Below are 288,358 nucleotides of genomic sequence, written 5' to 3'. Positions count from 1 at the left end.
GTCCAAAGGTACAGTGTCTCATTCAAGAGGAAATGGCAGTTTGACATCTTTTCTGTGCCCACTAATGCTATAATAGTCAGTGATTTTCATTCATTATAAACTCTGAGCATTAGCTCATTTGGTGGATTGCACTATGAAATGGAAATTATGGCAGAATTTATATTTAAGCAAACTTTTGTTTTTATCTAAAATACACTATCTTTTTTCCTCCTGGAATAAATTTTTTCATTCTGTTAATGATCCAATCTTTATGATTTTTTGCTTCATTAGTCTGCTGAGTATGTACAGGCACTGGCTACACTGTAGTGGGAATATAACACAAACCATTGTGTGTAATATAAAGTTTTCTAGTAGCCACATTTAAAAAAAGGAAAAAGGAATAGGTATAATTAATTTTAATAATATATTTAATATACTTAATTAATACATTGAATATTATTTTAATATGTGATCAATGTTAAAATTGAGATTTTTTTTTTATACTAAGCTTTTAAAATTCAGTCTGGTCACATTTGAAGTGCTCAGTAGTCCTAAGTGACTAGTAGTTTTGGATGCCACAGGTCTATACAAAGTCATGTATAGAATACAATTAGCTTGATAATTAAAGTTGAAACTCTTTGCCTCAATTAATGGACTATTTTGAAGGAAAGTGCTTACTTTCTGCCTAGATTTTGGACTCCTCAATAATATGGACCATCCTGCCACTGGTCCCTAGGTTCCTACTGAATTCAACACAAATTCTAAGCACAGAAGTAGAAGCACATCTAAAGAAGACCTGTAAGCAGAGAACTGTGTATTCTTTCTTAACTGAGAGAGCCCTGCTGAACACATTGCGAAGACACCATTCTTAGGTCTGATTTTGAAACAGCCCCAGGTGTTTCCAGTTACGTTCAAGTCCAAGGGGCATCATGAAGTTTGCAAAACTAATATAATTTACATTCTTGGATTTATAAAAAGCAGTTATTGTACGTGCCTCATGGTACACTCTTGATGGGAAGGGGGGAGAATTGTGAAACCCAGCACACAATGAGCCAATGTTGTAATTCCCCAAAGGCTGCAAAACACAAACAAAAACAATGTGACAGTTGATAAAAACACTCTAAGAAAACATTGAGTTGGTGTTTAGAGAACCCAGTCCTCTCTCTGCATGCTTTGTCAAATGACATATCTACTCAATGCCAAATGAACACTCCACTTTTCCTTCGATTAAAACATTTTTTGACCATAAGCATTTCTGCTACTTTTGCTCACTGAACCTCAAAATGACTGCACTCACACTCCATTTTTTCATTATTCATTCATTTTGCAAACATTTACTGAGGCTTCCTATGTTTCCAGCATTGAGCTAGGCACTGGGGTTCAGGGAGGAATTACAAAAATGTGCAACATCTAGTGTGGTGAGATCAAGAAGCAAAGAGTTGCAGAGTGTTTGTTTGTGGAAGCAAGTTCTCACAAAGCGTTAAGTGAACCCAGCTAGAGAGCTATGAGGTCAGTTCTGGATCTGGTTGGGTAAAGGATTAGCCTGGGTGGGGAGGGCTGTGTGGAGCAGTATTACTTGATCTGTTGGAAGGGTGGGGAGGAAGTGGAATAAGCCTCTTAAAGCAAATAGCCTGAGCCAGGGGAACAAATGTGTTGAAGTTCTACCAATCAACAATGTTGTTGCCAGTCAATGTCTCAGCAGCCTGTGGTTTACCGGGACTCTCAAAGGTACCAGAAGCAAACAGGGCAGGGATGATCCTGGATGAGAAACAACTCATTGATTTCGACACGTTTTTCTCCTCAGTTGGCCTTGACCTGTCATTCAAAGTAATCTCAGTGAAACTTTGGCACCATTCCTCCCTTCCTTTTATTTAGGAAGAAATTAATCATCCAATAATCCTGAACTCTTACTAGATACCAGGTGTAGACTGGGACTGCTGCTGCCGCTGCGTCATCACTCATTCCTGTCTGACTCTTTGCGACCCCATGCACCATAGCCCTCCAGTCTCCTCTGTTCATGGGATTTTCCTAGCAAAAATACCGGAGTGGGTTGCCATTTCCTCCTCCAGGGGATCTTCCCAACTCAGGGATCAAACCCACGTCTTTTGCTCGGCAGGTGGATTCTTAACCAATGAGCCACCAGGGAAGCCCAGACTGGGACCAGACATAGGAAAGTATGACATGATCCTTTGCCCTGGAGCTAGGGGGTGGGGGACGTCACTTGTAGGCACACATATTAGGATATGGTATCAGATATATTCAGGAGGGGCTTCCATGGTGGTTCATTGGTTAATCCACCTGCAATGCAGGAGACTCCAGTTTGATTCCTGGGTTGGGAAGTTCCCCTGGAGAAGGATAGGCTACCCACTCCAGTATTCTTGGCTAGAGAATCCCATGGACAAAGGAGCCTGGCTGGCTAAATAGACTAAATACATGGTCTTGCAAAGAGTTGAGCATGACTGAGTGACTAACACTTCAACTTCCACAGCTCCTGGGAATTAGGGCATGACATATATGGCAGACACTATACAATTTTGCTTGGATTTTGAGGGCCAAGAAGGCCCCCCGCCACTGTCATTCAGTAACACTGGGATGAGATGCATGACTGGAAGCCAATGACTGTGTTCTTACTCTGCAGCAATGATGTATGTGTATGTGTGTGTGTGTGTGTGCGTGTGTGTGTGTGTGTGCGTGTGTGTATGAAAGAGAGGGAGAGCTAGAGCCAGACAAGTACACGTCAGCGTGATGGAAGGGTCCATATGGGAGAGCCTATTCTCTGATCCCAAATCAGACCTTCTTTTGGAACTGGACTGTCCTTAGACATCCTTCTATCTTTTTTACAAAATTCCTGCCTCAATGGCTAAAAAAGTCTGAGCTCTAGACACATATATTGATGTGTCACTGAGTGCTGTGAGCTTATCCCGTGTTACCCTGGCTCCCTGTGTCCTTCTTTCCATCATGCTGCCTTCTGACCAGCTATGTGAACAAGCAGGCAGCATGGCTCTAGACACAGGAAGACCTTATCGGAGTTCACTTTGAGCAAGTTCAGCATCGCAGGCCAAAGCCCTCTGCTTTGTTGGAATGCCCTGCTTCCTCGCTTATGGCCCCACCTCCTCCTGTCTAGAGAGTCTCCTCAGTCATCTTCATCAGGGCAGTATCCCAGCACTGGCAGTCAGGGGACGCTCTGTTCCTGTTGACTGACTGAGTGGCTGAGATGTAACTCCATCCAACTCCGGCCATACAAACCCAGACTGAGGTCCCCAGAAGCTCTTGTCGGCAGCTGCAATAGTGGCAGTAATGCCTTGTATTCGGATGGCTCTTTGCTATTTCCAAATCCATTAGCCTGCTTGGCCACATTCAATCTCAGGTACCCCTACAGGATGAACATTAGCCTGAGAGTAAAGGATATCTGAAAAATTCTGGACTTTTCTCTGGCACTTTCATTCAGGCCCACAATGCCTGAAATACCAGTAAGTCGCTATATGTTATATAAACTCTGAGGGAATGGCATCATTAACCTCAGAGTAAGAGTGATTCTTAAATACATAACATTAAAGGGCCTGTCTTTCCCACTTTTGTCTGTGGAACTGTAATTTATTTAACTGGAGTTATTCCTGGATACTCAGCCCAAAACTTAGGGGGTATTTGGTGAGTAAATGCAACTTTCTTACAAGCCTCTTAGTCTGAGAATGCAACAGAAGGTGGGGTTTATGTCTTCCTTACATCTGACTTCCTCAGAGAGTCTACTTCGTCACAGCTGAGGGGAAGGACCACATCTGTGCTAATCAATTCTGCAATCCCAGTTCAGTCGCTCAGTCATGTCTGACTCCTTGCAACCCCATGAATCGCAGCACGCCAGGCCTCCCTGTCCATCACCAACTCTTGGAGTTTACCCAAACTCATGTCCATCGAGTTGGTGATGCCATCCAACCATCTCATTCTCTGTCGTCCCCTTCTCCTCCTGCCCCCAATCCCTCCTAGCATCAGGGTCTTTTCCAATGAGTCAACTCTTCACATTAGGTGGCCAAAGTATTGGAGTTTCAGCTTCCACATCAGTCCTTCCAATGAACACCCAGGACTGATCTCCTTTAGGATGGACTGGTTGGATCTCTTTGCTGTCCAGGGGACTCTCAAGAGTCTTTAAGCATTTTCAGTGGATGAATAGATGAATGGATGGATGCATGGACTGATGAAACGTCAAAGAATCTGCCCACATTAGAGAAGTTTTGAGTTCTCCTTCTTTGTCATTCCAGTTGATTACTTCATGTGTGTGTGCATGCTCAGTTGTGTCCAACTCTTTGTGACCCCATGGACTGTAGCCCACCAAGTTCCTCTGTCCATGGAAGTTTCCAGCAAGAATACTGTAGTGGGTTGACATTACCTACTCCAGGGCATCTTCCCAACCCAGGGATTGAACCCACATCTCTTGGGTCTCCTGCATTGGCAGGTGGATTATTTACCACTGAGCAACCCAGTAAGTCTGATTTCTTCATAGAAGAGCATTATAATGAGCAGGCAAAAAAAGGCTGAATTCATGGATGCAGAGAGCAGTTTAAACAGCCAGATAGCAGGGAATTTCCACACACACACACAACAAAGAATCTAGGGGGAAATAAATTTTGAAAATACACATGCATTTTTTTTTTTCAGGACCAGGTACTTCATCTTACTTTATTCTCACAAAAACATCCTGATAGTAAGAGCAAAAATTAAGTGGCTATTTCCCTGCATAGTTTATTTTACTGAGGATGTTCCATGCATCATCTCATTTAAAATTCAGGCCAACACTATTAGTATCTCCATTTTACAGATGAAGAAACTGAAACTGCAAGAGATGAAACAAGATGTGACAGTTGCAGGAATCGAACCTAATTCCAAAGAATATGTTGTGCACTCTATGATTTACATAAGGAGGTTAATTTGATTTTCTTTTAGAGAGATGAAGAAACTGAGCCTTATGAACTTGAGAATCCTACTCAAGCCAGTAAACAGTAGAACCAGGACTCAAACTTAAGTTGGCTTTTCTTTGAATCCTGTCCTCTTTTTAACTCTCCAAACTCTCTTCTTTGATATGCTCAGTGGCTTCAAGGCAGACCACCAAAAGTGATTTTAGATGAATACAGAAAGAATATTTTTGACCTGGAACTTGGAGATGGTGTCTGATATACATTAAAAGAATAAAAACCCCAAACCAAAGAAACACCAAGATTTCCCTAACAGAAAATAGAATCAGACCCCTGTCAGGTGATTTTAATTAAACATTATTTTAATTAAAAAAAAAACTTATTTTATTGAACAAGCATTTCATGCTTTTGGTATAAAACTATATGAAAGGATGTATAGTGAAAAATAGTTCTTCTCTCCCTCCGTTACCCAGTTGCCCTCCCATGGAACTACGCAGAACCCCAACACTAGTGGTATATGTGTGGGGTACAAACCTGATTTCTCTCCACCCCCAATCCACACACGCTGCCTAAGAGCAGGAGGAAGGGAGAGAGAGGAGTGGATGAAGGTGATGGAATGAATGGCATTTGCCCCTACTGGCGCCACAGGAGACAGGATGTTAGAGGCCATTGTAACTATTGGAAGGATACTGGGTCCTTCTCCCTGCCCCTCTCTCTCCTCCCCTTCCCCAACTGCTGCAATAGAGCCCATCAAGATTTGTTCCAGTGCTGAACTTAGGAGCATCCAGAGGCCATGCCCCTGGGCACTGGGAACACTGGCATGCTCCTTATTGGCTGTGAGTCACCTAGAGGCCCAAGCACGTGGGACACAGAGAAATAAGAAGACTGAGGCTGTGTGATAATAGTAGCTGACCAACTGGGTGGGAAACAAGTCCCTTCTGGGGACATTTTAGGGCTGTGAGCTTAGGTCACACTTTGAGTGGAGGTGGTCAAGCAGTAAACGTTACCACTCAGTGAGTGCTTGTTGTAGGATGCTATGCACTGCTGACTGCGTGAAGCATCGCCGTTTCCTCATTTCAGCCAAGCATGTTGTTATTGTTCAGTTGCTAAGTCGTGTCCGACTCTTTGCAACCCCATGGTCTATAGCCCACCAGGCTCCTTTGTCCATGGGATTTCCCGGGCAAGAATACTGGAATGGGTTACCATTTCCTTCTCCTGGGGATCTTCCCAATCCAGGGATCAAACCCATGTCTCCTGCATTGGCAGGTAGATTCTTTACCATGAGCCATCTACACACACACAATCAAGCATGGGAACTCCTCAAAGCAAGACCGCTTTGGTGGCCCAGTTATTGTCTTGCTGAGGACTGGTGAAAGTGGAGGAGAAAAATAAGTGGGGAAAAAAATAAAGGAAAGAGGTCTTGCTTCATTTCTAGATTGTGTGTATCCTGAGAGCAGGAATGCTTGATCCCTATAGTTGCAGTAGAAAATATCCTGTCAATGTCACTGGTTGCTGCTGTTGTTTTTGTTTGCCAACCTTGAAGAAGCCCTCAAGACAATTTTATCCAAATCCTTGGCATTCATAGATGAAGAAACTGCAGGTGGACTGAGGGTGTAGTGACATGCCCAAGGTCACAGTCAGTACCAGCATCACCCAGCCGAAAAGACCTGCTGGAGACCCATCCAGCTGGCCAGTGGATGGTGTGCGCCCATACTTGGTCACAGGCTAACCAGAGTGTTCCCCACAACCCTGTTAGTGCTTGCCAGCATGTTCATTGTCTCTGAGGTCTATGGCTGGAAAGTCAGGCTTTTCAGGTCTAAAAACACTACAACCCATTCTTCACTTCACCAGCAGTGCCTCAGAGGCCTCAGGAAATCGATCTATGATAGCCAAACTCTATGAGGTTGATTTGTAATCAAGGAAGCTAATAATTTACAAGCGGGATGCAGTCTACTCCAGAATCTCTTTACCTGGTAGTAGGCCTCATTGTGAAATAAAAAAAAACATAATAGGAAAATTGCCTGATACAGCAGGAAGAACAGGCTTACTAAAATTTATTCAATATTGGGCCTTGGAAAATCTACTGTTATCCTTCTGGCCTTCTTTTCACGGAAAGAGTTGCATCTTGGGTTTGAATTTTAGCTCTGACATTACTAGTTGTGTGACTTCGGCTAGCTGATTGACACTTCTGAGACTTCATCTCTCCACAGGTTCAAAGGGGTCACCTACTAAATATACCATCTACTTCTCTTGGATGGTGTTGGATGCTCTGAGACTTGGGTTCTCAAATACTGTTAAGTGGATGACAATTTTCACCTTTCCTTTTCTCAGTTCAATTCAGTTCAGTCGCTCAATCGTGTCTGACTCTTTGCAACACCAGGCCTCCCTGACCATCACCAACTCCTGAAGTCCACCCAAATCCATGTCCACTGAGTCGGTGATGCCATCCAACCATCTCATCCTCTGTTGTCCCCTTCTCTTACTGCCTTCAATCTTTCCCAGCATCAGGGGCTTTTCAAATGAGTCAGCTCTTCGCATGAGGTGACTAAAGTATCGGAGTTTCAGCTTCAACATCAGTCCCTCCAATGAACACACAGGACTGATCTCCTTTAGGATGAACTGGTTGGGTCTCCTTGCAGTCCAAGGGACTCTCAAGAGTCTTCTCCAACACCACAGTTCAAAAGCATCAATTCTTCTGCACTCAGCTTTCTTTATAGTCCAACTCTCACATCCATACATGACCACTGGAAAAACCAGAGCCTTCACTAGACGGACCTTTGTGGACAAAGTAATGTCTCTGCTTTTTAATATGCTGTCTAGGTTGGTCATAAAAACATATAATGCAGTGAGTTTTCATCATGCCAAATTCATTGAAACATGTGATGTTAAAATGTCCTTTATTTCACCAATTGGTGGTGATAAGAGACCATCTTTTTAAAGATGTTCTTACTTAGCTGTAGAAGAAGCTGGGCTCTCAGTCTAGTCACACAGGATTTGTACCTGCATTTTTAGGGCTATTGGATTAAACGACTGCAGAAAAGTAAAATGGTATATACCCTATTTTGCTTTCGCGTCTTCTGCTTGGTTAGTGATTTTAGTGAATATAGGGATAAAAACTGAAATTCCTAAAACAGAAAATTTTAAATTCCTGCTATTCAGTCTCAGACTTCTAATTTGTCTCAAGAGAAAATGTTTGCATTTGGTGGTACCCGGTTTCTATGGCATTTTCTTCGCTATGTGCCTACCACATCTACCTTTGTTTGCCTTTATATGAATACGCCAATGTCTGGTGACCTGGGTATTATGTGAGACCATTAGTGGAGATTCTTTTACTGTCTGATCCATCCCTGGTGGTTCAGACAGTAAAGAATCTACCTGCAATGCAGGTCAATGGGCTCAATCCCTGGGTTGGGAAGATCCCCTGGAGAAGGGAATGGCAACCCACTATTCTTGCTGGAGAACTCCATGGACAGAAGCTACAGTCCATGGGGGTCGCAAAGAGTCAGACATAACTAAGCAACTAACACTTACCACTTATTTATTAATGGAGATGCCAATATTATGACTGAACTTGGTTGGAGTCCCTCATTTCTGTTGGGAGTTTTGTCCTACAGGTTTGTCCAAGAGAAAAGAACTCTGGAGACAGCACAGCAATGTTTCAGCCTGCTCATGGGTCAATAACTCCCAGAACCATCAGGGGTGGGTTGGGGTGGGGGGTGGGGTGAAGCTGCTGAGGAAGGCTTCAACCTGTGGCTTTATGTGAAGAGAAAAAAGACAGTGAGAGGAAGGAAGGGAAGGCGGAGGGGATAATTATTTGAGTGAGGCAGGCTCTTGAAATAAAAAAATCCATATGGCCCTCTAGAGAAAAAAAAAAATTTGAGAGCTAGATTGTGAGCGACACCTGTTGTGTTTAGAGGCAGAGTTATTTAAATAGCAGCACCCTGGACTCCATTTCCGGTGCACACAAGCTGTTATTCTGCTCTGGAAACTTGAGCAGAGAGGAAGGGAGAAGGAAAAAACAGTCTGGATGAGCTAACAAAACCCAAGCTTGGATAGAGGAGGGGGCATGTCTGGCTGCTGCTGCAAGCCTCAGGTAACTGGTAACTTCCGTGAGATCGCCCTGGGTTGGGACCCTCATTCCATTTTTCATCCTTGTAAGACAGGCATCTGGTTGGTTCCCTTCAGTGTTGTTTGTTGTCATTATTATTGTTTAGTCCCTAAGTCATGTCCAACTCTTCTGCGATCCCATGGACTGTAGTCTGCCAGGCTCCTCTGTCCATGGAATTTCCCAGGCAGGAATACCGGAGTGGGTTGCCATTTCCTTCTCCAGGGGATCTTCCTGACCCAGGGATTGAACCCAAGTCTCTTGCATTGCAGGCAGATTTTTTCCTGCTGAGCCAGTAAAATGAAGTTTTCACCCTGTTCACAAGCTTACAAAAGCTTTGTTGTAACCTATAGTTATAGACTAGAACTGTTTTGATTCTTGTGAATCATTTCGTGTAAATCAAGGGAGGCTGAGAACACAAGCAGGGCCCTTCTGGCAGCTTTCTGGGCTGTCCTGTCCTTGCAACAGCTGCGAAGGAAGGCTATGCCAGAAATCTGAGGGTGTTTACAAGCATGGTTTGGAAAGATTCATAAAGGATATAGGTCTGTCGTAGTGATAGCTGGAAAGTCTTGGTGATATTTTGTGGTGGAGGTGGTGGTGAAGGCAGGTTTCAGTCACTGATGTGCATAGGAGGTGAGGGTTAGTTCCAGCTGTGTGCTCAGAGGAAAGGAAAGTTTAGAGTACCATCATCTTTCATCTGCACCAGCCTCCTAACTAGCTTTCTTGCCTTGGTGGCAACAAACCCACTCTGCTGGCTCACAAAGTTGACTGTGCGTGTCTCATCCTAACTCTGTGTTTGGCACATCAAATTGATAAGCTTGAAACTGGCCTTGGTGGGGGAATTGACTCTACAGAAATTGTCAAGTACCAGAAATCAAGGCTTTCGTTTTTCCCCAAAGATCCGATTCATCAGCATCCATCCACCTATATTCGTTTCCTTCCCTAACTATAGTGTTTCATCAACAGATAGAGATGATTGTTGTCACCTGTGGTTTAAAATATCCACCTTAGGAAATTCCCTGGAAGTTCAGTGGTTAGGACTCTACACTTCACTAGCGACAGTATAGCTTCGATACCTGGTTGGGGAACTTCTGCAAGTTGTGTGACATGGCCAAAAAAATTAATAAATAACTGAAATAAAACATCCAGGGTCTTCTGGTTGCTCTGAAAAGGCCCACAATCTTTGTCTTAGCTTATGAGGCCAGTCTGGCCCCTACAGTTTTCTCCTGCCTTTTCTTGTACTAGGCTTCACCTTACTTTATGTGCTCCATCAGTTCTTCCAACAGAGTTCTCATTACAAGTTCTAAGCACAAGCTCTTTTTATTGCCGTGTTAAGAGCTATTTGCTGCTCACCAGATATTCACAAACTTCCTGACATTTCCCAGCCCACTTGCAGTTGGGTGGGGCCATGTGACCAGTTCTGCTGAGTTAGCTGTGAGTTGAAGTGACACGTAGCAGAAGAGTTAGGAGCTGATGTGCCATCATCCAACTTTCTCTTCTGCAGCTGCAGTTATGGAGGCCATATGTTGGGACAGCAGAACCACAGGCTGGAGGAACCTGGTTGCTGAGTCAGCACATGGAGAACAGCTGTCTTTAGAGAGCTGCCTGGTTGTCTGTGCATGTCAGGGAAATAAACATTTGTTCTGTTTAGCCACTGAGATTCAAGACAATTTCATTACCACAAGATAATTTAGTCCAGCAGTTCTCAAACATTTGAGTCTCGGGACCTCTTTAAAGTCTTAAAAATTACTGATAATCCTAAAGAGCTTTTACTTCTGTGCATAATATCCTGCAGTATTTCCATGTCAGATATTAAAACTGAGACTTTGAAAAAAAATTTTAATATGTACACATTAATTCCTTTTAAAATAACAACAATAAAACCATTATTTAACATAAATAACAAGTTTTATGAGAAATAGCTAGCTGTCAAAGGAAACTAGGAAGAATGATCCTATTTTACTTTTCTGGAAATCTCTGAATTAATTGAAGAAGACTGGATTCTCATATCACTCCCGCATTCAATCAGTTGCAACCCATTCAGTTGTGTTGAGGTACAAGAAGAAAATCTGGCTGCACACAGATAATGCAGTTTCAAACAGGTGTATTTTAGCAGCCTTTTCTGATGATTGTGAATATTCTTTTTGGATACTACATCAAAATTTGACAAGTGATAGTTTTTAAAAAGCTAGTCATAACATGGACTCTGCAACAATATCAATGAACTTTTCATACTCTGTTAGCATTTAAAATCTATTAGAGTATCTTGCACTTTGAATGGATATTTCAGCCGTGCATGATTTGGTGACCTTATGCACTAGTTACTTGGGAAAAATTGGTTCATTGACTTATATAGATATTCCAAATGTTGACATACTTCATTATATAATACATTTTAAAATCACTTTAATTAGTATCATTATTCATCACACCAGAGTCTTTAAGTATTAGGAAACTGTCAAGCTCATAACAGTGGCTGCAAGTTTTCTAAAATTCTAATTTTTGTTTGAAAGCTTGAATTTTATCTTTGGCAACAAACACTGTCAGTTGTTTTCCTTGAAGTGACAGATTCACTTTATTCAGTCTCAAAAAAAAAAAAAAAAAAAACCTGCCAAGAACCCAAGATGGAATAACCATAGTTTGTCAGTAGTTCTTTTTCAAGTAAAAACTGTGTTCCATGATAAAAGCAGCCAGTTCCATTTACAACTCAAAAAATCAAACAAGTGCTTTTCCTCCGAACAGCCATGGGATTTCTGTATGCAGTTAGGAGTGCTTTGTGCATACCCCCATTTGTCACAGTGACTATTAAAAAGATGTGTACTCAAGGATAGTGATTTAATAAAAGAAAACACTTTTACTGCTTAATTAAAGGCATTTCTAAATAAAGCTGACTCCCCCCGTCCCCACAAGTGCATGGAAAAAGAATGCAGTGGCTATGAGTATGGTCTGATGCCACTGCCTCAGTTTGTGCTAAGGGCTCAGCAGTGCTACCCTCCAGTGCTTTTATATCATCAGTGCAAATGTCAATCCAGCTGAAAAGGGGCAATAACATCTTCGTATATTTATAAATTATAATGTTGGCCTTGAGGAACCTCTGGAAGGATCTCTGGTACCCACAGTAGAATGAAGACTGCACTTTGAGAATCAGCAATCCAGCCCATCCTCAGTAATTCACTCCTACTTTTCCTTCTGGCTAGAATATACCCCCTCCCCCACCTCATTACCAGGCCATCGCATTGTAGATATGATGCCCAGGTTCATGATCAAACTCTCAGGGATCCTTCTTTGACTTCCTAGGTCTGTTTCCCTTATAACATTCTCACATACCTCAGATACATCTCCACCTGTGCTGTGCTGTGTCACTCAGTAGTGTCCAGCTCTTTGCGATCTCAGGGACTGCAGCCCGCCAGGTTCCTCTGTCCATGGGGATTCTCCAGGCAAGAATACTGGAGAGGGTTGCCATGCCCTCCTCCAAGGGATCTTCCCAACTCAGAGATCGAACCCAGGTTTCCCACTCTGCAGGCAGATTCTTTACTGCCTGAGCCACCAGGGAAACCCATGCACCTTCACTTACTGCAATAGTCATTTTACATTGACATCTGTCTTCCTTGCTAGATTTTAAGCACTGATAGAGTTGGGATGGGCTTTAGGGGCTCACTATTATATTTTCAGTGTCTGGTACATACTAGGACTCCAATCTTAGTTGACTGAATAAATGTTCTGAAAAAAATCATGTGAAAAGGCCTAGTGGAGGCTCCTGTTCATTTGGGACTAATTTGGATGACTCTGGGACCTAGACTAAACTTTCACTCACCCAGGTTTTCCCACAAACAGGTTTCATATTAAAAAAGATAGCAGGCCTGTTACTGGTACCTAAAATATCTATGATCAGCTGTTTCCTGTTTCTGAAAAAGTCATGTGTGTGTGTGTGTGTGTGTGTGTGTGTATACACGTGTAAAGACACTAATAGTATTTGACAATATTATGTAGTTCTATGTTTTTATCTCATCCCATGGAAGCTTTAATAAGAGTTGCTAATGATTAGGAAGCTGATTTCAGTACTAATGCATTTGCTTCCCTGGTGAAGATTGGTAAATTCTGCGAGGATAATGATCATTTCTTTCTCCTCCTTTCTCTCTACAGTGTCCAGCCCAGCACCTGTCATACAGAAACATTCAGTAAATGTTCATTAAATTGTCACATGGTGAAAAGTAAAGCAATGTGGCAGAAAGAAGCAAAGGCAAAGGACTTGGGTTGGGAGCTGCCCAAGTATTATTTAACCCTAGCATCTTCCCTGTCCAGGAGGATGTTTAGGCACAGCCTAAGCATCTGCTGTTGTGGCTGCTGTTGGCCACAGTTGGCAGCTCTTAGACCCTTCTTTGTATTCTGTATCCAAGATGTCCAGGGCCAAACCATTCCACCCTGCTGGAGAAGGGTAGGGGCCACTCCCATGGTTCTCAGCCTGTGCTGTACATTAGGTCCTCCCAGCAAGCTTGTGGAAAAATACCATCTCTCTAGGGAGGGCCCCAGGTATCAGTATTCTGAGCAACTTCCCTTGTGATTCTGATACGCAGCCAGGATACAGACCCATAGAGCCAGACAAGAAGGACACTCAAGTGCTCATGGGGCTCCCCCTACTTTCATGGGAATAACTTGAAAACCAGGTAATGAGTCCCTGAGAAACTAACATATGGCTATGAGTCACCATGATGGCTGTCGACGTTGGAGAAGAGTGCCTGGGACTGGAAGCAGCTCCACGCCTGACTCCTGAGCCATGGGACCACCTCTGAGTGGTCTCAGGCTCATGCTGCTTAAGTCCCCCTTGTGTAATCAAATCCGTTTTTAAAGCACTGTGGTCTCAAAATCTGTTTTTCACACCTTCCAGTTACTTGAGCCAGAGGCAAGTGGAGTGGCAAGATGCCCTAGAAAGACAGGTGTGTGATTAAGTTCCACTTATAGAGAAATTCCCAAGGGAAGTCACGTGCTGTCAGTACTGGGAGCAGGACTTATAATAAGCTCTTGTTTATAGTTCAATTAGAGTTCAATAGCTCAACAATCCCCTTCTCTCACTTCTGCTCCCCACTCTCCCTCTCAATGATTTCCTCTAATAGGGTTCTTTAAGTGATTCTGTAAAGGTGAGGCAAGTCCACCACCCAAGTCCAGTTATAGTTTTAATGGTGTTTACACAGAGTAGCTCAGCTTGTTAGACCATCAAGCCTCAAGGACCGGCAGAGCATCTGCTCAGGGCTCTGTTAAATTAACCTTGAGTCAGTTTGCCCTAATTGACCCAGTGCTTCACTCCCAGGGCATTCTAAGTATTTAAAAGCATGTAATGAAAGATCTGACTAGCCTGTAACCATGGTGGTTTAAGAGCTGCTACAGTATTCCTTTTGAAATATCCCACTGAATTAAAAATTGTTTAGGAGATGTGGGGCGGGGGGAGTGAACAAAAATGAATTAATTTGGGGGAGAGATTAATCTCAAAAATTTTGTGGACCAAAATGTATGAACATGAAAGCACGTGTTTGGTACTCAAGGAAGACTTGCTGCAATGCTGACAAGCCCTTCCCTGGTCAGTACGGTAGTAGAAACCTGTATGCCTCCGCAGTTTTTAATGATAGAGGGACACACGGTGACCTCAATGTGTCAACAGCTGTCACCTCGCGCAGCAGAGGTGCATAGACGTCAGAGAACCATCCCAGGCTTGGATTGGGCTCCAGCTTTGGCCAGTTTGCCAGCCAGAGCTGAATGGAGTACATGGCATGGGATCTGGAGTGGCAGTGTGTGTGTTTTGTGTGTGTGTGTCTGTGTGCTCCGTTTGTCCCACTCTTTGTGACCCCCTGGACCATAGCCTGCCAGGTTCCTCTGTCCATGGAATTTTTCAGGCAAGAATACTGGAGTGGTTTGCCATTTCCTACTCCAGTGGATCTTCCTGACCCAGGGATGGAAACTGAGTCTCTTGCATCTCCTGTATTGGCAGATGATTCTTTACCACCGCGCCACCCGGAGACCTAGACTAAAATCTCAACTCTCACACCTACAGTTTTGTGACCCTGGTCAGTCTTATAACCTGGTTAAGCTTCCATGGTCACGTGTAAAATGGGCAGGATACTGGCACTCACCTCCCAGGGATGTGATGAGGATTAACAAAGATAACATATGTACAGCATTTGGCATGCAGTAAATTTACAATAAATGTCAGCAAAACAAACAAACAAACAAAAAAAGCAAAACAAATCAGAACCCAGTCAATCAACAACCAAAATATGACAAGAAGCCCTGAAGAGCCACAGAAATTTTTTTAGCTACTTGAAACTGCCACTAACCCCTTCCACCCCACCCCTGTCTATGAGCATGCTAATTGCAGTAATCTCAAAGAAAAGTATACTTAGTATGTTAGAGTATATTATATGTTATAGCGACCTAAAATTCTAGTGCCTGTGGTAAATTCAGGACAAAACTGCAAAATGAGAACTGGCCCCTGGATAGCTGCTGCTCTTAGAGGAGACTTCTACAACCCACGAGTGTCAATAAGTGCCCTGTGTTTTTAATTTTCTTGGCCAGAGCCACACAACATATAGGTCCTAGTTCCCCAACCAGGGATCAAACCCACACCCTTTGCACTGGAGCGCAGAGTCTTAGTCACTGGACCGCCAGGTGAGCTCCTGAGTGCTCAGCTTTCTGAGCACACAATCAGACTACATTTCCCAGCCTCCCGTGCAGTTAGCTGTGGCCACCTGATTGGATTCTGGACAATGAAAGCAAGGTGGGCCCCTTCCAGGCCTGGCCTGCTAAACCCTCCCAGGTGCAAGATTTGCTCTCTTTTCATTTGCTGGCTGAGTGGGGAGAACACCAAGGAAGACAAGAGCCACAAAAGAGGGCCGGCCCAGAGGGAAGGCCCACCTCCTGCCTACATCACATTGTGACATAAATGAGAAAAATTCTTACTGCATCAAGCAACTGATACTTGTGGTGTGGTCATAACAGCTTGTCTTTCCTAATGGGTACAGTGAGCTTTTCTAATCTTTAGCTGATCACTTCAGTGTGGGGGAAGCCCCAGATAAGCAGTGAGGAGAGCTGTTCTGGGTCTTGGCCCTCCCCACCCACTTCCTAGGGATCTAAATGTTCGCAGAGAGCTGAGAGTCTGAAAAGGAGGTCAATGATTCCTTCCTCTCTGACAATGACACAATTGCCTCTGTGCCTGAGTAGAGACTTGGCTGGGAAAGGCGCTTTGCTAAGCCCTTAAAGACAGATGCCCGCTGCCCTTTGCCTTCTTTCCCTGGAGTTTGACTTAGGCTCCGCCCTGCAGCTCAGCACTCTGCAAAAACTATTTGATTCAGTCCCTTAAACTGGTTCAGTGACTTTGACCAAGTCCCTTAACTACTTCAGGCCTCAGTTTCCTTGTCTGTACAGTGGGAATAATGATTCACCTACCAAAGAGAGTTCTTGTAATAATTAGAAATAATCACAGTGCCTGGAACTGGTCATCACACAACAACAGGTTGTTGCTTTTCAAGGTGTGTGCTGGAAACTTGGTAGAGTCCACGAATATTTGTTGAACTCTCCATGTGGGATGCAGAGGCTTGTGGGTAGACAGAGCTCTCCCCTCAATGCACTTATGCTCCAATCCTGACACCCCCTGACTTCTCCCCACCCCTCCCGCATGCTCAGACATACACACGGGCATGACTTGGCAATATGAAGTAGAAAACAAGGAAATGAAAAAAATTATACACCGTGGGTAAAGTGCAAATTGTGTGTGTGTGTGTATAAAAATTGTTTTATATATATATAAATTCTTTTATATATATATAAATTGGGTGAGTGCAGAATTTTACTTTTTATAGTCCTATTGTATTTGATTTTGTTTTGTTATGATACAGTTGTTTTACCTTTATAATTAAAAGGAAAAAATATGTTTTACTTACTGCAAAAAAACCCCAGAAAACAAAGAAATGAATTTTCAAAGGGACAAATTCAAAGCATATTTGGAGCTATACGTCTGCTCTTTCCCCCGGTTGTTATGTGGAGTCAGGTATTCCTTCCTTAAGGAATTTCTCCCTAGTCCAAAGGTTGGCAGAATTCTTTGGTTAGACCCTCGGCAGAGAAAGTTAAACTCCAGAGAGCTTTCAGTTAGTAGAAAAACTAAGTCTTCAGTTACAGTTTAAGCCTGACTCTTCTGATCTAAAGGAAACGGGAGAGAAGAGAGGTCAGAATTCAGAATCATGACTCTGTTTCCTAAGTGTGAGGGGTGAGGGAAACTGGAAACCTTGCAGAGAAAGAGAGGGGCAAATAATTATATGTTAATACCAGCAAAGACATGCTGAGGAAAAGGAGGCTAAGAAATGATCACATCAGCTCCACATTCAGATTTCATAGGGAAGCGGAGAGTCAATCAGTACACAACCATTGCCCTAGGGAACTGAAATTGAGCCTTAAAATGTTATTTTAAACTGTAGATGATGCCATTTTGCTTTTCAACTTTCAGTATTCCAATCACAGAATTGCACCTTGGAGTACTTTCCTACTTAAGGTTCCCAGGGCTTGAAGGAAAGACGTGTAAGGAATATTTTCATGTTGTCTTCCACACTTAAAGTCAAATGTTCATGTCTAATGATCCAGAGGCTGCTGCTCTAAGCCAGGAAGCATTTACTGTTCAAGAACCAGAGTGAAGTCAACACCATGTGATACCCATGGAATCTCTTTGGCCACTCTATTGAAGTGATAGGATGTTGGTCCTTTATGAAGCATGGCATGAAAGGCTTGGCTAAGTTGCAGTTAAAATAATAATAATAGTTTTTCTTTATTTTGTAGTTAGTAAACTGAGTCCTTGTGTAATATGATGAGGTTCTCATCTTATGGTACAATAAGAATGATTTTTAAAACAAAGCTTATAAATTTTAAGGGGTTTGGCCCTAAAAATCTTAGTTTCATAAACTTTAAATTTACTCACTCAAACAAAGGTAATATACTCAACAGCTTGATTCCCTGACTGTTGTCCCTATAACGAAAATCAGTAGTTACAATTTCTAACAATTGCTGTTTACAGATGTTCAGTGCTGCATGTAAACTTTTTGGAAAACTATTTGATGATATGTATCAGAAGCCTTATACGTGATCACAGGCTTTGACTCAGAAATTCCACCTCTGGGAATAGTATCCCAGTCAGGTATGCTTATCACAGCATTATTTATATTAGATTCAAAGTAAAACTACTGAAAGATTCAATTATAGGGAACTTAGCAAATAAATTATGATAGAGCCAAATGATGAATTATTAAAAGCCAGAAAAAAATTTTCAAAAGATATTTAATTCATGAAAAATTACTCATAATATAATCTTATTTGAGAAAAGGACACACACATGCACAATATATATATAAAGTTTTCCATATGTATTTACATACCTTTTTAAATGACAAAAGAAAACCTGGAAGAAAATATTCAAATCAAATATGCAATAATCAAATGTTAATAGCATTTGTCTTTGGTAGTTAGGTTTACCAATGAGTTAATATTTTTGTTTTTTATTAATTTTCTTAATTCTTAAATGTATATATGCTATTAGTATAGTATGGAAAAATTTTGTTTAAACCACACACACAATTATCATTTGACGAGTCATTAGTTGAAAAGATGATTACATTAAGAAAAACAGAACAGAGACCAAATCTTTCACTATCCCCAACCTATTGACACAATTACAGGGAATAAACTGGTGACCTGATTTAGGTCTCTTTTTTTCCAGCTTACTTCTTTGTGAGCTGATGAAGCCAAATAAGATTCACTGTGATCTCCCAGGCCTGTCATCATCATCATTGTCATCATTGTTGCTAACAGTTATTGGCAATTATTGGGCATGCGCCAGGTGCCAGACATAGTTGGAAGGGTTTTTCATATATTGTCAATTAACCCTTACAACATTACTTTGGAATAGGCGCTATTATTGCTTGTGTTTTACTGATGAAGAAACAAAGCCACAGAGAAGCTTGTTCAAGGTCACACAATCAGTAAGGGATAAAACTGGATTCAGACTCCAGGAGTCTGAAAAACTGTAATGCAAGGCCCTGTGCTTCACTACCTGTCAGAAATCAACAATGTTGGAATTTTTGGAACTAGAGGAGATCACAAAGTTTTGTTTTGTTTTGTTTTAGTTTTGCATTTTTTAAAACAAAGGAAGTTTTTTCAAATCAAACACTGTATGTGATTTCAATATTGAAAAGAAATTTAGTTGAATTGAAGCAGAAGCTGGGGTCCTTTTCCTCATTCCCATTGAGGTCACTGTAGTGCCTTTGCTCTGTGCAAGTCTTCTGAGAAACTCCTGTCCCATTCCAACTTCTTCTACTTAGAGGTCAGAATCCTGGACCCAGAGCTTTTAAAAGATCTGCCCTAGGTTCCCCAGTTAGTATGTGCATAAGTCAATGCTTCACTAGTGTCACCCCAGAGTACACATGTATCTCACTCAGGACTCTTTCTTTACAAGGAGGAGAAACCCAACTCAAACTTGCTTATATGCAAGTGGGAGTATATTAGTTCAAATAATTAGGCAGTCCAAGGAGATATTGGCTTCAGGTATAGCTATATCCAGGACCCCAATATCACACAGGAGGTTCTGTCCCTCTCTTTAATCTTAGCTCTACCTCCTGTGAATTAACTTTCCATTCTCAGGAAGGCTCTCCACATTGCAGACTTACACCCTAACAGCTCTAAAATGGGCAGGATTCCTGTATGGTAAACTGGATAGTCACTATCATCTTCTAGTTAAGATTATGTATGCGTGTGTGTGTTAGTAGCTTAGTCGTGTCTGACTCATTGGAACCCCATGGACAGTAGCACACCAGGCTCCTCTGTCCATGGAATTCTCCAGGCAGGAATACTGGAGTGGGTTGCCATGTCCTTCTCCAATTTGTTGATCTTTATTCTGTTAGTTGTATAAGGATTAGGTTCCTCATTCCCCACTTAAAAGAGAGAAAATAAATGAACAGACCGCTCAGTGATCTTTAGCATGTAACCCCAGCGCCCGTAGGTGTGGTGGTAATGAGCTCCCGGTAGCCAGACACTCTGGTTCATTGATCTCTAGGTCGATCTGTTCACCAGTACCACACCATCTTGATTACTCTAGCACTATAGAAAGTCTTCAATAGTATCATTCCTATTTGGTGATGGTGGTAATGGTGGGCAGTGGTATTATTGCCATCCTCCTCCTCATTTACTTCCTCCACACCCACCTCACCTTCTTCTGTCAGATTTATTGATGTATAATTTAAATATAATAAAACTGACCAATTTTAACTGTGTGATTTGATAACTTCTCACAGTATATATGTATATAGGCACTTCCCTGGTGGCTCAGATGGTAAAGAATGCACCTGTAACGCTAGAGAGATGAGTTCGATTCCTGGGTTGGGAAGATCCCCTAGAGGAGGGAATGGCAATCCACTCCAGTATTCTTTCTTGGAGAATCCCATGGAAAGAGGAGCCTGGTGGGCTACAGTCCATAGGGTCGCCAAGAGTTGGACATGACTGAGCTACTAACACACACACAGTCATGTAATTACCACAATCATGGTAAAGAAGAGTTTCATCACTACCCAAAGTTTCTTTGTGCCCCTTTGCAGTTAATACTTGGTTCCCACTATCTAGTTCCTGCCAACAGCTTTCAATCAGGTTTCTCTTTCTACAATTTTATATAATTGGAATTACACATATGCTGTCAATTGTGTTTGATTTCTTTCACATACATAATGCCTTTGATGTTCAGTCCCGTTTTTGCATCTATGAGTAACTTATTCCTTATTGCTAAATAGTACTCCAATATAGGAATATACTACAATTTGTTTATACAGTTACAAGTTCATGAACATTTAATCGTTCTACTTTTTTGGCCATTGTGAATAATGCTACCATGACAACTCATGTACCAGTCTTTGGATGGGTATATTCTTTCATTTCTCTTTGTAAATATCTAGAATTGCAATTGCTGGTCTATATGGTAAATTGTTGCTTAATTTTTAAAACAAGTGCCAAATTGTTTTCCAAATTGCCATTTTACATTCCCACAAGGAATGTATGAGGGTTCCAGTCTTTCAACATCCTTCCCAAACTTGATATTATCTATCTTCTTTATTATAGCCATTCTAGTGAGGGTGTAGTTGTGTTTTATCTTGGTTTTAGTGTGTATTTTCTGTATCTAATGATGTAGAACATATTTTCACACACTCATTTGCCATCTGTATTATCTTCTTGGTGGCGAGACTGTTCAAATCTTTCTCCCCATTTTTAATGGTTTAAATAAGAAATATAAAATTTTAATTCTTAAAAGAAATCTTAGATTAGTATCTTATATCATTGGAATAAAGAATTTAAAATTATAAATATAAAAATGGGAAATCATAAAGAAAAAAATTAATATGTTGGATTATATTAAGGACTATGTTTCACCAAAAGCATTATACAGCTGAAAAGACAAACTGTATAATAGGAGAAGATATTTTCAAGGTATATAAATAACAAGAATTAACATCCAAAAATATAAAGAGCATCTACAAATCAATAACAAAAAGAAAAGCAACATATTCCATTAAAAACATTAGAAAAGAAAATAGGAACGGTGAGTGAACTCTAGAGTATGTTCTCAAAATCATTGGTAGCTCTGCTTGCAAATTGAAACCACAGAGAGATAGCATGTTTCCCCATTTTTAATTGGATTGTTTATTTTCCTACTTGATGTGTACTGACTGTATCCCTCTCCACACCAGTTCATATATTGAAAACCAAACCCCCAGTGTGATGGTACTTGGATGTGAGGACTTTGGGAGATTGTTAGGTTTAGATGAAGCCATGAAGATGGGGCCCTTGTGATGGGATTAGTCCCCTTATAAAAATACACAAAAGAGTTGGGTCTCTTTTTATCTGCCATGTGAGGACATGGTGAGAAGGGAGCCCTCTGCAAGCCAGGAAGAGATTTCTCACCAAAACTCAATATGCTGGCACCTTAATCTTAGGCTTCTAGCATCTAGTGTAGTGAGAAAATAAAGTTTTGTGTTTAAGCCACCCAGTCTGTGAAATTTTGTACGGTAATCAAGTAGACTAAGACACCACTTTAGAAGTTCTTTATGTATAACATGATTTACAAATACTCTCTCTATGACTTGCCTTTTTATTTTCTTAACAATGCTTTTTGAAGAGAAAGCACTTTAAATTTGGGTGAAGTCCAATATTGATATTTGTCCCCATCTGTTTCTCCTATTTTGTGTTTTTTGAGTAACATTAAAAATATCTTCCAGGGGAGAACAAGATGGTGGAGGAGTAGGTGGATGTGGAGTACATCTCTCTCCACAAATACATCAGGAATACACCTTCAGACACAAAAGTGCATGCAGAACACCAGCTGAGAGCAGACAGGAGTGCTTGACCAGTGGAAAAGAATATATAGAACTATGGAAAACTCGGTAGGACAAAGGAACTAGGGGGAAAAACAGGAGTGTTAGTAGGACTGGACCGGCCCTTGGCAGGTGGGAGAACTGAAGCAAGCATCCGATCCCCAAAGCAGGGCGATTGTCTGAGTCAGAGAAAAAACATTTAAGGCTGAGAGTGAAACAGCTGATCTGTGGCAGCCTAACTGGAATGAGAATCAGACAGTCTTTGCCACAGCCATACATATGCCTGGCAGGAATGTGGGTCTCCTGGAAGGGGCAGTGGCTGGGAGCTGGAGTTTAGCAATTGTGGAGCAATCCCAGTGCGAGGGCTGTTGACCGTGGAGAGACAGATTGAGGGGATGTGAGGGAGGAGATCGTTGTGGGAAATGCCTGTGGAGGAAAGCCAGGCAGCCATGGAAGCAAGGCAATACTGCTGAGTCATGTGTAGAGGGTGGCGTCATCACCATAGCCTCTCTCTCTCCACAGGCCCGCATCAGCAGCTGAACAACAGTGCGGCTGGCCCATCAAATGCCCGACGCACTGAACTACAGAGCAGGACCCCACCCAGGAGCCCCTTTAAGTGCCTGATGCGCCAACCTACAGAGTAGGACCCCAGTCAGGGGGGCCCCTCTGTGTGCCTGATGCATAGAACAACAGAGAAGGACCCCAGGAAAGGGATCCCTCTAAGTGCCTAAACTGGCGGAGCTACAGAGAAACACTGGCCAGAGGCCTTCTGATTGCCAGCTACAAGAGGCTCAAAAAAAGACTCTGATAGGGCCATAACTCCTGCCATGGAGGCTGTCTGTGTCCCTGCACACTTGGCGCCACCAGGGACCCCGCAAGCCAAGCAGCTGCACCACCTTCACGCTCAACTCTCACTGGGGCGGAGCTGCCACAGGCCAAAAGAAAAGTCTTGTGTTTATGCATGCAGGGTCACTTCTGTCCTGTCTGACTCTTTGTGACCCTGTAGACTGTGGCCTGCCAGGCTTCTCTGTCAGAAAGGGGGTTCTCCAGGCAAGAAGACTGGAGCGTATTGGCCAATACTGGTTGCCATACCCTTCTAGAGCACTGTATTTCCTGCTTCCCTAGCTGCCAACCCCCCCGAGTACCTGGTGCTGCCAGAACCCCCGAAACCCAAGCAGCTGTACCACCTCCACACCTGGCCCTCACAGGGGCAAACCCAAGCCCTCCAGGGCAGCCTCAGGAGCTAAACCCCAGTGGAAAACCCACATGCAGAGGTAGAAATAAAACCACACTTGAAACCCAGGGGCAGTGTGGCTAAGGAAGAAGACCCCAAACCTTCCCACCAGCTGTACAAGCTGCAGATTAAATCCACACAATCAACTAGGCAGACTTTGTGTCTATGGAATATATAAAAGGCCACTGAGAGCTCCCACAAAAGAAAACGCACTAGCTCTGATAGCTGTGGGCACTGGAAGCAAGAACACACAGGAGCAGGACCAGATTAGAGTCTGAGCGGCCCCCACAGCAGGTCCAGAGATCAGCACAGTGTTGGAGGGCGTCCTAGGAAAGATCAAACCCTGAGCCTTTGGAGTAGGAGCACTGACTCCAAGACGCTAGACTAGGAGAGAACTAACCCTAGGGAGCATCAAATAGTGAGAACTCACACAAAGGAAACCACTTGAATGCAAGACCTGGCATCACCCAACCACTAGTAGCACCCCGTGTAGGATGTTTCATCCAAACAACAAGAAAAACAAATATACAAACCCAATCATCAGCAGACAGGAGTACCACCTCACTCAGCTTGCCCATCAGATGAAAAACAAACAAAAACTCAGCACAAATCTCACCCTATACGAGGCTCACACAAATCACTGGACCAATCTTAGGACAGCAGAAACCAAAAGGAAGAAAGAATTCAACCTTCTTCAAGGAAAGAAATTAAAAAAAAAAGAAAAAGAAAAGGCAGAGAAATACTGCACAAATGAAGGAACAAACTAGAAACACAGAAGTCCAAATAAATGAAGAGGAAATATGAAAATTACCTGAAAAAGAATTCAGAATAATGATAGTAAAGATGATCAAAAACCTTGAGAACAAAGTGGAGAAAATGCAAGAATCAATTAACAAAGACCTAGAAAAAATAAAGAATAAGCATATAGAGACAAATAACACAATTACTGAAATTAAAAATACTCTAGAAGGAATCATTAGCAGAATACCTGAAGCAGAAGAATGAATCAGTGAGCTGGAAGGTAAAATGGTGGAAATAACTTCTGAAGAGCAGAATAAAGTAAAAAGTATGAAAAGAGCTGAGGACGGTCTCAGAGACCTCTGGGACCATATCAAATGCATCAACATTCAAATTATAGAGGTCCCAGAAGAAGAAAAGAAAAAGAAAGGGTTTGAGAAAATTTTTGAAGAGATTATAGTTGAAAATTTCCCCAACATGGAAAAGGAAATAGTCAATCAAGTCCAAGAGGCACAAAGAATCCCATATAGGATAAACCCAAGGAGAAACATGCCAAGACACATACTAATCAAACTAATAAAGACTAAACACAAAGAAAGAATAATGAAAACAGCAAGGGAGAAGCAACAAGTAACATACAAGGGAAACCCCATACAATTAACAGCTGATCTTTCAGCAGAAACTCTGCAGGTCAGAAGAGAGTGGCAGGTTATAGTTAAAGTACTGAAAGGTAAAAATCTACAACCAAGATTACTGTACCCAGCAAGGATCTTATCCAAAATTGATGGAGAAATTAAAAGCTTTTCAGACAAGCAAAAGTTAAGAGAATTCAGTACCACAAAACCAGCCTTACAACAAATGTTAAACAGACTTGTACAGTCAAGAAATACAACAGAAGAAAAAAGATCTACAAAATCAACTCCAAACAATTAGGAAATGGCAATAGGAACATATATATCAATAATTACTTTAAATGTAAATGGATTAAATGCTCCAACCAAAAGATATAGACTGACTGAATGGATACAAAAACAAGACCCATATATATGCTGTCTACCAGAAACCCACTTCATACCTCAAGACACATATAGACTGAAAGTGAGAGGATGGAAAAATATATTCCATGCAAATGAGAAGCAGAAGAAAGCTGGAGTAGCAATCCTCACATCAGACAAAATATACCTTAAAAGAAAGATTACAAGAGATAAGGAAGGACACTACAAAATGATCAAGGAATCAATCCAAGAGGAAGACATAACAATTGTAAATATCTATGCACCCAACATAAGAGCACCTCAGTACATAAGACAAACATTAACAGACATAAAAGGAGAAATTGACAGTAACACAATAATAGTAGGAGACTTTAACACCCCACTCACACCAATGGACAGATCATCAAAACAGAAAAGTAATAAGGAAATACAAGTATTAAAAGATACATTAGATGAGATGTATCTCATTGGTATCTTCAGGACATTCCATCCAAATGCAGAAGAATACACCTTCTTTTCAAGTGCACATGGAACATTGTCCAGGATAGACCACATCTTGGGTCACAAATCAAACCTCAGTAAATTTAAGAAAATTGAAATTGTATCAAGCATCTTCTCTGACCACAACATTATGAGACTAGATATCAGTTACAAGAAAAAAACTGTAAGAAACACAAACACATGGAGATTAAACAACACATTTCTAAATAACCAACAGGTTACTGAAGAAATCAAAAGGGAAATAAAAAAAATTTCTAGAAACAAATGACAATGAGAACACAACAACTCAAAACCTATGGGATGCAGCAAAAGCAGTTCTAAGAGGGAATTTTACAGCAATACAATCCTACCTCAAGAAACAAGAAAAACATTGAATAGACAATCTGACTTTATACCTAAAGCAACTGGAAAAAGAAGGAAAAAAAAAACAAAATTAGTAAATGGAAAGAAATCACAAAGATCAGAGCAGAAATATATGAAAAGGAAATGAAAGAAACAATAGTAAAGATTAACAAAGCTAAAAGCTGGTTCTTTGAGAAGATAAACAAAGTTGACAAACCCTTAGCCAGATTCCTCTAGAAAAAAAGAGAGAAGAATCAAATCAACAAAATTAGGAATGAAAAAGGAGGGTTACAATAGACAATGCAGAAATGCAAAGGATTATAAGAGACTATTATGAACAACTATATGGCAATAAAATAGATAACCTGGAAGAAATGGACAGATTCTTAGAAAAGTTCAATCTTCCAAGGCTGAACCAGGAAGAAATAGAAATTATGAACAACCCAATTACAAGCACTGAAGTTGAAGCTGTGATAAAAAATCTCCCAAAAAACAAAAGCCCAGGACCAGATGGCTTTACAGGAGAATTCTATCAAACATTTAGAGAAGAGCTAATGCCTACCCTTCCAAAACTCTTTCAAAAAATTGCAGGGGAAGGAACACTTCCAAACTCATTCTACAAGGCCACCATCACCCTGATACCAAAATCAGACAAAGACAACACACAGAAAGAAAACTACAGGCCAAGATCACTGATGAACATAGATGCAAAAATCCTCAACAAAATTTGAGCAAATAGAATTCAGCAACACATCAAAAAGCTCATACACCATGATCAAGTTGAGTTTATTCCAGGGATGCAAGGATTCTTCATATACGCAAATCAATCAATGTGATACACCATATTAACAAACTGAAAGATAAAAACCATATGATCATCTCAATAGATGCAGAAAAAGCCTTTGACAAAATTCAGCACCTATTTATGATTAAAACTCTTCAAAAAATGAGCATAGAAGGAACCTACCTCAACATATTAAAGGCATATATGATAAGCCTATAGCAAACATTATTCTCAATGGTGAAAAACTGAAAGCATTCCCCCTAAAATCAGGAACAAAACAAGGGTGTCCACTTTCACCACTATTACTCAACATAATTCTGGAACTTCTAGCCCCTGCAATCAGAGAAGAAACAGAAATAAAAGGAATACAGATTAGAAAAGAAGTTAAGCTCTCACTGTTTGCAATTGACATAATACTGTACATAGAAAACCATAAAGATAGTATCAGAAAATTACTAGAGCTAATCAGTGAATTTAGCAAAGTTGCAGGATAAAAATCAATACACATAAATCACTTGTATTTCTATATATTAACAATGAAAAATCAGAAAGAGCAAATAAGAAATCAATCCCATTCACTATTGCAACAAAAAGAATTAAATATCTAGGAATAAACTTACCTAAGGAGATGAAAGAACTGTACACAGAAAATTATAAGACACTAATGAAAGAAATCAAAGAAGATATAAACAGATGGAGAGATATTCCATTTTCCTGGGTAGGAAGAATCAAAATTGTGAAAATGACTATACTACCAAATGCAATCTACAGATTCAATGAGATCCCTATCAAATTACCAATGGCATTTTTCACAGAACAAGAACAAAAAATTTCACAGTACATATGGAAACACAAAAGATCCAGAACAGCCAAAGCAGTCTTGAGAAAGAAGAAAGGAACTGGAGGAATCAAGCTTCCTGACTTCAGGTTATACTACAAAGCTACAGTCATCAAGACAGCATGGCACTGGCACAAAAACAGAAATATAGACCAATAGAACAAGATAGAAAGCCCAGAAATAAACCCTTGCACCTATGGGTACTTTATTTTTGACAAAGGAGTCAAGAATATACAATGGGGCAAAGACAGCCTCTTCAGTAAATGGTACTGGGAAAACTGGACAGCTACATGTAAAAGAATGAAATTAGAACACTTCCTAACACCATACACAAAGATAAACTCAAAATGGACTAAAGAGCTAAATGTAAGACCAGAAACTATAAAACTCTTAGAGGAAAATATAGGCAGACCACTCAATGAAATAAATCAAAGCAAGATCCTCTATGACCCACCTCCTAGAGTAATGGAAATAAAAACAAAAGTAAACAAGTGGGACCTAATTAAACTTAAAAGCTTTTGCACAGCAAAGGAAACTATAAGCAAGGTGAAAAGAAAACCCTCAGAATAGCAGAAAATAATAGCAAATGAAACAACTGACAGAGGATTCATTTCCAAAATATACAAGAAGCTCATACAACTCAATACCAGAAAAACAAACAACCCAATCAAAAAGTGGGAAAAGGACCTAAACAGATATTTCTGCAAAGAAGACCTCCAGGAGGCTAACAAACACAGGAAAAGATGCTCAACATTGCTCATTATTAGAGAAATGCAAATCAAAACTATAATGAGATTATCACCTAAAACTGGTTAGACTGGTTAGACTGGCCCTGTCAAAAAGTCTACAAACAATAAATGCTGGAAAGGGTGTGGAGAAAAGAGAACACTCTTGCACTGTTGGTGGGAATGTAAATCGATACAGCCACTATGGAAGACAGTATGGAGAATCCTTAAAAAACTAGGAATAAAGCCACCAGATGACCCAGCAATCCTACTCCTAGGCATATACCCTGAGGAAACCAAAATTGATAGAGACACATGTATCCCATTGTTCATCGCAGCACTATTTACAATAGTTAGAACATGGAAGCAAACCTAGATGGCCATCGACAGATGAATGGATAAAGAAGTTGTGGTATATATATATACAATGGAATATTACTCAGCCATGAAAAAGGAACACATTTGAGTCAGTTCTAATGAGGTGGATGAACCTAGAACCTATTATACAGAGTGAAGTGAGTCAGAAAGAGAAAAATAAATACCGTGTTCTAACACATATATATGGAATCTAGAAAAATGTCACTGAAGAATTTATTTACAGGGCAACAATGGAGAAACAGACATAGAGACTTATGGACATGCAGAGAGGGGAGGGGAGGGTGAGATAAATGGAGAGAGTAACATGGAAACTCACATTACCATATGTAAAATAGATAGCCAAGGGAAATGTGTTGTATGGCTCAGGAAACTCAAACAGGGGCTCTGTATCAACCTAGAGGGGAGGGATGGGGAGGGAGATGGGAGGGAGTTTTAAGAGGGAGCGGATTTATGTATACCTATGGCTGATTCATGTTGAGGTTTGGTAGAAAACAGCAAAATTCAATAAAGCAATTATATTTTGATAAAAAATAAATTAATTAAGAAAAAAGAATAGCTTCTTATATATATATATATTCCAAATCCTAGGTCATTCAGGTTTCATCCTGTGCTTTTTTTCCAGAATTTTTACAGTGTTATTTCTTACGTTTAGGTCTATTATCCATTTCAAGTTTTTTATATATGTGGTATGGTATACTGGTCAAAATCTTTTTCTTTCTTCCTTTTTTTCCCTTTTCTCTTCTTCCTTTCTCTTTTTCTTTTCTTTTTTTCCCAAGCATCACTTATTGAAAAGATTATCCTTTCCCTATTGAATTGCATTGGTATCCCCATCAAAAATTAACTGACTCTATATTTATGTGTCTATTTCTAGACTCTCTGTTCTATTACATTGATCTGCATGTCTATGCCGATACCATAGTCTCTTGGTAATTGTAGTTTCATAGTACATCTTAAAATCAGGTAGCATAAGTTTTGCAACTTTGTTCTTTTCCAAAATTGTTTTTGCTATTTCTATGCCCTTTGTACTTTCATATAAACTTAAGAATCAGCTTGTCACTTTTTACAAAAAAGGCCAATGGTATTTTTGATGAGATTACATTGAATCTATTGATTAATCTGGGAAGACCGTACAATATTAAATCTTTTAATCCATTAACATGGTACATCTCTCCACTTTTTAGGTGTTCTTTAACTCCCTCAATAACGGTATATGGTTTTTATTGACCTGGTCTTATATGTAGCTTGTTAAGTTTATCTCTAAGTATTTCATATTTTTGACAGGATTCTAAATGATATAATTTTGATTTTTGATTGTTTATTGATAGTGTAGAGGGAAACAACTGATTTTTGTATATTGACTTTATATCCTGCAGCCTCACTAAACTGTCTTATTAATTAGCTCCAGTAATCTACTTTGTGGGGCTTCCCAGTTTGCGCAGTTGGTAAAGAATCCATCTGCCAATGCAGGAGACACAAGTGACGTGGATTCAATACCTGAGTCAGGAAGATCCCCTGGAGTTGGAAACGACAGCCTACTCTAGTATTGTTGCCTAGAAAATCCCATGGACAGAGGAGCTTGACGTTCTACAATCCATAGTGTCACAAAAAGTCTATGTCACAAAATCTATTTTGTAGGTTTGCAAGAACTATTTCTCTAGTTTGCAGATATCTAAGGTTTGTTTATCATGAATGATTAGGGACAGTTTTGCAAACAAAGACAGCTTTAGTTATCCTTTTACAATCTACATACCTTTTGTTTCTTTTTCTTACTTCATTACTCTAAGATCTCCAAAACAATGCTGAACAGAAGTGGTAAGAGCTGACAACCTTTCTTCTGATTTTAAAGGTAAAATTTCTGATTTTACCCTTAAAGGTAATATTTCTGATCTTAAGGTAAAACATACAATCTTTTACCGTTAAGCCTGGTAAGTTAGCATTAATTTTTTTGAGATGATATCCTCATTATCAGGTTGAAAGCATCCTCTTCCATTCCCTTTTTGCTAGAATATATGTTTTTAAAATAGTAAATGGGTGTTGAATTTTCTGAAATGCTTTTTAAATATTTATTGTGATGAGCATATGTGTTGGTTTTTGTTTTTGTTTTTTTAGCTTTTGTTGTGGTGAATTATACTAATTGATTTCTTTCATGTGAAATTAATCTCACATGTCTGGGATAAACCCCACTTAGTTACGACATGTCAATTTTGTTAAGGAGTTTTGCATGACATTCTTGAAGGAGGTATATAGGTCTGTAATTTTCTTCTCTTATAATGTCTTTGTCTGGTTTTGACATCAGGTTAATGACCACTGAGATGATTATGGCTGCAGTGATTTGGGGTACTCATGAGTGATCATTAGATTACAATTAGATTTAGGGGAAAAAAAGAAAGTGTCTTTTGCATAATTTATTATAGGTACCACGATTTTATTCAAAGTGTGGGATTCTTAAAGAATAAACTATTTCATCCAAAAGCAAATATGGATCAATGGAATGAAAATAATTGGGAAGATAACGCCCATCTTAGCAGAAAGTCTCCATATAAAACCACTTCTAAATAAGCACCTGGAAAAATGCTGCTGCTGCTGCTGCTATGTCGCTTCAGACGTGTCCGACTCTGTGTGACCCCATAGATGGCAGCCCACCAAGCTCCTCTGTCCCTGAGATTCTCCAGGCAAGAATACTGGAGTGGGTTGCCATTTCCTTCTCCATCTGGAAAAATGAAAAAATGTTATTTCAGAGCTTGGTAAGAGGCGGGCACACTCCTGTTCTGCCCGTGCTCAAGAAGTTGGAGGGAAATCAAGGAAGGCACTAGGGGATGTTCACTGTACACCTCTGCTGCTAAGATAAGATGCAAATGGGGCAGCGGTGGGGATTCTCTTGATTTGTTTCATCTTGCTGATTTCCCTTGGCACATCTTCATGCTGACAGTGATGACACTGACCTCCCATTCATTGAGAGTGTATGTGGGGAGAAGAGGCGAGGATGTTGATTAAAAGTAACAATCGTTTAAGGAAACAAGGGGTCTGGAACCTTGACTGCTACCAGGAGAGAGATGTGGAGAAGCCCAGGGGGAGCTAGTTGGAGATAGACTTGCATCCTCAGCCCAGATGCCTGCATTTATGTGATGAGCAATAATCTCTGCATGTTATGTCAGTCCTGAGAGAGTCTTCTTCCCAAAATAATTATTTTATCTTTGTGGCAGGAGTAGCTCTTATTTTCAGTCCAAATTCACATCTTCATCTGCCTTATGGAAGCCCCACCCTTACCAAGGCTTTGGCTGAGATGCTGGCTACATTCTGCCAAGATCAGATCTTCCTCCTAATCTTTTCATGACATTTAAATCTGTAGTGACTTTGAAAGGAGAAGGAGGTTTAGGACCCCATCATGTCTTCAGGATGAAAAAAACTGAATAGCGACAAAAAAAAAAATCACTGTAGTCCCTAGCAGGGAGCAGTATGTGACCGAATGGAGTGGTGTTCTCAAAAAAATGGCCACTTACTTTCTGCCCACCTGCCTGCTTCTGCTGCTGCTGCTAAGTCGCTTCAGTCTTGTCCGACTCTGTGCGACCCCATAGACGGCAGCCCACCAGGCTCCTCCGTCCCTGGGATTCTCCAGGCAAGAACACTGGAGTGGGTTGCCATTTCCTTCTGCAATGCATGAAAGTGAAAAGTGAAAGTGAAGTCGCTCAGTCGAGTCCGACTCTTCGAGACCCCATGGACTGCAGCCCACCAGGCTCCTCCGTCCCTGGGATTCTCCAGGCAAGAACACTGGAGTGGGTTGCCATTTCCTTCTGCAATGCATGAAAGTGAAAAGTGAAAGTGAAGTCGCTCAGTCGAGTCCGACTCTTCGAGACCCCATGGACTGCAGCCTACCAGGCTCCTCCGTCCACAGGATTGTCCAGGCAAGAGGACTGGAGTGGGGTGCCATTGCCTCCTCCGGCCCACCTGCCAAGTCCCCTTAAAATCAGAGCCTGAGACAAAGACTTACCTACAGGCAGTTTACTTGAGAATGTGGCCGCAGGGGGCGGGAGTGAGAGAAAAGACACGGAGAAGGAAGGGAAGCCAAGAAAAGGATCTGTGGCTAAGTTGACCACGGCATGGACAATAGGTCTTGACCCTGTGGAGTTTTCTGAGGATCCATATGAAGAGTGTTCTAGAACGTCCACGGGGGATGAAAGAAGGAAATATGTACTTATCAGCTCTCATCTGCCCCTCATCACAAGTGGCCCTGGAATGTCGATACTCCTGCATTTTGAGCTGTCCACATAGGAAGGTGGTGCCATTCCCATATTATGATCTGACCTGGTAACAGGAGCAGTTATGAGAGACATAAGAAAGCATGGAAGGGAATGATTAGGGACTTGGACTGAAGCAAGGATGAACCAGACAGGTCCCTGGTTTGGAATGTGAGATGGGAAATGGTGCATCTGTTGTTCAACAAGTCAGATATGGGCCCTGGGATGGGGCTGGCCTGGGGCTTCCCAGGTGGCATGGTGGTAAAGAACTCCATTGCCAACGCAGAAGGTTCAAGAGACAAGGGTTCGTTCCCTGGGTCGGGAAGATCCCCTGGAGAAGGAAGTGGCAACCCAGGTCAGTATTCTTGCCTGGGAAATGCCAAGGACAGAGGAGCCTGGTGGGCCAGAGCCCATGAGGTCACGAAGAGCTGGGCACAACTGAAGGACTGAGTAGCATGCATGCACACTTGGGGCTGGCCCAAGTTTGACAAGGTGTCAGGACTTACACCGTGGAGGAGCTGAGGTTGCAATGGGAATTGGAGGAGCTGAGGTTGCAGATGGGAAACAAGAGCGTTGCAGAGGACGTGTTTAAAAGCAGTTACAAGATTTCAGAAATTAGGGGATTGCAGAAGAAGTAGCCTCGAGGGCACAGAGAGGTTTCCAAGTTGCCCCACCCCCACCCCCAGGCTTACAGAAGCCAGGCTTATCTCACGCCAGGTACTAGGTTCCTCTGAATTGGCTGTTTGCCTGAACACGTGGTGTGATTCATGGATTCAGAATGAGGGGATTGGTGCTGCTGACTGGGTCTGGGGCTGACAACCCCAGACAACGGCAGACAACGGGCAGGACTCTCTGCTCTGCTGCAGCTGAGCAGGAGGCCCCTGCCTTAGAGGGGCTGACACATAACCCCCAACCCTGATCCTACTCTGACATAACCCACTAGTATGAAAGTGTGGAAGTGTTAGTCATTCAGTTGTGTCCAACTCTTTGCAGCCTCACGGACTGCAGCCTGCCAGGTTCCTCTGTCCATGGAATTCTCCAGGCAAGAATACTGGAGTGGGAAGCCAGTCCCTTCCCCAGGAGATCTTCCCGACCCAGGGATTGAACCCTGGTCTCCCACATTGCAGGTGGATTCTTTCAGTCTGAGCCACTGGGGATAACCTGCCAGCTGACCCTCAAACCCCCGGTAACCAGCCCCCTTGCCTCAGCTGACTGGCTGACTGTTCTACCCTTAACATCTAATCCTTTGAGGCTGAAACCAAACCCTCAGCCAGGACTAATAGTTCACTGACCTAGGACAACACAGGTATCCCAAACTGTAACTCATGTTTCCTCTGTTAATTTCATTTGGGGGAAAAGAGCCATGTTTTATTATAATGGGCCGGATAGCATGGTAATAATGTAAGAAATTCATTTTGACAAACTTCCCATTTTCATTGTTTAATATCAGTACCTTTCTTTTATGTTGTTTAAAGAACGATCTCAGATTCTCTAGGTTTTCACAGAGAAAACACACTAAATCAATGTTTTTGATTGAAACAAAGACGTTGGAAGCAAATTTAAATAAGGCATGGTTTTATACATCGTTGGCTGCGTAACAATGGATAGATTAGCTTCCCTTTATTTTTCTTCAAAGGAAAAAAATTCCGATTGAATGATGCTTTGAAAATAGTTAACTGGAAGCGTGAGGGACTTGTTGAGAGAGTTGAGGTGACAAGACCATACATGTTCGTGTGTTTCCTGGGGGAAAAATTCTCCAATTTAAAGAGACTTGGGTGCTGCTGTTATTTCTTCAGCTATAATGCATAAGGATGGAGAAGATAGCTTTTCTTAAGAAAACATTAGACATCAACATTTTAAAAAGTGACTTTTTTCCTTTTTCAAGATGTTTCACTTATCTCTTTGTAGTTTTATCATTCGACGTTGACGTCTTTGACACACTCATCTTTCCAGGAGCTCCTGGGGACAGCACAGGGCTGTGTCTTCAGGAAACAGGAGCCTTGCTCCTGCCCACGGCTCCTCACACTTGCTGGACCACCGTCTCCCAAGGCACCTCTCCGTCTCCGAGACCCTTCCTTAGGGCCCTGTGTGCCGGCCCCTGACCCACCCTGTGCAACCTCATCTGCGCACCTCTTTCCCTGTTGAGTGAGACATGTTATCCTTGCTTCGTTGCCAAATTCCTGGCAGATTTCTACCTGTTCGCCATCTTGTAAGATTAATTCTAGATTACAGTGTTTCTGAGTAGCTTGAGTTCCTAAAATAGGTTGCACATAGACCAAGGTGGAAAACTGAGCTAATTAGGTTGCTGAAATCAAATGAATTTTGTGTTGTAACAGATCCAGGTCCATCAGACACTCTCCTAGCAGTGTTAGCTCTTGAGAACTGCAGTAAAAATCAGAAATAAGCAAGAAGAAAGTCTTCTAAGCGATGAGTCCAATAGCTGTCACAGAATCCACATAACTTTATTCCTTTGATTAAATTTAACAAAACGTTATTGAGTATTTTCTATCTGCCAGATGCTGTCCTGGGTGGTAGGAATACTGAGATGAATAATTTATGTCCCTCTCACCTTCTTCCAGAAAGGATCTGAGGCAGCTCGTAGCAGAAACATATAAAATAAAATGGCCAAATACAGGTTTTGAAAACTCTGGGCAAGGCAAATATAAATTAAAATAGGTCACATGTAGGGGAAAAAGAAGATACGGATACACGGCCGATGACAGCCTTCGTAATTGTGATACCTGAGCTGTGAATTTGACTCTAAGGGCATTATGTGGCCAAGGCGAAAGGGGAAAATGGTCAGCTATACAGAGAAACTGTAGTTACTCAGCGGGGAAACACTAAACAAGATATGGTTCCTAGCGACAAGGAATTCTTCATTCAGCAGGAGAGACAGATCTGCAGCAAACATCTGTGGAACAAAGCTGTGTCATGATGGTCTGTATAAAGTGCTAGGAGGATAGAGAGAGGGGGAAATGTATTTCACTTGAGAAGGAGAAGATGCCCTATGAACACTACCTCAAAAGAGGAAGTGGACACAGAGGAGAACGGTGTTTGAGACCGAGGGAAAAGGAACCATGACCCTCGATTATAGCGGAGCCCAGCTTTGGGCACATAAGCATTGCTTCAAGTGCTTGTTAAGACTCTGAGTCCTGAGGACTGGGACTTCCCACAAGGACCCCAGAATGCTAGTTCTAGTGCTGAGTGACCAGACTTTTAGAAATTCTGAAATAGGCTCTCCCCCTGTTGCACAGTGAAAGATGAGGCTGGAAAGCAGGCTCAATCCACTTGGAGTGGGCCTTGTACACTGCAGTCAGAAACTTGGGCTTTCTGGGTGATGGGGGACTCCGGCTGTTTAAAAGCCTAAGCAGGCAAATGACACTGTCAGATGTGTGTGTGTCTGTGTGTATGCCTGTGTTTTGCTTTTCTTTTTCCCGATTTTAAATGCAGCAGCTAGAGGACGAAAAGCAGCAAGGGACCAAAACAGGGAACCAAGTAGGAATATTGTTGGGTGCTAAACTGTGTCTAACTCCTTGCGACCCCATGGACTGTAGACTGTCAGACTCCTCTGTTCATGGGATTTCCCAGGCAGGAATACTGGAGTGGGTTGCCATTTCCTTCTCCAGGGGATCCTCCTGACCCAGGGATCGAACACATGTCTCCTGTTTCTCCTGCATTGGCAGGTGGATTCTTTATCACTGAGCCACCTGAGAAGCCCTAGGAATATTGCAGGTCCAAATCAAAGAGCAGAAGGATGTGCTGAAGGTAATGGCAGGGGAAATGGAGAAGGTGAACCCTTTTTTTGCAGTGAGCATGAGCCCATTGTTGTATTATCAGTCACAGATTTACTCTTCTGGTTAATCTGCTGCTTTCATATCTCACATACTATTATTTTGTGTCAGTTTCTGCCTCTGGCATCTGGCCTAACTAAACCCAAAAGCAGCTCCAAGGACCCGCAGGGCAAAGGGCCCTTGCTGACCTCTTCATGGTCCACGTGTGGGTGGCGGGATGGCTCTGAAGAGCCGAGAGAGACGCTTACTCACTGTTGTCTGGGGGAGGCAATCTCTCTCATGCAGTGAGGGTAACACAGTGGATAGCAGTTTTTTGGTTTCTTTTTTTATGTTTACACATTTATTTTCTGGCTACACTGCAGCAGCCCATAGGGTCTTACTTCTCCAACTGGGGATCGAACCTGCATCCCCTGTATTGGAAGCACAGGGTCTTAACCATTGGACAGCCAGAGAAGTCCTTGCTCACACATTTTTAAAACTATATTTTTCATAAACAGATGAAATATAGAAGGGAGTAGTGAATCTTCAAAATTATTTGGATTCTACAATTTCAAGATTTTTATAACCTTTGTTCAGCTATATTGGAGTGTAATTGACAAAATTGTATATATTTAAAGCTACATCACGATGACTTGACATATCTGTGAAGTGATTACCATAATCAGGTTCATTAACACATCCATCCCTCACACGTAGTTACCTTTCTTGTGCGGTGACACTTAAAGCTTATTCTCTTAGCAACTTCCAAGTACAAATACAGTGTTTTCAACTGCAGTCACCATGCTGTATGTTAGCTTCCCAGAGCTTATTCATCCCATCACTGAAGACTTGTACCCTATTACCATCATCTCCCCATCTTCCCCACCCCAGTGGCCCCCAGTGATCACCATTCTACTCTCTGCTTCTAAAATTCCAGTTTTTCTTTCTTTTTCTTTTTTAGATTCCACACATGAGTGAATCCATACATCAAACTCTTCCTCTTACCCTCTTCAATGTGTCTGGTGTTGGATTTGCTTTTCCTCCGGTGCTGTGTGGAACTTCTTTGTGTGTGTGTGTGTGTGTAACTTCTTCACTGGACTCCTGAATAGCGACAAAGGCACTCTCCTCTGTGGATGATTGTCATAATTGCTGCCCTTTGGTGGAAATACAAGAGAAAACACCTATCTCACCATTTTGCTGACATCGCTGCTATTTATTTTTATTTGTTCTGAGAAAATAGCCAATAATGTCCAGTTCACTGAATTCTGCAAACACAATGTCTCCCTCTCAAAAATGGCAGGAAATACCAGCACCTTTGCATGTAGCTCACAAAAAGTCCAGTGTCTGAAGCTGGACGGGCTTCCCATGCAAGGCCCAATTGTTTGAGTCTCCTCTCAGGCTTGCAGGGGTGTTTCTGAGCAACAAGCCTGTGATCCAGTCTGTTATTTAATTTATGGTAGAGGAGCCGCTGAGCACAGAACTAAGACAAAGTCAAATAAATAACACTGACTGGGATCCACGGATGAAACCCCTGGTCAGCAGGATGATGACCTCCCAGAAATGTCCATGTCCTAATCCCTAGGACCAGTGAATATGTTATCTTACATGGCAGAAGGGGTCTATTGGCTTGCTGGGGCGTCTCTAACAAAGTACCACAAACTGGGTGGCTTAAATCACAGAACTTAGTTTCTCACAGCTCTGGAGGCTACAGGTTCAAAATCAAGATGGGTCCTTCTGAGGGCTGTGAGGAAAGCCTCTGTCTGTTCCAGGCCTTTCTCTTGGACTGTCTATTCCAGGCCTCTCTCCTGGACATGTACCTTCTCCTTGTGTTTCTTTGCATCATCTTCCCTTTATGTGTGTCCGTGTTCCCCTTTCAATAAGGAAATCAATCATATTTGGTTAAGACCTGCCCTTCAGGACAAAATCTTCACTGATTACATTATGACTCAATTTTCAAATAAGTTCACATTCTGGGGTTGAAGACTTCCGTCTTTGAATCTGGGAGACACAATTCAACTCACAATAAGGTACTTTGCAGATAAGACTCAAGTTAAGGACGATGAGATGGAGAGATGACCCCAAATGATCCAGACTAGCCCAGTGAGTCCTTAGAAGTGGAGAACCTTTCCTTCTGTGGTCAGGGAAGAAAGCTGTGATGACAGAAGCGTGCTGAGAGCAAGCAACACAGTTGGCTTTGAAGGTGGAGGAGGGGCCACAAGGCAGGAAGTGGCGGCGGCCTCAGAGGCTGGAAAAGGCAAGGAAACAGATTCTCCCGCAGAAAGACCTCAGCCCTGCTGACACCTTAACTTAGCCCAGTGAGACCTGTTGTCAGACTTCCTACCCACAGATCACACATTTGTACTGTTTTCAGCCACTCGGTTTGTGGTAATTCGTTACCCAGCAATCAAAAACGAATAAAACCCCATCCCAACCACAGCCCCTAAATTCACCACTCAGGCTCCCATCCCCCGTAAGTACTGCCTCTCTTCTGGGAGTCACTCTCCACAGAACTTCCCCCGCGGAACTGATCAGAGCTGAGTCAGGAAGGCAGGGAACTCACACCGCGGCTCTGTAACAACCCAGAGGGGTGGGGAAGGTGGGGAGTGGGAGGGAGTTTCAAGCGGGAGTGGACATATGTGCTGCGACTGCTACTGCCTCTAAGTCCCTTCAGTCGTGTCCGACTCTGTGCGACCCCGTCCCTGGGATTCTCCAGGCAAGAACACTGCAGTGGGTTGCCATTTCCTTCTCCAGTGCATAAAAGTGAAAAGTGAAAGTGAAGTCGCTCAGTCATGTCTGACTCTTCGCGACCCCGTGGACTGCAGCCCACCAGGCTCCTCCGTCCACGGGGTTGTCCAGGCAAGAGTACTGGAGTGGGGTGCCACTGCCTTCTCCGGGACATATGTACATCTATGACTAATTCATGCTGATGTATGACAGAAATAAAAGCAATACTGTAAAACAATCATCAATTAAAAATAAATAAATACCAAAAAAAAAGCCAGGTTTAGTGTCAGCTTCCTGGCAGAGGGTCTGGCCAGCCCATGGCCACTCCACTGTGCACCGCCTGACTTCAGAGTAAGACCAGACAGCATGGTCAGAGGAGATGCTCCTGTCCGCCCGGAGCTGACAGAGCAGGATGGACAGTCTCTCTGGAGATCCTGAGCTACGAGGCTCTGGGACCAGGAGTTGGGAGCTGGTTCCTGTTAATGACAGAGATATGGAGGGAAAGTCCATGTGTTAGCACTGCTGAGGGTCTGGGTGCCGTGCTGCCCTGCCTGCATCAGTCTGCAAAGAGTCTGCATGACTGGCCAGGATCCTGAGCACTTGGCATTTGCTAATCCAGAAAGTCCAACCAAGGCTGCACTGGAGGGAAGTGAAAAAAGTGAAAGTGTAGTTGCTCAGTCATATCCAATCCCATGAACTGTAACCCATGAGGCTTCTCTGTCCATGGAATTCTCCAGGCAAGAATACTGGAGTGAGTAGCCATTCCCTTCTCTAGGGGATCTTCCCGACCCAGGGATTGAGCCCAGGTCTCCCGCATTGCAGGCGGAGTCTTTACTGTCTGAGCCATCAAGGGGAGAGAATGAAAGGGAGCGGCAGAAAAGGCCAGGGCAGGATGTTGCCATCCATCTGGGGTGGCAGGAGGAGGCTGCCACTCCCGGCACAAAGAGGTCTCAGAGGAGTTTCCGGGTTCACTGTTAACAATGAAGTCTTGTCAAAGGACTCCGCCTTTTCTCTCCAAAGCCAGTAACCAATTTCTGGAGGCCTCATTTTCTTCTAGAAGAGCTAAACCGCACACCGCATACTGTAGGTGGTTCTTGCCCTTCTCTCTCCTTACACAAAGGCTGGCAAAATACTCAACTGCCTCTCAGTGCTTTTGTTTTGTTTTGTTTTAACATGTTTGATTTTTGAAAGCTGTTAAGACCTAGATTGGAAACTCTTAGATGATCTGATCCTCTCCGGTGTCAGGATGCTTAAACAAGGCTCTAGTCTTTCCTTTGTATCTATTCCATCAGGAACTGCTGGAGATAAAAGCAAATGTCTTAGAAAAGCAAGTGTGACATCTGGTTCGCTATCAGGAATAAATCTCTACCTGCCAAGCAAGACTGTAAGGCAATCTGGAACCAGTTACTATGCAAACTTGTTTTATTTCAAAACCGTATATCACCTGACTTACCTTTCTATTTATTGCTGTCTTGAATTCTGTTTCAGTATCAAGACACTCCTAATGAAACACAGTTGACCTGAGTTTTGAGGTGAATGGTGAGAAAGGAGTTTGTCAAAAGGACTTAAAGGGAAAGTACTCTTATTTCCTCTAGCTTTTGTGGCTGCAAAGTCACCCCAGAAACCAAGCTGCAGTTCTAAAGGAAGGGAGGGAAACTGGTGGTGCTCTGATGCCCAAAATTCCATCGTAGGAGCTGGTTGAAGACCAGCTGAATGAGCAGTACATCCCTGCACAGATGGGTAATGTGGGGTCAGGTGCTGGTCTGGCCACTGCCTGGTGTGTTGAAGGGTCTCGGAAGATGCTAGAGAGCAGGCCTGTGCTTGCATGATCTGCTCTCAGCTGCCTCCCTCCCTCCCCTGTCAGGGCATTGGCCAAGGCCTTGAGATGACTTTCAGGTGATGGGGGTAGCTGTTGGCTGCTGTATGCTGAGCAGAGAGTGCCCCAGCTTTTCCAGAGGCTTGTGTCTTCCCCAGTGATTATTTGATGTGCAAGAACCCAGCAGAGCCAAATGGCAGGCAAATCCATACATCCTCAGTGTGAGAACGTAAGACTGGGGCACAGTAGGCCCGTACCAGGACCGTTGTTTATATAGCAGCTTTCAGATTTTCTTACTTCCTGTGCGTTACCCTGTAATACCCTTCAGAAAATCCTGGTGAAGATGCTGCCGTCTTTCCCATCTTACAGATGAGGACATGAGGCAAAGGGCTGCCTGACTTACTGTTAAGTTGAAGTGCGCCTCAAGCCCCTTTCTCCTGACTCTGATGCCCGATCTCAAACTCAGATACCCGATCTCAAACTCAGATACCCGAAGGAGCAGGGGAGTGATCGTGGGAGAACAGTGGCCCGGAGAGCACGCGGCCCATCCTCAGGGCAGCATCCCTCAGCAAAAGAGGTGCTTCCACCTGAGAACTCAGGTCCAAAGTTGCCAGAGCCTTCCAGTTTTTGATTCCACAATATGGATTTGTGTGTGTGTGTGTGTGTGTGTGTGTGTGTGTGTGTGTGTGTGATGGCAACTTATTCAAAATGTTTGATAAAAACTAAAGAACAGGACTTCCTTGGTGGTCCTGGGTCTGACTCTCCGTTCCCAATACAGGAGGTCCGGGTTCAATCCTTGGTCAGGGAACTAGATCCCACATGCCGCAACTAAAGATCTTAAGTGCTGCAACTAAGACTCAGCATAGACAAATAAATAAATATTAAAAAAAACCCACAACACACACACTGAAAGCAAAAACAACTTTCTGAGTCTTAAGTAGCTGTCTGAAGGCCCTGTCTTGTTTGCCCCCAGTTTAAAATGTCTGCTGGTGGCTCATTTTACATTAACTGAGCACCTACTATGTCCAGGGACTCTGCTGAGTGCTGGCAAACAGAATCCCTATTTAAATGGAGTCAATTTGCTGGTGGAGGTTCCTTAATCCATATCCACTGAGTATCTACTTTATATCCATATCTACTTTAGACTCAGCTTCTAGTCCTGGTCACATGCTGGCTGCTAGAGTTTGGAAAAAAAGCCACACAGTTGCACAACAACATGACTGTTTTTAATGCCACTGACTGTACAGTTAAAAACCGTTAACATGGTGAATTTTATGTTATTTATATTTCACAACTATAAAGTCATGCTATAAAACAATGTAATTTTTATCTTCAGCAAAGATAAAATCTAAATGAGAAGAGAAAACTTAGTGCTATCAAATATTTGCCTCAGCAGATATCTGAGCAGCCACTGTGCATGAAGCACCAATCTAGGTGCTAGGAATAGAAAGTTGCAGGAAATTAGTTCCTGTCTCCAAATGTAGCTTCTACCCAGAGATGAGAGTAACGCTGGAAGCAGCCTAGGTTTTTGCAGTTGATAGATGATAACTCCTTGCCAGGCCCTTTAGAAAAGGCTTTGTGTACACTGGCTATTTCATAGGAACCTCAAACGAGCAACCCTATGGGCTTGATACTATTATCAACCTCATTTTACAGAAGAGGTGACTGAGGCTCAGAGAGGTCAGCATCTTGCCTTAGGTCACACAGTGCTAGAGAGTGGAGAAGCCAGGCTTTGAGCCCACATACACTTGACTCTTCAAATAATGGGATGGTTGGCTTCCAAGGGTGCCCAGAGGTCCTACCAATATGCAGGGGGTGAAGACTAAGAAATGCAGCTGGGTGTAACTGATGCAGCACTGTTTTGGGCAGATGAACTGAACTGTAGATACAGGGGATGTGACACTCAGCCAGGATGGCCTGAGGCACATGTCACTCACTCCATAAATACTGAGTGTGTTCCATGAGTGCCATGCTCTGCTTTATTTTTTTATTTTTATTAAAAATTATTTAAATCAAGGTGTTTTACTGAAGTATAATTGATTTACAATATTAAATTAGTTTCAGGTGTACGGCATAGTGGTGCAGTATTTTTACAGGCCATGCTGTTTTCAATGTTGGGGACACACCAGTGAACAAGGCAGGTGAGTTCCCCGAGGGTAGGTAGAGTTTACTATTTGTATGGATAATACACAAGTTAAAAAAGTATATGTAGTAAGAAATTTTCAGATAGTGACAAGCGTATAAAGACGACAGGGGAGGAGCTCGAAAGTGTTGGTGGTCACTAGGCTAGCTAGAACATTTAGGGAAGGCTTCTCTGAGGAGCTGACTTGGAGCTGAGACCTGAATGGTGAGATAAGCGTGGCCATGAGTTGGCACGCAGAAGGCAGAGGGGGAAGTGGTGCTAAGGCCCTGGGGCAGATGTGAGCTCACTTTCCTGCAGCTTTGAACGTGTCTGAGGAAAGGAGGAAGGTCAATGTGGTTGGTGGGAAGAGAAAGGTGAAGAGATGAGGTTGGGAGCAAACCAGACCATATTGGGTCTTGCAGGCTCCAGGCCATAAAAGCACATGTACTCAGCGCTGAAGCAAGGAAGGAAGAAGTTTCCGGATCATCTGGGAAGGGTCCAGGGAGAACAAGCTGGGCCACAGAGTGAACTCCTGTGAGTCTGGCTGACCGTCCAGGTCGCAATGTCCAAAGGGACCTGGGCAATCCAAGCTGGGTACAACAGGGCGTGGTCATCTTAACGCGAGGCGCTCCTCTGCAGAGCAGCATGTAGACGCCCATCTAGGAAGCGCCCAGCCAAGTCAGCCCCGGCCAGTGGTGAGGGGGTGGGGGCAGGGGCAACACAGGAAAAGATCCCGGGCAGGTTGACAGGGCTTCGGTGGATTTCAGGGCTAACTGGAGAAGAGAAGCCAAAGCCAGGTAACCGCTCGGTGAGAAGGCTGAGGGGCTGAAGGCGGTTGTAGCGGAGGAGTGTTTGGGGGAAAAGGTGATGGTGGAGGCACGGGCTCAAAGCTCAGTCCTAGGCAGAGCGCTGGCAATAAGGCTGGTTTGGGCGCCACCTGCTGGTGGGATGCAGCTGCTGCTAGTCTCCTGGTTCTAGTTAGGACCACCTAAAGCGGAGGCCAGAAGGGACTTCGTGATCGAATTCTTATTATTTCAGTTTTGTTTAAGGTATGAATCCAATAGATGCTAAATTTTCTGTGCAGAAATTTTAAAGTAGTATCAAAAACAGGGAAAATGACTCAAATTCCTTAATCACTTGAAAAAGACAAAGGATTTGCAAAGAGAATTTTTATAGTGAGCAGTCATCAAGTCCCTTCCTTCACAGGGTTGGTGGAGGGGGGCAGTCTGTAGCTATTCCTTGCATCAAGCTTACAGAGAGACTCCAAGGAGAGTGCCTAGAGAGCGTGATCGTGTTTCCTGAATTGCCTACAAGATCCAACACACTTGAAATGGGCTGTCTGCCTGGGAAAAGAGAGTAAAAATAAGCAGTTGCTGCTTCAGGCAGAGTTAGTAGGGGCAAAGTGTGTGTGTGTGTGTGTGTGTGTGTGTGTGTGTGTGTGTGTAATGTGTGTGGTGTGTGTGTAGCCGGGTGTGTGATATGTGTGTGTGGTGTGTGTGCACACGGGTGTGTGATGGTGAGTGTGGTGTGTGCCGTGTGTGGTGTGTGTGGTGTGTGTGTGATGTGTGTGGTGTGTGTGTAGCCGGGTGTGTGATGTGTGTGTTGTATGTGTGGTGTGTGTCTGTGGTGTGTGTAATGTGTGTGGTGTGTGTGTGGTGTGTGTGCACACAGGTGTGTGATGGTGAGTGTGGTGTGTGTGGTGAGTGTGGTGTGTGTGATGTATGTGTGGTGTGTGTGTGATGTGTGTGGTGTGTGTGTGATGTGTGTGATGTGTGTGGTGTGTGTGTGATGTGTGTGTGATGTGTGTGGTGTGTGTGTAGCCGGGTGTGTGATGTGTGTGTGGTGTGGTGTGTGTGTGATGTGTGTGTGATGTGTGTGGTGTGTGTGTAGCCGGGTGTGTGATGTGTGTGTGGTGTGGTGTGTGTGTGTATGTGTGTGTGATGTGTGTGGTGTGTGTGTAGCCGGGTGTGTGATGTGTGTGATGTGTGTGATGTGTGTGATGTGTATGTGATGTGTGTGTGATGTGTGTGTGATGTGTGTGTGGTGAGTGTGGTGTGTGTGTGGTGTGTGTGTGGTGTGTGTGTGATGTGTGTGTGATGTGTGTGGTGTGTGTATGCATGCCCCCAGATGTTCTGGAAAAGAGGAGTTTTTGTTGTGAGGTGGTGGTTGTGGTTGTTGTTTTTCAAGGAAATAGCAGGTATTGATGTAAATGGCCAAGTATAATAAACATCACAGGTGGTGCAGTGGTAAAGAAAACACCTACCAATGTAGGAGATGCAAGAGATGTGAGTTCGATCCCTGGGTCGGGAAGACCCGTGGGAGGAGGAAATGTTACCCACTCCAATATTCTTGCCTGGAAAATTCCATGGCAGAAGAGCCTGGTGGGCTACAGTCCATGGGGTCACAAAGAGACAGAGGCAACTGAGCACACAATAAACATGACAAGATAGGAAATATTATGTTTCCCAAAGTGAATGCCTGGTTTTTTTCTGATTACAAAAATGTTGCATGCTAGTCAAAATTTAAACATCGCAGTAATATCCACTAGTAGAAAATGAGTTTCTCCTTTATTCCCCGTGCTGGTCTTCAGGCCGTTTCCACCGTGAACAAGCTCATCTACGTTCTGGGGTTCGGGCTTCTGCGCTGTGACCAGCAGGTGGCAGCACAGCACTGCGTTAAAGGGACTCAGACACGCCGTCGCTGGAGAGGCAAGTTTCTGCCAGCGGAGAGCTACGTAAAATGGATTTAAAATTTTTTAAGTTTAAAAAACGATGTCAGGAAAGCCTCCAGTAATTTTTTTTACATGTTGAGAAATGGTCAGTTCTGGCCACTATGGCCTAGATTATTGCCCCTGAGACCTGAGATTTTGAGAACAAGAAAATAAAAGTTCAGAAAACAAAGGAAATTTACTGGCTTATGTAATTGAAAAGTCCAGGGATTTTTTTTCTGAGGAAAGAGTTATGTGCTTCAGGTCTGGCTTGATTTGACTGCATTCTATCATTAGGGCCTTGGGGCTGTTTTCCTGATGTTTTCTGATCTCCACAGCCAGCTTTGTCCTAGGACTGCCTTTCCTTCTGCTGAGAAACTGTCACAGCTGATCTAGCCCTCGTATCTGCGCGTTTCACCTTCTAGAATGCCTCTCACCCTCTGCCTTTGCACTGTCCCGCCAGATGCTGCCTCGGATCTCAGCAGCCTGAATCAAATCGCTTGCCCTTTCTGAAAGCAAACACAGTGATAGGGGGATGAAGTTGTGTTCATTCACTGGAGCCTGAGTTTCACGCCCCACGAAAGCAGACGAGATTCCCCTGAAGTCCATGGACTATGTTGGGGTGAGGGAAATACCTGGGTGACTAAGAAGAGCTAACGTGGGAGGAGGGGAGGATGTTTGGTGGCCACGCGTGGACCATCAGCGTGACTCTGGTACCCTAGGTCTTGGGGAGTCTTAGCGATCACCTGGGAAAGGCATAGGACCAAATCGCAAGGTACCAAGTCGGACGACCTCCGCCAGGCCTGCCCACCCCGAGCCACCTTCCACCCAGCCAGCCCCTGAGGGCTTCTCCAGGCTGCACATCCGACTAAACACTTCTCTACTGAGAACCCTACTGATGGCTCCTGCTCTCCATGCTCACGTCTTTAGCATGGCACATGAGGCCCTGCACCCTCTGGTTCCCAGTTTATCCAGCCTCATCATCAGCCTCTGCTATCTCCAGCACTCACTTTAGCCTCCAGCCGCCCTGATCTGCTTGTTCATGTCTTTACTCTGATGGGAAGGTCTTTCCATTTTTCTCACCCGAGTTGACTTCTCTTCCTCCTTCCAAAGCTAGCTCATGTGTCACCATTTTCTCCAAAGCATCTTCTACTGATGCCCCCAGGGTGCACGCTGCCCTTGCCCTTGGCCTGAATACCACACCGGGGGAAAATCCGCAACATGGCTTTAACTACGTAGTGTTGCAAAGATCTGCTAGTCATGGGCCTCCCTCTCCTGAACTGTGCAATTCTGGATGGCATAGGACTGAGGCAGGTGCTCAAGACTTGTGTAAGGAACTGCTGGAAGGCATGTTCAACCCTCCTCTGCAGCAGGGGATGGGGGTGTTTTCTTCTATGGGAGGCAGATAGTGGTTTTCTCCCCCTGAAGAACTGAACTTCCTCAGTCTACTGTCCCCTCCCCGCCCCCCTTGAATCCCACCATCCCATTGGCCTGAGTGATCTTCTAGGATCCCTTCTAGTCTTAAAGCATATGATTCAGCACTGGAAATAGCACTGGAGCCGCAGAAAGTCCCACTGATCAAGTTGGTGGAGAAGCTGAGCTTCCTTCTCCAGAAAGTCAGGAGTGGATCACTGGAAATAGCCCCGGGTTTTGGATGTACTACGATCTAAGTCATACAAGCTTTCCATAGTCTGCAATCACTCCATTTTATTTCCCCCCAAAAAGGCGTTTTCATTTTTGCAGAGATTTCTAATGTTTTTTTTTTTTTTCTTTCTAGCTTCCTGGCTGATGTGCTAGGGTGGAAAGGTCTCAGTGTTCCATGAATTGGCAGGGAGGTCAATAAAGTTGGGCCATTTGGAATGACATTACCATGGCTACTGAGGAAAGTTCACATTTGTTGAAAGCTCACTTTATTACCTATCATTTTACATATACAGATGCATTATAAATTATCGTGTGTGATTCGATGTTTACAACATCCTGTGAGGTCACACCAGTATTATCCCCATTTTACAGATGAGAAAACTGAAGTACAACAAGGTTACGTTGCTTGCCTAAGGCCGTGAAGCTAGTCAGGGACCAAGACAGGATTCAAATGCAAGCACTCTGGTCCCCCAGACCCCAACCACCATTCTGTGCTGCCAGTCTTCTCCAGGCTGTGTAGGATGAAGGAGGGAGGGGGCATCCAAGCTGGTGGGACCTTCCCTGAACTGCCACCCAGGCAGCTGGATTCAAATGACCCGACCTGGCCCAGCTGGACCCACCCAGGAGTCTTTGCATATGGGTGCTCAGTCGCTCTGGCGCGTCTGATTCTTTGTGACCTGAAAGACTGTAGCCTGCCAGGCTCTTCTGTCCTTGGGATTTCCCAGGCAAGAATAGTGGAGTCGGTTGCCATTTCCTTCTCCAGCGACTCTGTCTTTAAAACACCCTACAACCTGATTATGAGAATTAAAATGCTTGCTATAGATCAATGACATGACAATCTTCAGAACACATCACAAGCTATATTTCATTAGAGACTGACAGTGGCTCTGTGATGGAGGTGTACTAGCTCCGTTTTACAGGAGGAGAGTGTGAGGCTCCGCAAAGCTAAGTGGCCACTCACGTGCCCCTAACAAGTGGACAGAGGGCTGGGACTTGCTCCTGGGGCACCTGTCTCTGAACTCAGAGTTTCTTCCCGGGTGGGCACGGGCCTCCCAATCTCAGGAGGTTATCCAGTGAAAACGGCACTGGAATGGCTTCTTCACAGCCTCCATTCCCTGCTGCCCTCAAACAACACCCAGCCAGGCTGCTTCTCCCCTCGCAGCCCCTGCCCAGCGGGCAGGAAGGTCTGATGATGGAGATACCTGCCTCCGTGTCGAGGGTGACCTTTTGCCGCATCCACTCCCAGTCTGTCCCCACTCCCTTTCCTCCAAACATCCCCTTTGCCCTTTGCCTAGAAATGTTTGAAGTTTGCCTCTGAGTCACTGACTAATCTCAGCTGGTAGCCAGTGTCCCCTCCCCCCCTTCATGGGCCATCATTCCCCACATCCCTTCAGAGTCCTTGGGTCTGTGGAATTTCAGGGACACTAGAGCCTGAAGTGCTGGCCAAGGTCAGACCTGCACTTTGCCACCTTTTCCAGGGTCCATCCAAAACCCCCTTAGAGCTAGCACTCGGGGGAGAGAAGTATGAAGGTCATATTTCTACTCTTCCTCTCTCAGAGTAGATGTTGATTAAGGCCTGCAAAAAGGTCATTCAAATAATTAAGGAAAGCTCACTCCAGGAAAAAAAAAAAAAGGCCATCTCTCTTTACTGGAGTCCCTGAGACCCCCAGCAAATCACTCCTCCTAAGTAAGTAAACCCAGTCACCCTCTCTTACCCACACTGAGACCTGGACTGTTGGAGGCAAGTTAGCGGAGTTGGGCCATCCTGAATATTATTATGACTGATAAGGACAGTTCACATTGTGTGTGTGTGTGTGTGTGTGTGTCAAAGAGAAAGTTTTATATTTATTTTACTATGTAACAGAAAAATAAATCCAGTGCATCAAATTTTTGCAAATTACTGCTTGAAATAAGGCCAAAGAAGCAGTAAGTTAAAAAATGGGAGGGGGAGAGTTGCTTGTTATAACATAGAAAGTAAATAATACAGATGGAACCCAGGTATAACATTAAAAATTGCTCATACGGATGGAGGGGTTGGGGGAGGGGAGATCCAAGAAGGGGGGGATATATGTATACATATAGGTAGTTCACTTTGTTGTATAGCAGAAACTAACATGATATTGTAAAACAACTATACCCCATAGGTTTTTTTAAATTGCTTATATGGTATATGAATATTAATAACTAAAATTTGGGAAATACCACTGCCCACCACTGAATCCTCACAAAATTCTGTGACAGACAGCTCACATTTTTTTTTTGAGAGCTCATTTTGTTAGTTAAGATTCACTGAGCTCTCACTAGTGCAAGATATCATTTTAATATATGTATAAATCACTGGATAGTCACAATCTTATGAAGTAGGCACCATTATCATTCCCATTTTATAGATAAAGAAACTGAGGCATACGTAGGTTAAGTCCTTGCCTGCAGCATGAAGCTAGTTTGAATAAGAGTAGCCAGGAGCTAAGGCCAATCTCTGCTCCATCCCCAACTCCCCAAGCAGGTGGGCATATCTATCTACTCATTTCTTTGAGTAAGAAAGGCATACAGAGTTCAGGCCCTAAGTTCAGGGCATGCAGAGAAAATAAGGCATAGGCCCAGGTCTCTGTAAGTTTGGACTTCCCAGGTGGTTCAGTGGTAAAGAATCTGCCTGCCAATGCAGGAGACTCAGGTTCCGTCCCTGGGGAGGGGAGACCCCCTGGAAGAGAAAATGGCAACCCATTTCAGTATTCTTGCCTGGAAATTCCATGGACAGAGGAGCCTGGTGGACTACAGTCCTTGTGGTCACAAAGAGTCGGACACGACTGAGTGCCTCTGTAATCTCAATGTCTGACTTCCTGATAGTGAAGACAGACATGTGAGTTACAGCACAAGGAAACAACTGCTGGGAGCTGGCAGGTAGGAGGTGTGAGGGAACAGAATGGGGAATTCACTGAGACAGGAGGATGCTACACAGGGGAAGTCCCAGGTGCCAAAGTTCAGAGCCATAAATGAGGGCATTCTTGCTGGAATGGGGAAGGTGGCATATACCTACCAAACAGCTGGATGACCCCCAAGATTCCCAGCACTGGCCAAATACTCTTTTCTGTAGAGATTCATGGGCAGGTGATAGGAAGAATTACCAGGGATGTTTCATGACAGCATGAACCCCCTCTCTGCGCCCTCTGACAATGCATGCTGTGGTTTTCTGATATTTTCCATTATGTCATGAAATTTATGACTCTGATCTCACAGAGCAGCCAGAAGGTTCGGAGGCAACTGGTGATATATGTGGGCCTTCTAACTCCTTTGAGAAATGATTCAATTGTGTCTCTTAGAGTGATTTAATCCTAAATATTAGGCTGGAACGAATAGGAAATGCAAATCTGCCTATTCTGTTTAAGGGTTTTGCACTCGTTGATAGTTTCAAAACTATCATGCAGAGAACCAATGTATTGTAACAAATAAATCTTGTTGGAAAGTGTAGATGCTTTGACAAATTAGGAAGTCCACCAAATCACACATTTCTTTGTCAACTCTTGCTTCCAGCTGGCAAGCAATTAAAATAACATTCCAAGAAGTTTTAACATTCATGATTACATTGTTTGATTATTGCGTTTTCTGTGTGTGTGTGCTTAGTCATGTCTTTGTGACCTATGGCCTGTTGCCCACAAAGCTCCTCTGTCCATGAAATTTTTCAGGCAAAAATACTGGAGTGGTTTGTCATTTCCTCGTTCAGGGGATCCTCCCGGCCCAGGAATCGAACTCTTGTCTCCTGTGTCTCCTGCATTTGCAGGCGGATTCTATTGCACTTTCAAGATAACGGTTTTTCAAAATTGTATCTTGCAGCTAAAAATTAAATAGCAACTTCTGGGTATGCACGGCATTCTTTAATAAAATGAGACCCAGTGCAATATTCTCAGAGGCTGAGCAGTAATATAGAAGAGATTTACTGTAGTCCAGATGAGTGAGATCACTGATCCTATAGAATTCTTATTATTTTCTCAAGCTAAACTCCAGGGAATGCTGGGAATGACCCCACAAGCTCCATTTACATCTTCCGGGATCCTACATGGGCTTTTCTCTCCCACATGGATACTAGAAGAATTCTTGCGGTCTTTTGGCTGTGAGCTGGGAAAAAAATGCCTCCTTAGAGAAAGCTGTGGACGGAGCTGTTTATTTATGTCCACTGTAAAAATGTACCTCTGAATTTTAGAGCAGTGAAATACTATGTTTGACGCTATAATGATGAATACATGCCACTCTCCTTTTCTCAAAACCTGTAGAATGCACAACACCAAGAGTGAACTGTAAAGAAACTGTGGACTTTGGGTGATAAGGACATGGAATGTGGGTTCATCAATTAGAAAAATGTATCACTATGATGGGGGAGGTTGTTAATGGGGGAAGTTATGCAGGTGTGGAGACACTGGGTATAAGGAAACTGCATATGCTTTCTGCCTAATTTTGCTGTAAACTTAAAACTGGGCTTAAAAAGACCCTTTGGGCAACTCAGCACAGTATAAAGTCTTTCCCCCTAATGCTGGCAACCCTGACCCTGCCAGCACCCCGTATTCTCAGACTGCTCTTTCCTGATCCACTACATTTTGTGCCATATCCGAACACTTGACTTTATTTCTTGCTTGTCTCTCAGGAGCTGGATGTCTAATCAATGTTTGTGGTGGAGAGTCCAGTGAATGCCAGACCCTGGCTTACACTTGGGTTCAAGCTTGGCTCAGACCCCGTCTTCAGGATCTACATTGAAGAGGCCCCAGGTGAGTTTGTATACAATAGTATGTCTGATGTGCTTTTCCATATTGAATATTGATTTGATTTAAAAAATTATTTACTATACCTAAAATAAGCTAAGAGGATAAGGGGAATAAGATCAGGAAGATGGCAGATTGTAATTACTTTTCAAAATATATAGTTTTATATCCTTTCTCATTCTTGTTAAAATTATCCAGCATCTTTACCATATCACCTACAACAAAAAAATTGTTTTATACTTTAAAATTAAAAAAAAAACTCATTTACAAATGTCCTGAGTGGTAGGTCCATCCTATGTCCATTTATCAGAACAAAGAGAACAGATGCCCCTGGGAATGAAATCCACGAGTGCTGGCAGCATCTTCCTCCCTGGATTCACCTGCTTCTTGCAGCCAGGCTAGGCTGGGTGGAGTGGGTAACAGACAACTACAAGCATCTCTGGCTTAGCACAACGAAAGCTAGTCTTCATCCACACAAAGTCCAATGTGAATCTCACTGGCTGGGCAGCTCTGTGTCATAGGCTCGCGGGTCCAGCTCCTGACATCGTGTGCAGCTCTGACATCCCAGAGTCCTTTGCCCCAGGCACAGAATCAGCAAAGCCGGGGACCATGGAAGAGCCTGCGAGGCATTTTAGGGGCCAGGCCTTCAACCGGCATCACACCTCGGCATCTGCTTCACGCAGTAAGGGAGCCACTTCCACTGGGGAGGATTTTGAAGCTAAAAGGCCACTTTCATTTTTCCTAGAATTTTTATACTCCATCTATCAGGCTTTTTTCCTTCTATATTGATAGTCAGTCATTAACCCAGAGACCCTTTGACACAAATGTTCTGAGTAGCCCACTTCCTGGCCCAAGTCTCAGGAAAGACCTCTGTGTTAGGACAGGGGGTTCGCATGGGACAGCCTTTTTGCTTTTTCAAGAAAGGGATAAAATAATACAAAAAATACAACTATATATGCAGCAAGAATTCTATAAAGGAAACTATTAAAAAAACAAACCCATCCTATTTTCCTGGAACCCATAAATCAGCCCAGAGTATGTGGCATATCCTGCATTGTAGGCCAATCTTAAGTTTTAAAAACATCATTCTCTTCCTAATTGGAAGAAAATATATGGTTCCATCTAAAACACTTGATTCATAATTAAAAATGTATATCATATATGCTCAAATATAAGGTGAGGACTTTTTTCCTATAAAATTATCCCTTGGTGAGAATTATTCCCTGGCTGTGTTTAGGATTCTGAGCTTTCACTGCCATGGCCCTGGTTCAACCCCAGGTTAGGGAACTAAGATCTCATAAGCTGCATGGCATGGCAAAAAAAAAAAAGGATTATCCCTTGGTAAAGAGAAAGTAGCCCATATTTATGACCTCAAAAAGACTCTCATGAGGCTGCTCTCTTAGTTACTTTCATGTAAATAGCAAAGTACTGCTTGGGGAAGATTCATCCATGATAAAGTGGGTCTAGCCCAACAAACTCAGACATTGGGTACTGTTGGCCAAGGTATCTGTAATGTGAAGATGAACACAAAGGGCTGCGTCCACTTAACTTCCAGGGTTTCAACTAGCCTTGGTTAGTTTTACATAGAAGCATCAGTTTGTATTAGTTTGGTTTCACTAAACATCCAAGTCATTTACCTCTTCTTGTTCTGATTCCATAAGCCTTCCTCTAACCCCAGGCAACCTTCTGATAATGATGCACTGTCTGCCTTCAGGAAAAGAATGTACTGGTCATGTAGGCTTTTGAGCATTTTGGTCCCTAGGACAGTCAATTCTTGTTGCCAATTAGTACTCTGGCATATTGCTTTTATTCTTTAGCCGCATTGCTCGGCTCTGTGTATGCATGTGTGCTCAGTCATGTCCAACTCTTTGCTAACCCTATGGACTGTAACCCATCAGGCTCCTCTGTCCATGGAATTTTCTGGGCAAGAGTATTGGAGTTGGTTGCCATTTCCTATTCCAGGGGATCTTCCCGACCCAGGGATTGAACCTGTGTCTCCTGAATTGGCAGGTGGATTCTTTACCACTGCACCACCTGGGAAGCCCCCACTACCCGGCTAACGTGGCTTTATCTAAAAAATAGGTCTGCTTTAGGTTGATTATTCTCAATGTGCAAGAGACTAGCACATGTGAATCTAGACTAGCCCATGGATAACCCATAAAGGCAGTGGTGGCCACAGTCAAGGCTTCTCTGAAGATGGACTGCTGATCTTGTTCTTCAAGAAAATTTTTTGACTTATTGGGTGAGCGAAGGAGGGCTACTTTTTTATATGACAGGTATTTTCTGTTTCAAATTGTAAGCTATCAGTCCCCACCTCTACACAGCTCTAGGTTGCTTCTTTTTAGTGTACCAGGAATGAATTCTGCAGTAATACCCCGAATTTCTATGTTACTGGCAATTCTGGAGGCAAGAAACTTATCTTTTCTTAATAGCAATTCCTGAAAAGGAAATCACAGTATTTTTACAGCTCAGTTTAAGAGCTGAGCTGTGATGTAAGCTATGTCCTCCAGATACAAAGACAAAGGCTGTGACCGATGAGGTTGACAACCAATACTTTCTTTTTTGGTGTAAAGCCTCCTCCCCATTTTTAGGGCATGTGCTTCTTGGCAGGCTCTCATGTACACACACATGCATACATGTGTATAATTCTGAAATGAAGCTTTGATGGTTTCTTGAGTCTGTCATTTTTTTTCTTTGACAACTCTATTTACACGTGTTAAGTTAGCTTTCTATAACCAAGGGAGGCCAGTTTAGGACACAGGTTTTAAATAAAAACTGAAAATATCAGGAGCCACCGCTTTCATAGGAACTTAGAAAATGAGAAAGTTTCTCAGACAGTTTCGTGGGGTAGGAAAGCAGATGTCCAGTCATATGTAACATAACAAACTAAGGGGATAGTTCTGAAGGAAGTGCTTCTAACTCCCTGCAATATAATCACATGGCATCCTGTCCTCTTGTAACTTTTTGTTTTGGTTGCAATTAATCAATTATGGAGTTATTGGATTAATGTCTGTATTCTTTCAGGTTCTAAGAAAGCAGGGACTGTGTATGACTCTTTTTCCCTCTGAAAACTCAGCACCTAATACAGTGTCTTACACTATAAAGATGGAAGATGGTTGGTAAATATTAGATGCCTGGATAATATGCCATCCAGGGGACTATGTCTTTCATTTTTGAACCACTAGTGCCTAGTAGAGAGCCTGGCATAGCAGGGATTCAGGCATCAGCTGTGGAAGGAAGGAAGGAAAGAAGGAAGAAAGCAATTATGAGAGGGAGAGGTCAGCTCCATCCCATGAACTCCTGTGTAGTTGGACTTGAGGATTCCTGATTAATATCATCAAAGGGAAAATCTCCTTCTGTTAACAAAAGATATGAAAAATAAACAGAATGCCATCTAATTTAATTTGAGCAGCAAAGCAAGTGACTAACGAGGCATCTCTATATTTGGGTAGGAGGAGGATTCTATAAGTGCTATCTGGAAATGGCTTTAGTTACTTTGGTGACTGTTATAGTCTTGTGAGAATAATCTCCTCTTAATAAGGACAATTACTTAGATTTATTACTCCTCTGTGGTCTTGTTAAAGATCTAAGAAGAATCCTATTTAAATGAAAGAACAATAGGAGCTTTTTAAAGGGAACAAGATTTAATTAAAACCCAAGCACTGGACTGGTACCTCTGTGCCTGGGTGGCAAAACTGGGTTAAAAAAAAAGCAGAGTAAATAATGGCAGTTACTTCACCTACTTTTGGGGAAACAGGTCGTTTTGAATGAAAAGGCCTCAAAAGGGTATGTGTATTCAGATCACACAAAACATGCTTTCTTTGAAGGCGGCCTTTGGAATCAAGTCCTCCCACTTTGTTTAGTGAAATATCCTTCAGAATGGAGATAATGAGCTCCATTACCTGCTGGGGCGCCTGATCTGAGAGGCAGAGCTGGCCTGACTGATGGGAATCACTGTGATAATAGGCGGTGGTATTTAAAAAGTACTTTATAATGTTCCCAGTGAGGACCCAGAGTGCTCTCAAAGAAATACATTGTGCCAGGGTCCCACCCCCACAAGTAGAGAGCCTCAGGGAGGGACTCAGGGTTCTTCCTGCGTGAGTAACCACAGCAAGTTTTGTCTGGAAAACCCCAAAGCTCTGACCCTGGGGAAATGCCATAAAAATAACTGATATTCTAGAAGCTAACCAAAATAATAGAATGAAAGAAAGTAAGTGTGGTAACCCATCAGATGAGAGCCTAACAGGCTGCCGCGTGTGCGGGGGCCCTGGACTGACGGCTTCAGCTTCCCGGCTGTCTGATGCGGCTGTTACCGTGTTGGAGTAACACACAGAAATACAGCTATCTGGTGTTTGTAGCATTATTCTGCCCTAAATAAATAACCAACAGCAGTCATTTAGATGCATTTTGGGTGACGATGGCACATGGGAACTCAAGTCATGTAACGTGAGCCAGAAGTATTTCCACATTAAATTATATTATTGAAAACAATGAAGGCGTAAACAAGGGGTGGGGTGGAGGTGGGGAGGCTCTTTCTTGGCTTATGAGGTATGTTCTGATTTTATGTCACCCTAGTGGTCAACAAATGTCATACCAAGAACAGATGAGCACTAAATGAATCTCTTCTTGTGATGATTATAACAAGACTGTAAAATGGAAAACAGTAAATATAACTCATCCTTATTAAGACTCTCTGGTATTTGTTTCCAGCTAGAGCTCCTAACAAGAGAGTAAACAATACTTGGTCTCTTGTGATTGCTAATTAAAATGCAATAAATTATGGAATCAATTTAAATTCTGGATCAGCTCTACAGTGGGTTCAACAAACCTCCTAAATTTTATCTTCCCCTTGGGGTCTCTTTTCCAGAACCTGGGATGGGGGTGCAGTGTGTGTATGCCTGATCTCTCTCTTTTGTTTGCTATTTAATTGCTGGTAGCCCCTTTCAAGGAAAGAAAGCCAACAGCAGGATGAATTCCATCATCCTGGCATATGTCTTCCCTGCCTCTGAGGCACCTCTTTGCTTTTGGCTTGTTGTTTAAACCAGGATAAGACTTGGGATTGCTGCTCAAAGTAGTTCAGTGGCCTTGGCAAGATCCCAGGAGCAACCAGATAGCCGGGCTTCTCCTAGTCCTGTCTGGGCCCAGCAAGAACAGTAGGGTTTTAGTGGTCCCCTTACATGCCTAACATAGGAAGGCCAAGTGTTTGTCAGCAAGGCCAACAGGAGAGGAGACTAGTGCCTCTAAGAGAGGAACATATAGATATGATATAGGTATAGATAGGTAGATATCGTATACAGTGTACAGTGACATAGATGTAGTATCCTAAGCCAGAAGTAGTTCTGCATTGAATTTATATATATATATATATATATATATATATATATATAGAGAGAGAGAGAGAGAGAGAGAGAGAGACTCTTATATGTACATAGATGTATATATAGTTCTATATCTCTATATATAGCTAAAAGATATAGTATATATAATGTTTACATATCTATACCATGTATATCTATAATATAGATATATATATTAAATTATATTAAAATTGTATAATCATAAATTATAAAATCATATAATTAATAATTACAAATTATTCAGAATAAGTACGGAGAAGGCAATGGCACCCACTCCAGTACTCTTGCCTGGAAGACTACTCCTCTCCTATGGGCAGAGGCGCCTGGTAGGCTGCGGTCCTTGGGGTCGCGAGGAGTCGGACGCGACTGAGCGACTTCACTTTCACTTTTCACTTTCATACATTGGAGAAGGAAATGGCAGCCCACTCCAGTGTTCTTGCCTGGAGAATCCCAGGGACGGCGGAGCCTGGTGGGCTGCTGTCTATGGGGTCACACAGAGTCAGACATGACTGAGCGACTTAGCAGCAGCAGCAGCAGCAGCAGGAATAAGTACAAATAATATGTAGTTATTAACATATTAATCTATAATATGTATTATCTACATACTATATCTATTGATCTACATATATGCAGTTTTGTTTTGAGGCTATTTTAAATCTAGTAGAACTCTGCAAGAAAGGAAAATATTCTTAGTAAGATTTATCTGAGAAAATCAAAGCTATTTTCACACATGTGATGGCAGTTCTTTCAAACTGTCAGCAAGAGGACAGGAATAGCCTGCTGTAACTTATGAGACTAACCCCAGACACTGGACTGAACAGAGACCCATGGAGCACTTTTCTGACCATTCCTTTTTGGCACCAGCGTGGAGCAGGTGAAACATGAAAAGGAGTGTGTATGTTTGGTCCAGTCAGACCACAGTTCAACTAGGGTAGTCTTGCTAGGCACAGTTCCAGTTTATGTCAGAGCAAATATACACATAAGTGTGCTTTTTTCTGGTTTAGAAGATGTCTACTTTTCTGCATCCTTCAGATAAACAGCATCAGCACTTTCATCCCTTTCTACCTGAGAAGCAAGCTTGCCATAATAGGAAACATGCCACTTTCCAGGCTATTACTCAACTGTAACTCAGGAGAATTATTTTCTGTCTTGCTTGAATGTGTGGAAGTGTTCCCATCCAACCAGTACTTAATAAAGTTGTATTGGTTATTTTCAAGGCAAAGGACATTTTCATCTTCTCGATAGGGTCCCTTTCAAAGTCATCATAATGTAGGGGAATAAACAGAGATCTCAGAGTAAGTCAGAGTGCATGTGTGTGTGCTAAGTCGCTTCAGTTATATCTGACTCTTTGCGACCCTATGGACTATAGCCCATGGACTCTCCTCTGGCCATGGGATTCTCCAGGCAAGCATACTGGAGTGGGTTGCCATGCCCTCCTCCAGAGGATCTTTCTGACCCAGGGATCGAACCTACATCTCTTACATCTCCTGCATTGGCAGGTGGGTTCTTTATCATTAGCGCTACCTGGGAAGCCAGAATAAGTTAGAGTTGGGTTCAAATCTCTGTTTTGTCTTTTATTAACTGCATACTCTTTAGCAAGTTTGTTTTGCCATATATATAATGGGGTTAATAATGTCTACCTACTCAGGGCTATTATATAGCATAAGCAAGTTCTTATATATAAAATGCCCACAACATCCAATAGACTAAAAGAGCAATTTAAATTTTGGTTTTATTTATTCTATTTACTTGTTTTTATACCTATATATCATCTTGTACATTAAAAACCCTAAGTACCACCCTCTCTCAGGCTTCCCAGGTGGTGCTAGTGGTAAAGAACCCACCTGCCAATGCAGGAGACATAAGAACCTTGGGTTTGATCCCTGGGTCAGGAAGATTCCCTGGAGGAGGGCATGGCAACCCACTCCAGTATTCTTGCCTGGAGAATCCCATGGACAGAGGAGCCTGGTAGGCTACAGTCCATGGGGTCACAAAGAGTTAGACATGACTGAAGTGACTTAGCAGGCACGCACAACCCTCTTTCATACCTATTGCCCAGGTTATTTTCTTAGGGTAATAAGAAAAGAACTTAAAATGCAAAGGATGGTTTTTCTTTTCTCAGAGACCACACGTACATTTGCAGAGGCAGATGGGTAACTTTCCAAAGTTCCTCAAGCTTCAGATCATCATCATAATTAAGAAGGGAACGTGCCCCAAGTGAGATCATTAATGTGCAGTGCACAGTGGAAGATATATTCCTCCCTAACCTGTAACAGGGCTTCCTGGTGGCTCAGATGGTAAAGCGTCTGCCTGCAATGCGGGAGACCCGGGTTCGATCCCTGGGTTGGGAAGATCCCCTGGAGAAGGAAAATCCCATGGACGGAGGAGCCTGGTAGGCTATAGCCCATGGGGTGGCAAAGAGTTGGACACGACTGAGCGACTTCCTTCCCTTTAACCTGTAACATATACTCTCTGAAGAGCCCTGCAGAGCAGGGTGTCGGCCCAGCAGCCTGCTGGTCAGGGTGACCAAATTCTGTGTTCTTGTGTGGGAAGAAAATTAAAAACCAGAACCCAGCAATCACTTTCTCTGATCCAACGCTGTGGTAGCAGCTGATGAACATTTAATCGTGTATTAGTTTCATTCCACCCTAGAATATCTGACAAGAAAACTGTCGGCAGAGCTACAAACAACAACCAGAAAAGACTGCATCTCTGAAAAGACTGCATCTCTAGGAAAAATAACCAGGTGACAAAAGGGGTCTCTTGCTCTCTCTGTCTAATTGCCCTTGTATTTCTGACCTGACGGTGCCCTGTGCAGTGGGCCTTTTCTGTCTGTCCTCATTCTTGGGTGCATCGACGTTCAGGAGTCCATCCTCTCATTTCTTTCTCCTGCTGGATGACTTTTTTGCCCCTGGTATAGCTCAAAACTGATGGGGTCCTACAGACCCAGTGCCAAGTCCATGGACAGGAAGATTAGTTCAAACAATGTGGGCAAGAGGGTAGAAACCCCAGGCTGTTGAAAGGCTGTGGGTGGACCACTGTCCTCAGATAGGAGAAAAACTGTCAGAAAATAAATGCTTCCAGGTGCTAGAAGAGGACAAGGGGGTCCTTTTTTTTTTTAATCACGGAAGTTACCAAGCTTATAGATATAAAAAAATTAAAAAGAAGAAGGCCACAATGAAGATACTTGACTTTAGCTCTTTTTAAAAATTAAAAATAAGGAACACAAAACACTTGCCTTAACAAATCTGGCATCGTTTTATGGCTGGTGAAGGGGGTGGATATGAGTGAAAGGATATAGAAATCTAAGGGATTATAAAAGAGAAGCTGGGTTCAGGCACACATCAGGCAATCCCTTGAGTTCCAAATACATCTTTACCTTTAGGATCTAGAAGAAGGCGAGAGCGCAGCGCCTGTGTGAAGTACCAGAAGGAATCTTTCTAAAGTTGGTGTTTCCCAAGCAGCGCAGATCAAAGAGGAGACCCAGCTCAGACAGAGGGTAGCCTGCAATCAACCCGTCCGGTAGGAAAAGAGCCCCAATTGGATGCTGAGGTAGAACGAAGAAAACCTGGTCAACCCTGGGCCAAAGCTGGAGAGAATTAAGTGAGCGGAGCTCAGGATCAAGGAGGACGATCCCGGCCACGTCCCTCCCCCTGCGCATGCGCTCTCACATCCACGCCACACCCTCGGGTCTGGAGACCATCGTTATCCCTGTTTACCACGTTCCTCAAGAGAAGCCCCAACCTCAGTGATCATTCCTCGTACCCTGGACACTTTCTGCACATTCAGTCCAGTCTGTCACATCTTCTGACCCCCTCTCTTCTTTTCTCCTGAGGTTCTTCCTCTGTGCACCTGGAATTCACTGTCACTTGGCAGCAATATGCCTACTCAACCCTCTGCTTTTCTGAATGCTTCTTACTTCGTGCTGACACTTGCTCTTCTGAGGACATTGCTTCTCTGGTGACTTTATGTGGTAGTGGCTCCCCGGCTTCAGATTAACGATCTTTTCCCCCTTTCACTGACCCTGAAGTCCTCATGTCTTCTTTTCCCAGCTTGAGTCTATGTTGTGTCATTATAGTCACTCCCAAATTTAAGCCTGGCCTTCTCACCTAAGCTACAGTCAGATATCCACTTGCCTATGTGACATCTCCACTAGTAGGCTTCTCAAGCTCTAACTTGTCCAAAATCAAACTCAAAATCTTTCCCATCTGCTCTTCCTGCGGTCTCCTCTGGTTTAGTAAATGGCATCCCTTTCTTCTAACTGCTCAGGTCAAGACACTTCTTGCCAGCTTTAGGTCCTTCTCTGTGTGCCTCTATTGAGATGTAATTGACATGTAACAGTGCATGAGTTAAAGGTGTACTATATGATGACTTGATAAACGTATACACTGGGAAATGATTACTCATCCATCGTCTTGCTTAGTTACCTTCTTTTGTCGTGAGAACATTTAGGTTCTACTCTCTTAGCAACTTTCAAGTATATAATAGAGTGTTGTTAACATAGTCACCATGCTATATATTAACACACCCAAAACTTACTAATTTTGTAACTGGAAGTTTGTACCTTTTGACTGCCTTCACCCACATCCTCCACTCCACCATCCAGGCAACCACCAATCTACTCTCTGTTTCTGTGAGTTTGTTTCTTCTTTCAGATTCCATGTGTAGGTGAGATCATACAGCACTGGTCTTTGTCTTGTTTCACTTCTCATAATGCTCTTAAGTTCCATCCATGTTGTTGCAAATGGCAGGATTTCCTTCTTTCTCTTGACTGGATAATATTCCATTATATATATAAATACACCACATTTTCTTTATCCATTCATCTGTGAGTGGATGTTTAGGTTGTTCCATGTCTTGGTGATTATAAATGATGCTACAATAAACGTAGGGGTACAGGTAATCTTTTCCAGATAATGATCTCATTACTACTAGATATCTGAGTGATTCTCTCAGATATCTACCTAGAAATTGAATTGCTGGATCATATGATAGTTCAATTTTTAACTTCTTGAAGAATATTCAAGATTTTCTAGAGTGGCTGCACCAATTTACAGTCCCACCAACAGTGCACAAGTTTCCCTTTTATTCACATCCTTGCCAACACTTGTTACTTCTTGACTTTTAAATGACAGCCATTCTGACAGGTGTGAAGTGTTAACTCATAGTGGTTTGGATTTGTTTCCCTGAGGATTAGCTCAAGGAGATCCAACCAGTCCATCCTAAAGGAGATCAGTCCTGGGTGTTCATTGGAAGGACTGATGCTGAGGCTGAAACTCCAATACTTTGGCCACTTTGAAGAGTTGACTCCTTGGAAAAGACTCTGATGCTGGGAGGGACTAGGGGCAGAGGAGAAGGGGACGACAGAGGATGAGATGGCTGGATGCCATCACCGACTCAATGGGCTTGAGTTTGAGTAAACTCCGGGAGTTGGTGATGGACAGGGAGGCCTGGCGTGCTGCGGTTCATGGGGTCACAAAGAGTCGGACGCGACTGAGCGACTGAACTGAACTGAACTGATGATTAGTGATATTGAGAACCTTTTCATGTACCTGTTGGCCATTTGTACATCCTCTCTGGAAAAATGTCTGTTGAGGTTCTCTGAGTCCTTTCTTTCTCTCATATCTCATAATCTGTCAATAAACCCTACTGACTCTACCTTAAAACGACACTCTGGATTTGACCACTTTTCACCATCACCACCATCACATAGTGGTCCAGGCCACCCTCATCTTTTGCCTAGATTCTGCCAGAACTTCCTGATTATTCTTCCTTGCTCTCCTTAAGCCCATTCCCCACACAGCAGCCAGAATGACCCTGCTAAAACTAAAACATGCTGGGTCACCACTCAGCCCAGAACCCTCCTATGACTTCCCACATGGTGCAAAGTAAAACCAGGTCCTTACCAAGCCCTGCAAGGCAAAGGTGATCTCATCCCAGCCCTGCCCCCATTCCGGCTTCATCTCCTGCTTTTCCCTCCCACCTCTACTTCTGCCACAGAGGTCTCCCCACTCCTCCTCAGGTGCCAGGAGTGAGCTTCTACCTCATGCTTCTGTACTTGCCTTTCCTCCCTATCCTAAGTTCAAACCTTCTTGGAGAGGCCTTGCCCTGGCCAGTCCAATAAACCCCACTCCAGACTCCTTTTATTCCCCTCCCTGCCTTATTTTTACTCTTCATCACTACCTAACATACTAATCTTTTACATACCGCATCTTTGCTTTGTTTTATCTATTTATTTTCTGTCTCTTTCAGGCAAGCAAGAGGTTTTTGTCTCTTTCCTTCACTACTGAGTCCTCATTGCCCCAGACAGTGCCTGGCAAACAGTTGTGTAATAAACGGGTGAATTCCCGGGCTCTGGGAGTGGGTCTTTGGTGAGAGCACAAAGAAGGAAGGTGGACTTGCACTGTGGAGGTGGTGGAACCGTGGTTTGTAGGAAGAGAAGACGTGGGAGGGAAGCCAGGAGACAAGCTCCTTGAAATGAGGGCCTGCCTCACGGCCCCCACGATTTCCTCAGCATCTGCCACATGGCTAGGCCCCAGCAGCGGCTCAGAAATATCCTTCCAGTGAGCATACTTTCTTTAGATTGAAGAAATCTGAGAAAGGAATGGGGCAAATCCAATCAGAGTTGTGATTTTAGAATCTGCCTATCCTCAGGTTACAAGGAGTCTGTCACCTGGGTACCCTCTTGTTAGGCCACCTTTTCCTTCAATAGTTAAATAAAAATACCTCAAGTCTTGTGGGGCATAAGCTATGGGAAGTCCAGTAACCTTCCCCAAAGGATCTCAGTAAACCCTTGGGCCGCTGCTCTCTCAGTTACCCCTCTCTCTAACCTCTCGGGCCTGTCAACGCTCCACCTGACGTGTGTCAGCATCCTCCTGGGCTGCTCCCCTCTCTTATCCCATGGAGACCACCCCTGTGAGCCCTGGTAATACAGCGTCTGCAGCAGGCTCATTCTAAGATTAGGGTTATCCAACAATTTTTAGACAGTCACTAAGTCATGTCCGACTCTTTTTGCAACCCCATAGACTACAGCCCACCAGACTCCTCTGTCCATAGGATTTCTCAGCCAAGAATACTGGAGTGGGTTTGCCATTTCCTTCTCCAGGGGATCTTCCCGACCCAAGGACTGAACCCAGGTCTCCGACATTGCAGGCAGATTCTTTACCAACTGAGCCACCAGGGAAGCCCCCCTATACAACAATATATGACACATTTAATACGAAAACTTGTTATCCCTGTTCCTGAAAGTTCCTGGTCTTCCCTCACTGAGCACCACTGCCCCCCGACCGGCCCCAGCCCAAGGTTTCTCCCTGCCCTACTTTTCTCCTCAGGCCACACACAGACCCAGACAGGATAAGCCTGGCCTGTATGTGTAGCTCTTTTCTTTGGGTCTGGCAGAGTTCCCGGAAACACCTTCACCTCCAATGTCAGGACACTGAGACCAGGTCTTACAAAGCTGTTTCCATTCCAACTAACTATGTGTGAATTTGGAAATATGGTTTGGATTATCTCAATTTATTATTTTGTGAACACTATTTCCAACCTGGAAATGGCTACAAAATTGCTTCCTTCTCAACCCAAATGTGTGGTGGAAAAATTAAGAACAATTCAAATGGGTCTCACCTCACCCAAGAGCCAATAATTCAAACCACAAAGACCCACTCAAACCCTGACTTTATCAGCCACTGTGGATTAAGAGGAGGAAAAAAAGCGAAGGTCAGGCATTGGAGGGGATGCCCCAGCTGTTTGCACTCACTAGGCTGTGGGGCGTGGGAAGGAATTAAAGCTACCAAAGATCTGCTTGCACCTCACTTCAATCATACATGTTTTAGGGATCAAGTTGCAAAGAATCACTGTGTCTAAGAGCAGGATTCACTTAAGGAGGGCAAGCTGGCCTCCCAACCACCTCAGGAGGATCTCTAGCCTAAAGATCAGCAGTGTGTGTGGCTGGTGATTGCAGATAAACACCCGTTCTACTTCAGTTCACCTAAGGAAGCAGTTCTCATAGTGTGGTCTCCACACCAGCCACATCAGCGTCAGCTTTACCTGGGAACGGGTAGACACGGACCTCTCAAATCCCACCCAGACCCACTGAATCAGCAAGTTTGGGAGTGGGGCCCAGGAATCTGTGTCCTCAAGTCTGAGGACCACCAACTTGGCCTTCTGTGCAGCCTCTGTGCAAAGTCAGGCCTCTAAGCCTGGTGAAGTCTGATGGATCCTTTTCATGTTAAAAAAAAAAAACAACAACAAGAAAAAAGAAGCCTAACTTAATTTTTACAGAGAGATGGACAAAAAAAGGCACAGAGAGGATGCTGATGTGACGATCTAAATTACTAAGCACAGCAATGGTCTGCGTGTCCATGTCTTTGGAGGTCAGGTGCTGGTAAGGTCAGTCCTCCAGTGACCAGCAAAGGATGCACAAATGAATGAAGAAGTCCCGTGAACTGTCCACTGAGCTGTCACAATACCCCAGGGTCCTGTCTTAGAACCAACTCACTTTTAGGTGTACCTAGTAGAAGCTGTGGCCCTCGCAAATCTGTGCCAAATTCTGTACCAACATCCCTCCATCTTACAACCCTAGACAAATATTTCTTCTTCGTTTTAGAAACAAGAAATCTTAGGGAATTAATTCTTCACGTTCACACAGGAAGTAAGTGATGGAGCTGGAATTCATCTTAGAATGTTGAACCGCAAAATGCCTGGTCTCTCTCAAGGCAAAATCCTGCCTTGTCTGGTTAGAAGTGGTGAGGGGGGTTAACAGGGCAGCACATGGGGCGCAGGAGAAGGAAATGCTCAGGCTATGTGTGTGTTAGTCGCTCAGTCGTGTCTGACTCTGTGACCCCATGGACTGTAGCCTACCAGGCTCCTCTGTGTATGGGATTCTCCAGGAAAGAATACTGGAGTGGGTTGCCATTCCCTTCTCCAGGGGATCTCCTCAACCCAGGGATAGAAACTGCAGCTCCCACCTTCCAGGCAGATTGTTTAGTGTCTGAACCACCAGGGAAGCCAAGGCAAAGTGGGGCCTGAAAACCACAGCCCAAGAGCCTCAGCAGCCACTACTGAGTGGTAACTGGTGACAAGAATTTATTTTCACAAAGAAGTTCGTATGTCTTCACTCAAATCTAAAAGGAAGGGAAATATGCAATTATTGTAGAAATGATAAAATGCAATATGGTTACACTGAATGGATTAAAATTTAAATATCATTGAGGGAAGACTGAGGGAAAACAAACCCATTTCCTGATGATGTTGGCTAGATAAAGTGTCCCTGCAGTATACTTCCATTAAGCACACGGTGAGCTTTTGAAGAATGGGTTTAGTCTTCAGTTCTGGACAGGTGAATAGTGTCTCCATTTCCTGTATTTCACCCCATGAACTCAAGCAATGACGCTCAAAGAATTGCTTCTGCAGTTTGGGCAGTCAGTATACACCTGCAAATGCACTTTAGGGAGTTTAACTGAAACCAAGCAAAAGTCAGCACTTGGTTATTACTATTATTATTTTAATAAGCATATTCAGCAAACCTATCAATCTTCCCTTAAAAAAAAAGTCTAATTCTTTTTCCCTGGTGACAAGGGAATAACGTATGAAAATATTGCCTTGCAGTACAAAGAAGGATGCAATGACAGGCAACACTCGAACTGGCGATTATTTAGTACTTGGGCCTCCGGCCTGTTTCTAACATGTTGATTAGTTCTGCCCTTGCCAGGCGGGGTTGTGTCTTCCATGTGAAATGCTAGAGAAAGCAGCTGCATTCCTATTCCAAGGATGGAAGAAACATTAATTATTCTTTGGAATCCTATGGGGTGAAGTGGGATTTTTTTCTTCCTTCCCTTCCCCAAACACAACAGGAGAATTATTTCCTAATAAAACTTCCACTAGGCCAGACTAGTGTAGATGGAACATAATTTTTAATAGGCAGTGGCCTGGAACCTGACAGATACTGGCAGAGCGGGTGCCCCTGTTTTAAAAAGCTGAATGTGGCTGACAGTAATGCCACCACTTCCTTACGTCTATTAGAGTCAGTGTAAGGTTAGACAAATACATTCCCACCAGCACAAAATAGCAACCTTCCAAAATGTATGTCAGTGGTATATTTACAGCCAAATCCAGGAGGGGCTTGTACTTCTTACTCTGTTCCCATTAATGAGACAAATGTCAGCATCCATAAGCTATTTTTTTGTTCCTGCTTATCAAATCTTTCAAAAAATTGATAACTAGTCTTTATAGATTGTGAAAGTCAGATATAACTCTGAATGTATTACCTCACTGGACCCCTTGGGGTAAACTTATCACCTGGAAACCATTTTACATGGACGATTTGACTTTCATGTGGAGTGTCATAGTGCACCCTGGATGGAAATCTAAAATAAAATATCTGGACTACAACCTTCCTCTTGGTGGGATTTATGATTCCCTCAGTACAATAATTTTGAAAATTGTATCCCTTATGCTACAAGACTTGATATATTATTAACTGCTTGAATTGGAAAAGCTTTCCAATAGGCTTACGTGCTATCTAGAGGCATGGATTAATTTTTTTGGAACTACAAGCTTATCTCCAACTGTTTTTCAGCAGTCTAAACTGCCCACTTCATCTTCTGACTAGAGCGGATGAGAGTGTCCATCTCCTCTCCGGCAGCAGAGACGGGAGGCTCTGCTTTTAGCAGAGCTCTTCCGGAAGACGATGACCATTGATCCACTGCAGAATCGGTTGTGTTCAGTTAATCGCACCCCAGAGAGACCTGAATCCACTGGTCCTCTTTCTATTTCTTGTGGCGTTTTTTGGTTTTAATTCTACTCTGGCAGAACTGAACTGGTGTACAGAGAATGCTGGTAGGAAGGAGTTGGTTGGGGAGTGCGGAATATTGTTTTTGTGAGCCTAGGGAATAGATTTTTGTTACCTTTAAGGGACTTGTACTGCCACAGGGAAACTATCCACCTGTCTTCTGCTTTCATGGCCCCTCCCCCTCTTCTCATCCCAGACACTGTGCCTTGAAAATCTACCATGATTTTCTGGTGTATAAGAACCACCAGACTGTCCAAAGGCAGAGAGACCCAGAAGGCTTCCCATGGGGCTCTTCTTATAAGGCTCTTTCCCTTCAGCCATGTCAGCTGGGTTGGAATACATGGAATTATCTGTTTTACGGTCAATTCTATATGTAGTCAAGATAAGGCTAACTGTCCTAATCTGGGGACGCTTCTATAACCACTAATTCTGGGGACATGAAAGTGCAGGGCTTGAGAGCACATTGCAGTAAAAACCAACATGTTCTATGGCCCAAGGTGCTAGGAACATGGGGACATATTTAGGCTCAGTCACATGGCTCAGTGGTGAAGAATCTGCCTATCAAGCAAGAGACACGTGGGTTTGACCCCCAGGTCAAGAAAATCCCCTGGAGAAAGAAATGGCAACCCACTCCAGGATTCTTGCCTGGGAAGTCCCATGGACAGAGGATCCTGGCGGGCTACAGCCCATGGGATCACAAAAGAATCAGACACGACTTGGCTATTAAAAATAACGCCACAAGAAAATTTGAAATTCCCTGAAATTTCACAGCTCATATATGAAAGAATTAGAGGCTCTCTCCAATTTGATAACACTCCTAAAACTTTACATGATGTTAAATATAACATATTGTAAAGATGAAGTAAATTTTAAAAACTATCATTATAAGAAACAAATTTTTATCAACTACATTACAGGGTAGACTGAACAGGTAGTCAATTTTAGAGAAAGTGTTGTAAAGGTGTATCCAATTAATCAATCACAGTAAGTTAAGTTTTGTGGCTTTTGTGAGGCCTATAACTTGCAGTGTTGCTTCTTTTTTATAATTTGTTCCGTTTTTCTCTCCACCTAAGTAAATATTCACTTTGTACTCAATTTTGTATCAAAAATTTCCAAATTGAATGAACTTTAGGCTTCACAATATCTGGATCTACCCCTGGATGGGTTAATTGCCCTTCTATAGTAATGGGATGCCAAATTTTGGGTAATATAATCATCTCCTATGTATAATCTAATCAATTGTAAGACTAAGCTTTATAGAATTTATAGTTTTAAAATCTTTATTAAACCTAGAGCTTTATATAATACCTCTTTATGGAAAATATATAGAATATATCAGCAAATCAACATTGAGATACTTTTTTTCAGGTTAGCATAACAGAGTTCTGTAAAAGTTTTAAAGTTCTCTGTGAAATACATCTACTTATGGTGAGTTTCTCAGTTTTTCTTTTTCCAGACTTCCCTGCTAGCGCAGTGGATGGGAATCCACCTGCCAGTGCAGGGGATATAGTTCGAGCCCAAGATTTCACATGCCTTGGAGCAACTAAGCCCGTGCACCACAACTTCTGAGCCTGCACTCTCGAGCCCGGGAGCCATAGTTACTGAATCCTGAGAGCCTAGAACCTGTGCTCCACAAGAGAAGCTACCACAGTGGAAAGCCTGTGCCCTGCAATGAAGAGCAGCCCCTGCTCGCCACAACTAGAGAAAGCCTGTGCACAGCTATGAAGACTCAGTACAACCTAAATAAATAAATTGTTTGTCTTCTTTGCTAGCTGTTTAATTATTTATTAGTCATCTTTAATTATCTCTTTTAAAAGTTTATATATACCAAGGACTTTTATCATCCAGTAAATGTTAACACTGAAGGTTTAAAAATATGTTGAGGATTAGTTACCTGACTCATTTAATGAATAAATAATGCAGTGATCAAATGCTGAATTGATATGAGTAAAGTCTGTTACTTAAAGGATCACAAGATACTATTTTTCTATAAGAAAATCTAAAGTTATCACTTAAGGGATCATAATTTATAGGAAAAAGTTCTCCCTGAGAAGGGTGTGGACTGGCTGGCAAGGTGAAGGGGTTGGTATGTATTTCTCTGGCCTTCCCAGCAGACAATATACAACAAGATAAATAAGTTCTATCTTGCAGGTGAGGAAGGAGCTGATAAGCATTGAACTGATGTACAGCCAAAATTGGGGGCAAATTTCAGAGGAATTCCTTCGGCCAGCATGCAGGACACTTGCCTGGAAGCAGTGCAGATGATTCCAGGGTCTGTCTCTTACCAGCTATGAAAAGCCACAGGCCATTTTTAAACCTTCTCTGTGTTAACTTTACTGGATGATGAATGTCCTTGGTATATATACACTTTCAAAAGAGATAATTAAAGATGACTAATAAATAATTAAACAGCTAGCAAGGAAAAGAATGATTTATTTATTTCGTCTGCACTGGATCTTCATTGCTGCACACAGACTTTCCCTAGTTTCAGAGAGCGAGGCCATTCTTCCTTGACCAGGGATTGAACCTGGGCCCCCTGCATTGGGAGCATGGAGTTTTAGCCACCGGGCCACAAGGGAAGTCCCCCTCTCCACTAATCTTTTAGCCAGGGTGTTGGAAAAACTTTAGAATATGGAAACTGGAGCTTCCCTTGAGTGAGTGACTGATTGCTCAGTCGTGTCTGACTCTTTGCGACCCCATGGACTGTAGCCCACCAGGCTCCTCTGTCCATGGGATTCTCCAGGCCGGAATACTGGAGTGGATTGCCATTCCTTTTCCCAGGAGATCTTCCTGACTCAGGGTTCGAACTCGAGTCTTCCGCATTTCAGGCATATTCTTTACCATCTGAGTCACCAGGGAAGTCTTTGGCTCTTCACAAAAAAGGTTGACCCTGCAGAGGACAGAGTGAAAGCAGAGGAATCACTGCGTCTCCTCCCCGGAGGTTCCTGGGCATTCAGCCCTCTTCGTTAGCTATACAGAAAACCAAGTTTGCAGTTGGTAACTTTGGCTGTCACTGAGCCTATGCATTTGTAGAGCATTTAGCTTATTGACCTAAATGTTCTCATGTTTAGGAAAAAAAAATGTAGTCTAATTAATTCACAATAAAAATCTTCGCATAGAAGATAAAACTCATCTAACCCAAACAGAATGGAATATGTGACAGGATGCAGTCATCAGCATGCAGCAGCCTTAAAAATTACAATATCTGACCTTAATATGTGTGAATCTATCAGGATTCCATTGTCGACATGTATATTTTTCAATATTCTTCTCTAAGCTGAAATCATGTCATTTATATGCAAATGACCACATCCTCAGCAGCTGCTGCTTCTCCGTTGAAGCCGAGGGACTTATTTGCACTTAATAAAGCTTCATAAATAGGTTTTGCTTCTAAAAGGGTGGGGAAGCAGGAAACCCATCATAGCCTTTTACAGTTACAAGCTTCTTTTTGTTTTGAAAGCAAGCGGACACCTCTAAGAGGATGGTTCTCAGTTACCAAAAGGAACAGGGCTCTTCACCCAGGCAGCTTGCCCCTAGTCTGCTTGGGAAACAAATGCTTCCATCCTTCTTGGTACCTTCTTCCCACCACAGCCACGGCCACCGCCAGTCTGCCTCTGGGTTGTGATTTAATCCAGACTCTCATATGAGGAGGACTGCTCTCTGAGTGGAACCTCCAGCCAGGTGGGAAAAGCAGGTGTCCAGCCCCGGCTGGACCCCCCAGGCCCCCTCAGGCTGTTGTCTGAAAGGAGAAGGAGGAAGGGGAGAATTCCTCCCCAAGTGAAGGGGAATTTCTCCTTTTACGAGTTATGAGTTTCCCTTTAAAGCACTCCACACAGGGAAGGGACAGCATATGGGGACTGTTTGTACCCTCTGAGGGCTCAATCAAACAGCGTTAAAGGACCATTAAAAACTCAGCTGAATTCATGGGGTCAGTACACAGAAATTCTCCTTCTCTCCTCCCACCCCCATCCTCCTAGCTGGTCTTCTTTGTCAACAGAATTGGATGGAACAGGAAAAGACTATATGCATTAGGTGTCCATATAATATGAATTCTACCCATTTTCTATTAACGCTCCCATAAAACCTCCCAGGCTTCTACACTGGGGTCAACAGAAATGTTCCATTTACCATTTAAGACCACTTAGGACATGCTTTAAAAAAAAAAGAAGAATATTATAGGATAATTGTCTCCTGCTGTTAGATGCTAAGATAAACCTGAGGCACTTATGAAAAATAAATAATGATGGGAAGCAGGTCATTTATTTTTAAAGCACCATGCTGCTGATTTGGTAATAATGACCTATTATCCCTGTCAGAGTAATAGAGTGTTCCTGGAGTTTCAGTTCTGGTGTGTGAGCAACTGGCATGATAGAGATGATTACACTGTCTGATAAATGTGTATAATCATTGAATACACTGGTTGACAATACTATCATTAAATTGTCACCAGCTAGGCAAAGAGACAAACATCTCTGCCATATCAGCCTATCAGAGATGTTTATAACTGTGAAAACATCCAAGCACAATACTAATGTGAAAGACACACACACACACACATAAAAATCCAGCTACTAGGAGCACAATGTAGCCAGGGAAGAGCTGACAAGAAGTGATACATGGTCCTTTAGTCAGGAGTCCTGGACTCTAGTCTCATCTCTCTGAGCCTCAGTTTCTTTAATTTTAAAAATAGAGATCATATCTGTCCTGTGCACTTCACAATATTATTATCAGTATCAAAGTTGTAAAAAATACATAAGTGAAGTGAAGTCGCTCAGTCGTGTCCGACTCTTTGTGACCCCGTGGACTGTAGCCTACCAGGCTCCTCCGTCCATGGGATTCTCCAGGCAAGAATACTGGAGTGGGTTGCAGTTATAAAAAATACAAAAAACACAAAATATACAAAATGAGTATATATGCTTAGTCATGTCTGACTCTTTGTGACACCATGGACTGTAGCCCACCAGGCTCCTCTGTCCACGGGGTTCTCCAGGCAAGTGTACTGGAGTTGGTTGCCATTTCCTCTTCCAGAGGATCTTCTTAACCCAGGAATCAAACCCATGTCTCTTACGTCTGCATTTGTAGGAGGGTTCTTTATCACTAGCAGCACGTGGGAAATCCCCTGCAATCTTTATCAGCATCCATTTCCAGAATTCTTTTTATCTGGCATCACTGAAACTTTGTGTCTGTTAAACAATAACCTTCAATTCCCCCCTCCTCCCAGCCCCTGGCAACCACCATCCTATCTTCTGTCTCTATGAATTTGACTGCTCTAGGAATATAAATGGAATCATACAGAATTTATCCTTTTGTGTCTGGCTTATTACATTTTGCATGATGTCCTGAAGTTTCATTCATGTTGCAGCATATGTCAGAATTTCCTTCCTTTATAGCTTAATAATATTTCATTGTGTATATAAATTTTCTTGCTCATCCATTTATCTGTTGATGACTACCTGGGTTCCTTCTACCTTCTGGCTATTGTGAATAATGTCATAGTTTATATGAATAAGGAAATAGAAGTATATTCTATTTATGAGTATTCTAAGTATGAATGTGTTTCTTTAAGACCCTGTTTTCAATTCTTTTGGGTATATACCTAGAAGTGGTTTGCTGGATCACATGGTAATTCTACGGTTAATTTTTGAGGAACTCCCATACGTTTGTAAAAGTGTCTGCACCAGTTTACATTTCCACCAGCAGTGCACAAGGGTTCCAGTTTCTCTGCGTTCTCAACAAGTCTTATTTTCTGTTTTGCTTTTTTTTAAATAATGGCCATCCTAATGGGTATAAGGTGGTATACACTGGCTTACTTTTAATACAATGATGTACAAGAACCATTGTCTAATATTATCATGAAAATTTTCACATTTGGGATGACATTTTCTTTTATTTTTATTGAAGTATAGTTGATTTACAATGTGTTAGTTTGGGGTGTACAGCGAAGTCACTCAGTTATTACATACATTTTATCTATTTTTTTTCCAGATTCTTTTCCCTTACAGGTTACTATAAAATATTGGAATGACATATTTTTTAACCATAGATTAGATACTAATTTGCCAAGTATGTTCAGAACTACGGTTCAGAGTGATTTAGGAACTCCTCTAATACCTGTTATACATACATATATGACAGGTATATTACAGATATAGCTTCAATGGAAATTTGCCCCCCAGAAATTATTTATATGCTAAATTATACATATAATTCATACATACATGAAGAGTGATACTTAAGAAGTTTTATAATTTATATGCATCTCAGTCTCTCAGCTGTGTATGATTCTTTGTGATCCCATGGACTGGAGCCAGTCAAGCTTATCTGTCCATGGAATTCTCCAGGCAAGACTATTGGAGTGGGTTGCCATTTCCTCCTCCAGGGGATCTTCTGGACCTAGGCATCAAAGGTTACCTCCGAGCCACCTGGGGAGCCCCCAGGTCCCAAGTGTTTTTCTCTTGCTTAATTTTGCATACAGAATTGAGGATAAATAGATGAAAAGACACTGTGCATGGTTGTAAATACCTTTTTAGAAAATGTTTTTAGGTTTTAAAAACCTGGGAGAGGGAAATTAACTCACAAAAGGACTGATTTCTTCCCATACTTAGGAACCCTCACCAACACTCCATTTTGCAAAAGGCCTAAAAATAAACAGGAACAAAGTGAGCCTCTGCTGCAGGACCTCCAAGTCTTGAATTACAGGCACAGGAAAGTCATTTCAATTCAGTTAAAATGACATCAGTGTGGTTCTGTGCCATAAACCCATTGGATTCTGCTGTGACAAATGGTCACATATTTAGTGGCTTAAAACAACACAGATTCATCACTTACAGTTCTGGAGGTCAGAGGCCTCCTGGGGATAAAATCAAAGCTACTTGATTTTAAAACCCAGGGCTCCATTCCCTCCAGAGGATCTAGGGGGAGAATCCATATCCTTGCCTTTTTCCAAATTCTAGAGGCTGCCTGCATCCCTTGACTTGTGACCCCTCTTTCCATCATGGACTTCCCAGGCGGCTCAGATGGTAAAGAATCTGCCCGTCACGCAGGAGACACAGGTTCAGTCCGTGGGTCAGGAAAATCTCCTGGGGAAGGGAATGGCTACCCACTCCAGTATTCTTGCCTGGGAAATTCCATGGACAAAAGAGCCTGGCAGGCTATAATCCATGGGGTCGCAAAGAGTCAGACACGACTGAATGACTATCACCACTACTACTCTCCATCAAAGTGGCATCTTCAAATTCTCTCTCTTTTCTCCTGAGCTCTGCTTCCACCCTCATGTCTTGTCTGATTCTGACTCTCCTGCCTCCATCATTTATAGGGACCCTCGTGAGTAGTCTGGGCTCACCGAGATAATCAAGGATAATCTCCCCATCTCAAGATCCTTAACTTCACATCTGCAAATTTCCTTTTGTATGTTACTGACATACCCACAGACTTGGGGATTAAAATGTGGACATCTTTGGGGGCCTTATTTTGTCTACCTCAGGTATGGATTACACATTCTTTCCTCAGTCATAGGGCCTAGATATTATCTGTATTTTACTGTCAATTCTTCAAATGGGACAAGCTGGTATTCAGAAAAGCCAAAGTTAATCAGATAAAAAGCAGATAGCAGCATGCACTCTTTCACATCACCGAGAGAATCAAAACAGTATGACAGTAAATTTGACTTCTTGTCATGCTGAATTCTTCTTTCAGTGCTACAGTATCAGAAAGAGGCAGTATTGTTTTAATGTAATTTATATAGTGCCTTCCCCTGAGTGATGAACCGAATATTCCTCAGTATCCTCGGAGAATTAGGCTATCTCCTTTTATCCCCGCTCAGCCACTCCAGCAATATAATACGCTGCACTATAACATCTGTGTGCAAGAAATAAATCAGACTCACTAAATTTAAGGATGTTCACTTAAAGAAATTCTTTGGAGTTTTTTTTTACCTCACTTGAAAATGCTCTTCTTTGGGTATTATAAAGCCATTGACCCATATTAGATTAATTAGGTCAATTAGCCTTTAGGTAGTAATTACCACTCAGATGGCTTTGAATAGTTCCTTTTTAATAAAGGTGTGCCTTGAAAAGAGATTATCAAACTCCTGCCATGTAGTAGCATTAAGGAAACATGAATTTAGCAGTTCTTTCTGCAATGTGGTTTGGGTGTAGCAGTGACACTGGGTAGAAAAAGCTTAAGGACTTATGAGTTGCTTATTCACATTCAACCATTGTTAAAAGCCACATGGGTATTTTCCATTCAGAGAAGCTGTTGATAGCTCTGAATGTTGAGCCTAATTCAAAGCAATTCCCTCTCTTTTTCTAACCTGTCAATAGGAATTCCCATATTTTTAAACTGTCACTGGCCCCAGCACCTAAAATGGGACTCCCATCAGCCAACACATTTATCTGAAACTTTTTGCTTTCTGCTTCTCTCCTTCAACAACATTCCCATATTTATGTTAACATTGACAATAGCTGCCACTTAATGAGTATTTGCTGGGTTCCAGACATTTCACTAAAATGTTTCACTTATTTATTTGGCTGCCCTGGGTCTTAGTTGCAACACATGGGATATTTAGTTGCAGCATGTAGGATCTAGTTGCCTGACCAGGAATCATACCACAGGCCCCTTGCATGGGGAGCGTGGAATCTTAGCCACTGGGCCACCAGGGAAGTCTCTCATTGCACATTTGTTATTCATTGTTCCTAATTGTTACCATGAGTTAACAGCTATTTGTTGAAATATTTGCTCTAGATACTGGAGATAGTCAAGTGGATATCCTTTCTCCACATCATAGTTGAGGAAACTGAGGCAGAGGACCTTAGTGAGGCACTCAGGCCCTGGACGGGGGTCGCTGCAGGCAGCCCAGGGGTTTACAGGGAGCCCAGGGTCTGTCTGGCTCTGCAGCATGGCTCCTCCCACCCCACCAGTCTGCTCCAGTGGGGAGACAGGTACTGGAACTGCTGTCTCCTTTCAAAGCTGGGTTTGAAAACTCACTGGACTGTTTGGTACATAAGGTTGCTGCTGCTGCTAAGTCGCTTCAGTCGTGTCCAACTCTGTGCGACCCTGTAGACGGCAGCCCACCAGGCTCCCCCATCCCTGGGATTCTCCAGGCAAGAACACTGGAGTGGGCTGCCACTTCATTCTCCAATGCATGAAAGTGAAAAGTGAAAGTGAAGCTGCTCAGTCGCGTCTGACTCTTAGCGACCCCATGGACCACAGCCTACCAGGCTCCTCAGTCCATGGGATTTTCCAGGCAAGAGTACTCGAGTGGGGTGCCATTGCCTTCTCTGACATAAGGTTGCTAATGAACTCCAAATCTTCGAGGAAAGTTTAAAGGCACTTTAGGAACCAGGTTGAAAAATAGACAACTCACAATTACTTAGAACACAAGTTTCACCCCTAGTAAATTAAAGGTTTTAATTTTTTTTCAGGAGTCTGATACACATACAGGTGTAAAAAAGTTGATGTACTACCTAAATGAATACATGTAAATGACGTGAGGTGTAGTTCTAGGTGCATCCTTGCTGCTGTTTTTATGAAGTGAAAGTAAAAGTCGCTCAGTCGTGTCTGACTCTTTGCAACCCCATGGACTATAAAGTTCATGGAATTCTCCAGGCCAGAATACTGGAGTGGGTAGACATTCCATTCTCCAGGTGATCTTTCCAACCCAGGGATTGAACCCAGGTCTCCCACATTGCAGGCGGATTCTTTACCAGCTGAGCCAGCAGGGAAGCCCATAGTTCACTCAATTTCTGATGTTTGGATCATGAAGCAGTGCTAAATTGTCAATTGTGCACTGACATCATCATGTTTTGTAGTCTTTGATTTCCCACGGAACAGAAAGGACTCTGAGCAAATTTACTCTATTGTTGAGGTCTGGACATTTTGATCACCTGGAATATAGAGATAACTTTGTTTCTGTCGGTTTGTTCTACAAGTGTATTAAGTTTTAGAACCTAAAGCCTAAATAAAGTTTTAGCTTCCCAGAAGAATCAGAAATTTTCATATTGAGAATGTAAAAATTGAGTTTCTGGAGGACAATTTGACAATAATTTGTTTTAATAATTTAAAGGTACATTTCTAGTGAAAGATTAATGTAGAAGAATGCTTATTGCAATACCAGTTATTAAAGAACTGAAAACAATCTAAATATATATGAATAGGGTAGTCATTAAATGTTTTGCACACCATGTTCATTCTGTTGATACATGAAAACTGATTATGTATAACATTTATATTATATTGCTAAATGAAAATAAAGATAAAAAAGACTATAATTTCACTTAAAAGTGTGCATGTGTGTATCTGGATGACTGTATTCCAAAATATGCAAACTGTGATTACCATCCAGTGGTGGGATGGAGGGTGATTTTAACTTCTTTGTACATTTCTGTATTATCTGAAATTTCTTTTATCCACATTTCTCATTTAGATCACTCAAACCACCCCCCACTAACAACAATTCTAATGCATGATATAAATCTTTGAGTCTGCCTATATTTCTACAAAATATATTTTCTTGTTTTTTTGTACATATATTTCAAATTTACTTAGATAGCTTCACATTCTATTTCTTAACATTTTTCACCTAGTACTCATTTTTAGGCCTCTGTTGCTATGTGTACTAGTCTATTGCCTAATTATTTTCATAGTATAAGTACTATAAATAAACATGTTATTTTCATAATCAGAAAAAAATCCAACAAAACTCTTTTTATTGAAAAGATTTCTTCTAACATAAGAGCATAAAACCATAAATTATATGATTTTGTAAATGGATATCCAACTGGAGAATTATTTATTACACTGAAAATTTTATTTTTCTAAACACCTCTACTTTAGAAATGTATTTGGAACATGTAACTTTTTTCCATAAGTGTAGAAAATTCAAAGAGCAAAGAGAATATTTCTGAAGACTCTAAAGTAATTTATTTTAGGAGGCAAAAATTTCAAAAGACAAAGTTATTTTGATAGTGGAAAGTAGTGAAATGAACTTAATAAAGTGTGTTCTCACTATATATTAAAAATGAAATTAAAATCATTTAAAATAAAAGAAATATGACATTGCAATGCAAACAGAAATTGAGGAGAATCCCAGAAGGATAGGAAATGGTTGATGGACAGCACAGGAAAATGAAAAGACAACTGGAGGAAGTAATAAAGCCTATGGGGAAAAACTTGAAATTTATATACTGAAAGTTCATAATTTTCAACATAAAAATCTAATAACAACTGATAATCCCTTTCCTTTCTTTAAACTTTAATTTAAGGATAAAAATAGAACTTTAAGAATTACTTTATACAATCATATTTTTATAAGATAGATATCAAATACTCTCAGTAAGATTTGTGTTTAACTTTCAAACTTCTCAAAACAGTATATTCCTAATTGAGAGACGCAGAAAAAAAAAATCACATGTAACTATTTATTATGTGAGAAAATGGCAAGATGAGAGCCATATTTCAAGCAGATAATGCTTAAGTCCTATGATCCTGGAAAATGTCACTAATAACTGGGTTTCTTCTCTTTCTTTTTTAGGGTAGTTTTCACGTACAGCAGACAGAAAGCTTTATGACACAGCACTAGCAGACAAAACCAATTTGTCTTTACAAAAAGGATTTTGTTGAACACAGGCTCTCCTCTCTCTCTTCAAAATACTGGGTTTCAAAATGAAGTCATTGACCTAGGAAAGATAAACAACTAGGCTTCAGGGATCTGGAGGCAGGACAAAAAGCAGGTTAAAGAACAGAAGCTTAAGTGTGAAAACTGAAAAACAAAATAATTACCTGAGGCTCAGTGCCAAATGGGAAGAAGAGATGTCTACTGATGTTGACAGGTGACCTGCAAAGGGGACAACCCACTCCAGTATTCTTGCCTAGAAAAATCCCATGGACAGAGGAGCCTGGCAGGCTACAGTCTGTTGGGTCACAAAGAGTAGGACATGACTGAATCGACTCAGAACGCACATACACATGTATAAAATATATACATAACATATACATAATATATATATATATAAGAGAATTTACCTCATAAGGCTATTGTAAAGATTAAGGGTATATGCCATCTATGTTCTATGTGCCAGAGGCCTTACTTAGGAAGTTTTTTTTTAAAAAGAAAGTATGTTTAGCATTTGAGCATCCACCTGAGGCTCAGATCTGAATTTTTATACCGAGATTAGTGTAATTGCAATGTTTTCCATAAATCATATTGTATCTGAAGATAGTTATTAATAATATTAAGAATTGAGACCTCTTGCACAAATCTATCACTATTAATGATATAGTGAGTAGAAATATGGTCAAGAAGTTGTATAAGAGAGAAAAATCAGAAAACAGATGCAGCTAGAGAGCCATTTGCTGAGGTGCAGATATTCAGTTGCAGAGAGCTAATTCCCAAACTAAGACTAAGGAGAAAAGGCATAACTCATCATCACCATCCTCACCATCATCCCATGACTCAGATAGCTCAAGAGAGTCTCCGTTTTCTGATTCTGAAAGTGCTTCTGAAGATAAATTTTTAAAAAGAAAAAACATATGAAAAAATTCCTGAAAACACAAAAAAGGAAAAATTAAAGAAAAATGCATCTAGTGAAATGAGACTGAAAATCTTGAACATGACTCGTCTATTGTCCATTCAGAAGAGATACTCCTATACTTGAAAATAGATTCCTACCAGGAACATGAGACCAGAACCTCAATGGAAAAGGAAAACCAAAAATCAAATGGTCAAGAAAATGACCATGTACATGACAAAAATAAAAATTTGATCATGTTATCAAGCAAGCCCTAGGACAATTGGAGGCAAAAGTGGATGAGAGTTGTGCAAATTAATTTCTATTTTGTCTCAATTTTCAAGTTTAGAGACCTGTTGATGAATTTCCTTTGTTATTTCTGTATTTTCATTGTTTTTAGGTTTTTGGCTTTTTTTTTCTTTTTAATGTGACTTAAACTTGAGTTGATCTTTTGATAATCTGTAACCTGAATAATCTGTCTTGCTAAAATTTTAATACACTTGAAATGAAAAAAATTGTAGCAAAATTCTTTTAGCTTAAAAAAAAATTCTAATTGGTAAAAGTTGTTTCCGAAGTTAACAATTTAGAAATAATAAAAACAAAGGTGACTTGAGTCATTTGTATAGTTTTAAAGGTTTGAAGCCATCTACTGTCACAGGAGGTAACTTCAGGCAAAATGTTAATGTCAGCTGAATTTTAATTCCTCTTTTAATAAAACATTTTATAACTACAACATAAAATTCATGACTGTAGGTTTATGGACACTTTTCTAAATCTTTCAGAATGCTATGTGGGGTTTGAGTTATTTTGTTTGGGTTCATTTTGTTTTGCGGAAGTATGTAGGGATTTTTAAGGCAGGTGTTAGTTTAGAGAAAGGTTTCTGAATTGAAATGTGAAAATAAGAAAGACAAAGATTGCTCTTTTGAATGATCTGCTCTAATTTTTAAAATTTTATTTATTTATTTATTTAGGGCTCTGCTGGGTCTTCACTGCATGCATGCTCTTTTCTAGTAGTGGTAAACGGGATATTCTCCAGTTGTGATGCAGGGGCTTGTCGTTGCTGTGGCTTCTCTTGTTTGGGACTTTTAATTAATTAATTAATTAGGGTGTGTGGGCTTCAGTAGTGTGGCACATGGGCTTAGTAGTCATGGCTCCTGGGCTCTAGAGCACAGTGTCAACAGTTGTGTCACATAGGCTTATTTGCTGCGTATCATGTGGACCTTCCTGGATCAGGGATCGAACCATGTCTCCAGCATTGGCAGGTGGATTGTATTACTGAGCCACCAGGGAAGCCTGAATTATTGCTTTTACATTACGTTAATAAAACAAAACTCTACAGGGCATCTAAGTGCCTCTCAAAGCTACATAACAAAATACCCAGTTGATGTATGAGAATTATAAAGATAATTTAGACAGTTGGTGTAGAAAACAACCTATACTGAGAGGTAATTAAAGAAGAGCTATACCACCGTGCTACATTTAAAATAGGAAATATATGTGCAGAAAACCAAGTAATCATCATTACTCTTTTATAATTGTCTTCTGGAATGGATCCTCTTAAAATTCTGATATCATCCTCTTCTCTTCCTTTCCAGTGAAAACAAGGGCTTCCTACGCTTTAATGTGCACATAATCACCCAAGGATCTTGTTAAAATGCAGATTCTGACTCAGAATTTCTGTCTGGAGGGAGGCCCAAGATCTAATCAACTCCCAGGGATCTCCCATGTTACTGGTCTTCAGATCAAACTGTAGGCAGCAAGGTCTTTAACTACTGGCAGCCAGGAGTTGAAATATCAAGAAATAATAAGTGCCAGCGTTTTCCCTTTTGTTTGTTCCACTAACTAATCAAAACTCACACTAAATTCTTAGCTTACTTACTTAGCTTAATTCTAAGCTTAGCTTAGTTTACTCATCTTTGCCCTGATTTCCTCCTCACTGGTACCTTTTCTATACATACCTGTTACTATCTAGGATGCATTGGTATCCAATGTTCTCCCTCTAGGTTAGGGGTCCTTGAAGAGTATACTTCCTACAGTTCCTGTTGTTCCTATTTTCTAGAAATGGAGTCTTGGTAAAGAGACTATTTCATAATCTACTAAGGAGTAAATTGTAATAATATCTAGAAAAGTGAGTAATCCAGCGATCATTTGTATTGGGCTTTAGAATGTATTAGAATATGCCAAAGATTTATAATTACATTTTACTTATCATAATATTAAAACAGATTTGTGTGCTCTGACCATAAACCAACTAAGAGTGTTGGTGAGGAGGGAATGGGAGTGAAGGGGACCTATTTGAAAGCATGAGTTAGTATATATAGGAGGGAGGTCTAAGATTAAAATCTTTTCTATGGATGATAATCTGTGGAAATCAAGAATTCATTATTCAAGTCCTATGTGATTTAACACAACTCAGATATGACAACTAAATATTGTATTATCTCACCCCTTCCCAATGGGTTATTTGAAGTGCTGTTAAGGACAATTTCTTTTCAGTACAAATAGTTACCATTCATTGAACATATACTATGTATCAATATTTAAACTAAGAACTTTCTATGTAGTGGCTTACTAAATTCTCACTCCATACCTATGAGGTAGCTGTCAAACAGTCAATTAAGGACATTTTTAATAAAAAAAACTTCTGAAAATTTAGCCCAACAAAGATTTTTGTGAAAGCTCTGTTGTATGGTTCATTCTATAGGAATAAGTTAACCCAATGTATTTAGAACATAACTAATAGGAAAACTTAGGGTTATTACTCACTTCATGGAAAGAATACCCAGTGACTGTACTCCTTTAAGTGGTCAGTACACGTAACAAGGTTTTGAATTACATATACTTAACATACACATAATTCTCCAGGTAAGCACTTGCTCAAATGGCAAATTATCTACCCAAGTGTTTCTAAAATAGGCTTGATAAGCAGATGGAGAAATATACCGTGTTCATGGATTGGAAGAATCAATATTGTCAAAATGGCTATACTACCCAAAGTAATCTATAGATTCAATGCAATCCCTATCAAACTACCAACAGTATTTTTCACAGAACTAGAACAAATAATTTCACAATTTGTATGGAAATACAAAAAACCTCGAATAGCCAAAGTAATCCTGAGAAAGAAGAATGGAACTGGAGGAATCAATCTGCCTGACTTCAGACTCTACTACAAAGCCACAGTCATCAAGACAGTATGGTACTGGCACAAAGACAGAAATATAGATCAATGGAACAGAATAGAAAGCCCAGAGATAAATCCACGAACCTATGGTCACCTTATCTTCGACAAAGGAGGCAAGGATATACAATGGAAAAAAGACAACCTCTTTAACAGGTGGTGCTGGGAAAACTGGTCAACCACCTGTAAAAGAATGAAACTAGAACACTTTCTAACACCATACACAAAAATAAACTCAAAATGGATTAAAGATCTAAATGTAAGACCAGAAACTATCAAACTCCTAGAGGAGAACATAGGCAAAACACTCTCCGACATAAATCACAGCAGGATCCTCTATGACCCACATCCCAGAATTTCAGAAATAAAAGCAAAAATAAACAAATGGGACCTAATGAAACTTAAAAGCTTTTGCACAACAAAAGAAACTATAAGCAAGGTGAAAAGACAGCCCTCAGATTGGGAGAAAATAATAGCAAACGAAGCAACAGACAAAGGATTAATCTCAAAAATATACAAGCAACTCCTCCAGCTCAACTCCAGAAAAATAAATGACCCAATCAAAAAATGGGCCAAAGAACTCAACAGACATTTCTCCAAGGAAGACATACAGATGGCTAACAAACACATGAAAATATGCTCAACATCACTCATTATCAGAGAAATGCAACTCAAAACCACAATGAGGTACCATTATACGCCAGTCAGGATGGCTGCTATCCAAAAGTCTACAAGCAATAAATGCTGGAGAGGGTGTGGAGAAAAGGGAACCCTCTTACACTGTTGGTGGGAATGCAAACTAGTACAGCCACTATGGAAAACAGTGTGGAGATTTCTTAAAAAGCTGGAAATAGAACTGCCATATGACCCAGCAATCCCACTTCTGGGCATACACACCAAGGAAACCAGATCTGAAAGAGACACGTGCACCCCAATGTTCATCGCAGCACTGTTTATAATAGCCAGGACATGGAAGCAACCCAGATGCCCATCAGCAGACGAATGGATGAGGAAGCTGTGGTACATATACACCATGGAATATTACTCAGCCATTAAAAAGAATTCATTTGAATCAGTTCTAATGAGATGGATGAAACTGGAGCCCATTATACAGAGTGAAGTAAGCCAGAAAGATAAAGACCATTACAGTATACTAACACATATATATGGACTTTAGAAAGATGATAACGATAACCCTATACGCAAAACAGAAAAAGAGACTCAGATGTATAGAACAGACTTGTGGACTCTGGGAGAAGGCGAGGCTGGGATGTTTCAAAAGAACAGCATTGAAACATGTATATTATCTAGGGTGAAACAGATAACCAGCTCAGGTTGGGTACATGAGACAAGTGCTTGGGCCTGGTGCACTGGGAAGACCCAGAGGCATCGGGTGGAGAGGGAGGTGGGAGGGGGGACTGGGATGGGGAATACATGTAAATCCATGGCTAATTCATTTCAATGTATAACAAAAACTACTGTAATGATGTAAAGTAATTAGCCTCCAACTAATAAAAATAAAAAAAGAAAAAAAAGAAAAAAAAATAAAATAGGCTTGATGATAGAAAGTGACCTGGAGTACTTCTTAAAACCATAGAACTCCTAGTTCTGTGCTCTGGAGATTCTGAATCAATTGCTCTGAGATGAAGTCTGCCAAGTATGTGTACTTACTATATTATCCATACATTTCTTATGATGAGCAAAGTTTGGGAAATATCAGTTTGCGAGTAAAGTTCAAGCTACTTATTTTAACATCTAAAGTCTTCCACAAAGTGACCTCAAGGTACAGATCAAACATCTACAACATTTACCTATGTTTATAATTATCTATTCATTATTCCTCCCTCAGAGGTTTGCTCAAACTGTCCCCTCTGCCTACAATGCCCTTCTCTCATGTATTTGCCCATCAAAATCTTACTCATCTTTCAAAGCTCAGTTCAAATGTTTACCGCTATAAAGGTTTCTCTGACCCCAGTCAGGATAATACTCTCTCTCTTACAGACTCCTACGGTTCTTTGTTTTTAAAAAGTATTCTTTATCTACTTTGGTTGAGCTGGGTCTTCGTCGTGTACGCGAGCTTTCTCCAGCTGCGGCAGCAGGGGCTGCGCTTCCTTGTGGTGTGGGCATCTCACTGTGGTGGCTTCTCGTGTAAGCACAGGCGCCGGGTGTACGGGCCTCAGCTGCAGCACGCGGGCTCAGCAACTGGGGTGAACTGTCTCTAGAGCGCAGACTCAGTGGTCGTGGTGCACAGGCTTAGCTGCTCCATGGCATGTGTAATCTTCCCGGACCAGGTATTGAACCCGTGTCCTCTGTGTTGGCAGGTGGACCCCTTCCACTGTACCATCAGGGAATTCCAGAACTCCTATAGTTCTTTAAATCTCTATTGCAGTGATTCTCAAAGTGTAGTCCCTGGAATAGCAGTATCAGCATCAATTGAGAATTTGTTAGAAGCTCAAATTCTAGGCCCAATATTAGATCTATTGAGTCAGAAACTGGGTATGGTGCTCAGCAATCTATTTTCAAAGAAGCTCTCTAGAATATTCCAACACATCCTGAAACTTGAGGCCCACTTCTCTAATGTAGTCTATATTTATTATTGCTATATTTATTAACTTCTCTGCCAGAATGTAAAGTAAGCTCCGTGAGAGCAAAAACAGTATCTTCATCATTTGCATCCTGCACTACCAGGCACAGTGCTTTTCACTTAGCAGATCACAGTAAGTCTTCTTAAATTAAACTGCTCTTTCTTTAGTGTCAAAGTCTATGTATGCTAGATGAGCAGACTGCAGTGAACCAATTTTTCATTTTAATAGTGTTTAATAACCTTTAAAGGTTGTAGCATGATTGATTCAGATGCAGAAACACCAATTGTAAAGATGACTAAAATAAGGGCTTGGTTGCTCTTACTTTTCAACAGAGACAAAGTCTCTTTTACTTGTTCTACATTTAATACATAAGATGCTTCATAAATGTTTACTAATAACAGCCAACAACCTATTTTCTATTTCTCTTGTCTCTAAGGCTTTTATATCTGAAGAAAAATTCCTAAAATTTCTGAAGTGGCTTCAACTTCACACTGTATCTATAAATAAATTAGATAATAAATACTGCTTAGAGTGCCTATGATACTACTTATTAATAAAGAAATCTGAGAGATAACTCACTGGAAAATAATATCAAATAACTTTTGCTGTATTAAAAGTCAACATAACAAAGTTTTAGAATTCACCACATTGAAAAACAAGTTAAAGGAAGACAGTCTACACTGATTGACATTTCCTTTATTGTTGCTTGAAATGATATAAGAAAAGGTTCAGACAGCCACTGGATTCTTAAAAATCTTTAGTAAAAAAAAATCCTTTAGTAACTTAATGGTGAAACATTGATACAATAAATAGATTTACTGATCTACAAACATTTTGCCTTCACAGAATTTCTTCTTTAGAAAATATTAAATTGATTCTGGTCTATATCCAATTAATAACCAAATAATTATTTCTAAATGAAGTTTAATTATCAGCTTATGAAACAAAGCCACTGTAAAAGTGCTTTTCATGAAGTTACAATATTATGGGGGAAAAAAATCAGTCCAAATATTTTGTTGCAAAAAAAGTCAACAAAGTTGGTCAAATCCAAGAAAAAAAATTTGAACAAGTATGAACTACTTTTTAAAAATAAAAATCATTCTTTGTAAGTAGGTGTCTTTATACTTTGTCTTATTAATATAAAAAGCATTTTTGTCTGTTTTAGAAAATACCATCAAATATTCCCAGAAAAGACTTTATTTCGTCAGCTTCATCATCAGGATGATACCTACTGGGGGGAAAAGCAAATGTAAAAGTAACTATTTTTATAACACAAATTTATAATAAATAATATACTAAAATATTAAATGGATAAACTCTAAGATTGCTGAGAGGTAATTTATCAAATGAACTTCAATATGCATAATCTTATAGGAAGTCTGGGGGAAATTAGAGTTCATGAACTATTAAAGGTAGAGACAAGTATATTAGATAGATATTTCTTTAGACATTTTGGAAAGTAGTGTCATTTAATCACAGTCAACAGGTCTCCAAACCTTGACTATTCAAGAGGGAGAGGGAAACTGCTAAAGGTAACCATAAAAATGATCAGCAGTAGGGGCACTGATTAGATTTAACCTGACTTCTTTGAACCTGTAGAATTATAACAGAACTTGGTGGCTGAAATACAACTAGAACATTAGAAAAATTAACTGATCTCATTTCTCAAGTGACCTCATATTTCATATTATCAACATATTCAAATAAGTAAAAAAGTTTATTAATGTAATACAGTGTTTTAATTACTAGCATCAAATACATAGGTTCTCAAAAATTGAGATATTTGACATTTTGAATTATCTTAAGGAGCTTAGCTTACCAGAGGTCTAAAATTTTTACATCTTTAAGTAAATAAAACATGTAGGTTCTGATCTTTAAAATGAACCAAGGGAAAAGGAATGCTGAAATTCTTTGTAGAAAGCTTTCACTTGTATAGTCTTAAAATATTTTTAAAGAGTTCTTACCTGAAATCAGTCTCCTTTTTACATTCACTTCTAATAAAGCAATCCACTTTCTTATTAAAATTTGAAGAGTTTGATATTTTTTCAGAGCGAGTAAAGCATAGCCTTTCAATCTCTGGTGACAGACTTTGTTGTTTTCTTTCTTGTAAATGGACCTATATTTTGAGGTTAAAAAAGTCAGCAACCATTGAAGGTTTAACTCTTCAGGCAGTATTTAAAAGAAAAAAGAGAGAAGTGTTTTCTTATAATACTTGCATTTCCAGATTGTTGAGGTAATTGTGTCATGGAGGATGCACCAAACTTGGACATAGCAGAATTTGATAAGTAAATATCTGGCTCTTCATGTGATGAAACAAAACTAAAAATCAAAATGAATTACTTGATCAAATATGGCAAATAAGAGAAACAAACCATTCTAATTTAGATCAACAGCAATTCTTTGGAAAATATGATTAGCTTATCATATTTATCACCCATACAATTGATGCTCTATTTCTTAGACTCGTTGTGAATTTGGTGTATCTCCTTTCTTTTTGACAAAAAAGCAATTTATATATCCCAAATTAAATACGAATACTACTTTTAAAGGCCTACAGAAACAATCATTCAGCAGTTTTCATTAGAATTGAATCTTACGCTTAATCATCTGTCATCAAGCAGTCCATAAATCTTCTCTAAATCCCATTTGCTTAACTTTTAGTATCCTTTTCCTATTCTGGTCTCACTGTAGACAGGCATCTCTAGTTATCCTCTCGTGTAACTGTATATTAGTGTTCATCTTTAATCTTTTATATTAAATTCATTCATTAAAAAACATTTATGATTCACTACCATATGCCAGATATTGTACTAGGAGCTAAGTATAAGTAGTAAACAAATCTTTAGGAGGTTATCATCTATAAAGATGCAGACAATAAACAAACAGTAAACATAATTACAGATCTTGAAGTGATATGAAGGAAACAAACTGAGTAATAATATAGTAGATAACACTATGGAGCACAAACCCACTTTAAAAAAGATGGTCATGGGTGCCGCTCTGAGGAGGTGACAATTTAAGCTGACACAGGCTAAAATGTGACAGTCATGCAAGGAGCCATAAATAGTAGACGGTGTAGGGAAGAATCACACATATTGCTCGGACAGAATCTTTTTACCTCTTATAGCAAGGAATGTCAAGGAATTAAAACAGTAAGAAGATTATGAAAGGAAGAGCATGTGTCTCTTTTTCATCACAGACCCTCAGCTCTCACAGGCCTTCCCAGCAGCAACTTCCGGAACCAGTTTCTCAGAGGTGTCTTGACAGAACTCCATTTTAAACCCACCTATTTTCTGTTGGTCACTTTTAAACTCTTCCAAAATTATTTGTACTTTTCTACAGTGTGGTGCACAACACTGTTCATATGCCTTGTTACTTTCCTACTTTGATTTACCTACTTTCTTTACACCCATGGCCTTGTTTCACTGTGCTGCTTCTGATTGATCTGTGTTTACTCTGTATGACTTAAGAGTTAGAACCAATGAATGGAATTGATAAAAAGACAAATTTTAAAAGCTAGTGAATGACCTGAGAAATCCAAACATGAAACGAGCACTGTAGAATGAATAAGCTCCTGGTCACTGGAACTGTCTTGGTGGAAACAGCATCATTACTTGCCAGTAATGTTGGATGGTTATTCAAGGACCCAGTGGAGGGGAGACTAAATGACATTTAATTCCCTTCAACTCTGGAATTCTATGAAATCTATGATTCTGTGATGTTGATACTAATGTTCAGTAAAATGACTAAATAATTGCAAAAATATCATATGACACTTACAAACTTAAAAAAAAATTTAAAAGTAGGAGAAATAACTCTTTAGTAGAAAACTGAACCCTGAATAAAAAGTTACCAACATTTCTTCTCTGTGGGAAAGTTTTGGCTCTGGCTATAACTTCTCTCCCTTAAGTTCTAATCAGGTGCAACATACAAATGTATTTTACATTACAAAGATACTTTATGTTGAACATTTCTAATATTATTTTTTCAAATGTCTCATATGCTCTATATCCTTAAATAATATTTATGTCTAACCACTTGTCATTTATGCTTCCCTGTTCCTTTACTGCAACAGTCTATCAATTTCTAAATGTACTCTTTGTTATCTATGAAACGACTCAAAAATCCAATTCTATCTCTCAGCTTCTATCACCTCTGCCCCAGCTGAGGCCTTATCATGGCCTGCCTTTCTCACTGGCCACTATGCTCCTGGTGATCCCACCCTCTACAATTCATTCTACATATCACTGCTGCAATGGTATTTTTCTGATTGAATTATATAACCTTAATAGTTATAAGCTTAAATAGCCTTATATAGCTTAAATATCTTGGATAGTTCTTCACTGCCTACTATGGAGATCAGAACCCAGAGTCAACTAGGCTACAATGGGTCTATAAGCATTATTATTATTTTTTGGATAACGGGTGCTGCAGATACTTAAAAAAATTAGTTGTCAAAATTTAAATGTCAGGAGATGTCACATAAATTTTAGATTCTTAGCTTTTTTGAAAAATCAGCAAATCTGACAACACTAGACTTACAGTTCCTGCACTGCAACACCTGGTTAACTCTGAGCAGTGGTTATTCCATTTATAGGGGGCACTCTGCAGTTAACCTTGGCCCATCAGATCTGGAAGCAGTTTGAGTTTGTGAACCCTGACCTACTGGATACAGCACAGGTATCTAAATATGGCATTCATGGCCCCTCACAGACCTCAGCAATCTCAGCCTTAATTCTGTGGCAACATAGACCCATTTTACTGACCCTTGAGCACCAGATGCCTTTTCAAACCTTTTCCCTTTACATACACTCTTCTACCTGGAATGCATACAGTTCAGTCGCTCAGTTGTAACCAATTCTTTGTGACCCCGTGGACTGTAGCATGCCAGGCCTCCCTGTCCATCACCAACTCCAGGAGTTTACTCAAACTCATGTTCACTGAGTCGGTGATGCCATCCAACAATCTCATCCCCTGTCATCCCCTTCTCCTCCAGCCTTCAATTTTTCCCAGCATCACGGTTTTTCCCAATGAGTCAGTTCTTTACATCAGGTGGCCAAATATTGGAGGTTCAGCTTCAGCATCAGTCCTTCCAATGAATATTCGGACTGACTTCCTTTAGGATGGACTGGCTGGATCTCCTTGTAGTCCCAGGGACTCTCAACAGCCTTCTCCAACACCACAGTTCAAAAGCATCAATCCTTCAGTGCTCAGCCTTCTTTATGGTCCAACTCTCACATCCATACATGACTACTGGAAAAACTGTAGCTTTGACTAGATAGACATTTGTTGGCAAAGTAATATCTCTGCTTTTTAATATGCTGTCTAGGTTGGTCATAGCTTTTCTTCCAAGAATCAAGCGTTTTTTAATTTTATGGCTGCAATCACCATCTGCAGTGATTTTGGAGCCCAAAAAAATAGTCTGTCACTGTTTCCATCATTTCCTTATCTATTTGCTATGAAGTGATGGGACCAGATGCCATGATCTTAGTTTTCTGAATGCTGAGCTTTAAGCCAACTTTTTCACTCTCCTCTTTCACTTTCATCAAGAGGCTCTTTAGTTCTTCTTCACTTTCTGCCATAAGGGTGGTGTCATCTGCATATCTGAGGTTATTGATATTTCTCTCGGCAATCTTGATTCCAGTGTGTGCTTCACCCAGCCCAGCCTTTCTCATGATGTACTCTGCATATAAGTTATATAAGCAGGGTGACAATATTCAGCCTTTCCTGATTTGGAACCAGTCTGTTGTTCCATGTCCAGTTCTAGCTGTTGGTTCTTGACCTGCATACAGATTTCTCAGGAGGCAGGCCAGGTGGTCTGGTATTCCCATTTCTCGCAGAATTTTCCAGTTTGTTGTGATCCCAACAGTGAAAGACTTTGGCAAAGTCAATAAAGCAGAAGTAGATGTTTTTCTGGAACTCTCTTGCTTTTTTGTTGATCCAGTGGATGTTGACAATTTGATCTCTGGTTCCTCTGCCTTTTCTAAATCCAGCTTGAAATTCTGGAAGTTAATGGTTCACATACTATTGAAGCCTTACTTGGAGAATTTTGAGTATTACTTTGCAAGTGTGTGAGATGAGTGCAATTGTGTGGTAGTTTGAACATTCTTTGGCATTACCCTTCTTTGGGACTGGAATGAAAACTGACATTTTCCAGTCCTGTGGCCACTGCTGAAAATTTACTGGCATATTGAGTGCAGCACTTTAACAGCATCATGTGTTAGGATTTGAAATAGCTCAACTGGAATCCCATTACCTCCACAACCTTTGTTCGTAGTGATGCTTCCTAAGGCCCACCTGACTTCACATTCCAGGATGTCTGGCTCTAGGTGAGTGATCACACCATCGTGATTATCTGGGTCATGAAGATCTTTTTTGTATATTTCTTCTGTGTATTCTTGCCATCTCTTAATATCTTCTGCTTCTGTTAGGTCCCTACCATTTCTGTCCTTTATTGTATCCATCTTTGCATGAATTGTTCCCTTGGTATCTCGAATTTTCTTGAAGAGATCTCTAGTCTTTCCCATTTTGTTGTTTTTCTCTAATTCTCTGCACTGATCACTGAGGAAGGCTTTGTTATCTCTCCTTGCTGTTCTTTGGAACTCTGCATTCAAATGGGTATAGCTTTCCTTTGCTCCTTTGCCTTTTGCTTCTCTTCTTTTTTCAGCTATTATTCTTCTCTTTTATACCTGTTAAACTCGGTTTTGTTTCTGTAATGTTTATTTATTTTTAGCTGTGTCTGATCTTAGATGCAACACACAGGATCTTTGGGATCTACGTTGCAGCAGGGGAGACCCTTCTGTTAAGGCATGTGGGCTCAGAAGTTGCAGTGCGTGAGCTTAGCTGCCCGGCGGCATGTGGGATCTTAGTTCCCTAACTAGGGATCGAACCTGTGTTCCTTACACTGGAAGGCAGATTCTTAACCACTGAACCACCAGGGAAGTTCATCTCCCTGTCAAACTCTTATTCAGTTTTCACATCTTGTGAAAAGTGAAGATTCCTCACCTCACCCCAGAGACCATGACTCAGTAAGCCTAGCATGGGGGCCCAGGAATGTGCATTTTTAATGTGTTCCCCTAGGAGCGGACATAACTGAGCGACGAAGTGCGCGCATGCGCATGTGCGCACGCACACACACACGCGCGTGCACACACACACGCGCGCGCACACACACACGCGCGCGCACACACCCACACACACACACACGCACACACACACACACACAAGGTAATTTTGATTTGTATGGTCTGACAAGAGGACTTTGAGAAAAACTGCTCTAAGATTAAGAGAGCTTAGCTTGGCTGATACCCTACTGCTTCTCTGCCATCTTTTTTGTTTGTTTGTTTGTTTTGTAAATAAGTTTATTGGTATCATTTTTTTAGAGTCCACACATAAATCATATTTGTCTTTCTCTGTTTGACTTACTTACTGCTGCTAAGTCACTTCAATTGTGTCCGACTCTGTGTGACCCCATAAATGGCAGCCCACCAGGCTCCGCCGTCCCTGGGATTCTCCAGGCAAGAACACTGGAGTGGGTTGCCATTTCCTTCTCCATTCTCTGCCATCTTAATGACATGATCCTCCTCTCTACTTACATGTCATGAAAATATAAAGTCATAAGTATTTGAAACCAAAGTTCTAAAACTTGCCTCTTTGATGTTTCTCTTTGGAATTGGCCTTTTGATTCTTGGAACGGTAGCTTACTTTCCCCAGTACTTGAACTCAAAGTGTTTCCAAATCCTAGGTAAAGAGATAACATTTTGAGATAAAATACCAGGAAACAGATGAATAAAGCTTTTCACAAGTTCTACAAGGACTCTCTCCAAACAGATATGATCTGGTTAAAATGAATGAAAAATTCTCAACAATTAAATTTACTGTGCATATTTAAAACAAAGGAGTGAAGCTAATGAAGTAAAACTACATAACACATAGGTTAGCTTATTAGTCACTGTATTAAAAGGCCCCCAAACCACTTTTATTCATTTATAAGCCATGTAAATTGATCAAGTCGAAGTTATTCAATATTTTCAGTGATCTGCAAGGGGCTGATTTCCTGCTGTCAGCCATTCTGGGACAGTCTCTCCAACTCGCTATCTTGTCTTCTACTTACCAAGGTTTTCACTTCTCTGTTTTACTGAAATAGGCTGAATTTGCCAGTAACTCAAAGGCCTAATTCCATTATTTTTGGATTGTATATGATTTAAACACAATATCTAATACAGGAGAAACTAATCTTTTCCTCTTAATTATTTATACCTGAAAAGTCAATTCAGGTATTATTTCTGCTAGAAATAATATTTTATGTTGGTTACTAGCATATAAAAATATTTTAAAAAATGGAATATTTTAAAATATAGCAGTTGTTTACATGTCCATCCTAAACTCCCTAACTATTGCCTCCCCCATCCTCCTCTCTGCCCCTGCCAACCCCAGCAACCAGCAAGGACCTACTGTATAGCACATGGAACTCTGCTCTGTGTTATGTGGCATGGATAGGGTGGGAGTTTGGGGGAGAATGGATACATGTATGTGTATGGACGAGTCCCTTCACTGTTCACCTGAAACTATTACAGCATTGTTAATCAGCTATACCCCAATGCAAAATAAAAAGTTCAAAAAAAAAAGGAACATTTTTGTCTTTCAAAAACATTGCCAGACCATGTGAAATCTTAAAATGGAGAGCAGGATAGTCTCTTTTATGAGGGAAAATTCAATAAATCTGAATTTGAATACAGCCTTTAACAAGAGAAGGGACAACAGAATAGAAAAAGCTCATTTGCTATATTATCATTATGGAATAACCTTGACCTCTGTCCTAGGGATAGGAAATGTTATTTGTGAGAGGGCCACATTTTTAGTTTTGCTAAAAGTTATAATCTGAATAAATCAAAGCTAACTAAGTACATGCACCAAAAAGGCAAATAAAATTAGTTTCAAAAACTTGACTGAAAACATTCGAGGAATTTCTTATGAATTATTTCATTCTAAAATAGATACATTTCAAATAAAATACATACAATACATATATACAAAAATACATACAAATGAAATATATTTCATGCTATTTACCTGATGGTTTTGTCTTCTCAGTTTCAGCTGAAAAGCTAGTAATTTCTATTAAGTTTTCATCATCAAAGTCATCCCAAACTTCATTTCCCAGTTCAAAGTTCACTTTCAAAACTTCTGAAAATGAGAAATTACTTTTAATCACATCTGTCAAATTCTGATTTCCAGATGCATTAAGATTTCTGTTAAACAGAATTGTTTGAGGGACTTTTTCACTTTAAGTTGTAGAATAGGTCCATTGAGAAAAATCTGTCATGTGTTTATATAAGTAAGTATAGGTACTTTTAAAACCATAAGCATCATTATCTATTGACATATGAAACACATCTTTCAACTGTTAATACTAACAGAGGTCTTTAGTAGTAGTTTTCTAAAGCACTGGGGTCAAGCATTATTGAGTACTGTAGTCAACCAATTTTATTTACTACATTACATGTAGTGATTGATTGCTACACTAAATTTAATTTTCAAGGTATTTTTCTAGATAAAATTAATTTTCCCTCTTAATTCCTGCATAAGAATAATCTTATTCTAAGATTGGACTGTAATAGCTTCTAAAACGGGCTTCCTCTCCCATCTCTTTTCCTTACAAGTAGTTAATTTTGAGTATTGCTATGAAAATATATCTTTGTTTTTCTCCTGCTAAAATATCCTCAGTGTTATTCACTGTATATAACCAGGGTTTAGAGCCAGACTACCCATTGTATATCCATTGTATGTAGCCTGGGTTAGAGTCAGACCACCCCGGTGAAAATTCCACCTCTCTGATTTACTGGTTGGATGATTTTAGACAAGTAATTTAAACTCTGAGCCTAGTTTTCTCTTCTGCAGAAATAGGATAATAATAGCACATAACACATATGATTATTATGGAAACTAAATGTCTTTACCTGTGCAGTTTCCATAGTAGTGTGTTAATAAATAGTCAATAATTTGCTCTCCAAAAAATTTTGTGCATATATATGTATTATATGTATTTATTATATGTAAAGGATGTGTGATTGCAGTCATGAAATAAAAAGACGCTTGCTCTTTAGAAGGAAAGTTATGACCAACCTAGATGGCATATTGAAAAGCAGAGACATTACTTTGCCAACAAAGGTCCGTCTAGTCAAGGCTATGGTTTTTCCAGTAGTCATGTATGGATGTGAGAGTTGGACTATAAAGAAAGCTGAGCACCAAAGAATTGATGCTTTTGAACTGTGGCATTGGAGAAGACTCTTGAGAGTCCCTTGGATGGCAAGGAGATCCAACCAGTCCATCCTAAAGGAGATCAGTCCTGGGTGTTCATTGGAAGGACTGATGCTGAAGCTGAAACTCCAATACTTTGGCCACCTGATGCGGAGAGCTGACTCATGTGAAAAGACCCTGATGCTGGGAAAGACTGAGGGCAGGAGGAGAAGGGGATGAAAGAGGATGAGATGGTTGGATGGTATCACCGACACAATGGACATGGGTTTGGGTGGATTCCGGGAGTTGGTGATGGACAGGGAGGCCTGGTGTACTGTAGTTCATGAGGTCACAAAGAGTTGGACACAACTGAGCGACTGAACTGAACTGAATTGAAAGGATGTGTAGCACACAATTTACACATGATAATATACATAGCATGCTCAATTGTAAATTCCACACATCTAACTGATTACCACTGAATGTTTTCATTGAATTTTGCCAAACTCTTGTATCTGTATCAACATATGGTTGCAATTGATAAATGTAGTTCTCACATTCATTTGTCAATTCAAATGTTGGTTGATATTTTTGTTGACTTTAATAAAAGTTGGAGAAGGAAATGGCAACCCACTCCAGTATTCTTGCCTGGAAAATCCCATGGACGGAAAAGCCTGGTAGGCTACAGTCTGTGGGGTTGCAAAGAGTCGGACACGACTGAGTGACTTCACTTGCTTTCTTTAATAAAGGTAAAACAAAAAAGACATGTTGGAACTTCACTCATTCAACCAAAGACTTAAGCAACTTCTTTGCTGAATTAGATAATAATTTTCCAATGCTAGAAGAATATTCTTTCAATTTTCCATGCTATCCACAATGTAAGGGCTACAGGCATGACACTGACAAATCTGTACTTTTAACATTTTCTCTGTCACTTTCTTAAGTATAAACAATAAGTCAAGCCACGATTTGTATGGTCTGCTGACTTCTATGATGTAAAGATTCCCACTATGACCGATTTCAAGCTACCAATGTGATACAACTGAATGCAAAGTTGGGAAGAAATGCACAATAGCACCTCTTTATGAAGTATTTCCATTGTACAGATACAAATATAGATGTAAATCTCATGTGTTAGTGTTAGTCACTCAGTCGTGTCTGACTCTTTGTGACCCCATGGACTGCAGCACACCAGGTTCCCCTGTCCATGGAATTCTCTAGGCAAGAATACTGGAGTGGGTGGCCATTTCCTTCTCCAGGGTATCTTCCCAAGCCAGGGATCGAACATGGTCCTCCTGCACAGCAGTCAGACTTTACCCACTGAGCCACCAGGAATACAGATAATAGTAAAATGTAGTAGAATAATGAGGAAATGGTTAGTTTTTAATATTTACAGTCTTAGTTTTAAATGTAATTTATTTAATTGAAACTTTATATAATTAAACTTTAATAATGCCTGAAAGAATCCCCTTATACTCTCACAAGCCGGTATAAGCTCACTCCAGTAAAATTTTTCTTCACTTTAAATAACCTCTACACTATCCAAAACTTTCTTTATCCTTTTACTCTACCTCCAACTCCAGTTCACATTATTCTACTTTTGTATCTTGATAATACATACATATCTATGTTCTACAAAGAGAAGTAGGTACAAAGTGCAATGGAAATATAGAGAAGAGGACCATCTGGCTAGATGGGCTGCTGCTGTTTAGTTGCTAAGTCATGTCCAACTCTTTTGCGACCCCATGGACTGTCGCCCACCAGGCTCCTTTGTCCATGGGATTTCCTAGGCGAGAGTACTGGAGTGGGTTGCCTGCTATTTCCTTTTCCAGGGGATCTTCCTGACCCAGAGGGATTGAACCCAATTCTCCTGCTTGGCAAGCAGATTCTTTACTACCTGAGAAGCCCTGGCTTGATGGGGACTGGCAACTAAAGAAGGAAGAGACGTGAGCCTATTTGTATGCTGGAAAGAAAGAGACCATAAGGAGAAGATATTGAAAATAAGGGCAAAAGAAGAGACACAGCTGGTCTTCAAAAGTTCCAGAGGAGGCAGAACTGGAAAAATTAAGATTACAGATGAAAGGATAAAATTTAAATAGAAGAAAAGGTAATTCTTTTTTTTTAAACAGTTAAGGATGAGTACAGAAACAGAGAAATATATAGCTGTGGGGTGGAAAGTTGAAAAAGTTCATATATTATAGGTTTGATTTTCAATTCTCCACTGATAACTAAAAGTCAATTTCATTTTATAGAAATGGTATTGCTTGGGAATCAAGAGATATGGAATCTATTTCTAGCCTTGCCATTAATTAGATATGTGATTTTGGACAAGTCATTTAATCTCTTTGAGTCTTGGCTTCTTTCACTGTAAAATGAGAAGTTGCACAAAGGTTCCTTACAATTTAAATTGTACAATTCAACATGCTTTCTCATATAATTTCTAAAATCTTTTCTTCTTCGCTTCTTGAACATGGAATACAGATGATAAAAAATGCCATGTTTTTCTTAAAACAGTCTTAAGAGCAATATTTGAATACATTTAAAATATGTTTTGCCACCAAAGACTAATGTGTAAAAAGTATAATGAATATACTCAATTACTATTAATACCAATCAATTACTATTAATATCTGGTACTATTAGTACCAGATACTATACTAAGAGCTTTACATACATTATCTCATTTAATCCTAAAATTCCTAAAATATAACCAGATGATGAAATTGAGACAAACTGGGTAAGTTTTGAAAAGTCATTCAACTACTAAATGAGCTAGGATTTGAACCTAGACAGATTATTTCTATATCCTGCAACTTTAATTACTATATTATACAACTTCTTTAAAAAAATGGGGGAGGCATTCAGTAAAAGATGGGTATAGTTATTATTGGGGTTTAAAGTATTTAGATGAGACGTTTGTATCATAATACAAATCACATTTGGAATGGCGGGTGGGAAAGAAATAGAAGTAGAAAAACTACGTAAAGACAACATGAAAGTAATCAGAGGGAAGGATAAACTCTGGTTTAGAGAAGGGCAGGGGATAGAGTAGCTATCCAAGGAGTAAGTTAGAGGGCTATAGGTTGAAGAGAGATAAGAGGGCTAACAATCTTACACTTTCTATCCATGTTGTAATGATATTTTTCAGGCTTTCAACAAATTGGATAAATGCTCTGATATTCTAGATGAGGTCAGGGGATTTTTTTTTATTTGATATTGGGTCTAATGAGTGCCACAGTGTCATAAGGGGTGGTGGGTACTCAAGTCCTTGCCTACTTCAGATCTTAAATTATGGCTAGTGACAGCAATAGAGTGAAAGAATGAAAGAAAGGGTGGCAATAGAAGTAAAAAACAATACACATATGAAATTGTTTTCAGAAAACCCCAAGCTTACCATTTCTATGTATAGGTACTTGAATAAACAACTTTATGGCCAGAATTATTTCTTACATGTTTTAACAGACTGGCTATTGGTACCATGATCCAAAGAATGGTACTATTAATGGCATGATAAGGACTAAGGAGGAACCAGGCCCAACACTGAAGAATTTATATGCGTTATTTCATTAATTTAATGACAGACACAGATATAAAGCAAATCTGTATTACAAATGTTACAAATATCCCATAAACTGGGTTATAGTCTCACATTATCAGAGACTGTAAAAATCATAGTTTTAAGATCTACAGAGATATTAAAGTCACTAAATTTTCTATTCCTTAATTTTAAAGATAAGATTAAGCTCAAAAGAGGTTAAATAATTTTACCAAGGTCACACAGCTATTTTGTAAAATGAAACTAATTTTATAAACAAAAAAAATTATTTCAAATAATTCTAAAGACACATAAAAGTAATAGTTTGGCATTTTAATACTTTAAATGTTCAAAGAGCCCTTATATTCTCAGCTTTTCCTCATATGATCTTTTTAAATTAATTTATTTACTTTAATTGGAGGCTAATTACAATATTGTGAAGGTTTTTGCCATACATTGACATGAATCAAATAGTCAATGCTATGTAGGAAAAGATTTTAAAAATCTGTGACAGACACAGAAAGACCATCTGAAATAACAGACCCAAGAATTTGAAACTGGATCAATAACTGAACAAGTTAGTAATGATAATAATTTTAGATGTTGGTTTTTCAATAGCATTGCTTGTCAGTCCAAAGTAGTGATAAATCATTCTCTCTCAAGTAAATATCAACAGTAATTTACCTTTGTCTTGATATGCAGATGGTTGTTGTTGACCTTTTGTATAGATCTCATGCTGATCCCTCTGCTCCATTACAGGCAATTCAGGTGTGTTTAAATATTCTGACCTTTATAAAGATAAATAAAACCATGAAAATGTTAAAGAAACTATTACAATTAATCTGACTTTGAAAACTACTTATTCATTTAAGTAAGAAAAAAATTGGTTCATCTACTCAGTACTGCTATGATTAACTGTACTAGCCTGAGTAGTAAAGGGTTAAAAAAAAATCACTGTTTAATGGAAGTGACAACTACTTAGGTCATGTAGTCATCTTCACATGCCCCCATAGATTCCTGATATCTGTGTGTAGGCTTAAAAACTTATTGCTAATGCTTCTTTCAGTTAGATAACAAAAGCTAGGATCTCTTAAAGTACTGTTGGCATCTATTCTGATTGGTCAGTGGCTGTTCTGTACTGAGTGTTAAGTATATTAAATGTCATCCCAGCATATGGAATGCCCTTATCTGGAAGGGAAATTACATATACTGTTATCTTTCAGGCATCATAATACAGGAAAAGAATGCTGAGTTCTCATCTAGAGCCCTCTGCTTACTAGGAATATGAGTTTTGGTTATTTCATCTATATAATGAGATAAAAATACCTTGATTTATAAGCCAGGTTGTTGCTAAGGTCAAAAGAAATAATGCACAAAAGTTCAATTTTTAAGTTATAAAGTATTTTATAAATCTGAGATATTATTAATATAGAGTGGGCCCTAAACAGAAAAGTTTGGACTTTATACACTAACATGATTTCCCTTTTTAAAGTATACTCTTGTTACCTGTCAAATTTATAAGGTAGAGAGAACCTGAGGGCATGACACATAGGATGCCTAGCTTTTCCAAGAAAGAGATGATTTGACCTATGTTAAAAGTATACTATAAATATAGAGTTCTAAAAAAACCTGGGGGTACAAAAGATAAAACTCTTATGATGTCATTACCTCATTATAAAACTAACTAATTACTATGATTTAAAGGTAGCCAGTAACAGTCTTTTTCTGAGTAAATGATTATTTGGAGAAACAATTTATGATGAATAGTTTACCTCAGATATTAACATTATATTTGTACCTTGCTATACTGGGAAGAGAAGGTTTTGGAGCAAAACCAAAGTCTTTTAGGTCCACACTTGGAGATTTATTCATCTGCATCTATTAATGAAAAATAACAAGTTCAACTATCAATTTCACATCAATACCTTTTAACAAATGAGACAAACAGCAAAATTCCTACTGACACATATAGTCCCAAAACCAACGAATTATAAGAAACACAGGCTAATTCTCAATTCAAATCTCAGGCCCTTCTCAGGCCCTTCTTAAATGCTGATATTCTTCTTGGTTCTTCTTCACTAGGCCATCTTCTCTTTTTATTCTACACATTCTCAAAGATCTCATTTGTTCCCATGGCTTCAGTTACCATCTACACATGAACGACTCTCAAATCTGTAGCCCTCTGTAGATTTGAGCTCAGTTCTCTTTCCTGATTTTCTAGTTCAGCTCTCTCCTGACTTTCCAACAGCTATATCCAACTGTTTATAGAACATCTTTACCTAGACATCTTGTAGGCCTCTAAATTTCGTATTTCTCAAGTGAACTTCTCATGTCTCTATTCCTCCAAACTTGCTTTCGCTTTAGAGTTTTTACCCTAGTGAGGCCCCACTTTTTCCCCAATCGCTCAAGCCAGAAAGTGAAAGTGAAGTCACTCAGTCGTGTCCAACTCTTTGTAGCCCGCCTGGCTCCTCCATCCATGGGATTCTCCAGGCAAGAATACTGGAGCGGGTTGCCATTTCCTTCTCCAGGGGATCTTCCTGACCCAGGGATTGAACTCAGGTCTTCCGCATTGCAGGCAGACTCTTTACCGTCTGAGTCACCAGGAATCCCAGAAGGCTAGGCATCATCTTTAACAATTCCTTCTACTTCACCTCTCGTAAGCAATTAAGTACCAAGGTAGCTGATTTTACCTCTGAAAAACATTTTAAACCCAGCCACTTCTCTCCATTGCTACTGCCACCACATGAGACTAGGCCATTGTTTTGCCTGGATTACTGCAAAACCTCCCAAATGAATCCTTACGCTCTTTTTCTATTATCTTTAATCCATTCTCTACATTGCATCCAGAGTGAACTTTACAAAACAGCCACTGATTAAAGTTCTTTAGTGATTTCCCTTTCAGGATAAAGTCCAAATCTTTAAAATAGCAAAATTGTTTTCATGATCGAGATCCAACTTGTTTCTTCACCCTTATGTGTCTCCACCCTCCTACTTATACATGAACTCCAGATATACTGCATTACTTCAGTTTTTAAAAAGATCTGTATCTCTTTCTCTGCCCTGGCCCACTGCATATTCTCTACATCTGAAATAATTTTCTAACCCTCCTCACCACTACTCTGGTATTCACCTCTCTCAATCCTTGGCTTATGCCTATATATCCTTCAGGTCTTAGTCATGTTTATCAGGAAACCTTTCCTGACCTATTGAAAATGGAGTGAGTGTACTTTCTATATAAGTTCAAGTTATCTTACACTTCTGTCACAGAATCACTCATCACACTATGTTGAAAAAACCTATTTACTTATTTGTAGCCTTCACTCAACTGTAAGTTCTATGAGGACTGAGACTAAAACTCTCTTATCATTGTATCTTCCACATCTACTATAGTGCTTGGCACATTCTTGGTGTTCAATGAATGTGAAAAGGAAGGAAGGAAGGAATGATGTGAAATAAATGTGAAAAAAAAGAAGGAAAAACTTGGGATACTAAAAAATAATTGTCTCAGAAAAGGTAGTTGCCATTTCAAACTGCAAACCTCTCCATGTTTCCCAATAGTCTCCGTATTTTAGCTTCAAGACTCAGAATCTTCTTTTTATTAAAAAAAAAAAAAAAAAAACCTAGAAAAGAAACCAGTCAATCCCGTAGGACATCAACCCTGAATATTCATGGGCAAGACTGATGCTGAAGTTGAAGCTCCAATACTTTGGCCACCTGATATGAAGAGCTGACTCATTGGAAAAGACCCTGATGTTGGAAAGACTGAGGGGAGAAGAAGGGAGAGACAGAGGATGAAATGGTTGGGTGGCATCACCGACTCAATGGACAAGAGTTTGAGCAAACTCTGGGAGATAGTGAAAGACAGGGAAGTCTGGCGTGCTGCAGTCTATGGGGTCTCAAAGAGTTAAGACATGTCTTAGAGCTGAACAACAACAGAAAAGAAACAGGCGCTCTGTCATTTTCTTGGCTCCGTTCTGTGGCTTGATCAATTATTTTGCCCTGGATATGATGACCAAGGCTTAGATTTAACCTGCTAGTGACTTATCAACCAGAAGGAATTCCCATTCCTTCATCACTTGAAAGGGAGACTCTTGCTCAGTACTCATCTAGGAGAGTGATGAGTCACTCTCATAAGTCACAATTAAAATCAGCTTTAGACTTTCCAGCCCAGTCCACCACAGATGGAGCCACAAAAAGGCAATAGGATCTAGTTTCAATTGCTGAACCAAAGCAAGCCACATATCCCTCTCCATTTCCCTTTCTCTGGTTTAAAAAAACAAAGAAAAAAAGGCTAAAGAAGGAAAGGTTTGTATAACTATGCTCCAAACATGGATTTATAGATTATTAAAAATTATATATCTTTCCCTATGGGCTTCCCTGATAGCTCAGTTGGTAAAGAATCTGCCTGCAATGCAGGAGACCCCGGTTCACTTCCTGGGTCGGGAAGATCTGCTGGAGAAGGAATAGGCTACTCATGACTGAGTCAGACATTTCCTTCATACTTTTCTTATAGAAACCATATTATGAAAAAAAGTCACATTCCCAGTCAAGACTTTACGTAACTCTAAAGTACTTCTGTGGATACCTGTCTAATTGATACACAGAATAATGGGATACTCATATACATTTAACTGTAGAACAAGGGATAAATATTAAAACTAACCTTCAGACGTTTAACTGGAGGAAGAGATGAAGCAGCATTTCTATTTCTTAAATCAGATAAATATGAAGAAATTGTTGATTCTTTCACTTCTGACTTCTGTGCAACTCCAGTTTTACCTATGAAAGGAAATTCTAGATTCTTTAAGTTCAGTTTTAGGTATTATTCAAACAAGACCAAATTTCTGCAACATTTCTAATCGTAATATTTACTTTTAAAAAATGTTGTCCACAAAAGAATAAAAATTATTTGAGTTATAAGCTGCATAATACAAATATCATGCATAGATAATAAGGATATGATTACTATTCCTCAAAGAACTTTTAATTTTTTAAATCTGAAATAAACTGTTTTATGGAACTCACAGCAGTCATGTCCACATGTAAGTTTATTTTTACAGTGATGATTACATTCTCGGTTCCCAGGTTTTTTGCAGGCAGTCATTCCTAAATCAATAATAAGGGGGAAAAAATCTCTTTTTCACTGTATCTATTAACACAATTGTTAATTATAATTAATTTTTATCCACCTCTTTCCTTTCTGGTGGTATAAAAAGATCATGATTTTCACACTTCCTCAAAAATTAACCCATTTAGTATGTATTTTCAAAAGATATTCTGGTAACAATCAGTCCTTGCCCACCATTAGCTCTATCCCAGCTTTTCACAAGAAGCACTGAGTCACCTATAAGATTCTCTTAACCTCCCTAATATACACAGAATTAAATATCACAGAATGTCAGTTAACTCTTGCTGAATGAGGTGGAGTTTTGAAAATTTTTTTCTACTTTATACTTAAGCCTGAAGAATCTGGAAAGAAGCAAACCTCATGGCATTTTATTGGCACCAGAGACGGCTAATAGATAGGACACCATGCATATTTAATAAATGTTAGAAATAAGTGCTTTAGGGATATAAATAATTTGCTATATGAATTCACAGAAAGGAGAGATTGCTTCCAACTTGACCCCTGTAAGTTAGAATTAATACACCTAAATACATAATTTATTCTTCATTTATTATATTTAAGTAGGCTTTTTCTTGATTCCAACTGTCCAAACAACATGTAGGAAGGGAGAGACATTTGAACTGATCCTTGAAGGACAGACATGATCTGGACATGAGAAGGGGACCACAGGAAGATGTCCCAGGTACAGAGCATAATATCCAAAGGCAGCAAACCACAGACTAGAGAAAAGAATTGGTATATTTTCACTGGAGCACAGATTTTTAAATGAATTAGAAATGCTGGAGATAGTGAAGAGCTTTGAATACTTCTGTAATCTTTCTGGGACCTTTACTCTTCATTTTCAGTGTGTTACTCAATCAACCTTTTTCAAAGCACGGCATATCTAAACAAAAATAATATCTATACGGCACCCTGGGGTAAGTGAATAAGGCTGCTCACCATATGAGGGAACTAGTTAGATGCCGTGAGATTGAGGAAATCAATGTATTGGGTACTGAAAAAGTAATAAAATATTACTGGCAGCTGGAAGCCGATAGCTAAACCATAGTGTTCCCAATTGAACATAAACAATTTTGGCAAAATATAAACAATACTCAGATAAGGCCACTTGATGATTATAATGGAAGACAGACATGAGACTACTGTATAATTATTTCTGAAAGTAGAGACAAGGACACTGAAGAACCACGAAAATAACTAAACATCTCCCTCTTCTGGCTAACGCAAATGACTACTATTTCTTTAATCTATTCATCTCCAAGACAAGACATACCAAAATACCCAATACCCTACTTGCCAACAGCACCCAATCTAGAACTGACCTCTGCTTGCCCTAAGTCCTTCTAAGAATCGCCTGGCACAAGCTGAACTTCTGATTCCCTGAGATGACCCCCAGTTCTGCAGATGCTAAACTCTCCTTTGAGGCAGCAAGTTAAAAACTACCTCACTTTCTTCAAATATGGGCTTCCCAGGTGGCACAGGGGTAAAGAATCTGCCTGCCAATGCAGGAGACACAAGAGATGCAGGTTCAATCCCTGGGTCAGGAAAATCTCCTGGAGTAGGAAATGGCAATCCATTCCAGTATTCTTGCCTGGAAAATACCATGGACAGAGGAGCCTGATGGGCTACAGTCCATGGGGTTGAAAAGATGGGATATGACTGAGCGATTGAGCATCATCATCACCTCAAATACAGGTATGCTCCTAGTGGCCCTTGTCTGAAAGTTTTTAACATTATATTTTACACGGTGTGCCACAGCTTACTGGTTGAGAAGTTTTGTCCCAGTTCATGATCTCTGATGTCCCTGAATCCAGTCCTACCATGCTACAATTTATTTTATATGCTGTTGCTTAGTTAATCCTCCCAAAATTCAGCTCTGATCAGACCATCTGCTCACTTAGAAACATTAGATACTTCCTGCTGCCAACAAAATTAATTCCATATTTAAGGTCCTCCACGATGTAATTCTTATCATCCCTTTTAGAACCCACGTTAACCCCTACCATCAAAATATATCTATTTTCCATTAGTATTCAAACAGTTCCAAGCCTTTCTATGATTGTACCTCTGATATTGCCTCTTGTCTTAGAGACTTTGTCTACCAGAAGCCTATCAACTTTTAAGGCTGACTCAAACAGCACCTCTATCATGGAGATCTAATCATTAGGAAATCACTCTGATCACCTAAATTGGAAGTGGTTTCTCTCTCCTTTGAACCCTTATGACATTTCTTTGTCCCTCTCACTAACTGTATGCTGCCTCATACTTAATGTATTTATATGAAAAACACAGTAAGGAAATATAGGGCACCCTAAACTAGAGTAAGATAACGTGAATCCTAATATGGGCTGTTCTCTGTAGAAAACAGGGGTTAAAAATAATACTGTTTTGTTATCTCACAGAAGTAAAAAGATGAAATGAAATTATGTATGTGACCGTGTTTTAAAATTAAGTAATAAACAAAAATATTCATATATGTATTAACTCTACTATTACATTAACTAAAGGTTATACAAGTAAGTATAGAATTATTTTGACTGCTATGAAGGAGAGGAGCACAATGCTATATATAGCTATATATATATAGCACAATATAACAGGGGAATGGTCTGGTTAGGAATGTTTTGGAAAGCTCCTCTAAGGAAGTAATAATTGGACTGAGGACTGAAAAAAGAGCAGCATTTACAAGGGGTAGGAGAAAGAATGTTTCAGGCAGAGGGGATAGCGTATGAAAAAGCCCTAAGACAAGGGAAAGCAAGGCATACAGAGAAATTAAAAGGTCAATGTGGCTAATGCTCAGTAAATAAGAGACAGTGCATGAGATAAGACTACATAGGTAGAAAGATCAGTTTATGTTCCTAGGGAAATGGCTCTACCATGGCACGCTGGTGATTGCATGTCACCACCTAGGCAAGGCTCTGCTAGTTACAGAATGCCCTCTGATCTTCCCTGGGACATGTCAAGATATGTGGTCTTGTGAGGAACTGTTTGTAGGCCATTTCTCATCTGCCTCCTTGGCTTGTAGGAGGCTCCTTATCTTGCATAAGGCTGCCAAGAGGCAGTTTCTCATCTGTCTCCTGGTTCTAGTCAGGCATACAACTGTCCACTTTGCCTCTTTCAGGCACAGCTATAGGCTATAAAACTATTTAGCTATAGCCTAGAGTTGACTCTTCAAAAACTCATCTTTCATGTTATCTGGCCCCTCCAGTTCAGTGTCATCCTGTGAGATGATGGATACATGCAGCTGATATCATGCTGATCTTGTTTTGCCACCTGTGTAAGTAATAAACTGTCTAAACACATTTGGGTCTCTTGGGTCCTTACTAGTCAACCCTATTGGAGGTGAAGCAAGACTTACATAGCAGCTGGCACCCCAGTGCTACTTAGGAACTCACTGTCTATGTGATAATATGGAAACTTGTTGAGAATGTTAATGATTTGTATTTTTATTCTAAGAGCTACGGGAGCCACTGAAGTGTTTTAATCAAAGAAGGAACATAACTGAATCTGCATTTTGAAAAAGCAATCTATGGAGCGTAGTATGGAGAATGGATTTGAGAGAGGACAAAATAGATGTAAGAAAACTAGTTAAGAGGTTACTGTAAGAGAACAGATTTGAGAGCAGACAGAGTAGATAAAAGAAAATTATGGTAACAGTCCAGAGTGGTAGTATTAGCAGATTCAAAGAGAATGGACTAATTTAAGAGATATACAGAAGGTAAATGTATTTTTCATGCAGAATCAAGTTAGTGTTTTCTTTCTTGAGCAATATTTTATTTTCCCTGAAGCTTTACTGCCTTCCTTTTAGTCTAGCAATGTCTACCTTAAGTTTCCTTATTAGTTCATTCAATATTCCAAAGATAAGGACAACTAAATGAAAGCACCTTGCCCTCTTACTCCCCCTCAATAGTTATCTCTTTTCTAGAGCCCTCCAACATCCTCCCAATGCAATCTAGGCCTGTACTATAGTTGTCATCCTGGAACTTCCTTTCATTAAGCTCCTGGGTTGAATCTACTATTGCTGGATTCTTTGACTTTTTCTTTATTGTTTAACTGTTTTGTTTGATTGTGCTTATCCTTGAACAGCTGCCTGAGAAAGGATGTATGAAAGTTAAAATTTCTGAATAATTGAATATATTAAGATATCTTTACTTTCACACTTAATTAATAGTTTGGCTAGGTATAGAACACAGGGTTGGAAATCATTTTTTTCCCCTGGACTTTTAAGTCCACTGTCTTCTAGCATCCAGTATTGCAGATGAAAGCACTAAACTATTTCAATTTTTGTTCCTTGGAAGCATTTATGATTTTCTCTCTATCCATGATGTTCTGAAATGTTGTCTTCTTTGTAGATCTTCTTTCATTCATCCTAACTAGCACTGTGCTAAGTTGCTTTAGTCATGTCCGACTCTGTGCAACACTGTGGACTGTAGCCTGCCAGGCACCTCTGTCCATGGGATTCTCCAGGCAAGAATACTGGAGTGGGCTGCCATGCCCTCCTCCTGGGGGTCTTCCTGATCTGGGGATGGAACCAGCATGTCTCTTATGTCTCCTGCATTGACAGGCGGGTTCTTCACCAGTAGTGCCATCTAGGAAGCCATAAGTAAACCCTTTTGATGTGTAGACTTATGCCTCGCTTTAAGTCTAGCAAACCTTCTCAAATTATTTCTTCTGATTTGCTTTTTCTGTTTCTGGAACTCTTATTAGCTGGGTATCAGGCTACAGATTGCCCTCCTGTCTCATGTTTCCTGTCTCTTATCGTTTTGCTTTCATTCATATTATACTGACTTTATCTTCTGGCCCTGCAGCTAGGCTATGTTTTGTTTTTTTTTTTTGAATCATAGTTTCTACTTCCCTGTGCTCACTCTTCTCTAATTGATTTTTTTTCATGGTATCCTATTGTTTTACAGTTGCAATTTAATCTTCAATTTGTCTGAGATTATTAATCTGTTTATATTACATCTGTGAATTATCCTGTTTTTCTTTTATCCACTTTCTGTTTACTTATTTGGGGCTTTCTTTCACATGTTCCAAATTTTCTTTGAATATCTCTTTATCCATGGTTGTCTGCCTATGAGGCAGTCCTATTATATCTTCACAGATGAGAAAATTAATTCACAAAGAGGTGAACTAACATGTTCAAGACTATGCAATAATAAGTAGCAAATTTCAGATCAATTTAGGTAACCAGATTAGGTAAAATTCAGATTAATTCAGGTAATCAGATTAGGTAAAATTCAGATTAATTCAGGTAATCAAATTCCAGAGGCTGATCTGTCAACCACTCTGCTTTACTGGTTATAGCAGTTGCCTTACTTCTCCCCCATATGCTGCATTTAATTTACTCAGTGATGAAATTTTATCAAGTAATTACTTACTTGATGAAAGTAGAAAAGGAAAGAAAAAAAGCTGGCTTAAAACTCAACATTCAGAAAACTAAGATCATGGCATCATGGCATCAGGTCCCATAACTTCATGGCAAATAGATGGGGAAACAATGGAAACAGTGAGAGACATTATTTTCTTGGGCTCCAAAATCACTGCAGATGGTGACTGCAGCCATGAAATTAAAAGACGCTTGCTCCTTGGAAGAAAAGCTATGACCAACCTAGACAGCATATTAAAAAGCAGAGACATTACTTTGCCAACAAAATACTGTCTAGTCAAGGCTATGGTTTTTCCAGTAGTCATGTATGGATGTGAGGGCTGGACCATAAAGAAAGCTGAGTGCCAAAGAATTGATGCTTTTGAACTGTGGTGTTGGAGAAGACTCTAGAGAGTCCCTTGGACTGCAAGGAGATCCAACCAGTCCATCCTAAAGGAAATCAGTCCTGAATATTCATTGGAAGGACTGATGCTGAAGCTGAAACTCCAATACTTTGACCACCTGATGCAAAGAACTGACTCACTGGAAAAGACCCTGATGCTGGGAAAGACTGAAGGCAGGAGAAGCGGATGACAGGGGATGAGATGGTTGGATGGTATCACCGACTCAGACATGAGTTTCAGCAAGCTCCGGAAGTTGGTGATGACAGAGAAACCTGGCCTGCTGCAGTCCATGGGGTGGCAAAGAGTCGGACACAACTGAGCAACTGAACAGAACTGAATTTACTTAGGGAAGGAATCCATGATTTATAGGGTGGGAAGAATAGGAGGAAATGCCTTGCAGGTTGTTTTGCAGTTAAGGGATAAGGAGTCACTTTGTCCCTTATCCAACAACATCTAATAAATGAACTTATAAACATTACCATACAATGGTGCACAATGACTATACATATTTGTTACCAGTGGTGGAAATTATAACTAGGACCTGCAAGTCTAATTATATAGATTCTGGGGTCACCCCAAAATTTCAAGGCAGAGTTGAAAGAGTTGACAAGTCTTGCTAGGAATGAGAGGTCTATTCCAGTTTGTTTATAGAATACTAACCTATGGATATTACCTAAGTGACAGAAACTTCTATATTTCTGTTAGAAATGATACTTCAAAAACATAAGTGCTCCTTCACCCCCACTCCACTCCCTAAATTCTGAGAATTGCTGAATTTATCTTATTGACAAACACAAGCTTACAGAGATTTATAATTGGAAAAATAAGGTTCTGAGAGAAACCTGACATAAGATGTACATTTAGGTATCAAATTAACAGATCCCATACTCCATCATTATCAAAATCTGAAATGTATGCATTTTCTTAGTTCTGCCACATGATATATTAATTTATATGTTTTTAAAGCTCCAGTTCCAAGTATTTAAAGCAAAAGAAATCATTAATGTGAAATAGAAATGCATTTGAAGTGAATACATAAAATTACTTTAACAAGGTCAATAATGACCAATAGGGTAAGGTCAGGTAAGATTTTTTAAAAATCTAGAAAAAAACAAATTAAAAATAGGAGGCATCCTTGCCATATTTAGGTTCACATCCTAACTATGCGTGCACATGTGCATCAGTCATGTTGAACTCTTTGTGACCCCATGTACTATAGCCCGCCAGGCTCCTCTGTCCATGGGATTCTCCAGGCAAGAATACTGGAGTGAGCTGCCATGCCCTCTTCCAGGGGATCTTCCAGGGACAGAACCCACATCTCTTCTGTCTCCTCTATTGGCAGTTGGATTCTTTAGCACTACTGCCACCTGAGAAGCCCCCCTCTTAACTATAAATTCAAATAAGTTGGATGTTCATAAGCTTCTGGAGTTAATATTTTTAAAAGAACATTACTTTCATTTTGTAGTTCCTGATATATGCTAATCCATTTATGCACTTTATAATTTTACTTTTTAAATGAGAAGACAAATCTCCTTTTAATTTTTGTCAAATATTATACTATCATTTTGTTATTTATCAAAAAAACGGTAACACTGATGAATTGGAGTCCTTGATTTGCAATTTAATGAATATATACACTGAAAAGTATAAAGAAAAGCAGACTGCCTTTTGACTAGTATTTAAATGTACACACTTCCAAAGTGCTTGGGCACTGATATTATCCTTGCATTCTTCAAATACATTAAATTTTCATACTCAAAAGGCATAGCCAATGCAAATGAACTTATTAATGTCAAATTAATTTTCTTCAAATGAAACAAAGCCCATACTTCTATTTGAGAATGCATTTAAAGTATCAGTTCAGTTCAGTTCAGTCACTCAGTTGTGTCCAACTCTTTGCGATCCCATGGACTGCAGCATGCCAGGCCTCCCTGTCCATCACCAACTCCTGGAGATTACTCAAGCTTATGTCCATTAAGTCAGTAATGCCATCCAACCAGCTTGTGCTTCTTAAAGGATAAGAAGTTTAAATGCTAAGAATAAAAGTTAAAACAATTTTTACAACTGAAAATGTGTATTTTCACACTACCTGATTTTAAAAAAATAGCAAAAATATTTTTCCTTAAAATTTACAAAAAAATTTCTCTCTTGGACTGTAACTACAGCTAAAAAATGTTTTCAAAGTGTTATAGGAAGCATAATAAGAATTTTAAATTCTATTATATACTCTAAGGTATATACTTTTGTCTAAATATGGTTCTACAATTTGACAAAATAAAATAATAAAATATTTGTTGAAACTGAAAGCACATTTGGAAACAATCATTTAAGCAACTAGATTTTCTGAGCTAAATATTTTAACATTTAATAATATGGTCAGACAAGAGATCAGAAAAACAGAAATTTGTATTGTTTTGAAAGGCTATTTTCACAGCCTTAGTAGGGTAAATCTATGATTCCATCATTGTGTAAGTTTACTGAGAAAGAAAATGCAGGTAGTGTATGTATGTCATACATGGAGAGATAATTATACATCTTTATTTGGGGATATTTGATTTGTATATAAGAACTGAATTATATATCCAGGATGTATAACTCAGATATAATTCAGATATAATGTATATTTCAAATACAACCTGACTGTATAAATCAGAATGTATAATGGGATGGTTGTATATATAATATGCGCATGTGAACTGGCTATGTGTGTAATAAAACACTTGCCTGATAGGAGGCATCTTTGATCTGTTTTCTACAGGGTCACACTGAAAATCTGGGGGACTTTTGCTCTTAAAAAGTCTCATGCTAATGCTAAGTATAGTAAACATCCTAATTTTCACTACAGTTGCAAGCAACAAAAACAATTCAAGCTATTTTAAACAAAAACAGTTACAACAAAAAAACCCCCTGTGGGGGTGGTGGAAATATATTACATTGTTGATCAGTCAACAAGTTGAGCCCCACTCCTTGTGATTCCATAAACTGCAGCATGCCAGGCTTCCTTGTCCTTTACTATCTCCCGGAATTTGCACAAACTCATGTCCATTGAGGCCATGATGCCATCTAACCATCTCCTCCTCTGACTCACCCTACTCCTCCTGCCCTCAATCTTTCCCAAAGGTCTTTCCCAGTAGTACTGGAGCTTCAGCTTCAGCACCAGTCCCTCCAAAGAGTATTCAGGGCTGATTTCCTTTAGGATTGACTAGTTTGATCTCCGTGCTGTCCAAGGGACTCTCAAGAGTCTTCTCCAGTGCTCAGCATTCTCTATGGTCCAACTCACATCTGTACATGACTACTGGAAAAACCTTAGCTTTGACTATACCGACCTTTGCTGGCAAAGTGATGTCTCTGGCTTTTTAATATGCTGTCTAGGGTTGTCATAGCTTTTTATCCAAGGGGCAATCCTCTTTTAATTTTGTGGCTGCAGTCACCATCCGCAGTGTCTTTGGAGCCCAAGAAAATAAAATATGCGACTGTTTCCACTTTTCTTTCATCTATTTACCATGAAGTGATTAGCCTGGAGGCCAAGATCTTCGTTTTTTGAACATTGAGTTTTAAGTCAGTTTTTTTCACTCTTCTCTTTCACCATTATCAAAAGGCTCTTTAGTTCAACTTCATTTTCTGCCATTAGAGTTGTACCATCTGCATACCTGAGGTTGTCAATATTTCTCCCAGCAATTTTGATTCCAGCTTGTCTTCCAGCCTGGCATTTTGCATGATGTACTCTTCATATAAGTTAAATAATCAGGGTGACAATACACAGCCTTGATGTACTCCTTTCCCAATTTGGAACCATCCATTGTTCCATGTCCAGTTCTAACTGTTGCTTCTTGTCCTGCATACAGGTTTCTCAGGAGACAGTTAAGGTGATCTGATATTCCCATATGTTTAAGGATTTTCCACAGTTTGTTGTGGTCTACACTATCAAAGGCTTTAGTGTCAATGAAGCAGGTGTCTTTTCTGGAATTACTTTTTTTTTTTATGATCCAGTGGATGTTGGCAATTTGATCTCTGGTTCCTTTGCCTTTTCTAAATCCAGCTTGTACATCTGGAAGGTCTCGGTTCAGGTACTGCTGAAGCCTAGCTTCAAGGATTTTGAGCATTACCTTGCTAGCATGTGAGATGAGCACAACTGTATAGTAGTCTGAACATTCTCTAGCATTGCCTAATTTTGGGATTGGAATGAAAACTGACCTTTTCCAGTTCAGTGTCACTATTGAGTTTTCCAAATTTGCTGGCATATTGAGTGCAGCACTTTAACAGCATCATCTCCTAGGATTTGAAACAGCTCACCTGGCTTTCCATCTCCACTATCTTTGTTTGTAGTAATGCTTCCTAAGGCCCACTTGACTTTACACTCCAGGATGTCTGGCTCTAGGTGAGGGGGTCACACCATCATGGTTATCTGGATCATTAAGGCCCTTTTTGTATAGTTCTTCTCTGTATTCTTGCCACCTATTCTTAATCTCTTCTGCTTCTGTTAGGTCCTTTCCATGTCTGTCCTTAATTGTGCTCATGTTGGCATGAGATTCCCCCTTGGTATCTCCATTTTTATGAAGAGATCTCTAGTCTTTCCCATTCTGTTGCTTTCCTCTATCTCTTTGCATTGTTCACTTAAGAAGGCTTTCTTATCTCTCCTTGCTATTCTCTGAAACTTTGCCTTCAACAGGATATATCTTTCTCTTTCACTTCTCTTTTCTCAGATATTTGTAAGGCCTCCTCAGACCTTCCTGCCTTCTTGCCTCAGACCACTTTGCCTTCTTGCATTTCTTTTTCTTGGGGATGGTTCCGGTTACCACTTCCCGTACAATGTTATGAACCTCTGCTCATAATCTGGTTCTTCAGGCACTTTGTCTACCAGATTTACTCCTTTAAATCTATTTGTCACTTCCACTGTATAAGGGATTTGTTTAGGTCATAGCTGAATGGCCTAGAGGTTTTCCCTACTTTCTTCAATTTAAGTCTTAATTTTGCAATAAGCAGCTCATGAGCGGAGCTATAGTCAGCTCCCGGTATTGTTTCTGCTGACTATATAGAGCTTTTCTATCTTTGACTGCAAAGAATACAGTCCGGTTTCAGTATCGACCGTTTGTTGATGTTCACGTGTAGAGTTGTCTCTTATGTTGCTGGAAGAGGGAGTTTGCTATGACCAGTGCATTCTCTTCGCAAAACTCTGTTAGCCTGCTTCATTTTATACTCCAAGGCTAAACTTTCCTGTGACTCCTGATATCTCTTGACTTCCTATTTTTGCCAATCCCCTATAATGAAAAGGACAGCTTTTTTTTGGTTGTTATCTCACAGAATCCAAAAGCAGTGTGGCAGCCAGGGATCAGGAGGGACTGAAACCAATAAATGGAAAGCCAGGAGAACTTCAGCTCTAGCGTTCTCACCTTCACTTTCTTCTGTACCTTTGCTTTAGTCTTCTCTTACATGGTCCAGCTATCTTTGATCATTTCTGTACATGGGAAAGGATCACTACTGATAGCCTTGATTTTATATACTCTCCATGTAATCCTAATTCTTAATTGTCTTTCTTAAATGGAAGTATCTGTTTCCTTCTAGGAATTTGGACTTTGGCCTGAATAAAAGAAGGTTATGCTAGCTACTGATGATTTTGCTGTCGCAAAAATAGTGGCCAGAACAAAGGTCCAAGGAGAATGCAGTATAAACAAGACAAACAACCTACTTGCCCCTTTCTCCTGGAATCACCAATATACTTTCTGTCATTATGTATATGTCTATTATAGACATTCATACAAATGGAATCATACAATATCTGATCTTTTGTGATTGGCTTCTCCAATTAGGATGTTTTCAAGGTTTGTCTATGCTGTAGCATGTATTAGTAGTTTATTCTTCTTTATGGCTGAGTAACATTCCACTAAATGAATATGCCACATTTTACTTATCTATTAGTTGATAAATATTTGGGTTGTTTCTATTTTTTGGCTGTTAGGAATAATGCTACTATAAACATTCACATACACATTTTTTTGAGTATTTTTTAATCCATTTGGACATACACCTAAAGGAGGAATTCCTGGGTCACATGGTAATTCAATGTTTAACTTTTTGAGCAACTGACAAAATGCTTTCCAAAGCAGCTGCACAATTTCATATCCCCACTACCAAAAATGTGAGAGTTTCAATTTCTCTGCATCTTTGCCAACATTTGTCATTGTTCATCTTTTTTATTAAAGCCATCCTACTGGGTGGTAACACCCTGCTTTTGATTTGAATTTCTGTATTGATTAATGATGTTGGACATCTTTTCATGTTGTATATTGGCCATTTGTAGCTCTTCTTTGAAAAATATCTACTTAAATTCTTTGACCAGTTTTAATTGGGTTGTTTGCCTTTTTATTTGTTGAGATGTAAGATTTCTTTATATATACTAGATACTACTCTTTTATCAGATATATGATTTGCAAATATTTTCTCATTCTTTGGATTTTTTTCCACATACTTTTTATTCACTTTCTTGATAGTTTCATTTGAAGCACAAAAGTTTTCAATCTTGATAAAGTCCAATTCATCTGTTTTTTTCCCCCCCTTTGGTTGCCTGAGCTTTGGGTGTCATAGCTAATAAGCTACTGCCTAATCCAAGGTCATGAAAATATACACTCATGTGTTCTAAGGGTTTTACAGTTTTAACCCTTATCTTTAGGTCACTGATCCATTCAGAGTAGATTTTTATGTATAGGATGAAGTAGAGGTTCAAACTAATGCAACTGGTTATCAGATGCCCAGCCATTTTTGGTGAAACACTACTCTTTCCCCACTGAATTATTTTGGCATCTTTGATCAGAATCAATTGACCATAGATGTATACATTTATTTCTGTACTTTCAATTATATTCTATTGGTCTATTATTATATCAGTACTACACTATCTTGGGAATCACTGATGGCTCAAATGATAAAGAATCTGCCTGCAATACGGGAGACCCAGGCTCAAACCCTGGGTTGGGAAGATCCCCTTGAGGAGGAAATGGCAACCCACTCCAGTATTGCTGCCTAGAGAATCCCAAGAACAGAGAAGCATAGGCGGCTATAGTCCATGGGGTTGTAAAGAGTCAGACACAACTGAGTGACTAACAACGTAACATAAATACACTACCTTGGTTATTATAGTTTTATAGTAAGTTTTGAAATCAGGAATTGTGAGTCTCCATGTATGTTCTCTTTTTAAAGACTGATTTGGCTATTTTGGGTCCATTACATTTCTGTATGAATTTTAGAATCAACTTGTAAATTTTTGTCAAAAGAAGCTGGAATTTTGAATAGGGATTGCATTGATTTTTTGAAATAATTTGGGAAATGTTGCCATCTTAGTGATATTAAGACTTCTAATCCACAAACATGGTGTATCTTTCCACCTATTTACATCTTCTTTAATTTCTTTCAATGGTGTTTTATAGTTTGCAGGGCTCACATCTTGCACTGTTAACAAAATGTTAACAAAACTTAACATTTTGTTAAATTTATTAAGCATTTTATTCTTTTTTGATGTGCAATTTTTAACACTGACTCTATATCCAGTGATGTTTCTAAATTTATACATTAATTTTAATAGTGTGTCCACAGAGTCTTTTATATTTTCTAGGTACATAATCATGTTGCTTTCAAGTAATGATAGTTTACTTCTTCCTTTCCAATCCTTATCACTTATATTTCTTTTTCTAAATAGTTGTACTGACTAGGACTTCTATCACAATGTTAAAAAGAAGTAGTAATAGAGAAGACAATTTCATCATTCTCCATTTAAATAGGAAAGTTTAAAAAATATTTCAATGTTGTGTACAACATTTGCTATATATTTTTAATAAAAAATTAACACTGGATTTTTGTCAACCTTTTTTTGACATCCATAAAAAGGATCACATGTTTTTTCCCCCTGTTAATGTAAGAATTATATTGATCCATTTTTAAATGCCAAGGCTTTCTTGCACAGGTGGAATACGCTATACTTTACTGTATAATGCTTTTTAAATATGTAGCTAGATTCCACGTGCTAATAGTTTGAACAGTTTGAATAGTTTCTTTTAGTGTCCTGGCCAAGTTTTGAAATCAAAGTCATGCTGGCTTTTGAAAATTAAAACATTAGAAAATATTCATTTTTTCTAAGAAAGTTTGGGTAAGTTTTACATTGCTGTGCTGCTGTGTGTGCTCAGTTGTGTCCGACTCTTTGTGACCCCATGGACTGTAGCCCACCAGGCTCCTCTGTCCATGGAATTTTCCAGGCAAGAATACGAGTGAGTTGCCATTTCTTACTCCAAGGGATCTTCCTGATCCAGGGAGCATAGCCACATCTCTTGTATGGTGGAATATAATATAATCCAGAATCTGCAGATATAATGTCTGCCATACAATAAGAACTTATGAAACCTGCAAAGAGGCAGGACCATATAACTCATATTTAACTGTATAAGAAAATGAAGTCATTTGAACCTCAGGATTTCTTTGTGGAAAGATCTTTTTAAATTTCTTTAATTTTATTACTAGTGCCAAGACTGCTCAGATTTTCTATATCTTCTGTCAGTTTTGGTAAGATTTCTCCTCAAGGTATTTGTTCCTTTTTACCTAAATTATGTCAAATTCATTGGTAAAGTTATTTATAATATCTTGGCAGATTTTTTATGCCTATAGGATCTGTAATGATATCACCTTTTTCATTCTTGATATTGTTAATTCATGTTTTATCTCTTCATTTTCAGTCTTCTGTGGTCTTCTGTGTATTTATCTCTTCTCAGGTTTGCTGAAATTCTGAATCTGTGGGTTGATGTCTTTCACTGTTTTGGAATGTTCTCAGCCTGTCTCTTTGAATACTGCATTTGTCCCCTTCTTTCTCTACTCAGACTTTATGCATATGTTAGCATTTTGAGTATTATACTCTTTTGTGTTCTTTCTGTTCTCTTATCTCTGGGCTTCCATTTGGATGTTTTCTATTGATATGTCTAACAGTTCATAAATCCTGTGTTTGAACATATCCAAACTAATATTAAACCTAACTAATGAGTTCTTCACTTAAGATACTACATTTTTCAGTTCTAGAAACTTCATTTAAATCTCTATGGATTCCAATTTTTGGTGAAAATTTCCATCATTTCATTCATTTTATATATTTTTTATAATCTTTAAATGCCAACTCTACCATTTGAATCACCTACAGGGCTGTTTCATTTTCTTATATAGTTAATTATGAGTCATATGGTCCTGCCTCTTTGTAGGTTTCATAATTTCTTATTGTATGGCAGACATTATATCTGCAGATTCGGGATTATGTTATATTCCACCAGCAAGGGTTTACTTTTTTCTTTGTCAGGAAAACATAGTGAATGGCTGATCCCACAAACTGTGTGATGCAGCCCAAAAAAAGTGCAGTTTGGTGCTATTAATCTGATAAATAACAACTAACTGTTGTGTGTATAATGTAGAATAAAGAAGATTAGTGGCATTCTATCATTTTTGAAATCATGAGAATCAAATTTCTCAGCATGGCAGAAAGGAGATACAGACCGTTGGGTATAGATCATTGACTTTAAGGATAAATACTATAGCTCTGAATTTGATTTGGACATTTAACTATAAATCAATTATGCATTTTGTCTTTAAAAACAAAAAAATCACATATTTCATAATTCTGTGCATGGAAAAAGGTAAGGGATAATCTCTCAATGGCAATGAGCTCCTCAAGCACACAAATTATTTATCATGAAAAGAAACCAGGGATCTTTGGAGAAAAGGCTTATTACAGATTTGAGGCTGGAATTATAAAAGGAATGCCTAGAACATCATATCATCCCATACAGCATGAAAGCTATCAAAACTACTAAGGACATAGCAAAAGGATTCAGGAGCCAATCTGGTATATCTAGATGGTATCAAGATGATATATCTATATTTATGAGTAATCAGCAATTTGAACATTACCTCAGTATTGGATAATAATTAGTTACCATTAGTTTTTTATGTAATGCAGTTATTTTTTCTTAAATCCTTACCATTTACAAATATATACTAAAACATTTATGGAGGAAATAATATACTGTCTGATTTTCTTCAAAAAATATAAGGGGATATATGAACAGAGGTACAGATGAAACTATATTAGCCCTGAGCTGATAACTGTTTAAGGTGGGTGATGGATACATATACACTTCTTTCTACTTCTCTATTTGAATGTCCCATAATAAAAAAAAAAAATTGTCACTGCTTTGTCTTATCAAATCTGTTAATTTTTATACATCACTTACTGTATCCCTAACATGGCCATAAGAATGGAGTGGGTATGAAAAGGGAAAATATATATAAAAAACTAGTCAATTTTTTTCTCCAAAAATCACCCCAGAAGATTCTTGAGCTTTCTTTGAAGAAAGGAGTACAAATGCTGCAGTGTCTCTTTGGAAGGAGCCTGAGGTTCAGCAGCAGCCTAAGTGAACCTCAGCTGAAAGGAATTGTGACATCGGTATTCAGCCAGCAGGGATATTTCCTGCAGATGCACCCAGATGGTACCATCAATGGGACCAAGCACAAAAACAGTGACTACACCCTCTTCAATCTAATCCCTGTGGGCCCGCATGTGGTGGCCATCCAAGGGGTGAAGGCCAGCTTCTATGTGGCCATGAATGGTGAAGGCTATCTCTACAGCTCAAGATCAAGCCCTGAGCCTTTGGAGTGGGAGTACTGACTCCAAGACCCTAGACTACCAGAGAACTAACCCTAGAGAGTATCAAATAGTGAGAACTCACACAAAGGAAACGACCTGAATACAAGACCCTGCATCACCCAACCACCAGTAGCACCCTGTGAAGGACATCTCATCTAAACAACAAACAAAACAAAAATATAAACCCAATCATCAGCAGACAGATTTACCACCTTACTCAGCCTTGCCCATCAGAGGAAAAACAACAACAAAAAACAGCACAAATCTCACCCTATACGAAGATTACACAAACCACTGGATCAACCTTAGGAGGGCAGAAACCGAAAGGAAGAAAAAATTCAACCTTACAGCCTGGGAAAAGCAGACCTCAAACACAATAAGCTTAGAACAAATATTGAAAAGGCAGAGAAATATTACACAAATGAAGGAACAAACTAGAAACACAGAAGTCCAAATAAATGAAGAGGAAGTATGAAAATTACCTGGAAAAGAATTCAGAATAATGATAGTAAAGATGATCAAAAACCTCAAAAACAGAATGGAGAAAATGCAACAATCAATTAACAAAGATCTAGAAGAATTAAAGAATAAATATACAGAGATAAATACTACAGTTACTGAAATTAAATACTCTAGAAGGAATCAATAGCAGAATACCTGAAGCAGAAGAACAAATCAGTGAGCTGGAAGATAAAATGATGGAAATAACTTCTGAAGAGCAGAATAAAGCAAAAAGAATGAAAAGAACTGAGGATAGTCTCAGAGACTTCTGGCACAATATTAAACGCACCAACATTCGAATTATAGAGGTCCCAGAAGAAGAAGAGAAAAAGAAAGGTTATGAGAAAATTTTTGAAAAGATTATAGTTGAAAATTTCCCTAACATGGAAAAGAAAATAATCAATCAAGTCTAAGAGGGGCAAAGAGTTCCATATAGGATAAACCCAAGGAGAAGCATGCCAAGACACATAATAATCAAACTAACAAAGATTAAACACAAAGAAAGACTATTAAAAGCAGCAAGGGAAAAGCAACAAGTAACATACAAGGGAAACCCCATACATTTAACAGCTGATCTTTCAGCAGAAACTCTGCAGGCCAGAAAGGAATGGCAGGATATATTTAAAGTACTGAAAGGGAAAAATCTACAACCAAGATTACTGTACCCGTCAAGGATCTCATTCAAAACTGATGGAGAAATAAAAAATCACCCCAATTTGACAAATACTAACTATAAGAGTTCCTACTATGTATTATTAATGCAATTATTAGAAAGCCTAAACATCAAATTCCAGAGTATCCACAATCTAAATGAAGCAATACTATCCTGATGATACCATCCCCAGCCTTATATTTACTTTAATGCAAAATAGGAATAAACACAGCTATTTACCTTTTTTGGGCCCTGCTACAGTAGATCTATCTGAATGTTTAGAATGGGGAATCTCTGTTTCTGATTTTTTTTGTATAATTATTTGATTTCCAAATCTCTTGGGTCCTAAGTAAAAGACCGTAAATTTCCGCTGTATATCAAGTCCAACTGGAAAAAGAAAAAAAAGCATACAAATGCTTAAGCCATATATATTCATGCATGAGACCACTTATTTGTTTTTATACCTCTTATATTTTATACCTTGTTGAACTAAAAAGTCTAACAAGTTCAGGAAATAAAAATGTTTTAAAGAAACTTTAAAAAAGTATAACAAATGAAAAAGTACACATCTGTCATAAAAGTAAAAACCAACGCTCCTACAATAATTGAAATTTACCTTAAAAAACAAAATGTCTATAAATGAACAGATGAAAATGTAATTTTATTATCCTAGTTTACACTATCTTTACATACCCAAATACATGAAACTTCCTTTAAAATCATTCATTTTACTTAAATTATTTTTACACAATATCACTTATGTTGTTTTTCTGTTTACATAAAGGAAATTTTTAAGTGCTATCATATTTTTTACATTCATGTATTCATTACTTCAATGACTTACCATATTCTGAACTAATTAGATTTATGCTAAGATCTTCAGATTTAAGAGCTCTCCTCACATCAAACTTTTTAGCCCAATTTCCAGCTTTCAGCAAAACAGAATCCCTGAAAAAAGTAATGTGTCACTTAAATCGTGATCTTGAATGTTAAATGAAATAATAAACTAATCGTCAAGGGCTAATTGATACTAAGGTATGTCCCAGCTGGTAGTAAACTTAAGTCAGTTTCTGAAAACTACTTTCCCCAAGTTCTCTGGATAGGGAAAATGGAATTTCAATGGAGCTACCATTTCCATAATTTACTTAACTATATGTTCACCCAACAGCTGGTTCTAAGTTGCATACAATCACTTCAGGCCCACCTGTACATACAGTTGTTCTTGACAACCTATGATCTTGCCCTTAAATCACTACCACTTTTAAGTGGCTATACATAAGTTACATGGATTTGTGAGAACTTTGAGCGTTTTTTTAATGATATGAAATAGTTTGTACCTAATAACATCATATCACCAGCAGTCAATTCTGTGATTGAACTTATTTCAGCCTCCTATAGTTAAAGTCATTGGATTTACTTGTCACAGAGAATAAAGATTTATATAATTTTATATTCTCTGTAAGTGTATTACAGCTAGTTGCAGGAGAGTAATTATTAGTGAAAAGCATATCCTTAATCAGTCACTGTAGCCTCTTTAGAATCCTTGCATGGGGTGTTTTAGGAAAGTATCTTACAGTACACTAGCAACAGTTAGGAGATTCCCATTTCAGTTGCTACCATCCTGAACTTACAGGTATATTACACGCTTAGGAGCACAGACTCTGGAGTCAGAATGCTGAGCTTCAAATCTAGTTTTTGCTATAAACTACATATATAACGATTAAACAGTTCAATACCTGGAACTTACTAAGTGCTCAAAAAGTATTAGCTGCAGCTACAACTATTATCCTCAGAATTTGCTTATGACACCCTGGGAGAAAATATATAGGAGTAACAGAAAAAAGGCTGAAGTAAACATTATAGAATGATATGCTAGAGAACAAGATAAAAGGCAAGGTATCTCCTGTATCTATTGTGTCTGGTTGCCTGGATCCTACAGTGGCTCTAGCAGTCAAATTTTAATACAGAAATAGAAAATATATTTTAAAGATTGCACTCAAAGAGTAATAAGGTCATGAATTATAGGAGAAAAGCAACAAAATAAGACAGTTCAGCAACAATGAATTAGAGCTACTCCTAAAGGTCATTTATCACTGGTTTCAAACCAAAGACTTTATACTTTGTTAATCTGAGTACTAAATAATCTAAAAAAGACCTAATATTAATACCTTCTTTAATAGACAATTTCTTTTATCCAATTATAGAATTAGGAAAATGTAATTTAATTGACCCCACCATTATTTTACTACTCTTTTCTTCAGCAGAATTTTTCTTTTATAATACATGCTTAAAAATAAAATAAACAGAAATTTCATACTTACATAATTTTGTGCTTAAAAACCAGTTGATTATCTGCATCACCTATGATCAAGGTGACATAGTGAGAATTTGGTGCTGTTCTTTTAGTTTGTAGCTGTTCAAAGTTTCTTAATGTAACAGTCACTAATATTTCCGCCATGGTATCACTATATCTTGTAATCTTTAAAAAAGGATAGGCATAAAATGTGTTAAAAATAACCTTACTACTTAGCTCCAAATCAGTTATGGGTAGCTTTATTCCTGAAAATCAAAACATATGAAAAATAGAAAATATTTACCTGTTCCACTTCAAGTTCATATTTTGGTAGATACATCACTGTTTCTTTTATCTGAGTTCCAAAAGGGGGATGTCTATTTAAAATCTAAAACAACAAATTATATCATTATGTTCTTAATACAACACTAAAAACTCTTTTAGTAAAATACCTTTTAGAGTTAACAATTTTAATACCCTTATTGCCCAAAATTTTAAATTAAATATATATATGACTATGACCGGGAAAATAATTTTTTTAGTAGAAATAAAGATATGAAGGTCAGGCTTTGGAATATATACAGAATTCAAGTAACATTAGGAATAATTAAATATTAAATACCAGCTCAAGTTCCCTTGCATCTGTTTCTTCTATTTTTTTAAAGGAAGTCAAACCTGCATTTACCATAGCATTTGATAATGTTATACCTGTGGAAAATTAATCAAACATAGTTTTTAAACAATACATTTTAAACTAAATCTACACTTAAATATTTAACTACATTACTAAAAAAAGAAAATCTGAGAGCAGACTAACGATTTTTAAAGTTTTATTTATTTATTTTTTAATCTTCTAATTATGTTTATTGATGATAAATAATTTAAGTGAAACAATTCTGATGAAAAGATTATCATAACTCACAGTGGCCAGGTATAGACCATTTCATAATATGTCTAGCTTGAAAATGATCATTTATGGCAAAAACAATTGCCCTCATGATTTGATGGCAGCAAGCACGTCAAGTGGAAAAGTAAAGGTAATTAGTAAAAGTTTCTAAGATTTTTAAAGTTTTAAAAAGATATTCTCAATTGGATTGATTGGACTGTGACATATTTGACTCTTCATATTTATTTTTTCAAACTTAAATAGAACACTCATATGCTTTACAAAATAAAGAGGAATTCTTTGTTTCACGTAATGTCTCAACCTTTAGTTTTACCTTGTCATCCACAGAGCAAGTACCAAGAAACATCTATGGTTATACTCGTGTTTTTTTTTTTTTAAGGCAACATGATTCAGGGATGGAATATTGTTTTATGAAGCTATGGCTTTCTGAGCATTTGTCTTAGAAATTGAGTTCTCTCTCTGTTGCTGTACTCTTCTGCCTAAAATTTACTCTTCTGCCTAAATTTACTCTTCTGCCTAAATTTACTCCTCTGCCTAAAATTCCAATGTCTTTCCATTGCAATTAGAATAACGTGGCAATTTCAAACTCTCTAACCTATGTGACTTGACCACAGCCTACCTCTCCAATTTAATTTCCTGCCATTCCCCTCTTGCTGACTATATTGCAGCCACATCGGCTTTAATTTTGCTCCTTAAATACATCAAGAGCTCTTCTGCCTTTGTACCTTTTCTGTTTCTTTATGCATTTAAGAAACTGTAATTTTTAATTCTTATACTCACATGAATGAATTTAGCCAAATCCTCAAATAGAAAATATTGTCCGAAGTATAAATTTTCAAAGTAGTACCACCTTGTTTAAGGAATATATATTACTGGGGAGGGTATGATACTCCTTTCCTTACTCAAAGCTGAGACTTTTTGAGAATTTCTCTTACTCATTCTTAAGACACAACTCCTAGTATTCTTAATTCCTTAATTTTAATTTCCATTTTCCCTTATAACCTTTCCTGAGTTTTAATTTTTAGTTGATAAACACTGTTGAAAATCTACTTGTATTCATTATTTTCTCCTGATGCTCAATTTACTTTTTTGTTTGGATTCTCTCACTTTTCTATTACATGAATTTTGCTGGGCAATATTTGTTTCTTTCTGTTCAGCTGTACTGAGGAAGTGTGAAAAACGTCTGTGTTCAACAATTTGGAAGGGATAAGATGCAACTGATGCCCAGACTGACAGTATTCTAGAAAGTCAGAAAGACTGACTTCTTCAAATATAGTGAAATTTTATTAATAATCATTTTTATGGATAATTCATACTTTAATCATTTTGCTACTGGTGAGCATTTAAGATTATGCAATTACAAATAATTTGTACCTTTGTACAAATTTATATTTGTACCTTTGTGGAAATATTTCTATAAATTTAACTGTTAGTGAAACAGCTGTTTTAAAAAGATTGTGCATTTTAATTGATTTGTTAGACTTAAGCTCCAACCAACACTGCATGAGCATGTTCATAACCTTATTTTATCTCCTACAAGACTTGTAGTTTTTGCTCATTTGGTGAGTGAATATTTTTTCATTTTTATAATTTTACTGACTGAATATAACTGATTTACAATAAACTTGACATGTGATTTTGTGTGTTTATGTGTGTATGAGAAACTATCACTACAACCAAGCTAACAACACTATTGCTTCTAGAAGTTTTCTTGTGCCCCTTTGTAATTTGTCCTGCCCTTCCCACACTGTCCCTAAGCAACCACTGATCTGCTTTCTATTACTATTCTATTTTCTAGTCTTTCATTTACATGTAATTAGTTGGGCTTCTTCTACTCTGTATGATTATTGTAAGATTCATCCATGTCGGTATTTGTGTCAACACTTCATGCCTTTTTATTGCTGAGTATAGCTGAAACTCCAGTACTTTGGCCATCTCATGCGAAGAGTTGACTCATTGGAAAAGACCCTGATGCTGGGAGGGATTGGGGGCAGGAGGAGAAGGGGACGACAGAGGATGAGATAGCTAGATGGCATCACCGACTCAATGGACATGAGTTTGACTAAACTCCAGGAGATGGTTGATGGACAGGGAGGCCTGGCATGCTGCGATTCATGGGGTCACAAAGAGTCAGACACAACTGAGCGACTAAACTGAACTGATATATATCCATACCATGGGATATAATACTATTTTCCATTTGCCTGTTCATAGATACTTAGGCTGTTTTACAATGCCTTTGTTACTAGAATTGTGTGTCTGCATGCTTTCATGCTTTTATTTCTCTTGGGTAGTAACCATGACAGGACCAGGTGGCATGGTAGGTTTATGCTGAACTTTTAAAGAAGTAATCAAATGGTTTTCCAAAGTGGTTTTAACATTTTACATTTCCACAGTGAGAGTTCCAGTTGACCATATTCTCTCCAGCACTCTGTCAATTTTTAATTGTGTACTGTGTGTACTGTGTAATTTTAATTGTGCTAAATTAAATTTATTAATTAAATTAACAAATTTAATACATTTTGATAGATATAATTAAATTAACACATTTAATTTTAATTGTGTGGATGTGTATTGGTATCACATTGTCATTTTAATTTGCATTTCTCTTATGACTAATGATGTTGAACATCTTCTCAGGCACTTATTTGCCATACACACATCTTAGATGATGTGTCTGTTTCAATGTTTTTGCCCACTGTTTTATTCAGTGGTTTGTCTTATATATTCTAAGTATAAGTCCTCCATCAGATATATGTTCTGCAGATATTTTCTTACAGTCTGGTGGCTTATTTTATCTTCTTCCTCCTCCTTCTTTAACGTATTTTATGAAAAGCAAAGCTTTGATTAAATCTATTTTTTTTTCTTTCATAGTTTGTGCTTTTGCACTGATTCTAAGACATCTCTGCCAAATCCAAGATCACTTGCTGCCTCTGAAGATAAGAGGAAAAGGGCTATGATCAAGGAATCAAGTATTCTCTAGAAGTTGAAGGCAGGAAAATGGATTTACCAAACATTGATTTTATCCCAGTGAGACCCACATCAGAAATCTACAGAACTTAAAAGAAAATAAATTTCTGGTGCTTTAAGTCACAAAGTTTGTGCTAATTTGTTATAATGGCAATAGAAAACTAATATAGCATAGTTTTTCTAATTTTAGCTTCTGATTTTTTCTTACTAGTATGTAGAAATAAAATTAATTTTTACATATTGACCTTGAATCCTTCAACCATGCTTAACCTCTCCTACCTTCCGTGGAATTTTCTACATAGATGATCATGTGATCATGTATTAATAAAAACATGTATACTTCTTTCTTTTCTAAACTGTATGCTTTTCATTTTTTTTTCTTGGCTGATTGTACTGGTTAGAATCTCTAGTATAATGTTTACTGGAATTAGTAACAGCGGGCATCCTTATTTCATTCCTGATCTTAGAGGTAAAGCATTCAGCCTTTCAATATTAAATATAATGTTAGCTATAGGTTTTTCATAGATGTCCTTCATCAGTTTGAGAAATTTCCTTCTTTTTTAAATTTGTTGAGAGTTTTATTAGAAATGGATTTTGCATCTTGTCAAATTTTTTAACATTACTGAGATGACCATCTGCTATTTTTTTAGTTTGTTAATATGATAAATTACACTGATTGACATTAAGTGGTCAACTCATCTTGTATTGCTGGAATAAACCACATTTGGCCATGATATGTTCCCCCTTTTATTTATCACTGGTTCAATTTGTTAAAATTTTATGAAGAATTAGTGCATTTATATTACTAAGGGCTACTGATCTGTCCTTTTCTTGAATGTCTTTGTTAGGTTTTGATAACAAGGCAATGCTGACCTCATGGAATGAGTTGGGAACTATCACCCCTCCCCCCTTTTAAATTTTCTGAAAAAGTGTTTAGAATTAATACTGCTTCTTATAAATGTTCAGTAGAATTCACCAGTGTAGCCTTCTATGCATGGGGTTTTCTTTGTAAGTTTTAAACTACAAATTTATTTAATAAATATAATACTACGCATGCTGTTTCTTGAGTGGACTCTGTCAGTTTGTGTTTTCAAGGAATTTTCCCATATCATCGAAGTTGAGGAATTTAATGACATAAGGTATTTTATAACATTTTCTTTCTATCATTTTGTTATCTATAAGATCTACAGTTATATCTCACATTTTTGTTATTGGAAATTTGTATCTTTTCTATTTATTTCTTGATCAGTCTGACTAGAGTGTTAATGATTTTAAAATAATCATCTTTTTGTTTCATTGGTATTTTTGTTTTTAATTTATTTATGTTCTTTCAAAATTCTTATTTTCTGCCCACTTTGGGTTTAATTTGCTCTTTTATTCATAACATGAAAACTGAAATCACTGTTTTGAGACCTTTCTACCAAGTGTTTTAGTGCTATAATATTAATAACCATTTTACCTAAGTTCAAATTTTTCTGAAAGTTGTGATTTCCTAAATGTTGTATGTAACCTCCTCCCTAATTCAGAAATCTTGTATTTGTGGAGTGGGTGTGGCATTTGGTTTGCCAGGACTTAAATACTGACAGGAAGGTGAGCCGTTAATCAAGAAAGTTTCTTCTACTTTGACCTTACTTTCATGATCCAATCTCCACCTTCACCCCAGCTCCCAGGACTGGTCAGCTCCTGACTGATTTTCTTCACTGATTTCAAACTTCAAGGAAATACAAAGTAGTACTTCCTCACAAAATAGTTAGAGATCTTTGTTCTAAGGAATAATCAGAGAACCCCTAGCAAACCATTACCTAATGTTTTAATGTCCCCAAGATGCATATAAAGTTATAAAGTTAATAAGACTATCAGTCATGACATAACAACTGTCTTTTTGGGGTCCTAGCTATCTAAGAAGGAGTAGGGTCACAAAGCCAAAGACACCAAACTGGAAAATTCCAAAGTGTTTGAGGCATATCCCAGTCTTTGTAAATAGTACCCTGTTGAGTTTTTGAGTGTGTGTTCTGAGCTAGGTCCCAACAGACAGGAAATAAATTTGTCTACAGATTTTTATAGTATCTCTATGAAAATCAGTACTAACATTGAAATGTTACTGAAAAAAGAGAAAAAGATATAAATAAGTGGCATAATTTTTTGTAATGAATTAAAAATGACCAGGACTGCTAGCTCTGTACCTTGTCCTTGAGATCAAAACCAAATAGTCATAAAAGTAGAAGAAAGAACACAATATAGTTACCTAATTACTAAAACAAAATTTCACTCTTGGTTTGGTTTCAGAACAAATTTTAAAATAAGAGTATTCATTTTTATTAGATTTCCAAATTGATTTCAAATGCATTCTTTAAGCAGAAGAAAATGAAAATCAGATTTTCAAGAGAAGGAAAGTACAGTAACTTACTTAGGCCCATAGGCACACTTTTCCTTAAAGGTCTACCATCATAGAACAATTATCCTAACAGTTTAATACAAAAATAAATTGCAGACATTGATACACTGCCTACCTGTACGCAGTACCTACCAATTTTTTCCAGCTGTTTGGATACATGTGGAGAGTTTTCCCAAAGTTTACATCTAAAACATTTAGCTAAAATCAAACTGTTCAATAATACAGCAAACTTTTCTTGAGTAGCCACAAAATCTGATAACCCTAAAAAAAAAAAGTTTCCAGTATTAAATCTAGTATACTATTTTACTGGGAAAATACTGAAAATCTAATAAGCCTGTAACATACATCTTGTAATTCGTGAGCCATTTCTGAAAATCTTTGAGGTATCTTGTGTCAAAGCAAAGTCTTGTACGGGAATGCATCCTAGCTGAGCCTGAATAAGACTGGGGAAAGAAGAAATTTCATTATTTCTTTTTAGAAATTACTATCTCACAATATTTGACATAGTGACTTAAGGCCGTCTTCTTAAAATTCCTCTCTGCCTTGATTTCTGTGACATTATACAGCTCTGTATCTTTTATCATTATTGTTGCAAGTCATTGCTGACTTCCTCTTCCCAACCTCTGAAAGGTCAGTTCTTATTTCTCTACTCTTCTTTATTCACTCAACCTCTCTTTCTCTCAAAAAAATCTCATTTCTTCTCAAGACTTTCATTATAATCTCTAGACTGATAAATTTCAAATGATCACAGGGCACTTGCACTTAGACTGTTTTTTCTTTCCACCTCAACACATCTAAAATTGTTTCCATATTTTTCTCCAATAAAGCTCTGTCTTTGAACTTTACTATATATAAGTATTATAAAAACAACACAATTTATATAATCAACAAATATTTACTAAGTGCCTTCTGAGTTGTAAAGCATCCTGTTAGGTGCTGAAGATTCTGTTCAACATTTGAAGTTTGGTAGCTTTTTAGTTCCCTTGGTATCTCTAATTTTCTTGAAGAGATCTCTAATCTTTCCCATTCTGTTGTTTTCCTCTATTTCTTTGTATTGATCGCTGAGGAATGCTTTCTTATCTCTCCTGGCTATTCTCTGGAACTCTGCATTCGATACCAAGGGAACATTTCATGCAAAAATGGGCTCAATAAAGGACAGAAATGGTATGGACCTAACAGAAGCAGAAGATATTAAGAAGAGGTGGCAAGAATACATAGAAGAACTATACAAAAAAGATTTTCATGACCCAGATAATCACAATGGTGTGATCATTCACCTAGAGCCAGACATCCTGGAATGTGATGTCAAGTGGGCCTTAGAAAGCATCACTATGAACAAAGCTAGTGGATATGGTGGAATTCCAGTTGAGCTATTTCAAATCCTGAAAGATGATGCTGTGAAAGTGCTGCATTCAATATGCCAGCAAATTTGGAAAACTCAGCAGTGGCCACAGGACTGGAAAAGGTCCGTTTTCATTCCAATCCCTAAGAAAGGCAATCCCAAAGAATGCTCAAACTACTGCACAATTGCACTCATCTCACACGCTAGTAAAGTAATGCTCAAAATTCTCTAAGCCAGGCTTCAGCAGTACATGAACCGTGAACTTCCAGGTGTTCAAGCTGGTTTTAGAAAAGGCAGAGGAACCAAAGATCAAATTGCCAACATCTGCTGGATCTTTGAAAAAGCAAGAGTTCCAGAAAAACATCTATTTCTGCTTTATTGACTACGCCAAAGCCTTCAACTGTGTGGATCACAATAAACTGTGGAAAATTCTGAAGGAGTTGGGAATACCAGACCACCTGACCTGCCTCTTTGAGAAACCTGTATGCAGGTCAGGAAGCAACAGTTAGAACTAGACATAGAACAACAGACTGGTTCCAAATAGGAAAAGGAATACGTCAAGGCTGTATATTGTTACCCTGCTTATTTAACTTCTATGCAGAGTACATCATGAGAAATGCTGGGCTGGAAGAAGCACAAGCTGGAATCAAGATTGCTGGGAGAAATATCAATAACCTCAGATATGCAGATGACACCACCCTTATGGCAGAAAGTGAAGAGGAACTAAAAAGCCTCTTGATGAAAGTGAAAAAGGAGAGTGAAAAAGTAGGCTTAAAGCTTAACATTCAGAAAACTAAAATCATGGCATCTGGTCCCATCACCTCATGGGAAATAGATGGGGAGACAGTGGAAACAGTGGCAGACTATTTTTTGGGGCTCCAAAATCACTGCAGATGGTGACTGCAGCCATGAAATTTTAAAAGACGCTTACTCCTTGGAGGGAAAGTTATGACTAATCTAGGTAGCATATTAAAAAGCAGAGACATTACTTTGCCAACAAAGGACCGTCTGGTCAAGACTATGGTTTTTCCAGTGGTCATGTATGGATGTGAGAGTTGGATTCTAAAGAAAGCTGAGCGCCGAAAAATTGATGCTTTTGAACTGTGGTGTTGGAGAAGACTCTTGAGAGTCCCCTGGACTGCAAGGAGATCCAACCAGTCCATCCTGAAGGAGATTAGTCTTGGATGTTCATTGGAAGGACTGATGCTGAAGCTGAAACTCCAATACTTTGGCCACCTCATGCGAAGAGTTGACTCATTGGAAAAGACCCTGATGCTGGGAGCGGCTGGGGGCAGCTGGGGGCAGGAGGAGAAGGGGATGACAGAGGATGAGATGGCTGGATAGCATCACCGACTCCATGGACATGAGTTTGAGTAAACTCCGGGAGTTGGTGATGGACAGGGAGGCCTGGCGTGCTGCGATTCATGGGGTCGCAAAGAGTCAGACATGACTGAGCAACTGAACTGAAGACTGAAGAAGGAAATGGCAACCCATTCCAGTGCTCTTGCCTGGAGAATCCCAGGGACGGGGGAGCCGGGTGGGCTACCATCTATGGGGTTGCACAGAATCGGACACGACTGAAGCGACTTAGCAGCAGCAGCAGCAAGAGGGGAGAAAAGGGGTTACTATCTATTGTACCTATTGTATCTCAGGTCTTTGCTACCTCTTTTATCTGTTTACTTATCTAACCAGGCCTTGATATGCAAATCTCCCTAAGATTCTAACTAAAATTATTAGACTCGTATTTTCTGGGGGGATCTATTATAAGATCAAAAACTGGTATACGAAGAGAAAGGGCAGAAGTTATATTTCATGGCTTGCTTTTAGTAAACAATATATGAAAATAGGGAGAAGCAACTAACTCACATCTCAGAATGGATGTATATAGCTGAAACTATAGAGTAATTGGGGCTTCCCTGGTGGTTCAGTGGTAAAAAACTTGTCTGCCAATACAGGAGACATGGATTTGATCCCTGGGTCAGGAAGATCCCTGGAGAAGGAAATGGTAACCCACTCCAGTATTCCTGCCTGGGAAATCTCGGACTGAGAAGCCTAGCAGGCTACAGTCCATGGGGCTGCAAAAGAGTCGGACAGGACTAAACAACAACACAACAGACTAATTACCTTTTTTGGCTATAATATATGCTTCCGAAAATTATTTTGTTACATCTATTCAGAAATGGTTATACACCCCAACGTTCACAGCAGCATTATTTACAATCACCAAAGAATAGAAGCAACCTAAGTGTCCATCAACAGATGGATGGAAAAAGATTGTGGTACATAAATATACAATGAACTAGTACTCAGCCACAAAAAAAAGAATGAAATTTTGTAATTTGCAGCAACATGGATGGATTTGGAGTCATTATGCTAAATGACTGGAGGAGGGCATGCCAACCCACTCCAGTATTCTTGCCTGAAGAATCCTCATGGACAGAAGAGCCTGGCAGGCCACAGTCCATGGAGTTGCAAAGAGTTGGACACGACTGAGCGACTAAGTACAGCACAGCATGCTAAGTCAAATAATTCAGACAGAGAAAGACAATTACTATATGATATCACTGTTATGTGTTATCTAAAAAATACAACAAACTAGTGAATAAAGCAAAAAAAAAAAAAGAAACAGATCCAGATAACAAACAAATGATTACCAGTGGGGAGTGAGATGGAGCAGGAAAATATAAGGGTAGGAGGAATATAGGATGATTACAGAATTATACGAAATCATGTGTGTGAAACTTCTGAAAATTGTAAAGCACTGGCAGGAAAGCTATGACAAACCTAGACAGTGTGTTAAAAAAGCAAAGATAATCACTTTTCCGATAAAGATCCATATAGTCTTTCCAGCAGTCAGGTACAGTTGTGAGAGCTGGACCATAGAGAAGGCAGAATGCCAAAGAATTGATGTTTTTGAACTGTGGTGCTAGAGAAGACTCTTGAGAGTATCCCGGACAGCAAGGAGATCAAACCAGTCAATCTTAAAGGAAATCAACCCTTAATACTCACTGGAAGGATTGATGCTGAAGCTGAAGCTCCAATACTTTGGCCACCTGATGTGAAGAGCTGACTCATATGAAAAGACTCTGATGCTGGGAAAGATGGAGGGCAGTAGGAGAAGGGGGTGACAGAGGATGAGATGGTTGGATGGCATCACCAACTCAATGGACATGAATTTAAACAAACTCTGGGAGATAGTGAAGGACAAGGGAAGTCTGGCATGCTACAGTCATGGGGTTGCAGAGTCAGATATGACTGAGCCGCTGAACAACAAAAATTAGAAATTAACAACAAAAGAATGAGTATTTTAAAAAATTACTACTTTAAAAATTTTAAGCAATTTGAAATAATTCTTAAAGAGGAAACCAAACTAAAAACTAAAGAAATTATAAACTATTTAGAAAGAACAGCAATAGATTTAGAAAACCTACAGAACAGCATTGGATTTACCACTCAAAGTGGTATTCACTGGAAAATTTGTCTGAAATATTTTATAGAAAATTTAAAAAAACAAAAATAAATGAAGAAAAATACAGTTGAAAAGATTACAAAATGAAGTAGATGGGAGAAAAAATAAAGACAAAATGAGAAATTAATGAAATAGAAAATTATAGTAAAGATAAAAATTATAAAATTAATAGAATATTAAATATGATCAATAAGTCAAAAATAAATGGCTTGAAGAGATCAAAATTTAAAAATCTCTAGAAAATCTGATTAAGAGAAAGGAGATGATATAAATAATATTAGAAATTAGAAAAGACATATATTTACAGGAAATTTTACCTTATTAGAGAACAAAATACTTCATGTCATAAAAACTGACAAGCTGGGTGAAATGAATAGCTCAGGAACATATAAATTAACAATGATTTATTCAAAAAAAGCTAGAAACCTTCAAAGAACAAAAAATATGAAATAAATTGCAGAGAAATCCAACTTTTAGATTCAGTGACAATGGTGAGCCATAACAGGTTGCTGGCTCTCCTCCTTGAACTCAAAACTATTTTTACAAATAAGTGAGAAAGAGGTTGATGGATTCCGGAATCAAATCCAAAAAAGTGTGAGAAATTCTCTGGTGGTGAAACACTATAAACTTGACAACTAAAACAGTAATGAGACAAAGATATTTGCTCTCTCTGAAACTAGAGAACATATACTAAAAGTTCTATCTACAACATAAGATAGTTTCTTATCTATAAGATAAGAAAAATAGAGTTATAAACTATTAGAAATCAAGAGATAAAACCATCACTATTTATAAATATGGTTGTCTCTCTAGGTAATCCCAGCAAACCAGCTAAAGGACAACTCATATTGTTAAGTGAGTTCAGTGAGAACCCAGTAAAACAATCAAAATTGTTCTTGACTGACTATAAAAAGGAATGTAAAGGACTCACAATATCAAACTCTTTTATAAAATACCAAGAAATAGACCTATCAAGAAATATAAAACCTAGTTCTAATGAGGTGGATGAAACTGGAGCCTATTATACAGAGTGAAGTAAGTCAGAAAGAAAAACACCAATAGAATATATTAATGCATATATACGGAATTTAGAAAGATGGTAACAATGACCCCATATGTGAGACAGCAAAAGAGACACAGATGTAAGGAACAGACTTTTGGACTCTGTGGGAGAAGGTGAGGGTGGGATGATTTGAGAGAGTGATATTGAAACATGTATATTATCATATGTGAAAGAGATTGCCAGTCCAGGCTTGATGCATGAGACAGGGCGCTCAGGGCTGGTGCACTGGGATGACCCTGAGGGATGGGATGGGGAGGGAGGAGGGAGGGGGATTCAGGATGGGGAACACATGTACACCCATGGCTGATTCATGTCAATGTATGGTAAAAATCACTACAATATTGTAAAGTAATGAGCCTCCAATTAAAAAAATTAAAGAAGAAATATAAAACCTAAATGATGAGTTATAAAATATCACAAAGACAGAAAGATCTGAGTAGATGGCTAGAGATATCATACTTTTAAATTTCAGTACTGAGAAAGAAGAATTCTTCCACAAATTAATCTATAAAACCAATTTCAAAAGGCCTTTTCCTAGATCTTGACAAACTGATTCTAAAGTTCATAGGGAGGAAGAATGCAGGAATATTCAAAATGTTTTTTAAAGAACAGTAAGGGACTTGCCTTACCAGATAACAAAACATGCAATAAAATGGTAGTAAGTAAAGCAATTCGGTATTGTCACAGCAACAAAATAAACAGACTAACAGTAAGTGTCCAGAATGAGACCTTTAGGAATTTAGTTTATGTGAAGATGGCATTCCAAATCAATAGGCAAAGAGAGAAAGACAACATATTTATTAAACACTCCTGACTGTCTTTCAGGGATGAAATATAATTAAATTCTTAATTCATATCATACATAAAAATTAACTCCAAACCTATGAGAAGCCTTCAGATAAAAATCAAATGATTTTAAAGTATTAGAAGAGATGATAGGAAAAGTCCTATGATCTTAGGATATGTGGCAGACTGCTTTATCTACATAACATTCATTTTCTATTTCCATCTTAATAGCAGAATCCTAATTTTAATAAAGGCACACTAATAACAAGACATTTCTCTGTCTCCCTGCACTTGGCTGTAGCCATGTACTCGGTGTGAAAGTGTTATCTGAGACTTTCAAGAAACCTATTGAAAAGAGAAAGGATATTCAAGTGTAATAATGGCTGAAGCTCTAGCAGTCATTATGGACAATGAGGTGACCTTGAAATAGAAGTCATGTGTGGGACAGCAAGGCAGAAAGACAGGAATACAGATTTGAAAATTTTTTAATATAATTTTTTACTCATTAGATTGACAAAACTTCAAAGATACAAAACAAGTATTGGGAGGATGTATGGAAATCATTCTTTTTACAATATGGATGGCAACTGTAAATAAGAGAAGCTTTTTGAATGCAATTTGTATTAGATATTAAATGTTCTCATGTATACCCTTTCACCTGGAAATTCTTGAAAAATATGACATAAATACAAGGAAGTTCATTTCAGCCTTATTTGTAATAGCAAAAATTTATAAGCCACCTAACTCTTCATCAATAAAAGAATGGTTAAAAATTACAGTATGTTCATACTATAGAATACATTGCTGTTAAAATACACACTGGTATTAAAATAAATGAGGTTAACATGTGTAGGTACTGATACAGAATCTTCATATCACAAGAGCAATAATTACAGTAAGACCTTTTTATATACAGACATGTCTATTAGCACATATTAAATATATATGTACTAAATAAATAGAAATGAAATTAGAATGGCCCACAGAAAACTACTGATAATAGTTACTTCTGGGGGTCAAAGGAGACCTGATCTTTTGCTTTATAAATTTTAACTTTGAATCTTTAAAAATGAATCCATGCATTACTTATTATATAGGTAATTTATATAAGAATTATATAAGAAGAAACAAATATGAAAAGAAACCACTGATTTGGAAATACATCCTATAAGTTCATTGAAAAATACAAATTAAAGAAAACAGAGCTAATGCTGAAGAGGGTAGACCTCAGAATTATGAAAAATTAAAAAACAGCAATAAAGGGCAGAAAGTTGAAGGATAAAAATCTTAAAATTAAGAGGATTAACACCTGACTATAAAAGAACCAATCTGAAATTCAGCAAAGTAATAAGAATATGAGACATGAAAGTGGTAAATACTAGCCTTCATTACCCACCAAAAGACTGTACATTTTAGATTAAGAAAATACCCCCCAGCCAGTCACTCTTCCTAGTCATATCAAGTAGTGACATAAAGTGGAAAATTACAAAAGGAAGTTAATTTATGATACATATATGTGCATCTGTGCCAAGCTGCTTCAGTTGTGTCAACTCTTTGCAACCCTATGGACTGTAGCCCTCCAGGCTCCTTCGTCCATGGGACTCTCCAGCCAAGAATACTGGAGTGGGCTGCCATGCCCTTTTTCAGGGGATCTTCTTGACCCTCAGGGATCGAACCCGATCTCTTACATCTCCTGTATTGGCAGGTGGGTTCTTTACCACTTGCGCCATCTGGGAAGCCCTATGATACATATAGAAGTAATTATAAAGTCATGAATTTTAAGAATCTGACAGTCCTAATCAAAAGAATGCATGATCCAATCTAAGGCAAGGTAAGTGAAAGCATTAAAATTGCAAATATAGTGTTCCCAACAAGATGCTTGTGCAAAAATACCTTGATTTAATTTGACTCATTAGTTAATGCAACAGGGTATATTGTGAAATCCATTGTGAGACTCAAGAGACCTAGATTCTAATTCTACAGCTGCCCTCAGTATAGCACCACAACCTCAAGTAAGTCACAACTTACCTAGGCATCACTTACTTCATTTGTAAAATGAGAGGATTGGGGTACATGATCTCTAAGTTCTGCATGATCTCTAGGGACATTTAAATTTCTAGAGAAATATGGCTAAGAAACAGAATACTAATTTCTGCCCTCCAAGCTGTAGATCTGCATGAGTAGTATACAACAGCGAGAAGTTTGTTTCTGAGATGTCAAGGTATTTGGGAGATAAAGTTTAATAAGACTTTAGGAAGTATCCTAGAGAAAGAGTGACCTCCTTTAGCTAAGGAGACAAAAGGAAATTCTTTGGCCAACTGGTTTTATTGAGCCCCATGGAAAAAAATCATTTTTACTTAAAGTCATATGATCTCAATCAAGTTGTTTAACACTAAGATATAACTACTCAGAAAACCAAGCACTTGACATAGCAGAAAAAGTATCATTGCCTCTGTGATTGCAAACTGAGTAAAGTCATTACAAGCTATAATATCATTTTAGTTCACTCTTCCAATTACTTTCCTCTATACAGACTTCCCATTCCTGGCAGAACAGTCACCCCATTATCACATATGCATGCCTTTACTCAGGTTATTTCTTTTAATATATCTTTCTGAGAACATCACTATTGTTCTACAGATATTTACATGTGTTTTCATACTGCCCATTATTTTTATACACACGGTTCTCATTCAAGCCAACTTGAAAGTTCTTGTGGATGAGAAGCACATCTTCTTTCTAGTGTCTACCATGCCTCAACAGATCACACTCTCAATGTTTGTTGATTTAAAAATTCACAAATTATCTTTTAAATTAAAGACAGACTTTGGAGAAATTAATTTTACATCTGCATTCCAACTCCTCATTCTTATGTAAATGTTCTTTCTTTGTATTAAGGAAAACAAATTTAAAATGTTTTAAATTTATAAAAAAAACCTTCATAAATATGAATCATGGACAAGTAATCAGTATTTTAAGACATTTAACAATTAATTTTCTTAAAGACAACCTTTTTAACAAGTGGTGCTGGGAAAACTGGTCAACCACTTGTAAAAGAATGAAACTAGAACACCTTCTAACACCATACACAAAAAGAAACTCAAAATGGATTAAAGATCTAAATGTAAGACCAGAAACTATAAAACTCCTAGAGGAGAACACAGGCAAAACACTCTCCGACATGAATCACAGCAAGATCCTCTATGACCCACCTCCCAGAATATTGGAAATAAAAGCAAAAATAAACAAATGGAACCTAATGAAACTTAAAAGCTTTTGCACAACAAAGGAAACTATAAGCAAGGTGAAAAGACAGCCTTCAGAATGGGAGAAAATAATAGCAAACAAAGCAACAGACAAAAGATTAATCTCAAAAATATACAAGCAACTCCTGCAGCTCAATTCCAAAAAAATAAATGACCCAATCAAAAAATGGGCCAAAGATCTAAACAGACATTTCTCCAAAGAAGACATACAGATGGCTAACAAACACATGAAAAGATGCTGAACATCACTCATTATCAGAGAAATGCAAATCAAAACCACAATGAGGTACCATTACACGCCAGTCAGGATGGCTGCTATCCAAAAGTCTACAAGCAAAAAATGCTGGAGAGGGTGTGGAGAAAAGGGAACCCTCTTACACTGTTGGTGGGAATGCAAACTAGTACAGCCACTATGGAGAACAGTGTGGAGATTCCTTAAAAAACTGGAAATAGAACTGCCATATGACCCAGCAATCCCACTCCTGGGCATACACACCGAGGAAACCAGATCTGAAAGAGACATGTGCACCCAAATGTTCATCGAAGCACTGTTGATAATAGCCAGGACATGGAAGCAACCTAGATGCCCAGCAGCAGACGAATGGATAAGGAAGCTATGGTACATATACACCATGGAATATTACTCAGCCATTAAAAAGAATTCATTTGAATCAGTTCTAATGAGATGGATGAAACTGAAGCCCATTATACAGAGTGAAGTAAGCCAGAAAGATAAAGACCAATACAGCATACTAACGCATATATATGGAATTTAAAAAGATGGTAACGATAACCCTATATGCAAAACAGAAAAAGAGACACAGATGTACATACAGAACAGACTTTGGGACTCTGTGGGAGAAGGCGAGGGTGGGATGTTTCAAGAGAACAGCATTGAAACATGTATATTATCAAGGGTGAAACAGATTACCAGCCGAGGTTGGATGCATGAGACAAGTGCTCGGGGCTGGTGCACTAGGAAGACCCAGAGGGATGGGATGGGGAGGAAGGCGGGAGGGGGGATAGGGATGGGGAACACATGTAAATCCATGGCTGATTCATGTCAGTGTATGGCAAAAACCACTACAATATTGTAAAGTAATTAGCCTCCAACTAATAAAAATAAATGGAAAAAAAAAATGAAAAAAAAAAACAATTAATTTTCTTTACCAATTTACTTTCATTTCTCTTGTTTTAATCCTTCCTTCCATTGGAAATCTGGAAATAAACAAGGCAAACTTTTATTATTATTACTTATTTTAGCTGAATGAAACCTTTTTAAAAATTATTTTAAACATTTAATTTCTGTACCTGATAGTTACCCGATTTGGATCTTTGTTCAAAGTATTCAATGCTTTCTTTTCATTTATTCTTAATTGTACATCTAGAAATTCCTTGCAGCTGGCTATCATTGTGACCTATAAAATTTCAGCATTTGTTCATTTGGTTATGTCTATTCTTTACTTCTTTTTCTCTCATTTATTTTTCTGTACTTATTTATTTTTAATGCTGCTTTGGGACATCACATTTAGCACATTTTGCCTTATACATTTTGCTTCTTTAAGGATTCATTCATTCACTGACAAATATTTACAAACACCTGTTATATATGCCAGACTCTGCTACACATTGGGACTATAGCACTAAGACTGTAAAGATTAACAAGATGAAATTTAAAATATTCAGCCTAGCATGTATCTTATGATAAGCACTCAATAAATGAAGATTTCACTACTACCACTATTACTACTGTTATATTATTGTTCAGGCTTCTATAGTTTGCAAATTGTTATACTTACTGAGGATAATTTTTTAATAAAAAAGAATGCTGTTGGTATAAAGAAATTTGTATTCTAGAACCTACCTAATTCTCCCAGATGATTTTGAGCAAAGCACTCTGCTTTGAGTTCTCACATCTGTAAAATGAAACTAGCACCTTTTCTAATTCTAATTCTCTTTTACACTTACAGAACTCAAAATCAGATGGGTTAAGGGTAACTCGATTTCTTCTCAGTTAAGAATAATATTCAACACAACACTGTAAATCAACTATACTTCAATAAAAAGTAAATTAGAAGAGTATTCACATGAAAATACAAGCCTTCTACTCATCAATTTTTGTACAATTTTTAGTATCAAATAATAATGTTATTGCAATAATCAACTTAGATATTTTAATAAAAATAGTTTAAATTTGAGAATAAATATAAAAGTCATGTTTCATGTTCATATCCCCAGTTAAGGAAGAAGCAATATAGTTAGTTACAGGTGCCAAAAATATGACTATGCTTCTATTCACTGCTGTAGCTACAAAGGTACCCCACTGGCAATATTTTAGTTTAGCTTGTTTTTACTTCCCATTTTCTCCAAAATTAGTTCTTTTTTCTGGCCTATCACCAACACTATTCTCTTTCTACTGTTATTGTTATCCTGATGCAAAGGATTTAGGGAAGAGCTGCAAGTAATACGCATGTGTCTTTCATTTATGGCAGACTTTCCTAATATATCATGCCACACCATCTTGGAATCATTCTCAACATGTTATACTTGGTAGCCACTACCAAGGTAATCAGAATTATCACGTAAGTTGAAAGATAGTTGCTATCCTTTCTTCGGGTATGTATATAAATTTTCTTAGCCCCAGTACAAAGACGCTATTGGAAATATAGTCTAAGGAGTAATATTCCATATTTTACAACTAAAGGCAAATGAGGAAAAATATAAGCACTATTAGAAATGCTTTCTTTTCTGCTCATTTATTCTTAAATTGCAGGAGATCTACAAATCAGTTGTTTCCCCCAATATTATTTTATACTATATCACTGTATACTTATTTTCTTGTGAAAATTAATTTACCAGATCTGACAAAGTTTCTTTTCCACTGATTGTACAAAATTTCTTCACTGTCTCAAATGTAATATAATACCAAGCCATCAATCTTCCTGCCTCTGTGGAGAGAGATGGAAAAATAAACATTCCAAATCAGCTGATACAACTTCCATTTTCATCAGTTTAACACACATTTCTTTAGCATCTCTACTGTGCCTTTAATAGCATCAGGTAGAAAAGACACCGAAAAATCTAGAAAACAGTTTCTGGAAGCTACAGTTTAGCTGGGGAGATAGCCACATGTGAAATAGCTAGACTAGAGGACAAAATTCAGTTAACAATAATGTTTACATATACCAACTTATGTACTGAGGGGATTAAGCCTAAGAGAATGGTCAGTGTGGGATTACCTTCTAGAGAAAATGGGCTTTGAGTAGCATTTTAAAGTAAGTTATAGGCCTTAGCAGGAAGAAATATAGCCATTATGACCTCAGGAAAGAACAAGACTTGTTTATCAAAAGAGTAAAGTTAAAAAGACTATCTTTAGAATACTCTAAATAGAGATATAGCTTAATAAACATACAACTACAAATTCAGGTCAAATTAACCTGCTTGAAATACTTGAGCTACCACTTACTAGTTATTAGGTAATCATGTGCAGGTTACTAGTTTCTTAAAGTAATAAGGGAATGATAGAAGCATGCATCTCATATGTTTGTCATGAAGAAAAATAAATGCAATAATATACACATAGTACTTAACACAGTGCTTAACATTAAATAAATGTTGCCTACTTTTATTATCAAAACATGATGAGTGACAGAATATGGAGACTCTGAAAGATCCCTGAAATGCTATTAAAGGAGTTTAGATTTTGGTTCTGATTTGTAAAATAACAGAGGACCACTTAAAATTCTTGAGCATTATTTTAATGAAATTGGAATTTGAAACTAAATTGTTTTGGAAATAAAACATTAGGTTAGCTGAGGGTAGGAGGATGGGCAGAGTGAGGATAAGTAATTGATGAAATGGAATTCATTTAAAAGGTTACTGGCTTCAATTATAAGTTGTCAAAAACAGCACAAAGAATTTCAGTGAACACACAGAAAACAGCTGAGAAGAGGAAAATGGTAAACTGCTTCTCAAGGAAAAGTCTAATATTTACCTATGTGCTACAGGTTTTGCTGAAGAATAAAGAATGTGACATTCCATCACTTAGAGTCATCAGGAACAAGGTACAGTGGACAGAACTGAACTTCAGGAGTAGCTACTTTCTCAGTTAGGAGTCTAGTGAACATGTTCACCCAAAATGTGAGTAATGCAGTGGTTCATAAAAGTGATATTCTAAGAGCTGTGTGTGAGACAGTGAGAATATGACTACCAAGGGAACTAGTATATATTATATTTGAGAGTGAAAGTGAAAGCCGCTCGGTCTTGTCCAACTTTTCATGACCCCATGGACTATACAGTCCATGGGATTCTCCAGGCCAGAATACTGGAGTAAGTAGCATTCCCTTACCAGGGGATCTTCCCAACCCAGGGATCTAACCCAGGTCTCCTGCATTGCAGGAGGATTGTTTACCACCTGAGCCATGCTCCTCTTATCCTGCGCTGCGTTGCGCTAAGTTGTCAGTTGTGTCTGACTCTGTGTGACCCTACGAACTGCAACCCACCAGGCTCCTCTGTCCATGGGATTCTCCAGGCAAAGAGTACTGGAGTGGGCTGCCATGCCCTCCTCCAAGGGATCTTCCTGACCTAGGATTGAACCCCTGTCTCTTATGTTTCCTGCATTGGCAGGTGGGTTCTTCACCACTAGTCACCTGGGAAGCACCTTCTTATCCTAGATATTTATAAATTACTATAGGGTATCTCCCTGCTGGAGAAAATGAAAGTTTTTGAGAAAAGGCTTATATTTGCTGGCTGATTAGTAAGAATGAAAGTTACCTAGCTAAGGTATATAAATAACCTAGAAATGAAACTATGAAGAAAATCAGTCAAGGGAGACAGAATGGAAAGAATTTTAAAAGATTTGCACATGAAGAGAGAAAATAAAGAGACAACTCGCTATCAATATAGCTTTTGAATGATAAGTATTTTCATAGTAGCAAACATAGGGTATTTCAAAGTAGAAGTCATAGAGTTCGAGTGGGGAAAGGAACTAGAGGTGATGAGAATGCACCTCTTGTATCTCCTCCTGCAAGAAGGGCTCTGATGGATGGTCCCCGCTGCTGTGTTATGAATCTATCATATGTACACACCAAGATCACACTTTTCATGAGGTTTTCCAAATGACTGAGCATGGCAGGAATATTAAGGTAGACCTTAATGGGACTCCTTGGATGGGCAACTTTGAATTGAAGATTCCCCATCAACTTTGCCGAATGGTCTTAGGACTGCAATGCAGGACAAAATTCTCCTTCCTTTTATCTTTCCTTCCTTTCATTCTTCCTTCCTTCTCTCTCCTTCATAGAGGTTAAGATTTGCATCCCAGTTTAATGACTTTCTGTGCCTCTTGCAGTTACTGTCCATTTTCTTAAGGTTGTTAATCCTTAAATTTGCACAAAATAAGACATGGTCTTTTGAGCCCTTCTTCCATATACATTAGCAGGCAGAAGAGCTAAAAACCCAGACAAGAACACAAGCATACAGATAAAAATACCTAGATACTTGAGTATTATGATTACAAATTAAAAAGGCAAAAGCAAGAAGCAGAATTACTGGAACATACAGACTAAAATTTAATACAAAAAAATACACAAAGAGATAAAAGAAAATAATAGTAAAATAAAGGATCATGAAGTCATAAAAAAGAATTAAATAGAAATAATATGTAAAGAGCATCCACCCACATTAATAGTAGGCTTAGTAATTATGATGGCAAAACCACTTCAGCATTCTTGCCTTGAGAACTCCATGAACAGTATGAAAAGGCAAAAAGATATGACATTGAAAGATGAACTCCCCAGTTTGGTAGGTGCCAGGAAGCCTGGCATGCTGCAGTCCATGGAGGCACAAAGAGTTGGACACAACTGAGGAACTGAACAACAACAACAAAGTAATTATGAACCAACCCCTCCGCTGAAGGCAACCAAATCAGAAAAATGAAATACATGAAATATCTTTTACCAATCATCAAAGAATTAACATGATATTTATCTGGGAGGGCACTTAAAACCAAAAGAATAAGCACACACAAAATATTTATAAAAACTGACCACATACAGGTCCATAAAACAAGTCTCAACAAATCTCAAAAGACTGAAATCATACAGAGAACATTATCTGATACAAAGCAACTGTATCACATATCAAGAACAGTAACAATGAAACTAGAAAAGAAAAATAATTAGAAAACCATCAGATGTACAGAAGTTACAAACCAGATTTCCAAATAATCCATAGGTCAAAGAAGAAACAGTGGAAATTAGAAAACACAACAAACTGATTGATAACAAAACTATTACAAACCAGTTAATAAAAATTCTTATCCTTAAATAAATACATAGTATTCCTATATTTTAATGTAAACCTTTGTTTCCTATAAATATATAGTATATGCATTCCTAAAAATTCTCGTATAAAACTGCATACTAAAAATAACAACGCTTACGGGAAAAAAAGTATTGAGGCAAACAATAAATTCATACAACATTGTAACAAAAGAACTAACCTAAATAATCCTAATAAAAATACTAGCACAGTTAAAAATACATGTTAAATTCCTCATAAAGAAATATGTACATTCATGTATATAAAACACTTTGTGTGTGTTTAAAGTAAATGAATGGTTTAAGGTGTAACAAGAGTTGAGGATGCTGAGTTAATAAACACAAAGGACAAAATATCCAATGATTGCGAATTGCATAATATGTGTTTTCAAAGCAGAATATATGACCAACCTCAGCACAGAGGAGTAGGTAAAAGGGCATCATGCACAATAATTCTTCTGACAATTCAGCTGCATTCAGCTAGAAAGTATATTTTATGTTAAGCTGCTGTGAAGCTAAATTTTATGTGTCAATTTAACTGGGCCATAGGCTGCCCAGATACTTGGTCAAATATTATGCTGGGTGTGTTTGTAAGGATGTTTCTGGATAAATTTAACTTTGAATTAATACACTGAACACTGATAGAACATTAGTGTTCTTTGCAATATTAATGGATATTCCATTTAGAACATTTCCCTGGGCAAATAAAAATGTAAAAATCCTAGGCTAATTATTTTGGCTCTTTCTTACTGCCTTTCTTCTTAGCACATTTAATATGCCATTGAATCCCATGAATCTCCAGAAGATAGTTTAGAGTAAAACTGCATTCTCTATTTCAGTTTGGAATCTCTTCCCTACACCCTCAGAATACACATTGAGATAAACTGTGAGTATGACACAAAGATCTGAATAGATTTTCACTATATTATTTATTGAAATATCACTCCCAGGGCAGTAGTTCTCAATTTTATGTGCAAAAAATGCATCCAGGGTTCAAGCTTAAAATCTAAATTAACAGGTGTTACTCCTAGAAGTTGAGGATTTTAAGTCTGGAGTAGGGCTCATTAGTTTCATTTTTAACATAACAGCATTCTCAGATGATTTTGAGAGTAAGTAGCTAACCCAATCACACTTAGAAAACATTACTCTGCTATGTGATAAGGAATATTTTCAGCTCCAAGACTGGATTGTCCTTTTGGACACATCCTGCCTAGACATGCAATGAGTAAGAAGTGAAAGAGAAACCAAAGACATCAAACATTTTAAAATTTTAGGCTTAACAAACTGGTTAGGCTATTGAGAAGGAGGGGCAAGTAGAGATATTTTCCAAGCCTTGGACAAAAGAGAGCAATAACTCATGTTTTCAGAATTTTTTTTTCCTATAAATGTTCACTATCCCATTTGATCATCATAACAACCTAATAAGGTAAATATATATATTATATATTCTTGTAATATATATTCTTATTTTGCAGATATATATTAGTACTAAGGCTCAGTGAGTTTAAGGTTCCAGCTAGCATAGTGGCAGAAATGGAACTGAAATCCAGGTATTTGAAGCAAAGATTTTATGTTCATATCATTGTACAGTATTCCAGGTCAAATTAATGGTTATATGCTTCAGAGTGTCAAATTTCATGTCATATATGTAAGAAAAGATTTCCAATAGAAAATTAATGGTCAAATGTTACAGTAAAGGTGAAAGACCAAGATCAAAACCACAATTACATAATGACTATAGCTTAAGTTGTGAAGGTAAATTATGTTTTCAAAGAAATTATCATAAACTGAGAATAAAGGTCCAACATCCGCATGTTTAAGAAGCCCATTGTAAGGCAAAAAAGTCGGCAAACAGAAATTCATTAAAGAAGCAGAAAAAAAGAGAATCAAAAGCAAGTTAAAAAGAATAAAATTAATCAAGTAGTATTCACTGATGATGAAGAAAGACAGCAAATAGTATATCAATTATTAGGTATGTTTAAAGGCAGAAGAAATGGTATCAGTGGATTCAAGAAGTTCCGCAGGGAAAGAATGACAGTGGGAATAAGATTCTTGAGAACTAGAATAGATGATGAAGTTATATTAGTGTCCCCTCCTATTGTATAGCACCGGAGGTACTCTACTCGGTACTCTGTGGTGACCTAAAAGGGAAAGAAATCCAAAAAAGAGGGAATATATTAATATGTATATGTATAGCTGATTCACTTTGCTATATAGTAGAAACTGAAATACAACATTGTAAAGCAACTATATGCCAATAAAAATTTTTTTAAAATAAAGTGACAGGGTTAAAAATAAAAAAGGAAGAAGTTATATTAGTGATTCTCATGCCTCCTCAGTGAGACATCCTAGAATACAAAGAAGGTAATTGTCACAAACAAATTAGATTTACCAGAATGAGGACCATGGGAGAAGAAAAAAAATGTTATAAATCTAGGGCTGAAAGTTAGGGAGGTAAATTGTTTTTAAAAACCTTATACAAATAAAGACATGACACAAAATCATACACTGCTATGGTATGGTTGCAAGTACAGAAAAATGCATTTAAAAATAGAAGGAGACATGAAATGCTAGTCATATATTGATTTTTTCAAACTTTTCTATGCTTCCCAATTTTTATTAGGCAAAGTCTCTCTTTTTAAAAAGATTAATTTGTTATAATGAAGTCAATATTTTTCCCCAAGAAACTTCTAATCATGTGTGCTAAACACTACAAAACATTCTTTATTGCTTCTATTATACCCTATATAGAATCAAACTCTTTCTACCGCCTTCTGATGTCTATGTTAGAAGCTTTCTCTATCTCCTTTATACTTTAATAAAACTTTATTACACACACACACAAAAGAGAGAGGCAGAGACAGAGAGAGAAAGAGAAGGCACCTAAGTAACCATCTTTATAAGCCTTGTTTGAATAAGAATTGGCAAAAGGTTAGCTACAAGAGTTACAATGGGACTGAAGCAACCCAAAGATTTGAACTTTTCAATTCTCTGCTAAAAGTCACCAAAGTTAGTGGACACAAACTTCATGCCTGTCAAAAAGGCAGCTCTATAATCTTATAAATAGGACTCATATAAATTTATCATGCTAATAATGATGATACCCTGTTGAGAACTGAAACCACAATTTAATTTTACCATCATCTAAATTTTAGTGGAACAAATGTTTAAATTTAGTCTTAATTGTTAAATTTACTAACAACAATGAAAAAATTACCAGTTGGTTTGAAATTAATACCCTCATCCATTTTTATCAGGTCCAGAGATGACAAATCATTCAGATTCTTCAAACACAATTCTGTTCAATTGTAAAAAAACACATTTTAACTTTAGTAAAATAAAGAAGCAACAACAATCAGAATTTATTATTAAATATTTTGAAGTTGTATTTCTGTGTAATTTTTCTGGGAAGAACTGTAGTCTCTACTTAAGTGGTAAAAACAAAACAAAAAAATCTTATTTAAACAAGCGAGCCACCTAATACACTGAAAATTTTTTCTAACAGTAAAAATAATAAAAATAACACTCAAGTGATAACATTTACAACTTAAAGTGATATATTTGTATTATCTCATTTAATCCTCAAAAAGACCTGAATGAAATTGAAGGTTTAGGCTATATAAAACATGTGAGATGTGTACCAAGAATAAAGAGAGTGCCAGGACCAAAGGGGAACAGCTTGATGTGGGTAAGGAACAAGAAGATAGCCAATTTGGACAGAGTGGAAAAAAGAAGGGGAAGTGACAAGAGATGAAATCAGAGAAACAGGCAAGGGGATATCAAACAGGACTTTGTGGTGAAGGTTTGCATTTTACTCTAAGTGTGATGGTAAAGCTGCTTCCCAGGTGGTGCTAGTGGTAATGAACCCTCCTGCCAATGCAGGGGACCTAAGAGATGTGGGTTTGATCCTGGGTCAGGAAGATCCCCTGGAGGAGGCCCCCGCAACCCACTCCAGTATTCTTGCCTGGAGAATTCCATGGACAGAGGAGCCCAGCTGGCTATAGTCCATAGGGTCACAAAGAGTTGGACACGACTAAAGTGTTTAGCAAACACACACAATGGTAAAGCTTCTGGAGAATACAGAGCAAGAAAATATAACCAAATTTAGGAAACAGCATGAACTATCCTAAGGATCCTTCCTAAGAAATTTAAGGCACACCTCCAAGGAAACTAAAACATTCTATCCAGTTACATAATAAATTGAGCTATTTGTTATAGGGAAAAATTAGCCACTCTATAATGACTGAAAATAAGACAAATATGAACTGTTACCAATAGTTAAGAAAAGTTAAATCATTACAGTAGAATATAGCAAGATATTTCTTGGTAATATTTCATAAAGTATTTCTCATTTCATGTGTATTTGATCATTTTGATAAAAAAAAAATACGCTTTTAAAACTCCATTTCAAATTTAGTCAACACAGAAAGCATAATACAACTATTTTACAGATCTGTTTCTCAACAGCAGCATTATTAATGTAAGCTATCATTTATCAGCATTTTTTAACAATATATTTATTCTTTAAGAATGATAATTTTACTACTTCATCCTTATCTCTGAATTTTTATTTGCCATATGTGTATATCCAAGTAGAGAATAAATTAAAATTGGCTAAGTATTTTTAGGGATCTAACAGTTTTTTCTTTTACTGGAAGACAGTCTCAGTACAGTGTAGAGGCAACAATTTCTACTCCTAATAAATGCTCAACAATCTTCTGATATTTTCAAAGATATGTAATGAAATACTGAGTTCAAAAATGAAGGAATGAAAATACTCATTTCAAAAATGAGATAATGAAATTAACTGAAAACTAAAACTGAGGTTTGACAGAAATACTTCATTAGCACAGACTGGGATAAGAAGCCCATAATTGAAACATCCCACCCTTGCCTTCTCCCAGAGTCCACAAGTCTGTTCTATACATCTGAGTCTCTTTTTCTGTTTTGCATATAGGGTTATCGTTACCATCTTTCTAAATTCCATATATATGTGTTAGTATACTGTAATGGTCTTTATCTTTCTGGCTTACTTCGCTCTGTATAATGGGCTAGGGTGAAACAGATCACCAGCCCAGGTTGGGTGCATGAGACAAGTGCTCGGGCCTGGTGCACTGGGAAGACCCAGAGGGATCGGGTGGAGAGGGAGGTGGGAGAGGGGACCAGGATGAGGAATACATGTAAATCCATGGCTAATTCATTTCAATGTATGACAAAAACTACTGTAATGATGTAAAGTAATTAGCCCCCAACTAATAAAAATAAATGGAAAAAAAAAAAGAAGCCCATAATTAAGCTAGGGTTATATTTTCAATTAAAATTAAACTAAAAAAGGAAAATAAATAATAAAATTGTATATCTATAGGCAACATTTCCAAAGACCAGGATCATTTTTAAAAATAAATTAACATGTCATACAAAGGAAGATATTCTGATAAAATTAATAGATTAATTCAGAAAAAAAAGTGTATGTGCAAAGCTTTATTTACCTGTGAAAAAAGAAATCCATATAATTTTTCTGCAAATAAAGTAATCAAAAAAATATTTTACCGTACTATTCCTACTTTCATAATAACTAGACCTTTTCATTAAAATTTCTAGAATATAATTTTTTTAGAAGGAAATGCATCTAACCTTGTAATTTTGATTCAATTCCATCTTTGCTCAATCCAGATGCAAAACCTATATAAGTTATGAAAATTTATTAAAAATAGAATGAGATTTATTCATCCTTAAAGGCTTACTTTGATACCCTAGTTAACTAGAAAAGAGTAGTCTAACTAAATCTTAAATAGAAAAAAAAAGTACCTTAAAGTTAAAAAAAGGCTTAAAGATCTATAGAAAATAACCACTGTTGTGAAATCCTTTCAATATCAGTTGGCTTTCTTTTGTTAATTTTATTGTATAACAGTGACCAGGAATACTACATGTATTTTTTCCTTTTACAAATCTGAAACTTTTGAACCTGTGGAATTAGAATGGTATTATTGCAAGTCAGGTTTTAATTTGATATTCTGCAATCTCAAGTATTTTTACTTTATAATCTTTACCACATGAAAGAACCCTCTAGAAGCAACATAACCATAGGTGTTAGCTTTAGAAGGAAGATGAAAATTCCAGCAGCAACAGTATTACCATATATTTTGGTTTGAACACCAGTTCAGACAAAATTCAAAAACTGTTTTTGATTTTAGCCACCAGGGAAGCCCTTTAACTTATCTTAAATAGTTCCAAGCATTTAAGAACTTTTTACTGGAGACAATTTTTTTCTAAAAGGTTTATTTTTAACGGTGTTGATTTCAAGCCTTATTAAAGGACTAGAAGTAAAACAGATAAAGATTTCTCATGTTTGTCTACTCTTGCCTCTAAATGTGTTTGTTATAGTTGTTACTTTTACTTCTGCTACCTATTAACTTCTGTAATCTATTCTGTGACCTATTAGTAAAAAATAGGCCCAACTGGCTTGATAAAATTACTACTCTTAAAAATCAAAGTAACAAACCATAATGAGATGGATTTTTCAAGGCTCTGATATAAAGCAAGGTTGATCGTATCCATTCCAAAGCAATATTCACATTTGTGATAGTATGCAATACTATCTCTGCATTTAAATGCTCAATAAGATGTCTGTGCAAACTAATGGGAAAAAAAAAAACTTTTCATTAGTAATATGTATTTCAATGTCATAAAACTCATTGTTTAGAATAATATTTGAATAATTTAATGATATAGTTGAATATAACTGAATAATATTGCTACATTAATAATTCACGAAAGTTAATTTAATTTTCAAAAATATGAGTAAACCTTAATGTCAGTTTTACTTTTTAAAAGTTATAGATTTCTTTCTACTCCATGACTCTAGAAGACAATATTGCTTTTAAAAAAGGGTGGGGAATAGATTACATCCTATTTTCCCCAAGAGTATTATAATCAAAGACTTTACTAAAAGGTCTCAAGTTACCTGTCTCCTATTATTATGCAAATTTTAAAGATGTGAAAATTATATTCCTCTCATTACAAATTTGGCCTTTTATAACAATACATGCAACTGCATGCTGATAAACTGCTAAACAACTATTACACTGTCTTTTAATTATTTTATCTTTTAACTATTAATTTCTTAAAAGAATAAACTTTCTAATTAGGTTATTGAAAAATTCCAAGAAAAATGACCTTAGAAAATCCCTAATCTATTAAAAGGAAAAATACAGGACATACTAACATTATTTTTTGGAATATTTTACATATTACCTGCTTTCTACAGTGTCACTGCAAGCTAGCATCTGAATATACTTCTCTTTTGTGCTTAACCGAGTCATAATGACTGCAGTAGCTGTAGTGTCAAACTGGAAGAAAAAAAAAAGGGAGACATTTAAAAGGAAAGTACATGTTGATACCGGTTTTCTTCAAGAACTCAAGATTTTCATTTTATATTAAACAATTGCCTGTCTTAAATAACAGGTCAAAAAGACCTTAAAAATGCTTCTGAATTGAATGTTAACTGAAAATTTACCTTAAAATCCTCCCAATAATATAGACATAAAAATACACTTTGGTTTCAATATAACAATTTTGGCAATAGTAAAACCAAAACAAACTTAGGTAACTGGTTAAAAGCTGCAAGATTTGGTGTAATTCACATATAATCTAAATTATCCTATAAAAATTATAAATTTGTATAACATAACATTTTGTTATTCTCTGAAAAGACATTCCTCCTAAATTTTACCTTAGCACATATATGAATGACTTTTTCTTTCAAGAATTTGTCAGATTAGGCCATGTTTTGTAATGTATATGGGTTGATTTTTAATTGTCACAATATCTGGGGACCACTACTGGCATTTTGTGATAGGATCCAGGGATGCTACATGTTCTGCAATGTATGAGCCCTATGCAACGAAAAACAGTCCCATCCAAAATGCCAACAGCATTTCCATTCAGTATAAAAAGCAAACAAAACAAAACAAAAAAATCCCCAAACCCCCCAAAAAAAACCCAACCCAAAAACCCTGTAACAGCATATATATTCACAAACTCAATCATTCATCAACAAGTAGGAGTTCAGAGGGAGTGAAGGGAGTACTTGAGATTTGTGAAGGGAGCTATGTGGGACTTTGGTGAAACTTGTTTTACTTCTACTCCTCCATGAAAGTAGTAGATTTTCTTAGTTACATTTATTTTTAAACCTACTCTAAATGTGAAATATTAATCTTTCATTTAACAAAGGATACACATTTCTTTTTGCTTTTTACATTGTCTTTAAGAAATACTGTCACTTACTTGAGGCCGACCAGCTCTACCAATCATCTGTAGAATATCTGTTTCACTGTATTCTTCAAACATTCCTCCAGCATAATGCATTGTAGATTTTATAACCACTAGGTGAGCAGGCAAATTGACTCCCATGGCTAAGGTACTGGTAGTAACTATCAAATTAAAGAATATTACTTTTAAGTCATATAACTTTATTGTTTCAGGTAAAAGTTTTATTATAAAAGATATATTTTTATAAATGTATAACAATAAAAACTTATATATAGGAAATTTAGAATAAAAAGAAAGAAAAGAACATCACCATGTAAAATAATATATCTGAAAGCTGAAAAACTACTAATTCCTATTTTTCAAGCTGCACAGTGTTTGCTAAAATAATAAAGAACTAAAACTGCAAGAGAGTTTACTGTAGCACATATTTATATGGGTAGTTATATAATTTAGATTCTTGGAAGAAAAACAGAAATAAGTAAGAATACCTGAGTTTTTTCTTTTTTTCTCTTAAAATATTTTCCAAAAGATCTTACAATATCCACAAGAAAAAGGTTTACTTACAAAGAACTGGTATATCTCCAATAGTAAAAGCTCCTTCAACTACTTTTCTATCTGACAGTTCCATACCAGCATGATGATAAGCAACACCATGTATTAAGATATCTACAAAAGAAAAATGTCATCTGTCATGTACTTTTAAAGTTAATTAGTAATTGGCTCCTTTCATCTATAGCTGAAAATATGATTTATAAATTATCTCTAAACCTACCTCTCAGTTTTGAATCTTTTATGGAATATGCGCACTTTTGTAACCTATAAAAAACACAAAATTATTGAGTTTTTCCTATTAGCATCAAAAACTTGGATATTGTATTACTTAATTATTTTGAAGACTACAGATATCAAAATATGTTTATAACATCATTTTTCAAAAACCATCTTCAGTAAGTAAAGACCATCTAACTTTCACACTGAGAAGTCCCTAATTTTACAACTAGGCAAAACAAAAACAAAAACCCCTATATAATCCAATTTTTAAAAAGGCAGAGGACCTGAATAGACTTTTTTTTTCAAAGATGACATCCAAAAAAAAAAAAAAAGATGACATCCAAATGGACAACAGGACAAGAAAAGGTGCTCAACATCACTAATCATCGGGGAAGTGCAAATCAAAATGACAATGAGACACCACCTCACACCTGTCAGAATTATCAAAAAGACAACAAATAACAAGTGCTGGTGAGGATATGGAGGGAAGGGAATCCTTGTGCACTGCTGGTGGGAATATAAACAAATGCAGCCACTATGGAAAACAATACGGAGATTTCACAAGTTTTAAAATAGAACTACCATATGATTCAGCAATTTCATTCCTAGGTATTTATTCAACAAAAATTAAAACACTTAATTCAGAAAGATATATGCATCCCTATGTTCACTGCAGCATTATTTACAATAGCCAAGATATGGAGGCAATATGTGTCCAACAATAGATGAATGGATACATAAGATGTGGTACACACACACACACACACATACACACACACGTGGAATATTACTCAGTAGTAAAAAAGAAATTTATTTGTAACCACATGGATAAACTTAGAGGGTATTATGCTAAGTGAAATTAAGTCAGATAGAGAAAAGCAAAAATTATATGATTTTCCTCATATGTGGAATGTAAAAAACAAAACAAACAAACATAGAATAAAAACAGAGTAATAGATACAGAAAACAAACAGGTGGTTGCCAGGGAGGAGGGGGGAGCAAAGGGAGACCAAATGTGTAAGTGAGATTAAAAAGAACAAACATACAGTTACAAAATATGAGTCATGGGTACAAAATGTAAAGTGCAGGAATACAGTCAATAACTATGTATCAATATTACCTTATATAGTGACAGATCATCATGACGATCATGACAATCGTCACGAGACTTATGATGATCATCTCGAAATGTATAGAAAACACCAAATCACTCTGTTGTAGAACAGGAACACTGACCCCACAGAGTTGAAGGTCAATTATACTTCAAAAAGGAATAAACAAATTTTCATGGAAAAAGATGGTGGGGAAGGGGAACTAGATGAAGGTAGTCAAAAGGCACAAACTTCCAGTTATAAGATAAATAGGTTGCTGTTCAGTTACTAAGACATGTCCAACTCTTTGAGACTCCGTGGACTACAGCACATCAGCCTCCTCTGTCCTTCACTATCTCCTGGATGGCTCAAATTCATGTCCATTGAGTTGGTGACACTATCTAACCATCTCATCCTCTGCCATCCCCATCTCCTGTTGCCTTCAATCTTTCCCAGCATCAGGGTCTTTTCCCATGAGCTGGCTCTTTGAATCTGGTAGCCAAAGTACTAGAGCTGTGCTTCAGTAACAGTCCTTCCAATGAATATTCAGGACAGATTTCCTTCAGGACAGACTGGTTTGATCTCCTTGCAGTACAAGGGACTCTCAAGCATCTTCTCCAGCCCCACAATTCAAAAGCATCAGTTCATTGCTCAGCCTCCTCTGTGGACCAACTCTCATTTACATGCACAACTACTGGAAAAACCATAGCTTTAACTATATGGACCTTTGTCAGCAAAATAATGTCTCTGCTTTTTAATATGCTGTCTAGGTGTGCCATAGCTTTCCTTCTAAGGAGCATTCCTCTTTTAATTTCAAGACTGCAGTCACCACCAGCAGTGATTTGGGAGCTCAAGAAAATAAAATCTGTCACTGCTTTCACTTTTTCCTGTCTATCTGCCATGAAGTAATAGAACCAGATGTCTTAATTTTAGGTTTTTTTAATGTTGAGTTTCAAGCCAGCTTTTTCACTCTCCTCTTTCAACCTTATCAAGAGGCTCTTCAGTTCCTCTTCACTTTCTGCCATTAGAGTGCTATCATCTGTATATGTGAGGTAGTTGATACCTCTTCTTAATCTCTTCTGCTTCTGGTAGGTCCTTAATCATGCCAATCCTTAAATGAAATGTTCCCTTGATATCTACAATTTTCTTGAAGAGATCTGTCTTTCTCATTCTATTGTTTTCCTCTATTTCTTTGCATTGTTTATTTAAGAAGGCTTTCTGATCTCTCCTTGGTATTATCTGGATCTCTGCATTCAGATAGGTATATCTTTTCGTTTCTCCCTTGCCTTTTGCTTCTCTTCTTTCCTCGGCTATTCATAAAGCCTCCTCAGACAACTATTTTGCCTTCTTGCATTTCTTTTTGGGATGGTTTTGGTCACTGTCTCCCGTACAATGTTGTGAATCTCCATCCATAGTTCTTCAGGCACTCTGTCTACTAGATCTAATCCCTTGAATCTATTTGTCACCTCCACTGTATAATCATAAGGAATTTGATTTAGTTCATACCTGAATGGCCTAGTGGTTTTCCCTACTTTCTTCTATTTAAACCTGAATTTTACAATAAGGAGCTCATGATCTGAGCCACAGTCAGCTCCAGGTCTTGTTTTTACTGACTCTATAGAGTTTCTCCATCTTTGGCTACAAAGAACATAATCAGTCCGATTTTGGTATTGACCATTTGGTGATATCCATGTACAGAGTTGTCTCTTGGGTTGTTTGGAAACGGTGTTTGCTATGGCCAGTGTGTTCTCTTGACTAAACTCTGTAAGCCTTTGTCCTGCTTCATTTTGTACTCTAAGGCCAAGCTTGCCTGTTCTTCTGGGTATCCCTTGACTTCCTACTTTTGAATTCCAATCCTTTAAGATGAAAACTACATCTTTTCTTGGGGTTAGTCTAGAAGGTGATGCAGGTCTTCATAGAACTGTTAAACTTCAACTTCTTTATTGGTTGGGGCATAAATTTGGAGTACTATGATGCTGAACGGTTTGCCTTGGAAATGAACCAAGATCATTCTGTCTGTTTTGAGATTGCACTCAAGACTGCATTTTGGACTCTTCTGCTGACTCTGAGGGCTAGTCCATATCTTCTAAGTGATTCTTGCCCACAGTAGTACATATAATGCTCATCCAAATTAAATTTGCTAATTCCCATCCATTTTAGTTCACTTACTCCTAAGATGTTTAATCTTGTCGTCTCCTGCTTGACCACGTCCAATTTACTTTGATTCAAGGACCTGTATTCCAGGTTCCTAGGCAACCTTGTTCTTTACAGCATTGGACTTTACTTTCACCACCAGACACACCCACAACTGAGTGTTGTTTCTACTTTGGGCCAGTTGCTTTATTCTTTCTAGAGCTATTTATCAGTAATTGCCCTCCTCTCTTCCCCAGTAGCATACTAGATACTTTATGATCTGGTGGGGGTGGGGGTGGGGAGAGGGAGCGCTCATCTTTCTGTGTCATATCTTTTTGCCTTTTTATACTGTCCATGGGGTTCTCCAGGCAAAAATACTGGAGTGGGCTGCCATTTCCTCCTCCAGTGGACCAAGTTTTGTCACAACTCTTCCCTATGACCCATCCATCTTGGGTGGCCCTGCATGACATGGCTCATAGTTTCATTAAGTTACAGAAACCCCTTCACTGTAACAAGGCTGTGATCTATGAAGGGGAAGATAAATAGTTACTAGGGATGTAATGTTCAATATGATAAATATAATTAACAATGCTGCATGTTATATATAAAAGTTGTTAAGACAGTAAACCCTAAGAGTCTCATCACAAATGAAACATTTCTATTTCTTTAATTTTGTATCTATAGGTACAGATGACAAATATTCACTAAACTTAATGTGGTAACCATTTCATGCTATATGTAAGTCAAATCATGATTCTTTATACCCTATACATTGCTAGATGTCAATTATATCTCAATAAAACTGGGAAAAATAAGGAAATGAATAATTAAAAACAAAACCATCCAAAAAAAGAGGGAAGACCCCCAAAAGCTCAGGAAACACTTTCACTATGAGAATACTACAAATTAACTCCCTGAAGTTAACTAAATTTTTTCAAAATGTAAAAATTCTTAAATGTGTGCTATGCAGAAAAACTATTTTTAAAAAAATCTATGGAGACCAAAGTAGACAAAATTTTGGGTATGTTAGACAAGTTTAGAAACCTTAGTAACAGAATCTTGGATAGAAAGAAACCCTAGAATGTTAACATTTAACAATTAGGTAGAAGAAGTGAAAAGGGACTGAGACTGAGTAGAAAGCAAAACAGGAAACAACGTGGTAGACAGTGATCATGACAACACATGGACTGGTGTTTTTAAAAAAGGTGGGAGTGGTCAAATGTGTTAGAGGATCCTGAGAGATGACTTGACAAGACTGGCTTTAGTAAAAGATTACAACAGATGGATTGGAAGTGAGTAAAAAATGAAGAAATATGAATAATCTTTCAAATATGGCTTTGAAATAAAGAAGACAGGATCACAGCTGTACTAAGATTCATTGTCTTATTAATCCTCCAAATTACTATTATCCTTATTTTACAGATGAGGAAGCAGGCTTGGAAAAGTCAAGTACTTGAAAAGGTCAACCCAGTTTTCTCATCTCATTTAGGTTATCCCTGAAAGTCTTTCAACATACAAGAAAATATTTTTAAATATACCTCTGTTTCTGTTCGACAGTCATAATAAATTTTGCATCTTTCACAAGAACAGAAGCAGCCTGTTGCACACCTTTCCTTGTTGCACAAAACTAAAAATGAATGAATAATTTTTATATTAATCATATTAAAAATTAAACATTACATTAAAAAATAATCAACCAACAATCCATACCACAAGCGTGGGTTTCTGATCAGAGTATGTTTGTATAATACTGGCAATTTTGTAGTTGAGGGTTAAATCAAACTTGAATTCAGTTTTGTTATCACTGCAGGGAAACCCAAGAACCACTTTCCGAAGTTTCACTGGTCTATGTCTCTCATCCATTTTCAGACACACAGCAGATCTTTCACCATCTGAAAGCCATTCTGCAATCTTTAAATGACAGAAACACACACAATGAATTTTTTTCTAGTAAAGTTCTGTGGCTAAAATGCCCAACTGCAGATCACCTTAAAGTCAAGGTATAAAAATATTTAGTCAAGTAGTCTTTTTCAATATTACATATTTTAAAGACACTATTCAATTGACATATTGGTAAATATTTTCAATTAGCAGTGTTTCAAGATTACACCAACTTTTTAACATGATAAACTTTCAATTATTATTGTTTTATTTTCCTCCTATAGAGTCCAAATTAAAATTAATTTCAACAAAGAAATTTAATTTCTGAGTAGCACTGTTAACTTCTTTGCTATTTTTCAGAACTATGCTCAGATATAGCTGACACTTCTTTTGTGTTATACTGAATACCAGCTGAATATAGCAAAGTAATGATTGGTATAGGCTGGCAAAGGTTGACCACTTTTCTAAACAAAGAACAAACACTTGTGAGATGGAAATGCCAAAAGCATATTTCAGACTCAACTCTAGAGTCCTTAGTTAATTTCTGGAACTGTGGAGAGCAATCCTTAACTTCACATAGACTGGTTAGGCTTCATGCTCTGCTTGAAACTGTTTCTTTGACAGGAAGACTAATGAGTTTCTAATTGCATAGGAAGGAATTATTAAAACATCTTCAAGGCTCTCCTAGGTAGGGATGAGAACACGAATTTACAATTTGAGAAGGCCAAGGAAAAAGGCAAAAACTGAGGAACAGGACTTATAGAAAGAGACAGACGGTGTTCACAGAAGTAATGATTATCACAAAGGGGAAGAAAGTTTCAAGAATTACAGTACTGATATTTAGTAACTGCTTACAAATCAATGTAAAAGTTTAGCATCCCAGTGTGAAAAGAGGACAAAGTCTATGACCTGGCAAGTTGCAAAAAAAAAGAACTTAAAGTGACTGCTTAAAATATTAAAAATATTTACTTCCGTAGTAATCAAAGCAGTACAAAATTTTAAAATAAGGCACCATTTTAAATAATAAATGAGAACTATTTATAAATAATAATAACAATAATTTCATTACACTATCCAGCGTTAGACTACAGATAAATAGCTGATGGTAGAAGTATAAATGAATATAACATTTATTGACATGGAAACACTTAAAGGTAGCATGCAAGTCATAAATGAGTATTCATATTATGAATTCATCAAAACATCTAGAAGGACAAATGCTGGGTTTTTGTTGTTTATACATACTTTAAAATTTTCTCTATTAGTCTTGAATATAAGCAAAACAAGCTGTAATTTTAAAAATAAAAATGATTAACTGTGTTAAAGTAAAGGCAAAATTTTACACTAGATTAGACAATACTGTATAGCAGCTTTTATGAAAACAATTTCTAAGAATCAGCTGAAGGAACAAGTCACCTTACAAGTAGGCTGTTAAGTAAACAGGAGTGAGAAAGCAGAGTGAGACTGTCCTATTTTTCAAGCTTGCCAAAAAACTGAAGAAAAAAGTGGACATGTATTTGTTACAGAAAGTATAATATTGCACAATTATTTCTTTACCTGTTTGTGTACCCTGTTAACTGTGAGATTCTCCTGAAGAGCAGGGTCTATATGTTTTTACTTTTGCATCTATCATGAGTGCCTATGACAATTCCAGGCAAACAGAAATGGGGGAGGTAGATGGCAATCATTCAACTAATTATTTCTATTGTCTATCATATTTGCTAGACAACTAGAATCAGCTGATAACAACAATCATATTAGTCAACTTATGAAGTGTCTAAAACCCATGAAATTATGACTTTTAGATACTAATAAACAATGGACTTGCACCAAACATACTTTATTAAATCCACTCAACCAAATTTCATGGTCTTAATACTGTCATTTCTATGAGATCTAACCATAACTTTCCACAACATACCTTCCAATTAAATTGGTTAGGTGATTTATAGAAAAAAAACTCCTCACTTTTCTCTAAGATTAAATATTTCACTAAGCCATTAAAAAAAAACTGATGGATTAAAATTCTAGCTTACATCCTCAGCATTTGGAATTGTTGCAGATACAGCCACAAATCTCATTGGAATAATGTTGGTATTTTCTACAGCATGAGATAAAAACTGCACAGTTTTCATTCTGCTGACTACAACTTCAAGAGTTGGTCCACGATTTTCATCTTTTACAACATGTACCTGAGGAAAAAATTAAGACCCATTGAAACACTTCCCTAAGAAAATAAGCATTTTCCCCTTGAAGGGATAAAGCACGTATAGAGTTTTTCCATTCAAATCATCTCTTCATGTTTATATCTGAAAGTGAATAATGTGTTCACTACCTCATCAATGAGAAACAATCGAACCAGCTGGACCAAAGAGTTGTCTCTCCATTTCCTAGTCATGCTATCCCATTTTTCCTAGAAAAAAAATGCAAGTGGTTTAATATGGTAAGGAATTATAATAAGTATTTTAAGATATTGATAAAATTTTAAGATGACATTACAGATGATGGGCAATATCTTAGTTATTAATGTTCTAGTTAATATTGATGTCTTAAAAGTATCCAAAGAGACTTAAGGAATTTTGATAATATTGTGTTTAAAAAACTGAACCCCCATTTATTTTTAACTTTAATTCAAAATTATAGTCTAATTACCCTTTTTAAGCTCTGCCAAGGTCCTCCCTCTATAATACATAATATTTGGATAAAAGAATACAGCAACAAGTATGATTATAAATTGTCCACAATAACAAACTGCCTATCGATATCTTTTGCCAATTTACTCCCTTTAGTTGTTTATCTTTTACTAATTGACTTGTTAGAGTTCCTTATATACCCTGAACAGTAGTACTTTTTGTTTGTTTGCTTCACATTGCAAATACATTCTTCTACTTTGTATTTCCTTTTAGTTTTTATTCATGGTAAAGAGAAAGATATATTTTCTAAAAAACAAAAAAATATATATAAATAACACCTACTGGAGTTGTCATAATAATATGGGCATGCTGAATCTCAAACAGGTCATCCATTACTGTATCTCCAGTGAGTTCTTTACAATTTAATCCTATTGGTCCAAATTTTTTTTTCCAATCATCAAAACGCTGACTACACAGGGCTTTTATTGGTGCCACTGCAATATAAGATATCCATTTTGAATGTCAGTGCAATTTAAAAATTATTTTCACAAATGTTAATAAAGTTAGTACACATCTAGATGCTACCTAATTCTTATAAATTAAAAGTTAATAACATAAACATATTCAGAAATATAAAGTTAATCACTGAGCAGAACTAACAAGATAAAATTGTTCAGGAAATTGTAACTAATAGTGCAGAAAGGTAAGGCAGGAAATTATCACCCTTTATGATCATTGTCTTCTTTTAACCATGTGTATAAATTTGGAGGGGCTTCCCTTGTGGCTCAGATGGTAAAGAATCCACCTGCAATGTGGGAGACCTGGGCTCAATCCCTGGGTTGGGAAGATCCCCTGGAGGAGGGCATGGCAACCCACTCCAGTATTCTTGCCTGAAGAATCCCCATGGACGGAGGAGCCTGGCAGACTACAGTCGACAGGGTTGCAGAATCATGACATGACAGAGTGACTAAGCACGTAAATTTTTTGATGAAAGAAATTTTAATATGTATCTTAAAAAGGAGAGTAGAGGGAAATCTGGGAAAATGTGTTTTGAAATCTGGGAAAATGTGTTTTGAATTCAATGTTAACAGGGCCAAATGTGATATGTCTTTATTTTAAAAGTATGAGAAACTAAATAATAATTCTTATGTATTGAATTTGAACTTATTTCTTACTTTTACCTCAATGGTTTTTCATTATTATGATTATTACTCTTTCAATATACAGATACTTACTGTAAACAATTTTAATGTTTGACCATGGCAATGGTACTTCCATTAACAGTCTTGTTATAGCTAGTTCAAACACTACAGTTTTCCCAGAACCAGTTGGAGCACAAATCACAAAATTCCTATCTGTATAAAGAAGCTAAAAAAATAAAATTTAATCAATCATAGGATAGAATTTTTCAATTCTCAATTTGTTAGAAAATATGCCTTAGGAAGAGTCTATGGAATAATAGTTCAAATAACTTCTAAACTTACTAAAATAAGCTTGCTTTAGATCCGCCACTCTCAAAAATTAATACTATTAATAATTTATCATCAAGTTTTGTCAAAGTAATATGCTAGACCTAGAAGTAAATAATTTATTTAGCTTTCAGAGACATTTTTATAAATCTAAACAACCCACCTATGAAAATTACATGTGTTCATTTAACAAACATTTTTTGAGCTCCTATAATGTACCAATCACTGACAGCAATAAGGACATAAAAATGAATGTGATCTGGTCCTTGTCCTTAGAGAGCACACAATCCAGTAAGAAAAGGTAGACAGGTAAATAATTAAACAAAATACTTACATCATCAAAGGCTTTGGACTGTATATAATTGAAATATGGGAATTCTTTGAAAATACTTCTAAATTTAGCAGCTGAGAATAACATTAAGGAGTCAAATATTTCAAAATTTTAAAAACTGGTTACTCAACTGAAAAATTAAATCAATATTGACTGACAATATTTAATTTTGAGGCTTTAATATTCGCTATTTTGGCATTGTAAGAAAGGGACAGACAGCTATAGAGGGAAGGATGGAGATGGCATCACAAGAGGCTCAACTAAAAGAAAGGATCAGTGAACTTAAAAGATAGGACAGTGGGATTAATGCAATCAGGGGAGCAAACCCAAAAAGACTGAGAAAGAGTGAAATTAGCTTAAGAGACTTATGGAACAACATCAGGTGTACCAATATACACATTATAAAGGTCCCAGAAGAAAAAGAGGTAAAGGGGAAGAAAACTTATAAAGAAATAATGTCTGAAAACTATCCTAGCATGGGGAAACAGACATCCAGATCCAAAAAATCCCAGAAATTACCAGAGAAGGTGAATCTCAAGAGATCCAAATTGAAACACACAGTAATTAAATCGCCAAAAGTTAAAGACAAAGGGCTGCCCTGACAGCTCGGTTGGTAAAGAATCTGTCTACAATGCAGGAAAACCATGGTTCAGCTCCTGGGTTGGGGGGATCCACTGGAGACGGGACAGGCTACCCACACTCCAGTACTCTTGGGCTTCCCTTGTGGCTCAGCTGGTAAACAATCCGCCTGCAATGCGGGAGACCTAGGTTTGATCGCTGGGTTGGTTAAGATCCCCTGGAGAAGGGAAAGGCTACCCACTCCAGTATTCTGGCCTGGAGAATTCCATGGAATATACAGCCCATGGGGTCACAAAGAGTTGGGACACAACTGAGCAACTTTCACTTGCTGAACAAAAGACAGAGAGAACCTTCAAAGCAACAAGGGAAAATCAACTCATTACAAGGGAATTCCCATAAGACTATGAGTGAATATTTCAGCAAAACCCTAGTGCAGCAGATTGTGGAATTATAATTTTTGGGTGTGGAAAGAAAAAAACTGCCAACCAATTCAACCAAGTAAGAATGTTTTACTTAGCAAAGTTTTCCTTCAATTCTGAAGAGTTTTTGCTAGAAAAAAACTGAAGGTTTGGCAGCAGTTGCTGCCGCTGCGCCGCGCTGCACGGGCCGAGGACTCCTGCAGCTGCTCGCGCGGGGAGGCGGAGAAGAACCGCGAGGACCGAGACTGACACTTCTGCTTCCCGCCGCCCGCCACTTAGCGCGGGGCCCCCCAACCCAGCCTCAGAGCTGCGCGTTAAAAGAAAAAAAAAAAAAGCAGCCCTTAGTCCCTTCCTCCACTTTCCTGCTTCTGCGATAACATCCCCCCCTCCCTCCAGCTCCGCCAGCCGAGGCATCCCTTCCCTGAAAGCAGAGTGCCTTCGCTCGCATTTCGCCGCCGTCGCCTCTTGGAATATTGCAAGATAGAGGAAAAGCAGACCATGGTGAATCCGGGCAGCACCTCCCAGGCGCCCCTGGCGACGGCCGGCTCCCTTTCCTGGAAGCGGTATGCAAGCTGAGGGGGCAAGATTGCGGACCGCTTTCTGATCTGTGCCATGGACAGCTACTGGCATAGCCGGTGCCTCCAGTGCTCCTGCTGCCAGGTGCAGCTGGGTGACATCGACACGTCCTGTTACACCAAGAGCAGCATGATCCTTTGCAGAAATAACTACATCAGGTTATTTGGGAATAGTGGTGCTTGCAGTGCTTGTGGACTGTCTGTTCCCTGCGAGTAAACTCGTCATGAGGGTCCAAGGCAATGTGTATCATCTGAAGTGTTTTACATGCTCTACCTGCAGGAATCGCCTGGTCCCGGGAGATCGGTTTCACTATATCAATGGCAGTTTATTTTGTGAACATGATAGACCTACAGCTCTCATCAATGGCCATTTGAATTCACCTCAGAGCAATCTACTACTGCCAGACCAGAAGGTCTGCTAAAAGGTCAGAGTAATGCAGAATGCGTGCCTTCATCTCAGATCTTGTTCATCACAGGTGGATCCCATGTGTCTTCAGTAGACAAGTCACCTTTGTAGCTAGCACCAGTGTCACTCCATGCCATTGCACCTTCTTTAGTCTTGTTTGATCTTCCTGCATTTATTGGTGTATTAAAATGACTGAATATGAACATTAAGGACTCTGTGAACTTGAGCTAATGGGAGACTGTAGAGAAAATGAAAAAATATCCACTGGAGGACATCTTTGGAGGGGGGAGATGGGCTTGGGAAGAAGGAAATGACTAATGAAGCTAATTAAAAGAAGCATTCAAATCTGCTTTCTACCCTCATTAACAATTAGCAGGGCACTGGCCAGAGTTTGTACCGTGTTTTACCTTAACAACATTCTGTTTGCTCTTTGTATATTTAAGTGTTGTAAGAAAATGTGTTTCAATCAAAACTAAACATGAGATAAAGGAAAAAGATGTGGCTTTTGTGATATTCTATAACAAACACTTTTACTGTATCTCTGTAAAATACACTGTATGTATGCGTATAAGTGGTTTTATTCTAATGTTGCTACTCCCATGGCAAAGACAAAAAAAAATTGGAAAAAAAATCAGGTTCATAGCAGCTACTATGTAGAAATTCCCCCCTACTTCTAATTTGCTGAATGAAGAAAAGTCTTTTATTTGTGATATTTTCAGAGACATTTGCTCTAGTATGGTGTATTTAAATAATAAAAGCTTAAAAGAAAAAAAAAAACTGAAGATGTTGGTTACCACTAGACCAGTTTTACAAGAAATGCTAAAGGAAGTTCTTCAAGCTGAAATGAAAGGATGCTAATTAGTAAAGGTAGTTAATCACTTATAACTCCAGTATAATGGTTAGAAGATAAAAGTACTATATCTATAATAATTTATTATTGGATACACAATATTAAAAGATATAAATTGTGGCATCAGAAACAAAATGTGAGGAAGTGAGTATAAAATTGTAGAGCTTTTGTATGTGTTCAAAATTTTTATCAGTTTAAAAAAGACTGTTAAAACTGTAAGACTTTTTAATGCAAGTCTCAAGGTAACTACAAAGCAAAACTCTACAGTTGATACAAAAGACAAATAGAAAAGAACAAGAACATACCATTATAGAAAATCATCAAATCACAAAGGAAAAGAACAAGAGAAGAAAGAAGCAACAGAACTACAAAATGTCAAGATACATTAAAGTGGCAATAGTAAGTCCATCTCTATCAATAAATACTTTAAAGGTAAATGGAATAAATTTTCTAATTAAAAGACATAAAAGTGGCTGAATGGACTTAAAAAAACAGGACTAACTTACTTGCTGCCTACAAGAGATTCATTTCAGCTTTAAGGATACACATAGATTGAAAGCAAAGGGATGGAAAAAGATATTCAATAAAATGGAAATCAGCACATAGTAGAGACAGCTCTATTTATATCAGCAAAATAAACTTAAAGACAAAAACTGTCATAAGAGGAACAAAGAAGTCATTATACAATGATAAAGCAGTTAATTTATCGGGAAGATATAGCAATTGTAAATACTTATGCATCTAACACTGGAACACCTAAATATATAAAACAAATATTAACAGATTGGAAGAGAGAAATAGATAGCAACACAATACTAGTAGGGACCTTCAAGATGCCACTTTCAACAATGGATAGATGATCCAAAAAGAAAATCAGTAAGGAAATATTGGACTTAAACTATGCCTTATATCAGATGGCTCAAACATATATATACAGAGCATTCCTTCCAGTAGAAACAGAATATACATTCTTCTCATGTGCCCATAGAACATTCTCCAAGATAGATCACATGTTAGGGCACAAAATAAGTCTTAATAAAGTTTTAAAAGAAGACTGAAATCATATCATGCACCATGTCCAATCACAATAACACAAAACTAAAAACCAACTAAAAGAAGAAAATTGGAAAATTCACAAATATATGGAGATTAAACAACAAGCCCCTGAACAACCTGAACAGGGTTAAAGAAGAAATCAAAAGGGAACATACCTTGAAACAAATGAAATGAAAACACAACACACCAAAATTTATAGGATCCAATAAAAGCTGTTCTAAGAGGGAAGTTTATAGTGATAAGTACAAAAAAAAAAATCAAAAACAACAATCTAACTTCACACCTCAAGAAACTAAAAAATGAGGAACAAAATAAGTCCACAGTCAGTAGGAGGAGGAAATAACAAAGATTAAAGGAGAAATAAATAAAAAGAAACACCAGAAAAACAACACAGAAGGTCAACAAAGAATACGTTTATTCTGGAGAATAAATTTAAGTAAGTAAAAGATCTGTATGTTGAAAATTATAAGACACTGATGAAAGAAATTGAAGACAAAAATAAACGGAAAGATATTTCATGTTCATAGATTCAAAGAATTAATATTGCTGAAAGTCTACACTACTCTAAATGATCTACAGATTCAATGCAATCTCTATCCAAATTCCAACTGCATTCTTCACAGAAATAGAAAAAACAAATAAAAAATCATAGAAAAACCACTAAAAAAAAAAACCCATATAAAGCAATAAATACTACGAAAGAACAAAGCTCTCTAGCTTTGTTTTCATAATATGCCCTGATTTCAAACTATACTACAAAGCTATGGTAATCAAAACAGTATGATATTGACATTAAAAACAGACATATAGATCAATGGAACAAAATATCCAGCCCAGAAATAAACCCATGCCTATGTGGTCAATTAACTTTCATCAAAGGACCACGAACTAGAAACAGATACTCTCTTGAATAAATGGTGATGGGAAAATTGGATATCCACATGCAAAAGAATGAAACTGGACTCCTATTTTACATCATATGCAAATATAAGCTCAAATGGATTAAAGACTTTAACAGAAGACTTGAAATCATAAACTCCTAAATGAAAACAAAGGGGAAATGCTTCTTAACACTGGTTTTGGCAATGATTTTTTGGATTTGATACCAAAAGTGACAGCAACAGATGCAAAAATAAACAAGTGCAACTATATCAAACTAAAAAGCTTTTGCACTGTAGAAGAAACCATCAACAAAATGAAAAGGCAACCAATGGAATGGGAGAAAATATTTGCACACCACACATCCACCAAAGGTTAATGTCCAAAATATACAAGGAACTTACAAAACTCAAAAACCAAATAATCCAGTTGCAAAATAGGCACAGACATTTTCCCAAACAGACATTTTCCCAAAGAAGGCATACAAATGGCTAACAGCACATGAGAAGGCACTCATCATCCCTAGTCACTAGGGAAATGCCAATCAAAATCATGAGATAGCACCTAACACCTGCAAATCAAAAAGATAAGAGAGAAATGCTGGCAAGGATATGGATGAAAGAGAACCCTTGTACACTACTGGTAGGGATATAAATCGAAACAGTCATTATGGAAAAGAGTATGGAGTTTCCTCAAAAAATTCAAAATAGAAGTACCATATGATCCAGCAATACTTGGGTTATATCCAAAGGAAACAAAAGCAGTATCTCAAAGAAATGTCTGTACACCTGATTCCATTGCAGTTATTATTTACAGTAGCCAAACCATGGAAACAACCTAACCATTAAGAAATGAATGGATAAAGAAAATATATACCACAGACTATTATTCAGCTTTTAAAAAGAAGGAAACTCTGCCATTTGTGACAATATGGATGAAACATCATACAAAGTGAATTAAGTAAGAGAGAGAAAGACAAATCCTGCATGATATCACTTACAAGTGGAATCCTAAAAAAAAGGTCAAACTCATAAAAATGAGTTGCCAGGGGCTGGGGATACAGGAGAAACAGAGGCTGGTAAAGAATACAAACTTTTAGCTATAAAAAGATTAAGATATGAGGACCTAATGTATAAAACAGTGAGTAGAGTTGAAAATAACTGTATTATTTGCTGAGAGAGTTGAATTTGTGTTCTCACCCAAAAAAAATTTTTAAAGGTAAATATGTGAAGTGACAGATGTGTTAACTAACTTGATGGTAGGAAACTTTTGTAATGTATATGTTTATCAAACTACCATACTGACACTTTAAATATATTATAATTTTATTTGTCAATTATACCTTAATAAAGCTGGGGTGGAGGAGGAATTAAATTATTCCAGTCCCCAGTCACATTCCATATTCTGAAAAGAACTTATAAAGTCTTTGTAGAGAAACAAGACTATCCAAGGGTTATACTTTTACAATAAGATCTGACAGAAGAGATGCAAATATATATGTGAAAATATATCAGAACTAAGCATGAAGTTTATCTTTTCCAGAGTGATATTTTTTCTTATTCATCTTGACTAGGGCACTTGATTTTTATCTCTTTTTTAAAATCCCAAATTTCATTTTTTTTAAACTGTTGATTATGTTTCATTAGCTGATATATGTTGTTGCTGGTCACTTCACCCCTTAATTCCTTTGTTTTTGGTAATTTAGTTGTGCTAAGTGGTGGATTTAATTGTAATTATCAGCATATTGGCTCAACAGGAACTTAAATCAGCGTTCCTCTAAGAAAGCTCAAAAATATTAGTAGATATAAAGAATAAACTGTCTCCTTTCCAAGTTAAGAGTCAGTTGGGGAGCCAGTTGGGGAGATATTACTACTTACATGGTATTCTTATTAGTCTTGAGTCACATTTGTCAACTACACTTAGTAAACACTATGCAGAATACATTACTAGATTTAGAAAGCTGAGAAAGTTATAAATGAAGAAGAAAGTGAGTTCCAGAAACTGAAGCTGTTACAATCTATTAGGAGATATAAAACAGATAATACATTTCAGAACACAAGTATGTAGTTATTTAAGCAATTACATTTTTATAAAGATATAAAAAATTTGACAGATTGTGCTAAGTGATGCTGTTAAAAGTTAAACCAAAGCACATTATAGCTCTGCTCAAATTCCCCCATTTCTCTCAAAGTATATGGCCACAAGGCCCTACATAATCTTGCCTCCCCACTTCACCTTTGTGTTTCTGACCTCATGTCTACTACTCTTGCTTCTGATTCATTTCCTCCAGCTTCTTTTTCTAAAGACCTACCCTGATAGCTCAGTTGGTAAAGAATCTGCCTGCAATGCAGGAGACCCTGGTTCGATCCCTGGGTTGGGAAGATCCACTGGAAAAGGGATAGGCTACCCATTCCAGTATTCTTGGGCTTCCCTTGTGGCTCAGCTGGTAAAGAATCTGCCTGCAATGCAGGAGACCTCGGTTGGGAAGATCCCCTGGAGGAGGGAAAGGCTACCCATTCCAGTATTCTGGCCTGGAGAATTCCATGAACTGTATAGTCCATTGGCTCGCAGAGTCGGACACGACTTCACTTTCACTTTTCTTTCTTTATCCTAATTCTTCTATTTAATTCTAATCCTAAACATCTATTCCAGCATTCCCAATTTAATCTCCTTTACTCTGCCCCATATTTTTCTTTTCTCATATTATTTATCACCTTATAAAATACTAAAGGACTTATTTATATACCGTTACAATTGTTCCCCACCTCCATCTCAAAAATGTTAACTTCTCAAGGGTAAGAATTCACTGTCTGTTTTCTTAACTAGCATATCCCAAACCTGGCACATAGTAAGAACTCAATTTATGCAGGTTTGTATATATTAAATCAAGCAGATAACTCACAAATCTTTAGTTTACTTTCAGTTGTATACTGTGTCAGAATACTCATTCCAAAACAAAAACGTAATACTGAGTTTGTCAATCCATCAGCTTTTGAATGAATCTCATTTTTTCCTTCAAAATATATCTCTTTCTTTAAAATATTTATTTTTAACAAGCCCACAATTTGGTCATCATGCTGGTTTTTCTCTCATTAGGTAGTTCCACATCAATTTACACTTGCAAAAATGAATCTATGATTCAGAGTAGATGTAAAATCAGTTTTCTAGCTTATGAGAAAACTCAGCTACATCATTTATCACCACTATCAACACTTGATATCGAATTTTTCCTTTAGTCCAACAAATTCTCAGCAGTCTCCCAGTAATTACATGTTATAATAGTGTATGGGGGGGAGGGGATGTCTGCAGACATGAAAATGACAAAGTACAGTGGCAGATCAATGTGATCAAACTTCTATAGTCCTCAGGATTCAAATATAGCAAAATTCTATAGAATAATCAGAAAATAAGTCCCAGAAATCCCCAGAGTCTCAAATTATCATGAGTAGGATACAGTCTTCCACTTTAAATACACACTTGGAAACAATAAAGTATAGTAAGTTCAGTGAGTTTGACAGAAAATGAATACAAGGGACACAAGAGTAGGCAGCAGTCTTAACTAACAAAGAGACCTAAATAGTAGAACCACTTCAGCTGTGCTAAGATAGCAAGAAAATCTTTAAAACTCTTCAAAAATAAGTGTCATAAAATGGCAAGTTTAGGTATGGGATAAGAATTTCCCATCATACAGATAATGAAACTAGCTTTAACTGTTTACTGCTAGCCTGTTTCCTACATTCCCACACCAGAATTTATTTAGGTCACCAGAGAGAAGGAAATGCAGCGAGATTGAGACGCCATGATGAATAGGAGCCCTAATGGCTAGCCATGTGTGATATTATTATATCATCATTTATAACCCTTCTATAATCTGCTCCTCCCACTCCACCCATTCATTTATTTGCATTGGAGGCAACTTTTCACAAGTGGCCAAGCAAACATTTTCTAACTATACTTTAGAATTATCTCAGTCCTCAGGGTACCCAGTATAAGAATCACTCATCCCTAGATTTCTCCAGCTCAACTACCTAATATCTGAAATTCAGTTTCTGTTTTTCCAACTAGATCATTACTTTTGTGGATTCTAGAACATTCCCCAGCTTTGAGTCACTAATTCCATAATCCTAAAGCATGGTTTTGGTAATGTAACTTGACTTGCTCAAAAATACTTCATGGTTTCTCTTCATAGCTTAATAAACGGCATTAAATGATCTAATCCTACCATACCTACCCATCATTATTTTCTATTAATACCACCCTTTTAATCATAACTTTTTTCACCCAAGCTGGAATTCTTGTTCTTTTCAAACATATTCCATACTTTCTTATCCTCCCCCTTCCTCATGGGCTACTTTTTTGCCTGAACAACTTCCCTACTTTATATGGCTTTCAATGTATTTAGAGATAAGAAGATATACAAGGCTTGGTCCTTGCCTTCAAGGAGTACACAGGTCAAAGGGAAATAGTCGCAGAAACAGCTGATGAATTATAAAATAGAATAAATATACTGTAACAGACACACACAAACTATCAAAGAAAAAATGTTATCTTAAGATACGTACTCAAAACATACATACTCAAAATATTTATGTTGGAAATGCCCAGAAATATAAAATAGTATAAACTACAAATTAGGTTCTTTCAAAAATTACTCAATTTGTAAAAACGTCCCCAATCCATAGAATGTCCCATTCTCAGTCATTTCCCCTACCCATGTTTATACCAATACCTAAAGTGTAAGAAATTATCTGTTATCAATTTGTAAGTAAACATACTAAAAGTTCATTCAATAATATAAATCTCATATCTGTACTTGCCACTGACTGGTAACCAACAGTCACAACTGGCACCAGTCTGCAGACGACACTTTTAGTAGTGCTATCACACATATTGGGACTCTTACATGACCCAAAAGATACACATTTCCCTCTTTTGCTCTGTCAGCCAAAACAAACAGAAATGCAATGAAATAAAATCTTTTAAAATTATGACTTCAAATATAATGCTGACGTAGTAAAATACTTTGCTGCTGCTGCTGCTAAGTCACTCCAGTCGTGTCCGACTCTGTGCGACTCCATAGACGGCAGCCCACCAGGCTCCACCGTCCCTGGGATTCTCCAGGCAGGAACACTGGAGTGGGTTGACATTTCCTTCTCCGGTAAAATACTTTAAAGGATACGAATTTCTGTGACAGTCTTCAAGGAATCTAAACCTTTTTCTGTTACCCCTAGGGGAAAAAAAAATCCTACATTCTTACGGATATTTTTAAACTTTTCCATAAAAGCTACTTTAATAGAATGTGTATAAACTTTTTACTAAGAGCATAGATAAAACAATATTAGATCACACGTAGAAAAAATGCAATATAATAAATTGCACATAGAGTGACAACCTACTCAAATTTATTTTTGTACTCTTACCTATCTATACTAAGAAATACAGACTAGACTGTACTCATAAAATCAACTGAAAAAAGCAAGAAATTACCTTGAACTGTATGAGGCTGGGATGCAACTGGAAAAGATGGTGCTTTGATTATGCCTTCTCTGATTTCAGAAGCAAAAAGTGTATCACTGGCTGTCAAAACGTTACAGTCTGCATATTGAGGTTTACACTTACTATTGCTACCATTCCATGATTTCCCTTTGTTCATTTCTGTTTGGACAATTTTCACGGAGCCAATATTAGAGTACAAGCTTGTATGGTCATTGGAATAAGCATCCTCATGTATATTATCAGATATTTTAAATAACCTGCAAAAAATTTGCATGTGTAATCATTACTTAGAATGTAAAAAACTAGCATAAAATTGGTTCCTTTAAAAATACCTATAGGTCATGGCTTATTAGAACACAAAAGCTAATCATTCTTCTAAAGTATGATTTGCTAAATTTACCACCAAATTATGTCTTTTCATTTTCTTAAAGCTCAGATAAATCCATCTGTGGTGGCCAGCCTCTGAGACAGCTCTGAGGATCCTTGTATCCTGGTGCTCACACTTTTTTGGAGTCACCTTCTTTGAATCAAGACTTGCCTATGAGACTAGCAGTGTGCTGTGGAAGGACAAGCATGTGACATCTAAGGCTAGGTCATAAAAGACTGTCACTTCCACATAGTCTCTTAGATCATTCATTCTGAGGGGACCTAGCCATTATAACATGAGAACACTGAAGCAACCCTACAGAGCAGCCCATGTGGACAGGTTCTTGTCAGTAACCAGTACCAACTTCCCAAGCACTGTTCAATAATCATTTGAGTGTAAGAAATGGCTCTCTGCAAAGTTCTGTAAAACAAAGAAAGGCCATCTTTATAACTGTAATTTACTGTAGTTGACTGATTCAAAGACAATCCATCAAAGTAATTTGTTCACAGTAGCCCTAAGGGAAGAAGTGATCAATAAGATTCCTAATAATACAACACTAGTACGTTATAGAATAAGTAATAGAGCTGACAGTGGGTTATCAGTTTTACAGAATTGGGTGTGGAATGACACCCAAATAATTATGATACGAATACAAAATATTTTCTGTTATTTTCACTATTAATCTTAATGATAGGTTTTTTTGTGTTAGTCACTTCAGTTGCATCCAACTCTTTTTGACCGCATGGATTATAGCCTGCAAGCCTCCTCTGTTCATGGGATTTCCCAGGCAAGGATACTGGAGTGGGTTGCCATTTCCTCCTCCAGCGGATTTTCCTGACCTAGAAATCAAATCTATGTCTCCTGCATTGCAGGCAGATTCTTTACCATCTGAACCACAAGGGAAGCCCAACTTTTTTGTATGAGAACAGTAGTCATGTATGGATGTGAGAGTTGGACTATAAAGAAAGCTGAGAACCAAAGGATTGATGCTTTTGAACTGTGGTGTTGGAGAAGACTTTTGAGAGCCCCTTGGACTGCAAGGAGATCCAACCAGTCCATCCTAAAGGAGATCAGTCCTATGTGTTCATTGGATACTCATTGGGAGGACTGATGCTGAAGCTGAAACTCCAATACTTTGGCCACCTGATGCAAAGAATTGACTCATCTGAAAAGACCCTGATGCTGGGAAAGATTGAAGGTGGGAGGAGAAGGGGACAACAGAGGATGAGACGGTTGGATGGCATCACCGACTCAATGAACATGAGTTTGGGTGAACTCTGGGAATTGGTGATGGACAGGGAGGCCTGGCGTGCTGCAGTCCATGGGGTCGCAAAGAATCGGACATGACTGAGCAACTGAACTGAACTGAATTGAATCTTTCAAAAAACTAGAGACATGTATTCTGAAACAAACTATAGAGCTGCATCCTCCAACAGTAGCAGTTCTGCTTTTGAAAACAGAAAATTCAAAAACAGATGGTTAATCTTCCATAATACAACAGAATCCCATTTTAAAATGGTATTGAAAACAAGGAAAACACTGATGCCAACAGTGCTATATGCTGTGATATAACTTAAAAGCACAGATTTTGGAATCAGATAAATCTGGGTATGAATCAAAATCTCCTCCACTTTCTATCTGTATGACTTTAAAGTTAGAGTTTGAAATAGATTTTTCAAACTGTAAAAATATTATCCACACAACTACTTATTTAAATTCCCTGAATCTCAGACTCTTCCTAGGTCCTTTGGCTCTTCCACTCCACATTCTCTTATGTCCTCTGCTTCTTTACTGAATTTTATATTTACTTCCTGGTCTTAACAAAAATATTTACTTGCCCTGGAAAACTCTCACTCTTAAAAAAAAATCTTAAGTGGACAAAACTGCTAATTCTCTCACATTTCTTCTCCACACCAAATTTACACCATTACTTTTCCATTCTCTCACAAAAGTATCTGTGCTATCCAGCTATGCAACATTGTATTCCTCCTCATTGCATATATCCTATATCAACCTCTGGTCACTTTAGAATCTTTTCCTCTTAATTACAAGCTCTTCCATAAACTGGGTTGTTGTTGTTCAGTTGCTCAGTCATGTGGGATTCTTTGTGACCCCACGGACTACAGCACACCAGGCTTCCCTGTCCTTCACCATCTCCCAGAGTAACTGAGTTACTTCACCATTTACGTAGACAACCCATTCAAAATTCTACCCTCTACGTTTCTTAGCCTTTTATCTCTAGTGGCTTTCTCCCTCATCTGATTTCAGTCACCTACTCTCCCACCTTAGATGTTGTCATTATCCTCTTCTCAAAACAACAATTCTAAAAAATCATTTTCTTACCACAGCTTCTTATTCTTTTAGCTTGTTTGCTCAAGGTACTAATGAGGTCAAAGAACAAAATTACTATAATTAACCTCTTTATTTTCTCCCAAACCATCTTCCCCTTCACTTTTCTCAGGTACCTTGAATACATTTAATACCATGACATATCTTTTCAATCACTCTCTTATCAATATTCTAAACCCCTCTCCCCTTTTATACTTTTATCATACTTAACTTGCAAATCTAAAATTCTACGTAAATCTATCTACTATTTTTTCATAATTGCAGTCAAGTGGTAGAACACTATTGAAAAAAGCACAATTGTTAGGTAGATGAATAATATTCAAATTCAAATTCACCATCAGCCAAGACTGAAGAAACAAAATCAATATACAAAAATAGATTGTATTTCTACACACCCTCAATGGACAATCTGAAATTCCATTTAAAATAACATCAAAAAGAACAAAGTACTTATGAGTAAATGTAACAAAATAAGTATAAGGCTTGTCCACTGAAAACTACAAAATATCTTTGAAAGAAATTAAAGAAAACCTAAATAAGTGGAAAGGTATCCCATGTTCACAGACATGTGAATCCTAAGTAAAATGCTTTCTTAAATCTGTGAGTAATTCTAGCAAAGTATTATACCAAATGCACGGTAGTAGGAACTCCCAAATTTGTAGATCGCAAGGCAGAAATTTGGGTAGCCTGTCACCCTATTTTGGAGAAGGAAATGGCAACCTACTCCAGTGTTCTAGCCTGGAGAATCCCAGGGATGGGGTGGCACAGAGTCGGACACGACTAAAGTGACTTAGCAGTAGCAGTCACCCTATTTGTGACTGGCATTTGAAGCAGGGTAGTCTTGTGGGACTGAATCCTTACTTAACTCTTGGGGTCTGATGCTAACTCTAGGAGTTAGTAACAAAATTGAATTGTATTGCTGGACACCAACTGATGTTGAAGAATCAGATAAATGGATGGTAAGAAAATACTCCAGACTTTCCATTTATGGTCAGTGGATTATCAGTGCAAGTGCCATGTCATTCAATGGGGAAAGAACAGTTTTGTTTTGCTTTTAACAAATGGTGCTGGAACAACTGGATACCTATGTGCAAAAGAATGAAGCTGGGCTCCTACCTTGTACTATATTGAAAAATTAACTCAAAATGGATGATAGACCCAAATGTAAGAGCTAAATCTTAGAAGAAAATGGAGGAGTAAGTCTTTACAACCTTGGATTAGGCAATGGTTTCTTAAATAGGACACCAAAAACCCAATCAAAAATTAGAAAAATTGGACTTCATCAAAATCAAAAACTTTTGGGCAGCTAAGGATATGAACAGAAAAGTGAAACACAGCACAAAGAATGTGAGAAAATATTTGCTACTTGTATAATTGATAAGGGATTTTCAACCAGAATAAATAAAGGACCCTTACAACTCAAAAATAAAAAGACAATACAATTTAAAAAACATATAAAGGATTTGAATAGACACTACTCCAAATAAGATATGCAAATAGCTTATAATCACATGAAAAGCTGCCCAACACCTTTAATCAGCAGAAACACACAAATCAAAACCACAATGAGACATACATCACACCCATTTTGCATGGCTATAATAGAAAAGACAGACAACAAGTATTAGCAAGGAAGTGGGGAATCTAGAAACTTCATATACTGCTAGTGAAACTGTTCAGCAGTATAGTTACTTCGTAAAACAATTTCACAGTTTCTCAAAAAAAGATAAATATACAGTTAACATATGACCCAGTAACTCCACTTCTAAGTATAAATCCAAAAGAATTAAAATACATTTGACCCTTGAACAACATAGGTTTAAACCGCATTGATCTACTTATACTCAGATTTTTTTCTTTTTCAATAAATACTATAGTACTATATGATCTGAGTTGGTTGAGTCCACTGATGCAGATCTACAGATAAGGAAAGCCAACTATAAAGTTGTACTTCAATTTCTGACTTCCCAGGAGGTCAACACCTTTATTAAGCCCTGTGTGTTCAAGGGTCAGATGTATATATTCACACAAAAACTTACACCTGAATTTTCATGGCAACATTATTCATAATAGCCAAAAAGTGGAAACAACTCAAAAGTTCATCGATTGACAGATCAATAAACAAAATGTGATATACCCATTCAATGAAATGTTACTGGCCATAAAAAGAATAAAGTACTGATGTATGACAGAACATGGCTGAACCTTGAAAATGTTGTGCTAAGAGAAAGAAGCCAGACAGAAAAGGCCCCACTTATAATATGAAATATCTAGAATGGGAAAATCCACAGAAACAGAAAACAATTAGTAAATGCCAGGGGCTGGGTAACGGACAGAGAAATGGGGAGTAACTTAATGAGAATAGAGTTAGTCTGGGGCAGCAAAAATTGTATAGTAGTGATGGTTGCACAACTCTGTGACCATTCTAAAACCTATAAATTGTACATTTCAAAATAATGAATTTTATGATATGTGAATCACATCATAAAAAATTTTATTTAAAAATTCACAAACATCAACCTTAACTGGGACCTTCACAGTGTCCAACAATTCTACCATTATTCTAATTAGATTGCTTTCCCATTCTCCATAATTTCTTCCACTCTTCTCACACTTGCTCAATACCCCTTCTTTCCCCCTTAAGCTCCACAGATGACTTCATCTCTTATGTCACAGAAAAAACAAAAACTATCTCTCCTGAATCCTAAACCCATATATCCAATTGTCTATTTGGACAATTTGTAAGTACTTAAAACAACATGTACAAATTTGTACTCATCACCTTCCCCTAGTCTTCCTTTGCAGTTTCTACATCATGAAAGAACACTATCATCCTTCATCAATCTGGCCCAAGTCAGACACCTAGGAATCAGGTCCTAGGTCAGGCTACCATTTTCTCTCATCTAGACTAATAAAATAATCTAAATGACCCTTCACAATGTATTTCAGTTCTCTTCTAATTTATCCTACTGGGGCAAAAATGAACTTTAAATAAAAAAGAATATGTAATTTTACTCTTCTGCTTAAAACCTAGGAACTTAGGGCAACAGTTCTCAAACTGTGTGCCTAACAATCATTCAGAAAATGTGTTAAAAATGAAGATTCCTCGGTCCCATCCATACCTTGATCCATAGTGTGATTCAACAAAACTAAGGAGCCAGGAATCCAAAATTTTAACAAGCACTCCATGTGATTCTGATGCAGTGAGTTTACAGGCCACAATTTAATAAACACTACCTTGAAAGTACAAAATGTTTCACTCCCTACAAGATTCTGAATGACTTGACCCCTCCGTACTTTGTCTCTTAGTATGCTCTCATTCTCTCTTCCTTTAAACTAGGAAAATTTCTCAGAATAAGCCAAGCTCTGAGCTACTTTAGTCCTTTTGCACAGACTATTCCTTCTGCCTGGAACACTCTCCTTTATTTGCACTCAGCTTGACTTTACTCTTCCTTAAACTTACAAAACCATTTCTTTAGGGACATCTTTCCTGATTGTGCAACAGATTAGGATCCCATATTAATAGCCATTCTCAAACAATGGTCAAGATTCAGAGAGTTCATAGGATCAAAAAAATTTCCATAACACTTTTTTCCCATCATTTTAATTTACAATATGGTTAAATATCAATAGATATAACCCCAAAAAGCAAAAGCTCCATGGGAATCCTCAATAATTTTTAAGTGGAAAGGGGTCCTGAAAACAAAGTTTCAGAACCTCTGCTCTAACCATATATCTCATCAAAATAATTGTCATACAAAAAGTATTTACTTATTTTTATTTACTACTTGCCTTTACCTCGATAAACTGTAAGCTTTCTGAAGGCAAGAACTTATTTCTAGAACTCAGTTAAGAGTGTCAAGTACACAGTAGACCTCTATTTTTAATTTTTTTTATCATTCAGATTCTACCATACTTCAAACTTCTGGACATACACATAAATATTCAACTGTATCACTGAATATCATTTATTTCATTTAATTAATTACCTTTTGCAGAAGGCTGATGCACTCACTCCTGTATCTTGTACAGAATTAACTAACTTTGTATCATCCGGAACACTTTTCTCAAGTTCTATCTCAGTGCCAATGTGATTTTTGCATTTCTGAGAACCATATGTCAGCCTGCCAGCAACATGTAAGTCATGGTTACCTGCCCCTCCTAAATTTAGATCATCTTCTTCATATTCATTAGAAGGGAAGTCAAACTGGAATTTTTGAGTTTGTGAAACATAATTTTTGTCTTCATTAGTTATCTTTAAATTTGACGGTAACATTTTTGATCTTTTATTCTGACCTACAAAAAAGAAACACTTTAATTACTACACATTATCCTTGAAAACAAACTTTAAAAATGATGACAGAAAAATTTAATAAAATTTTTCAAAAGAGCTTACTAGGTGAATATGAAAATAACAAAATGATCTGTAATACCATATGTGATTTTGAAATACAATAGTTGTTACTCTTCTGGTACATCATAACTGAAGGATAACCCAAAATTAGTTAAGAATTATTGAAATTTAGTTTGAAATTTAAATTAAGTTTACATTGTAAAATAGGTTTAATTTCTGACCCACAGAAATAACCATAACTGGAAGTGGGTTACAAGAATACTGGGGTGGGCTGCCATTTCCTCTTCCAGGGGATCTTCCAGACCCAGAGATTGAACCCATGTCTCTTGTGTCTCCTGCACTAACAGGCAGATTCTTTACCACTGCATCAACTGGGAAGCCCAAAATCAAGATAATAGAATGTTTTCATCAAGGTGACAGAACTTTAATGGTGTCTTTACAGAGACTTTATAAGCATCTTTGAAAGTTTGGAAGGCATTTGGAGGCCTTTTTAGGCCTTAAATTTGCCTTATCATTTACACTATACTAGTATACATACATATTATATATATGGGTGTGTGTTCTATTATAACACACAATAGAATTACTACATTCTATATATAATTTGCTATATACAAGAGTATAAAATATATAAAAATTTTGAGACTTAATAATAAAATGTACATGCATGAACCTACTACTTAATTTAAAAATCAGTTTTACCAACAATATCACATTAGATCACATACACTGTTTGAGTGTGTTTGTTTTCTAACTTTGTAAAGATGATAACAAACTATATAGTTTTTGCATCTTGTTTTTTTCACTCGATATATCTCATGAATCTGGTTTCCTAAACCAGAGGATCCTACCTTTAGTAAAGTCTAAGACAAAAACTAAATAGCAGTGACAGTTTTAATGGGATGAGGAAACAAATTCACTGAACAATATAACAGGTGTGTGTGATAGTATATTTTGTGCCTGCAATATATATATGTGTGTATATGTATGTATGGAGAAGGAAAATGTATCAGATTTTAAGGTTTGGTGAGCACTATTTTGAATAAGTCTCTAACTTTCACTTTATTCCATTAAAATAAAAGAAATAAATATTTCAATATTAGATTTTTTACACTGACATGAGCTGAATGGGTTTGACTTCACAACTTATATGTGATAGTTTACCTAACAGTTTATGACTTTCTATTCCTTCCTCTAGTGCCTGAGTATCTGGAATTTCTGAAATCAGTGGAGCAGGTGGAAGAAACCAATCCAAAGATTCTTCACTGTCTAGGTGGCTATATAAAATACAAAAATATAAATTTATGTTAACAAAGATATAACATCAGAAACTATGTATTTATTAACTAGACATAACTCAGTTACAAACTGGAAAAGGTCAGTTTTCATTTCAATCCCAAAGAAGGGCAATGTCAAAATTGCTGCACAATTTCAGTCATTTCACATGCCAGCAAGGTAATACTTAAAATCCTTCAAGCTAGGCTTCAACAGTACATGAACTGAGAACTTCCAGATGTATAAGCTGGATTTAGAAAAGGCAGAGGAACCAGAGATCAAATTGCCAGTATCTGTTTGATCATAGAAAAAGTAAGGAAATCCTAGAAAAACATTTTACTTCTGCTTCATTGACTATGCCAAAGCCTTTGACTGTGTGGATCCCAATAAACATTGGAAAATTCTTAAAAAGATGGGAATACCAGACCAGCTTACCTGCCTCCTGAGAAACCTGGATGTAGGTCAAGTAGCAATCATTAGAAATGGACTAGGAAAAAAGGACTGGTTCAAAATCGGGAAAGGAGCACATCAAGGCTATATACTATCACTCTGCTTACTTACCTTATATACAGAGTACATCATGAGAAATGCCGGATGAATTACAGGGTGGAATCAAGATTGCCAGGAGAAATATCAATAACCTCAGATACGCAGATAACACCACCCTTATGGCAGAAAGCGAAGAGGAATTAAAGAGCCTCTTGGTGAAGGTGAAGGAGGAGACTGAAAATACTAGCTTAAAACTCAACATTCAAGTCAAAACAATCTTGAGAAAGAAGAACGGAACTGGAGGAATCAACCTACCTGACTTCAGACTAAACTACAAAGCTACAGTCTAAGACAGTATGGTACTGGCACAAAGACAGAAATATAGATCAATGGAACAAAGTAGAAAGCCCAGAGATACATCCACACACCTATGGACACCTTATCTTTGACAAAGGAGGCAAGAATATACAATGGAGAAAAGACAATCTCTTTAACAAGTGGTGCTGGGAAAAGTGGTCAACCACCTGTAAAAGAATGAAACTAAAACACTAACACCATACACAAAAATAAACTCAAAATGGATTAAAGATCTAAATGTAAGACCAGAAACTATAAAACTCCTAGAGGGAAACATAGGCCAAACACTCTCCGACATAAATCACAGCAAGATCCTCTATAATCCACCTCCCAGAGTAACAGAAATAAAAGCAAAAATAAACAAATGGAACCTAATTAAACTTAAAAGCTTTTGCACAATGAAGGAAACTACAAGCAAGGTGAAAAGACAGCCTTCAGAATGGGAGAAAATAATAGCAAATGAAGCAACTGATAAAGAATTAATCTCAAAAACATACAAACAGCTCATGCAGCTCAATACCAGAAAAATAAACGACCTAATCAAAAAATGGGCCAAAGACCTAAACAGACATTTCTCCCAAGAAGACATACAAGTGGCTAACAAACACATGAAAAGATGCTCAACATCACTCATCACCAGAGAAATGCAAATTAAAACCACAATGAGGTACCATCTCACGTTGATCAGAATGGCTGCTATCAAAAAGTCTACAAACAATAAATGCTGGAGAGGATGTAGAGAAAAGGGAACCCTCTTATACTGCTGGTGGGAATGTGAACTAGTACAGCCACTATGGAGAACAGTGTGGAGATTCCTTAAAAAACTGAAAACAGAACTGCCATATGACCGAGCAATCCCACTGCTGGGCATATACACTGAGGAAACCAGAATTGAAACAGACATGTATACCCAATGTTCACTGCAGCACTGTTTACAATAGGTAGGACATGGAAGCAACCTAGATGTCCATAGGTAGATGAATGGATAAGAAAATTGTGGTACATATACACAATGGAATATTACTCAGCTATTACAAAGAACACATTTGAATCAGTTCTAATGAGGTGGATGAAACTGGAGCCTATTATACAGAGTGAAGTTGTCAGAAAGAAAAATACCAGTACAGTATATTAAAGCATATATACGGAATTTAGAAAGATGGTAATGACGACCCTATATGTGAGACAGCAAAAGAGACACAGATATAAAGAAGAGACTTTTGGACTCCATGAGACAAGGTGAGGGTGGGATGATTTGAGAGAATAGCACTGAAACATGTCTATTACCATATGTGAAATAGATCACCAGTCCAAGTTTGATGCATGAAACAGGGCACTCAAAGCCGGTGCACTGGGACAACCCAGAGGGATGGGATGGGGAGGAAACAGGGTGGGGAGTTTGGGATGGGGGACACATGTACACCTGTGGCTGATTCATGTCAATGTATGGCAAAAACCATCACAATATTGTAAAGTAATTAGCCTCCAATTAAAATAAGTAAATTTTAAAAAAAAAACCAGCATTCAAAAATCTAAAATCATGGCATCTGGTCCCATCAGTTCAGTTCAGTTGTGTCTGACTCTGCAACCCCATGGACCACAGCATGCCAGGCCAGGGACTCTCAAGAGTCTTCTCCAACACCACAGTTCAAAAGCATCAATTCTTCGGCTCTCAGCTTTCTTTATAGTCCAACTCTCATATCCATACATGACTACTGGAAAAACCATACCCTTGACTAGGAGGACCTTTGTTGGCAAAGTAATGTCTCTGCTTTTTAATATGCTGTCTAGGTTGGTCATAACTTTCCTTCCAAGAAGCAAGCGTCTTTTAATTTCATGGCTGCAGTCACCATCTTCAGTGAGTTTGGAGCCCCAAAAAATAAAGTCTGCCACTGTTTCCACTGTTTCCCCATCTATTTGCCATGAAGTGATGGGACTGGATGCCATGATCTTCGTTTTCTGAATGTTGAGTTTTAAGCCAACTTTTTCACTCTCCTCTTTCACTTTCATCAAGAGGCTCTTTAGTTCCTCTTCACTTTCTGCCATAAAAGTGATGTTATCTGCATATCTGAGGTTATTGATATTTCTCCTGGCAATCTTGATTCCAGCTGTGCTTCATCCAGCCCAGCATTTCTCATGATGTACTCTGCATATAAGTTAAATAAGCAGGGTGACAAATATACAGCCTTGACGTATTCCTTTTCCTATTTGGAACCAGTCTGTTGTTCCATGTCGTTTTAACTGTTGCTTCCTGACCCGCATACAGATTTATCAAGAGGCAGGTTCCATCACTTCATGGCAAATATATGGAGAAAAAATGGAAACAGTGACAGACTTTACTTTCTTTGGCGCCAAAATTCCTGCAGTGACTACAGCCATGAAATTAAGACACATGCTCCTTGGAAGAAAAGCTATGACAAACCTAGAAAGTGTGTTAAAAAGCAGACACAATACTTTGCTAACAAAGGTCTATATGGTCAAAGCTATGGTTTTTGCAGTAGTTGTGTACAGACGTGACAGTTGGACCATAAAGAAGGCTGAGCGCCAAAGAATTTATCCTTTCAAATTGTGGAGCTAGAGAAGACACTTTGAGAGTCCCTGGGACAGCAAGGAGATCAACGCAGTCAATCCTAAAGGAAATCAGTCCTGAATATTCATTGGAAGAACAGATGCTTAAGCTTCAATACTCTGGCCGGCTGGTGCGAAGAACCAACTCATTGGAAAAGATCCTGATCCTGGGAAAGATTGAAGGCAGGAAGAGAAGGGGATGACAGAGGACGAGACAGTTGGATGGCTTCATCGACTCAATGAACATGAGTCTGAACAAACTCCAGGACAGGAAAGCCTGGTGTGCAGCAGTCCATAGGGTCACAAAGAGTTGGACATGACTGAGCAACTGAACAACATTCAGTTACAAACTCTTAAACTTAATATACTGCCTTTCTGTGATGACTTCGCTTTATCCTTATAGAGCAACGTATAGCATTTCCCTATACGTTCTCAATCTTTTTTCCTTGTGTGTCATGAGATTAATGATACTGCTCTGAGGTATGCTACCTAAATAATCGCTATAACTCCATTTTATTTTCTCCAATTCAAATACTGTGACAGGGATCTTAAATCTGCTCCAATATAAAAAAAGAAAGTAATAAATCATTCCAAAACTTCAGCATCTTAACCAATACAAGTTAACAAATTACTGATGATACACTGGACAACTAATCATGGATCATAAGTGTGTAAATGACACCAAAACATTACTACAAATTAACATCTTAACCCAAATATTCCTGGTCCAAAACCATCTATGACAACAGAAAAGCCAAGAAACCAGTTGAAATGGACAATTAGTTTGAAAACCTGTAGTAACTGATGAGATTTTGTCACCCTATTGGCATCTGCCTATTGCCTTATTCTTCAGCTGTGATCCTATTAACATGTAATGTTTTAATTTTTCCTTTCCAACCTAAGTTGGCTTGTCTTTCATTAGAACAAAGATAAGTGTTAGGAAACAGAAAATAAAGTTGAGAAGAACACCACATAAACTGTCTAAGCCAAGTCCTGAGGATTTGATGATCTTTTTCCTTATTGCTTTGTTTAGGGTTTTATCTCCCAGAAGAGGCCCAGTCTTTCACTTTTCTACATCTCACAGCACCTCAAACAAAACTACTGCAGCTCTATTTTCCAAATCAAAAATCTGCAACACATTACCTGACAATATCTAACAGAATGTCTGATAATACACCAAAACAAGTGAAATTTAGGACTATGTCACAGAGTTCTAAGATCATCACCAGGGTCAATAATTCTCTAGGGTGACTCATGTGTGTGTGTTAGTTGCTTAGTCGGACTCTTAGGACTCAGCAATACAATCCTACTCATGACTGTTAGGTGAAGTCTGAAGGAAATAACAATACTTTGTATTATTAGAAGAGCAGTCATATGTTCCAAATTTGCTGATGCCAGTCCTGATTAACAACTGTCATTCCATTTGGATGCACTCTTTCACTCTTTTCAAAAGTGTCCCAGTCTGAATTTCATGGTCACATTATTTATGAATGATTCTTCCATATATGTGCTGAACCTCAAGCTGACTAAGTTTTTTTAAAGTAAAAGTCTTTATAAAGTCTTTAAAAGTCTTATTCAGTCAATATTTGAATAAATGAAAGAATAAGTGAGCAATAAATAATTTACTCAATGTTTCACTAAAAAAGAATAGAATACACAGAAAACTTAGAATTAAAATCATTCACATGTGAAAATCCTTAAAAGCCAGTATTTAACAGACTCCCTACTCCCCAATTCATATTTCCCTTGGTGTGACATTTTTATTTCTACCCCTGCATTGAACCTGCATTGAATCTGCCTATCACACTTGGCCTTTGGCACATTGCCCTTTGTTTCCAAAAGTTGCCATCATCACTCCTTGTCCTGAGCTACTCTTTGACCATTACTTTCAGTCTTTACTTTAGCCAAAAGTAACTTGAACAAACCAGAAATGCAAATAAATGAAAGCCAAATAGGCAAGAATCTATTCTATTTTTAAAACTATAACATGTTAAACTTCAGTTATGCCCTTATACCTGAATTCCATGTTTACCAAGTATATACCTGAAATGTCATTCTGTTGATCCCGTATTTTTTACTTATAAATTTACCAAAGATAAAACTAAAATGCCATAAAAATAAAAAACCTAAAACAATAGACTGCTATTTTTTAAAGCAGACTTACTTTTCAGCTTCATCTGTTTTTTCAAAAAACAAATTATGCAAGGAAAACATGGAGTCATTTGATTCCAACATTGTTAAAAGGTGCACTTTGTCATAAATCTAAAAAAACACCAAAATCCATCTTATAGCCTATTTACAAAGATGTAGAAAAAAATTTTCTGGATCCATAAACTATAATTATTAATTTCCTAAAATAACCACAGACAGTCTTTCAGTAATGTCTTCTGCAACTTCCTCCTAAGTGCTTAAATATTCAAATACATGATTCTGTTATCCACTCTCACACATAGTCACACATGTATGCCTCTCTTCATGCTGCACAAATGCTTAAAACGTGTTTTCTTCCATTCTCCATCTGACATAATCCTACCCATACTTCATGGTACAGGTCAATGTTATTTCTTCTTCAAAGGCTTCTCTGAATTCGTCCTTTTATGGAAAACAGAATTAGTGACTCCTTTTGGGCTCTTAAAATACTTTGTTCATACCACTATTTTTGAGTATAGTGCATATTATTGTGATATTGTATAGGATAGTACATTTTATTGTGAATGTGTGTGTTTCTAAAAATATACTGTGTACATATGCAGGGATTTCCTTCAAAATCAAGGGACAGAGTAGGCTTGCTTCAAAATAAATAGGAAAATATTAAGGAATACTGATGAAAAAGACTGGCAATGAGTTAATAATTGCTAATGCTATGTAACAGGTACGTGGAGTTCCTTAAAATGTTGTCTATTTTTATATATGTCTGAAGTTTTCAAAATAAAAAAATCAACAAGTTTAACATATACATGTTTATATTCATATTATATAACACACACATATATATGCTTAAAAAGATAATTTTTACATTCAGCAGTGTTATCTAAATGAAAAGGATAAAAACATTCAGTATTGGCTACCTGAAAAAATAACAAAAATCTGGGCTTCACAGGTGGCGCAATGATAAAGAATCCACCTGCGAATCCAGGAGACACAAGAGACTCAGGTTCGATCCGAGGGTAGAGAAGATCCCCGGGAGAGGAAATGGCAACCCGCTCCAGTATTCCTGCCTGGAAAATCTCACGGACAGAGGAGCCTGGCGGGCTACAGTCCATGGAGTTGCAAAAAGTCAGACACGACTAAACACACTCTCACACACCCACAATAGAACCATGTCTCTAAGTAAGTAAGTAAAGTCGCTCAGTCGTGTCCGACTCTTGGCGACCCCATGGACTGTAGCCTACCAGGCTCCTCTGTCCATGGGATTTTCCAGGCAAGAGTACTGGAGTGGGTTGCCATTTCCTTCTCCAGGGGATCTTCCCGACCCCCTGCACATTAACACTACATCTCAATTTTTTTTCTGATTTCTGAAACATAAAACTCTACACGACAAAATACGAAATCAGATGCACATATCATAAAATATAAGCCACATTTCTATTTATTCTGTGATAGTTAATATACTGCAAATCTTTCCTTAGCATGGAAACTAAAATCAAAGACACTATATGAGCGCCATCTCGTGGAGAAATCATTACCAAGTCAGAGCAAGTCCCTTCAATTTTGAGCCCTCCCTGATGTGATGAAGAGACATTATTACATCAGGAAGTATGTGGAGAAAAGAGAAATGTTTCCACATGTACTCCTTTACAAAATGCTACTAACAAAGGGCTAAATTTGATTACATTAGGACTGTTCTTACTTTATCAGAATATTGTGGGGGTTTTCATTTGTTTAGTTATTGGGCTTTTCTCCTTTCCATCTGTTTAGCATAGTTACCCTCTTCATTTTTCTCAATTTATTAATCATCTAGTCACCAAAAAAAAAAAAAAAAAAAAGGCAAAGTTCAAACAAATTAGCATGGTTCTATAAATGTTTTAAACAACTTAATTATGTGAATAATAGAAGTCTAGGATAACAGGGCAGAGAGGCAGAAGGCAGTTACTCAGAAATTCTAACTGGAGTCTTTAACATCTTTAAAGAATTTCAAAACTTGAAAACAATTACTTGATAAAGTATAAACAAAAATGCCAGTCATGTTTCTAGAGCATTCAAAAGTAACCAATAAAATGTTCCTTTTCTAGTCTTAGGAGAACAATGTAATCTTAAACAACAGAAAGAGTTTTCGAAACTAAAACTCACCAGATCACTTTTATATGGCTATGCTTCCTCAGAATGTAAGTAGAAACTCTTAAGGTTAACACACATGTGTTTGAACTCTTTATTCTAAAAGAAGCTGCAAGCAAAACAATAAAACTGCATATTAAAAATATTTCTGAAAAAATATTTCATAATCTAAAAACCTCCTATATAAACAGCAAATCTTTCCAAGAGAACTTTTGTTTTGATGTCTAGTTCTGGCATAAAAGAGAATATAACTTGTTTGGGTCCATAATAAAAACACTGTGTATATATTTTCATACTGATGCATACATATGAAAGAAAACATCCTTTCTATCTAAAATACTGCATCCCCAAATTGTGCATTATTTTTCTTCACAGCACTAATTTATAACTGCTCAGTTGTTTATCTTTCTCCCTGTAGAGAGAGCCAGTTCTTTTTATTTACTAATGTATTCCTTTAGCTTATAGCAGATAATCCATAAGAATTCTCTGTTGAATAAATGCATTAGCAATGTTCAGTTTACAAAAATAATTTTAAATAAAAATAATTTTCCATCAATTCTGAGTCTTAAAATTTTACCCCCCAGATCTTCAATGGTCAGTTTTAAAATGTAATTCTTTTCTAGTTCAAGATACATGCAATCAAATCATTAAAGTTTTAAAAGACCATAAATTTGACACTTGAATTACGTAAATAAATTTTTTAAAACATAGGCCTGACAAGGGACCTTTCCATACTTCAATATGAGTTTGTTATTGAAGAAATGATAGATTTTGGGACTTTTAGGTTTAGAGTTAGATTTTCTGAGTATGTTTCTGTGTTAAGATTACTTTTTTTTTTCCATTTATTTTTATTAGTTGGAGGCTAATCACCTTACAACATTGCAGTGGTTTTTGTGATACATTGAAATGAATTAGCCATAGATTACTTTTTTAAAAGTTCTAGTTTCAGCGTGTATGAAATTGTTATTTTACTTTTTAAGTGTTCGCTTTTGCTCTAACCACTCTTAAAACACTTAAACTGTTTTTGTAACTACATAATTTGATGAGTGTTGAAATGATCTACACCTTACCTATTTTAGCGACTATTTACCTTACTGTAGAAAATGTTCAGATCCGTTGGTTATCTCTAAAAATTTTTACTCTCAGAAATACACATTTCAAAAGTGCAAAAACCTAGACATGAAATACTGATTTGCCAGAAATCGGTAGTCAGTGAAGACTCAGACCAACATTCACTGGCAAAACCAACCGTCACAAATGACTGCAGGGAAGTAAGCTGACAAAGAGAATGAACGTGGGAACAAATTACCACCCTGAGTCTCAGCCAGGAAGAGGTCTTTACAGTAGGAGGCCTGATCTCCACCACCTGCCCGGTGAGACGCAGGGGACCGAAAGGCTACAGCAGGAACCGAATTGAGGTCTGAGGCAAAAACACCCCCCTTGATGTACCCTAAATCCGGATAAGCCCACCCCAGACTCCCGGGCGCGCGGCGGAAGGTTTCCGTCTGGGCGAGTGACCACGACGCGGGCGCGAGGGCCGCCACCGGACCCGGGAATCTAGGGTCGCGTCGCTGCGGACTCACGGCTACACGCACGCAGGCCTCCCGCTCCGCCCCGGACGTGAAACACACTTTGGAATAAACACGCGGGACTCCGGGAACCGCCAAAGCAACGCACAAGTCCGCTGGCGTTGTGAGCGGGCGGTCTGCCAACCCGTCCCTCACAAGCCGGAGCCGCCCCAGGCCTCGCCTCGCACCTTCTGACTGGAAGGCGGCTGAGGAACCGCGCGGGCGGGGCGGGGACGGGGTCCCGCCGACCGTGCTACACCTCCCCGCGCCCGTCTCCTGCCGCCCGACACTCGCCTCGGAAAATCGACCACTTCCCGGCAGCCACCCTGGCCTCCCTCCCCGCTGGGTCCCTGTTCTCCCCTCTTTTCCTTCCTGTGAGAGCCCTGAGTCCCAGTCCCCACCTTCCTCAGCGGGCGTCCGGGCTCCCCCGAGCTCACCTCCTCGCCGGCCCTGGGAGCCGAGCGCCTATTCACCGGCCCAGAGGACCCCCAGCCTGGCTAAGCCGAGCTCCAAGCAATGGATCGCCGGAGACCCCAAGCTCTCCCTTCCCGCCTCTCCTTGTTTTCTCTAGAAGTTTATAATCCCTTTTAAATATATGGCTCTCCGGATATTGTTGCCTATTTTCATTGAATAGAATGCTTAATTCTTCCCTCAGCTGTTGGTAATTTTAGTTTCCCTCCTTAAGAATCGGTCTGAGGTACCTCATATACGTGGATCTATGGATTTAGACAGTGTTTGTCTTATGTCTGGCCTATATCATTTACCATGATTGTTTCAGAGTTTATCCATGTTGTAGCAAGTGTCAGAGTTTTGTTCCTTTTAAGATGGGCTTTCCTGATAGCTCGGTTGGTAAAGAATCCGCCTGCATGCAGGAGACGCTGGTCCAATTCCTGGATCGGGAAGATCCGCTGGAGGAGGAATAGGCACCCACTCCAGCATTCTTGGACTTCCCTTGTGGCTCAACTAGTAAAGAATCCGCCTGTATTGTGGGAGATATGGGTTCGATCCCTGGGTTGGGAAGATGCCAGTGAGAAGGAAAAAGCTACCCACTCCAGTATGCTGGCCTAGAGAATTCCATGGACTGTACAGTCCATGGGTCGCAAAGAGTCAGACACGACTGAGCGACTTTCACTTTAATTCATCTGTGGTCTTGGAGAAGACTCTTGAGAGTCCCTTGGACTGCAAGGAGATCAAACCAGTCAATCCTAAAGAAAATCAGCCGTACATATTCATTGAAAGGGCTGAAGCTGAAGCTCCAATACTTTGACCACCTGATGTGAAGAACTGACTCATTGGAAAAGACCCTGATGCTGGGAAAGATTGTAGGCAGGAGGAGAAGGGGAGGACAGGTTATAAAATGGTTGAATGGCATCACCTACTCCATGGATATGAGTTTGCGCAAGCTCCAGGAGTTGGTGATGGACAGGGAAGCCTGGCGTGCTGCAGGCAATGTCCATGGGATCGCAAAGAGTCAGACAAGACTGAGTCGAGGAAACTGAATTCCATTTGTAGGTATAACCTCAGATATGCAGATGACACCACCCTTATGGCAGAAAATGAAGAGGAACTAAAAAGCCTCTTGATGAAAGTGAAGGAGGAGAGTGAATAAGTTGGCTTAAAGCTCAACATTCAGAAAACGAAGATCATGGCATCTGGTCCCATCACTTCATGGCAAATAGATGGGGAAACAGTGGAAACAGTGTCAGACTTTATTTTTCTGGGGCTCCAAAATCACTGCAGATGGTGACTGCAGCCATGAAATTAAAAGACGCTTACTCCTTGGAAGGAAAGTTATGACCAACCTAGATAGCATGTTAAAAAGCAGAGGCATTACTTTGCCAACAAAGATCCGTCTGGTCAAGGCTATGGTTTTTCCAGTAGTCATGTATGGATGTGAGAGTTGGACTGTAAAGAAAGCTGAGCACCGAAAAACTGATGCTTTTGAACTGTGGTGTTGGAGAAGACTCTTGAGAGTCCCTTGGACTGCAAGGAGATCCAACCAGTCCATCCTAAAGGAGATCAGTCCTGGGTGTTTATTGGAAGGACTGATGCTGAAGCTGAAACTCCAATACTTTGGCCACCTCATGCAAAGAGTTGACTCGTTGGAAAAGGCCCTGATGCTGGGAGGGGTTGGGGGTGGGAGGAGAAGGGGACGACAGAGCATGAGATGGCTGGATGGCATCACCGACTCCATGGACATGAGTTTGAGTAAACTCCAGGAGTTTGTGATGGACAGGGAGGCCTGGTGTGCTGTGATTCATGGGGTCGCAAAGAGTCAGACACGACTGAGAGACTGAACTGACTGACTGACTGGCCACATTTTGTTTACCCATTCATTCGTGGTCATTTGTGTTGTTTCCAACCTTTTGGCTATTGTGAATAATACAGCTATGAAAAATGGTATATAAAACTCCATTCTGGGGAAAAAAAAACAACACTCCATTCTGGAACTTATGGTTGGGCGGGGGATAGTTAGGGAGTTGGGGATTGATATGTACATGCTGCTATGTTTAAAATGGATAACCAACAAGCACCTGCTGTGCAGCAGGGAACTCTGCTCAATATTATATAACAAACTAAATGGGAAAAGAATTTGAAAAATATGTATAACTGAATCACTTCGCTGTACCCCTAAAACTAGCACAACATTGTTAATCAACTATACTATACTCCAATATAAAATTTTAAAAAATTTTAAATAAATAAAAAGCACATGAGGCAGAAAAAAATAATCTCAATCCCTGTTTTCAATTATTTATATATATACCTAGGAGTGGAAACATCTACTTTTGTTTTATTGGCTATGCCAAAGTCTTTGACCGTGTGGATCACAACAAACTATGGAAAATTCTTAAAGAGATGAGGCTACCAGACCACCTGAACTGCCTCCTGAGAAATCTGTATGCAGGTCAAGAAACAACAGTTAGAATTGGACATGGAACAACAGACTGGTTCCAAATCAGGAAAGGAGTATGTCAAGGCTGTATATTGTAACCCTGCTTATTTAACTTATATGCAGAGTACATCATGAGAAATGCCAGGCTAGATGAAGCACAAGCTGGAATCAAGATTGCCAGGAGAAGTATCAATAACCTCAAATATGCAGATGACATCACTTTTGTGGCAGAAAGTGAAGAGGAACTAAAAAGCCTCTTGATGAAAGTGAAAGAGGAGAGTGAAAAAGTTGGCTTAAAACTCAACATTCAGAAAACGAAGATCATGGCATCTGGTCCCATCACTTCGTGGCAAATAGATGGGGAGACAGTGGAAACAGTGTCAGACTTTATTTTGGGGGGCTCCAAACTCACTGCAGATAGTGACTGCAGCCATGAAATTAAAAGATGCTTGCTCCTTGGAAGAAAAGCTATGACCAACCTAGACAGCATAGTAAAAAGCAGAGACGTTACTTTGCCAACAAAGTTTTGTCTAGTCAAGGCTATGGTTTTTCCAGTAGTCATGTATGGATGGGAGAGTCAGACTATAAAGAAAGCTGAGAGCCGAAGAATTGATGCTTTTGAACTGTGGTGTTGGAGAAGACTCTTGAGAGTCCCTTGGACTGCAAAGAGATCCAACTAGTCCATCCTGAAGGAAATCACTCCTGAATATTCATTGGAAGGACTGATGCTGAAGCTGCAACTCCAATACTTTGGCCACCTGATGCAAAGAACTGACTCATTGGAAAAGACCATGATGCTAGGAAAGATTAAAGGTGAGAGAAGGGAATGACAGAGGATGAGATGGTTGAATGGAATCACTGACTCAATGGACATGAGTTTGAATAAGCTCCAGGTGATGGACAGGGAAGCCTAGTGTGCTGCAGTCCAGGGGGTCACAAAGAGTCAGACACAACTGAGCGGCTACTGAATGACTAATGATGTTGAGCATCTTTTCATGTGCCTTATGACTATTTTACTATTCTCTTTGGGGAAGTGTCTATTCATATCCATTGCTAATTTTTGTGCTATTTGTTTATTATTATTTTATTATTTTTATCTTTTATTATATATTTTTAAAATATTTTGGATATTAACATGATTTGTAAATATTTTCTCCTATTCAGTAGGTTTTCTTTTTGCTTTCATGAGAGTATCCTTTGATACACAAAAGTTTTTAATTTGGGTCAAGTCCAATTTATTTTTTTCTTCTTTTGTAACCTGTGCTTTTGGTGTCATAACTGTGAATTCACTCCCAAATTCCATTATCATGAGGATTTACTCCAATGTGTTCTTCTGAGAGTTTCAATTTTAGCTCTTAAGTTTAGGTCCTTGATCCATTTGAGGCATAACATGGACCAACAAGTTGTATTTATTTCAAATAAAGGAGGCGGGGTGTCTTGAAAGACTGGAAGAACTTAAAAAACAAAAAATAGATTTTTATGACACAGGAACAAATAGATTTCTGCTAATACAATTGATGCTTTAGGTTCTGGCTCATAAAGTCAACATAATAAAAACTTTCTCTACTTTCTCTACTTTCATCCTTTTTAAACTCTGATCAAGAGAAGCTGATAATTGAAAAACTAGTGCTGATGGCAGTAGAGAAGGAAGCACCAAGAAATGTTGTAACTTTAAAGACTATTTTTCTCTGTATGACAGACAGAAATACGTTGTGCTATTTCAGACTTGGAAAAGAAAAGGTAAGCTCATTTGGGAGACTCTGAAAAGTGTAAAGTTAATATCTGAGGAAATAAAAAGAAAAAGAAAGAAATCAATCTGGTATGATGGGATTCATGGGAAGAAAGAAAAATTCAAAGGTTATGCACAATCGTGTAGAAGAGTCCAATGCTATCTATACATTTAATAGATGCTTAAATAGAAAAAGCATGAAGAGTTGATAGTCAAAAGTTAGTTGTTCTTTAGGGAAAGATTTACTAAGTCTCTATGTAACCAAGAAAATAAACGAAAAATGTTGATTAGAAGTAATTCCTTGAGTCCAAGCTTCTAAGGAGTATGTTTAATGATGCAAAAAAAAACTAGTACCCGTATTTTAGGAGATCCATTTGCTCGGTTTGCTTGTTTTTAGGCAGAAATTGAGTCTTCAGCCAAAATGAATTTAAAATGTCTGTTTTCTGGTTTTCTGTTCTCCAAAGCCAAGAATGTTGATTTTAATGAGACCGCTGGATAGGGTGCTCCAATTAGACCCGGAGCCAAAGCATCTCCCAGCCACAGCTAGCCGGAGTGTATTAATACAAAGAATATAAGCCTTCCATAGAAATCAGTTGATAAAGACTCAGTATTCAATGGCTGTTTTTTTTTTTTCTTTCTTGTAATTACATAAGTAGAGTCTAAAATGTAACAAGAAGTAAGAAGCAAACATGCCAGAACAGAGGCTTTGGGACAGTATTCCACACTGGAATAGAATTATTTCCTGATTAAAAATTTATACCCATTTCTTCAGAATGAGTAAATGGAGAGGGATAACTAGTGCACATTCTCTATGGGTAGTTGTATTTAGATTTGTGTAACAAATTGTACACACTTCTCCTTACAAAGTATACTGCGTTTAGTCATTCTTAGCAAATTCTTCTGCCATTATTATAAAGTCCCTGGGTAAATAGGAATAGACGCATTCCTTCAGGTGATTAGTATCTGAAGGAGGTAGGCTTTACCTGAATGGCATCCAGAATCTTATATAAGACTGTCTTAATAAAACATGGGATATATCTACAAAGATTCTTTGAGGGAACTTTTAAAAGCTACTGACAGACATTTTTAAAAGATTTCTAAATATCAGGGATCAGAGTATAAAATAGATTTTAAGAACAGACATTCTTTGTTTTGTTTTTATCTAAAGATAACAGTAACTAGCAAGGTCTTGCAGTAATATGATCAAATTGTTATGATTAACATGTTAATATGATTAATTTAAATTGTTTATATACTGTTTAGAATTAAGATCGTTTCTAGAGGTGATTGTATCACCACTGTGTCATTGGGCTTCCCAGGTGGTGCAGTGGTAAAGAATCCACCTGCCAGTGCAGGAGATCCAAGAGAGGCCAGTTCAATCCCTGGGTCTGGAAGATCCCCTGGAGACGGTAATGGCAATCCACTACAGTATCCTTGCCTGGGAAATCCCATGAACAGAGGTACCTGGAGGGCTACAGTCCATGGGGTTGCAAAAGAGTCGGACACGACTAAGCATGCATGCACATTCTATCATTATTGCAAATAAAGAGATTTGCAATGTTACAAGTAACCTGTTGGGCTTCCTAGGTGGTGGTAGTGGTAAAGAACCAGCCTGCCAATGCAGGAGACATAAGAGATTCAGATTCCATCCCTGGGTGGGGATGATCCCCTGGAGGAGGTCATGGTAAACCACTCCAGTATCTCAGTGGACAGAGGAGCTCGGCAGGCTGCAATCCCTAGAGTCACACAGAGTTGGATGTGACTGAAGCAACTTAGCATGCACGCAAGTAACCGGTTAAGATACTGGACAGATTGGAGTTCAGACAGAATAACAGAAATAAGGAACACCATGAAGAAACAAGAGTAATGCATCTGCCTGGAATCCTTTCTAGGAAGCAAGAGGGAGTGGTGAGAGATACTACTAAAACTAGCAGGTAATTATTCATTTGTGATATATATTGAGTTAAGATGTATTTAAGCATGGGTTATCTCATGTTTAAATATGTCAAAGCACTGAGAAAGCCCAGTACATGTAATAGCATGCACTTTGTTCAACAAAGTTGAGAGTGCTGTATCCTTGTCTGCCCGGAGTCTGAAGCCACCACAAAGAAAAATAGACGTGTCAGTTTTCTCACAACAGTTGTCACTATGAATAATCACCAGAGAAGCGAAAGTGAAGTTGCTCAGTCGTGTCCAACTCTTTGCGACCCCATGGGCTGTAGCCTACCAGGCTCCTCCATCCATGGAATTTTCCAGGCAAGAGTACTGGAGTGGGGTGACATTTCCTTCTCCAGAGGCTCTTCCCAGCCCAGGGGTCGAACTCGGGTCTCCCACATTGTAGCAGATGCTTTACAGTCTGAGCCACTGCTGTTTCTCACAACAGTTGTCACTATGCATAACCACCAGAGAAGGGGAGGGGCTACATCTGAAAATGTTCTCTTGCAATTCCAGCTGTTTGTCCCCCCTGCCCTGACCCCTCCAGCCCTGTGGCCGTGCCCTAAGGCCTGGGAACATGAGATAACTTTCTGGAGGAAGAGTGGGTATAACAAAGTGCATAAGGAATAAAAGTAGCTCAACGGATGCTGAGGTTAAGGCCCCACCTCACCCCCGGTACTAGGCACCAGGAGAAGACATTTCCATCCAGGGAGCAGCAGATTCATGAAGCAGCAAAAGAAGGTGTAGGGACCGGGCTGTGGAGGAGAGGCTACTAAGCCATGCTCACAGACCTCTCCCAGGGCCTGGCTGCTAAGCCTTCCAGGGGGGAAGGCCCCACCTTGATAAAGCTCTGCTGGCCTCGGACCCCGCGTCGCCCGAGCACAGGCGACAATACGAAGCAGCAGAACTGTCACCATGGCTGCAGTGGCAGCTGTAAGGAGGGGGTATGAATCAGCCAGGAAAGTGTGCCTGTCTTCTGGAAAGTGTATGCTATTTGTGATAGTTGATAGGACTGATTGCTAAGGCCAGGATAGTTTATGAAGCCCTTCCTCCAGTTGCCAGCTGGGAAACAGGAGGGGCATTTGGGTGGGGAGTGTCAGAGGAGCTGGGATTCTGACAGTTAGGACGTATGGTTTCAAAGTAATAACTTGCTTTGTTGTCTTTGGTGGGGAAAAAGTCATTTGCAACGTTACCTTGCTTTATCTAACTCAGATTAGTGACCTATGAAACGCCAGTGTCACAACAAAATGTATATAGCACTCTATAGCTTAAAGCATTTGTTCATTCAGTGTATGGGGAAAATGTCTAAGAATTCACACAAATAGTAAGTGAGGGGCTGAGACAGTAGACGCATTGTCTCTGTGTGTGGATAGAGTGGATCCAGTGTGGATGGAGAATATATGTATTTCAGTAAAAGGAATGTTGTCCTTCAACTAGAAAATAGAGTGGTGTGGGTTAAAGCAAGTCCAGATGAGACCATTCTGGCCAAGAACACATTCCAAAATGTGAAAACTGTTGTCTTAAGAAAATACATGGAGATTGGGAGGGAAATAAAAACCCTATATGCCTAGGAAACAACAAGATAAAACAATGATTAATGTGAAAGTGAAGCAAGTTAATGTGTATTGTTAGAATTTTTTCAGATAACTGTGGAATAAAAAGAGCTGTCAAACTTTCAGGTGTTATTGAACATTAGGAAGTATACTTGCGTATTTTATGTGTCCCTTAATTAACAGAATACTTAAACAATTGTATCCTAGGAAAACAATTACACCATTAACTCCAAAAAAGAACTCCTGCCAAATCCCGTAGCCTGTGTTCACACTTTCTATCACATCAACACTTGTAGAAATGGGCAAGTAACCAACCAGTCGGAAACTTCTTTGTGGGTTGTTTTGTATCAGAAATAATTTGGGGAAGCTGTGTTTTGTTTTGTTTTTTTCTAGATGATTTCATTGTATTCTATATTTCTGTAATTTTATGTTAAAACAGTAAGTGGACTTGTGATGTCACATAATGAGTGAATATTTGCATAACTGTTCAAAACAGTTTCCCTTAAAAAACTTATCTTTGAAAAATAACAAAAATGTTCTACTAAACAATGTTGAAATATAACAATTTGAGTTTTGAAGTCATTCATTTTGCTGAAAATATGTTCCTGTTTTAAACAAAAAAACCCTAAGATTTTAACTTGTCCGTATAAAGAGCTTACTGCTACTGCTGAGAAGTCACGTAAGCAATATCATCATTAAATCATATTTAGAAGCAAAAAAAAAAAAATGGCAACTAAGATTATTAGACCTAAAAGTTCAGATAAAATTGAGAGCCTGTGTTTGTCTTCTGTAACAAAGTATCTCCTTAATTCAAGAAAAAAAAGAAAAAGAATCCAGCATCTGATTTAAGTATGTGAAAGTGTCAGTCCTGTCAGATTCTTGGCGACCCCGTGGACTGTACCATGCCTGGCTCCTCTGCCCATGAAATTCTCCAAGCAAGAATACTGGAGTGGGTTGCCATTTCCCTCTTCAGATATTTGGGGAAGTTTTAAAGAAATAAATTATTTGGTAGGCCATTATCTATAATATTGGAGAATTAGAATGTTTTTTCCTGGATTGAAAAAAGTACCATTCATACAACTTATATGAAAATGCATTCAAATGAAGAAATATTCCAGAAATTAGAATTTGACTTTTAATATAGTAATTTTGCCTGAATTTCTCTATGCCTGGCTTTTTCTACATACCATATTATTTCCTTTGAACAGCAGTTGTCACTAATTTGGTTGCAGTTGTTGTTGTTTAAATATTCAATTAGAAAAAGTTTATTGTTAAAATCTCTGACTTTGAACAAAATTTTATTTCATTTGAAACATATGCTGTTACCTAGAGTGGACTTAAAGTATAAAGAAGATATATTTTTCCTTAGACTTCATTCCCAAGTGGCATTTTCTCAACATATTCATATATACAAATGACATAAAAAATATATTCAGCACAGCATCTTCTAAACAACTCTGAAATTTTTTAATTTTTAATTTCACCCAGCTTAACATCTGAGCTGCCATATGTTTTGAATTCTTCCAATCCATAGAGATTACATAGCAAGTCACAAACCACATGACTGGAAAATCTCCTAACAACCAAAGTTAGGGATCATTAATCTTCACACAAAGGGAAAAATGAACATCCCTTCAAACACATATCTGATACAAAACTAAAAAATTACTTTCAAGTCACAAAATGTTTGTGTTTCTTTTTGCTTCCATCATTTTTAAGCAGAATGTATCAGTTGATTTATATTTCCTAATTGAGAAAGTTTCTCAGAGGTTTCTTACCTGTGCTTTCATTTTCAGATACTAAAAATGAATAAAATCTTGGGTCAAATAAATAATTCCAGCTCCTTTTTTATACTGAGGGATTGATTTGCTTAAGATCAAAAAGTCAGTCACACACTGGCAGAACCAGAGAACTCAAATTTCCCTATACCTGTCCCCTGCTCTTTCTAAGAGTATGCTATCTCCCTTGAACAAGTCTAAATAGATAATGTATAGCACATTGCATTTAGTTTTGGAAGATTCTTTTTATCAGTAATGTTGACAAACTAAAGTATATTCAAAGGTGGGAAACAGGAAGGTTAAATAACTTAGGAATTAAATAATTTTTTTTAGAGTCAGAGAGTGGGGAATTGGGGAGAGGTGGTATCTAATATGGAGAAGAAAAGACTAAGAGAAGTATGGTGCCTCTTTTCAAACATTTGAGAGATTCTTACAGTAGAATAAATAATTTGATCATGCTTTTATAGGTATGGTTTCAAAGGGCAGAACCAGGACAGAATTAGTTAAGGGCTGTTACTGACTGAGAAATAGATTTCAGCTATGGAGAATAATATGAAAAAGGCTTTTTCATTTTTTTCTTATCAAATATATTGTTAAATAATTTATATACAAAACTGCTTCCATTTAAAACATACAATTGAATGAGTTATGACAGTTGTATACATCTGTGAAATAATCATCTTAATAAAAAAATATTGAACATTTCCAGCATCCCCAAGACCCTTCCTCCCTTCTGTAAAGATATCAGAAGATGCTTCATGGAGAATCAGGACTTTCACCACTGCCCAACGATAATGAGACCACGTACCCTTCACACTGTCAGTGGAGACCAGAAGGTGAGTTGTAACATGGGCCTCTGAACAAAACATTCAAAAAGTGGAGATGTTTATTCCAGTTATAAAATTAACAAGTTCTGGAGATCTAATGTATGACATGGTGATTATAGCTAATAATAGTGTATTATATACTTGTTGCAAAGAGAATAGAACTTAAATGTCCTCACCACAAAAAAAGAAAGGTGATTATGTGACAAGATGGAGATGTTAGCTAATGCTATGGTGGTAAACATTTGCAATATATAAATGTATCAAACCAACATATTGTAACCTTAAATTATACAATGCTGTATGTCAATTATATCTCATTAAAGCTGGGAATAAATGTTTTTTTCTAATCATATAGTCCACATTTTGCCTTCAAAATTTGTCTAAAAAAAACTCTCTCTGTTCAGTCTCCAGAACCCTCAGGTTGTTGTGTTTTTCTGCATTCTGTCCAGAGTTATAACACTGCTATTTGTGGGAGGATTGGTTTATAAGATATTCAGCTTCTCCATACCCAAAACAAGACTTACCATTTTAAACCTTGCATATTACTAAATATTGGGCCAAAATATATGATTTCCTTGCACACGCCAAGATGTGTATAAAAGTTTCTTAGGATATAGTTAGTGACAACCTCAAACCAGAAAGCAAGATTATTTTTCAGTAATTTCTCTGTGTACTCTAAATCACAAAAATCTCACATTCTACACTAACACTCCTACACTTTCAATATGACAATATAAACTTTCAAAGTAAAATTTTTAGGATGACTGCATTAGTTACGTTAAAAAGAAACTTCTACTTTCATGTTTTAAATAGTAACTATATTTGGCCCTCCCTATCTATAGTTCAATGTCCTCAGATTTAACCAACTCAACCAATAGTAGATCAAAAATATTTGTTTTAATTCCAGAAATTTCCAAAGAGCAAAACTTGAATTTGCTATGCACTAGATACTGAGGGATATCTCCTAACATTTAAAGTGTTTGCTTCTTTATCTTCAGTGATTTGACTTTGAACAGAGGAAACAGAAAATCTTAAAGACATAGAAATCTTAAGACATTAGAAATCTTAGTAATTTAAAAACTCAAAATTTGGACTAAAACTTCACTGAAATTTTAGCACACATTTGGTAGTTTAAAAAATTATGATTTTCTGAATTTGAGAAAATTTCATGACAAATGATATACATATGTAAATCTGATAGGAACAAAGTTCACCTGTATGCCGTTTTGATAGTATATGTAAAAGAATTTCAATTGTTCTGTTTTACTCTCTTCATTCTTTCTGAATCGATACTGCTAGATGATTACCAAAATTCATTTTTTCTATCTTCCAAACAAGTGGATAATATATCTGGACTTCTCCAGCAAGAGACAAGATTTGTGACTCCACTCGCAGTTAAGTGTAGCCACATGACTCTATTTCTGCCAATAAAATGTGATGCAAGTGAAGTGTGTCACTTCTGACACAGACCATAAGATACACTCTTTTCCACTAGCTAGAACTCATGTGCGTGATGGTAAGTCGCTTCAGTCATATCTGACTCTTTGCGACCCCATGGACTGTAGCCTGGCAGGCTCCTCTGTCCATGAGATTCTCCAGGCAAAAATACTGGAGTGGGGTGCCATTTCTTTCTCGAGGGGATCTTCCTGACCCAGGGATGGAATCTGTGTCTCTTGCGTTCACAGGTCAGTTCTTTACTGCTAGCACCACCTGGGAAGCCCAGCTGGAATCAATAGTGATGAGCTTTTGATCCTGCAAATGGCAATAGTGCCCCAGAAAACAGCACAACATGATAGATGGAACATGAGTTCCTAAACGATCAGAACCAGAGAGGCTGTCTACCAACCTGGAACACTGACAGCAGGCTTTTACATGAGAGATGAATAAACTTTACCTTCTTTAAGAAACTGAATTAATATTGGGTTTCTTTCAGCAGAGTAGCCTTACCCTGATTAACACACCTTGCTTTTGGTCTCAGTTTTTCAAGGTGATGGTACAAGTAAGGAGAATAGAGTAAGCAGCAGATTCTACAATTGTTCTGCCCCATGCAGACTTCCCTGGTGGCTCAGTGGTAAAGAATCTCCCTGCAGTGTAGCAGGCACAGAAGACATGGGTTCAATCCCTGGGTCAGGATCCCTGGAAAAACCATAGCTTTGACTAGATGGACCTTTGTTGGCAAAGTAATGTCTCTGCTTTTTAATATGCTGTCTAGGTTGGTCATACCTTTCCTTCCAAGGAGCAAGCATCTTTTAATTTCATGGCTGCAGTCACCATCTGTGGTGATTTTGGAGCCCAAGAAAATAAAGTCTGTCACTGTTTCCACTGTTTCCCGATCTATTTGCCATGAAGTGATGGGACCAGATGCCATGATCTTCATTTTCGGAATGTTGAGTTTTAAGCCAGCTTTATCACTCTCCTCTTTCACTTTCATCAATAGGCTCTTTAGTTTTTCTTTGCTTCCTGCCATAAGGGTGCTATCATCTGCATATCTGAGGTTATTGATATTTCTCCCGGTAATCTTGATTCCAGATTGTGCTTCCTCCAGTCCAGCGTTTCTCATGATGTACTTTGCATAGAAGTTAAATAACAGGATGACAATATACAGCCTTGACAAACACCTTTCCCGATTTGGAACCAGTCTGTTGTTCCATGTCCAGTTCTAACTATTTCTTCCTGACCTGCACACAGATTTCTCAGGAGGCAGGTCAGGTGGTTTGATATTCCCATCTCTTTAAGAAGTTTCCAGAGTTTGTTGTGGTACACACAGTCAAAGGCTTTGGCATAGTCAATAAAGCAGAAACAGATGTTTTTCTGGAACTCTCTTGCTTTTTCGATGATCCAACGGATGTTGGCAATTTGATCTCTGGTTCCTCTGCCTTTTCTAAATCCATCTTGAACATTCTGGAAGTCCATGGTTCAGGTACTGTTGAAGCCTGGCTTGGAGAATTTTGAGCATTACTTTACTAGCATGTGAGATGAGTGCAATTGTGCAGTAGTCTGAACATTCTTTGGCATAGCATTTCTTTGGGATTGGAATGAAAACTGACCTTTTCCAGTCCTGTGGCCACTGCTGAGTTTTCCAAATTTGCTGACATATTGAGTGCAGCACTTTCACAGCATCATCTTTTAGGATTTGAAATAGCTGAACTGGAATTCCATCACCTCCACTAGCTCTGTTCATAGTGATGCTTCCTAAGGTCCATTTGACTTCGCATTCCAGGATGTCTGGCTCTAGGTGAGTGATCACACCATTGTGATTATCTGGGTCATGAAAATCTTTTTTGTATAGTTCTTCTGTGTATTCTTGCCACCTCTTCTTAATATCTTCTGCTTCTGTTAGGCCCATACCATTTCTGTCCTTTATTATGCCCATCTTTGCAAGAAATGTTCCCTTGCTGCTACTGCTGCTAAGTCACTTCAGTCGTGTCCGACTCTGTGTGACCCCATAGACAGCAGCCCACCAGGCTCCCCCGTCCCTGGGATTCTCCAGGCAAGAACACTGGAGTGGGTTACCATTTCCTTCTCCAGTGCATGAAAATGAAAAGTGAAAGTGAAGTCGCTTAGTCGTGTCCAACCCTTAGCGCCCTCATGGACTGCAGCCCACCAGGCTCCTCCATCCATGGGATTTTCCAGGCAAGAGTACTGGAGTGGGGTGCCACTGCCTTCTCCAAATGTTCCCTTGGAATCTCTAATTTTCTTGAAGAGATCTCTAGTCTTTCCCATTCTATTGTTTTCCTCTATTTCTTTGCATTGATCACTGAGGAAGGCTTTCTTATCTCTCCTTGTTATTTTTTTGAACTCTCCATTCAAATGGGTATATCTTTCCTTTTCTCCTTTGCCTTCATTTCTCATCTCTTTGTATAGCTTCTCAGCTATACAAAATATGGGCTTTCCTGATGGCTCAGAGGTAAAGAATCCACCTGCCAATACAAGAGACATAAGAGATAAGAATTCTATCCCTGGGTCAGGAAGATTCCCTGGATAAGGAAATATTTTCTCCCACTCCATAACTTGTCTTTTCACCCTCTTAACAGTGTCTCTTGATAACAAAAGTCCTTAATTTTAGTGATGTTCAATTTATCAATATTTCCATTTTTGGTTAGTGACTGGTTTAAGAAATCTTGGACAATTCCAAGTTCATAAAGATATTCTCCTATGTTATCTTCTAGGAGTATTCCTCTGCTTTACACGAAAACTGATTTTTGAGTGTTGATTTTCTACATGGACATTCAGTTGACCTGGCACAACATATTGAAAAGAATATCCTTTTCCCCACAGCATCAGCAAAGATGCAGTGGCATCTTGGCTATGTATATTAAGTGTGAATTTATGTCTGAACTCTATCCTGTTCCATTGGTCTATTCGTCTACCCTTGTGACAACACCACACTGTCTTAATTGTTGCTTTAGAGTAGGTCTTGGTATTTGATAATAAAAGTTTTTACAACTTTATATTTTAAAACTTTCTCTTTATATGAATTTCCATATAAATTATATAATTATTTGTCAAGTTCTAAAAAAATAAAAATTGTGCAGGAATTTTGGTTAGCATTGCATTGTCAATAGGTGTATCCAAGAGAACTGAAAGTCTTGCACTATTTTTATTATCAGATGGTTTCCTGCTTATTTTTCATTTTCTTTGTCTCACAAATTGGGATGTAAGTTCCATGAGAGCAGAAACTTTATTCTTTTTTTTAATTGCCCCTTCCAGAGCCTAGAGTAATACCTGGCACATTGTATTTTCTTAATAAATAGTTTTGAAATAATTAATAGTCTAACTAAGATACCTTTTTTATTCTCCTCTCCACCTTTTCTTGGTCAGCCCACCTCATCCTTCAGATCTGAAATCATCTGCCAGTTCTTCAAGGGAACTTTGCCTGATCTCAAGAGTGAGACAGGCTCCTCTGTTACCTATCACTTGTTATGACATCCTATACTTTTTTTTTTTTAGCACTTACCTACATACAGTTATGTAATAATGGTAAATATTAGTCTCCCATGCAGAAAGTAAGCTCTGTGAGTATAAGGACTAAGTCTGTATTAATTTCTTACTCACTGCTATCCTGGCACTTAGCCTGGTACCATGCTCAAGGCAGATATAAAAAAAATTATTAAATTATTCTCTAGAAGAGGCCTAGACTCCTTCTACTGTTACTTAAAATCAGAAGTTATTGCCAACATTTTTCTATCCTAACATCACAAATCTCTCTAGTTGTTTCTGCTGCTCTTATCTCCTAGGTTATTTGGTGGGCATTCTCTACCAGATTTCCTGGGGTGGGAAGGGAACACTTCAGGACCCCTACCCAGAGGGGTTGAATCAGGAGACTCCTAAACTGGAACATGGAATGGTCTGTTGCTAACAAACTCTGCAGTAATTGTTGCAGTGGTGAGTTTGGCACTCACTTCCTTGGATTACATTCATGACACTGCTGCTTTATCTCTTGCATGCCATAATTTTTGTAACACAGCTCTGGGTCCAGTTTCTCTCATCATCCCTGCTCATGTCATCTTCTGCTTTTGCTCTCAAGGCTGCATTTTTTCTTCAGCCATCTGCCCTCCAAGGACAGCTGGAAGACCACCCTGACTGCCTAGTTAAGAACCTCATTAATCTCATCTTTATCCTTCTGGTCATGCTGACCACCCGGCTAGAGGGGTCACACACTGTCACAGCTCTCTGATCCAGCTTCAGAGACACTGAAAAGGAACTCGCCTAAGAGTCAGGGAATTTTGAGCCAGGAAACCAGAATTTGCTTTCTGTGTGATCTTGAAAATGTCAGTTAACTGCTCTTCACTCCACGTATAATAATAATACCTGCTTTCCCTACCTTAGAAATATGAAGATCAAATGATATGATGCATCATGTCGGAATTTTGTAAACTATGAACAAATGTATAAATATTAATTATAATTAATAATCTCAACCATCCAACACTTTGCATGATGAGACGGACTGTTTACACACTGTGTGTTTAATGGGAAGGATATCCTTCCTAGCATTGCTTTGTTCCTTGTAAGAAATAAACCAACTGGCTAACTGTTGTCTTCTCTGACTTCAAAACTTCCCATATACTGTGGTTCTGGCTACAGAGTAAAACCTGTTAATACTTTTGATCTTTTATATTTTTCACTACTTTTCTGTATGGGTTATACAAAATTGCCTTTAGGAGTCTGGATTCAGTCAATCTAGGGTAAAAGCAATATTTTTCAAGTAATAAAAGTAGAAAAGTCGCAAGTTGTTCTTTTGAAAAGCCAGGAGGGGACTTCCCTGGTGGTCCAGGGGTTAAGGCTCTGTGCTTCCACTGCAGAAGGCATGGGATCAATCCCAGGTCAGGGAACTAAGGATCCTGTGTTATTCATGCCAAAAAAAAAACCAAAGTATTAACTTATTAAGTGAAACAATGATTGCCACTTCTGTAATGAACTCTAATGACCTCTCCCCTGTAGTCTTATCACCCAATCCTATTGATTCTAATTACTAGTTAATTTCCTCTCCCCATAACCTCTACTGACATTGTCTTGTTTAAAACTTTCTCATCCTTAATGCCAACCATTAGAATTCCCTCCTGAGTTAATTAACTGCCTTTATTTGTTGCCTTCCAGTTCTTTTGCACTGCCATCAGGGGTCAACAAGCTATGGCTTATGGACCAAACAATGACAGTCCATAATATTTTATTAGGACACAGCCACATTCATTTATGTACATATTGTTTATGACTGCTTTGGTGTCACAGCTGCAGAACTGAGCAGTTTCAAAAGAGACCAGGTAGTGGGTTGAATGATGGCCCTTCAAAAGGTGTGCATGTGAACATGTTCAGTTGCTTTGGACATATCCAACTCCTTGTGACCGCCTGGACTGTAGCCCTCCAGGCTCCTCTACCCATGGGCTTATCCTGGCAAGAATACTGGAGTGAGCTCTCATTTATAGGAGATCTTCCCAATCCAGGGATTGACCCTGATGTGTTCACCTCCACATCTCTGGAACCTGTGAATATTACCTTTTTTGGGGAAAGCATCTTTGTAGATGTAACTAAAGAAAGAATTACAACATCATAGATTATCCAGGTGGGCAGTAAAGTCACTGATAAGCATCCTTGTTAGAGACACACCTCGAAGGCACACTCAAAGTAGTAGATGATGTGAGGATGAGAGTGAATGATGTAGCCAAGGAAGGCAAGGAATGTCCAGTCACCAGGAACCGGCAGACACAAGGAACAGAATCTCCCTGCCCCCAAGAGTCCCTGGGAAGAGTGCAGTCCTGCTGACACCTTTATTCTGGACTTCACTTCTCCAGAACTGTGGGGAGAAAAAAAAAAAAAAGATTTCTTGATATTTTAAGCCACTAGGTTGTGGTGATTTTTTTTACAATAGTCCTAGGAAATTAACCCAGTTCACAATTCTAACATTGACTATCCAGTACTTTAAGATAAGGTTTGTCAATTCTTGCATTTAGAGTTATCTTTTCTAAAATACAAATCGAACATATTAGCACAATTTGTGAGAAACTTCTTAACTAAACCCTACCTCCTTTTCCAGCTTCACATTACCCACTTTTCCTCTTTATTTTCTCCTCCTTTCTTTTCTTTTTTAAAATAAACCTTTAATTTACAATATATGTAGATTTAGGGACTTCCCTGATGATCCAGAGGTTGAGACTACACCTTTCAATGCAGGGGTGTGGGCTCGATTCCTGGTCGGGGAGCTAAGATCGCACATGCCTCACGGCCATAAAACGAAACATGAAACAGAAGAAATATTGTAACAAATTCAATAAAGACTTTAAAAATGGTCCACATCAAAAAAATGCAGAATACGTGTAGATTTACAGAATAATTGCCAAGATAGAATAGAGGATTCTCATATACTCTGAACCCAGTTTTCCCTTATTAACATTTTACGTGAGTGTCAACTACAAATTGGCACTTACCAAGAGCATTGCCAATGACTGAACAATGACGGCATTTGCCATCTGCCTCTATGGAGATTGAACCCCACGCGGCTATAGCTGTTGACCTTCAACAATCCCTGAGGGAGTTCAGGGTGGAGAGAGTCACTCTGTGCTCCAGGGAGTCTGGTGGGACGGGTCTTTAGAAAGTTGGATGTTTTTAGCACAGATTTTAAGATCTCAATCCTTGCATCCCCTCATATCTAGAGACACACTAAATCCCTTCATGGTGACATCAGACCCTCATGACTAACAAAAAAAACCTTTTGTAAATTGAGTGCTTCATGGTATTGAACTCTCCCTTCACCAAAACCTTATATGTTGACTTTCCCCGACCGCCGCTTTGGAGCAGTCTCTCAGAGCTATCTGAGTTGCTGACTCCCAGGCTTCAGTCCTCATTTTGCCCCAAATAAAACTTAACTCACAACTCTCAAGTTCTACATCTTTTTTTAGTCGACATGAGTATGGTACATTTGTCACAGTTAATAAAGCAATATTCAGTTCAGTCACTCAGTCATGTCCGACCCTTTGCGACCCCATGAATCGCGGCACACCAGGCTCCCTGTCCATCACCAACTCCCGCAGTTTACTCAAACTCATGTCCATCGAGTCGGTGATGCCATCCAGCCATCTCATCCTCTGTCGTCCCCTTCTCCTCCTGCCCCCAATCCCTCCCAGCATCAGGGTCTTTTCCAATGAGTCAACTCTTCACATGAGGTGACCAAACGAGTTTCAGCTTCAGCATCAGTCCTTCCAATGAACACCCAGGACTGATCTCCTTTAGGATGGACTGCTTGGATCCCCTGCAGTCCAAGGGACTCTCAAGAGTCTTCTCCAACACCACAGTTCAAAAGCATCAAATCTTCAGCGCTCAGCCTTCTTCACAGTCCAACTCTCACATCCATACATGACCACTGGAAAAATCATAGCCTTGACTAGACGGACCTTTGTTGGCAAAGTAATGTCTCTGTTTTTTTATATGCTGTCTAGGTTGGTCATAACTTCCCTGCCAAGGAGTAAGTGTCTTTTAATTTCATGGCTGCAATCACCATCTGCAGTGATTTTGGAGCCCAGAAAAATAAAGTCTGACACTGTTTCCCGATCTATTTGCCATGAAGTGATGGGACCAGATGCCATGATCTTAGTTTTCTGAATGTTGAGCTTTAAGCCAACTTTTTCACTCTCCTCTTTCACTTTCATCAAGAGGCTCTTTAGTTCTTCTTCACTTTCTGCCATAAGGGTGGTGTCATCTGCATATCTGAGGTTATTGATATTTTTCCCAGCAATCTTGATTCCAGCTTGTCCTTCTTCCAGCCCAGCATTTCTCATGATGTACTCTGCATAGAAGTTAAATAAGCAGGGTGACAATATACAGCCTTGACGTACTCCTTTTCCTATTTGGAACCAGTTGTTCCATGTCCAGTTCTAACTGTTGCTTCCTGACTTGCATACAGGTTTCTCAAGAGGCAGGTCAAGTGGTCTGGTATTCCCATCTCTTTCAGAATTTTCCCACAGTTTATTGTGATCCACACAGTCAAAGGCTTTGGCGTAGTCAATAAAGCAGAAATAGATGCTTTTCTGGAACTCTCTTGCTTTTTCAATGATCCAGTGGATATTGGCAATTTGATCTCTGGTTCCTCTGCCTTTTCTAAGACCAGCTTGAACATCTGAAAGTTCACGGTTCACATATTGCTGAAGCTTGGCTTGGAGAATTTTGAGCATTACTTTACTAGCGTGTGAGATGAATGCAATTGTGCAGTAGTTTGAACGCTCTTTAGCATTGTCTTTCTTTGAGATTGGAATGAAAACAGACCTTTTCCAGTCCTGTGGCCACTGCTGAGTTTTCCAAATTTGCTGGCATATTGAGTGCAGCACTTTCACAGCATCATCTTTCAGGATTTGAAATAGCTGAACTGGAATTCCATCACCTCCACTAGCTTTGCTCATAGTGATGCTTTCCAAGGCCCACTTGACTTCACATTCCAGGATGTCTGGCTCTAGGTGAGTAATCACACCATCGTGATTATCTGGGTTGTGAAGATCTTTTTTGTATAGTTCTTCTGTGTATGCTTGCCACCTCTTCTTCATATCTTCTGCTTCTTTTAGGTCCGTATCATTTCTGTCCTTTATCAAGCCCAAAGCAATACTAGTACATTATTAATTTAAGTCCATTCTTTATTCAGATCTCCTCAGTTTACCTGTTTTCCAGCCCAGGATCTCATTCACATTACATTTAGTCATCCTATATCTTTCTTTTTCTCTCTTTCCTTTCCATCTTTTCTTGTTTTTTCTGCTCTGTGCCAAATAGTAGGCATATAAACAAGCATGGCTTCTCCTTAGAAAGTCCAGTGAGGCTAACTGAAAATGAAAAGTGAACAAATTAATTAGTTAATAGAGTCAAGATAAATGCAAAGAAGAATGTGAATAGGAGACGGACAGAAGCCACATTTAACAGAGTCATATTAGGGAATAACTCCATCTGATTATTATTATTATTATAATTTTGGCTGCATGGCATGCACGATCTTATCTTCCTGACTGGTAATCAAACCCATGCTCTCTGCATTGAGAGCACGAAGTCTTAACCACTGGACCCCCCCAGCAAATCCCCTGATTATTTTTTAAAGGTTGTTCATAGTGACAGTAAAAGTTGCAGAAGAAGCACTCATTAAGGAAGCTATTGCCATCGTTCAGGTTAAAGATGACAATGGCTTGACTTGAATTTTGCAATGGAGATGGAATTAGAGTTAACAGCCACATTCCAGAGTTATTTTTGAGGTAGAAACAAAGGGTCTTGATAAGTGTAGCTGTGGATAAGGATGTTCTATCCTCCAGCCATACTAATAACTTGTTCCTCCTCATACTTCCCTTGATAGGGAAGGTTCCAAGATCTCATAATTATTGAATCCTCTCTGGGTAAATGCCCTTTTCTTCCCTGGTTGTTTTACTGGTAAATAATTTCTCTTCAGTATTCTGTTCTCTTTAATATTTTTCACCACTTCTGCAAAACCTTCCTCTACTTTGCCTCTGTGTTCCTCCCTCCATCCCACCTCTCTGAGTGAGGGATCTTTCCCCATTCAGTGCTTATAGCAGTCTACACTAGTTTGTGGCACCCTGCATTGTATTGCTATTTGCTTACGTATCTGTCTTTTGAAGGCATCATGTCATATTCCTAGTACAGTCCCTGGCACAGAGAGGAGTAAATGAATATTTAATTGATCCAATCTTTACTACAATTATGGGCTTCCCGTGTGGCTCAGCTGGTAAAGAATCCACCTACAAGGCAGGAGACCTGGGTTTAATCCCTGGGTTGGGAAGATCCCCTGGAGAAGGGAAAGGATACCCACCCCAGTATTCTGGCCTGGAGAATTCCATGGACTATACAGTCCATGGAGTCACAAATAGTCGGACACGACTGAGCAACTTTCACTTTGCTTCACCTACTGTAATTTCACAGAAAGGGAAAAAGAGTGTTACTTATAAATTTCATATTAGAAATCATTATCAAAACCATCACTAGCAAATCTAAAATATAAATAATGTCATCCACAGTGCACTTATGACTTCTGATCTTTTGCAACCACATTCCTTGTTAAAACTTGTAATTTAAACAAGTGTCTTTTATTCTAAGATATATAGAACTCTCTGTTTAAAGAGACATCTGTACAGGAGTCATATTATTTTGTAAAGTTTCAGTCTTCATTTTTTAATTCCATCACTGTTTTGGTTTCAAGTAAGAACCGAGTCTCCATGTCTAAAATTAAGAATCACTCAGGTAAATCAAAGAACTAAAGACCCAAACTTTGATTAATCAAAAGTTTATGGAGATGTTCTTAAACATGTGTATGTTTCAATTCCTTTTCTTTCAGAATACTGCCTTCTGTTGGATCTCACAAAATTAGGTTATGAAAGAGCAACATTGCATAGGAACCTGGGATGTTAGGTCCATGAATCAAGGCAAATTAGAAGTGGTCAAACAGGAGGTGGCAAGAGTGAATGTTGACATCCTAGGAATCAGCGAACTAAAATGGACTGGAATGGGTGAATTTAACTCAGATGACCATTATATCTACTACTGTGGGCAGGAATCCCTTAGAAGAAATGGCATAGCCATCATAGTCAACAAAAGAGTCCAAAAAGCAGTACTTGGATGCAATCTCAAAAATCACAGAATGATCTCTGTTCGTTTCCAAGGCAAACCATTCAATATCACAGTAATCCAAGTCTATGTCCCAACCAGTAATGCTGAAGAAGCTGAAGTTGAATGGTTCCTTGAAGACCTACAAGACCTTTTAGAACTAACACCCAAAAAAGATGTCCTTTTCATTATAGGGGACTGGAATGCAAAGGTAGGAAGTCAAGAAACACCTGGAGTAACAGGCAAATTTGGCTTTGGAGTACAGAATGAAGCAGGGCAAAGGCTAATAGAGTTTTGCCAAGAGAACACACTGGTCATAGCAAACACCCTTTTCCAACAACACAAGAGGAGACTCTACACATGGACATCACCAGATGGTCAACACCAAAATCAGATTGATTGCATCCTTTGCACCCAAAGATGGAGCTCTATATAGTCAGCAAAAACAAGACTGGGAGCTGACTGTGGCTCAGATCATGAACTCCTTATTGCCAAATTCAGACTTAAACTGAAGAAAGTAGGGATAACCACTAGACCATTCAGGTATGACCTAAATCAAATCCCTTATGACTATACAGTGGACGTGAGAAATAGATTTAAGGGACTAGATTTGAAAGACAGAGAGCCTAATGAACTATGGACAGAGGTTCGTGACATCATACAGGAGACAGGGATCAAGACCATCCCCATGGAAAAGAAATGCAAAAAGGCAAAATGGTTGTCTGAGGAGGCCTTACAAATAGCTGTGAAACAAAGAGAAGCGAAAAGGAAAGATATTCCCATACGAGTGCAGAGTTCCAAAGGATAGCCAGGAGAGATAAGAAAGCCCTCCTCAGTGATCAATGCAAAGAAATAGAGGAAAACAATAGAATGGGAAAGACAGAGATCTCTTCAAGAAAATTAGAGATACCAAGGGACCATTTCATGCAAAAATGGGCTCAATAAAGGACAGAAATGGTATGGACCTAACAGAAGCAGAAGATATTAAGAAGAGGTGGCAAGAATACACAGAAGAACTATACAAAAAAAGATCTTCACAACCCAGATAATCATGATGGTGTGATCACTCACACTCACCTAGAGCCAGACATCCTGGAATGTGAAGTCAAGTGGGCCTTGGAAAGCATCACTATGAACAAAGCTAGTGGAGGTAACAGAATACCAGTTGAGCTATTTCAAATCCTGAAAGATGATGCTGTGAAAGTGCTGCACTCAATATGCCAGCAAATTTGGAAAACTCAGCAGTGGCCACAAGACTGGAAAAGGTCCGTTTTCATTCCAGTCCCAAAGAAAGTCAATCTCAAAGAATGTTCAAACTACCACACAATTGCACTCATCTCACATGCTAGTAAAGTAATGCTCAAAATTCTCCAAGCCAGGCTTTAGTAGTACATGAACCGTGAACTTCCAGATGTTCAAGCTGGTTTTAGAAAAAGCAGAGGAACCAGAGATCAACTTGCCAGCATCTGCTTGATCATCGAAAAAACAAGAGAGTTCCAGAAAAACATCTATTTCTGCTTTATTGACTACGCCAAAGCCTTTGACTGTGTGGATCACAATAAACTGTGGAAAATTCTGAAGGAGATGGGAATACCAGACCACCTGACCTGCCTCTTGTGAAACCTATATGCAGGTCAGGAAGCAACAGTTAGGACTGGACATGGAACAACAGACTGGTTCCAAATAGGAAAAGGAGTACGTCAAGGCTATATATTGTCACCCTGCTTATTTAACTTCTATGCAGAGTACATCATGAGAAATGCTGGGCTGGAAGAAGGACAAGCTGGAATCAAGATTGCTGGGAAAAATATCAATAACCTCAGATATGCAGATGACACCACCCTTATGGCAGAAAGTGAAGAGGAACTAAAGAGCCTCTTGATGAAAGTGAAAGAGGAGAGTGAAAAAGTTGGCTTAAAGCTCAACATTCAGAAAACTAAGATCATGGCATCTGGTCCCATTACCTCATGGGAAATAGATGGGGAGACAGTGGAAACAGTGTCAGACTTTATTTTTCTGGGCTCCAAAATCACTGTAGATGGTGATTGCAGCCATGAAATTAAAAGACGCTTACTGCTTGGAAGGAGAGTTATGGCCAACCTAGACAGCATATTAAACATCAGAGACATTACTTTGCCAACAAAGGTCCGTCTGGTCAAGGCTATGGTTTTTCCAGTGGTCACATATGGATGTGAGAGTTGGACTGTGAAGAAGGCTGAGCACCAAAGAATTGATGCTTTTGAACTATGGCATTGAAGAAGACTCTTTAGTCCCTTGGACTGCAAAGAGATCCGACCAGTCCATCCTAAAGGAGATCAGTCCTGGGTGTTCATTGGAAGGACTGATGCTGAAGCTGAAACTCCAGTACTTTGGCCACCTCATGTGAAGAGTTGACTCATTGGAAAAGACCCTGATGCTGGGAGGGATTGGGGGCAGGAGGAGAAGGGGATGACAGAGCATGAGATGGTTGGATGGCATCACCAACTCGATGGGCATGAGTTTGGGTAATCTCCAGGAGTTTGTGGTGGACAGGGAGCCCGGTGTGCTTCGATTCATGGGGTTGCAAAGGGTCGGACATGACTGAGCGACTGAACTGAACCGAACTGATGTAACTTATTTAATCACCTTGATTTATAAATTTAATTAGTCCATGCTGATTATAAGGATGGTTTCTTCTTTTTTTTTATTTTACGTGTGAATATAGTTGATTTATAATATTGTTTCAGTTTCAGGTGTATAGTAAAGTGATTCATTTATACATATACATGTATCCATCCTCTTTCAGATTCTTTTCCCATATAGGCCATCACAGAATATTGTCATCTTAATTATCTGATAACTTTAGCACAGAATCCCTTCAAAAGATATTTGCCTTGTATTTATTTTCATATTAGAAACATGGCTCACAAGCTGGTCACATTTTTATAAATAGTAGATATTACATTTCCTAAAATCAAGGGCAACTTCCAACAAGTATGCCTTGTTCAAAGTTTTATCAATTCCTTTGAAGATTTTCTCAGAAAAAAAGAAACGATATTCTGCTAGATTCTACAACATATTGTAGTATAGCAATACCTAAGAAGCCTGGAATTGAGGTTGCACAAATGTAGCTAATTTTCAAATCTCTTAAGATATCATAGTCTTTAAAATGTTAGCTAATTCTTTCAAAGAAGTACTCTAAATATCTCAACTCCAGACTGGGAGTCAGAAAATTATGGCTTATTTTCAGACAACAAAGATTCAGAGTTATTCATTAAATGTATATAAATAACTTGCTATTTGTTTCTATTATGTATAGAATTTGCTGATTTCTGTTTACTTGTTAGCTTCAGTCAATAATACCAATTTAGATACTTGAATTGCTGGAAAGCAGTACCTCATTATTGTGAACATACTCTGTTTTGTATTTTGGATACTAATGTGCATGTATAGAGATGTTTTTAAACATTTTAATGATCATTTAAACATTTAAATAAAAACACAGCAACCTTCAAAAGTTCCTTCTGGGAAAACACTTTCCCCCAACCAACAACATTGTCAGATAAGATAGTCAGATGGGCCATATTCATTTGAAAGTTCTCTTGTAAATAATCTTTCACTATTAAAGGATTCTGACCTCTGACCCTGCTTGCTTTTAAGGAGAAAAACTGACTCTTATCTATGAGGGAAGTCTATCTTTCTAAAAAAGAATATCTTGCTCCCATTAGCTAAACAAATAGCTGTAGACTGAACTCCTCTTTGGGTAAGTTTCCTCTGCCACCACCATCTCCAGAGTTTAGATGGGAAGCCTTTTGTTTGCATTCCAAAATGGCTCTGTTAATATTTAGACTAAATCGACTAAAAGTCAACTCAATCAAAGTGCTGTTAAAGATCTTCAGGGCAGAGTAACTTACAACATCTTTAGTGATAACTGTGAGAATGGGAATAAGAAGGACAGAGAGAAGGAGAAAAAAAAAGAAGAAAAGGGCAGGGGGAGGGAAATCCTTAGGGAGCTTTGAAAACAATGGTCCCTCTTATTAAAACATTTTTCCAATCTCATCAAGATTTGAGCAGATGGAAACCACAGAATGTCTGGGTATGTTCCAATGGCCCTTGAGTTTCTTTTGTACCACCAACATGCCCAGATTTCATGCCCCTTTAGAAACTTGGCCCTGGCTAAAACACGGACAATAACCAAATTCTTTCTCTTTTCTCTAAACATAAATGAGAGCCCCCATATGGTGAATGTGTATTCACCATAAATGTGAAATTGCTTAGGAAGTATCCAGAGCAATCTCATTAATAGGAAGTAGACATATTCTCGTTACCAATTTCTAGAAACACAAAATTAAGTCTGTAGGATCAAGGCTGCTAGTTGTTATCCAGTATCCATTCGCTCTATTTTTGTAATGAAACCACTGAGTTTTAGCTGCTCAGAATATAAGCTACACTTACCAATCTGCCTTGCAGCTAAGTATAGTCACATTACTGACTCTGATCTGTGGAATCTGAGCAGAAGTGATGTATGCACCTCTTGATCTACCCTTAAAAGGGAAAGGATCTACCCTCCATGTTTTTTTCCCCTTTTTGTACTAACTGAAATGCAGAAGTGAGGCTGAATAGTTTTAAGCAATGTGTGCATGGGAAATACCTTGTGGCAACATGAAAGAAGCAGCCCAGATTCCTGGATACTCACCAGGTTTCCTGAAGCAAAAAGCTACCTTTTAGTCCTGGACTGCCAACCGCCAGACTGTTACACAAGATGAAATAAAGAAATGTGTCTACCATGTTTAAGTCATTAATTTGGGTCTCAGTCTAGGTACTGTTCCTATATTCTGAAACAGATCACTATGCCAGTGAGTTAGCCAGAAGAATAACAAAAATAGCCTAACGTTGAAAATTATGTTCAAAAGGATGCAAAGAAACTCAGATGTAGTCAAAACATTAGCATCACAGGTAAAAAGTTGAAATTTATAAAAGCCAGGACATGGAAGCAACCTAGATGCCCATCAGCAGATGAATGGATAAGAAAGCTGTGGTACATACACACTATGGAATATTACTCAGCCATTAAAAAGAATACATTTGAATCAGTTCTAATGAGATGGATAAAACTGGAGTCCATTATACAGAGTGAAGTAAGCCAAAAAGATAAACACCAATACAGTATACTGACTCATATATATGGTATTTAGAAAGATAGTAATGATAACTCTATATGCAAGACAGAAAAAGAGACACAGATGTATAAAACAGACTTTTGGACTCTATGGGAGAAGGCGAGGGTGGGATGATCTGAGAGAACAGCATCAAAACATGTATATTATCAAGTGTGAAACAGACTGGCAGTCAAGGTTGGATGCATGAGACAAGTGCTCGGGGCTGGTGCACTAGGATGACCCAGAGGGATGGGATGAGGAGGGAGGTGGGAGGGGGGTTCAGGATGGGGGACACATGTAAGTCCATGGTTGATTCATGTCAATGTATGGCAAAAACCACTACAATATTGTAAAGTAATGAGTTAGTTGGTTAGTTCAGTCGCTCAGTTGTGTCTGACTCTTTGCGACCCCATGAATCGCAGCACGCCAGGCCTCCCTGTCCATCACAAACTCGCGGAGATTACCCAAACTCATGCCCATTGAGTCGGTGATGCCATCCAACCATCTCATCCTCTGTCGTCCCCTTCTCCTCCTGCCCCGAATCCCTCCCAGCATCAGGGTCTTTTCCAATGAGTCAACTCTTCGCATCAAGTGGCCAAAGTACTGGCGTTTCAGCTTCAGCATCAGTCCTTCCAATGAACACCCAGGACTGATCTCCTTCAGGACGGACTGGTTGGATCTCCTTGCAGTCCAAGGGACTCTCAAGAGACTTCTCCAACGCCACAGTTCAAAAGCATTAATTTTTCGGCACTCAGCCTTCTTCACAGTCCAACTCTCACATCCATACATGACCACTGGAAAAATCATAGCCTTGACCAGACGGACCTTTGTTGGCAAAGTAATGTCTCTGCTTTTTAATAGCTGTCTAGGTTGGTCATAACTTTCCTTCCAAGGAGTAAGTGTCTTTTAATTTCATGGCTGCAGTCACCATCTGCAGTGATTAGCCTCCAACTAATAAAAATAAATAAGTAGATAAATAAAAGAAAAAATAGAAAATGTTTTAAGTTATTCACTTATTTTTGGCTGTACTGAATCTTCGCTGCCGTGTGACAGCTGCTTATTACGGCGCTTCTTGGTGTGGCGCGCGGGCTCAGGCACGCAGGCGTCAGCGGTTGCGGTGCGCCGGCTTAGCGGTTCTGCAGGACGTGGCATCTTTCGGGACCAGAGACTGAGTCCACGTCTCCTGCATTGGCAAATGGGCTCTTGGAATACCAGGGAAGTGCCTTATATTTAAACGTTTTTAAAAGGCTGATGTGCCATTTGAGGACTGATAACAGGAAACTGAAATTGGTGAAACTGGTCAAAAAAAAAAAATCAAGAAACGTTCAAAAGTTTAGCAAAAATATCAGACGAAATGAAAAAATCTTGTCACAGATGCGATGTTAAATGTTTGCCCTAAACAAGGGACATTGATATTTTGAGTTGATAACAGTTTGCAGAAAAGATTTGAAATCCTTCTATTCCAACTAGTGAAAAGGAAAGGAGTATTTCTGGAAAAGATGACTAATTTCAACTGTGCGTTTAACATCTTAAATTATATTTATACTTTGTTTCATCAGTAAGAAAGTATAAGGAAGGATTAAAAATAAATTGACTAAACAATCTTAAAATGCTATAAAACGGGTGAAGTGGAAAATGACAGAATCAACCACACCACATGATAAATTTGTTTATTTTTAGAAATAAACAAATTTCAAAAGTTGTATTTGAGAAATTGGGAGAGAATTCTAAAGACTCAAAACATTGGCAAGATAGAAATGTCATTGAAAAGTCTGAGAAGAAATTAATATATACTGACATTTTTTAAAAATATGTATTATTGATATGACAGAAAGAGGATCAAAGTGGATGCAGAGAGAGATAAGAATGGGGTTACTGAACGTGAGTAATGGTATGAGCTATGAATTCAACTTCAAGCTCCCTGATTGGCAGTGAGGGCAAAGGTGACCAGATTTCTCACATTTTATTGTTGTTCAGCACATAGTGAAAGTTGCTTATTTAAACAAATATTAAAAAATATATATATATATTTTATCCATTGAGTGATTTGGCTGCATCAGGCCTCAGGGGCAGCGCACAGGGCCTTTTGTTGCAGCTCATGGACTCTGGTTGAGGCACCAGTGTCAGTGGCTGCTCCGCATGGGCTTAACTGCTCTGCGGCATGTGGGACCTTGGTCCCCCTCAGGGATGGAACTCACGTCCCCCACATTGCACGGTGGATTCTCAACCGCCGGACTACCAGGGAAGTCCCTGGAAGGTTTTTAAGTTAGAGAATCTCCCAGAATTGAAAGAGACACATGTACCCCAGGGTCCACTGCAGCACTGTTTACAATAGCTAGGGCATGGAAGCAACCTAGATGTCCATCAGCAGACCAATGGATAAGAAAGCTGTGGTACATATACATAACGGAATATTACTCAGCTATAAAAAAGAATGCTTTGAGTCAGTTCTAATGAGGCGAATGAAACTGGAGCCTATTATACACGGTGAAGTAAGTCAGAAAGAAAAACACCGATACAGTATATTAACGCATATATATGGAATTTAGAAAGATGGTAAAGGCAACCCTATATGCAAGACAGCAAAATAGACACAGATATAAAGAACAGACTTTTGGATTCTGTGGGAGAAGGCAAGGGTGGGGTGATTTGAGAGAATAGCACTGAAACATGTATATTACCATATGTGAAATGGATCACCAGTCCAAGTTTGATGCATGAAGCAGGGCACTCAAAGCTGGTGCACTGGGACAACCCAGAGGGATGGGATGGGAGGGAAGGGGGAGGGGGGTTCAGGATGGGGGACACATGTACACCTGTGGCTGATTCATGTCAATGTATGGCAAAAACCAACACAATATTGAAAATCAGCTTCCAATTAAAATAAATACATTAATTTTTTTAAAGAGCACTTACAAGATTTTTATTTTAATTATGCTAATCTGTTTTCAAAATAATCTTGTGTAAAAGCCCAAAGTAAGAAGCAAACAGGAAGCAGAATATTCTTCCTAAGGTTGAAGCAGTTGCCCAAATTCTTTGGCTTTTCTGAACCTCCCTTCTCATGCTCTGGAGGGTTGTTCATAGGAAGGGGTTTCTTGGTGTCTTAGAGGTTCCATGAGGGCTCATTTAAATGCCATATTTGTACTGTTAGCAGTTTGCTGTACTCATCAATGATAGCATTCATATATATTTGCCTGGATAGAAAATATTTATTTCTTAGTAAAAGGAAATGGTAATCCCTTTTAACCAATATTTAGTACCCTTCATTTTGGTAAATATCAGTTTAAATGAAGTACTGTTTTTCCCATGGTAGGTGTATTAACAGCAAGCATTAATTTCTTTTCCTGAATGTAGATATAGTTTCCTCCCTTCAATCTCTCCATTTGAAAAGTATTACATAATAGTGACATTGAATATTTGGTTAGGTTCTGAATAAGAAGTTGTTTAAACCTTTTATTTTTGGTTATAAAAAGAGGACCAAAAAAATGCTTTACATCTTCCTAACTTTTAGCATTTTTTCCAAAGATGTCTCTCTCTTTCTCACCCACTTTTAAAACAAGATTGGCTATCTACAGGACGCTAATTTCTGAGTCATTCTCTATATTCAGCCACTTATTCAGAGTACGACTATTGCCTTGGGGTTTGTTGTCTGCAGACCATTTTGAAGATGAATCTGAACACTGAGTTCTGAACAATCTTATGGCCAGACCCAGAGCCACAGTGAATATTACAATGTAAGACTTGTTAGTAATGGAAAAAAGAATAGAATATCTTTCTACGAATGTGTTTATATTTTCTGGTAGAAGACAATAACTTCTTTAATATGAAAAGTATGTACACCTTCTTTATAACTTTTGTAACCCACAATTAATATGAAATCTTACCCAGGTGGTGCTAGTGGTAAAGAACCCTCCTACTGAAGCAGGAGACATAAGAGAAGGGCGTTTGATTCCTGGGTCGGGAAGACCCCCTGGAGGAGGGCATGACAACCCACTCCAGTCATTCTTGCCTGGAGAATCCCATGGACAGAGGAGCCTGGCAGACTACAGTCCATAGGGTTGCAAAGAGTCAGACACAACTGAAGGAACCTCGCAAACATGCAGGCACTTACCATCATTAGGAAGAAAGTGTAAACATAATTTCCATGCCAAAAAATAGAAAAGAAAAACATGCTAGATCAAATAACTGAGCTAAATGTTTCACAACAATTTGTGTTGATAAATTATTATCATCATTTGGTAAAATTAAGAATTTTATGATACCACTTTCCAGTTTATTCAATGCAAAATTTAAAACCACCAAAATTGGCATTGTTAATGCTGCAAAAGTTCTTTTTTTTTTTTTTTTCAAATTTGTCTGGCCTTGGTGTACTATAATGCTCACTGGAAATAAAACTTCAAGAGTGAGGAGAAATAAACGGGGTCCAAATTTTTCTGAGTCTGTAGTACTTTCATCATAGTGTTCCTGGAACAGGAGGAGAGTGGGGATAGACAAAAACAGCTTCAAGGAACTAGCTACTTTGGAACACTAAACCACAGTCCCTGAGCACATTCTATTTTAACAATAGCCACAGAGCCCTTTCTAAAGAATTGCCTCATCTTTAATATTTTAAACCCAATGCCTTAAGTGATATACTGGTTATTTTCCACTCTCTGGATGATTCCTACTTTGATGAGTTGCTTTATGTCTCTGGATTTCAGTAGATGGTCTGCAGGGTATGGCAAAATATTTCACGTTTGGTTGCTCAGATTTCTATACACTTCTGACAAGCTGCTGGATTTATGGGCCAAGCAAGATTTTCTCTGAATGTGCTTCTTTGTTCTACCTTGGGGTTTAAAATAATTTTCCTATAAATCCTCAACCTTTTTTTTTTTCTTATTGGAAGTGAGTAAAAAGCAAACAGAATCCTTATTATAGCTTACTTTTCACCTAAGCAGTACAAAAGAAAATCTTTCAAAATCCATAATCTTTGTGACTGAAAGTTTATGGCTTTCAGTTTCTTACAAATGAAAGTTTGTATTATAGAAAAACTAACTTGAGAGAGTGTTTTCCAAGGTTGGCACATAGTAGGTGCTTAACAAACTCATGTTAATTGCTTTCTTTTGAGACCATCAGGAGGTTCTTCCTTCTTCTAGCTCAGAATCATTATTATGCTAAAGTTATCCTTAACACTCTCACGGACTTGGAATAATTATACTTAATAAGCATCTGCTTGTGTGCATGTTCCAGTCACATGCAACCCTTTGTGATCCCACAGAGTACAGCCCGCCAGATTCCTCTGCCCGTGGGATTTTCCAGGCAAAAATACTGGAATGGGTTACCATTTCCTCCTCCAGGGGATCCTCTTGACTCAGGGGTTGAACCTCTGACTCTTGCATTGGCAGGCATATTCTTTACCACTGCACCACCTGGGAAACTCCAGTGAGCATCTGACTACTTACAGTATTCTGAAATTGAAATTTCAAAGCCATCATGGTGTTTATGAATGGAAAGAGGTGGGGGGGGGGGGAAGCAGCACAGCGTGTGGCTGGTAGCATGGGCTTTGGCACTGCCCAGACCTGTTTTGGAGGTTAGTGCCCCTAGATAAGTCACTGAACTCTTCTGTACATCTGTTTCCTTACCTATACAATGGGAGAAAAAACACCCACCTCAAAAGGTGACGGTACAGGATTTACTGTAGCACAGAGAAGTATACTCAATATTTTCCAATGAACTATAGTGGTAGAGAAAGCAAAAAGAATATATATATATGAATAATTTTATACTGTAAACTAATATAATATTATAAATCAACTAAATTTCAATAAAAATTAAAAAACAAAAGCCCTCCCCCCCAAAAAAAGAGGTGTTGGCAAAGACATAAGGTTATGCATGTAGAGCCTAGCTAAGTTTGTCATTATTATCAAAACCTGAAGTATCAGGGAATAAAAATAGCCCATTTTAATATTTATAAAGGTATGTCTCCTATATATATATATATATATATATATATATATATATATATATTTATACTAAATTAGCACTTTCTACATGTGCTATGAAGAACATGAGGAAACTTATTTTCTAGAGAGTATAATGATGCATTAGATCCTACCAACTAAATTATCAAAAATTATTTTTTTATATATTTACATGTATATGGAACCAAGATAAACACTGAGGGGGAAATGCAAAAATAAAAAATCCTGAGTCTTCATGTAATATCCACTCAATCCTTCTAAGGTTCTGAGTTAAATAACAATAGTTTAATTTTTCATCTGGCTTTTAAATTTATGCTGTAATACATTTTCACTGTTCACCAGAAGTGATATGTTATCCCTTGGAAAGAGCTAATTGAAAGCCATGTTACACTTTTTATTACCCTTTGTTTTAATGATATTCTATAAACTTAATAATTAAATGAAATTAAGTATCCTACAAGATTATAAAAACCAGAGTAAAGCAAAAAACAAGTAAAAAAAAAAGTCTTCCTAAGGCATGCATATCAGTGATATCCCCGTTTAATCTTATAATATCATCTAGAGATTTTAATATACTCGCTCTTGACTCTGTCTTTATTTTTTGTAGTTAAACTTATCCCATCCCAAATAATCTTTTTTAGGCAGAACTTAACCTTTACTTCTTCCCTTTCTTCTGGTACCTTTTGCTGCTTCCTTACTGCTAAATTTTGCCATGTTTTCCCTGGAGCATCTTGAAATCAACCCAGAACATCATTGTCCTAAAATCTCCTCTAGTTTTTTCCTCACCTATATAGGCTGGCTTAATTCAATCCTTCCTCCTTTTTTCCTCACAAAATATATAGCATATACTAGCACACTTCATTCTATTGCACTTCACTTTATTGTGCTTCACAGATACTGCATTTTTTTAAACAAATTGAAGGTTTGTGGCAATCCTGAATTAAGCAAGTCTATCTTTCCAACAGCTTTTGCTCACTTCCTGTCTCTGTGTCACATTCTAGTAATTCTTACAATATTTCAAAGTTTTCATTATCATATTTGTTATGGTGATCTGTAATCAGTGATCTTTGTGTTATTATTGTAATTGTCTTGGGACATCACAAACCATGCCCATATAAGACAGTGAACTTAATTGATAAATGTTGTATATGTTCTGACTGCTCCACCAACCAGCTGTTCTCCCATCGCCTTCCTTCTCAGGCCTCACTATTCCCCAAAGTACAACAATGTTGAAATTAGGTCAATTGATAACCTACAGTGATCTCTAAGTATTCAAGTGAAAGGAAGTGTTGCATATCTCTCGCTTTAAAGCAAAGGCTAGAAATGATTAAGCATAGTGAGGAAGGCATGTTGAAAGACTGGACCTTTTGTGCCAAACACTTGGCCAAGTTGTGAATGCAAAGGAAAAGAAGAAAATTAAAAGTGCTACTCCAGTGAACACATGATGCTCATTTTCCATTCTGAAAATTCTAGGGCCCTAAAAATCAAGCTAAATCTATTCTGCCTGTACTCTATAAAAATAAAGCCTGAATGAAAGCACATCTATTTATAACATGGTTTACTGAATATTTTAGCCCACTGTTGAGATCTATTATTCAGAAAAAAAATATTCCTCTCAAAATATTACTGCTCGGGACTTCCCTGGTGGTTCAGTGGTAGAGAATCTGCCTTGCAATGCAGGGGATGCAGGTTAGATCCCTGGTGGGGAAACTAAAATACCACACACGGCAGAGCAACGAAGCCCACGCTCCACAACTAGGGATTGCATTCGCCGCAACGGAAGATCTTGTGTGATGTAAGGAAGACCCTGCAGGCCGCGACTAAGACCCGACACAGCCAAATAAATAAGTGAAAATATTACTGCTCACTAACGGTGCACATGGTCACACAAGAGGTCTAAAGGAAATGTATGTGCATGCTGAGTTGCTTCAGTCATGTCCGACTCTTTGTGACCCTATGGTCTAGAGTCCTCTGGGCTCCTCTGTTCATAGAATTCTTCAGGCGAGAATACTAGAGTGGGTTGCCATTTTCTACTCCGGGGGATCTTTCCATCCTAGGGATCGAACCCATGGTTTTCACATCTTGCGCATTGACAGGCGGGTTCTTTACCACTAGTGCCACCTGGGAAGCCCCATATGGAGATGTGTAATGAGATTAATATTTTTTCATGTCTGCTCACACAACTTCCATTCTGTAGCCTATGAAGCAAAGAATAATTTTGACTCTCAAGTCTTATATTGAAATTTAAACCCTTCTGGAAAAGATTTTTCATTTCAGATGCCATTAAGAACACTCATGATTCATGGGAAAAGGTCAAAATATCAACATTAACAGGAGTTTAAAAGAGCTTGATTCCAACCTTCACGAGTAGACTTCATGAGTGACTTCAAGACTTCAGTGAAGGAAGTAATTGTAGATGTGGCAGAAATAGCAAAAGAAATAGCATTAGAATTGGAGCCTAAAGAGGTCACTGAATAGCTGCAATCTCATAATAAAATTTGAAAGAATAAAGACTTGCTTTGTATGGAGGAGAAAAGAAAGCAGTTTCTTGATATAGAAACTACTCCTGGTAAAGATACTGTGAAGATTGTTGACATGAAAATAAAAGATTTAGAATATTACAGCAGTGGGGTTTGAGTAGACTGACTCCAATGTTGAAAGAAGTTCTACCATGGGTAAAATGCTACCAAACAGTATCACACACTACAGAGAAATCATTCATGAAAGGGAGGATCTATTGATATGCAAACTTCGTAGCTGTCTTATTTTAAGGGATTACCACAACCACCCTAACCTTTAGCAGCCACCATCCTGATCAGTTTCAGATGGTAAAGTCTCCCTGGTGGCTCAGATGGTAAAGAATCCACCTGCAGTGCAGGAGACCAGGGTTCAATCTCTGGTTTCGTAAGATCCCCTGAAGAAAGAAATGGCAACCTACTCCAGTATTCTTGCCTGGAGAATTTCATGGACAGAGGAGCCTGGTGGGCTACAGTCCATGAGGTCGCTAAGAGTCAGACACAATTGAGTGACTAACACACACACCCTGATCAGTCAGCAGCCGTCAACATTGAGGCAAGACTCTTCACTAGCAAAAGTATTATGAGTCACCGAAGGCTCAGATGATGGTTAGCACTTTAAGCAGTAAAGTGTTTTTAATTTAGACATATATACTGTTATTTTAGACGTAAGGCTATTGTGCATTTAATATGCTCTAATACAGTATAAACATAACTTTTATACTTACTGGGAAAACAAAAAATTCATGTGACTGGCTTTATTATGTTTTCGCTTTATTGTGGTGATCTAGAACCGAACCTACAATATCCCTGAGGCATGCCTGTATTGTTACCTGTGTGGATACCTTTTCTGCTGCTCTTCATTATTTTGTGCAGACCCATATTTCCCACCTGGTGTCGTTGTCCTTCTGCCTGAAGGACTTCCTTTGGCATTTCTTGCAGTGAAAAATCTGCTACTGATGAATTCTTTCATCTTTTGTATGTCTGAGAAAGTATTTATTTTGCCTTTGAAAGATATTTTCACTGCTTATAGAATTCTGTTTGACAGTTTTATCCCTTCAGTGCTTTAATGATGCTGCTCCACCATCTTCTCACTTGCATTATTCCCAGTGAGAAATCTGCTGTCATCTTCATCTTTGTTCTTGTACATTATAACATGTCCCTTCTACTCCCAAGCCCCCGTCTTTTGGCTACTTTTGTGATTTTTCTCTTCATCATTATGGTTGAGCAGTTTGAATATGATGTTCTTCTGCATAATTTCTTTTTGTTTGTTTTCTTTGCTTTGGCTTCACTGAGCTTCTTGCTCTGTGGGTTGATGGGTTTTTTTTTACCAAATTTGGAAAAGTTTTCGCTATGATTTCTTCAAGTATTTTTTTTTTTCTATTCCTCTTCCTCTCTCCTCTCCTTCAGCAACTCCATACAGGTATATTAAATTGCTTGACTGTTTACTTTTAAAATTCTTTATCTTTGTTTTATTTTAGATTATTTGTATTAATATCTGTGAGGTCACTAATTTTTTCTTCTGCATATCTAATCTGTTGCTAATTCTATCTAGTATATCTTTACTTCACATATTGTTTCATCTCTAGAAGTTAGATTTAGGTCTCTTTACATTGTCAATATCTCTATTTCACTTTTTGATGACAGAAATACAATTATACCTGTCATTTTAATGTCCTTGTCTACTAATTCTAACTCTGTGTCATTTTCAATTAATTAATTTACTTTCCATTACAGGGTATATTTTCCTATTTCTCTGTATATCTGGTAATTTTTAATTGGATCCATTGTAAATTTTAACTTGTTGTATCATAGATATTTTTGTATGTCTATAAACACTGTTGGATTTTGTTAAGTTATATGGAAACAACTTGGTCCTTTTGTGTCTTGCTTTTTGTTAGAAGCAGAATAGTATCCGGTCTAGAGATAATTGTTCTCCTCTGTTGAAGCAAGTAGCATTTATATAGTCTGCTTACTGCCCCATAAACTTCGAGGTTTTCCTCTCTGACTGGTATGGAAGAGCATTATTTCTAGCACAGTTACTTCCAATCCATTAGGTGGTTCTTTCCCAGCCAAAGGCACATGTTCCCTGGCCAAAGGTAAGATTTTCTCCTTTCATGGTTGTGCTTATCAGTACTCACCTGAATACTTGAGAGGATCCTCTGCTGATCTCTGGAGTTGTTTCTCTGATAGCTCTTTTCTCTGTAATTCTCTTTTCTGTAAACTCTAGCTGTACTGATCTCCCTACACTTTCAGTCCTATCGCCTTAACACAGGGATTCTTTCAGACTGTATCTGGGTTCCCTCTTCCTATGCTGGAACCTGGAAACACTCACTGAGCATACCCTACCCCACAAGTCATGATTGGAACACAAAAAATATGTAGAGTTATTAACTTACTAGCTCTGAAACCTATAGAGCCTGGGGTGCTTGTGATACAAGGAGACCAGAATTCTCTAAGTGGGCAGATTCCTAGGCAGTGTTCTGTTTGATTGTCCTGTATCTACAGAAGCAGGGAAAAGCAACTGGAGTGGCATACAGAGAAAGAGTTTTAGCGAGTAGGCATAGTAAGAATTCATGAATTCCCCCTGGGTCAAATATTGGGATAGTAGGAGGGTTTTAGCCATCTTGCTGGTGCCCCAACTAGATGGGAATTCTGCTAGTTGACATAACTCCAGCAGCAAGAGGCAGTCCTTGAGGGTGTCAAGGAAGTGGTTCCTCTGAAGAATCCCACAGATATCCCCACAAGAAATGGCAATCAGACATCTGTCACAGAGGGTACAAATGCCTAGTCAACATTAGCCAGAGAAGCAGTGATGCACATCAGTTTCAGTAATGGGCTCAACTAAAAGACTCGTGCACTTTTCCTTTCAACTTTCTCCCCTGCCCTCAAGAAGAAAGCTTGAAAAGGGAGAGCAAGAGGAGGGCATGAAAAAGCAGCTCCTGTGTCCCTGTCCCTGTCCCGTGAGCCACAGTCAAGCCAGGGCCGGGGAGGAAAGAAGATAACAGGATTTTAAATTGACCAGATTGATTGTTTAATAACTGAAGGTGACTGGGAAATGATGTATTTGCCTAAGATTCTATTCAGAGAGCAATGGTTGGAGAAAATTAAATCACTTAACATTTATTCCCCAATAAATTCAAACTGCTAGATAAATCGGTTACATTTCTACCCTCAACACAGAGCACCCAGTGCATAAGAACTATTTGCTAAATTAATCAATTAACAGCCCCTGATTATTTGGAATTGTAATTCTTAGTTTAATTGTACAATTCTTATGTAATGTACACACATAATGCAAATTAAAATCTGTGAGGACTAAATGTTAGCCATTAGGCAGCTGCCTGAATTTTCCAACATTTAGTTTGATCAAAGAAATTCAATGATACGAAATTGATTTTCAAATGAATTCACCTGCAATACAGGAAACCTGGGTTGATCCCTGGGTCAGGAAGATTCCCTAGAGAAGGGAATGGCTACCCACTCTATTATTATTGCCTGGAGAATTCTGTGGACAGAGGAGCTTGGCAAGCTATAGTCCATGGGATTGCAAAGAGTCAGACATGATTGAGTGACTAACACCTAAAGTCTATCACTCACTCAAATGTAAAAGCAGTTGTTTAAAATTTTTATTTCTATTATAAAGTCAGGTATTTTTGTGTTATTTTTCATTATTTTTGATGAATTTCTCCCTTTTCCTATATTAGGGGAAATATGCTTTTATGAAATACTATCTGGGGCTAAGGTGATACATATGTGACAGTTCTTTATCATAAAAAGATAAGTGACCCATTAAAAATTACCCCACCCCAATTTAGCAAAAAGTAAACCATATTGAATTTACACTGCCCCATGTGATGGGCTTCCCAGGTGGTGACAGTGGTAAAGAACCCATCTGCCAATGCAGGAGACTTAAGAGATGCAGATTCAATCTCTGGGTCTGGAAGATCCTCTGGAGGAGGAAATGGCAACCCACTCCAGTATTCTTGCCTGGAGAATCCCATGGACAGAGGAGCCTGGTGGGCTACAGTCCATGGGGTTGCAGAGTCAGACACGAATGAAGAATTAGCACACAGCACACACCACTAGATGGCCTGATCCTCTCAAAAAAGAATAAGAGCAGTTTAATATTGGACACTGGTATTAATTGTCTGTAAATAATGAGAACTACGTTCAAGTAAGGGTATTGGACTGAAATATTTTCCATGTAATGAATGAGCTTTAATTAACTCTTCCTGATATTTCTTTGAAAGATTATTCCCACTTCTACTATTATATTTTATCATTTCCCACATGGTATATGCTATTTGCCTTTTAAAATTCTCAGAATATACTGCTCTGGAAATGATTAGGAATAAACTGTCTAATTCCCATTATCACACATCTTTTCAAACTACATACTTATAGTTTCATCATTGGAAAGAAACTCATTGTCTGTAAAGCATTTCATTAAAGACAAAAAATGAGAAGGCTTCATTTAAAAAAAGATCACAAAAAAAAAAGATCACTTGCCTTTCATAAAATCGTTTGTTATTCATAAAGTATTAAAATTCTTTAATAAATACCTTAGACATAATTTTTTCTCCCTTTACATTCATAGAACTTGCAATTATTTGAGACTTGAGCGTTAATTCTGTAAACTAATTTAGAGACCTCAAATCCCTAGTCCTCTCTTAAGTGCAGCTTGCCTTTGGGTTATTTCCCTGCTCATTAGTACCTTGAGCACAGGATGGACACGAAAAACAAAAGCTCTGTTCTTTTCTAAATGCACTCCTGGAATATAAATGACTGATGCTTCAATAACTCAGGTCCTTTATTTAGAAAAGAAGAAGATGGAAAAGAATCAAAGATGAGCTATGTCTGGCACAGCTCTATGTACCAGGCCCCATAGGCATAGCAACACTGGGGCAAATCCTACTTTTAAAAAGCAGAAATATAAGATCTCTTGTCCAGGTTCTTGGAATTTCCCTCCATTCATATTTTTGAGCATGACCTTTGGTGCTTTCCATGACCATTCCATTTTGTGAGCCCAGAAAAGCAGCACACAGGTAGCACGTGTTTCTGTAAAGACTCCATTTTATTGTGTATTCTTATGCTTGCATGATTTCACAAAAAGTGCCTGAAACGTTAAGGCTGCTCTGGCAGCATTCACAGAACTTCAGACTTACTGAAATATTTCCAATTAATCTATCAACCACAAATATATGAGGTGAATATAATAGCAATTGCCTTGCAGAGTTATTAGAGGATATTAACATTCTTAGATAATATTATTAGAGGGCTACAAACATGGATAATGCATGTAACACATGCCTTGCACATTAATAGATGCTCAGTAAATGATTATCACTGTCATGAAATTGAACTATAATAAAATATGTTCAGCAATGACAATCATCTTAATTATTTATAGTGGTGGTGGTGGTTTAGTCGCTAAGCCGTGTCTGACTCTTGCAACCTCATAGACTGTAGCCCACCAGGCTCCTCTGTCCATGAGATTTCCCAGGTAAGAATATTTTAGTGGGTTGCCATTTTCTTCTCCAGGAGAATTATTTATAGTACTTTTAACAAATTTATATCATTTTAGATAATTCCAGTAGGTACCTCAGAACATAGAGGTATCTCAAGGTTATTGTGCTCAAAATTTTCCTTTCATATCTTGATTTCCTCCTCTTCTGCCACCTCTATGGATTAGTAACCCTGATTTTTAGTCATTTGCCCTAGATATAATCTTGGCCTTCCCTCAAGTCACAATTTCTGGAATCTCATCAAAGGTAAGAAGTTCCCAACACATCACCTTCACCCTCTCTAGAACCTTGTCTGATGGGAGAGAAAGTTTGGGCACCACACTCTAGTGATTCTGATACCAGTAACAACCATATTTTAAATTAGCTTCAGCAAAAGGAATTTATAGGTAATGATTCTGACTCCAATTCCAATGCATATGTGTTTGTGGGTGTAGATCCCCACACCACCAAGTAATTCTCCTACACCAGCTGACTGTACAATTCAGCCTACAATTCAACTCAATTCTGAGACCATCTACCTGGGCACAGTATCAGATCCCACAGGTTAGGAGCTCAATCCCACAGCACTGCCCACCCTGCCTTCAGATACCAGTTAAAAGCCCAGGTAATCACTCATGCTTCTGACTGAACTGCTATATATCAGAGATTCCCATAACCCCTTTCTTGGGTTCAATTAACTTGCTAGAGTAGCTCAAAGAACTCAGAGAAACATTTTACTTACTACATTACTGCTTGACTATATAGGCATATAACTCGAGAACAGCCAGGTGAAAGAGATATACAGGGCAAAGGACAACGGCATGGAGCTTCTGCACCCTCTCCAAGCGTTCCACATTCCCCAAAGCTCCACGTGTTCTCCAACCTGGAAGCTCTCCAAAATCCATCCTTAGGAACTGCATTACATAGGAGGCATGACTGATCAAATCATTGGCCTTGGGAGATTAATTCACTCCCTCAAAAGTGGAGGGTGGGAGTGAGAAATGAAAGTTCCAACCCTCTAATCACAAGGTTAGTTCTCTGGCAACCAGCCCTTATCCTCAGGTGGAGTCCAAAACTACATCATTAACATAACAAAACCTTACAGCTCACATCACTTGGCAAATTCCAAGAATTTTAGGAGCTCTGTACCACAAATAAGAATAAAGACCAAATACATACATCTTATTATAAATCATAATATCACAGTTAGAAATTGTGATTGTTTTACAGATTCAAAGGGCAAGAACTGAAACAGGGCCTCAAGGAAGAAATAGAACCAGGGGCCAGAATGTCATTAAGAAACTCAGCCTCACCACCCTCCTTCCCACCCCCACCCCATCTATGTCATTTTTGTTCCAAATCTGTCCTCAGTTTTTATTTTCATGTGGCCAAGACAGCTTCCAAATTTATACCATCATTGCTTACAAGAAGATTTCAAACTTACTAGATGACTCAATCTGAATTTCAAATTCTCAAGAAAGGATATGATTGGCTCTGTTTAGGTCAGGTGTAATCCACTTTGCTCCAATCACCTATGGACAAAGGGCAGATTCAGGTAATATCAATATGGCAACCAAGGATCCATTTTCATGTTCTCAGAGAAGAGACATTCAGACCTGAATGGTATCACCTACATGGTGTCTTTCTCATTCTTCCTCTCTTTTCTATTCCCACTGCCACCATTCCTGGCCCTTCAATGGAAAGGGAGGCCTTCCCATTCACATACCCCAAAGCTTCCCTCCTCCTTTCTCTTCCACCTCTGATTTTCTTCATTTACTTTCACCTATTTTTGTCATTGTTGTTTTTTAACTTTTTTAAATTGAGATATAATTGACTTATAACATTATATTAGCTTCAGGTTCCAATATGATGATTTGATATTTGTATAAACTGCAAGATGGTCTCCACAATAAGTCTAGTTACCATTTGTCACTATACACAGTCACAAAATCTTTTTCTTCTTGTGATGAGAATTTTCACAATTTACTCTCTAAGCAACTTTCAAATATGAAATACCTTATTACTTACTATAGTCACCATTCTATACCTCACAACCCCATAACTTATCTATAACTGGAAGTTTGCACCTTGCGACTCCCTGCACTCATTTTATCCTCCTACCCACCTGCCCTCTGGCAACTACCAATCTGTTCTCTTTATCTATGAGAGTGGTTGTTTCTTTTGCTTGGTTTTAGATTCCACATATAAGTGAAAACATACAGTATTTGTCTTTCTCTTTGTGGTTTATTTCACTTAGCATAATGTCCTCAAAGTCCATCATTTAGTCACAAATGGCAAGATTCCATCCTTTTTTATGGCTAAGTAGTATTCCATTGTATGTATTTGTATATATATATGTATATATATGTATATATATATATATATATATATATATATCACATTTTCTTTATCCACTCATCATCCATCAGTGGACACTTAGGTTGCTTCCTAAGCTATTGTAAATAATGCTGCAATGACCCTGGGGTGCATATGTCTTTCTGAAATAGTGGGTTTTTTTTTTTTCATTTTCTTTAGATAAATTCCCAGAAGTGGAATTGCTGTATCATATGGTAGCTCTATTTTTAGTTTTTTTGAGAAGTCTCCATACTGTTTCCACAGTGGCTGCACCAATTATGTTTTCACAGTACACAAGGGCTCAGTTTTTTCCACATCCTCATGAGCATTGCTATTTCTTGTCTTTTGAGACTATCCATTCTGACAGGTGTAAGGTAGTTTCTCATTGTGGCTTTGGCTTGCATTTCTCTGATGATTAGTGATGCTGAGAATCATTTTCACCTCTTTAGTTTTAAATTCTTGGTTCATACCTCAGGTTTTGTTTCTTCTCTTGGTCTCTTTGTGATTTTGCAACCCTTGACCACTCACTTGGAGCATTAAACTTCAACTTCCCCTTACAATTTGTGACTCAGCTTACTTCTCTTAGTCTATCAAATCCATTGGCCATCTCAGATGAAGGGTCTTGTTATAGTCCTAACCTCTTAGAACCCCACTCCCAGCTTCTCTGTCCATTTCAGCAGTGGTCCCATGAGAGGGAGGAGAGAGAGCATGAGCCTGCAAATAGCTTAAAGATGAGCACAATATTCCTAAAACATATCTTTTTGATCATGTCATTCTTTGCCTCAAAGATTCTTCTGATTCTTTGACCTGATATTCAGAGATCTTTCAGAGTCAGGCTCCGGCTATTTTCCCAACCTTTTCTCTATTTTCGCCATGAAGTTTCTAACCCACACACATTCCCTGAATGCTTTGCACAGAATTATATTGCAGGTCTATTGTATACCTGGCACCTGGGGAGCAATATATACTTGTTTCCTATATAAATAAGTGCACAGTAAACGTTGGTCTGGTATGATTGGATTTACTGACTCTAAACAGTTTTTACAATATAGCTACATGGAAAATGTGAAAAAGTACACTAAACCTATACTGACCCCATGGCATGTGCAGGTTATGGCTTTGAAATAAAAATTCTGACAGCAGCATGTTTCCTACTTGTCTTTTCATAAAAATAGAGTACAGAATATGACAGGAAAACATCTTAGCTATTTGCATATGCTGGTTGTTTGAATTCCAAGATAAACAAAAGTTTACTGTGTTCCTAAATTCATCCTTTACTAGATGCCAGTAACTTGGACTGTATTGTGAAGCCATCTGTAATTTTTTGCCTCTAGGATCTTTTGGCCTCTGGACAATATTGTTGCTTATCCTTTTTATCATGCTTAGCCAAGTAAAATGAGACAAAGCCTGTTTTGTGTGTTATAAGAGCAATCACTTCAAGTCAAATTCTTTCGAGTCCATTCTCACATTATTTTGTGCCACAGATACAAAATACTTTGACCCTCAGTCTCTAAAATCTGCCTTTTTGGAAGGTCACAATGAATCAAAATACTAAGAAATGATTTAACCATAAACATTTTTTGCTGATGTATGAAGATACTCTTGTCAAAGCGATGTTTTACTATTAAACAGACTATGTCTGTTTTAGCTCACCACATAAACCAAGCTTTAGTGTAGGTATCAATAAATACTTGTTGAATGAATGAATGATATGGAAAGACAGAATTATGTATTTCTATTTAATGACAGCTACATTAAATGGAGTTATGAGTAGGTCAATTAATTTTAAAAGTAATTAAAGAAAATAAAATATCTAGTAGAGTTAATTAAATGTATTCTATTTTATTCATTCCATAACTTTCTCCCCCTTTCTTCTTTAAAAGGAAAATTATATTTTTTAAAATTTGGTATTAAGATTTTTCAGCATTTATGTTAATGTATACTTATTACTGCTTCTGTACTGAATCTTAAAATGTATTTTATCTTGGCATAGTGACCTTTAAATTTCTTTATTCAACATTTTAACTGTCATGCAAGGTGGGGTTGAAGGGAGGCATGATGTTGCAGTCTGAATTCCTAAAATTGATGTTGTGACAATATTTAGATGACGCTTTCAAGGACTACTTTTGCAGTGGTAAAGGGCTGTCTTATTAAAGGGTCATTCAATCCTTGCCTTTTAAAAAAATTATAATCAAAATCTTTCAAACATTTTTTTAAATTTTAGAAAAAGATTTTTATTATACATGAGGCTCACTCATGAAACTATGATTCCAATAACTTTTCACTTATTGCCAATTACATTAAATGTGTAACAGGATTTTCAAGGTTTTAAAATATATCTAATAATATTAACAATAGTTAACATCTATTCAGAGTCCTTACTCAATGTCAGATACCATGTTGGGGCTTTTACATTGGAGAAGGAGATGGCAACCCACTCCAGTACTCTTGCCTGGAAAATTCCATGGACCAAGGAGCCTGGTAGCCTACAGTCCATGGGGTCGCAAAGAGTCGGACACGACTGAGCGACTTCACTCACTCACTCATCTTAATTTAAACTTACAATATGGAGAAGGAAATAGCAACCCACTCCAGTATTCTTGCCTGGAGAATTCCATGGACAGAGAAGCCTGGCAGGCTCCATACAGTCCATGGGGTTGCAAAGAGTCGGACACTATTGAGCAACTAACACACACACAGACTCACAATAACCCTATTTGTGCCCACTATACAAATAGGAAATCAGGAATTGAAAAGCAAAGCAGTGCGCCCTAGCTCATACAGCTGGCAAATGGCAGGACCAGGATTAGAAAAACCAGATCTTTCTGATGCCAAAGCCTACAGTTTTCAACTCTGCAACATTTTGGCAAGGTCCCTTAGTAACATAGTCCTGAGGAAGGTCATTTCAGAAAGGCAAAGACTTGAAGGAGGCCAATTGCTTCAGCATATCTTCCAGGGCTTCAGTACAGATTAGTATTTGCCTGCTTGCCAGAGGTAAATGGAAATTGTACAACAGGAGAAGAGTCAGAACCCATTGCATTTCCAGAGTTAGTGCACTGCAATAGCCGCTACATCATGGATTACCAGACTCTTGTCATTTGGAAAGTGGGTTAAAAACAATTACACTTAATTATGAGGTTTAGATGAAAGAGCATGGCAAGTCTGGAGAGCTATTTTAAATTGTGTGAGCATGAGGATGTGGGGTTGACTGTAGAAGGAGAAAAAAAGAGACCCTCTTTCTGACCCTTTCTACTTCAAAAGGAGAAAATACCCACAGCTCCTGCTCATGGCTGCATCTGGATTTTCCTCTTTACCTGGGACTCCAGGAATCAGACATCTCTGAGAATTTTTCAAAGTTCATTTGTTCCCAGAGGGAGTGCAAAGGAATGGCATGCTTTTAGATCCCTATTTGCTGACTTAAGCCAAGAATGATGCTTCTAGACAGCAGTGGGAGTTGAGTATGTGGCTGAGGGCAGCATGTGTCCCCTTCATTTTATTAGAGTTCCATCCTGCAGACCAAGGTTGTTAGATGTCATATTAAGTGTGTGTTTTTCTCAGTTTTGAACTTTGACCTTAATTTAATCTGGGCAGGCATATGCAGCTACTTGCTTTTAAACAGGGACACCAGCATTCCTCTTGTGTCAGTATTTAAACTCATACTACTTGAGCATCAAATACTCCCAGAAAGTTTAGCATTTCCAGACTTAATTTCTTAAAATCAGCAGTGATGGCACTTGAAAAGAAAGACCCAGTAGCATGCTAAAGTGAAATTTCTAAGGCTGAGTATACAATAATTGCTTAAATGGTATTTTGCAAAAACTCTGATCCAGTTTTTCCCCTCATGTTAAGTAACATATATGTGCCTTACACACACACACACACACACACACACACACTTCTAGGAGTAGTTTCACATCCCATTCTCATTCCAGTCTCATCACTATGCTAAAACTGCTTAGTTTTCACCAGAAAACTTTATATAGCTACATTCCAAGATCTCCTTTTAGTTCTTTTGTTGTTGCTAATCCAGTTAAGTTCCTTATCCCCAGTTTAATATAGCAAAACATACATAAATTTTGTCCAAATGAAGTGCCTCCCACCCTCCACCATGGCAGGATAGATGCAGTGGATTTTTCCAAGACTCCTCAAAGTCCCCACAGGACATATTGATGCCAGTGACTGTATCTGCACCAGGTGGAATCTTGCTAAATCCAAGACACTTAACTCTGTGCAGTGCCAAGCCGTTTCATACTTGGAACTTGCATCACCATCCAGGAAGCACCTACACACTTTTCTTTAAATGGTCTCTGGTTTTGGTTTCCATGTTAGCACACCCCTCATTTTCTTTCTATTTTTTGGTATTCTATCTTGGTCTCTGATGTCAGCTTCTCATCTGGTACCCGATAATTAAACGTTAGTGTTTCTGAAAATCCTGTCCTAGGCCCTCCACTCTTTGCTGTCTATACTTTGCCCTGAGAAAATATCAATTCCCATGAACTTCAGTTGTCTATACACTAACAAATCCCAAATCTCTGGCACAGGTGACACTTCTGAGTAACTGACTGAATATGGAACATGCAAGTCATTATGGTGTGGATGTCTCAAAGACATCTTCAAGTCATTCAGTAATTCCAAGACTGAACACATGGATGAGTGTTTCTTACCTTAGTTTGTGGCTCCATTATTCATCCAGCTATAAAGTCATAAACCTGGGGCTCATCCTTGACTCCCACTTTCCCTTCGTCCCTCCAATCCAGTCAGCCAGTTAAATTCTTAGATATAATTTACCATTGTTATCATTCAACACAGAGTGGCTTTGGCCACAGATGCAAGCATCCTAATCCCTGGGAATGGGTATATCCCATTAATGGTTTTTCTACTACCAAACATGGAACTAAAGGAAGACCACCACATCTGTGACAAACTCTCTCCCCCAGTGATGGTAGTTCACTGCCAGATGCCCCAGCAGTAACATCAACTGCAGATTACATGCAGTTCCTGACAGTAACACCAACTCCATCCATTTCTTTCTCACAGATGTATGACACATGGAACTCTGCTTACTGTGATCTGTACCCAGATTTCATTTTCTAAGCAAGTATTCCAGTCTTTGGGATAGTTACGAATATGTAGATGTTCTGGCTTTTTCCATCAGTCTTTGTGGGCTGATTAATATGAGCCACTAATGACAAATAGATCTATGTTGTAAGTGTTGATAAAATCCAGTTTCTCAATCTACAGGGCTGAGAGCCAGATCATAGGCTGTGGTGAATTCACCAAGATAATCTATCCTGCAGGGCCTCTTGAAAGGAGGCCAGTTGATCTTGCCTAGAGATACCCATGTGCTTTCCATTTGAAATGTCTCTGAGGTCTTCTTGGGAAGATGCCTAAAGTCCTTGAAACATTTGTTGGAAAAAAATATACAGAAATGTCTGATTTAGTTGAAGACATGCACAGACTTCCTTTTTTGATGGGGATTATTTGCAAAAATATGCTGGAAGCTGCAATCTGCAGAGGGAGTTGCTTCACTAGCCATTCAGAGTGCCTGGATCTGGTATTCCTCCTACACTGGTACACAGAGTGGCTACACAAAGAGTTAGCAATGTGGTATTTCTCATAATAGCAACCTGAATATAAATGCCTTTGTTCATCTAACACTTTATCTCTCCCCCAAAGAGGACTGACCACCATATGAAATATGCCTTTGAGGTCCATTTTGTGACAATTAGGGCTTCCCAGGTGGCATTAGTGGTAAAGGACCCACCTGCCATTGCATAAGACATAAGAGACGCAGGTACAATCTCTGGGTCAGGAAGATCCACTGGAGAAGGGCATGGCAACCTACTCCAGTATTCTTGCCTGGAGAGTCCCAAGAACAGAGGAGCCTGGTGGGCTGTGGTCCTCAGAGATTTGTTGCTGTTGTTCAGTTGCTCCGTCATGTTCAACGATTTGTGACCCCATGGACTGCATCACGCCAGGCTTCCCTGCCCTTCACCAACTCCTGAAGCTTGCTCAACCCATGTCCACTGAGTCAGTGATGCCATCCAACCATCTTGTCCTCAAAGATGGTTCAGCCCAAATCGCTGACTCTAACACACACAGTGCCTGTTCAGTCCAGTCCACCATAACTGAGACACTGAATTGCAGTCCCTGAGAGCATTCTGCTGGGGTCACTGTAGCCATGGGAAACACCTGGCCATTCTTTATGTGTGGCAGGCATTGTCGGGCTTCAAGAACTTCTGTGGCCCATCCAGCAGAAACCACAAATGGCTTTAGGAACTTGGAACAATGAGCAGCAATGAGATTAAAAAGGACAGCAAACTTCAAGGAGGAAACAGCTACCCCTGAGTACAGGAGGGAGAAAGTAGGGCATTTCAGACAGAGAAGTTTTGGGAAGTCAAAGATGAGCTTTAAGAAAATCACTTTGCAGAGAGCAGAGGGTACAAATCAGCCTGTAGTTAGGAAAACCGTTCAAATGGAAGGTTGGTGCCAGATTGTGGAGGACCTTGAAAGTCAGGAAAAGGAGTTTAACCCTGATTGACTGGGAAAAGATAGCATCTTGAGGACAACTTGGAGACCAAGAATCAGGAAGACTAATCAGATGACAATTGTAATAATCGGGGTCTAAGAATGTGAACTAAACTTGTTGCTATAAGAAAGACAGGCATTTCTGAAAGGAAAATGGTGCAGTAGAAAGTAATCCAATTCACAGTTATAATCAGCCATCATGCAGAAGAGATAGTTTTTTTTGGGGGGGGTGTGGGGGAGAGACAGGTGGTAGCACCATGAATCATTCAACGTGGTCCATAAAATGCATAAAAACCCACCTTGCTTATGAGGTGCTTCATTCATCACACAAACCTTGACCCAAAATTCTGGAACATTTTGCTCTTCCTTGTCTGAGCTGCAGAACTTTTTGCAAAAGGGGAAAGTTTTCTAGGCTTTTAGAAAATTGTTGGCCCACAGGGAAAGAAAATCACTTTGGCTGTCCCTCTCTCTTTGTCCCTGGCATTTAATCTGTCACCAAGCCATGCAGATCCTAATCTTTCCTTGTATCTACCCCCTTTCGTCCACCTTTGCTGCCTCTGTTGTCATTGCTGCGTTTGGATTCCTACTAAGAAACCTAACACATCACCCATCCTCCAGTCTTACCCCTTTCCAATCTAGTCTCCATACTTCTTTCAATGAACGGATAATCTTTGTAAAGCACAAATCTGATGATGTCAAGTCCACTTTAAAATATTAGTGATTTCCTGCTAAACATACTTAGAACAAGTTCAATGTCTTTATTCTAATATACAAGGGTTATCTTGACTTGGCCCAAATGTTGCAAACAGATATATTTTGTCTAGCCACATGATATTTTAGTAAGTTTGGGAAAATTCACATAAAAATCTGTATGTTAGATCTCTTGACAGATAACCAAAAAGATATCTGGCTATATTTGGGCCTTCATTCATAGTGACAACATCAGGCTGGAGTGAGGAATAGTTGCCCATTTGGACAAAGCATGTGTTCTCTGGTTTGTTACCATCTCCACTCTCCATATTGTATTTCACCTAGTCTATATCACTCATTCAGCATATCTTCTTAGCTCCTGGAAGCATTTTTGTTTATGGCCTATAGATAGCCTTACATCATCCTCTATTACCTCTTCCCACACACCCTTATTTTACTGAATTACTTATATTAATACGAAGCGGCATTATTGCAATGTCATGTAGCTTCAAGACTGTGTGACTTTGTAAATGTTGCTTCCTCTGTTTAGAACATTCTGCCTTTACCCTTTATCTATCTAACCTCAATTTTCCTTCAAAACAAGTCTAACTTTCCCTTGATTCCCAGGCTCCTTTCTTTGCCTCTTCTTTGCAGTTTTCTACTCTTACAACCTCACTTTTATTGCCCCCATCACACCTATATCTGCTCTTTCAGAGTAACTATCATACCTGCTCTAGTTAATAATTAGTATATTTTCTATACTAGACTATAAACTTCTTGAGAGATTTGCATTTTGTTTGTTTAGCACAGTGCCTGGCATCTTGTAAGAGCTGAAAAAATATTAAGTGACTGTTGCTGAAAAAATTTACTTAGAAGTGATAGGCAAAACCACACAGTGCAAAAGAGGATGTAAAAAAAATATGGGAAGAGGGAGAGGACTGAACAACAGCTAATGGGTGAGAAAAGTGAAAGGAAAAAAAGAACCGTTTTAAAGGGGAATTTGTCTATACTGTCACAGAGGCAAAAGGAAGAGAGTTGCAAGTTCCAAAGAAAGGAGACTCAGAGTCATCAAATGCCCTAGAAATACCAAGGATGGCAGAGCATTGAGAAAGCCCAGGCTTTAGACAAACTGAAGTCTAAACCTAAGTTCACCATTTAGTAGCCATGTGAGTCTAGCAAGTTAATTCATTACTTAGCTCTTTTGAAACTCAGTTTCTTAATTTGTCAAGTAAAAGCTACTGTGTCAGGGGAATGAGTAGAAGTAAAAAGCAGAAAATTAAGAGAACTATTTTCATTAAAAAATGCCATCATATGTCTCCCTTGGAGATTTGTCTGTTTAAATCTTCTGCCCATTGTTTGGGCTTTTTGTTTTCCTGGTATTGAGCTGCATGAGCTGCTGACATATTCTAGAGGTTAATCCTTTGTCAGTTGTATCATTTGCAATTAAAGACACATGTACCCAGAATGTTCATTGCAGCACTATTTACAGTAGCCAGAACATGAAAGCAACCTAGATGTCCATTGACAGATGAATGGATAAAGAAAATGTGGTACATATTTACAATGAAATATTACTCAGCCATAAAAAGAATATATTGAGTCAGTTCTAATGAGGTGGATGAAGCTAGAGCCTGTTATACAGAGTGAAGCAAATCAGAAAGAGAAAAACAAATATCACGTATTAATGCATTAACATGGAAATCTAGAAAAGTGGTATTGATGAAACTATTTGCAGGGAAGAGAGAAACAAATGTAGAGAATGAACTTGTGGACACACTGAGGGAGGGAGAGAGTGGGATGATGGAGAAAGTAGTATCATAGAATCAACATATATACACTATCATGTGTAAAATGGGTGTGGATGGCTGGTGAGAAGTTGCTGTATAATACAGGGAACCCACTCTGGCACTCTGTGATGACCTAGAGGGATGGGAGGGGAGGGAAGAGAAGCTCAAGAAGGAGGGAATATATGTATAGTTATGGCTGATTTGCATTGCTGTATGGAGGAAACCACACCAGGAATGTGAAGTGAAGTGGGCCTTAGGAAGCATCACTATGAACAAAGCTAGTGGAGGTGATGGAATTCCAGTTGAGCTATTTCAAATCCTAAAAGATGACACTGTGAAAGTGCTGCACTCAATATGTCAGCAAATTTGGAAAACTCAGCAATGGCCACAGGAATAGAAAAGGTCAGTTTTCATTCAAATCCCAAAAAAGGCAATGCCAAAGAATGCTCAAACTACTGCACAATTGCACTCATCTCACACACTAGTAAAGTAATGCTCAAAATTCTCCAAGCCAGGCTTTAGCAATACGTGAACCGTGAACTTCCAGATGTTCAAGCTGGTTTTAGAGAAAGCAGAGGAACCAGAGATCAAATTGCCAACATCCGCTGGACCATCAAAAATGCAGGAGAGTTCCAGAAAAACATCTATTTCTGCTTTCTTGATTATGCCAAAGCCTTTGACTGTGTGGATCACAATAAACTGTGGAAAATTCTGAAAGAGATGGGAATACTGGACCACATGATCTGCCTCTTGAGAAACCTATATGCACGTCAGGAAGCAACAGTTAGAACTGGACGTGGAACAACTGGTTCCAAATAGGAAAAGGAATACATCAAGACTGTATATTATCACTCTGCTTATTTAACTTCTATGCAGAGTACATCATGAGAAACGCTGGGCTGGATGATTCCACAAGCTGGAATCAAGATTGCCAGGGGAAATATCAATAACCTCAGATATGCAGATGACACCACCCTTATGGAAGAAAGTGAAGAAGAACTAAAGAACATCTTGATGAAAGTGAAAGAGGAGAGTGAAAAAGTTGGCTTAAAGCTCAACATTCAGAAAACTAAGATCATGGCACCTGGTCCCATCACTTCATGGCAAATAGATGGGGAAACAGTGGAAACAGTGTCAGACTTTATTTTTCTGGGCTCCAAAATCACTGCAGATGGTGATTGCAGCCATGAAATTAAAAGATGATTACTCCTTGGAAGGAAAGTTAGATAGCATATTAAAACCAACCTACATAGCATATTAAAACTCAGAGACATCACTTTGCCAACAAAGGTCCATCTATTCAAGGCTATGGTTTTTCCAGTAGTCTGGATTATAAAGAAAGATGAGCACCAAAGAATTGATGCTTTTGAACTGTGGTGTTGGAGAAGACTCTTGAGAGTCCCTTGGACTGCAAGGAGATCCAACCAGTCCATCCTAAAGGAGATCAATCCTAAGTGTTCATTGGAAGGACTGATGCTGAAGCTGAAACTCCAATACTTTGGCCACTTGATGCGAAGAGCTGACTCATTTGAAAAGACCCTGATGCTGGGAAAGATTGAGGGCAGGAGGAGAAGGGGATGAAAGAGGATGAGATGGTTGGATGTCATCACCGACACAATGGACATGGGTTTGGGTGGACTCTGGGAGTTGGTGATGGACAGGGAGGCCTGGCATGCTGCAGTTCATGGGGTCGCAAAGAGTCAGACACGACTGAGCGACTGAACTGAACAGATGGAAGAAACCAACACAACATTGCAAAAATTATAAAACAAAAAATAAAAAAGAAGAGAAAAAGAAATTTCATGTAAAAAATAGCAATAAAGAGCAGCAATGGAGGACCATACAGATGCCCAACAAAGCCCAGAGAAAGCAGCACTAACGCCTGGAAATCTGCAGCAACATGTGCGTGGCAGACACAGTGGTACCCAAGAAAGATGGTCACCGGCTGAACTTGTCTGTGAACACGTGAGGCTCCATCTGAGGACTCCCAGAAATATTTTAGTGAAAGGAGGGAGTTTTGAGAAGCATTAGTAGGTAAGAGCAAAAGCCAGCAAAATTTGGGTTATACTACCATGGACAGCTGTTAAGATTCAAGATAATGCATAGTAGAGAACCTGGCACTTTGCAGTCACTTTATAGGTACTCAGAAAAGATGATGTGTATTGCTATTGTCATGATGAGAAGAGCCAGTCATCACAAAGACCTCGTCACATTAACTGCCTTCCACTTGCTTTTTATAGGTACTGTGTTTTACCTTTTCTTTACCTATGTTTATCTCTTTCTAAATTCAACCACAAGACCAGTCTTTTTCTGCATACCTGCCCACGTTTCCTACTTTATTCCATCCTCCACCTTGTGTCCCAATGTTGCAAAGCATCAGAGAAATCCAACTGAAAGATTTCACTTCATTTAGCCAATACAACATACCTTCTGTCTTATCTGCAATGGAAAATATGCCATCTAACTTCTCACCCCTTTCCCTTCAGGCAGAACCTGTTATCTCCTGAGCATTTCCCTCATATTTTTGAAACACTAGCAATAGACTTTTAAGGAGGGCCCAGTAGGATATTCAGTTTTCCTGTCTCTTCACTAGGAATGAGTAGTTTATCTTTTCCATGTATGACCTGAAGGAATAAATGAGCTCCTTCGTGTTTCTAATAGTCTCGACTGATAACTTACTCAATAACTGAAAGATAACAAGTTGCAGGAGTGTGCTTCATCTTTTAAAAAAATATGCCACTCATATAATTTTATATGCTTGTCTTGATGATAATTTGATTACAAATTACATTGTCCAATGTTAATGTATTGTTCAAAATTAAAAAGTACTTTTCAACTTTGTCATGTTCTAAAGGTTCCTCAAAGCAAAGAATAATTAAAGTTTATTTTTTAAATATTGCAAATTATAAAAAAGAAATTACTTCATAATATTTATGTGATCTCTTAAAATTGTTTGAACAATAGACATACATAAATTTGCAGACATAGAGTCAATATTTTTTTTCATCAAACTGACCTTTAGATATACTAGAAAGTTAGAGTGAAACATTTAAAAGAGTAACTGTAGTGCCATGTACACACACACACACACAAAGCTTATTTATTAATGAAAAATAAAAGAACTGCATTTTCTAACAATAAAGCTGAAAAACAGCCTTTCCTACACAAAACTGAATGTTTCCAATGAGGACAACCAACAAAATTCTCTAGCAAGAAGAAGAAATTGAAGAAGGCAGGGAGTTGTTCTAAATTCTAGAGTTAGTTAACCAGGTTCTAGGACCATTAGCTGATTTTCTGACTTTCTGACCATCCCTGACAACCTGATCTCCTAACATCTAAAAAGGCAAGAGACACTTCAGAGGATCAAGGTAGTGGACTAGAGCAGAGAATCTGTGTTTACTGAAACCATCCTGGTTTCAGGTCATTTATTTTCATCTTCAGAATCTAATCACTTCATAGGATATTAAATACACACACATATATGCTATCTATGAATAACATACACAAATTTGGTAATTTTACTAGAAATTGTCTTAGTGAAATATCACACAATGGCTCAAAAGGAGTGTTTTATCTAGGCAACATATATTTTTATTTACTCATAGATATTTAAGAACTCTGAATACATTGGTATGTAACGTGGAACTGCAGATGATTTGAAATTCTTTTTGCCACTGCAGGTTGAAAGGGCAAAGAAGGTTTAAAAAACCACAGCAATAGATGTGGATGATGAAACAAAGGAGAAATGACTAAATAGTATACACTTATTTATATACATATTGAAGTATGGTTTTCATATCAAAGTAGCTGTTGACTTACATCATCTAGATTTGAAAACAAAGACCCTTCTTGATCTCAGACTCTTGAATGATTGCATTGACTTTATTACATCAGGAAAAATCTTGGTAATTAAGGCTTTGGGTATCTCTAGCTTACCTCCAAATGGGAACATTTAATAGACTTATATTAACTAGAGCGCTTCCCCAGTGGCTCAGCAGGAAAAAGAATCTTCCTGCAATGCAGGAGACACAGGAGATGCAGGTTCAATTCCTGGGTCTGGAAGATCCCCTGGAGAAGGAAATGGCAACGCACTCCAGTATTCTTGCCTGGAGAATTCCACGGACTGAAGAGTGTGGTGGGCTACAGTCCAAAGGGTCACAAAGAGTCAGACACGACTGAGCAACTAAGCATGCACACCTGTGTATAAACTAGAAATAGGATGATCACATAATTTATTGTCCAAGTCGTGACTGTTTGGGGAAAGAAAGGGGGCACTAACCAGATTGCTCATAAAGAAGGGGGCATAAATTAGGACTGGCAAATGGGTGTGAATGCTCATTCTAGTCTAGCTGGAGATAAATCCCTTCTCCTGTTTCAACTTTCCATAAACATTTCCCAGTTTCACGCTTGTCCCACCGCCATGGCACTATGGTAGTGTGGAGGGAGAAGTCCATCTTTCATCCCTATCCTAATTTCTCCCTTAATTCAAAGAGGCTTTGTTTTCCCTTTGAGAGATTTCTTCATCAGCAACATTCAGCACTTGCCTATATGTCCAGCATCAATAAATCAAATGATTATCAAAATTAAATACAACACATCCATCAACTAGATAAAAGATAAAAGATTTTCAAAGACTAAAGACAAAAGAGACTGTAGGTTATCACCTGATGACTCTGTTTGAAATGTAGTGGAATAATATCTATGAAGTATTAATAGATTATTTTTCTTTGACACTTTTCCGTCTTTAACACTCCCCCTCCTTTGTTGCCTCGGGGAAGGGGTGTTATAGAAGAAAGCAGATTTTAAAGAGCCTCTTTCTTGCTTTTAAGTTTCAGAACCTGGGCCCTGAGGGGACCTGAACAGACTCAGGGCAATTTTTTAGAAAAACAGAAAAAGAAGAAAAGAAACAACAACAAAAAAATAAGAACCTGGCTTCAGGCCTGGAGGGTGGAAGGAGAGTCAAAGGGAAGAAATAAAATCTTAGAAGCTTGGTCCTTGAGAAAAGAGCATCTGCACTTCCTCACTCCATCTGTCAGGTTGAATTGAGACCTGCAGGAGCCTACAGAAACTCAGGATAGGTTTAGAGAGCCAAGAAGAGAAGGCAGTCCTGTAGGTGGCGAGACCCTGGAGAAGAGCTGGCACCTTAGACAGCTTCACTCCTCTCCCAAGGTGATGCAGAAACCATAGAATGCCTTCTGTGTGCCTAAGATGGTGATGCCCCGACATCTTACAGAGTTTTCCATTGCCCAGCTCGTCATGGGAGTACCTGATCGAGCAGCAGAGTGAGGGCTGTGGCCCAAGAGGAGGGGCCAAAACCCAAGGGTCTTTAGGAATGAGCCTGAGAGCCAGCTCAATGACAGACTGCAAGAAGCATGGACTGAGAACCCAGTGAGGTCACGGTGGCCCCAGAGGATGTCAGCTTGGCCAGATGAACTTATATCCAATCCCAGACTCTCACCCTGGCACTCTCTGAACATCAGTACCACCATGGGAAAAGGGAAGAGAAACCCCAATTTAAATGAAGCTATGTTTCTGCCATCCAAGGGAAGTCTCAAAACAGAACCGAGGTTGAGCTAGAAAAAAAGAAAGACATTTATATTTCTTGTTCATCTGTTTTTGTGGACGACAACTTGAGCCCAGTACATATAGGTAAGGACATGCAAGACAATGAGCCATACTGTGACCTACTCAAAAAGAACAAGGAGGAAGAATATCAGCCAGAATAACATTGAATCCAGACCTCCTCCACTTATACAGTGAGTTAAGATAAACTGCCCCTCCATTCTTTTAAGGCCACTTTCACCCACTCTTTTAATAAGTCTTTTCAATGTCATTTCCTTGACGCAATCCCCTTCTTTCTATCTCCAATACCACTGCTTTAGCCCAAGCACTCACTGTTTCTCTTTTGCACTAATGTGGTATATTAATAATAATAAAAACAATAGCAACAACAAGCTAATGTTTCTTGGGGCCTCCTTAAGTGGCAGGCATTGTGCTCCTTGAAGTATCTCTATATTAACTCTTTTCATTGTCACATCAATCCTATGAGGTAGTTACTAGATTTATCCCCATTTCACAGATGAGAAGACTGAGGCACAAAGAGGATAAGTAAATTGTTCATGGCCATACAGCTAGAAAATGAGAAAAGTTGGAAAATCCAGGCCTAGGCGTTTGTCTCCAGAGCTATTTCAAGTGACTACTCTATCCTTCTTCCTCTTAGTTTCCCAACTCTCCCTGCATCTAATATTGTGCTTCCCTCTTCCACCTTTTTACTGATGTAATCTTTCTAAACCATAAATCTAAAGTGAGTACATCTTTTATAAAACCCTTTAATTGCTCCCCATTACATTTATCATAAAATTTAAGCTTCTTAGAAAGCTGATATGATTCAGCTCCTGCCTGTCCAGTCCCATCCCACAGGCATAATTTCTTGGCAGCATAGAATTTTTCTAACATATAGTACTGGCAGTTATCCCCTGACCCAAATGAATAGACTGGATGTCTCACATACAGACACCCCAATTTCCGCTTGCTCCTTTATGAGTTCTCTTCTCTGCTTCCTGGTTTGCAAAGCACATGTTTAGCACCCTAACCTAAATATATATAATGTTAAATTCTAATCAATTACTTTCTTGCCTGATTAGTGAATATTTGGTCTATATTGCCTTCAATACCATAAGCATCCTAAAGTCAGGCTATATTTGATTCTGTTTGTATTGGACCAGAACGTAGCAGGCACTCAATATAATTGCCAAATGAAACAACTGATAAAAACATTTTTCACATCCTCATCCGTTCTGCTCAATTCAACAATAATGTTACAAATATAAATGTCAGGGACTTTGAAATGCTTTTAAATTCAATTCTTCCAGCAAGACTATAAGACAGCCATTAGCATTTCAGTTTTAAAGATAAAGAAAACTGAAACTGAGAAGTGCATATAGAGCAAAACAAGAATAAAATGTATTATCTTGCAGGATTTTTTTGAAAATTAAAGATAACATAAGTACAGGTACTAAACACAGCAGTAACTCAGTAACTGGTGATCCTTAAAATTATTGATCCATGGTAAGTGCCAGGACTGATTAACGTTAACTATATGTCAGGGCTGGCCCAGATATACCACATCTGCTGATAATTTAAAATGAATGACTCCCTTTTCTTCTAAGAAAGTGACTTCCTTTCTTTAGTGCTCATTCTGATCCTTTGATACTAGTCCCTGCTTCCCACAAGGTCCGCATTTCTAACTTCCAGAAATCATTTCACAAAATGAGACATAGCTCCCCTCTGGGGACCTCCTGATCCCGCTTTGCAGAATACATTCTTACATTTTTCCCAGCATTTAAAAAAAATTTCCTTCCTGACTTTAAGACACTGGACGCTGTCCGTTTCTTGTCATTTTAAGAGTTGATGAGTTACAGCCTTGCCTGTACACAGCTATGGAGGACTGAGAGGACCAGCTGGCTCTGCTCAGATGAACCAAGCTAGACTCCCTCAACCTTCAATTTCACTCTCCAGCCCTTGGAAATGCTCATGCTCTCTAGTGCTCATGGGGTACCGTAAAATATTTGCTTCCCATTGCAAGGTGGGATTGGGTTGGTGCTGCCCAACCCAAATAAGCTGTCTCTAATTTTAGGATGCCAGTCCCAACTGTGGTCCTAACCTGAAGGCATGCTCCCCCTCCTGGCACTTCTGGGCCTCTCCCCAGGAATTTTAAGGAGAAAAGAAAGGAAGAGAGGAAGAGTACAAAGAAACGCCAAGAGGGGGTCCCAGCTGAGACCTCACACTCACTCAGAAAACAGGATCTCAATTTGAAGATCTGTTAGAGTGGAAGTGAACAGTGAAGCCGAGAAGTTACACTGACGAGTTGCATTCGGGCCACAATGAAACTGCTTGCCGGTGTTGCACAGATGAATCTTAGCAACTTACCAACAGTTTTTTACTCCGTGTTTCCTCCTACCTCACAACCCTTCTCTCTTCATAGGTGGCAGATGGAGTACGAGGAGTGTGTCAAAGAAAAGATGAGAGCAAGCCATAGATAAAAATTCTTATTTTATGCACTTCAAATTCATAGGCTTAATATTATTTTATCAAACTAAACATTTTACATGTATTCTCTTCTTTAATTGCCATAAGTATATGGTGTAGTAGACAGAATAATGGCTCCCTCAAACATATCCACACCCTAAGCCCAGAAACCTATGAATATGTTGCCTCAAATGGTGAAATTTTGTGGATGTGGTTAAGAATCTCGATAAATAAGATGTGGTTCCTGCCCTCAAGGAGCTCATTATCTGACTCTAAAGGTCTTAAACTTTGGCACAAAGAAATGAGACTCAACTAGTTAGCCTCCTGGATGCGAAAAAAAGGAACTGCAGAAACAAAGCGCATCTTGTTGGATGTTGCTGTTCTATTTTGTCCAGAAAAATTTAGAAAATAAAAATCTAGTAAACAGCGGCGGGGTGGGGCGGGGGGAGAGGGTGGAATATCTCAAGGATATTGAGATATGGAAATAAGCCTGAATTATCCTGGTAGGTATTGCATAGGAACCTGGAATGTTAGGTCCATGAATCAGGGCAAACTGAAGTGATCAAACAGGAAATGGCAAGAGTGAACGTCGACATTATAGGAATCAGCAAACTGAGATGGGCTGGAATGGGTGAATTTAACTCAGATGACCACTACATCTACTACTGTGGGCAGGAATCCCTCAGAAGAAATGGAGTAGCCATCATGGTTAACAAAAGAGTCCAAAATGCAGTACTTGAACGCAATCTCAAAAATGACAGAATGATCTCTGTTCGTTTCCAAGGTAAAGCATTTAATATCACGGTAATCCTAGTCTATGCCCCAACCAGTAATGCTGAAGAAGCTGAAGTTGAACGGTTCCTTGAAGACCTACAAGACCTTTTAGAACCAACATCCAAAAAAGATGCCCTTTTCATTATAGGGGACTGGAACGCAAAGGTAGGAAGTCAAGAAACACCTGGAGTAACAGGCAAATTTGGCCTTGGAGTACAGAATGAAGCAGGGCAAAGGCTGATAGAGTTCTGCCAAGAGAACGCACTGGTCATAGCAAACACCCTTTTCCAACAACACAAGAGAAGACTCTACACATGGACATCACCAGATGATCAATCCCAAAATCAGATTGATTATATTTTTTGCACCCAAAGATGGAGAAACTCTATACAGTCAGCAAAAACAAGACCAGGAGCTGACTGTGGCTCAGATCATGAACTCCTTATGGCCAAATTCAGACTTAAATTGAAGAAAGTGGAGAAAACCACTAGACCGTTCAGGTATGACCTAAATCAAATCCCTTATGATTAGACAGTGAAAGTGAGAAATAGATTTAAGGGACTAGACCTGATAGACAGAGTCCCTGATGAACTATGGACAGAGGTTCATGACATTGTACGGGAGACAGGAATCAAGACCATCCCCAAGAAAAAGAAATGCAAAAAAGCAAAATGGCTGTCTCAGGAGGCCTTAAAAATACTGTGAAAAGAAGAGAACTGAAAAGCAAAGGAGAAAAGGAAAGATATTCCCATTTGAATGCAGAGTTCCAAAGAATAGTAAGGAGAGATTAAAAAAAAAAAGCCCTCCTCAGTGATCAATGCAAAGAAATAGAGGAAAACAATAGAATGGGAAAGACTAGAGATCTCTTCAAGAAAATTAGAGATACCAAGGGAACATTTCATGCAAAGATGGGCTCAATAAGGACAGAACTGGTATGGACCTAACAGAAGCAGAAGATATTAAGAAGAGGTGGCAAAAATACACAGAAGAACTGTACAAAAAAGATCTTCACGACCCAGATAATCACGATGGTGTAATCACTCACACTCACCTAGAGCCAGACATCCTGGAATGTGAAGTCAAGTGGGCCTTAGGAAGCATCACTATGAACAAAGCTAGTGGAGGTGATGGAATTCCAGTTTAGCTATTTCAAATCATAAAAGATGATGTTATGACAGTGCTGCATTCAATATCCCAGCAAATTTGGAAAACTCAGCAGTGGCCATAGGACTAGAAAAGGTAAGTTTTCATTCCAATCCCAAATAAAGGCAATGCCAAAGAATCCTGAAACTACTGACAATTGCACTCATCTCACACACTAGTTAAGTAATGCTCAAAATTCTCCAAGCCAGGCTTCAGCAATACGTGAACCGTGAACTTCCAGATGTTCAAGCTGGTCTTAGAAAAGGCAGAGGAACCAGAGATCAAATTGCCAGCATCTGCTGGATCATCGAAAAAGCAAAAGAGTTCCAGAAAAGCATCTATTTCTGCTTTATTGACTCTGCCAAAGACTTTGACTATGTGGATCACAATAAACTGTGGAAAATTCAGAAAGAGATGGGAATACCAGACCACCTGACCTGCCTCTTGAGAAATCTGTATGCACGTCAGGAAGCACAGTTAGAACTGGACGTGGAACAACAGACTGGTTCTAAATCGTGAAAGGAGTATGTCAAGTCTGTGTATTGTCACCCTGCTTATTTAACTTCTATGCAGAGTACATCATGAGAAACACTGGGCTGGAGGAAGCACAAGCTGGAATCAAGATTGCCGGGAGAAATATCAGTAACCTCAGATATGCAGATGACACCACCCTTATGGCAGAAAGTGAAGAACTAAAGAGCCTCTTGATGAAAGTGAAAGAGGAAAGTGAAAAAATTGGCTTAAAGCTCAACATTCAGAAAACGAAGATCATGGCATCTGGTCCTATTACTTCATGGCAAATAGATGGGGAAACAGTGGAAACTGTGACAGACTTTATTTTTTTGGGCTCCAAAATCACTGCAGATGGTAATTGCAGCCATGAAATTAAAAGATGGTTACTCCTTGGAAGGAAAGTTATGACCAACCTAGACAGCATATTAAAAAGCAGAGACATTACTTTGCCAACAAAGGTCCGTCTAGTCAAGGCTATGGTTTTTCCAGTAGTCATGTACGGATGTGAGAGTTAGACTATAATGAAAGCTGAGTGCTGAAGAATTGATGCTTTTGAACTGTGGTGTTGGAGAACACTCTTGAGAGTTCCTTGGACTGCAAGGAGATCCAACGAGTCCATCCTAAAGGAGATCAGTCCTGGGTGTTCATTGGAAGGACTGATGCTGAAGCTGAAACTCCAGTACTTTGGCCACCTGATGCAAAGAGCTGACTCATTTGAAAAGACCCTGATGTTGGGAAAGATTGAGGGCAGGAGGAGGAGGGGATGACAGAGGATGACATAGTTGGATCGCATCAGCGACTCAATGGGCATGGGTTTGGGTGGGCTCCGGGAGTTGGTGATGGACAGGGAGGCCTGGCGTGCTGAGGTTCATAGGGTCACAAAGGGTTGGACACGACTGAGCGACTGACTGAACTGAACTGATCCTGGTAGATTCAATGTAGTCACGGGGTCCTTATAGCAGGGAGGCAGAAGACTCAGAGTCAGAGATGGAAATGTGATGGTGGAGACAAAGATGAGGCAAGGTGAGGTGAGATGAAGGGGAGAGCAGGGGAGGAGCAGGAATGAAGTTCAAGCTGTCTAACCAGGACCAGGGAATGTTTCTGTGATATCGACAAGGTTCATGTTTTGTCCTGACATAAGAATAGAGTGGATTTGTTTTTGTCTTGATACATCCTGGTCACAGACTGGCCTCGTCAGATGTTGCTGTTTTGTGAAATTGCTTATGTTGAACAGGAGAAGAGAATGACCTCGCCAACAGTACAAGGCTAGCTCTTGTATGTTAGGGGCTGCTTCTTTCTTCCTCATCTTTTGCAAAGTTTGTACAATCACCTATTTGATGTTTCATTCTTTATTTAACCATGCCTTTCTGTTGAACATATAGGTTGCTTCCAGATTTTCAGTATGACAAATAAACCTGTAAATTTAGGCCTCAAACTGCCTTAAATAATAAAGAAGATTTACTGGCTCCTATAACTTATACATCAAGAAAATGAAAAGACTAGCCACAGGCTGGGAGAAAATATTTGCAAATCAAATACCTGATAAAAGCCTTATGTGTCTGAAATACATGAAAAACTCTCAAAACTCAGTAAGAAAACAACCTAATTGTTTTTAATGAACAAAAGGTTTGAACACATTACAAAAAAGATATACATTTGGCATACAAATATAAACATATGAAAATATGCTCAGCACCATAAGTCATTTGGAAAATGGGCAATGAGATACTACTATACACTGATTAGAATGACAAAAATGAAAAAGACTAATCATACCAAGGCCTGGCAATGATGTAGAGGAACTGGAATTCTTGTAAACTATTGGTGGCATGTAAAATGGTACAATCACTTAGGATAATGGTTTGGCAGTTTCTTAAAGTTCAACATATACTCACTGGATTATACAAGCCTTTCTACTTCTAGGTATTTACCTTAAGAAAAGGAAATATATGTCCATAGAAATGATCATAGCAATTTTACTCATCATAGCCCAAAACTAGAAACAACCCAAATGTTCATCAACAGGTGCATGGTATATCCACACAATAGCACACAACTCAGCAATAAAATGGAATGAAATTTTGATATACACTACATGAACAAATTTTTTAAATAACTATGCCAAATGAAAGAAGCCAGATCAAAAAAGTGCACTTATTTATATAAAAATTACATTCTATTCATATAAAACTCAGAAAACACAGCTAGTCTATAGTGAAAGAAAGTGTATCAGATGTTGCCTGGGGAATGAGACAGGTGGGAGTGAATAATTACAAAGACACAAGAGAAAACTTTTGGAGGGAGTTCACTGTCTTGTTTGTAATGATGGTTGCACAGGATACACATACACTCATTAAATTATGCAATTAGCTTATTTTATATCATTATACCTCAGTAAAACTTTTTTTAAAGTGGGGGAGAGTAGGGACTTCCTGGTGGCCCAGTGGTTAAGACTTTGCCTTCTAATGCAGGGTGTGCAAAGAGCTAAGATCCCACATGACTCGTGGCCAAAACACCAAAATGTGAAATAGAAACAATACTATAACAAATCCAATAAAGACCTTAAAAATGGTCCACATCAAAAAATATCTTAAAAAGTGGGAGGGGAGGGGTAGCATGGGCTTTAATGGAGCCTGTGACTGTCATCACAGATCTAATTTCTTTCCCTTTCCCCACTGTGCCTCCTGTTCTGCAAGACAGAAAGCATCCCCCAATTGACAGGGAATTTCCAAGCCAGTTGACTGAGACCTGAAATTCACCCTGACTGAATATGCTTAGGTCATGTGGCTACTCTCCATTAACTACAGCCAGGGAAAAAAAAAAACTTGGGGAACTGGGTTCACCACTGGAGGTGGGGTCGTGTATCTTTGCAGCTCTGAATATTTTCTTGTGAGAATCTTAGAAGGAGAATTACTTTGGGGAAAAAAAAAGTTTTTAAGGGCTAAATGTCCTGGAGAAAAAAGGAAAAGAAAAGCACAGTGAAAAGGGGTAACTGAGGGGAGTTTAGTGAAGGACTGTTTACAAAGATGGGAGGAAAATTAAAGAGCTAATGAAACTGCTGGGGGGGGGACCAACAGCAGCAGGAAGGATGAGGCGATGGGACAGGGAACCTGCTCCGTTTTCCAGACCTGAAGGTGAATGGAGGAGCTGCTCTCGGGACCTGGTAAGCGTGAAACTGTGGGAGAGGAGTTATGGGTTACTGTGGCGCTAGGTAGGGAACACGGTCAGTCAATTTGGAACTCAGCAGGGAGGGAGCTGGGGAAAGAAAACCCCTACGTCTCTTTCCTCTTCATCCCTCCCCGGTAGTTAGACAACCTCATCCAGAGTCTAGAGGGTAAGAGATCCTGGGTGATGTGGTCGAGTCAGTAGGGATTAGCCTCTCAGGATGCAGAATAGAGTGGATATTAAACAAAGAGAATGTCCAACACAGTACTTCTTGCTCGATTGCTTTCCAAAGAGCTACCATTATAATATTGTATTTACCAAATTTATGACATTTTGATTCTACTTGTTTGACTTAGTATGAATAGAATGCTAGATTTCTAATTTACATTCATTCAAAACTTTGATATAGTTCCATGTACCTTAGCATCTAGTATTACTGCTAAAAGTCTAGAAAGTTTATTACCTTAGCAATTTTTTTAAAAAGTTTTTGAATGAGGCTTGAAATTTCTAATCCAGTTCTGAAAATATACAGAGATACTTTTGTAGAAAACTGTATTTTCCTTTCTTGGGACTTCCCTGGAAGTTTAGTGGTTAAGACTTCATGCTTCCATTGCAGTGGGGGCACAGGGTCAATCCCTGATCAAGGAACTAAGATCCTACATGCAGTGCAGTCAAAAAATAAAAATACAATATAAAATACAAAATTTTGTGTTTTCCTTTCTTAAAATACCGCTGCCAGATGATTAATGAGGGACTTTTATGGCCTGTTAAGAAACAGCCTTCTTATCCCAATCACCACACCATTTGCCAAAAATGTTTGATGTTGTCCTAGAAAAACTAAAGTTCTCTGAAAGGCAGGGAAGCTGGGCATCTGATTTCACAAATGGGAAAGAGCTTTTTAAAGGAGTGTCTTGCTAGCTTCAAAGGCTTAAGTCAAAAGAAAGTTCAGATGATTACTTTCTCTAGGTTTCTACCCTCTCCCCAAATTCAGAGCAGAATAGTTCTCAGTTCAGTTCAGTTCAGTCACTCAGTCATGTCTGACTCTTTGGGACCCCAGGGACTGCAGCATGCAAGCCTTCCCTGTCCATCACCAACTCCTGGAGTTTACTCAATCTCATGTTTATCGAGTCGGTGATGCCATCCAACTATCTCATCCTCTGTCCTCCCCTTCTCCTCCTGCCCTCAATCTTTCCCAACATCAGGGTGTTTTCAAATGAAGCAGTTCTTCCCATCAAGTGGCCAAAGTATTGGAGTTTCAGCTTCAGCATCAGTCCTTCCAATAAACATTCAAGACTGATTTCCTTTAGGAGGGACTGGTTGGACCTCCTTGCAGTTCAAGGGACTCTCAAGAGTCTTCTCCAACACCACAGTTCAAAAGCATCAATTCTTCAGTGCTCAGCTTTCTTCATAGTCCAGCTCTCACATCCATACATGACTACTGGAAAAACCATAGCTTTGACTAGACAGGCCTTTGTTGGCACAGTAATGTCTCTGCTTTTTAATATGCTGTCTAGGTTGGTCATAGCTTTTCTTCCAAGGAGTGTCTTTTAATTTCATGGCTGCAACCACCATCTACAGTGATTTTGGAGCCCCTCAAAATAGTCTCTCACTGTTTCCCCATCTATTTGCCATGAAGTGATGGGACCAGATGCCATGATCTTCGTTTTCGGAATGTTGAGCTTTAAGCCAACTTTTTCACTCTCCTCTTTCACTTTCATCAAGAGGCTCTTTAGTTCTTCTTCACTTTCTGCCATAAAGGTGGTGTCATCTGCATATCTGAGGTTACTGATATTTCTCCTAGCAATCTTGATTTCAGCTTGTGCTTCCTCCAACCCAGTGTTTCTCATGATGTACTCTGCATAGAAGCTAAATAAGCAGGGTGACAATACACAGCCTTGACGTACTCCTTTCCCGATTTGGAACCAGTCTGTTGTTCCACGTCCAGTTCTAACTGTTGCTTCTTGACCTGCATACAGATTTCTCAGAAGGCAGGTCAGGTGGTCTGGCATTCCCATCTTTTGAAGAATTTTCCACAGTTTGTTGTGATCCACATAGTCAAAGGCTTTGGCATAATCAATAAAGCAGAAATAGATGTTTTTCTGGAACTCTCTTGCTCTTTCAATGATCCAACAGATGCTGGCAATTTGATCTCTGGTTCCTCTGCCTTTTCTAAATCCAGCTTGAACATTGGAAGTTCATGGTTCACATACTGTTGAAGCCTGTCTTGGAGAACTTTGAGCATTACTTTGCTAGCAAGTGAGATGAGTGCAATTCTGCAGTAGTTTGAGCATTCTTTGGCATTGCCTTTGGGATTGGAATGAAAATGGACTTTTTCCAGTCTTGTGGCCACTGCTGAGTTTTCCAAATTTGCTGGCATATTGAGTGCAGCACTGTCACAGCATCCTCTTTTAGGATTTGAAATAGCTCAACTGGAATTCCATCACCTCCACTAGCTTTGTTCATAGTGATGCTTCCTAAGGCCCGCTTGACTTCACATTCCAGGATATCTGCCTCTAGGTGAGTGATCACACCATTTTGATTGTCTGGGTCGTGACTATCTTTTTTGTATAGTTCTGTGTATGCTTGCCACATCTTCTTATCATATGCTTCTGTTAGATTCATACCATTTCTGTCCTGTATTGTGCCCATCTCTGCATGAAATGCTCCCTTGGTATCTCTAATTTTCTTGAAGGGTTATCCAAACTTTCCCATTCTATTGTTTCCTAAGTGGATACAAATATAAAATAGCAGTCCTCTCTATTTGTCTTCAAAAAAATGTAAACACATGGTAGGTGCCACTAAATGAAAGAAAAAGATGGGACATTCCACCTGAAAACAAGCCATATTAGGAAATCAGAGAGCAACTGAGGAAAGATAGCAGCTTACTTTCCATTGTAAAACAGGTTCATGCCTTTACTTTCCAAGGTTTGATATCTGTTTTAAAATGATGTTATTTTCTATGCGCAGTAGTGGTCACAGTATAAACAGTGAGTCCCTCTGCAGACCACCTTGATCTGCAAATCACTTGGGCCAAAACCTATCCAATGAGGGCTATGCTTCAGGTAGACAGCCAAATGCTGTAAGGCAGGGTTTTGCAAAATTCAATGTGCATGGAAATCATTTAAGATCTTTTAAAAATACAGATTCTATTTGAGTAGGCCTGGGGTGATGCCAAGAACCTGACTCTCTAAGCAGTTGCCAGATGATGCTGTTGGTCTTTGGAGCACATACTGAGTAGCAAGGCTATAAGAGTGCAAACTCAGAGTCCATCCTGATAGCAGATGTGTGATGCAGGAGGATAAAACTTGTCATGTTGGGAACTAGTGGGAACTGTGCTGAACTAGAGCATGTATGCTCTGCCTTCAAGCATTCAAGCAGCAATCTTGTGCTTTCCCTAAAAAAAAAAAAAAAATAAACTGGTTGAATTCCACCCCTACCAGTTTTCAACCACTGCACAAAGGAAAAGGATGTCAGGCAACCTTGGCCTAGTAGCAGAACCTGAATAATAAACTAGAGGGCTAATGCTTACTTGTTCAGAATTTTCTCTCAGTTTAGCCCTCCATGGACTCTTGTCTCAATGTTTCAGGGAACATGCACATTAACTAATAATGAAGCAAGCTGTTGCACTTAAAACTTTCTAAAAGATACTTGGGCCCAAGTAGTACATCTCTGCTTTCTCTCTCTGAAACACAAGAGGCTTAGAGAAGTATTCTCCCTTATTTACAGTGAGGTGATATTTTGGCAACTTGAGGGTTCCTCTGAAGTCACGGAATGGCGAAAGTCACAGAGTGGCAAGATCAATGGAAATAGCCGCCATGGTACCAGGCATGGTGATGCTTAAAGGAAGGGGGGTGAAGCAGAAGGGGGAAAAGAACCACATTGTTACTAAGAGTGATAGTGCACCCAGAAACATCAGGATGGGATAGGATGGGATTTCCCAGGCTCTAGGAACCTACACAGACAGATTGAACAAGAATCAGCCAAACACATAGTATATTAAGATCACTAAGAATTGGTTCATTTGTCTCATGTGGTCACTTGCGTCCATATTGTTTTATATTCCATCTTCAGTTCCATGTTTTGAAATAGATTAGACCAGAACAATCTGATACAAATATAACATGAGCCACATATACAATTTAAATGTTCTAGCAGCCATATTTAAAACATAAAGAAGTGAATTTTATTGTAATAATCTATTTCAATCAAGTATATAAAAATGTATGATTTCAACATGTACCAATATAAAAAATGAGATTTTTCACATTTTTTATACCAAGTTTCTAAAATAAGTATGTAGTTTATCCTTATGGCACATCTTCGATTCAAACTAGCCATATTTTGAGAGAGTGAAAAAGTTGCTCAGGTGTGTCTGATGCTTTGTGACCCTATACAGTTCATGGAATTCTCCAGGCCAGAATGCTGGAGGGGGTAGCCTTTTCTTCCTCCAGGGGATCTTCCCAACCCAGAGACTGAACCCAGGTCTCCTGCACTGCAGGCGGATTCTTTACCAACTGAGCCACATTTTGAGTATTCAATAGTTATTTGTGGCTACTATTTTGGAAAGCATAGGATTAGAATATACTACATACATCTTGTAGTTTACAACTCTCAATTCACACACATATTCTTAGTCCATAGGACTGATTTTCATAAAACATTAAATATTACTTACTATGTCTTAAAGTTTATTCTAAAATGTATTATAATTAATATGATCCTTCATTTCATAAAAATGCATCCTAGAGAATATATTTATTTACCAGTCTCCCTCCACTTCAAGTGCTCCAGTAGAGGCTCTGACTTGGTGGGGTTTTTTTGTTTTTTTTGTTTTGACTTGGTGTTGACTAGCCACAAAGCTATGTGTTAACTGCTTTAGTTAATGGAACTTAATGAATGAACAAATTTTTTCTCAAGTATTGGTGCTGTATATCTAATTTAGAGGTTAATCTAAGATTATAAAAATGGAAACAAAGTTATTCATAGTTTTAAAGAGTTTTGGGGGACCAGTGAAGCATGTTAAAATTATGTACTTTGAGAATACTGAGGTAGTGATTTAAACAAGCTATAACTAGAGTGATCATCTGTTCCAGTTTTCCAGGAACAATGCCAGTTTATGTCTGTTATCTCATTATAATTATTAATGATTCCCCCTTTTCACTCTCAAAATTATCCTAGCTTAAACAATTTTGGATCAAGTATACAGTCATCTTAGCTATAACAAAATGACCGTTTGTGGTAAAAATTTTACCACTTTTTTGGGGTAAAAATCTGAGCATTAATTGAAGCTTGAATTTAAATTACTAACACATATATAGCTTATACTTAAAAATTCTTTCTCAAGAAAAACAAAAACCTATGTTGAATTTTCCTATGTAAAATCTTGTATTCAGGATAAAGAAAGAATGAAGGATCCATCTATCTTTTTTACTCTTCATTCCAAAACTATATTCAATAGATGTATGTTACTATGAAAATGAATTCTAGAACATTGATCCATGGGCATTATAGAGTTCCTTTATTTTCTATGCCCTACTCTTTAAGATTAATTATTTTGTTCCTACAGGCCAACATAGAACTCTAACCAATGTGTTAGTATTCAAAAAGGTTTTGTTTTTGTTTTCAAAAAAAAGCTATATAGATGTATTCTTTCTGCCACTAAGGTTATATAAATGCTTATTTAAAAAAAATAAGGAAAATATTTTAAGCAGTTTATATTAAATCACAACAGTCCACCTGGAATGGTCTGATATCAGGTAGGATATTCTTAATATACTACCGAGATGGGCTCGCAGTTGACTGGTGGGGAGGGAATCTGAGCCTGCAGATAATTTGTCTTTAATTCTTGAAGCAGGTTGAAAGGAGCAGACACAGATAAATGTTGGCATGTAGCCACCCCTCTTGCATGGTTGACTTGAGATGTGAACATAGGTTTTTCTAATTCCAAGCAAGGCTTTTCTCACTTCCTTCAATATGTCAGATATTATGATGTAATGAAAAGAGTAAACTCTTGGAATTTGGGGGAGTGAAATAGAGAGGGAACACATAGGCAGATATAAATTTGTTAATGTTCTAGTTCTTAGGTTTATAGGTATTCATTATACTATTTTTAAAAATAATAAATAAATAATAGATTATACAAGGCCCACTGATGGCAGCATGTCCACAAACTAAAGATTATACTTAATTAAAATCTGTGCTAATGGAGGTACTTTTTTTTTTTTTTTTAGTTCTAGCACTGTTGTTGAAAGCTATATGAACTTACACTCTCCGACATAAATCACAGCAAGATCATCTATGACCCACCTCCCAGAGTAATGGAAATAAAAGCAAAAATAAACAAATGGGACCTAATTAAACTTAAAAGCTTTTGCACAACAAAGGAAACTATAAGCAAGGTGAAAAGACAGCCTTCAGAATGGGAGAAAATAATAGCAAATGAAGAAACAGACAAAGGATTAATCTCAAAAATATACAAGCAACTCCTGCAGCTCAATTCCAGAAAAGTAAATGACCCAATCAAAAAATAGGCCAAAGATCTAAACAGACATTTCTCCAAAGAAGACATACAGATGGCTAACAAACACATGAAAAGATGCTCAACATCACTCATTATCAAGATACCATTACATGTCAGTCAGGATGGCTGCTATCCAAAAGTCTACAAGCAATAAATGCTGGAGAGGGTGTGGAGAAAAGGGAACCCTCTTACACTGTTGGTGGGAATGCAAACTAGTACAGCCACTATGGAGAACAGTGTGGATATTCCTTAAAAAATTGGAAATAGAACTGCCATATGACCCGGCAATCCCACTCCTGTGCATACACACTGAGGAAACCAGATCTGAAAGAGACATGTATGCCCCAATGTTCATCGCAGCACTGTTTATAATAGCCAGGACATGGAAGCAACCTAGATGCCCAGCAGCAGACGAATGGATAAGGAAGCTATGGTACATATACGACCATGGAATATTACTCAGCCATTAAAAAGAATTCATTTGAATCAGTTCTAATGAGATGGATGAAACTGGAGCCCATTATACAGAGTGAAGTAAGCCAGAAAGATAAAGACCAATACAGTATACTAATGCACATATATGGAATTTAAGAAGATGGTAATGATAACCCTATATGCAAAACAGAAAAAGAGATACAGATGTATAGAACAGACTTTTGGACTCTGTGGGAGAAGGGGAGGGTGGGATGTTCTGAGAGAATAGCATTGAAACAAGTATACTATCAAGGGTGAAACAGATCACCAGACCAGGTTGGATGCATGAGACAAGTGCTCAGGGCTGGTGCACTGGGAAGACCCAGAGGGATCCGGTAGAGAAGGAAGTGGGAGGGGGGATCGGGATGGGGAACACATGTAAATCCATGGCTGATTCATATCAATGTATAGCAAAAACCACTACAATATTCTAAAGTAATTAGCCTCCAACTAATAAAAATAAATGGAAAAAAAATAAAATAAAATTAGCAAGAAAAAAAAAAAAGAAAGCTATTTGAACTTGGCAAGACACATAACCTCTCTGAACTGAACTTTTGTAAATCTACGTGTTTCAGTCAGGGTTCTCCAGAGAAACAGAACTGATAGGAGACAAAGAATGAGAGAGAGGGGATTTATTACAGGAATTGGCTTATGTAGTTATGGAAGCCAAAAGTCCCACAGTCTGCTGTCTACAAGCTGGGAAAACAGGTGGTGAAATTCAGTCCAAGTCTGAAGGCTTGAGAATCTGGGGGTGGGAAGTAGGGGAGGAGAGGTGATGGTGGAAGCCCTGATCTGAGTCAGAAAGCCTGAGATTAGGAACACCCATGTATAAGGACAAGAGAAGGTCCTTGTCCTACTCTCTTTTGTTCAATGGATTGGATCATACCCTCCAGAATTGGTAAGGGTAATCTTTACTCACTCTACTGATTCAAATGCTGGAAACACCTTCACAGACACACACCCCCAAAAATGTTTTACCAGCTCTCTGATCACCCCTTAGCCCAGTCAAGTTGACATATAAGATTAACCATCACATTGTTTGAAAATAAATAAATAAATAAAAACCTGATTTACTACGTGCCCAACAGGATTATTGAAATATTACACTAAAAAATTTTATGTGAAAAAAACAAAACACAGTGCCTGGTTCATAATTGGCATAGTTGGGGGACTTCCCTAGTGATCCAGTGATTACGAGTCTGTCTTGCAATGCAGGGAACTTGGGTTCCATCCCTGATTTGGGAGCTAGGATCCCACATGCTGCGAAGTGACTAAATTTTCTGTACTGCAAATACTGAACCTGGACTCCACAGTTGGAGAGTCCATGTGCCATAACTAAAACACAGCACAGACGAATAGATATATGATTTTTTAAAAATAGGCATAGTTAGTTTTCTCCTTTTTCATACTACCTGCCTCCCCTCTCAATGTCACTATCCACATAAAACCTCTTTTCATCAGTCATAAGCTGTTTTTAATTACTTGACTGTTTTGTTCAATTTTCTGTTGTTGAGACTTCAGCTCCCACTCAATCAGGTATAATTTGCTAATATCCTTTTTGACATACTCTGATTTCAGTTATGATAAATGCTGTGTACATTTAAGGAAGGAAGGGAAAATGGGAAAGTAAATATAATAGGTAATAGTGCCCCCAAAAGATTTGCCCAACTCCAAATCTCCGCAATCCGTGAATGTGACCTTACTGGGGAGTAAAACGGTCTTTGTAGATGTAATTAAGCCAAGGATCTCAAGATAAGATCATTCTGGATAACCTGGGTAGGGCTTTAATCCATTTACAAGTGTCCTTATAAGAGACATATAAGGAAAAACAGGGAGAGAAAACAAGGCCATGTAAAGATGGAGACAGAGATTGGAATTATGCTGCCACAAACCAAGGAATACCTGAGCCCCCAGAAGTTTCCCCAAGCAAGAAAGACCCTGTCTAGAGGCTTCAGAGAGAGGGCAGCCCTGCTGACACCTTGATTTCAGATGTCTGGCCTCCAAAACAGCAAGAGAATAAATTTCTGTTAATTACAGCAGCCAAAGGAACTGATACAAGAACTAGCAACTACTGCATGCTAGCGCCCTTATAGGGGCTTCACAACACATTGTGTTGTTTAGTCCTCAGAAGAACATGCTCAGGTAGTATTACAGTCAATGCTTACTTTTAGATGAAGTAACTTATCCACAGTAACAGAGCTAGTGAATAATGAGGTGAGATTAAATCTAACTTCATCTGATCATGAAGCTCATACACTATCCATTGTACCATGCTAAACGCTAAGTCACTTCAGTCATGTCCAACTCTTTGAAACCCCATAGACTGTAGCCTGCCAGGCTCCTCTGTGCATGGGATTCTCTAGGCAAGAATACTGGAGTAGGTTGCCATGCCCTCCTCCAGGGGACTTTCCTGACCCAGGGATTGAACTCACATCTCTTATGTCTCCTGCATTGGCAGGTGGGGTCTTTACCACTAGCGCCACCTGGAAAGCCCATGCTACCTGTCAAATACATTATGGTTATCAAAAGAGAATGTTAACACTGGAAAAAAAAAGTCAAAGTTTTCTTTTTAACCATAAACCTTGTGAAGTAGTCTCACCATATAAGTGTTCATAAATATTTTCCACCTGCTTGATAATTGAACAGGCAAGAATGTTAAAGTAGAGATAAAAGGCAATACTCTGTTAAGTATCTCAAGCATACTATACTTCAATATTGGTTCTTACGTTTCTTTCTAATCTTCTATCTTTTCTTTTAGATGACCTTAGTTTTTCATTTATTCATTTAATAATTCATATGTGCCAGGCATTGTGCTAAGTGATAGTGATTTAAAAATAAATATAATTCCTGTCCAAGTTACTCTAAAAAGAAAATTGCAGCTTATAAGTTGTATAAAATAGATTTTTCAAATACTTCAACCATCAATAATGTAATGCTACTAAAATTTTCATACTTTCGGCTCTTCACTGCTACTTAAACAATGAAGATTTGCCACCTTGGTGTGAAATATAAATTTACATAAGCTCAGTTTTATACAGTATGCATGGAACAAGTTGCCAATATGACATAAGTACGTGTAGTTACTGGTCATGACAATAATAGGTAGGAATGGGTAAGGGTCAAAGGAGACCCATACAACTTCTAAGTTTTTTCATAGTTTAGCTCAACTCACTATGTGAATTTTCCCAACCCAGGAACAAGAGGTTTATTTATCAGAGACAATCTCATTTAAGTTAGGTGACCAGTCTCAGAAGACTCTCAACATTTCTGTTACTTAAACCTGTTAAACTGCATTCGTATTGAACACCTCTCACACATGTCAGAAGATAATTTTCTATTTTCTATTCACTTTTCTGCACATTCTGTGATAGAATCACTGAAAGCTATTGCTGTAGAGTTTTTAACGATATCTATCCCTGGTCGCAGATGGTCGATAATTCACCTACAATGCAAGATACCCGAGTTTGATCCCTGGGTTGGGAAGATCCCCTGGAGAAGAGAATGGGTACCCACTCCAGTATTCTTGCCTGGAGAATCCCTTGGATAGAGGAGTCTAGAGGATTACAGTCTGTGAGGTCACCAAGAATCAGACATGACTGAGCAACTAACACTTTCACTTCATAAAGCAAAGCTTGGGAAGACTGAAATAGTATTTCTCTCTGGAGAAGAGGGCAGATTTATTTATTGACCAGTGAAATAAAGATCATGTCTTTCACCAGAGAAAAGTTTGAGCAGGTTTGCTTGTGACCACTCTGGCATGTGCTACCTGCAAGGGAAGAGGGAGAACAGAAAACAATGGGGGATAGAAAACAGTGGATAAATACTTGTGGCTTCTCTTAAATCTGGGTGAAAATTTCCACAGCACATTTCACAAGCCCACTCAGAGAATTCTGCAAGATTATCCACAGGGGTGGCCAGACCCTTAACACATCCTTGTCTTGGCTTCTCCTCCTTCCTATCTTTTATGCCTGTTCCCTGGAATCACACAGTTTAATAAATGTTACTGGCCTTTAGGGGAACCCACACAAAGACCCCGTCTTATATGTCTAGGTTTTAGTGATTGTTATTTTCCCATAAATTAATGTCTGGATTATTTGAAGAGTTATTATTATCAGTGCTGGGACTAAGCTGCTTAATGCAAAAATCCTGGGTGCTAACGGAATCCAGTGCTTTTCAAGTGCCTTAAGAGGAGTGGTTAGTTCTTCTCTTAATTTTGTCATAGGACTTCCTAACTCATATTTAAAAAGATAAAATATACACTGATGACCCAAAAAAAGCATGAAAGAGAGAAGTGGGCATATTCCATGAACACATTAGTTTCTATAACTGCCTACTCAAGATTAACTTAAAAAAAATAAGAAAAAAGACTGGAAAATTTGAGATACTGGCTGTTAACCCAATTTTATAATAAAGTGTTCACTTTGTTCAAGCAAAGTGTAAAGTTACAGGAACTTATCCTTCATTTTTAATATTCATGATGACTATCCATGGGTAAACTGCAGTGGAAATGTGGTGGAAAGAATGCATTGGCCAGGGGTCTTGCTACAAGGGACTATCCTGTAAAGTTAACTTGCTTTGACAAGTTCCAGATGTGCTTCATCTGACCAGAATTATTAAGATCCCGGAGCTGAGCACAGATCAAGGAGATGTGATTTCTTACGATATAGAAGATGAGTGTTTATATAATCAATTGTCTGTCTTATAGGATCTAAAAATAGAATTTTAAAAATTTTATCATTTTTGGTAAGACTGCTATTATGCTTTATGTGTGCGTCACATGAAAGAAGGCACTGAGCATTTTCATTTCTGGGTCTGTTTTTTCCTTTCTCCGTTATATTTTGGTTGCCACTCTCAGCCACTTCCTTAGCTATGTGATGGCTTGAGGAGACGGTAGCTATACCTTCTTAAAGTTGATAGCTCACTCCATCCAAGGATGGCTAGTAGGTAAGGAATCCTCTTTAGATCCCTCCAACATATTCTGAGATTAGAGTTACCCTTTTTTGAGGAAGTTTCAGGTTTCTAAAGAGGTGCCATAAAAATTCTCCAAAAAAATTTATGGTGTAATTTATGCTGCTGCTAAGTCATTTGCTGTGTCTGACTCTTTGTGACCCCATGGACTTTAGCCCACCAGGCTCCTCTGTCCATGGGATTCTCCAGGCAAGAATACTGGAGTGGGTTGCCATGCCCTCATCCAGGGGATCTTCCCACCCAGGGTTCGAACCCACATCTCTTACACTGGCAGGCAGGTTCTTTACCACTAGTGCCACCTGGGAAGCTAAGTATAACTTATAATTTGCTCCAAATTTTGAGACACATGCTACTCTCTCTTTTTCTCATGGAGAGGGAGAAAGAATGTATTAGAACGTTAGTAACAACATAAGTGTGACTTAAACTGTTAAGAAGGATTAGAATCATTGCTATTGAGAACGCTGAAATAATTTTATGGCTTTATCACAACCCATCACCAGCTATACAAGTCAGGAAGGAAAGGTTCAGTGGATCTTTGCCTTCACTTCAAAGAGGCACTGAGTATTTGCTAGCTACTCTCTCCTATCAGAATTAAATACCAAAGTCTTTGTCCATCCAGAGTCACACTGTTAGCAAAGACTTCCAGATATGGATTTATGCCGTATTTCTTCCACTCTGCCTTCTCTATTTTTTTTTTTTAACATGGAGAGGATGATTGGGGACACTCTTATCAAGGAAAAGAAACTACAATTAGAAAGTACTAGTCACAATTCTTAACTATTTTAATCAATAAATACTAGAGTGTCTTTTCTTTTTCCATATTAAATAGCTGACTTACTGTATGGTAAAAATTTCCTCTGCATGCTTTAGTGGCATTTGTTTAATTTGTAAGTTCATGCCAAAATGCAAGCTGCTTTTGTGATGCTCCAAAAGCTGACAAACTTTTTCCATAAAGAGCCAGATAGTAAATATTTTAGACTTTGTGGGACACACATCTTTTGGCAGATATTCAACCCTGCCATCGTAGAGCAAGAACAGCCACAGACATGACATAAACAGATGAGCACGGCCACGCCCCAAAGAGCTTTATGGCACTGAAATGTGGTTTTTGTATAATTTTCCTATGTCACAAAATAGTATTCTTTAAAAAAAATTTTTAATAATTTTCAAATGTGAAATTCATTTTAGCTTGCTCTGTGTACCAAATAGGCAGCAAGCTAGATTCGGCCCAAGATCATTGATGTTCCAAAATAACTTATGAGAGTTACAGTTTATCATTGTGCTTACAGTTTCAGAGTGAACTGTGCCTATGCTTCCATTTAAATTGTATTTTAGTCTTGGGGGGGAGGGGCAAGGATTTACAACCTTACTATAAAATTCTCCAAGCCAGGCTTCAACAGTACATGAACTGTGAATTTCCAGATGTTCAAGCTGGATTTAGAAAAGGTAGAGGAACCAGAGATCAAATTGCCAACATCTGTTGGATCATCAAAAAAGCAAGAGAGTTCCAGAAAAACATCTACTTCTGCTTTATTGACTATGCCAAAGCCTTTGACTATGTGGATCACAACAAACTGTGGAAAATTCTTAAAAGGATGGGAATACTAGACCACCTTACCTGCCTCCTGAGAAATCTGTATGCTGGTCAAGAAGCAACAGTTAGAATGGACATAGAACAACAGACTGGTTCCTAATTGGGAAAGGAGTATGTCAAGGCTATATATTGTCACCCCGCTTATTTAACCTCTATGCAGAGTACATCATGAGAAACACTGGGCTGGAGGAAGCACCAACTAGAATCAAGACTGCCGGGAGAAATATCAATAACCTCAGATATGCAGAGGACAACACCCTTATTGAAGAAAGTGAAAAAGAACTAAAGAGCCTCTTGAAAGTGAAAGAGGAGAGTGAAAAAGTTGGCTTAAAACTCAACATTCAGAAATCTACGATCATGGCATCTGGTCCCATTACTTCATGGTCAATAGACGGGAAACAGTGGCTGACTTTATTTTTTTGGGCTCCAAAATCACTGCAGATGGTGACTGCAGACATGAAATTGAAAGACACTTGCTCTTTGGAAGAAAAGCTATGGCCAAACTAGACAGCATATTAAGAAGCAGAGACATTACTTTGCCAACAAAGGTCCGTCTAGTCAAAGCTATGGTTTTTCCAGTAGTCATATATGGATGTGAGAGTTCGACCATAAAGAAGGCTGAGTGCCGAAGAACTGATGCTTTTGAACTGTAGTGTTGGAGAAGACTCTTGAGAGTCCCTGGGACTGCAAGGAGATCCAACCAGTCCATTCTAAATGAAATCGGTCCTGAATATTCACTGGATGGGCTGATGCTGAAGCTGAAACTCCAATATTTTGGCCACCTGATGCAAAGAGTTGACTCATTGGAAGAGACCCTGATGCTGGGAAAGATTGAAAGCAGGAGGAGAGGGGACGACAGAGGATGAGATGGTTGGATGGCATCACCAACTTGATGGACATGAGTTTGAGCAAACTCCAGGAGTTGGTGATGGACAGGGAAGCCTGGCGTGCTGCAGTCCATGGGGTCACAAAGAGTCAGACATGACTGAGCAACTGAACTGAACTGAAGCACTATTGATGGGATTGTAAAATGGTATGTGCATGCTCAGTTGCTTCAGTCATGTCAGACTCTTTGCAACCCTATAGACTGTAGCCTGAAAGGCTCTTTGGTCCATCAGTTTCTCCAGGCAAGAATACTGGTGTGGGCTACCATGCCCTCCTCCAGGGGATCATCCTGACCAAGGCATTGAACCTGAGTCAGCTGCAGTGGAAAACTGTATGAAAAATTCAAATAATTAAAAATAGAATTGCCACATAAGCCAGCAATTTCTTTTCTGGGTAAATATCCCAAGGAAATGAAAAGTTCTTGAAAACATATTTGTACACCCAAGTTTACAGCAGCATTATTCACAATAGGTAAAATGTGGGGAAAAAACTTCAGTGTCCACTGATCAATTAATAGATAAAGAAAATGTAAGGTATGCGTACAATGGAATATTATTCATCTGCAAAAGGAAGGAAATTTTGACATATTCTACAACATGGATGAACATTAAGGATATTAGGCTTAGTGAAATAGGCACAAAAAGACTGATGCTGTATGATTCCTCTTCCATATGGTACCTAGATTAGTCAAATTCATAGAGACAGAAAGTAGAATGATGGTTTCCAGGGGTTAAGAGAAACAAGGAATGGGAAGTAACTATTTGGTGGTTATAGAGTTTCCATTTTGCAAGATAAAAAAGAGTTCTGAAAATGGATGGTGGAGATGCTGCACAAGGATGTGGACTTAACACCAGTGAATTTGTTTGTTGTTGTTGTTGTGGTTGCTAAGCCGTGTCAGACTCTTTTGTGACCCCACAGGCTATAGCCCTCCAGGCTCCACTACCAGGGGATTTCCTGGGCAAAATTTGCATGCTTAAAAATGGTTAAAATGGTTAAGGTTATGTGTATTTCAAATAAATTTTTTTGTTTTAAATATAGTTGAGGTGTAACATAAACCAAGACCTTTGTAATCAAAGAATCCTAGATTCAAATTCCAGCTCTGCTGCTTACTAACTGGTTGTTGTCAGCAATTTACTTAGTCTTTTCTAGAGCTCATTTTGCTAGGCCATCAAAAAGTTTCAGGAGTTAATGAGATAGCACATATACAGGTCTTACTACAGGGCCTGATTGAGAGCCTAGTGACAGCCCCTATCCAACATAGCCTTTCTCCTTCTCTTATAGCAATAGTTCAAACATATAGCAAATGAGATTAAAAGGGAATTCTTAGAGGTTTTCTCTTATTGAACTGCTATTAAACTTTCTTAATTTCTATTCAGGATGCCTGGATGAGAGGAAAGGCCCCACGTTATGTCGCTTGATGCCACTGCCATGTTCTTTTACCTTTAAAAACCCATTTCTCTTACCATTCAGGCTTCCCTGGTGGCTCAGACGGTAAAGCATCTGCCTGCAGTGTGGGAGACCTGGGTTTGATCTCTGTATCAGGAAGATCCCTTGGAGAAGGAAATGGCAACCCACTCCAGTATTCTTGTCTGGAAAATCCCATGGATGGAGGGGCCTGGTCAGCTACAGCCCATAGGGTCACAAAGAGTCGGACACGACTGAGCAACTTCTCTCTCTTTCTCTCTCTCTCTCTCTTTTACCATTCCAGTTTAAGACTAAGCTTAAACATTATCCACCTACCTCAACTACAGCTGGACCCTGAGGACAGGGTTGGGGTTGGAACCATTAATTCCAATTTTCTCTCAACTATCCACCAGGTTTTTAAAAACAGATTTTGATTTGAGCCACAGCAAGCAAAAAAAGAAAAAAAAAATGCCACCAGGTGTCAGCCTCTTTTTGTGATCTAGCACCTATATACAGGGAGTATCTGTTCTGCTTGTTCATATTCTCCCTCCATGAACTCCAGGCAGCATATTCTCTTGTTTTAGGTGTTTTCTCACAGGAGAGATGTGTCTGGAGGCAAGTGCCACGTAAGTGACCTTTCCTGGACTGTTACTTTGACTGCTACTAATGCTTATCTTCTGGGAAAAGCAAAAAGCAAAAAAAAAAAAAGACAGAATCAAGTTTCAGTCGGACACCCAGACAAGAAGAATATACTTAGGAAGTTCCTCCTGTGCCCGGGGTTCAGGCTGTCCCCTCTCCAAGCCCTTCTCCACTCCTCACCAACCACTTCCCTCCAAAACGGCTACACAAGAAGAAGGGATGTCTTCTTCACTGGCTAATTTGTTCCTACATCCACACACTAAAATCACCGACCTAGTTATTCCTGCTTCAGCTCTTTTCTCCTGTAAAGGAGACCACATTTGGCAACACTAGAAATAACATTTTTGTGGTCACATCAACAGTGATGAAAGCAGGGCTGTTACTTTTGCTTTCTTGGAAACTTTTAGTTTATAAACAAACTAGCTGTGTATCTCCTTTCAACATCGCTCAAAGAGGAATAAGCACAAACAAAATAGAAGGGGCTTGAGTGAAGCATAAAGCCTCAAGTAGGAATAAATCCGTTTCGAAACTTTTTCATAAAAAGACCATTTTAGATCACCTATTTCAAGTTTTCATTCTCGCTCACTCATTCTCTAAACATTTACTGAAAGGTCACATTGCTTGTAGCCTTTTCCTCCTTTAGTTTATCTTCTACTCTCTCTCCTAAGTGATCTTACATAACTCGTTTATTTCTCTCCCCACTCCTATCCATTCTCTTTACTAGCTCTCTATTGCTCTCATTTTAAGAATAGCACACAAGAAACCTCATGATGAGGTTCCTGTTTACTCTTTAGCTTTTCTCCTACCAATAATCTTTCTCTATTTGTGCTGAAATAATACCAAACAACTTACAGCTCCCTGAACAGTCCTCTTAGAAAGCCTAAGAGAATGCCTCTTCTTCCCCCCATCACTGGGGAACTTCTATCAAATTTTCAAAACCCAGCTTGGACTTCGATTCCCCCTGGAAAAAGTTTTCTGATTCAGAATTAATAACTCCTTCCTCTATGCACTTATTCCATTCTATTCATTCATTTATTTGACAAATTCAATAACATTTGACAAATATTTACTGACCTACTTAATACATGTCAAGTACTATCTAGGGAATTTCATCACCATTGTTGTCATCCTGGCTAATACTAACACACTATGCCAGGCACTGTTCTATATAACATACACTTATTAGTTCATCGACCTGAACAACAACTCTTTGAAGTATTAATAGATACTCTTACTATTGTCATTGTGTAAATGAAGCAGCTGAATCCCAGAGAAGTTAAGTAACTTGTCCATGCTCACCCTGTCAGTCCAGTGTGAGAGAGCATGTTCAAGACAAGCCCTGTCCATATTATAACAGAGACAACAAGTCTAATGAGGAAGACTGACATTAGCAAGCAATTATAACACAGTGTGATACAAGAATGAATACAAGATGCTATGGATGCATGCATGTGAGGCTAACCTATTTAATCTCTATATAACGATTTTGCAAGGCAGTTATTTTTCTCTCCCAAATTGCTAACTGAAAAACTAAACTTCAGTTCATTCATGGACCTTTGTGTATTTCAAAATTTCTTTTCTGTTCTGCTGCAGTTTCAGAGTCAACTCATGGACAGCTCTTTGACTTTTAAATAATTTATGATTTCATTCATTTAATTTTGGCTGCACCATGTGGTTTGCAGGATCTTAGTTCCCCAACAAGGGACTGACCCTGAGCTCTTGGCAGTGAAATCATGGTATCCTAACCACTGCACTGCCAGGGAATTCCCTATAATTTTGTTTTTGAAATAAACATCTTTTCCCCTGGAAACTCTAAATATTTTATCCTATGTGTATTTTACAGTGACTATCTTAGGATTTTACTTTATAGCATGTAGGCTTATTTCATTTACCTATTTCTTAGTCCATTGGGCTGCTATTAAAAAAAATAATCATAGATTATGTGGCTTAAACAACATTTATTTCTCACAGTTCTGGAGGCTTGGAAAGTCCAAGATCAAGATTCAGACAGATTGAATGTCTGGTGAGAACACGCTTCCTAGTTCACAGACTGGAACTACAGTATCTATGTCTATGACTATTGCTCTGTGCCCCACCGGCAAAAGAGGTGAGGCAGCTCTCTGAGGTTTCCTATGTAAGAGCCTTAATCCCACTCATGATGCTCTGTTCTCATTGCCTAATCACTTTCCAAAGGCCCCATCTCCTAATATCACCAATTTTGGGGGTTAGGTTTTAGTATCAACATGTGAAGAAGAGAGAGGCATAAATATTTAGCCCATAACAATTACACTAACAGACAATTTTTATTCATATTCAAAAGCTATGTACAGTTGACCTTTAAACAACACAGGGTTAGGGGTGCTAACCCTTTGTGCAATCCAAAATTCTTTACAGTAGGCCCTCTATACCCACAGTTCCTACATAAGCATGGTTCTACCTCTGAGCACAGCACATAGCACATCTGAGGATTAAGACAACTTCAGATCCTACAGTACTGTGCATGTGTAATCACTCAGTCTTGTCTGACTCTTTACGACCCCGTGGACTGTATTCTGCCAGGCTCCTCTGTCCATGGGGATTCTCCAGGCAAGAATACTGGTGTGGGTTGCCATGCCCTCCTCCAGGGGATCATCCCAACCAGGGATCGAACCCAGGTCTCCTGCATTGAAGGCAGATTTTTTAGGCTGAACTAAATAATCCTGATATCAGTGAACTCACACAGTTCAAATCTGTGTTGTTAGAACGTTAATTGTAACTGCTTTATCTTCATCCTACAATGTTTATCTTTGAGGAGTTTCTAGAAGAATGCCTCAACTTCTCAGCTTAGTAGAGGACACAAGAAAATAAGTGGGGAGAGGATAAAACCTCCCTTAACATTTCCTTATACACTAAGCATTTCTTTCCTTTTTTTTCTTTTTCTTTTTTCCTTTTTCTTTTTTCCATTAGTAGGTACCTCCATAGAGAGATATGATGAACAGAATTATTTGAAAGTTGTTCTGGGAACTTATTCTGCATCAACTGTACAACTATTCACGGCTCTTCACTCTTCCCAGAAGGAGAGACTCTACTCAACTCATATTGAGTGTCTACTTAAATGATGGGCACCTGGTTTTCCCTTGCTAGTTGTCTATAATCATTTGGAACTTAACCACAGACTGCCTGGTGTCCAAGAAGTTTGAACCCCACTAATGAGATTATTCACCCTTGCTGCACACTGAAGTCAAATGGGGAGTTTAAAAGAATCTGATGCTTGAACCCTACCCCCAGAAATACTGAGGTAAATAGTCTGGGCTTCCAGATTTTTAATGGCTTCTTAGGTGATTCTAATGTGCAGGCAAGGTTGACAACTTGTGTCATAGAACTGTAATTGTGAGGCCTCAAACATTACACAAATCACCCAGGATCCCTACAGACCACTGTAGGTTCTGATTGAGAAGGTCTGGGGTAGGGCTGAGACTCTGCATTTCTTTCTTGCACCTGTGTGCTAAAACGGAGCCCAGAGGCAGAGACACTACTTATGGCCTGGGGAGAGATTCATCTCAGTTCATTCAGTTGCTCAGTCGTGTCCAACTCATTGCAACCCCATGGACTGCAGCACACCAGGCCTCCCTGTCCATCACCACCTCCCGGAGTTCACTCAAACTCATACCCATTGAGTCGGTGATGCCATCCAACCATCTCATTATCTGCCATCCCCTTCTCCTCCTGCCTTCAATTTTCCCAGCATCAGGGTCTTATCCAATGAGTCAGTTCTTCACATCAGTTCAGTTCAGTTCAGTGGTTCAGTCATGTCCAGCTCTTTGCGACCCCATGGACTGCAATATGCCAGGCCTCCCTGTCCATCACCAGCTCCTGGAGTTTGCTCAAATTCATGTCCATCAAGTTGGTGATGCCATCCAACTATCTCATCCTCTGTCATCCCCTTCTCCTCCTGCCCTCAATCTTTCCCAGCATCAGGGTCTTATCCAATGAGTCAGTTCTTCGAATCAGGTGGCCAAAGTATTGGAGTTTCAGCTTCAGCATCAGTCTTTCCAAAGAATATTCAGGACTGATTTCCTTTAGAATGGACTGGTTGAATCTCCTTGCAGTCCAAGGGACTCTCAAGAGTCTTCTCAACACCACAGTCCAAAGCATCAATTCTTCGGCACTCAGCTTTCTTTATAGTCCAACTCTCACATCCATACATGACTATTGGAAAAACCATAGCTTTGACTAGACGAACCTTTGTTGGCAAAGTAATATCTCTGCTTTTTAATATGCTGTCTAGGTTGGTCATAGCTTTTCTTCCAAAGAGCAAGCGTCTTTCAATCTCATGGCTGCAGTCACCATCTGCAGTGATTTTGGAGCCCAAAAAAATTGTCTGTCACTGTTTCACCGTCTATTTGCCATGAACTGATGGGTGGGGTGCCATGATCTTAGTTTTCCGAATGTTGAGTTTTAAGCCAACTTTTTCACTCTCTTCTTTCACTTTCATCAAGAGGCTCTTTAGTTCTTCTTCACTTTCTGCCTTAAGGGTGGTGTCATCTGCATATCTGAGGTTATTGATATTTCTCTCGACAATCTTGATTCCAGCTGGTGCTTCCTCCTGCCCAGCATTTCTCATGACATACTCTGCATAGAGGTTAAATAAGTGGGGTGACAATATACAGCCTTGACGTACTTCTTTCCCAATTTGGAGCCAGTCTGTTGTTCCATGTCCATTCTAACTGTTGCTTCTTGACCAGCATACAGATTTCTCAGGAGGCAGGTAAGGTGGTCTGATATTCCCATCTCTTTAAGAATTTTCCACAGTTTGTTGTGATACACACAGTCAAAGGCTTTAGTGTAGTCAATAAAGCAGAAGTAGATGTTTTTTTCTGGAACTCTCTTGCTTTTTCGATGAGCCAATGGATGCTGGCAATTTAATCTTTGGTTTCTTTGCCTTTTCTAAATCCAGCTTGGACATCTGCAAATTCACAGTTCACATACTGTTGAATCTTGACTTGGAGAATTTTGAGCATTACTTTGCCAGCGTGTGAGATGAGTGCAATTGAGCAGTAGTTTGAACATTCTTTGGCATTTCCTTTCTTTGGGACTTGAATGAAAACTGACCTTTTCCAGTCCTGTGGCCACTGCTGAGTTTTCCAAATTTGCTGGCAAAATCTTTGACTGTGTGGATCACAATAAACTGTGGAAAATTCTGAAAGAGATGAGAATACCAGACCACCTGACCTGCCTTTTGGGAAACCTGTATTCAGGTTAGGAAACAACAGTTAGAACTGGACATAGAACAACAGACTGGTTCCAGATAGGAAAAGGAGTACATCAAGGCTGTAAATGATCACCTTACTTATTTAACTTATATGCAGAGTACATCATGAGAAACGCTGGGCTGGAGGAAGCACAAGCTGGAATCAAGATTGCCAGGAGAAATATCAGTAACCTCAGATATGCAGATGACACAACCCTTATGGAAGAAGGGAAGAGGAACTAAAGAGCCTCTTGATGAAAGTGAAAGAGGAGAGTGAAAAAGTTGGCTTAAAGCTCAGCATTCAGAAAACAAAGATCATGGCACCTGGTCCCATCACTTCATGGCAAGTAGATGGGGAAACAGTGGAAACAGTGCTGACCTTATTTTTCTGGGCTCCAAAATCACTGCAGATGGTGATTACAGCCATGAAATTAAAAGATGCAGATGGTTACTCTTTGGAAGGAAAGTCATGACCAATCTAGACAGCATATTAAGAAGCAGAGACATCACTTTGTCAACAAAGGTCCATCTAGTCAAAGCTATGGTTTTTCCAGTAGTCATGTATGTATGTGAGAGTTGGACTGTGAAGAAAGCTGAGTGCCGAACAATTGATGCTTTTGAACCATGGTGTTGGAGAAGACTCTTGAGAGTCCCTTGGACTGCAAGGAGATCCAACCAGTCCATCCTACAGGAGATCAGTCCTGGGTGTTCATTGGAAGGACTGATGCTGAAGCTGAAACTCTAATACTTTGCCCACCTGATGCAAAGAGCTGACTCATTAGAAAAGACCCTGATGCTGGGAAAGATTGAGGGCAGGAGAAGGGGATGACAGAGGATGAGATGGTTGGATGGCATCACCAACTCAATGGACATGGGTTTGGGGGGACTTCGGGAGTTGGTGATGGACAGGGAGGCCTGGCGTGCTGCGGTTCATGGGGTCGCAAAGAGTTGGACACGACTGAGCGACTGTACTGAACTGAAATGAGTGCAGCACTGTCACAGAATCATCTTTTAGGATTTGAAAGAGCTCAACTTGAATTTCATCACCTCCACTAGCTTTGCTCATAGTGATGCTTCCTAAGGCCCACTTGACTTCACATTCCAGTATGTCTGGCTCTAGGTGAGTGATCACACCATCGTGATTATCTGGGTCATGAAGATCTTTTTTGTATAGTTCTTCTGTATATTCTTGCCACCTCTTCTTAATATCTTCTGCTTCTGTTAGGTCCATACTAGTTCTGTCCTTTATCAGGCCAATCCTTACATGAAATGTTCCCTTGGTATCTCTAATTTTCTTGAAGAGACCTCTAGCCTTTCCTGTTCTATTGTTTTCCTCTATTTCTTTGCATTGATCACTGAGGAAGGTTTTCTTATCTCTCCTTGCTATTCTTTGGAACTCTGCATTCAAATGGGTATATCTTTCCTTTTCTCCTTTGCCTTTTATTTCTCTTCTTTTCACAGCTATTTGTAAGGCCTTCTCAGACAACCATTTTGCCTCTTTGCATTTCTTTTTCTTGGGGATGGTCTTGATCACTGCCTCCTGTACAATGTCATGAACCTCTGTCCATAGTTCTTCAGGCAATCTATCAGCTCTAATCCCTTGAATCTATTTCTCACTTCCACTGTATAATCGTAGGGATTTGATTAAAGTCATACCTGAATGGTCTAGTGGTTTTCCCTACTTTCTTCAATTTAAGTCTGAATTTGGCAATAAGGAGTTCATGATCTGAGCCACAGTTGGCTCCCAGTCTTGTTTTTGCTGAATGTATAGAGCTTCTCCATCTTTGGCTGCAAAGAATATAATCAATCTGATTTCGGTGTTGACCATCTGATGATGTCCATTTGTAGAGTTTTCTCTTTTGTTGTTGGAAGAGGGTGTTTGCTGTGACCAGAGCGTTCTCTTGGCAAAGCTTTACTAGCCTTTGTCCTGCTTCATTTTGTAGTCCCAGGCCAAATTTGCCTGTTACTCCAGGTATTTTGTGACTTCCTACTTTTCATTACAGTCCCCTATAATGAAAAGGACTTTGGGTGTTAGTTCTAAACGGTCTTGTAGGTCTTCATAGAACCATTCAACTTCAGCTTCTTCAGCATTACTTTTCGGGGCATAGACTTGGATTAATGTGATATAGAATGGCTTGTCTTAGAAATGAACAGAGATCATTCTGTCATGTGGATAAGAGACTTATGGAAGCTTTCTAATGGGAGAGACTGACTGAGGCAGAAACTGGGTCTTGTTCTGATGGGCAGGGTCATGCACAGTAAATCTTTAAACCAATTTTCTGTTGATGGGACTTCCTTAGTGGCTCAGATGGTAAAGCCTACAATGGAGACCCAGGTTCGATCCCTGGGTTGGGAAGATCCCCTGGAGAAGGAAATGGCAACCCACTCCAGTACTCTTGCTTGGAAAATCCCATGGATGGAGGAGCCTGGTAGGCTACAGTCCACAGGGTCGAAAAAGAGTGGGACATGACTGAGGGCTTCACTTCACTTTACTGTTGATGGGTGGGGCTGTGTTCTCTCCCTGGGGCCAAACTATGGTGGAGGTAATGAGGTTAGGGGAGAAATTGGATTAGACAAAATAACTGAGCTTGAGCATGGGTTTTGGAATTGGGATAACTTGGTCTTTTCACACCAAAACACAACTTTTCCTCCAGAAAATTTAATTACCTTCTGGAATGCTCTCATGTCTGAAATCCAAGTGTTCACCATTCCACACACCACATACCATCTCTGTCTTTCTAACTCAACCTTATACCTCCATTATACCAATCCTTACACTACAGGGAGAGTTCCAGTTCATTGTTCCCAGCACTTCTCATCTATCTATTGACTGATTGGCCCATCAATCTATATATCACTATCTAGCATCTTCCTAAAACCTTTCCCCTTCACCTCCCAAAGATTTAGTTGTGCAGCATTACAATCATTTTCTCATGAACACCTTGTTTCTTTCTGTGTGATACTCATCCTTACTTAAATCCTTTCCACATTTGCATTCTCTTGACTGAAGTTTACTTGAGAAAATAAACATAATGCTATGCTGTCTGAACTCACTTTAAACTTGTGACACAAATAAAAAACAGGCTTTTAACCCTGCTGGCAGTGTCATCATATTTCCACAGTTTACCTTCTCACTCTCAGAAGATACCTCTGACTTTCTCACTCTTCTAACCTCTAATATCCCTTTCTCGATGAAGACCTCATCTCATATTTTATTAAGAAAATTGATGTAATCAGGTCAGAGCTATCCTATTCTCCCACCCAAACACAAACCTTTGCTTCTGAATTAAATCTTCTCTTTCCCTCCTATTAAAAGGATGGGAATCTAGGTTCTTTTCAAAGGGCCATCCCCTCTCCTTATGGTTTGGGGCCATTCCTTCATCCTCCTCTAAAATGACATTATCACTTAGATATGTTAACAGTCATCTTAGACTTGATTATTCATTTCTGTAGGTATTTTCTTTTTCTTGAACATCAATTTTTTTTCTTAACTACATCATTCCCACAAAAAATATAAACACTTACCAACCAACACAACAACAAAAACTTCCCTTGCTCTATTTGACCAACTATAGCCACCATCCTGTTTCTTTGATCTTCCCCTCCAAAAACAAAAACAAAACTGACCAACCAACCAACCAACGAAACAAAACCTTAAGACTTGTCCCACTTGTACACCTTTTGCTCTTCATACACTTCAGTCTTTCTGTCTCACTGTGCCTCTGAAACTATTCTTGCCAGAGACTAATGACTGCCATCTTGCCAAATTCATTGTCACTTCTGTGTCATCTGTGTCCTTGCTACTTAACTTTTGGGAAGCATTTGCTATAGTTAACCACTCTTATTCAATTGTAAAACTTTCTCCCCTTGATTACTATGACATCACCTTCTTACCTCACAGGTTATTCCTTCTCAATCTCTTGCTGGTTCTTTTTCCTCTGTGGCACAACTTTTAAATGTTGGAGATTCCCATAGCCCAGTTCTCTATCTACAGTCTGCTTGGATAACCTCATCTAGTCCCAAAATTTTAAGTTTCACATATAAACTTGTAACTGACATATTTATGTTTCTAGCCTTGACTCCATTCCAGATCAATATATTCAACTGTTTACTTGACATTATCACTTAAATATCTTAACAGGTGTCTTAGACTTGATTATTATCAATGCCTTCCACCAAAAGACCACTAAGAACACAACTGTAACGAATAGGTTAGGTTTATTACTTGTTTCAGTGAGAATGTAGAGCATGGACAATCATATGACATCTCAGTAACAGGGTGTTATAAATTTGGATTTGTGTGAACTGTGGTGTTGGAGAAGACTCTTGAGAGTCCCCTGGACTGCAAGGAGATCCACCCAGTCCATCCTAAAGGAAATCAGTCCTGAATATTCATTGGAAAGACTGATGCTGAAGCTGAAACTCCAATACTTTGGCCACCCGATGCAAAGAACTGACTCACTGGGAAAGACCCTGATGCTGGGAAAGATTGAAGGTGGGAGGAGAAGAGGACAACAGAGTATGAGATGGCATCACTGACTCAATGGACATGAATTTGAGTAGGCTCCGGGAGTTGGTGATGAACAGGGAAGCCTGGTGTGCTGCAGTCCACGGGGTTGCAGGGAGTCGGACACGACTGAGCAACTGAACTGAACTCATATATTGTGATTTAGGGAAGGGCTCAGGGAGAGGGACTTTGCTCTGGATTGGAGGCTGTAGGAAGGCAGAAGTAACTCTACAATTGTTTATTTTAGTTAGTACTATCCAGAATGATTTGAGTATCAGCCACTGGAAAGAGGCTAAAATTATAATTAGCAAAGAAGAAGCAGTCACTCATATCAGCAAGGATAAGGAAATGTTTGCTCATTTTTGTGGCTTGGACAATAGTTATATTTAGTCTATATTC

The 288,358-nt window shown here is 38.7% G+C and overlaps 1 protein-coding gene and 1 pseudogene across 1 annotated transcript; one reads left to right on the top strand and one right to left on the bottom strand.

Moving 5' to 3' along the window:
- Positions 1–87,803: 87,803 nt before the first annotated feature.
- On the bottom strand, positions 87,804–223,924 carry HFM1 (helicase for meiosis 1). Its single transcript, XM_070467177.1, has 42 exons — positions 223,802–223,924; positions 215,695–215,854; positions 202,187–202,326; positions 195,237–195,300; positions 193,283–193,376; positions 185,468–185,580; positions 183,939–184,245; positions 177,225–177,490; positions 176,917–176,964; positions 166,977–167,047; positions 166,409–166,541; positions 165,516–165,667; positions 164,876–164,953; positions 164,577–164,732; positions 162,370–162,570; positions 162,198–162,286; positions 157,437–157,480; positions 157,229–157,330; positions 156,680–156,825; positions 155,648–155,742; positions 154,896–155,029; positions 154,028–154,075; positions 151,611–151,691; positions 144,933–145,024; positions 143,388–143,494; positions 143,247–143,294; positions 132,496–132,593; positions 132,283–132,411; positions 126,501–126,586; positions 126,183–126,266; positions 125,907–126,064; positions 124,430–124,533; positions 123,826–123,972; positions 105,892–105,972; positions 105,530–105,645; positions 102,665–102,744; positions 101,551–101,654; positions 96,165–96,278; positions 94,742–94,832; positions 89,309–89,411; positions 89,057–89,208; positions 87,804–88,323 (listed from the first exon to the last, which is right to left on the bottom strand). Exons 1-42 carry the CDS (start codon positions 223,922–223,924, stop codon positions 88,254–88,256), a joined length of 4,809 nt encoding a protein of 1,602 aa, XP_070323278.1. The 3' UTR covers positions 87,804–88,253.
- Positions 168,445–169,729, top strand: LOC110146625 (LIM domain transcription factor LMO4 pseudogene; annotated as a pseudogene).
- Positions 223,925–288,358: the final 64,434 nt, after the last annotated feature.

The sequence above is a fragment of the Odocoileus virginianus genome, chromosome 5 (genome assembly GCF_023699985.2).
Source record: "Odocoileus virginianus isolate 20LAN1187 ecotype Illinois chromosome 5, Ovbor_1.2, whole genome shotgun sequence".
NCBI classification, from domain to species: domain Eukaryota; kingdom Metazoa; phylum Chordata; class Mammalia; order Artiodactyla; family Cervidae; genus Odocoileus; species Odocoileus virginianus.
Note: the sequence above shows the minus strand (reverse complement) of the source record. Positions and strands in the feature narration are given on the sequence as shown.

Bases quoted from the DNA above. Each gene is read 5' to 3' on its own strand.
- HFM1 (XM_070467177.1), bottom strand. From the start codon at position 223,924: ATGCCACGTCCTGCAGAACCGCTAAGCCGGCGCACCGCAACCGCTGAC. The intron at 167,048-176,916 runs GTATCCTTTAAA...TGTTATTCTCAG, and splicing joins GAAGACTGTCACAGAAATTC to CTGCTAAATTTAGAAGTATT. The intron at 132,594-143,246 runs GTAAAGAAAATT...TTCTTTCCCCAG, and splicing joins AGAGAAATGAAAGTAAATTG to TCTTATTCAGGCTCAGCTAG.